This window comes from Spermophilus citellus, assembly GCF_964194105.1.
Source record: "Spermophilus citellus genome assembly, chromosome: 11".
NCBI classification, from domain to species: Eukaryota; Metazoa; Chordata; class Mammalia; order Rodentia; family Sciuridae; genus Spermophilus; species Spermophilus citellus.
The window spans coordinates 41,882,059-42,170,416 of NC_138192.1; the positions used below are offsets into that span (position 1 = coordinate 41,882,059).

At 38.5% G+C, this 288,358-nt stretch overlaps 4 protein-coding genes and 1 pseudogene across 6 annotated transcripts; 1 reads left to right on the forward strand and 4 right to left on the reverse strand.

Moving 5' to 3' along the window:
• The first annotated feature begins 12,541 nt into the window (after window positions 1-12,541).
• Window positions 12,542-49,035, forward strand: UBXN4 (UBX domain protein 4). Of its 2 annotated transcripts, none has more exons than XM_081261622.1 (13): window positions 12,542-12,775; window positions 21,817-21,919; window positions 24,596-24,624; window positions 25,299-25,417; window positions 26,463-26,640; window positions 31,999-32,089; window positions 35,886-35,940; window positions 36,637-36,801; window positions 37,831-37,958; window positions 41,078-41,180; window positions 43,101-43,232; window positions 44,300-44,502; window positions 46,739-49,035. In XM_081261622.1, exons 1-13 carry the CDS (start codon window positions 12,694-12,696, stop codon window positions 46,875-46,877), a joined length of 1,527 nt encoding a protein of 508 aa, XP_081117748.1. In that variant the 5' UTR covers window positions 12,542-12,693; the 3' UTR covers window positions 46,878-49,035. The 2 variants fall into 2 exon arrangements, with proteins under 2 accessions (XP_081117748.1, XP_081117747.1); XM_081261621.1 differs by having other exon boundaries at window positions 12,544-12,775; window positions 31,996-32,089.
• A 2,538-nt stretch (window positions 49,036-51,573) lies between these two features.
• LCT (lactase) lies at window positions 51,574-93,332 on the reverse strand (the record flags this gene model as incomplete). Its single annotated transcript, XM_081261212.1, has 17 exons — window positions 51,574-51,797; window positions 52,573-52,803; window positions 53,586-53,809; window positions 55,311-55,445; window positions 57,718-57,827; window positions 59,990-60,186; window positions 61,730-61,928; window positions 62,188-62,478; window positions 65,759-66,027; window positions 66,880-68,430; window positions 70,844-71,489; window positions 75,121-75,847; window positions 79,444-79,522; window positions 80,813-80,915; window positions 85,139-85,222; window positions 89,152-89,231; window positions 92,693-93,332. The coding sequence occupies 17 exons, from the start codon at window positions 93,330-93,332 to the stop codon at window positions 51,574-51,576; spliced, it is 5,790 nt and encodes a 1,929-aa protein (XP_081117338.1).
• LOC308630484 (ATP synthase F(0) complex subunit C2, mitochondrial-like) lies at window positions 87,816-88,431 on the reverse strand (annotated as a pseudogene). Its single transcript has one exon. The product of its transcript is annotated as an ATP synthase F(0) complex subunit C2, mitochondrial-like (transcript).
• Window positions 93,333-98,391: 5,059 nt separating the features above from the next.
• On the reverse strand, window positions 98,392-145,764 carry MCM6 (minichromosome maintenance complex component 6). Its single transcript, XM_081262009.1, has 17 exons — window positions 145,568-145,764; window positions 138,166-138,312; window positions 135,785-135,895; window positions 134,160-134,409; window positions 130,565-130,730; window positions 130,161-130,306; window positions 128,649-128,799; window positions 122,311-122,452; window positions 119,386-119,527; window positions 118,556-118,663; window positions 117,055-117,210; window positions 115,534-115,662; window positions 110,533-110,694; window positions 106,484-106,619; window positions 105,635-105,790; window positions 102,878-103,017; window positions 98,392-98,876 (listed from the first exon to the last, which is right to left on the reverse strand). Exons 1-17 carry the CDS (start codon window positions 145,672-145,674, stop codon window positions 98,760-98,762), a joined length of 2,466 nt encoding a protein of 821 aa, XP_081118135.1. The 5' UTR covers window positions 145,675-145,764; the 3' UTR covers window positions 98,392-98,759.
• Window positions 145,765-191,608: 45,844 nt separating this feature from the next.
• DARS1 (aspartyl-tRNA synthetase 1) lies at window positions 191,609-251,888 on the reverse strand. The gene is made up of 16 exons (XM_081262069.1): window positions 251,643-251,888; window positions 249,696-249,753; window positions 247,102-247,194; window positions 232,736-232,838; window positions 220,100-220,202; window positions 216,279-216,359; window positions 214,345-214,404; window positions 208,902-209,013; window positions 207,343-207,477; window positions 204,720-204,867; window positions 200,342-200,488; window positions 198,581-198,623; window positions 197,280-197,360; window positions 196,610-196,721; window positions 196,410-196,481; window positions 191,609-192,271 (listed from the first exon to the last, which is right to left on the reverse strand). The coding sequence occupies exons 1-16, from the start codon at window positions 251,706-251,708 to the stop codon at window positions 192,180-192,182; spliced, it is 1,506 nt and encodes a 501-aa protein (XP_081118195.1). The 5' UTR covers window positions 251,709-251,888; the 3' UTR covers window positions 191,609-192,179.
• Between the last annotated feature and the right edge of the window lie 36,470 nt (window positions 251,889-288,358).

The following is a 288,358-nucleotide window of genomic DNA, read 5'->3' on the forward strand; positions in this document are numbered from 1 at the left end:
GCCTTACTCACAGGCCTGTGGTACATGGTCTGGCTCTCGGCTCTGATACCTCTTCAAGAGATGTCTCATCTTCCCCAGCAACTGTGTCCTAGACATCTTTACATAACTTCCCTAAGAACTAAAAAAGTTAAAGGCCTCTTAAAACTTGGTCTGGAAAATTCCAGACCATCATTTCTTTGCATTCTACTAGTCAAAAATATGTCAGAAGACCAGCCTAGAATTAAGTACTAAGGAAATAAATCATCTCTCAAGAGAAATGGCAAACTTAATAATAATAATAGGAGATATCTTTGAAAACAATTTACCACAAGCACAAATAATTAATAAAAAAAAATCCCATTGACACTACTTCATCTATATCTACTTCATATATATTACCAACATCCTGGTCCAGGCAGTCATCAGCCATTGCTTAAACTACTGAAATTGGGTATTATTGGTCCATTTCAGGACAAGAGACCTCTCTGAATCCTTCATGGTACTCAGAAAGGAATGAGGTGACCAGCCAGACTCATGTACTTCACTTTTTAGAGGACAGGGATGAGTGGTATCACCCAGGCTACAGAAACTGAGAGGAAAGAAGAAACTAAAATGCTGTGATCACTGGGTGAAGGAATGAACACTGGACAGGTGGAACCACCTGATGTCCATACACATATAATCTCATCTAATCCACTACACTACAAACTAAATTTTCATGAAGTTTGGAAGAAAAAAAAATTAAAAGCTAATCAGTTCATTCAGTTTGGAACTCCAGATCCAGAGATGATGCTCTAAACTCAGTACCCCTTTCTTAATAGCATATAACAGTTTATAATGCACTATGTGACTTATTTGGACTTCATCACATACAGTAGTCTCTCCTTATCCATGGTTTCACTTTCTGTGGTTCTATTTCCCATTGATCAAAAATATTAAATGAAAATTCCAGAAATAAACAATTCATGGTTTAAGTTGTGCACCATAATGAGTTGTATGATAAAATCCAGTCTGTTCTAGCTATGATTGGATCATCCTTTTGACCACAGTATGTATGCTTTATATACCACCTAACCATTAGTTACTTAGTAACCATCTCAGTTGTCAGATTGGCTGTCACTTATTTCAGTGCTGTGTTCAAGTAAGCCTTATTTTACTTAATAATGGCCCTAAAGTTCAAGAGTAGTGAGATTGTCAATTTGGATATGACAAAGAAAAGCCATAAAGTATTTCCTTTAAGTGAAAATACAACCAGGCATGGTGGCACATGCCTATAATCCCAGCAGCTCTGGAGGCTGAGGCAGGAGGATTGCAAATTCACAGCCAACCTCAGCAAAACCAAGGCACTAAGCAACACAATGAGACACTGTCTCTAAATAAAATACAAAATAGGGCTGGGGATGTGGCTCAGTAGTCGAGTGCCCCTGAGTTCAATCCCCAGTACCCACCCACTGCCAAAATATACAATTAGACATTTTGAGTGGAAGAGATACTGTCTTCAAATAACTCTTATCTGTATTTTGTCATAATTGTTCTATTTTATTATTATTGTTAGTCCCTTATTGTGTCTAGTAAATTAAACTTTATCATATGTATGTATAAGGAAAAAATAGTATATATAGGATTTGGTACTACCCCCAGCTTCATCCACTGGAAGTCTTGGAACATACCCTCCATGGATAAGGGGGGACTTCGGTACTGTCTGGTGTTGTTAGTCATCCTTGTAAACATTTTATTCCAACTTTTAAAGCTGTACTATCCAAAATGGCAGCCACTAGCTACATGTATCTAAATTAATTAATATTAAATAAAATAGAAATTCTTTATCTCAGTTGCACTAGCCACATTTCAACTACTCATTAGCCATATGTGACTGGTAACTATCATATAGAACAGAGCAGATACAGAACACTTCCTTCATTGCAGAAAATTCTATCAGCAACGCTATCCTAGAAAACTGGGATAAGGTGCTGTATCTTTGATATCCAGAAGAATCTTATGAACAGTAGATATTGAATAAGTGTTGATCAATCAAAGACTACAAATATAGTGAGAATTGAGAATGGGTTGTATAATTTAAGAGTAAAGTTTGATGGGCACAGTGGCATATGCCTGTAATCCCAGCCACTCAGTAGGAGAGAATCCCTGGGTTCAATCCTCAATATCAGAAAAGGAAAGGGGGGGAGGGAGGGAGGGAGAGAGAAAGAGAGAGGAAGAAGAAGAAGGAGAAGGAGAAGAAGAAGAAGAAGAAGAGGAGGAGGAGAGGGGGAGGAGGAGGAGGAAGAAGTTGAAGTTGTTCAAAAGGATACAGATAAGTGAGCTAGAGCAGTCAAATTTTCATCTTTCGGGCTGGGGATGTGGCTCAAGCGGTAGCGCGCTCGCCTGGCATGCGTGCGGCCCGGGTTTGATCCTCAGCACCACATACCAACAAAGATGTTGTGTCCGCCGAGAACTAAAATAAATAAATAAATAAATTCTCTCTCTCTCTCTCTCTCTCTCTCCTCTCTCTCTCTCTCTCTCTCTCTCTCTCTCTCTCTCTCTCTCTCTCTCTCCCCCCCTTTCCTCTCTCTTTAAAAAAAAAAATTTTCATCTTTCATCTTACCAATCTTCATTATTAGCTTAAGAAAAAAAAGAAAAGTGTCTAAAATCACCCTGTCATTTGTCACCTGGACAGTGGCAATGGTTCTGAGTGCTCTCTCCATTTGCCCTTATTTCCCTTATCATCCACTGTCCATACACTGCAATTACTGTGAACTTTCAAAAATGCAAACCTTGATCATGTCACTTTTTTTAAAAAATCTTTATTTTATTTTTATGTGGTGTTGAGGATCGAACTCAATGCCTCGTGCATGCCAGGCAAGCACACTACCACTTGAGCCATATCCCCACCCCCTTGATCATGTCACTTTCCATCACCCTAAATCCTCTTAAGTCTTGCCAGCTTTGGCCCTTGCTATTTCTATATGTTTATCCGGCAAATGCCCTCTCTCTTCTAGGATTTAGTCCAACTGAACTTTCCTACATTCCTCACACATACCACATTCTCATTTCAAGGGTTCTACATAGTGGTTATCCACTTGAAACTGGAATTTTCCCAGTCTGTAACAGAATTGGGGTTCTCTACCCTGGCATATTACCAGGCTAGGTTTTCCAGCCACCTGTACTTTGGTGAGCCATATGTCTATATTTTGACCAATGAAATAAAAGCAGAAATGATACATACCCTTCCATCCCCACCCCCTAAAACTCCAGAGAGTCTCTTGCTAACCAGGGTAGGTTTATAAACCAGCAAGTATCAGTATCACCAGAGAACTTGACACAAATGCAGAATCTTAAGCCCCACTCCACACCTACTGAATTAGAAGTTGCATTATTAACTAAATCTCCAGGTTATCTGGGGATACTGAAAATTATTTATGGGCTACAGGCAGATCTAAAGATGTCAAGGAAAGATAAAGCCCCTGGGTACAAAGATCCTGAGTTTTTCAATGACTATGTGGAACAGAGTCCCTTGCACCAATGCCAGGCTCTAGGTGCCATTTATTAGTCTGTCCAGTGAATGAGAAATAAACCTTGGTGTTAAGCCACTGAAATATGAGGATATTTCCACATGAAATTTACCCTCTGCCTGGAAAACTTATTCCCACCCTGCCCTCCAACTTCTGTTTAATTTGTACTCATACTTGAGATCTCAATTCAAATATTATTCCTTTAGATAGCCTACTTTTCCTCCAGAGCTCCCTTTTCAGTCCTCCAAATTAATCATTTCTGCCAATAATACTAAACTAATCATTTCCTGTGCTTCCTCTTTAAAGCATTTATCACAATGGTAATTATATGAGTAACTGGCCAATTAAGTTGCTTAATGTTTTTCTACCCATTAGAATATAATCTTCAGAAACAAGGAGAGTGCCTATTGCTTCTGTTTACTAATAAATCCCCCACACCAATAGTGCCTTTCTCAATAAATATTTGTTTGATGATTAAATGAAGAAAAATATGCCAGAGACAAATACTTTGAATCCTGTAAGGCATATATGTAGTTTTCTTAAGCATGATTTTGGCAGGCAGTCAAAAATAATAGCTCATATTTATAAAGCAGTTAATTACCATGTACCAAATATTTTCTAAAGCATTTACAAGGGTTGCTATGTGATTGTAAGTGCCAGAGAGTGGTTGAAAGTACAAATTCTATTGTTACCCCAATTTATTGGTGGTACAAATGAAATGTAAGAGAGGTGAGAAAATTTGTCCAGGGTTACTCATCTAATAAAAGGTAATGGCATTCATGAACTGGGCAGGCTGTTTCCAGAGTTCAAAGGTTTAACTACTTTTGTTACTGCCTCAAGCCTTGCTAATGCTATAGCAATTGCATTTTTATGTATCGTATTCACTAGCATTTATATGATTCAAACTCAAGAATCCTTTCCATAATTCCTGACTGGGTCCATGTCCTCCCCCAAGAATTTTAACATTTTAAAATCCCATATTGGTGTGCATACCTGGTATCCCAGGGATTTGGGAGGCAGAAACAAAAGAATTACAAGTTTGAGGACAGCCTCAGCAACTTAGTGAGACCTGTCTCAAAATAAAAATATTTAAAAGGGCTAGGGATGTGGCTTAGTGATAAATACCCCTGGTTAAATCCCTAGTATAGGGCTGGGAATATAGCTCAGTTGGTAGAGTGCTTCCCTTGCATGCACAAGGCCCTGGGCTCCATCCCCAGCACAAAACCCAAAAAAACCACAAAATCCCTAGTACATCCCCCCACCAAAAAAAAAAAAAAAAAAAAAAAAAACCCACATTGTTGACCAGTCTTCTGCCCACCCTTTGTCCTTTAGGACATTGATTCTCCTCCCCCCTTTTTTTTTTCACCTCCTTAAATCAATTAGCTCCTTTCTGCATTCATTTCCCTCCCCAACCAGTTTAAAATCCATGTACCCCCATTTGGTTGCTTATATCCTAAACTCCCTTTTTCTTTGTTTTTTTTTTTTTTTTCTCACTGTCTAGTACCCACAAACCTGCAATAATCCAAGCATCTACTTTATAAATGCCTGTACCCAAGGATTGAATTACCACTCGAGAAAATCACACAACTGGCAACTTTAGGTTCACCAATTTCACCTGGCCCTCAGCACTCTCTGGCATTCTATGCTTCCCGGTCCCTGCACTCAACATTACTTCAAACCTTGTTCCATGTACCCTTGGCGCTAATTTCCTCACCTCTCTTCTATCAGCAAATGACCTCTCCTTCATATAGGGGGAAAAACAGCTAAAGTCTTCAAGTGAAAATTTCTTCAAATTATTGTCCTGAAACTTATAAACTTATTTAAGTCCATTGTTATTTTTTCTTTCCTCTACTTATTAAAAAATTGAGTGTTTCTCCTATCTGCCTGGCCTCTGATTCTTTTTTTAAATTGTACTTTTTTCTAATTAGTGATATATGACAGCAGAAATGCAATTCAATTCATATTTCACAGATAGAGCACAATTTTCATGTCTCTGGTTGACAACAAAGTAGAGTCACACCGTTGCTATTTTCATACATGTACTTAGGGAAATGATGTCCACATTATTCCACAGTCTTTCCTACCCTTCTACCCCTACTTCCCCTCCCTCCCTTTGCCCTATCTATGAAAGACCCTCAAATCCCCCGTCCAAAAGAGAACTACGCGTCACACTGGCTGCAAAAGCAAGAGGCAAGTTTATTAATACACAGGCGCCTGCGGGTGCACAGCAAAACCTCAGCCGAAGCTTTGGTGAACTGGCACACCGGGCTTTGGGGTACAGTTCTTTTATAGGGAGAGGGGAGCTGTTTCCCGCCTAGCACACTAACAGGTATCTCATTGGTTCTTTTGAATCCAGCATTAGGGTAAACTTGCTTTTCACTATACGTTCTCGGAAAACCTACAGGGTTACATTCCATTCTTTCTGTTCCTGCTTATCTGTTCCTGTTAGCTCAAGCATGTCCTGAGATATGGGTGCAGTGCTCTTTCTCAACCGGTTATATGGTAAGCTCATCCGGTACTTGTGCCTGTTTATTGCATACTTTTACTTTCGCGACAAGGCCTCAGGTTATGGGGCTGGAGTCTTTCATCTAAAGTTTGTCTATTCCTCCCAAGCTCCCGAACCCATCCCCATTATGAATCAGCATCCTTAGAGAAGACATTCTGCATTTGTTTTTTGGGGGATTGGCTAACTTCGCTTAGCATTATATTTTCTGCCTCCATTCATTTACCTGCAAATGCCATGATTTTATTCTCTTTTAATGCTGAATAATATTCCATTGTATATATAGATCACATTTTGTTTATCCATTCATCTACTGAAGGGCATTTAAGTTGGTTCCACAGTTTAGCTGTTGTAAATTGTGCTGTAATAAACACTGATGTGGCTGTGTCCCTGTTGTATGCTGCTTTTAAGTCCTTTGGGTATAGGCTGAGGAGTGGGATAGCTGGGTGAAAAGGTGGTTCTATTCCTAGTTTTCCAAGAATCTCCCTACTGCCTATACCATTTTTCATTTCCAGCAGCAATGTATGAGTGTGCCCTTTTCCCCACACCCTCATTGGACTGCTGATTCTTTGAGTGTGTGTGGTGCTGGGGATTGAATCCAGGGCTTATACACTTGAGGCAGGCACTCTACCAACTGAGCTATATCCTCAGGCCCAAATTCTGATTCTTTAGAATGGTAGCTATAACCAACTTCCAGTCACTTAACCAATGAGGACAGTTATTATCCCTCAGTACAAGAACTATGAAGGCTGAGCAGTCCCAGAGGTGGTTTAAGAGCTCTGTGATGTCACCATAAACACACGTTTTCCATATTCTATTCTGCTACTCTTATAGGCATGGTCTCTCCTCCTGGCCACAAGATGGCTGCAGCAGTACCAGGCATCATTTGCATACAAACACATCTAGCTGGGCACCATGGCAGTGCAGGCCTATAACCCCAGCAACTCAGGAGGCTGAGGCAAGAAGACTGCAAGTTTCAGGCCCGCCTGGGCAATCTAGTGAGATCGTGTCTCAAAATAAGAAATAAAAAGGGCTAGGGACATCCAGCAAAAAAAGCCTTTTACTTTATTCCAGGTGTCTTTCATTATTGTTGTTCTTATTAGGAAAACTTTTCCTGTTCCCCCTCCTTTCCACAAGGCCCTAGTGATTTCAAGAGGAGGTTGAAAAAGCAAGTATTTGGCAGTTTTGCTTCAGAGGAAGTATACTTGGCTAGCAGGAATATTGGAGGGCCCAGTAGAAGAACAATAGCTGGGCAGGCTATTTTTGGGTAGGCTATTTTGCCATATATTCCATTTTCCCTCCCATTTTGACAGGGCCTCCCTCTTTGCTGTGTATTTAATCTCTCCAAGACTAGCTCCTTCCATTTACATTTAACCTTGTACGTCCCTCCCATCTTTAAAACGTAGTCTTTCCCAATCCAAATCTCTGTCCAGCTAATAATGTCCTTTTATTCCTCCTTCTCTTCATGTTTATTGACTTCCCTTCTTTATCTCTTCTTGCTCTTCAAACTCCTGCCATCAACTTCCACACAGAGAAACCCACCAAAATCGCTCTTGCTAAGTTTATGGACATTTTAAGACCTCAGTCGTATCCTTGTCTTGTCTCATTTTTCCCCACCTCCTTAGGCGTCAGCACCGTCCAGTGCCTCATCCTGGTATATACAGAAATCTCAAATTCCTATCTTTAGTAATGAGCCGTTTCCTGAGTTCCAAGTCTAATAGTATCTGCAGGTAACATCTCCATATTACTGACTCTCTAGCACTCCAAACACTTTTCTAATATTGTACTCACATCTTTTCACATACTCCTTTCCACCATCATACTCTTCCCATTAGTGTTCCCTATATCTCGAGACAAAAACCCAGGCTGGTGTGGTGGCACACATCTGTAATCTCTGCCAACTCATGAGGTTGAGGTTTGAGGTCAGCCCTGATAATTTAGTAGGTCCCTAAGCAATTTAGCAAGACCCTGTTTCAAAAAATAAAAAGGACTGGGAATGTAACTCAGAGGTAAAACACCCCTGGGTTCAATACCTAATACCCCCCCCAAAAAAAAACCAGAAACCCTAAGTCTCCTCTTGACATTTATGTGTCTAATCAATAATCAAAACCTATGGAAGCGGGACTAAGAGTATATTTCCGTGGTAGAGCACTTGAGTAGCACATGTGAAGCACTACGTTCGATTCTCAGCACCATATAAAAATCAATAAATAAAATAAAGGTATTGTTTTCATCTACAACTAAAACTAAAAAAGAAAGAAAACCTATTGGGCCTTCCTCCAAAATGTCAAATGTATTCACTTCTCCATCTTCCTCATGCAGGGAGGAGCCTCTTTTTGGGGGGGTGGGAGGGTTTCTGAGTATTAAACCAAGGTCACTCTACCACTGACCTATATCCCCAGCCATTTTAATTCTTTAAAATCTTGCTGAGGTTGTCTTCAACTTGCAAACCTTGCCTTAGCCTCCCTAGACATTGGGATTACATGCTTGCACCACCAAGCCAGGTGATAATAGCTTCTTAATTGGTCTGTTTATATTTTACTACTTATACAAGGTATTTCATAAAAAGTATTTGCCATAGTACAACTTTAAAACACAAGTTTGGTTTTTTTAATATTTATTTTTTTAGTTCTAGGTGGACACAATTTTACATTTATGTGGTGCTTAGGATTGAACTCAGTGCCTCATGCATGCTAGGCGAGCACTCTACCACTGAGCCGCAATCCCAGCCCTAAAACCCAAGTTTTAACTGTAACAACTGTATTTATAATTCGTCAAAGGCTTTCTACAATTCTTAGAAAAATGTGCAATCCTGAACATGACTTCCAAGTCCTTGTCTGATCTGCTCCTTGCCTGTCTTACTATCTCATTTGTACCATATTTTCTTTTTTCTTTCCATTGCTCCTTCCTTCTTTCCTTCCTTTCTTTGTTTTGAAAAGATGCTCAATTTTACTATAAAAATAAAATTATGTTTTTTTAACCTACAGAAAATTGAATAAAGTGAAATAAGTTACACAAGAAGTAACAAACACTGCTGATTCTGATGTGTAAAATTTTTTTTTAAAAATGTTGATCTCATTTAAGTACAGAGTACAATTATGGCTCCCTGAGTGTGGGGAGTATTCTGAGGAGATAATAGACACAAATAGGGAATGTAAGTTTTATGGCTGTATCGCATACTAGGGAGACTAGCTATTAACAATATTCTATATATTCCAAGATAACTAGAAGAAAGTATTCTTTTTTTTTTAAGAGAGAGTGAGAGAGGAGAGAGAGAGAATTTTTAATATTTATTTTTTAGTTCTCGGCAGATACAACATCTTTGTTGGTATGTGGTGCTGAGGATCGAACCCGGGCCGCACGCATGCCAGGCGAGCGCGCTACCGCTTGAGCCACATCCCCAGCCCCAGAAAGTATTCTTTTTTTTTTTTTTTTTTTTTTTTTTAAATCACTTGTTTGGTTTTTATTTATTTATTTATTAGTTATTGGCGGACACAACATCTTTGTTTTGTATGTGGTGCTGGAGAATCGAACCCGGGCCGCACGCATGCCAGGCGAGCGCGCCACCGCTTGAGCCACATCCCCAGCCCCCCAGAAAGTATTCTTAAATTGCTTCCCATATCAACAAAAAATGTTTGAGGTGAAGCATATACAATTTACTGATTTTATTATATAATGTGTGTGTATATTTAGATTTCAGTCTGTACCCCACAATTATGTTTGAAACAAAATTTAAAATTAAGACATGCTCCAGAAATCTTCGAAATGTGCTGTATATTTACTTTAGTAAAATGTCAATGTCAATCCACTTATGAAAACAAAATGAACAAATAAATAAGAAAAAAATCCTGTAAGAAGACTTGGATTGACCAAAGTGAAAAAGCTAAAGTCATAAAACTGGCAATAAAAAATACTTGTCATGCTTCTGCAGCTGAAAATTAAAGATTTAATGAGAAATTCCTTTCCTTCCTTTCTTTTTTCTTATTTCCCTTTCTATATTCCAGCCGCAAAGGGCATCGTTCATTCTTCAAGTGCACTGTGGGTGTTTGCTTGCCTTGTTTGTTGGTTTGCAGTACTGAGGATAGAACCCAGTGGCCACACATGCTAAGCAAGCATTCTACCACTGAGCTTACCCCCAACCCCAAGTGTACTGTTTGCTTGATTGGCAGCTTTCACAAAGGTGATTCCTATGTTAGGAATGATTCTTCTCTAGCTAGAGTTCCTTTGAGAGGTCATTTTCTCATAAAGGGTTTCTGATCTTTACTTCATGTTTGGTTTCATCATCACACATTCCTATAGCATTCTGAATTTTCCTTCTTATGGCATTCATTAACAATATTCTATATATTCCTAACAAACACTTGTTCAAACATCCTCCCTACTTACTAAACTGTATAATCCAGAGTCCTTGTCTATCTCACTACATCAATGTCAAATACAATGCCTAGTTCACAGTAGCTAAACATCTGATGAATGAATGAAAAGCTATAAATGATTCATATAATATTTAATTCTAACACTAGGAATAATTAAAGACAGTTCTACTAGAAGAATCTCTACATTAATTGAAATTTTATTTAATTTTAACTGATACATAAAAATTCTATATAGTAACGACATACCATGTGATATTCTGATGCATGTATACATACATCATGTTTAAATTAAGTTAAACACATCTCATAATTTCTTTTTTTTTTAAAGAGAGAGTGAGAGAGGAGAGAGAGTGTGAGAGAAAGAATTTTTAATATTTATTTTTTAGTTCTCGGCGGACACAACATCTTTGTTGGTATGTGGTGCTGAGGATCGAACCCGGGCCGCACGCATGCCAGACGAGCACGCTACCGCTTGAGCCACATCCCCAGCCCCTCATAATTTCTTTTCTTTTTTTTTTTTTTTTTTTGAGAGAGAGAGGGAATTTTTAAATATTTATTTTTCAGTTATCGGCAGACACAACATCTTTGTATGTGGTGCTGAGGATCGAACCTGGGCCGCACGCATGCCAGGCGAGCGCACTACCACTTGAGCCACATCCCCAGCCCCCCTCATAATTTCTTTATGGTAAAAACATTCAAAATCTATAGGAAGGTGTAATCCCAGCAACCCAGGAGGCTGAGGCAGAAGATTTGCAAATTCAAGGGCAGCTTGGGCAACATAGAGATAGATTGTCTCAAAATTAAATAAACAAACAAATAGGGCTAGGGATGTAGCTCAGTGGTAGTTTGTCCCTAGCACAGTACTGCAATCAAACACAGAAACACCAAATCCTTCTAGCTTTTTGTAGGTTGATTGAAATTTAAGAAGTGAATTTCATGGGCTGGGGATGTGGCTCATGCGGCATGTGTGCAGCCTGGGTTCAATCTTCAGCATCACATACAAACAAAGATGTTGTGTCCCCCGAGAACTGAAAAATAAATATTAAAAAATTAAAAAAAAAAAGAGAGAAGTGCATTTCAAGTTGATGTTAGTGAACAACTGGAGCAGTAGCGGTGGTCAATTCTTCTAATGGCAGGGGCTAGGAGTCTGAGGCAAGATGATTTCAAGTTTGAGGTCAGCCTCAGCAACTTAGCGAGACCCTGTCAAATAAAAAGGGGCTGTGATGTAGTTCAGTAGTAAAGCAACCCTGGGTTCATTCCCCAGTAACATACACAAAAATCAACTCTAATTCTTTCTGAGAAATGATGCCCTATATAAGCAACAACTGTAATCAGTGTTGTTTCAGTATATAATAACACTGAGAGACTTGGATGAAAAAATGTACAAAAAGTGGAGTGCAGTTTCTTAGCTATTTTTAGGTAAAATATTTTAGGAAAAGGGTATTTTTATATCACCTCCTTAATCCTTCAAAGATTGCCAAATGGTTGTACTGCTGGAGAGAAATTTAACTGACGTAGAATGTATATTGTAATCACATATGCAACTTCAAAAAAGCAGATGTGGCATGGCATAACTACTATTTTGACATTTTTGAATAATCTCCAGCTAATGTCCATGAAATTACTGAAGGCCGACATTCTAATATCTGTCGTCAGGCGCATGGACTATATATTACAAAAAGTGATTGTCGGAGTTTTTATCTTTTTTTTCACAAGGTCGGGCTAAATTCAAAAGAAACCAAAGCCTTGGAATGGATCCCTATAAATTTCATTTTATCTCATGTGGGGACGACTATCTTCACATTTAAGGGCTCAATGAAGCCGAGGATAGAATAGTCTGGTCAGAGTGACACACTTCTTGGCTTCCTTCTCCCTCTTCACAGATGTGTAGCGGCGCTCACTACTTCCCCTTTCGTGGTGCCTCGGAAACCACAAACACGCCTAAGACTACAATTCCCGCCATGCCTCAACTGCCAGCGACGCCGACTTTCCGTAGCGGTTAGTCATCCTTCTCACTGCCTCTTTCCACTTCCCGGATGGCAAAGCCTGAGGTGTATCGGGCGCGCGCACGCACTGACTTGCCAACGAGACACGGCGCTTGGGCGCTGCGCCGACGGCGGCGTGACGCGAGCGCTCCTTGCCACGCGCGCGCCTGCGCGCGTCCCAAGGGCCGCTGACGGGAGTGCGCGTTTGTGAGGAGCGGGAGGCGGGGGGCCGGGCCAGCTGAGGCTGCGGGGGCCGCGGGGCCCGACGAAGGGGGAGGGCGGGGCCAGCTCCAGTACTGCTGTGACTACAACGGAGCGAGTTCCTGGGCCCGAGGGGAGCGATGCTGTGGTTCCAGGGCGCCATTCCCGCCGCCATCGCGTCGGCTAAGAGGAGCGGCGCGGTCTTCGTGGTGTTTGTGGCAGGTGAGGTGGGGGGAGGGTTCGAGATGCGGCTGGGACACCCCCCCTGGGGCCTACTTTCGCCCTCTGCTGTCTCAGGCGCGGGTCTTTCCTCCTGGATACACTGACACCGCTCGGCTTTCGCAGCCTGACATCCCGCGCCCAGGCACAGCTGCAGCCCCGCCTCCAGGTTCCCCCAGGCGCCCAGCTCTTGGACCCTAGGCGTCCCCAGTCTTTCCTCAGTGCCCCGAGAGGCCCGGGCGGCCTCTCAGCGCCTCCGCGGTCCGTTTGGGATGCAGCAGGCCCGCCCCTCCGCTCGCCTCTCCCGGCACCGAGGCGGGAGGCACCGTCTGGGCCTGGCCCCTAAAGCACTCTGAGCCCCGCCGAAACCTCCCTGCACTCGGCCAGGCGACGCGAGAGCGAGGCCCTCAGCCTCCAGCTGCGCTCGTCCCCGCCGAGGCTCTCACCCGCGCCTCTCGAGGAGCCGACGCGGGCGGACCCCCAAAGCCCCCATCCCGCGCCCCTCCGAGTCCCTTGGTCCCTCATCGGAATGCTTGGACGCCCTTCAGTTCCCCTGTGCAGGTGGGGGTGAGAACAGGCCGTAGGCAAGTGATTGGGATCCTAATTAGTAATGGACTGAGGAAGAAAGCTGTGTCATCGGTAAGCAACAAAGAGAAACCACCTGATGTTCACGGTTGCTGGGGTTACTGTGTTAACACCTGAAACGCAAACTTTTGAGCTTGGTAGAGGTTTAAAAAATTTTAATGATAGACCACCCCCTCAGCACTAACTACCTTATTTCAAGTTGATTTTTAGAATTTTTTTGTATTTCACATTTGGTTTAAAAGAAGTACTAATGAAATCTGTGGTTTTTCCCACTCTTTTCCTAGCCTAAAATTAACAGAGTTTTCTAGAACATGTACTAATTAATTTACCATATGTTGCGCACTGTGTTATTTTGCTCCATATGCTTCTGTTTTATCACTGAAATTTTGTAGATTTACAGTAAACCGCCTGCCGCTGTGGTTTTGCGCATTGTCATTCCTTAGACCAGTATTTGTAACCACTGTTAATTTGAGGTGTATTTCTTCAACTACTTGTTTAGTAACGGTTTAGTGGTAACTTTCCTAATATCTTAGTAGTTCTTAGACCTTTATTCCTTGAGATATAGCGCATGTTGCTGAAAATGAATTCTAGCATTAAATTTGGAATATTAATTGTTTCCTTGTGCTAAATTTTTATTGCTGTTAATTAGAAGAGCTGCATAGTTTTTATTGGCTGTCTGTTCTGGGGTTATGTTATATTTTTCATAAATTACTGCTATAATGCAGTTGGGAAAAACATGGGTAAAAATGAATTGAAATTGTTGACATTATGCTTATTATGAGTTCAGTAATAGGTTTATGGCACTTTAAATTGTTTTTCACATAAAATCTCCATTGATCCTTGTGGTAGGTAAAACAGGTTTTATCATCACTGTTTTATAGATGAGGAACTTGGGTCCACAGTCATAAAGTGGCTTATATCAGTGTCACACACTTGAAAATTTTACATCTTTTTGATTTTTTTTTATTTTTAGCTGTGGATGAACACAATACCTTTATTTTATTTATTTATATTTTTATGTGGTGCTGAGAATCAAACCCAATGCCTCATGTTTGCTAGGCAAGCACTCTACACTGAGCCCCAAATTTACATCTTATTTGTTAACTTCAAAAAAAAGTGTGCCCCACCCCCCAAATGGGATTGAACTCAGAGGCATTCTATCACCAGCTACATCCTCACCATTTTTTTAAAATTTATTTTTAGTTGTAATTGGACACATATTTTATTTTATTTATTTTTATGTGGTGCTGAGGATTGAACCCAAGGCTTTACTAGGTGAGCTCTTTATGGCTGAGCCACAATCCCAGCCCCAGCCCTAGCCCTTTTTATTTTGAGACAGGATTTTGCTAAGTTGCCTAGGCTGACTTCAGTCCTCCTGTCTCAGCCTCAAAGGTATTTGGGATTACAGGCCTGTGCCACAGTGCCCAGCATCTTTTGTTTAAGACAAAAAACTGAACAGGTATAGGTTGTTTAATAATTTAAACTGGTGTAGAAATGAAATCTAGGACTATGGTAGTCATATTTTTTAACAGAAAATAATTGGTGATGTCTAAACATTCCTAAAAGACATTCTTGAGGTAGTTAATTTGAAAAAAGAAATATTAATAATTATTTATTTTTTTCAGTGTTAGCCATGAAACCCAGGGCCTCCTGCACACTGAGCAAATGTTCTAACACTGAGTGACATCCTTAGCCCAAAATGCTAGATTTGATTAACAAATATTTAGAAACCCAAAGACTATTGTAAGTCTTTGGAATAAAGTTATGGATTTTGATACTGATGAGCAGGTATTACATGGATTGAGAATATTAACAACTCTGTTGAATGTAGAAAGATTGTTGACAAGATCTGTGTCTTGATCTGTTCCAAAATATAGTTAGCTTTTCTAGAGTTTTACTGGTTAATCCCCAATACTAAATAGGATTAGTGTTACTCTAGGAATATGTAGACACTGTCCTCATAAAATTGCAACACTTTCAGATTGCGTAGAGTTTTGTTCATAACTTTGAACAATATATCCAGAACTGCCATGATTTCCTTAGATTTGAGACCCACAACAATAAGATAGCAATGTAATAAAAGATCCTTATGGTTAGAAGGAGTGATCTCAAGAGTATACTTTGGTTCATAAAACTATTCAAGTGGGAGACATTTTAGGTGAGTTGTTTTTATTTAATGAAATTTGCTTTTTTTTTTTTTTTGTATTTTTAGACTGGGTTTTGCTATATTGCCCAGGCAGGCCTCCAACTCTTGGTCTCAAATGATGTGACTGCTTAGCCTCCCAATATTTAAGATTATAGGCACCACCTGGCTTTATCTAATGAATTTTTTTTTTTTTTAAGAGAGAGAGAATTTTTAGTACTTATTTTTTAGTTTTTGGCGGACACAACATCTTTCTTTGTATATGGTGCTGAGGATTGAACCCGGGCCGCACGCATGCCAGACGAGCACACGACCACTTGAGCCACATCCCCAGCCCCTCTAATGAAATTTTTTTAAAAAATTTCATTACAGATAGATAGAATGCCTTTATTTTATTTGCTTATTTTTATGTGGTGCTAAGAGTTGAACCCAGTGCCTCACATAGGCTAGGCAAGCACTCTGCCACTGAGTTACAACCCCTACCCTCTAATGAAATTTTCATGGATGAATTAAAGAATGTTGTACAGTCCATGTTAGGAAACTAGAAAGATTATTGCTACTTTAGCCAGCAAATTAATAAGGATTTTCAGTTGTTAACTGTTTAAATTGAAAGAGGTAAAGCAAGATAATTTGGTTTTGTTGCAGTAATCCAGCAAGGAGTGTGGAGTGAAGGTATATTTCTATTCACTAACTGGTGTCCTGAGGCAGGCTTAAATTTGTTAATATCAGACACCACTTACTGTTTTTCATTTTGTTTGGGAGGTTTTGTTTGAGTTTTGTTAATATAGACCCTATTACTAAGTTTTAAGCAATTTGATCCTTTAGATTGGAAGGGCAGGCTATACAAAGGTGTGTAACTTGCTTCAGAATTTAAATGCCTTTGGATACTGCTAATACTTTCAAGGATACATTGTTTTCCTCTAAAATCATAGGCCCATCTAACTTCATAGAGTGATAAATAGAATAAGATAATAAAGTTGACAATTGGTTATTGCACTGGGTAGTAAGTATTAAAAAAAGGTCTGAGTTGAAAGTTTTATTCAACTTTCTGCCTCTGCTGTTGTGACAGCTGTTGCCCCCAGAAGGCTAGCAATGGGATTGTGGAGTTTGGGATCCTGACCACATGGTACATTATAGGTGAGGGAACCTCACAAACACATCCATACTTCTAGCCACTTCTAGTGACATCCTCATTTAGATCCCTCACAGTCGATTCTCAAGCCTAAAAGTATATGTTTTTCTCTGCCAGCGTGAAATTTCTCAGTGGCCACTGTACATTCAGTTGGATAAATCATAAGTGTGGGAGTCGTCATCTTTTTTTTTTTTTTAAGATTTTTTTTAGTTGTTGATGGATGTTTTATTTATTTATATGCAGTGCTGAGAATCAAATCCAGTACCTCACATATGCTAGGCAAGCACTTTACTACTGAGTTACAACCCCAGCCCTTGGGAGTCATCTTTGACTCTTTAACTCATTTTGTGCTCCCCATTGAACTGGCAGTCACACAGTTCCTTAGGCCTTTCCATGCATATGTATTTCTTCTGGTTGGGGAACTCTGGTGCTTAGATTTTTTTCTTTCTTTCTTTATTTCTTTCTTTTTTTTTTTTTTTTTTTAAGAAATAATTTGACACAATACCTTTATTTTATTTATTTATTTTATGCTGAGGATTGAAGCCAGCAGGGCCTCTACTGGTGAGCCACAATCCCAGCCCAGATTTTTCATTCTTTAGGTCTTAACTTAAATGTTACCTTAGAAAAAGTTTCCCTGACACTTGGAAAGAGGTCTCTTGTCATTTTCTTTTAGTTCTTTTTTTTTAATAGTATTTATTACTGTAAGCATTTATAGTTGTCCACTTGTTTAAATTTTTTTTTTATACTGTTAGATTTTAAGCCCCAAAGAGAGCAGACAATGTTTCATTTTTTGTTTGTTTGTTTGTATTGTTTTTGGAGAGGTACCAGGGATTGAACTCGGGCACTAGACCACTGAGCCACATCCCTAGCCCTATTTTGTATTTTATTTAGAGACAGGGTCTCACTGAATTGCTTAGCCCCCTGCTGTTGCTGGGGCTGGCTTTGAACTTGTGATCCTCCTGCCTCAACCTCCCGAGCCACGGGAATTACAGGCATGTGCTACCATGCCTGGCTAATATTTAGCCTTAATACTTACCAAACTGTTAATATTGGTTCTTTTTGGTAAATAGAATCAGGTAAAATATGAAGAAGGAACTTACGTTTTTGACATTTAGATTATTGGCTTGTTTATTTAAAACTGTACATTAGAGTAAGATTCTTACTGTGCCAGAAGTTTAGCTATTCATTTTGTTGAATACTTATCGAGTGCTTACTATATGCTGAGTATTTACTATATGCTAAGTTCTCTTTTAGGGATTTGAATTTATAACATGGAAAATAATTTTTGCTCTTGTGGAACTTTCTTGCTGGAGGAAAAGGATAATAAACAGTAAATAAAAAAAACAGTAAATGTAAAACACATAGTATATTAGAAAATGATAGGTAATACTGGAAAAAAAAACAAGAGAGCTCTGCAAGTATCTGAGGATATAATTTGTAGGTGGAAATTACAGAAGACTTTACTGAGTAGTTGATATTTGAGCAGAGAGGTAAAGAGAATTGAGAGTTAACCATGTAGATATTTGGGGAAGAAAATTCAAAGCAGCTGATTGAAGACCAGAAATCTGGAGTGTCTTTTGTATTTGAGAATAGAAAAGAAAGGAATAACAAGAAAGCAAATGAGAGCTGGGGATGTGGCTCAAGCGGTAGTGCGCCCGCCTGGCATGTGCGCGGCCCGCTTCGATCCTCAGCACCACATATAAACAAAGATGTTGTGTCCACCGAAAACTAAAAAATGAATATTAAAATTCTCTCTTTCTCTTTAAAAAAAAAAAAAAAAGAAAATGGGAAATGAATTCAGAGAGGTAAATTAGAAGCTCCGTGTGTAGAGCCGATGGCCCTTATGAAGACTTTGGCTTTTACTTTGGGAAAAATGGGGAGTTATTGTACAAATTTGAGAAAGGGATGATATAATCTTTTCTTTGTAAAGAAAGTTGCTATGTTAATAGATAGACCTAGTAGGGAGACCAGTTAGGAAGCTATTTTAGCTGAAATGTGTAGCTTGGATTAGGGTGGTACTGTGGAAGTGGTAAGAAATAGTTACATTCCAAGTATATTTGGAGATGGTCAACTGGAGTCAAGGACAACTAAAGTTGATTTTTTTTTCACTTTATTAAAATTTTATTTTAATTATATATGACAACAGAATGCATTACAATTCATATTACACATAAAGAGCACAATTTTTTAAAGAGAGTGAGAGAGGAGAGAGAGAGAGAAAATTTTTAATATTTATTTAGTTCTCAGCGGACACAACATCTTTGTTGGTATGTGTTGCTGAGGATTCAACCCGGGCCGCAAGCATTCCAGACAAGCGCGCTACCTCCTGAGCCACATTCCCAGCCCAAGAGCACAATTTTTTATATCTTTGGTTGTACACAAAGTAGAATCACATCCTTCATGTCTACATATATGTACTTAGGATAATGATGACCATCATATTCCACCCTCTTTCCTACCCCTTTGTCCCCTCCCTTCTCCTCCCTCCCCTTTGTCCTATCTATAGAGTTCTTTTAATCCTCCCATCCTCCACCCTGCCCCGAAGTGTGTTATGAATCCTTAAATCAGAGACTTCCTTCGGCATTTGTTTTTTTTTGGGGGGGGGGGGATTGGTTTATTTCACTTAGCATTATATTCTCTGCCTCCATCCATTTACCTGCACATTTTATTCTCTTTTAATGCTGAATAATATTCCACTATGTATATATACCACATTTTCTTTATCCATTCATCCACTGAAGGGCATCTAGGTTGGTTCCACAGTTTAGCTATTGTGAATTGTGCTGCTGTATATAAACATTGATGTGGCTGTGTCCCTGTGTTACCCTTGACGAGTCCTTGCTTCCCCAATGTTGAAGTATAACACCAGAGAAGCACACCGAGGCAAGTTTATTTTTTTAAAAATTTTTTTTTGAGAGAATTTTTAAAAAATATTTTTCATTTTTTTTAAAGAGAGTGAGAGAGAGAGAGAGGAGAAAAATTTTTTTTTAATATTTATTTTTTAGTTATTGGCAGACACAACATCTTTGTTTGTTTGTGGTGCTGAGGATCGAACCCAGGCCGCACGCATGCTAGGCCAGCGCTACCGCTTGAGCCACATCCCCAGCCCCCGAGGCAAGTTTAGAGTGGAAAGTAGAGGCTTTATTAAAGGACGTTAGAAAAGACTTCTCCCGGAGGAAGGAGGAGACCCAGGAGGTGGAAGTCATAGAAGGGCGATGTCTTCCCTTTTTTATAGCTAAGGTCTTCATCTAGTTCCCCCCCCATTCCCGTCCTTTTCTGTTATCTTTCAGTGATGGAATGTAGATGGGAAGGCTGGAAGGGTGGGGCACAGGTGGGCCAAAGGAGTAATCTGGGCAGAAAGGACTTTTGGGTCAGCATCTTCAAGTTTGCTGGGAGCTGTTTCATTAACATTTCTTTGGGATGGGCTCTGGGCCTTGGGGACATTAACATTCCAAAAGTTGTTCTGCTTTTCCCAGACTTCATTCTCAACATGGCCTTCATTTTCAGTTTGACCCGAGTTACCTAACTACACTAACTACCTATCTTTAAATCTGGCTTCATCTGTAGTATGTTGTTTTTAAGTTCTTTGGGTATAGACCAAGGGGTGGGATAGCTGGGTCAAATGGTGTTTCCATTCCCAGTTTTCCAAGGATTCTCCATATGCACCAAAATGAAATTAAACCCCTATCTCTCACCATGCACAAAACTCAATTCAAAGTGGATCAAAGGCTTAGGAATTAAACCAAAGACACTATATCTATTAAAAGAAAAAATAGGCCCAAATCTCCATCATGTTGGTCTAGGCCCCAACTTCCTTAATAAAACTGCTATTGCACAAGAAGGAATATCAAGAATCAATAAATGGGATGGATTCAAACTAAAAAGCTTCTTAGCAAAAGGAATAATCAGTGAGGTGAATAGAGAGCGTACAAATTGGGAACAAGTTCTTACCACACGCACATTAGATAGAGTTCTAATCTCTACAGAATATAAAGAACTAAAAAAATATATAAAGAATATATAAAAAACCAAAAAAACAAATAAGTGGGCCAAGGAACCGAACAGACACTTCTCAGAAGAAGATATACAGTCAACCAATAAATATATGAAAAAATGTTCATCTCTAGCAATTAGAGAAATGCAAATCAAAACTACCCTAAAATTTCATCTCACTCCAGTCAGAATGGCAGCTATTAAGAATACAAACAACAATAAGTGTTAGCAAGGATGTGGGGAAAAGGGTACACTCATACATTGATGGTGGGACTGCAAATTGGTGCAGCCAATATGGAAAGCATGGGAGCTGGGAATGTGGCTCAAGCGGTAGCGCACTCGCCTGGCATGTGTGCGGCCCAGGTTCAATCCTCAGTACCACATACAAACAAAGATGTGTTCGCCAAAAACTAAAAAAAAAAATATATATATATATATATATATATATAAAAAATTCTCAAAAAAAATATGGAAAGCAGTATGAAGAATCCTTGGAAAACTGGGAATGTTTTGTTGTTTTTGCATACATGGTAGGCAATTATCTACCACCTAGTTATATCCCCAGACCTGTTTGTTTTGTTGAGTTGTCCAGGCCGACCTCTGACTCTTGGGTTAAGCAGTGCTCCTGTCTCAGCCTCCCAAGTGTCCGGGACTTCAGGCACATACCACTATGCCCAGTTTAACTAAGGTTTTTGGCCTTAGGACTGAAAGGATGGAGTTACCATAAACAGATACCCGAGATAGGGAAGGCAAAGGGTAGATTGAATTAGGGAAGGAGGTGCATACTGGAAGAAAGCAGCTTATAAAAATGAGTAGGTAAGGGCTAGGGTTTGTGGCTCGGTGATAAAATGCTTGCCTATCACACGTGAGGTACTGGATTCAATATCCAGCACCACATTTAAAAAAAAAAAACTAAAGATAATAAAGGTATAAGGTTAAAAAAATGTGAGTAGGTAAATATTCTCAACATATAAGTCAGCAGTGGATTTCTGTGTGTGTGGTGCTGGGGATCGAATTCAGGGCCTTGTGCATGCTAGGCAAATGCTTTACCACTGAGTTGTATCATCAGCCCTTGATGGATTTTTACATATGATATTATATTTTATTTGAAGTTACAGTTTTCCAGAAAAAATAATTCGGACTCAGCAAATCTTGGCTGTATATTTTAAGAATTCTTAAAATGTTTTACAGGCGATGATGAGCAGTCTACAGAGATGGCTGCAAGTTGGGAAGATGAGAAAGTGACAGAAGCATCTTCAAACAGTTTTGTTGCTATTAAAATCGATACCAAAAGGTTTGCTTATGCTTTAATATTTTCACTTCTTTTATTTGATAATTGTGGTCTTTTGTTGTGATTCACGGATGTTACTCTTGGACTATAAGAATGCTGATGTCATGTTTTAAGGCATAGTGAGAACTGAAATTCTAATTGTTTTTTTTTTTTTTTTCCAAATTCATCATTGCATCTAGCTGAAAAAAATCTCAGGTTTTTCAAGTTTACTGAGCAGCCATGTAACATGTAGCAGGAATGCAAAAGAATTGTGGTCTCTAGCTTCCAAGAACTTGGAACTAAGTGTAAGCCATATATTGAATACCTCTGCAAGTGAGTGATATCTCTTCAGTTTCTTGGAACCTATTTTTGGGGATGGAGCTATTTAATTCCAAAGGGATAGGGACATTTATAGATCCTTCATAATACAAAATATCCACAAGTGTGTGCCACCACACCAGGTATCCAATATGCTTTTTTCTTTTTTAACATTTATTTTTTAGTTGTAGGTGGACACAATACCTTTATTTTTTTAATGTGGTGCTGAGGATCGAACCCAGTGCCTCACGCATGCTTAGGTGAGCACTCTTCCTCTGAGCCACAACCCCAGGCCAACCATATGCTTTTGAAAGAAATCCGTCATCACATCACTTCATCTATAAATACTTCCGTGTGTCTGAAGGACAACAGTGCTTAATTTTTTAAACTTAACTGTGATACTTCAGAAACAAACTCATAATTATTTAATTTTATTAATAATCATTTTCAACTTTCTTATCAAAGTCATAGTTTTATTAATTGATGTATCATAGTTCTTTTGATTCAGGATCATTTGGATCTTTCTGAAGTCTTTTAGTCTGTTGACTTCTCCTTCACCTCTTTTTACTTTGTAATTTGTTTTGAAAAAATAAATCATTTATTCTGTACAGTTACTCTATTCCTTAGTTCTTCTGTCCCCTGTTTTCTATAAATTGGTAGATAGATTCAGGTTCGTCCTCCCCCCCTTTAAGATCACTTTTTAGATAGTGCTATAATACCTTGTTATCTTTCTGTGTGATGTTAGAAGTCAATAGTGATCACTACCTAGGAAGAGTAACTCATTAGCAATTACACAGTGGTATTCCTGCCTTTTGATATTGATAATATCAGAATAAATAATGTGTTTAAAAATCACAAGATGAAAATGTTTAACTAAACTTATGGGCTTTTAAACTTTTTTATTTAGAAATTTTCCACATTGGGGCTGGGGTTGTGGCCCAGCGTTAGAGTGCTTGCCTCACATGTGTGAAGCACTGGGTTCAATGCTCAGCGCCACATACAAAAAGATGAATAAAATGAAGTATTGTGTCCATGTACAACTAAAGGAAATATTTTTTAAAAATTTCTACATTAACAAAAATATTACAATTAAAACTATAGTATGGCCTGCCTTATACAACAGTTCCCAAATTAGAGTGTGTGTGTGTGTGTGGGGGGGGGGGGTGCTGGGGATTGAACCCACATGCCTGTGCGTTCTACCAACTAAGCTATATCCCCAGCTCACCAAACTACATTTGTTGAGCTGTATTAATTATTTTTTTAAATATTTATTTTTTAGTTGTAGTTGGGCACAATACCTTTATTTAATTTATTTATTTTTATGTGGTGCTGAGGATCGAACCCAGGGCCTCGCACATGCTAGGTGAGCACTCTACCGCTTAGCCACAACCCCAGCCCTATAGTAGGGTTTTTGTTTGTTTGTTTGTTTTAGGGGGGGGCAAGGGGATCAAACCTAGGGTCTTGCATGTGCTGGGCAAGTGCTATACCACTGAGTTATATTTCCATCCCTGTTTATTTGTAGTTGTAGATAGACAATATACCTTTATTTTGTTTATTTTTATGTGGTGCTAAGTATCGAACCCAGTGCCTCACACATGCTAGCAAGTGCTCTGCCACTGAGCTACAGCCCCAGTCCCCTGTTGTGTTTTTTTTTTGTTGTTGTTGTTATTTTGTTTTTTTGAAAACGGAATCAGTCAAATACATCATATCATTTTATTTATATTGTCTATTGTCTTCCAAAAAGCACCTCTTAGAGTCACGAATGGCAGGAAGAATATAAGGGTTTGTTGGAAATATGGAAGACATGAGAATTAATTCTTGGAATCAATCTACATTACTCTACATTAATTAATATCTTATTGGTGTTAGTCTTTCCCATTCCTAACCACCCAGTTCCCTTCTCTGGGGACAACCAAATTAAGAAAATTCTTCCCGTTTTTTTTTTTACAAAAATGGTGGCATTCATCCACTTTTCTATACCTTTTTCCTTTCTGTGATTGTATAATTAATCAGTTTTTATTGGTGGATATTTAGTTTTTTTGGAATCCTTTGTTGTTTCAGAATATTATGTTCACATGCACAAGTAAGTCATAATTCTATCTTGTTACAGGTTAAATTTTGTATTCAGGTATACTTGCTGCTGAAGAAGCATCATGGTAGATACTGAATAAATCCAGTTTTGTCAAATGATTTTTTTAATCTGAAAATTATAAGAAAAATAAACCCAAAAATGTTTTATGAAATCAGAGTTACAATTTTTGCTTTTAGCCATTAATTTCAGAAAAAAGAGTTGTGACTGATACAATAAGTTTTATTAAAAAAACAGTTTTGGGAAATAGTTGCATTCATCTAGTGATTCTTCTCTTCCATTTTGTTTTACAGTGAAGCCTGCCTACAATTTTCACAAATTTGTATCCTTTCAATGAACAATTGGTTTTATATGATACTAACACAATTTACACATTTACCTTTTTTTTTTGGCTAATTCATAAAATTTGGTAATTGTGGTTTTTTATTCAGAAAACCTTAAATTCTTAGTTGCAGAAACATATTACAAAGTGTCCTTTGAGATAATACATGTGTTTAATGGGAGAATACAGTTTGTTCTTTTAATGTGAATATCTAAAAAGCCACATGGAACAATTTGGTTGAAATATTAGAAGTAGCTGTCAAGAGGCAGCTGGTAGAAAGATATATATATATATCACAATGGAGAAGAATGGGGAGTATGTCTTCAATTATAGCCAGGTGCTGTGACACATGACTGTAATCCCAGAAATTTGGGAGGCCGAGGCAGGAGAATTCTAAGTTTGAGCTTATTAGCAACTTAAAGGCCCTGTTTTAAAATGAATTGGCATTTAGCTCAGTGGTAAAACTCCCCTGGGGTTCAGTCCTCAGTATAAAAATAAGTAAATCATAAATCATTTTATTTACCACATACACTATAGTTATGGTAGTTGAAATTATTTTATAAACATGTTAGTGGATTGTATTATGAAATTCACAAAAATAAGTTGTTATTAGTAATGTTTCCAGAAATTATCCTTTTGTTTCACATGAATTGTTAGACTTAATTAAACTACAGATCCTGTAGTATGTGTTCCATCCAGTTTCTTTATTGGAGACAGTGGGATCCCTTTGGAAGTAATAGCTGGAAGTGTTTCTGCAGATGAACTCGTTACAAGAATTCATAAAGTCCGACAGGTGAGGAGGAATAGAACTGTTTTTTGCATAAATACAGGAAATTGACCTTTTATCAAGAGTTTGACATTGGAATATTTTTAGAGACCCTCTTATAAAGAATCTGCTATACTATTAAACTTAAAAATATAAAGACCATCTTCCTGGACTGTTCTTTTTGTTTTAAGAGGTGTTGTTTAACCCAAGTGTGGTGGTGTACACCTGTAATCTCAGCAACTCGGGAGGCTGAGGCAGGAGGATAGCAAGTTCAAAGCCAGCCTCAGCAACTTAGCAAGGCCCTAAGCAACTCATTGAGACCTTGTCTCTAAAGAAAATAGTTTTTTAAAAAGGGCTGGGGGTGCTGGGGGTGTGGCTCAAGCAGTAATGCGCTTGCCTGGCATCCTCAGCACCACATACAAATAAAATAAAGATGCTGTGTCCACCAAAAAACTAAAAAATAAATATTAAATATTTTTCTCTCTCTCAAAAAAAAGGGGGGCGGGCTGGGGATGGGACTCGGTGGTTGAGTATCCCTGGGTTCAATCCCTTATACCAAAAAAAGGGGGGGTGAGGAGCTATTATGTTTCCCAGACTGACTTAGAACTCCTGAGCTCAGGTGATCCTCTTGCTCCAACCTCCCAAGTAGCTGAGACTGCAGGCATGCACTGGCACGCCTGGCTACCTGGATTGGTTTTGAAAATAGCATTATGAAGATACAGATGCCTTTACCTAATACTTGAGTAACTTCTTATTCAGTTTTCTCTTTTGCCCCCGATCCTAACCACATAAATTCCTTGTTTCTATCCACTTTGGGAAAGAGGCTAATAATATAAGCTTGTAACTTTTTCTTTGAATTTAATAACACCTTTTTATGCTCTTACCAACTTGCAATTGAATTCCATGATGTAATTTTGTCATATTTAGGATTATACATTTTAGATTTGTCTACTTATGAAAGTTTAGTACTTATCTCTAGTACAAATTGGCTTAACTCATATTTTAGTCTCATCTGCCATGGTAAATTCAGATTTTTATATGCTAATTAAATTCCCATTTATTTTCTCCCTAGATGCACTCATTAAAAGGTGAAACATCAGTGGCAAATGGCAGCCAGTCAGAAAGTTCAATGTGTACTCCATCCGCCTCATTTGAACCTAATGACACGTCTGAAAACTCCCAGTCTAGAAATACAGAGCTTTGTGAGACACCACCTACTTCTCCTGATACAAAGTCAGATGTTGCAACAGGTAATTTTTAGAATACCTTTTTGGGTATAATAGAAATATCCCTTCGCTGTATTTTAAAGAGTATGGATTGGGCTGGGGCTGTAGTTTAGTGGCAGAGCACTTGCCTAGCATGCGTGAGGCACTAGGTTTGATCCTCAGCACCACAAAAAAATAAACAAAGAGCATGGATTAATATTTTTAAAACTAAAGGGCTGGGACTGTAGCTTAATGGTAGAGCACTTGCCTAACATGTATGTATGTATATATATATATATAGGTATAAATATATATATGTGTGTGTAATTATATGTATGTATAATTATATATGTAAATATACGTATATATACCTAAATATATGTGCATATATTTAGGTTTTATTGTTGTTGTATTTTTATAATCTAGGAATTGTACCCAGAGGTGCTCTACATTCATCTACAACTCCAATTCTTTTTTATTTTGAGACAGGGTCTTTCCAAGTTGCTGAGGCTAGCTTTGAACTCTCCCTCAGCTTCCTAAGTAGCTGGGATTACAGGCATGTCCCACTGTGCTGGTTGACATTGTTTTTCTTTTTTCTACCTTCGACTTTAAATTTTAGAGTAGTCTTAATTATATCTGTGTCATGTAGTGGCAGAAGAAGATAGTCAGAGAATGTATCCTTCATTCTCAGGTACTCCATAGTAAATTCTGCTGCTGTGCTTATATAATTCAAGGAATGTCATTGTAACATTTTGCAGTTTTATAAATATCTCCCAGCCTAGAGAATTTTGAAAGATTCAAATGAACTAATTTATTTATAGTTGCTTTTGTAACATCTGAAATGCTGCACACGCTTAAAAGGGAAAAGTATTATTTTTTTAATTAAAATAAAAAATATGAAACATCTATAGAAATAAAGGGTATGACTACAAAAGGGTTGGTAGAAAAGGCAAAAGAGAAATTTTATATTATATATTTGGAATTAGAGTTATATAGTATAAAAGCTTTGTATCAGGCAACATAAAGGTAGGTAAATCATGAAGTTAGAATATCACTATCCTAACATATAATCCTACTCTAGCATCCAGGCGGATAATCATCCCCTCTATAGATGGGATTATGTTCTGATAGGCCCATTACAAGTTGAAAAACACTAAGTCCAAAGGACATTTAATATACTTAACCTACTGAGCACCATAACTTATCAATACAGTGGTTTACCTTCATAATCATTGACTGACTGGGAGCTATGGATTGATGTGTATTCCACTCACCATAGACAATGTTGTTGTATATTACTAGCCCAGAAAAAGATCCAGATTTGAAGTGTGTTTTCTACTGAATGTGTGTGCTTTCACAGTTGAAAAATCATTAAGTCAAACCATTCTCTGTATCTGAATGTTCAGTGATAGGAAGCTCATCTTTTCCTTGCTAAGAAGCCTATTCTATGTTTGAACAACTTTAGTTTAAAAAAAAAAGTTCTAGGGCTGGGGTTGTGGCTCCGTGGTAGAGCGATTGCCTAGCACATGCAGGGCCCTGGGTTTGATCCTTAGCACCATATAGCAATAACTAAATAAAATAAAGGTATTGTGTCTAACTACAACTAAAAAAATGTTTAAAAAGGTCTGTGATTTATAACCTGTAGCTTCCCATTAACTTCAGTGCTGCTTTACGGAGGTTTTGATTTTTTTTTTTTTTTGTACTGTGAATTGAATTGAACCCAGAGGCACTCAGCTACTTAGCTACACTCGTAGCCTTTTTTTTTTTTTTTTTTAAGATGGACACAACACCTGCACCTATTTATTTATTTTATTTATGTGGTGCTGAGGATCAAACCTAGTGCCTCATGCGTGGTAGGCAAACACTCTACCACTGAGCCACAACCCTGGCCCCATAGCCCCCTTTTTTTAATATTTATTTTTTAGTTATAGGTGGACACAATATCTTTATTTTTATGTGGTGCTGAGGATCAAACCCAGTGCCTCTCACATGGTAGGCAAGTACTCTACCTCTGAGCCGCAACCCCAGTGCCCCCGTAGCCCTTTTTTGTATTTAATGTATTTTCAGGGTCTCGCTGAGTTAGTTGATTAGGGCTTTGCTAAATTGCTGAGTCTGGCTTTGAACTTAGATCCTACCATCTCAGCCTCCCTAACCACTGGGATTACAGGCCTACACCAATGCACCTGGACCAATTTTGAGTATTTGAAGAACAGCTATCAGTCTTATTTTGAAGTTTTATACCCACAGATCCTTCAAATTTTGAATGCATACAGAACTGGGACACTCTGTTATGAAAATAGTTCATTTAGGTCTATAACAGAGCAATTAACCTTTTACGTTTCTTAAATTCTTCATTCCATTTTGAGGATATGTAATTCCTCTGATATAATTTCCCTTCAGCCTGAAAATTTTCCTTTAGCATTTGGTATTGTGCAGGTCTTATCTAAAAATGTATCTTATTTTCATTCTGGAAGGATATTTTTGCTGAATATAAAAGTCGGAGTTCAGTTATTTTTCTGTATTCTTTTTTTTTTTTTTTTTTTTTTTTTCTTTTTTTGGTACGGGGGATTGAACTCAGGGGCACTCAACCATTAAGTCACATACCCAGCCCTATTTTGTATTTTATTTGGAAACAGGGTCTCACTGAGTTGCTTAGCCACCTCACTTTTCACTGAGGCTGGCTTTGATCCTCCTGCCTCAGCCTCCTGAGCTGATGGGATTACGGGATGTGCTTACCACACCTAGCGAGTAAATTCCTTTTTATCATCACCTATCTGGGGCAATATTTATATTATGTCTTTTTTTTAATTGAGTTAATTTAATACATTGCTATTGGTTGAATAGGTCTTTAATATATTGATTCCTACTATTAGGCATTTTCTTCCTCTGGTTTCCTAGAATTTGGACTTTGCTGCATCCCCATGTTATTATGTTATTTGATTTCCTCTAAATTGGATAGTTAAAGCTACAGGCTGTAGCAGATTCAAGTTCCCTTTTTAGTACTTTTTGTTAGGATGGTGTATATTTCCATCAGGAGATATATTATACCTGATATTCCAGTTGACTCTAAACCAAAGTTAGAATTTCTCCTAATATATTTTCATTATGTTTAGATGTTATCAGTTGTCTTAGCTTATAGAGTTTTCTTTTTCATTCCAGAACTTTTCATTCAGTATTTATCAGTTAAAGAAATTTAACTTCCACCCACTTTTGGGTTATCCTAAAGTTAGAGATAAATGTTGTGCAACTTTAATTCATTTATAAAATACTGAAAATAGAACTCTGATATATGATTAGAAATCTTCCTCTGTATGACATCTATCCATTTCCCTTTGATTATGGATCATAAATTCATGTAACTGAATTGCTATCCAGCACTTTCTATCCCCAGCTTGTTCATAAGTTTTTTTCCAAAAGTTTTGTTAAATTTGTTGCTGATGATAATTATGTCCTTGACATTCATTTATTTACTAAAAAGTTAATTTCCCATTGAACATTGCTGGCTGCCAGTGGTTACTACTATTTATCCAAAGATTATATTCAGTAGTGTGCTAGTAAATATTTAACAAAAGGTTCTGTGGAAGCTTAAAACCGTTACTTGTGGTATTTGGTAATTTGCAAATGTACCTACTCCCACTATGGCTGATTGCTAGCTACCTAGAAGATGTATAGCCGGATGCAGTGGGGCATGCCTGTAATCCCAGTGAGTTGAGAGGCTGAGGCAGGCAGACCAAAAGTTCAAACCCAACCTCAGCAACTCAGCAAGGCTCTAAACCACTTGGCAAGACCCTGTCTCTAAGAAAATATATATTAAAAAAAAAAGGGCTGAAGATGTGGCTTGGTAGTTAATTGCCCCTGGGTTCAATCCTTGCTACCAAAAATATAAAAATGAGATGTACACCATTGGATTTACTTGGTGTAATATTAATTATATCTGTTGCTGCCTAGTAACTGAAGAGTTACTGTATGCCAGTCTTAGTAGTTCTGAGCATTTTATTGTATTAATATATATTTCTCATAAAAAAATGTGTGAAGTTATTATCCCCATTTTGCACATGAGACACAGATTAAATAACTGAAGTGACTTCACAAAACTTGCATCCCAGTCATTGTTCTGTAGTTCTTTCTCTTCCAAAGATCATAACTGTCAAGAAAAAACAGGTTGGTGGCAAATGATAAGAAGGGACACAACAGGTTCTAAAAGGAAGTATGAGGCCATGACTATCTTCTAGAACAGGACAGGATCTTCTATCCTTTGGAAATCTTTAAAGAATACTAGTATAGATATAAAAAGACTCTCTAAAGAATCACTCCAGTCAACAGAAACAAATTTTTCAGACCAGTGTAGTCTAGAGTCATATAAAGATCATACTTAACTTCTAGAGTAACAGTATTCCACACCGTAGAGCCACGTGAGACTATTTTATTTAAAAATAAATAGTTATACACTTAGTTCTTCACCAATAGTAGCTTGATTTCAAGTGTTCAGCAGCCACACATATCCAGTGGCTAATGTATTGGTCAGCTTAGATACCATATAGCACTGCTCTTGAGTGAAGCTTACCTCTGGCCATGTGTGCCTCCTGCAAAACTGATCTCTATTCATGTTTTATTCCTGACCTTTACTTTGGTGACCTTCAGTCAGATAGTTGCCTTATTTCCATTTATACCTTATTTTATCCAGATCCAAACTTCAGGATTGATTATTATTACATACCTGCTATTCTTTTCTTAGGGGAAATGTTTAAGAAACAAGATTATTAACAAGTGTCATAACCCAGAAGGTTAAACCTTTTAAAAATTGCATTAAGGGGCTGGGGATGTGGCTTAAGCGGTAGCGCACTCACCTGGCATGCGCGGGGCACTGGGTTGGATCCTCAGCACCACATAAAAAAAAATAAAATAAAAAAATAAAGATGTTGTGCCCACCGAAAAACTAAAAAATAAATATTAAAAAATTCTCTCTCTCGGGCTGGGGATGTGGCTCAAGCGGTAGTCCACTCGCCTGGCATGCGTGCGTCCCGGGTTCCATCCTCAGCACCACATACAAACAAAGATGTTGTGTCCGCCGAAAAACTAAAAAATAAATATTTAATTAAAAAAAAAATTCTCTCTTTTTTTTTTAAAAAAAAATACATTAAAGTCAGGTATGATGGCGCATGCCTGTAATCCTGTGGCTACTTGGGAGGCTGAGGCAGGAGCATTGCAAATTCAAAGTCAGCCTCAACAATTTAGATCCTGTTTTAAAATAAAAAGGTGGGGGAATAGGGGAAAGCTGAGAGTATAAGTCAGTGGTAAAACAACTCTGAATAAGATCCTCAGTACCCTCCCCCCCCCCAAATAAACAAAATTTTATAAGTTGCATTGAATGTTCTACTCTTTATTTCTTTTTTATTTGAGGAGGAGAAAATTCAGACCGTACTACTCCCTCTCAGGAGCCTAGTGGATGTTCAAATCCAAGACCTGCAGAGGACCTCACCGTCAGAGTGGAAAGGTTTGCTCTTATTTTTGCAAGTAGCACTTTGTTTTAAAAGGCAATGTTTTTCAGTTATTTCATTAATTTAAATAAAAGCTAGCTGGGCATGGTGCTGCAGACCTGTAATTTCAGCGGCTAGGGAGGCTGAGGCAGGAGGATCACGTGTTCAAAGCAATGGCTAGGCAACTGAGTGAAACCCTGTCTTTAAATAAAATGCAAAAATATGGCTGGGCATGTGGCTCAGTGGTTAAGTGCCCTGAGTTCAATCTATAGTACTCCCCTCCCCCCCCCAAAAAAAAAGAAAGAAAGAAAACTAATATTTCACAAGTGAAGTTTTAGAATTTTGGGATGAAATTTTTGATTGCCTGACCTTTGTATTTATAAAGTTTACATTCTAAGAGAGAAGACATGTGTATCTGAAATTATCAGTCAGCTGTTGGTCTGATCATTCAAAGAATTCCTTTTTCACTGGTGATTTGGTATGTGTGTTTCCATCTGTCACTTCCTTTTTCTCTATGTCATTAGCTCCAGATGGGCAAAAACTTCAGCTCATTTTATGACTGTCTGGAACTTGTGTTCTGCATAAGTGCTAATATATACTGTGTCATTTTTCTGTTGGTTGCTCTAATAAGCAGACACAAATTTCTGATTCTAATTTTTTTTTTTTTGGTAGTTGTAGATGGACAGCAATGCCTTTATTTTATTTGTTTCATTTTTATGTGGTGCTAAGGATTGAACCCAGTGCCTCACAGATACTAGGCAAGTGCTTCACCACTGAGCCACAGCCCAAATTGTAGTTTTTTTTTGGTATGATGTGGGGACGAGAGAGAGCCCACGCAATATGATTATGGGTTAATGGGGATGCAGAAAATTATTATTATTTTTATTTATGTATGACAGTGGAATGCATTACAATTCTTATTATACATATCTCTGGTTATATACAAAGTATATTCACACCAATTTGTGTCTTCATACATGTACTTTGGATAATAATGATCATCACATTCCACCGTCATTTATAACCCCATGCCTTCTCCCTTCCCCTCCAACCCCTCTGTTCCTCCCAGGCTTCCTATCCCTCTCCCACTGTGAATTAGCCTCCTTATATCAAAGAAAATATTTGGCCTTTGGATTTTTGGGATTGGCTGACTTCACTTAGCATTATCTTCTCTAACTCCATCCATTTACCTGCAAAGGCCATGATTTTATTCTCTGAGAAATATTTTTAATCCTGGCTTAAAACCATTAAGTGTTATATGGACGTTTAAAAATTCTTCAGATGGATCTGGGAATGTAGCTCAGTTTTAGAGTTCTTGCCTGTTTACACAAGTACCTGGATTCAATTCTGAGTGTACGCGCACACGCGCACACACACACACACACACACACACACACACACCTTACGGGAATTTATTTTCTGGTTGACATAAATACTTTGGGGAGGGCTGGGGTTGTGGCTCAGTGGTAGAGCGCGTGCCTAGCAAGTGCGAAGCCCTGGATTCGATCCTCAGCATCACATAAATAAAATAAAGGTATTGTGTCCAACTACAGCTAAAAGATAAATATTAAAAAAAAAATACTTTGGGGAAAGTGTTTGAAATGATCAGTGATATCGAATCTGAGTTCACTCATGACTTGGTGAAGATTAGCTGCTGCTGCTTTTTTTTTTTTTTTTTCTTTTTCTTTTTGAGTACCAGGGATTGAACTTGGGGGCATTTAATCACTGAGCCACATCCCTAGCCCTGTTTTGTATTTTATTAGAGACAGGTTCTTACTGTGTTTCTTAGCATCTCGCTAAATTGCCGAAGCTGGCTTTGAACTCGTGATCCTTCTGCTTCCACCTCCCGAGCTGCACCACACTGCATCCAGCCCAGCTTCATTTTTTAACAAAACCTACATTCTCATTGTTACTGGAGTTGTGTTAGTAATAAGTAAAAACCTGGCTGGATCTCTCAAGGTCGTGAGAAAAGAGTGTAAGTTTGGAAGAATAGCAGCAGAGACCCCCAAGTTCTCAGAGGTTTATTCTCTTCTGTTTCTGGTTTGCTAATACCAGACCAACCATTTTGCACCCTGACTTGCACCACCTTGGAGTGAAGTGAAAACTGCAAATCTGAAAAAGGGTTTGAAGACTTGAGGCAAAGGTTAAAAACAGGTTGGGTGGGTATCCTTTTATTGTGGAGGTAGGATCAAATGCTATTAGTTGCAGTGGATAAGAGAAGTTTCTGTTGTTGTTTGTTAATATTATGTCAGCTGGTGTCTGCCTATGTGGTTCTGCAAATAGAATTCAATATGCCATTTCAAATTAGGAAAAGTTCTTATACATAAACACACTGTTCGTGTGTTATATTTCACAAATTGAGATAAAGACACTTCAGGACATATTCCAAATTATTTGTACTATTATCCATGAAAGAACTATTATGTTTTTTTTTTTAATTGCTCTGTTCTAAAGATGCCACATTTTCTTTTTTGAGCATATTATTAACCTTTTATAATATGCAAATCAGGTCAGGAGAGTCTGACTATTATTTGACAGTCCTTAAACAAACAAAAAAAAGGGTAAGGTATTCTCTGATTTATTTTTTATTTTTGTGGTACTGGGGATTGAACCCAGGGCCTTGTGCATGCAAAGCAAGCACTCTAACAAGTGAGTTATATCTCCAGCCCTGTAAGGTATTCTTTAAGATAGACTTAAGTAATTCCTCCCGAACCCTCCACTGGGGTACTAGGAATTGTACCCAGCAGCACTTTACCACTGAACTACATCCCCAGCCCTTTTTATTTTGAGATAGGTTCTCATTAAGTTGCCGAAACTTAATAATTCTCCTGCTTTAGCCTCCCAAGTAGCTGGAATTACAGTTGTGTGCTTCAATGCCTAGCTCAGAATCATTAGGTATATTTTGTTTTAGTATTTATTTTTTAGTTGTAGTTGGACACAATACCTTTATTTTATTTATTTATTTTTATGTGGTGCTGAGGATTGAACCCAGGGCCTCGAACATGCTATGAAAGCACTCTACTGCTGCTCTACAACTGCAGCCCCCAGATCATTAGTTTATAATTGATGGACTTATAGCTGAGAATCTATTTGGCATTATTTGTTTTTATAAAAGCTGACCTCAGGGCTAGGATTGTGGCTCAGAGGGAGAGCACTCACCTTGCATGCATAACACACTGGGTTCTATCCTCAGCACCACTTAAAATTTTTTAAAAAAAATAAGGATATTGTTGTGTCCACCTATAATTAAAAAAATAAATATTTTTAAAAAGTAAAATAAAAGCTGACCTCATGTTTTTGGTTTTAAAGTTTTTTTTTTAACCAGTTTTGTGCCACATTACTTTTCACTCACACAGAAGGAGTAGATCATTTACAAGCTATTGACATATATTTATTGAAAATTTATTTGTGTATTTTAAAATCGGTATCTGAAAAACCAAAAGGGTGGGGGTACTCTTAATAATAAGCTTTTTTTTTTTTTTTTTTTTTTTTTTTTAATGGAGCTAAGTTTTTGATGAGTTCCCATTGACTGAAGGATTTCTGTAGGGAACAAGCAGGTAAATTCTTGCTATACTTTTAGGAGTTTTCTTTTAGGCTTCTATATTTCCCTAATTGTATTAAGATAAATATGTCTCTTATCTGAGTTTGATATTAATATGATGTGTCTTTTTTTTTTTTTTTTTTTTTTGGTGGTGCTGGGGATTGAACCCAGGGCCTTGTGCATGCAAGGCAAGCACTCTACAAACTGAGCTATATCCCCAGTCCCTATATGATATGTTTTAATGTATCTTTTTAAAAAAAATTTTAACACAGACTAACCAAAAAACTCGAAGAGAGGAGAGAAGAGAAGAGGAAAGAGGAAGAACAGGTAAAAATCATGCACTTAGTATTGTCTTCAGTGGGGGAATTTCAGATTATTCTGTTCGATTTGGCAGACATAGGATGGCTTCCTTTATCATGTTGTTCTAATGTTAAAGAATTGTTCTTGTACTCAGATCATAGTGTATACTTTTGTATGTTCTTTTGTAAATTGCACAGAATAGATTGAATCATCTTTTTTTTCTCCTGAAATGAGTCTTTTACACTAATATAAAGGGACTTGGGCTAAAATTATTTGACTCAAGGCCAAAGATCAAATGTTTAGTTCAAATGCATAGACATTCTGCTAAATTTTTTCTTATGTTGTGGCACCCCTAGTGCATTTTTCTCACCATGTACACCTGGTATACACCTTGGAGTGAAGTGAAAACTCCACTTCATATATTATTTCTTTGTTATTTGAATATAAGAAGGTTATTTCCTTCAAGCCAAGTAAATCATCGTCATGTTATCTCTAGAAACCAAAGACTAATTATACTCTGAACCCAACTACTAGTAAAAATTTATAAATTGATAGAATTTGACCATTAACCATGCTATTAATAATTTCATTTTACATTTTACAAAGTTCTATTTTTAACTAGACCCTCAACCAGCTTTCTCTAAATCTTATTTAAAAGATTATCTGCATCAGATTAACAAATTATGTTTTGGATTCATAAAACGTACTTTCTCTTTGATTCAGAGAGAGATTAAGAAGGAAATCGAGAGGAGAAAAACTGGAAAAGAAATGTTGGATTATAAAAGAAAACAAGAGGAAGAATTAACAAAAAGAATGTTAGAAGAAAGAAACAGAGAGAAGGCAGAAGATAGGGCTGCTCGAGAGCGAATAAAACAGCAAATTGCATTGGTGAGTCTTAAGTTCATTTTTAATGCTTGACTCCAGGACATCTGTTAAAATATTTTTCTATGCACAGTGGTTTTGGATTAGAACCAGATGGTGCACAAAAACATGATAGATATTAGCAACTCAAAGAGAGTATCAGTCCTGACCTTTACTTTATTGGAAATTATATATTGAATTTAAATAGTTAAGGTTAAAATTAAGAGATAATTTTTTCAAAGTAATTTTTCTCCATGTTCTGTTTTATCAGTTAAAAGGCAACTTGCAAAAATTCCCTAGAAACAAACTAAGCATTAGTTGCCTAGCTGTCTCTAGTTGAAAGTATTCTTTTTTGGAATATTCAAAGGATTCATTCACATAAGGCTTAGGAAGGGGGTTGCAATAATTGCTTTTATTTTATTTTGTTATGTATTTTTTTAGTTGTAGTTGGACATAATAACTTTATTTTATTTATTTATATTTATGTGGTGCTGAAGATCGAACCCAGCACTTCATAGGGTGTACTGGGCGCATGCTCTACCACTGAGCTACAACCCCAGCCCTGCTTTTATTCTTATTTATTTATTCATCTATCTATCTGTCTACTTATTTAATATTTTGTGGTGCTGGGGATTGAACCCAGGGCCTTGTGCATACAAGGCAAGCACTCTACCAGCTGAGCTATTTCTCCAGCCCAGTGAACCTTTATTTTATTCATTTATTTATATGTGGTGCAGAGAATCAAACCAATCCAAAACATAATTTTTATTATTTATTTAGTCACTCAGCAAATATTTACTGAGTATCTACTTTGTGCCAGACCTCATTCCAGGCTCTGGAAATATAGTGATGAGTAAATTCATATCTATGTCTGTCTGTCTGTCTAATCACAAGTCTTGTTCCTGACAGTTGGTAAGATTCAAAAATACCAGATCCAGAACAATTGAAGTTCACACATCACTTTTAGGAATTCCACACATATTTGTGTTTGTTATGTGTAAGTAGATCATCCTGGCAGAGATGGTAATTAGTGTCTAATAATGTTTTAATTAAAAGGACCGTGCAGAGAGAGCTGCTCGTTTTGCAAAGACAAAAGAAGAAGTAGAGGCTGCCAAAACTGCTGCCTTGTTGGCCAAACAGGCAGAAATGGAAGTCAAGAGGGAATCCTATGCACGAGAAAGAAGGTACTTCTTACTGTTTCATCCTGAAACATCTGTGCACGTGGGGGATGGTTAATATTTATTTGTATTTTCATGTTGGGTAATTAGCAAGTATTATACTTTTATAATTGGGAAAATTTACTTTTTTTTTTCTTTTTAATAATGTTTTTGGGTACTTAGGATAGAATCCAACAGCATTCTGCCTCTTAGTTTAATGTTTTAAATTTTATTTTGAGTCAGGGTTATGCTAAGTGGCCCAGGCAAGCCTCAAACTTTGATTCTCCTGCCTGCATAGGTGTGTGTGCCTCTGTACCCAGGAAGAAAAATTAACTTATTTTAAACAATTTTTCAGAAATATCAAAGCACTTACTAAAATACATATGTAAGATGTTTATATACTAAAATGTATTAAAACAGCTGTGTTTGCTGATACACGCCTGTAATTCTAGCTACTTGGAAGACTGAGGCAGGAAGATCACAAATTCAAGGCCAGCCTCAGCAACTAATAAGGCCCTAAGTAGCTTAGAGAGAGACTGTCTTAAAATATCCCTATCAAAATTCTAGCTGGCTTTTTTGGCAGAACTTTTTTTTTTTTTTTAACTTTTATTTATTTTTATGTGGTGCTGAGGATCAAACCCAGGGCCTTGCACGTGCTAGGCAAGTGCTCTACTGCTGACTCACAACCCCAGCCCCTTTGGCAGAACTTTTAATCCCCCAATTTTTATAGAAATGCAAAACAGTCTGAAAAAAGAACAAAGTAGGAAAGACTCAAAACTTCTCAATTTTAAAACTTAATACAGGGCTAGGGATGTGGCTCAAGCGGTAGCACGCTCGCCTGGCATGGGTGCGGCCCAGGTTCGATCCTCAGCACCACATACCAACAAAGATGTTGTGTCCGCCGAGAACTAAAAAATAAATATTAAAAATTCTCTCTCTCTCTCTCTCTCTCTCTCTCTCTCTCTCTCTCTCTCTCTCTCCTCTCTCACTCTCTCTTTAAAAAAAAAAAAATTAAAAAAAAATAAAACTTAATACAAAGCTACAGTAACCAAGACATTGTCATACTTTCCTAAGGATTGTCATATGGATCAGTGTAATAGGGTTGAACCTTCAAGAATTTGAATTTACAGTCTGTTTGTTTGTTTGTTTGTTTGGTACCGGGGATTGAACCGCAGGTGCTCAAACACTGAGCCATATCTCCAGCTCTTTTTTGTTTTATCGTGAGACAGGGTCTCACTAAATTGTTTAGGGCCTTGCTAAGTTGCTGAGGCTGGCTTTGAACTTGTGATCCCTCCAGCTCAGCCTCCTGAGTTGCTGGGATTGTAGGTATGTGCTGTTGTACCTGGCAAAGTTAAGATAGCCAAACTACTTAGTGGGAAGAATAGTCTTTTCAACAATTGGTGCTTTTGACAAAACTACATAAAGTATAAATTCTTGGGAGTAATTTTTTGTGATTTCCAAGGAAAGTACAGAAATGTTCTTTTAAGTATGTGTATTTGTTAATTCACTAGGAAAATCAATTAAAACCACAATAAGTGGCTGATTGTGTAACTCAGTGGTTACACTTGCCTTGAATGCACAAAGCCCTCCTTCAATTTCCTAGCACTGCACCCCTTTACAAAAACAAAAACAAAACAGTACAATTCTATACCTCCTATGATGCTAGAACTTATAATAACAAGTGTTGGTGAGGAAGTAAAGAATTTAGAAACTTCCCACATTACAATGGGATTGTACAATCATATAGTCACTTTCGAAAACAGTGTGGCAGTTTTTTGAAATGTTAAGTGTAATGTTAGCTTATGACCTAGTAATCACTCATTTTTGTTTTTTTCTTTCTTCTGAGATATTGAGGATTGAACTCAGGGCCTCATACAAGCTAGTGAAGTATTCTACCATAGAGCTATATCCCCAACCCTCAGCAGTCATTCTTCAGTATATATACACAAGAGGATTCAAAGTGTTCACACAAAAACCCAAACTAAAATTGAGTTTTTATTTTGAGAGGAGATCTTTCTAAGTTGCTGAGGCTAGTCTTAAACTTGTGATCCTACTACCTCAGCCTCTCAAATAGCTGAGATTATAGGCATGTGTCACAGTACCTAGCTGTTATCAGCATTATTCATAATAGCCAAAATGCGGTGATAACCCAGCTGAAGAATGGGTAAACAAAATATATATTCCATGTGATGGAATAGTATTAAGCAATAAAGAGGAATGATGTATGCATGAATGAGCTTCAGAAACATGATGTTACGTGAAATAAACTAGAAGTCCATATACTGTGTGATTCTTTTATAAAAAAGCTATATCCCAAAATAGGCAGATTCATAGAAGCAGTAAATTGTTGCCAGGAACTGGGGGAGGAAGGAATGGGGAATGCTTGCTGATGTTTCTGGGTCTCTTTTGGGGTGATGAAACATTCTTGAATTAATAGTGATGGTTGCACACCTGAATATATTAAAAGCAAGTGAGGGGGCTGGGGATATAGTTCAGCTAGTAAGTAGTGTGCTTGCCTCTCATGCACAAGGCCCTGGGTTTAATCCCCAGCATCACCAAAACCAAACAAAAACAGTGAATTACAATTTCATGAGCTGCAACCCTTAGTTTGGCTGGATGGTCAGGGACTGGAAAGGGTCATGATTAGAGAATTGGTGACAAAGACATTTGGAGGAAGAGGTATGTGGATATACCTCTCTGGGCACAAGACATGAAAATATTTGTGTCCCATGTGAATGCTCACCAAAGGGTGACCTCAGCAGAGACAGAGTAATAATAAATTGAATGGGACACCCCCCAAAAAAAAAAAAAAAACCCAGTGAATTATGCACATTAAAATGTTGAATTATGGGCTGGAGTTGCAGCTCAGTGGTAGAGTGCTTGCCTGGCATGTGTGAGGCACTGATTTCAATCCTTAGCACCACATAAAAATAAAAGTATGAGGGCTGACTTTCTTAAAAACAAAACAAAAAGAACGTTGAATTATATCTCGATAAAAGTATTATTAAGAATAAATGAAAAACTCTGACTTTGTACAAAGAAATCTTTTGTTATTACACATTTCCACTTCTTTTTCTTCTTTTAATGATATTGTTTGAAACTATGTAGAGGTAAAAAATGCTGACTTTAATTTTCTTTTTTCATAGTACTGTTGCAAGAATTCAGTTCCGTCTGCCTGATGGTTCTTCCTTTACAAATCAGTTTCCTTCTGATGCTCCTCTTGAAGAAGCAAGGCAATTTGCTGCACAGGTGAATTTATGTCTCAAGTTATAGATGTATGTGTTATTAAAATGTAGAAGGATACATTTCAAAGCAGAACTTGAATGTGAATTAGTAATGACATGATCTCCAAATAGAAGATCCAGAATATATCTTGAGATATTGTAAAGCTTCTGTCATGTATTAGTGCATATGGGAGCAGCATATCTGCCTATTATGAAAACATGGAATTTGTTGATGTTGTACAGTAGGCTTTGGTAACTTCGCACTGGTGAATATACTCAGAAAGAGGAGTAAAAAGCAAATGGTTTCCCGGAGTTCTAATGGAGCAAGTTGTCTCATACCCCTCAAAAGAAAGCAATTTTACTTGGTTCTGTTTTCATTTTCGCAGTTTGCTTAGAGACTAGCTGTTTTCTCACCATCTGCCTTTTGGCCAAGACAAAAGATCAGTAATTTTTAACAAGAAATATCTTCTTAGCCAGGCATGGTGGTACAGACCTGTACTTCCAGCTACTTGGGACACTGAGGCAGGAGGACCACAAGGCCAGCCCAGGCAACTTTGCAAGACTCTATCTCAAAATATAATAGGACTGGGGGTGTAGCTCTGTGATAGAACGCCCCCAAGTTCAATCCCCAGTGCCATCAGAATTGAGTATTGGGTTCAGATCTTTCCACCAGATTACTTCTCTCCATTTAGTCTTCTCTCACTTATGGATCCCAAGAGAAGAAAGATTTCTTTAAAGCTCTTTGTCTTCCTAGGCTGGACAATTTTTAAACTATTGTTCAGAATCCTTTTCCAATAAGATTATAGTATAACCAACCCCAAGTAGGTTATTTTATTATTATTTTGTCTTGGAGCCTCCCACAAGTATCTTCTGCTTAGAATTTCCAGTATATATAATCTATAGCAAAAAAGAAATTACAAAAAAAAAAAAAAAAGTCTTTGGAGTTTTCTAGTGAAAGATAAGCTGTTGTCTTAAGGTTTTACAAATATAGGTGATTTAAAATTGTGAAGTTGATTGTGGTGCTCCCAGTGAACCTTGAATCATGTGTATGGTGTAGGTTGATTATGAATCATTTTTGTTTTGAGATAAGAAGGTGGCCAAAATCCCTGAAGTTATATAGGCATACCTTGGAGATAGTGCGAGTTTGGTTCCACACCACTACAATAAAGTGACTATCAATTACACACATTTTTGATTTCCTAATGTATGTAAAAGCCATGTTTATACAATGCTGTAGTCTGTTAAGTATGCACAATAGCGTCATGTCTAAAAAACCCAACAAACCTGTTTAAAAATAGCAAATGTTAGAAAATGGTGCTGTTAGACTTGCTCAACAGAGGATTGCTACAAGCCTTCAATTTGTAAAACAAATTTTACTTTTTTTGTTTTTTAATGGTGCTGGGGATTGAACCTAGAGCATTGTTTATGCCCCACACTCAGCCCAAATAACAAACTTAAAAAACCAATGATATCTGGGAAGCACAAAAGAGCAAAGTGCAATAAAGTGAGGTATAAGGAAAATATTGGTATATTCCACATTTTAAATAGGAAGTTCCTGTAATCCAATATAAGACATTAACATAAGTTTGCAAAATGATACTGAAAATGCTAATGATGAACTTTGTTTGGCATGATAGTCTTTTTTTTTTTTTCCCCCAATGCTGGGGATCATAACCTAGTGCTTCATGCATACTAGGCAAGCGCTCTATTAGGATACATCCCCATCCATAATTATAATTTTTATTCAGTTTATTTATGTAGTTATAGTTTTTAGAACTGTATGCTTGCTATTTATTCATATTTAAGTTATAAATACTTTTAGAAATGATTTTTAGTTTACATTTAAATGAACTTTCTAATTAAGTCAGTCGTTTTGAATGTGCATATGTATCTTTCTTTTAAAAGGCACCTTTGTGAGATTTTAAAACTTACCATTATATTACAGACTGTTGGCAACACTTATGGTAATTTTTCACTAGCAACCATGTTTCCCAGGAGGGAATTTACCAAAGAAGATTATAAAAAGAAATTATTGGATTTGGAACTTGCGCCAAGTGCTTCAGTGGTACTATTGCCAGTATGTATATACTTTTTTTTCTGCTTTATTTTTGGTCGTTTCTTAGAATTAGAAGGGAAAGGCAAATGTGTACTGCAGATAGTTAAAATTCCAATTTTCTCAAAATTAGATCAATTTATTGTAGTTATCCTATGTTTTACGTATTTGTATTGCTAATGTTCTTGAGGCACTAAATAGTTTTTCAGCTATTTTCCTCACCTGTTTTTATATACAAGAAAGGGTCGTAGAAGAAAATAAGGAATGTTGAGTTTCTAATCTACAGATTTTAATGTCTTTTATTTATATCTGACTTTACTGTTTGCAGTTTTTAAAACATTATTTTAACATAAAAATAACATTAATTTTCAAGTTTATTATCCCATTTGATCATAACAACAGCATTTTAATCTCTGATTAAGAAAAAAGGCTCAAACAGGTTAAATGATGCCAAAGTCCCACCTTCAGTGCCAGAGCTGGGATGAAAGAGCTGGGTCTTTTATGTCCTATGGATTTCCTTGTTCTAAACTAGATGTCCCTACCTAATGTAGGATATCATTGTATAAACTGAGATTTGAAACCTTTCCTTTTTTTTTTCTCCTCAAAAAGACTTATCAAAGTTATTAATTTCACTTATAGAAGCTTAATTTTCTTAAAAAGTTGGTTCATGTCACCAATGAGAACCACTTTCTAATTTTTAATATTACAATTACTCTTAAAATGCAAAAATCCAGAGTTCATATAAATTTATATATACTTAGAAAACAACAAAAGTTGGTAATTTTTACTTTTTTGCAGTAAACTGAAATCCATAGGGCCTCATTTTCTAGATAAAAAAATGCATCTAAATTGGGAGGCTGAGACGGGAGAATTGTGAGTTCAAAGCCAGCCTTAGCAACTGTGAGGCACTAAGCAACTCAGTGAGACCCTGTCTCTAAATAAAATACAAAGTAGGGCTGGGGATGTGCTCAGTGGTTGAGTGCCCCTGAGTCCAATCCCGGGAACCAAAAAAAAAAGCATCTAAAACCTTGAATGATATGATTATGCTATAATATAGTCTTACCTAGATTTGTTAATTTTGTAATTTCTAGGCAGGAAGACCATCTACATCCATTGTACATTCTTCCAGTGGAGACATTTGGACATTGTTGGGGACAGTACTTTACCCATTCCTTGCCATCTGGAGATTGATTAGCAATTTCTTATTTAGTAATCCTCCTCCTGCACAGACTTCAGTTAGAGCTACATCGCCAGAACCTTCAAACCCTGCATCATCTAGCAAATCAGAAAAAAGGTATTTGTTTTGCCCATTTGTAAAATATGCATGTAATGCCCAGCACTTTTATCAAAATGAAAACTTATGTTAGGGCTACTTTGCCTTCTTTCTGCCATCCTCCTCAGTCTCTGTGGTGGATGGAAGAAACTAGTATTATACCATTGCACCTGGGAAGTTCACTATCTGGGTTTACTCATTCAGATTTTACTCAATGAATTATCCTTACCCCATAACTATAAAGACAGTTTGTTTGTTTTCCAAATGTATAATATCTTTCTTGCTAACCATGTTTGCCCAATTAATGAAACTAAATAGTTTCATTAATTGCTTGTGGCCATCTTGCATAATTTCTTCACTGTGCTTAGATAATTTTAACCCAGGTGGTTCTTTGGTCTACTGGATGACAGTCTTGTCTGGGTCATTTGAAGAAGGACCTAATTGAGAAAACTAGATATTTCCCTGAAGTGGTGCCTCCATCAGAGCATTATTTTGAACTATTGCCTTAATCCAGAGGACATACTTTTACTACAGATTACAGAGGTTTGAATGGTAATAACACAATTTTAGCTTATCTCTCTGGTTAGATGTTAGATGGTTATATTGAAACAGATCAATAAGAAGTATTTTACTAGAAGGTAAGATTAGGCCCTTTTCTGGTAATTTTATTGTATTTTTTAAAATATTTTTAGTTGTAGATGGACACAATACCTTTATTTATTTTTTTATGTGGTGCTGAGGATCAAACCCAGTGCCTCACACATGCTAGGCAAGCACTCTATCACTGAGCCACAACCCCAGCCCCTTATTTTTATTTTACTTATTTTATTGATTAATTTATTCATTTAGTGGTGCTGGGGATTGAATCCAGAGCCTTGTGCATGTGAGGCAATCACTCTACCAACAGAGCTATATCCCCAGCCGTCTTTTCTGATAATAGTAGCACAGTTTATTATGTACTTATTCTGTTGAACATTCTTTTGGGCCTTTAATAGACATTATAAACAAGTCTCTTATCAGTCCCGTGTGATAAGTATTGGAAATCCTTGTCCATTTGCTGTCAGTGTGGAGATCCCTAGTTTTGTGTTCCACTGATTCTGTAGACGATGATTTATAATACTGATTTAGCCTTTATCTTACTTTGGACTAATAGGTAACAAGAACAGTTACATTCATAGTACATTACTCAAGTTGAAATTATGTATTTTTTATTAGTTGTTGATAGACCTTTATTTTATTTATTTATTTATACGTGGTGCTGAGAATTGAACCCACTGCCTTACACATGCTAAGCAAGCACTCTAACACTGAGCTGCAACCCCACTGAATACTGAATTTTAGAACTCTTACTGAAAAGTGGTTGGGAGCACTTAATACTGTTATAGGATAGCAAGTTTTTTTAGCTTAAATTTCATCCCTATTTCTTTGCTTTTCTTCCTTCCCCTTCTTCCCTTCCCCTTTCCTTTCCTTCTTGGGATTGAACTCATGGATACTTGACCACTGAGTCACATCCCCAGCCCAACTTTTTTTTTTTTTTTTTAAGTTGGACACAATATCTTTATTTATTTATTTTTATGTGGTACTGAGGGTTTGATCCCAGTGCCTCACATATGTTAGGCAAGTGCTCTACCGCTGAGCCACAACTCCAGCCCCCAGCCCAATTTTTGTATTTTATTCAGAGACAGAGTCTCCTGAGTTTAGCACCTCACTAAATTGCTGAGGCTGGCTTTGAACTTTCGTTCCTCCTGCCTCTGCCCCCCTCTGCTGCGATTACAGGGATGCACCACCACACCCACCTCTTTTCTGTATATAAATGACAAAGTCCTGTTTATTCTTAGTTTTAAGTCATTTTAAAAGATTTTGAAAGGATTAAAAATTACAGATTGATCATTTTTGTCATTTAGGCTATGAGTAGAGGTTTGGATAGTCTCTAGGATACTCTGAGTCACATTAATATGTTGGCTTGCGTACATAAAAAAGGAAAGATTAGTTATCAATTGAACATATTTTTTTCTAAAGTGAGTCATCGAAACATTTGGAAACAGAAAAATGATTTTCCTAGTTTTTAGAGAACTGATAGAGTTAAACTACTAAAGATTAATAAAATCTAGTACTGCTTTGGTAGACATAATTATCTCTGTGGACTTTCCTCACCTTGGAGTTAGAAATAAAATATAATTGCCTGTACTAATGGAAGTTTGGAGAAAACAGTTTGTATTACTGGTGTTTTGTTCCCTGTTTCTCTTTTGTATATCAGGGAACCAGTCAGAAAAAGAGTGCTGGAAAAACGAGGGGAAGACTTCAAAAAGGAGGGGAAGATATATAGATTGAGGACTCAAGATGATGGTGAAGATGAAAACAACACTTGGAATGGAAATTCTACTCAGCAGATGTAGTGTAACAAGTACATTATGTACAATAATCATTGTTTCTCTTATGATTTAATTCAACTAAAATTCTACTGGAGAAGTTGGTCTGCTTTTTATGTTTTCTAGCTGATCTACAAAATGTGTCTTTATTCCTGATGAGTGGGTGCAGGTGAAAGTTGTTTAACCCAGAAAAGTTAAGATGTAACAAGCTGCTTGCATATGGTAACCAACAACAGGAAGCCTAAAAGATTCCAAAGGTCTGCCACAGCCTCCCTCCATTAACTTCTTCCTCATTGTTTCATAAAGCCTTTAACCATGTGCTCTCAGATGGCATGTTTTTTTTAGAATACTCTTTCCTCCAAGACACTTAAGCCCACACAAAGTAGCTGGTATGTCACTGAGTAATTTGACTCTTAGAGCATTTTAACTAGCCAATCAGATGACAACTTATGTTTAACTTTCTCTTTTTGCTCATCAACTGCAAGCTAAATCTTAGTTTTTAATCTTACATAAACATTGAATAAAAGGTCTTTTCCAAAAATCAGAATGATCTTATTTTGCTTTAAGCAAATCTTTTTGTTATACAGGGTTCTGATGAAGTCACATTTCTCTCTCCTGTTCCCCCTCTACCCCCAATTCCTGGAAGCTATTTCAGCAAAATAGTTATCTGTCTTCTCTTAAATAGCAAAGGAAGAAATTTTCTGATGCACATCGATGCCATGCTGTCTCTCCTAGTTCACTGAGGCATCACTTGGCTTGCATAAATTTATGGTCGGTCTTCTCATCTGTTTTGCTTCTGATGCAAAACAGTTGAGAATTGCTAGTCTATGACTTACTGTTTTTCCTCTCACCTTTATATTGAAGTTTTGTATTCAGTAATAAAGACCTCTCTAGGACCTTAAGTACCTGTGGTGTGGGATGAGAAGTATAGAATAAAGATACACTTTTACTCATTTATTTCTTAATCTGACTTACATGCTACTTTTTCTATGTATGTTTGGTAATAGAGACCACTAAACTAATGATGTTTGAAATGGGGAGTAAGCATGATAGTTGCTGTGTTTTCAGATTTGAACGGTATTGCTCTTTGAGTGAATGTGTAAGAAGACAGACTGACTTTTTGTAACGGGAGGAAGGAATTTTCTTAGCACACTTTTTCACCTATGAAATGACAGTGACTTTTTAAAATGGTAATAGTGTTGGCAAGGAAATGGTGAGATATAGGCTATGCTGTTGGTAGAAGTAGAAACCAATATAATCTGGAAAACTTCAGAAACTAACGATTATTTCATACTCTGATCCAGTAATTTTTTAAAATAATGCTGATAAATGTATACCTTTTTCACACATAAACATACTCATTGTATGTTTATTTTACTTAGAATGTGGAAACCAACTAAATGTCCTCTGTAGAAGTAATTACTTTTTGATGAGAAATGATACACCACTAATTCAATAATTCACTTTAATATTGATTAAACATCTGTTATGTGTTGGGGAAAAAGAAGCAGGATACAGAGCTGTAGTTACAGTATGATCTCAGCTTTGTAAAATAATTTTATATATAGATATAACTATGTATTAATATATATGTAAAGAAAGAAGAAAACACAGTGTAACATTAATAATGGTAAGAGTGGTTATATGTGATTCCAGTTTTTCCTTTTGCACCCTTATGTTTTCGCAGTCTTCTGCAATGATCATTACGTCCATAATTTAAAAAGTGAGTTTGAAAATCTCTAGTAGGCATCCCATTTAAAGTTTTGTCATCTTTAAAAATGCAGCAGTAGGTGATATTTTTAAAAAACTGTCAAAATGGGTGTGACCCTAGTAACTATTTAGAGATATATTTGCAAAAACATTGAATACCTCAAGTCATTTTGTCTTGAAGAAAATCAAATATAAGTCGTAGAGAAATTACATAAAAGAATGCTTCATAATCTTTGAGTAGGAGAATCCTTCCTCAATTTTATCTTTTAAAAAAATAAAACATCTAATACAGTATATAAGGCTATGAAATGAAATGAAGTCTCTCCCCTGGCATCTTACTACCCCAAGCACTGCTCTTCCCAAGAGGTAACCTCTCTATTAACAGTTTCTTCTGTAATTTTCAGAAAATTTTTATGCATATATGAGCAAATATGTAATCTTTATTTTTAAATAAATGGGATCATATTATATACTACCCGGCATCTTGCTTTTTTACTTAAAGTCTTGAAGATCTTTTCCTGTCAACACATAGCTACCTCGTTCTTACTAATGGCTGTAATAGCATTCTACTTGATGTAAGTACCTGGCATTATCTATGCTCTGATGGCGTTCAGTGGCTATTACAAGTGTATTATGCCTGTTTTTCCATTATAAACATTGCTATAATGAACATCTTGAGGGGGTGGTATATTCTTATTGTGAAAATAGACCTGTGGAATGTGTTTTGCATAATTTACTAAAGGGTATTTGTGGTTTGGATTAAGAAAGATGTCAAGTTGGCTCCTTAGTGGGATATATGAATTCTACCCCCCACCAACAGTGTATGAGAATGTTGTTTCCCCACACCCCTGCCAACACTGTTACCATACTATTTCATCTTTGTCAACATGATAGATGAAAAATTACGTGCATTTCTATATGCATTGTGTTTATCTCAAGATTGAACGTCTTTAAATGTTATTGGTCATTTTAACTTAAGTTGATCTGTTCTTTGCCAATTTTGTTTTCATAGTTTTCTTATTGATTTATAAAAAATTCCATGTACATTAAGAAAATTTGCCCTTTTGTAGCATATACTGTAAATATTTTATCTTTGAACAAATATGTGGATGGTAATCTACCACAGTATTGATGTGGTCAAATTTGTTAGTGTTTATGGTATTTGAGTCTTGCTCATAAATACCTTTCCCACTTGAAAAGTTAATTTTTTTGTGTCCTAGTATTCTGGGTTTTGTTGTTGTTTTTATATTTAAATGTGGTATCCAAGGAAGGGGTCCAGTTCCCTTCCAGACCCATGGCTAGCAGCCTAAAGAGCTACCCTGTTGATTCACCACCAGTTAAGTGCTCATCTAACACCCTCCCCTCAACTGGGATGCAACCATTGTCTCATACTCTAGTCCCATATGTAGTTGGAGCTATGTCTAGGCTTTCAATCAGTGATCTTTTCCATTTGCTCTCTACTACCAAACTATTAGTTGTAGTTGGGCACAATACCTTTATTTCACTTATTTATTTTATTTTTTATTTTTTTAAAGAGAGAGGTTTTTAATATTTAGTTTTTGGTGGACATAACATCTTTTATTTTTATGTGGTGCTGAGGATTGAACCCAGGGTCCCACATATTCGAAGCAAGCACTCTACTGCTGAGTCACAATCCCAGCCCCTACCAAACTATCTTAACTAGCTTTATGTTACAATATTCTTTTTCATTCTATATCCTGGCTCTTAAAAGTTTGTGAAACTTTTGTTGTTGATATCCCTCCCCCAAAAATATCATGTTGAATTGTCAGATTAATGATAGTGAATCTTTCTGCCTAAGAAATGTCTTTAATATCAATTTTAGAACTACTGCATCTGACAAAATGTACACCTGACTCATACAGTTTGGCTGGTTGGGACTCATGAAATTGGAACATTTTGGTAGGAATTTTCCATAGACATAATTCAGGTGAGGGATGATAACAAGAAACAAAATTTCAGGTATGTCACTTTTTTGTAGTTATACATGGATGCAGTACTTTATTTATTTATTTAAATAAGGATTGCTGAGGATCAAACCAGTGCCTTGCATGTACCAGGGAAATGCTTTTACCACTGAGCTACAACCCCAGCCCTCGGGCATATCACTCTTAAAACCAATTAAATTTTTTTTTCCTCGGGTGCTGAGGTTTTAACAATTGTTAGGCAAGAACTCAACCATTGAGCTGCAACCCCCACCTTTTTTGTAAATATTTGACAGTGCAGTTATCTCTTAGAACATTCAAGGGGATTGATAAAGACCATATCTTTCTCTGCTCCCAGGTACTTGCCAAAGACAGAAATGGTCATTGACTAGGTTTAATGGCAGAGAATTATGAAATATGTGGTCTAACCATAATGTGGGGGAGGGGAAGATATTTACAAGTAAATTAGAGGAAGGAGGATCTGCCTGGGGAATTCATGGAAGCCATCCAGAGGAGGAAGCTCATTATTTGAGCTGCTTTTGACTTGAGCGTGTTTTCAGAAAAAGGGGGATCCTAGGCAGAAGGAATAGCATTTTCAGACAAGAAATGTGGGATGGTCAGAACTATTTTAGACTGGAGAAGAAGAAGGGAACAGTCTTAACTAAGCCCAAGTCAGATCACCTGGACTTTGAAATCCTAGTTCAGGGCCCTTAGAATCATATTGTAGGAGAACCAGGATGACCTAAAAGGTGACAGTAGGGAAAGTATAATTTAAGCAAGACAGCCTTGGTCTGGTTTGGGAAAGTTTGTAGGGTGCTAAATGACTTTAAGACTTTATACCTTCTGTTGTCCCTTTTTCTAGGTGAAGCAGACATAGGAGATAAAACAGTGCATAGAACAGTTTTTTTATTTTCTGAGGAAAATTATAAGGCTCAGAAAACTTGGAGAGGGCGATATGATATCATAGTTATTCTGTACAGTAGGTTTGATTTCTTCTAAAAAGGATTTTTACGATTTTTACTCATGATTCCATCTTCAAAAACACTCAGAGTGTGGGAAGTGGTGACTTGTCAGAATGAAGAGATTTTACTCAATTCCTGTTGGGTTGTTGGTGTTTTTCCTTGCTTGGAGCGTTTGCAGTATTTGTATGCCAGAAATGCCAAGCCACAGACTCCAAGAAGCATAAGAGAAAAGAGCACATACAAAGCTGTCTGCGCCTCCGTGATGCTGAGAGTCAGCCCCAGGAACTGGACCTCCTCTCCCTCTCTCACTGGGCTGAAGGTGGGCCCAACATCTAGGAGAGGACAACAGAGGGCAGTATGTGATTCAGTGCATACACAGTTATCCAATCTCTGGGACCATAGAGAGGCCCCAGCTGAGTCTTTGAAGTCCGGGGGCTACATAGTACCCCAAATCTGCACAGCCAGTGTGGGCATGTTGCTGCAGTGAAGATGCCCATCCCTTGAGGTGTATTAAGAACCTCTAAATCTTGGGAGGTTCCTGGGGATTTAACCGGGGCAGTTTACCACTGAGCCACATTCCCAGCCCTTTTTGCGACAACTGAAGCTGCCCCTTGAACTTGTGAGCCTCCTGCCTCAGGTTCCCAAGCCACTGGGATTATAGGCATGTGCCACAGCACCTGGCTGGCAGTTTTTATATTTTAAATATTTCTATTAGTAATTAGGATGTAATCTAAATTGCATTGTGTACATTTATACAGTCAACAAACAATGGGCCATTGCAATGTGCCTTTCACCGTCCTCTTATTTGATCCTTGTAATGGCCTAAAGCATTTGTCTATAGTTTTTTGCCTGAGGTGGCACAGCATGTTATTGGTAGGGTTGGAAGAAGAATCTAAACCTGCTTGTTCCTACATTAGGTCTCTATAGTTTCTGGGTGTAACACCAGCCCTACGTGTCCTTTGTTTCATGCATTCCAAGGATGTCTGGAGCATTCAAGTGAATCTTGGTTGAATGAATGAAGATGGAGAGGCAGAGAGGAAGGTAATACTCTAGATGAAAACAGGCCCTCCCGCTCCCACCCTTCATCCCTCCAGAGCCACCTCTCACCTTCTGGCTGGTGGAGACAAGGGTGGGGTCCTGCCGCAGGGTCAGGGAAGCCATTGCATCGAACTACCGAGGCATAGAAGCTGACTGATGCTTTGGGGATCCTTGGCTGAGAAGGGTCAGTGTAGTTCACAAAATGTACACCAAACCTCTCTGCATAGCCCGTGGCCCACTCGAAGTTGTCCATCAAACTCCAAACCGTGTATCCTCGAAGGTCCACCTTATCCTGCACGGCTGTCCAAACAGAGGCCCAGGCATGAGCTCTCCTTGTCTCATAAGGCACCTCTCTGCCAGGCCTCCTGTGTCCCAACTTGGAGAGTGAAGGGAGCCCAGGCCCTATCTTTTAAAGAGCTGCCCCTTACTTTTAATGATTGTTAGCAAATCCTTTGTGGTGAAGCTGCAGTGCCACCAACATCTTTCTATAAAGACTCAGCCCTAAATGGGTGTTGGGCACACAGGTAGACTAAGCTAACTCCACTGAACAATCTGTTGCCCCTCTCTTTTCAGCATAGGAGACTGGTGTGGGTCAGGGCCTTAGAATGTCAGTGTTCTTCCCTACAGGAAACAAACAGCTCCTAGAAGGAAAGGATTTCCTGACCATCTTCTTACCTAGCATGGCTCACTTAGAATCATTTTTCTGCCCCCCGGTAAGTCCCATCCTAAGTTGTTTTGCTTGAGGAATAAGCTACTCTACATTGCAACAACCCAGCCTATTTCTCTTGGCCCTGCCTTGGGGATGCCACGTTCAGAACCATCCAGCATAGGATCAAGGGAAACAAATGACTCATGCCAAGAACTTAGGTCTATTCAGTGTTGAGCATCTGGATTTTCCCATTGAATGTAGAGCTAGGAAAGAAGGGATGGGGGGGGGTGGAGTCCTGCCCCAATAGGAGCAAGAAGCCTTATCTTTGTCTTTACTTTGACATTGGGATATGGCATTAGCCTTCCCCTGCAGATATTGGCCATGTCTCTAACAGTGAAAGATGCATGTGAAAGAAGTCGTAGGTCTGTTTCACCTTTAAGGGCCTCGTTAATATAACTGCGAAGGTAGTAGATCCTTGTCGTGTCATTGAGGTCTGTCTCTTCCCTCTGGGACACTCCGTTCTCTGTTACATAAATTGGAGGATTGTTGTACTCCTCCTTTAACCAGTTAAGGATCCTTCTAAAGCCAAAAGGTGTCATCTTCAGCCAGACGGAGCCAGATTCTGGCCAAGTAGGGTCGGCAATTATGGCAACTCCCCTATGAGTTCAAAAACTAAAGGTTAGGTTTTGTTTTGTGACTCCTCAGAGGCTCTTTACACAAAACAGGATTTATGGGAGGAAAAGCCTTAGGTTTTTCTAAACTTAAGGGTCATGCTAAACCCAGAAGAATCAATCACCCCAAAATCTCTTTCACTCATTCTAATTGCCCCACTCAATATTGATGTATTGTTGACACACCACTTCTGCTCCCCATTCTCTGCACTCCACCTATGCAGAGAAATGGTCTTGCCCATGCAGCTTAACCCTCCATGGGCTCCCTGTTCACAGATGTCACCTCATACTGATATGAATGGCTCTGCCTGTCTCCCAACAAAACAGGTTCCCTGAGTCACCTATATCTAGTCAATGCCATGGGCACCCTTACTGGGAGTCTTCATTCGTGTGGTGACAGGGACGGACAGGCTTGGGCCTGCTTCGGGTATCTCTCCAGTGATGAACAAGGGAGGGAACTGCTTAAAAAAGAGTATCTGCTGGGGGGTGGGGGGGAGACACCATGCTGGGGCATCTCTAGACCAACCACTTAAATACTTATACACAAATCTTTCAGGGAAAAAAAGTTTAGTTTTATTAGTACCTGAATTACTCAGCTGAACTAAATGTGGGCTGTTTTGTAAGCTTTAGTTAAGTTTGTGGAGGAGATAGTCCCTGGATCGATGAGGCACCAAGAGTACTGACAGCCCCTCTCTGAGAGCCTGGCTGGTGATTTCAGGATACAGTGGGAGTAATAGGGGTATAAGGACTTGTTTTTGGAAAAAGAACCTAAACAGGTTCAGAAGTACTAATTTGGAAAGATGCTTGTTGAAAAGGAACAAAATAATGTAGAAACTAGTCCTGCTTATTGTAATAGTTATAATTTATATGTCATATACTCCTATATAAGTAATATGTAGAAAAAGATGTAGATGCTCCCCACATGTAACTTTGAAACGTGGTGGCACACACCTGTAATTCCAGTGACACAGGAGACTGAGGCAGAAGGATCCCAAGTTCAAAGCCAACCTCAGCAACTAAGTGAGGCGAGGCCCTAAGCAACTTAGTGAGATCCTGTCTCAAAATAAATAAAAAGGGCTGGGATTTATCTCAATGATACAGTGTGTCTGGGTCCAATCCCCAGTACCAGGGGATCAGGTGATCCCATTCTTATTTTCGAATGTTTCCTCCATGAATCTGTACTATTTGTGTAGTACAGAATAATAGTTTGATATTGCCTTGAAATGGGATTGTGGGGGAGCTCATTGTTATTTTGACTGAAATAATCTAAGAAGTGAGATAAATTTGTCGGGAAAAAAAAAAACTTGAAAGTGTTTCTGAAACCAAGCACCTCTGCTTAAGGGAAGCATGTAGGAAAAGCAAGCATTATATTCCCATCACTTGTGTATATGGTGTCAGGAGGCCCTTTTCTGATGCAGTATTGGTCTCTTGAGCAAGAGGTGGATTCAGGGGACCTTTCTGTCCTTCCAAAAGACTGACTGACTTACCTGTCTGCATCAAGGGAAGATACTGTAGGAGGATAATCAAGGTTGTAGACTAGGACGGTGGTATAGTGATTGAACCCAAAAAAGTCATAGGTGCCATTGATCCTCCTCTTCTCACTCTCAGTAAACTCTGGGAGCCTGGGTGGGTGAAATGAGGCATTAAGGGTAAGGGACTTTTAGGAAGAATATCCTTTATTGAAACCCCCTTATGTTATGAGGGGTCGCTCTGGATTCCAGGCACTTGACCATGGCTAGAGGCTGCTGGCAGGTAGGAGTGGCCAAGTAGGCTCCTCCCACCCACAACCTCACTGCCCTTTTATAAGCTCCTGCTGCAGGGCCACACACAGTGTATTTTCTTCCAGCATTAACATGCAAATTCTGATATGTACCATCTGTGATAAATTTCAAAATAAAAAACATATCTGAGGTACATATCTCAAGACTATTTGTTCATAAAGTTCTCTCTTATAACTTGGATTTCCTTGTTTTTTTAAAGTTCATCTATTTTTGCTGTTGGTTTGTTCAGGCGTCTTTTCTCTAAAGTCCATCCTTAATTCATAAGGGAATATTTTTACAAATTGAGTAATAGATGTTTGGGCTTAACACGTACCTGGGACTTGGTTTCCATGTTTTCTGAATGAGGAGACTTTTCTATGAAACTTGACTACCACACACTTGTGTTTTGTATCTACAGGGTAGCCTTTCACCCATATCCCAAGTGCACACACAGGCTGACAGGGAGACCCTGGTGCTCTGGTTTAGATATACCACCCTGCTTAGACCTCAACACATTCTTGACTTTTCTGCTATCATTAACCTAGGGGATCAAAACCAACCTTCTCTAGGGTTTCTGAAATGCTGCGTAAAAATTAAAGCCCAGCATCTTCATATCCTCGCTCCTCAGGGCCTATGGCTCCAAGGCCCTGTGCCTGGCTTCCCAGACCCCCCACCACGCAGTCCCAATCTTCTTCACTGCTACGGTTCCGTCCCCCCACTTTTAGCAGCACACACTTCATTCTTACCTCTAGGCTTGTACTCACACCCCCACTTCTTGGGTGGAATGACCTCTACTCAACTAAATGCAAGTCATTGTCGACTGATGTTCTGCCTCATCTATGAAGTCTCCTAGGTCTATCTTGCATACCCTGATCTCATCTGAGTTTTATTTGTGCTGAAGAAATTGGAGAATAGAATTCCAGGGAATACTGTCTTCTAGCTGGTCTGTCAGCAACTAGAGAAGCCAGACTTGTACTCTTCTTAGTTGGCCCCCACTGGGCTCTGACCTAGATAACCCTGTAGCAGCTCACCAAAGTTGTATGAATGGGCCAGACTACTCACTTGCTTATTGGAGACCAGAGTTAGCACATCAGACCTTTAGGCATAACATGCTCAGCAGGATTGTCCTAAACAAGCCAGGAGTGCGTTATACAGTGAGAAGTGGATTTTTTAATCATTCACAGATGGTCTTTTTGGTGGCGTTTGGGGAAAAGACTTAAAAGCTGTATGTGAACCCATGCCTGCTGAATTCCTTTCACTACCCTCCCTTGTGAGCTATCATGAAGTGTGTATATTCCCATAAGGCCAGTGACCATCGCTCTGTGCCCTTCCACACACCACACTTCTACCAGTTGGATGATTCTTAGACCTACACTGTGGATCCGGGAGGCAGGCAGCCTGGCTTCGAATCCCAGTTGTGTCACTTTAATAGGTGAGTGAACTTGCCTTAATGGGTTTTTTTGGGGGGTACTGACAATTGAACTTAAAGACACTCAACTACTTAGCCACATCCCCAATCCTATTTTGTATTTTATTTAGAGAGAGGTCTCACCGAGTTACTTAGCGCCTCATTTTTGCTGAGGCTGACTTTGAACTTGCAATTCTCCTGTCTCAGTCTCCCATGCAACTGGAATTAAAGGCATTTGCCACCATGTCCAGCTCCTGCCCAGATCTTTGTGTCTCAGTTTACTCATCTTTAAATTAGGAACAAATGTACCAGTGGAAGATCAACAAATGATAGCAGTTCCTGCTGTTGCTATTACTTCCTTGACAAGAAGTGGAGTGAACCAGGAAGTGGGGATACTTTGATTCAAACAATCACCTCTGCCGACAAAATGCACAAAATGGGCAGTTACCCATTGCTATCCACATTGACTCAAAAAGTGATGAAATAAGATCGGATAAGCTGGCCAATTTGTCTTTGGAGTGACTTAATAGGATTGCTAAGACATGGCTGCTCTTAGGACAGAGTCCCTGGATGTTCCTAAGAATAACAATAATAGTATAATAATTGTCAAGTACAAATTTAACATATGCCACCACATATAATCTTCCCAGCAAGCAAGGAAATTCAGAGACATGCGTCTCTGGCCCCAGTACCCATGCGCTCACCACTGTGGGCATAAGATCTTACCGAGACTTGGTGAGTCCTGCTGCCAAGCTCCTCTCACGGATTCGAGTCTTCATCACCTCATGGTAATCTCCATTCTTGAAAATAGGATGTGCAAACCAGCCTCCCATAAACTGTTGGGGGTGGGGAACAATCAACCTTATATATAGCATTATAAGTGTCATTGAGAGAGAGCAGTGTCCCTGCTCATTGCCTACAAAACCTCCCCTTCCCATGACCTGGTGCTGTACTGTCCCTAGTATGTGCATGTTTTGAATAAATCTCTGCAGGTCTTTCTACCTGCTTCTGTTTGCATAGCTACAGCATGGTTCTTAGGACAGAGCTATGTCCTTAGTAATTACAGTGGGAGGAAAAACTGACCACTGGCCTTGGTTCTCCACAAGTGCTTCCTGGCCGTCCTTAGAAGGGTTGGACAGAAAAGGAAGGAGACACTCAAAGCCCCTAGGCCACTGATTCCCTTTCCTACTGCAGAGCAGTTGAACTAATAACTTAATCCTTATCAAAGATCAACCAGAAGTTTCTGAGAAGGGCTGAGTTGCAATTTTTTTTTTTTTTTTGGTGTGTGTGTGTGTGTACCAAGGATTGAATTCAGGGGCACTCAACCCCTGAGCCACATTCCCAGCCCTATTTTGTATTTTATTTAGAGACAGAGGCTCACTGAGTTGCTTAGCACCTCTCCATTGCTGAAGCTGGCTTTGATCTCCTGCTCATCCTCCTGAGTCACCGTACAGGCATGCGCCACCGTACCCAGCTGAACTGCAATTCTTTCCTGGCTGCCCAGGTTGCTTTATGGACTTTAGGTTCAAAACCCTGTGGCACATGCCTGTAATCCAGCAACCCTGGAGGTGGAAGCAGGAGGATTGCAAAATTGAAGTTAGCCTCAGCAACTTAGTGAGGACTTGTTTCAAAATAAAATAAAAAGGGCCGGGGATGTGCTCGATGGTGAAGAACCTCTAGGTTTAATACCCCCAAAAAAGTATCTTCCCCTCCAAAGTGGGGATCTGTTCAACCTTTGTGTGTGTGTGTGTATGTGCACACACATGTACTGGGTATCAAACCCAAGGGTCTCATGCAAGCTAAGCATTCACTTGACCACTGAACTATATCCACCTCCACCGAAAACCTATTTTCTTTAATAAGGTCTAAGCCATCCTTATTAAGAGGATATATGGCACCAAAATATATAATGCTAGAGAGCTTAAGAGGCTTCTTTATTCTGGAATGTGGGGCGAGGGCAGCCTTCCACTCAGTCTGAGATGAGGCTGAGAACACACATATACCCTGGTACAGTGCACTGTAGGGTAACAAATTGGACGTTTTGAGGAAGCTGACTAACTGACTAAGCTGACTAACTGTTGTAGTGCTGAGCTGCAGTACTACAGTTCCCCAACAAATGGTGCAATCTAATGATACTACAGCCTTAACATTTCCTGAGGTTTGGGATTTTGACTTCAGGGGGTAAAATTACTGCTCTAATTTACTAGTGCTATGATTCTGAAATGAAGGACTCCTCTGCAGAACCAAAAGTGGGAAACAATATGGAGGATGGAGACCCATGCCTGCCTTTGATACCAAGACTTGGTAGAGGGTGCCTTCTAATTCAGGGGTGCTAGCAGGATCCAGAGATAAAGCTGTCCCATGAATGAGGGCCATTCTTCACCCCCACTTTCTTGTCAGGAGCCATACTGAGATGCAGTGGGCCATGTTACCATCAACTTACTACTGGTGTTGCTATTTTCCAGGGGCAGGATTCCACAACCAAGATGGACATCCTTGACTTAAACTCATGGTATTTACTAATGAGTTTTACAGAATCTAAAGCCCCCAATTTAAGGAATTCTTAGGCTGGAACAAATAAAATTAGATGGCAACACCGAGAGAAGTGTGCAGCCCCAGATCTGTTGGCCACTAAAGACAATGCAGAGAGATTGAAGAGATGGGATTTCTTTCTATAGATGGCTTCAAATCAGTGTTATATTCAGGAAAGACTACATGTACAAATAAATTATTAGGACTTAAACGTGATAAGAAGTTGGGTTATCTTTTATCACAACAAACCTACAAGATAGGTAGGGAATCCCTAATTGACAGGTTAAAAAAAAAAAAAACTAAGGTGTAGAAAGTTAGATGGTTTCCCCAAGCTCACAAAATCGGGTAATAGCAAAACTGAGCCTAGATCCTAAATTTTTGATTCCCAGTGTAATTTTGTTTCCATTGGTCCACTACAAGAGAGGAAAACAGATAAGAGTGAACACTGTCCCGAAGGAAACCAGACCTCAACATATCTTCTGGCTGCCTCCACATCTTCCTGGTTGGAGGGGTCCCTGGGCTCAGCCCAGTCACTGTTGATGGTGATGGAAATAATGCCACCTTGCTGGGCGCGGTACACATCATTGTACAGATGCCAGACCTCGGAATGAGACTTTATTAGGTTGTGGCCAGCAATGTAGGGAGCAGTGTCAGAGGAGATTCCTGGAAACAGACACATGTCAACAGAATGAGCATGACCAAGGGAGTTATTCCCTGCATACAAAAGTCCCTCTGTGTTTGGGAGAAAGATTTGGCATTAGGAAGACAAATTCAAATCCTAGTTCTACCTCTTACTAGGTGCCCTGTCACTTTGAGCAAGTAATTCAGCCTTAGTTTCTTCCTCACTAGAATGGGCATCAGAGAGTGATGGTGAGAAGGAAAGTTGTTGACTTTGTATGTCCCTTGTATGTGAAGCACCCAGTATGTCTGGCAAAGGAAAGGCACTTGATGAATGTTGGCTCTGTCTCTCTCTCCCCTAAAAGAATGGCTCATATGTCTCAAGCAGAATACACACAACAGCGTGTGCCTTAGGAGTTACGTCTCAGAGCTCTCTGGGGACCCAGATGGGAGAACATAGCAAATGCAAGCAGCTGATAAGAAGATGACTGAGAGCAAATCCTATGGGAAAGGCTGCCCAAACTAAAATGCCAACCAAGGCCCAGTTGATGATCTGAGCCATCTCCCCGTGGCTCTTTCCAGCTCTTACACATGATTCGAAGGAATCACAAAGATGAACACAAATTTACTCTCATCAGCTTAGAATCCAAGGAAAGAGAAGTTGGATGTTTTATAAGAGGCAAAAACAGGTTCACAGTCCCTTGTTCAAAGCCCTCGTGGTCCCATGTGTTTTGGAATTAAATGTTTAGTTTTTTTTGTTTGTTTGTTTGTTTGTTTTGTTTTAATTTTAGAAACACTGTCTATAACGTTTGTATATACAAACCAGGATATAGCACCACTCTACCAGGGCCCAAGACAACTCTCCATAATCAAGCACAGTGGTAACTCCACTGAACTCAGGAGTGCTCACACTGTGAGGTAAGACCACAGCAGCTCATGTGGGCTCAGGTGAGACTTCACTAAGATTAAATGGGCTCAGTCAGCCAAAATCAGTAACTAGAATCTTCAGGATTTGGGGATTATGAGCAATAGACATGAACCTGTGCAGCCTGAGGAATTGCCCTTCTCTACAACAATCTGCCACATCCCAATTTGAAAGAACTTCCCTCCGAGGCAGGTCAGAGTCACAGAGCAAAGAAATGAAGTCATCTTGAGGTACTAAGATGTGATATTTGTGTTTAGCAAATGTGGTGTCAGAAGGGAAACCTCTACAGGTTGGGCGCTGTGGTGCACGCCTGTAATCCCAATGGCTCAAGAGGCAGGAGGATTGCAAGTTCAAAGTCAGTCAGCAATTTAGCAAGATGCTAAGAAACTCAGTGAGACCCTGTCTCTAAATAAAATACAAAATAAGGCTGGGTATGTGGCTCAGTGGTTGAGTGCCCCTGAGTTCAATCCTTAGTACCCCTCCACCCCACCCCCCCAAAAAAGAAGGGAAACCTCTGCAGCCTTGAGCAGGAGGCAGGGTTTCTGAGACACTGCCATGGGGCTTTTATAGCCATGTCCTCCCCTGTCACCTGGATTTCATGTCTTCAAGGTGCAAAGAAGCCCATGTTCCAAAGAGCTGAGAAGTTAGGTGTAGGACATTTACCTGGTGCTCCTGTCCCAGTGCCATAGCCTTGGAAAGCAATGACATAGGGCTCATTCAGTGTGATCCAAAATTTCACCTTGTCTCCCAGCCTCTGGAAAAGCACATCTGCATACTCTTTAAACCGCTGCACAATGGTCTCATTCTGCCAGCCTCCAACATCTTGAAGCGCCTGAGGCAGGTCCCAGTGGTACAGGGTCACCTGTGGGAAAACCGAATTGATAGTTCCAACAATTATCTTTCCATGGGAAATCACTGACATGAGATGCACCTACATAAAAATGTTGCTAAACCTAAGAATGGGGGTCAAGGTTGGAAAGAAAACGCCATGTGAGTTTTTGGACATTTCAAAAATTAAATTTGAAAACAGCATTTCATTTACGATAACATTTCATTTATAATAACAGTTCCTCACTCCTCTATGTGGGCCTTTTCAGGGCTTGATGAAGGCCCACCCTCACCTGGGGCTGGATGTTGGCAGCCAGCAGTGTATCAATTAGCCGCTCATAGTAGTTCAGGCCTGCTTCATTGATGTACTTGGTGGTTCCATCAGGGAGGATGCGAGTCCAGGATATAGAAAAACGATAGTGGGATACACCCAGATTCTTCAGGGCGACCAAATCCTCAGCAATCTTGTGATAACTGTCACAGGCCACATCTCCATTGTCATCATTCTCAATCTTCAGTGGTGTGTGAGAAAATGTGTCCCAAATACTAAGTCCTTTGCCATCTGCTCTCCATGCACCTTCGATCTTAAGATGACAAGATATGGTCAAATTAAGTCATTCAGTCAATTTGCAAATTCCTGTCAGGGGGGTAAACCCAAGTCAGGTGTTTCTCAACATCACCTCCTCTGGGAGCCTTCTCTCACTACCACTCCAGTTTCTGAACTCCTATAGCTTTCTGTACAAATGTATCACCATCACACTGAGTGTCCATCCAGGATTGGCTGGGAGAGCACCCACCACATAAATAAGCTATCAGTGTGTATGGTGGTCTGGGAGGAAGATTAGGTAATACAGTGAGATGAACAAATCGAATGACCTATATCGAATATACTCAAAGCTAGATTTCTCAGCACCAGAAAGCAAAAATACACATACAGAAAATGAAAAGGCTAGCATTGACCCTATGGAGTTGGACTGATATTGATGATAATGGTGTGAATTCATGGTTTTAAGTATATACAGGTGGGTGCAGAAATATACATAAATCTGTGTGTGTATATGTACTTATGTTTCCTGGCTCTGTTCTTGAGAGGGCCTAGAAATGACACCCCCGAATATTGAGCAAATTCAGTGTCTAGATCATGGTTTCTAAATACCATGCTCCACTTAAAGGAGCCAGGAGTCATTGTAGAAAAGGTGCAAGATGAGAAGTGATTGACATGGGCCATGTCAAAAGGACATAGGATCCAGAGCTAATAGAGCACTTTGCCTAGCATGCCCAAGGCCCTGGGTTTAATCCGTAACACAGACAAAAACAAAAGCAAAAAAAAAAAAAAAATGTGTAGGATCCAGCTAAAAGCCACCCCCCCCTGGAAAAATTTGGGACAATTTGAGCATCTAAATAATGAGTCAGGTACAGTGGTAGATGCCTATAATCCCAGCAACTCAGGAAGCTGAAGAAGGAGGATCACAAGTTTAAGTCAGCCTCAGCAACAAGACCCTGTCTCAAACTAGACACTGGAAAAAAACCAAAGAGCTGTAGATATAGGTCAGTGGTAAGGTGCCAAGGGTTCAATCCCCAGTACTAAAATTAAATTAATAAGTAAGTAAAAAGTATAATCCATTGGATAAAATAGGATTCAACAAGGTCATAACAATGATATATATCTAAATATATATCAATATGTGTATTTACATATACAGCATCACTATGTATACTGACATATATTGATATATACATAATATAGTAAATAAATAAGAGAAAAAAGATTGTCACCTAATATAAAAGGAATGATGGAATTTGAAAAAAATCACTATTTGTTAATCATTATGGTAATAATTGATTCAAGCAAACAGTATTAGCAGTTCCTAAAACTAGTGGGTAAAAATTTTTTTTAAATGTTTATTTTTTAATTGTAGTTGGATACAATACCTTTATTTTATTTATTTATATGTGATACTGAGGATTGAACCCAGGGCCTCGCACGTGCTAGGCGAACACTTTACCACTGAGCCACAACCCCAGCTCTAGTGGGTAAAATTTGATGAGGGACATATTTACAGTCTCCAAGAAGCTCCCCACAAAATGCTTCTAAGTATGAAATAGATATTATTGAGTAGATGACTATTTTTATTCAAGTAATAAAATATATACATGTGTACATACATAGAGATAAGTAAATGTGGTAAGATATAAAGAATTGAGGAGTCTGGGAAAAGGTATATGGGAGTCTACTATTTTTGCAACTTTTCTCTATGTCTGTAAAGATTTACCAATGAAAGGTTTTTTTTTTTTTTTTTTTTTTTTTAAAGAATACACAGTCCTGGGGCTAGGGTTGTGGCTCAGCTGTAGAGAGCTTGCCTAGTGCATGCAAGGCCCTGGGTTCGATCCTCAGCACCACATAAAAAGTAAATAAATAAGTAAAACAAAGATATTGTGTCTAACTACAACTAAAAAATAAAAAATAAAAAAAATAAAAAAGAATACACAGTCCTGAGGGGAAGACAACTGGTGCTCTAGGCTTATGGCTGAGAAGCGCTGACAGCCCAAACTATAAGTGCTTCTCATCCTTCCCGATTCATACCCACACTTTGCTCATCAGAATATTCAGTGTCACAAATGGTGACAACTATGCCTTTTGACTGCCATGATGAATGGAAATGGACACTCAATGACAACTCAAAATTCAAGATGTGAGGTGGCTAAAATGTTTTCAAGTCATGCCCTATCGTTGCAAGACAGGGTCTAAGAAGTCAACAAGGCTTGTAGCCTTGGAGAAATCTAGTCCTTCCTGTGTCCCTTGTAAACCCAGGGGACAGTGGTTCTCCCTGGGTCATTTTGCCCTCAAGGGAACAGTTAGAAATATCTGTACAAGTGTTTGGAAAGCTTCAGTTATTACAATGGGCATGGGGCCAGGAGGGGCTGGGAGCTGTGGCGAATCTACTGGCATCTAGTGTGTAGAAGCCACAGATGCTGGCGAACATCCTATAGTGTACACGAGAGTCCCCATGACAAGGAATCATTCGTACAAAATATCAGTCAGCCCCTAATGAGAAACCTCTGACAGAGGGTTGCCTGATTTAGCAGGATCCAGCCTCTTGGCATTCTCTCAAGTGAATATTTTGTGTTCTGGTGTGGGCCAGAGTACCTAAGAGGACTGAGATCTGGGGTTTCCTTGATCCTCTAAACAGTACACATGAACTTTTTTTTTTCAATGTTTTCCCACAAATTAACTTAGCTGATAAATATCTAGCAGAATTTGGCCTGAGACTTTCCTTTATCACTCGGTAACACAGTCATCTGGGAGCAGCTAACCCTCATCTTCCTGAAATACTTTCAGCAGTGATAATCATGTAGAAAATCCCCACAGGCTCAGCACCCTGCCCAGGTCCACATTAAGAATGCCCATTTCTGTCTCAGAGAAGATAAACAGGTAGAGACCAACCACTAACTTCCCAGCAAGGCATTCACCGCCCTCTATCTCTCATTATTCCAAAAAAATAATAATAAAACCATCAGATCTTTGGTTGAGCCTCATGTGGCATGAATAAGGTAACAGTCTCATGTTAGATCATCAGAAAAATCCCAGGCCCAGGTTTAGAAGCAAACTGGGTAACCTGCCTGCTTGAAAGGACCAGGTAAGGAAGAGAGGCGTCCAGCAAGACTCTGCATACGCACAAGTCTTTACCTGTGTTGGCGTCCAGGCTCTCCCTGCTCCTGGCTCTACAAGCACCCATCTCAGCACAGACTAACCATGTTGGTCTGACCAAATTTGGGGAAGTAAAGAAGCTGGACCCCCAGGATCTGGCAGGGGCAGGGATTTGGGGATGTGGTCATAGTGTTGATGGGCTCTCAGCTCCCCACCTGATACGCAGCAGATGCTGTACTCCAGATGAAGCCCTCTGGAAACTGTCCATATAGGAATTCATCCTCTTTGGGCAGTGGCATGCCATTGTTGGTAATGACCTCTGTGTAGTACTTGGCTGAGGCTCTTGCTGTGCGACGCCTGTTCGTGTCATTGAAGTCAACGTGGTACAGTCCGAATTTGACTGTGTAGCCAAACAGCCACTCAAAGTTGTCCATCAGAGACCAGACAGAATACCCTCGAAGGTCTACACCATCCAGCCTGTAGGCTGAGAACATCCCCAAGAGAAGAGAAGAGCTTTACATCAAGAGGCAGGATCTCCAAGAAACCCCACCAAGTGCTGGTTCCTCACCCCTAAACTATCAACTTGTACACAAAGTAACATAAGCTCTAAGAGCCAAACACCTTGTGGATCTTACTTTTTGCCATCTCAGATAACCCTACAGTATTAATGACTGATCTTTGCAAAATCAAATTCTTTTGTTAAGAGAAAGAGGCATGTCCTGAATTCAAGACCTCAGTCCACTTCAGAAGCACAGGTGTTTGCATTTAAAGAAGAAGGGTTTTTGTTATTATTGGTGTTGTTCTGAGGTAAATGGAAACTCCATGAGGGCAGAAATTTATGTTTTGTTCCCTGCTGCATCCCCAGCATCTAAAATAGAACTTATCAACAAAGTAATTGCTCAATAATGAATAAATGGGGCTGGGGATGTGGCTCAAGCGGTAGCGCGCTCGCCTGGCATGCGTGCGGCCCGGGTTCGATCCTCAGCACCACATACCAACAAAGATGTTGTGTCCGCCGAGAACTAAAAAATAAATATTAAAAATTCTCTCTCTCTCTCTCTCTCTCTCCTCTCTCACTCTCTCTTTAAAAAAAAATGAATAAATGGACTAATGAAAATATTCTTTGGGGGGGATTATGTGTATATACATTTGTACATTTTTCTTGGGGAAAGGATCACACCTTTATCCCCCCAGCTTGTCAATGGATGTGTAACTCCCAAACAGGAAAGGAATATATGGAGTTAGGGCATAAAAGTGAGACTGTGAAAGCACGCTGCCAAAACATTTCAGGCACACAAAATACAGATTTTATAAGATGAACTGAACCCTCACATACCTTTCAAAGCTTCATTGATATAGGTTTTGTGGTAAAATATCCTATCGGTGTCTTCCACTGCTGGATTTGACAGCCCCACTCCATTTTCTGTGATGTAAATGGGGATGTCACCATATTCTTCCTTGATCCAATTCAGCAGTCTCCGTGTCCCCCAGGGCACGGCTGGGTTCATTGCCGTGGCAGTCCATGAAGGGTCCACCTCATCAGTAATCTCCTGGTCATCTTCGTAGGAGGGTGGGTCTAGCCTGGTTGTTTTGTGCTGCACGATTTTGGACGAGTAGGTGTTGAGGCAGAAGACATCGGCCGTACCCCTGATGTATGCCTTCTCTTCCTCAGTGAAGCTGGGCAGGCGGGAGCTGGCCAAGTGTTGTAGTTCACTCCTATTCCCCACTTTCCACTTCATGGCATCGGGATAGTCTCCGTTCCTAAAAATGGGATGGGCAAACCAGCCCAGGGAGAACTGTAGCATTCGGTCAGCTGCTTCTACATCTCTTGGGATCCCTAGTGACTTGGGTTCTGCCCAGTGTGCACTAAGGCTCAGTGAGATGACCCCCTTCTGCTCCTGCCGGTATTTGTCATCATAAGTGTGATAGACTCTGGCGTGAGCTTTGATGACTGCATGGGCAACCCGGTAAGGTGTCCATCCTGGGTCCTGCACATTCGGGGGAAATTCTCCTATGCCATAACCCAACCATGCCTGGAACGCAGGCTCATTAAAGGTCATCCAGAATTTGACTCTGTCACCAAATGTCTGGAAACAGAAGTCTGCATAGCTGTCAAACAACTCAATCAAGGACGGATTCTCCCAGCCTCCAATATCCTGGAGGGCCTGGGGCAGGTCCCAGTGAAACAGTGTTACCATGGGAGAGATGTTGCTCGCCACCAAACCATCGATCAGCCTGTTGTAGTAATTGACACCATGAGCGTTGACAGAGTCGATTCTCCCAGTTGGGAAAATCCGAGACCAGGAGATGGAGAAGCGATAGGCCTTCACCTTCAAAGCTCGAAGCATATTCAGATCCGCATCCAGTTTGTTATAACTGTCACAGGCTACGTCTCCAGTGGCATTGTCTTTCACATTGTTCCCTGGAGTATGAGTAAAGTTATCCCAAATGCTGGGGCCTTTGCCATCAGCATCCCAAGCTCCTTCGATTTGATAGGCTGAAGAGGATACGCCCCAGAGAAAGTCATCCCGGAAGGTGCCATGATAGAACAAGTCTCTTTCAAACTTAGGTTGTTTGGAGAACTTTTCCCAAACTACTTTAGCCTTGGAGGGCACCTCAGATGGAAAAGTGAACGCTTTGGCCTTGGAGGGGAAGTCTGCTGTTTTAGGAGGAGGCAGTCTTCTTACTACTGGGGCGAGGAAACCATTCTTCTCAATGATGCTGGTGAAAAAGTAAGCTGATTTCCTGGGAGTCCTTGGTTTGCTGCTGTCATTGAAATTGACATGGTACAGCCCAAATCTCTGGCTGTAACCAGAGGAGCCTTCAAAGCCATCAAGGAAGGAACGAGCAATATAAGAACGGACATCCACTGCATCCTCCTTGATGGCTGTGAAGGAGACAGAAATTAGGGTTATTTTTAAATAATCATTATTGAAAAAAAATATAAGTAAACTCTGTTATTAGTATTGCTTTAACATTTTTTTCTCCTGACTTGGAAATTTTGGAGGTGACTTTGTTTACCCCTCAAATTTAATTCTTTTTCCTCTTCCAGAATGAGCACAAGCATTACAGTCATGTGCCACTGAGCCGGCCTTAATTTTTTTTAATATTTATTTTTTAGTTTTAGGTGGACACAACATCTTTACAGTTATGTGGTGTTGAGGATCAAACCCAGTGCCCCCTGCATGCCAGGCGAGCACTCCACCACTGAGCCACACCCCAGCCCTGAATTTTTTAAACTGTTTTTGTTCTTCCCTATTTACATTTAGTAATATTGGCATAAAATGATGACACATGCTATGTTAAAAAAAAGACTAAAGAAATTTATTCCCTGGTACAGTAGGTTAAATGGTGGCCTGCCAAAAGATACATCCAAGTCCTAACCCCAGGTAATCTACAGTTTCAAGACGAGGTCATTCTGGGTTAACTGGGTAAACCCTAATCCTGACAACAAGCATGACCACAGGAGAAGGTCATATGAAGCTGGAGGCAGGGATTAGAGTCCTGTATCCACAAGACACGGAATACCTGGAGCCACCAGAATCTGCAGAGAGCAAGGAAGGAATCTCTATTACAGGTTTGAGAGGGAAAGCAGCCCTATTGAGACCTCAGTTTTAGACTTCCTGATTCTAGACCTGTGGGATAATACATTTCTGTTATGTTAAGCCACCAAGTCTGGGTAATTTGTTACAGCAGCCTCACTCACCTTCAATTTGCCAAATGATCTAGTAAGTCAACCAAAAACCAGAGCCAAAGTAAAAAGATAATGGCTGTAGAGGGCTCTAGCTTGGAGCCAGTGGAGAATTAGGCCTGTTTGTTTTCAAGCTATACAAACCTCTCAACTAACAAACTGCTTGCATAAGAGGTAGAAAACACTGTTCATTCAATAAATAAGTTAGTAAGCATGGACTTTGTTCAAGGTCTATGCTAGGCTCTGGGGACACAAGGATGGATAAAATCATTACAAGTTAGTGGGCAGAGGGAGGAACTGAGCCAGAAATAAAGCTTCTGGCTCAAATCACTGCCTGTTTGGGGGTGTCAGTCTCTAAAGGCATGGGGTTTTGCAGTTGTCCTGTGAGGAGAGTATCTGCTGTCTTTACTGGACAAAGCTATTTTAAGGATCCTTGAGATAATGTCTCAAAGGAATTCCAAGATCATTTAAAAAGAAAAACAGAATTGTAGCTAACACTGAGATGTGTCCCAGTGAGGGGCAGAGGGTGCCTATCCCCTCAGGTCTCACCGATCGACTTTCTCTCTGAATTTAGACAGTCTCCTAACCTTGTCAGCACAGCCCTGTGGTCAGACAGCCAGCCACTCACTACCAGGGATCATGACTGACTTGTGAGAGGAAACCCATTTGCCATCCTTTCTCATTAGGAATAAAAAGACATATGAACTGGTGTGTTAGGTAAGAGTGAAACTGTAGGTACCAGTCAACCAGGTCATGTGGAATACAGATTTTATAGCAGTCAAAGGAGAGGGCTATCAGTGTGGCTGGAGCAATGAGGGAAGAGTTAATGGGCTGGAGGGCCACCTAAGAGTCCTCACACTGTGCATGACCTTGTCATCCTACACTTCAGTTCTTTGCCCGTGACTCTCAGTAGACTGTGAATTCCCTATGGAAGGAATAATGTTTGTTCAATATTGTACCTCTACTGTCTTGCACAATACCTGGCATATTACAGGCACTTCATTTTTTTTTAGCTGTGGATGGACACAATACCTTTATTTTATTTATTTATTTTTATGTGATGGTGAGGATTGAACCCAGTGCCTCATTCATGCTAGGCAAGTGCTCTACCACTGAGCTACAACTCTAGCCCCTCAATATTTGTTTTTAAAGTGTATAAAAATGGTAAGATTTGCTAGGTACCATGGCATGCACCTATAATCCCAGCTACTCAGGAGGCTGAGGCAGGAGGATTGTAAGGTTAAGGCTGGCCTCAGCAAATGAGCAAGACCCTGTCTCCAAATAAAAAGAGTTCTCAGTGGTAAAGTGCCCTCTGAGTTAAATATCCAGTATAACAAAAACAAGATAAAACTGATGGTTGCTAAAAATCAGGTGGACATAATGTAGAAGGGTGGTGTTCTAGGGAACAAGAACCCAGGAATAAAGACATAAGCCTTCAGGGAAATAGAGTTAGAAGGATTATGTGAAGAACTCCCCACTATTGATACCAATACTGCTTTTTGGGCTTCATTGCCCTGGGAGACCGTCTTTGTTCCATTAACAGAACTCTAATGACTCGGAGGAAAAATACTTCCCACCTACCGATCACCAGCATATCCACTGTCCTTACCCTTGAGCACCTCGTTGATATACTGGTTGAAGTAATCCACTCTCAAAGAATCATCAAAGAGATCTTCACTCTCTCCTATGGGCATGCCATTCCCAGCCAGGTAGATGGGAACTTTTCCTCTCGTGTATTCCAGGGACACAAACCGCAACAGCCTCCTTATACCCCAGGGCACTATTCGAATCCAAGGAGAGGAAGTTTGGGGCCATGCAGGGTCCACATGTTGGGAGAAACCTCCGATATTATCATAGCTGGGGATGCAGGTGACTTGTTGGGCCTTGCTGATGAGGCGGGAGGTGTAATGTGACAGGCCCAGAAAGTCGGCAGAGCCCTTTAGGAGCTGCTTCTCCGCCTCGGTGAATTCAGGGAGCTGGGCCATAGGCTGGGGACACTGTTTGTTTATCTGTTGAATCTGAGCCTTCAGAGTGGCAGGGTAGTCTCCATCCACAAAGATGGGGTGTGCAAACCAGCCCAGCATGAAGTGCAAGAAGCGCTCAGAGGCTATTAGGTCCTCAGGTCTCTCTGGAGACAGGGGCTCTGCCCAGTGTGAGTTCAGCACTATGCCCACACGCCCCTGCTGCTGCAGGCGATGCTGACGGTCGTAGTGGTGCCAGGTTCTGGCGTGAGCCTTGAGGATCGAGTGAGCCACCTTGTGAGGAAGAAAGAAGGAAACAGCGCTTAGGGTCAATGACAATGTCAACAATAGCACTAATGAGCCAAAAATAAGGCCACAATAACATCAATGAGTTAACACCAATGTCAATATCAAGGCCACAGAGAAGATAACACTTTGTCAACATGATATCAACACTATTTTCAACAAGTCATCAACAACTCAACATTAACACCAATGTCAATAATGTCAAATAGTCAATAATAACATCAAAAAATCAACATCAGCCAGGTGTGAGGTGCATCCCTCTAATCCAGTGACTCAGAGGCTGAGGCAGGAGGATCACAAGTTCAAAACCAGCCTCAGCAACTTAGTGAGGGCTGCCATAAAATAAAGTGAAAAGTAACAAAGGCTTATGAATGTAGCTCAGAGGTAAAACCCTCCTGGGTTTAATTCCCAGTATGGTGAGGAAAAAACATTATTGTCAACACTATCAACATCAGTGTTAATACCAGGGAGGCAACGAGTTAGCTAACCATTCAACATCAACAAATCAACACCGACAGCATCAACAACCACCTGAACATAACATGTCGAGAGCACCTACTGCTCAATAAATCCTGTCATATAATCCTTTCAACCACCTCATGTGGCAAGTACAGCAATTACCACTTTACATATGAGGAAAACAAGATCCACGTAGGTGTAATAACTACAAGGCTACAGTCAGGAGAAACGTGAGAATATAAAACCAAGGCAGTCTGACTCCGGGCCTGTTTGTAATCCACATCCCTATAATCCAGTGACTCAGAGGCTGAAGCAGGAGGATCACAAGTTCGAAACCAGCCTCTCTACTCAATAAGTGATTATTGAACAATTAGTCCAGGGTAAAGGGGTATTATTTTAATTAATGCACAAGGGAGAAGACCACTTTTTCTAACCTACTTGTTCTGTAGTCTTCTTAAATGTATGAAGAAAAACCACAACCAGGAACTATCCCCACACAGTGCTGGGATGGAACCCAGGGCTCGTGGCGTGCTAGGCAAGTGATCTACCACTGAGCTGCATCCCCCAGAGTCTCGTTATAGACTTAGCTCATCATCTTGGAAAAGTTATCAGCTTTCTTGGTGGAACATGGGAAAATAGGGATAAAAATTGAGTGGTATGGAGTATAACAAGCTTACTTTCATATCAAGACTGTCAATAACTTGCTCTGCAAACTTGAACTATCGGTTCCCTCAATTTCAGCTTTTCTACAAGAACTGTATATTATGCAGGAGGACTAAGTGAGATTCGCATACGTAAAGCACCAAGCAAACACTTGGAGTGCTGAAGGGAGGTTGCTAAATCTTTGTTTGTTTGTTTGTTTGTTTTCTTTTTATCATCTGAAAAGATGGACACATACTTTTGAAGAATTTCATATCAAAATGTGGCCTGGGAAGCAACATGCCTGGCTTTTCTTATGTCCTGAATGTTAGTCCTTAATTGAGCTCTAAACACTACTGGCAAACTTCTCCTTTCCAAAATGCAGGAATGGGCCCTACTTAACTAGTCTGTGCTGGGCAACGGGTGCTCAGTGGGCCATTAGGCAACCATTAGAAACAGTCATTGTCACTGTGATACAATGTGGAAAGTGCTAATAACATGATGCCAAGTAAATAGTGAGCACTAAACCAAGGCCTAAGTGCAAAAAGCCAAGAATGGAAAGAAATACTAGTAATGAGACATTGTTCCTTAATAGTTGTTATGGACTGAATTGTGTCACCCTAAAATCTGTATGTTGAAGCCTTAGACCCAAGGCAACGGTATTTGGAGAGGAAGCCTTAGGGAGGTAAAGAGATTTAGGGGAGGTCACAAAGGTGGCACCCTCTTGGTGAGATTAGTGTACTCACAGGAAGAGCCATCAGGGTGCGCTCTTGCTCTCCCCATCACGTGTGAACATAGCAAGAGGGCAGTCTGCAGACCGGAATGAGAGCCCTCCCCAGAGAGACCTCGTTAGTACCTTGATCTCGAATTTCCCAGCCTCCAGCAGTGTGAAGAAAACATCTCTGTTGTTTAAGCCACCAGCCTATGGTATCTTGTTACAGCAGCCTAAACTAAGACTATGTCAGTATTAAAACATGTTAATTCATAAATAACAAGCAACAATTGAAGGAGCTGGGGATGTGGCTCAGTGATAGAGTGTTTGCCTAAATAAATAGAAGTTGAGAAGAAGAGTGAAGAGAACTTTCTCAAAGTCTCTAAAAATATCTTGGGAGTCATAGTAAAGCCTAAGAAAGTCTCAGTCATAAGAAAAACCTAAGAAGAAAAGGTTTGGATGAGTTTTACAACAGGCAGACACTGAGAAAGCACGAAACCTTTCGTTTTCAAAGGGGCTGCTTTCCAGGCACGCAGTCACTTGTTAACAAGAGCAGAACAGAAGCTTTGAGAGAGGGGCTTTGGCATCTCATCATGTCACTTACACATGACGTTCCAGTTCGCTCTAATTGTGAACATTTCAAATTGTTCTAAGTTTATTACGTGTGCCACTAACATCTCTCCCAGAAGGTTATAACATGTTGAGGACATGGCTGATCGCTCCCCTTAACCTGGAACAGAGCCCAAAATATGAAAGGGAAAGCCAGCCTAACAAATCTACCCTAAAGAATCCTACCAGGGAAAGCTGCTGGATTTTCTGGGAGATTCTGAAAGAAAAAGGGACATGATGGAAAGAACCCATAATAACCCATTTGAAATTTGGTCCCCAGAGCCTACTAGCATTGTGGTGCATGCCTGAAGTCCCAGGTACTAGGGGAGCTGAGGCAGACAGATTGCTTGAGTCCAGCCGGGAGTTTAAGACCAGCCTGGGCAACACCTGAGAGCCTGTCTCAAGAAAAGAAAAATTAAAAATTGGTCCCATTTGTCTATCTCCATCTTGTCGAAATGATATCTGATGGCCTTCTAAGAAAGCCACCTCCGTGTCCCACCTTCCCATCTCTCAGTGTGGGTAGGGCCTGGGACCTTGGCCCACACCTGTCACGAGTCCCCTAGCTGAGATCCAGAGATGGATTCAGGAGTGTGTCTGTGGTCACCCAGAGACCAGGAGATAGGAGCAAAAGCAAATGGCTGCCCAGGGATCCCAGGGATGAAGACAACAAGGGAAACGAGAGAGCTGCTGGGTCTGGAACTATCTCCTGTGCTATGATCAAGTTCCATTTTGACTAAGCTACAACCAAGATTTTTCAGTTTGCTGAATTCACAAATTCCCTCCTTGATTAACACAAAGAGGCCTAGGTGACATGAGAAACTTGCTTTTTTTTTTTTTTTTAAATAAGTGCAGTGCTGTGGGTGGAACCTAGGGCTAGGCAAGCCCTCTATGGCTATGGCTCCAGCCTGGGGACTTGCTTTGAGTCAGGAAGGGACTTCCAACCTGCAACCCAACAGTGAGGTCTTCACAAACATTGTTTATCCTCTCTGAGCCCAATTTTCTCATCCATCAGAGCAATTCTAAGGAATTCTACTTTTAAAGAGCTAGTACAGTGTCTGAACAAATTAAGGTAATTAATTTATGGTTTCCTTTCCCTCCCTCTGATCACCTTTAAAGAACAAAAAGTAAAGACTTGCTGATGCAAAAGAGATAAAATTACTTTCTTCCAGCCCAATTAGGAGCTGTGGGAATGGGCAGTACCTTAAAAGAGGCTACTCCTGGGTCAGAAATGCCCGGTGCATGTTGGCCGGTGCCATAGCCTGCGTAGCTTATCACCCATGGCTCGTGGAAGGTCACCCACAACTTCACACGGTCCCCAAAAGTGGAGAAGCAGAAGGCGGCATAATCCAGGAAGGCATCCACCACGCTCTCATTCTGCCATCCGCCGTGATCCTGCAGGGCCTGAGGCAGGTCCCAGTGGAACAGTGTCACCATGGGCTCGATCCCAGAGTCCAGCAGGCTGTCAATCAGCTTGTTGTAGTAGGCAACCCCTCGGAGGTTGGGGCGGGTCCTGTGCCCAGTGGGGAAGATCCGGGACCAGGAAATGGAGAACTTGTACACTTGAGCCCGGAGGCCACGGAGCAGGGCGACATCAGAGACTGGCTTGTGGTAACTATCACTGGCCACCTTTGGTGTTGCCTGGCCATTGATGGCATGCAGGTGCCCGTATTGGTCCCAGATGCTCGCCCCTCTCCCACCCTCAGCCCAGCCTCCTTCCACATTAAAGGCTCCTGTGGAGACGCCCCAGAGGAAGCCTTCTGGGAAAGCATCCTGCAGGAAGGCATCTCTTTCTGCCCGGGACTGGTTAGCAAAGGTCTCCCAGACTCTCTGGTAGGCTGAGCCTGAGGACAAGGACCCAACTGCCATCTCTTGGTCCTGATGCTGGTCGGTCTGAAGGGCCAGGCTTTCAGTCAGAGAACAAGGTACGCTGTGGGGTGGAAGTGACACAAAGGAATGATTAGTGACTCGGAGTGACAGATACCCCCATGCTGATGAATAGGGTTCAACGGACTTAATCTGTAAAGATTTCAGAAACACTGAGTCAATTGCCACATTCACAAAGTCATGGCAGGCAGTGACTCTTAGTTGTGGAAATTGTTAAATATTGTTCTTACTTGAGAATAGTAACAGTGCTACTGATCTCCATGTTGGTCTACCCTGAATACTGTCTTCAGTTCTGATACCAAACTTGTTCTTCTTATGACTTATTGTGTAAAACAACTAATAATGAGGATTTAAATTTCTTGAGCCAAGATTCTGTGCCAATCACAGTGATAAGAGTGTATGTATATTATCTCATTTAATTTTATGACTAATTTACAAGATAGGTACTACAACTAATCTTCATCCTACAGAGCAAGAAACAGACTTAAAGGAATGCATACCTTCTGGGTCTCAGGGGCAGCAGCTATTTACCAGCTGGGACAAGAGTATTTCAATAATGAAACTATGGGTATAGCTCTCCTGCTAAGTACCAACTATCTGGGCATGGCAGCACACACCTGCAATCCTAGCAATTTAGGAAGCTCAGACAGGAAGATGGCAAGTTTGAGGCCAACCTAGGGTAACTTAATAAGACCTTGTCTCAAAATAAAAAATAACAAGAGCTGAGAAAGTGGAAATACTGGGGAATGATATTGGCCAAATTATATTGTTAGAATGTGTGCATGTACAAATATTTAACAGTGAAGACCATTACATACAACAACAATGCACCAATAAAAAATATGGAAGAGGAGTCTGGGAATATGGCTCAGTGGTAGAGTGATTGCTTAGCATGTGCTAAATCCTGGGTTCATCGCCGTACAATGAAAACAAAAACCAGACAGGTACCCACTAAATATCAGTCTTGTCTACAATCTCTTTTCTTCCTCTTGCTGTGTGGATTGTGGACAGGATGCCAGGAGCTAGAGCATCCATCTACCAATCTACCCGACTTAAGGATGAAAATGTAACAAGATAGAGGCCTGGATTCCTGGTGAGCATTGCTTCTCCTTGATCCCAAACCTTTCAAGTGGTAGTAATGTCTCTATTTTTAACCATGTACCATTATGTGAGTGTGTGAATGTTTCTGCTTATGTGTATATGTTATATATTTGAAATAAAACACCACATCAACCAGGCACAATGGCACATGCCTATAATCCCAGACACTTGGGAGGCTGAGGCAGGAGGATGGCAAGTTCAAAGCAAGCCTTAGTGAGGGCAACTTAGTGAGGTGCTAAACAACTTAACAAGACCCTGTGTCAAAAAATTAAAAAAGGGCTCTGCATGAGGCTCAGTGGCAGAGCACCTGAGTTCAATCCTCAGAACCAAAACAAAAACAAATCTCACACACACACACACACACACACACACACATACACACACACACACACACACACACGTGAAGTGCTATCCTTACATGCGACATAGTCTATTTTCTATTTTATTCTAGTCTATCTCCCATTCCTTTCCTTTCTTTTAAAAAACGTTTTTGGTTGTCATCCTCTAAATTGATTTCACCTTCAGTGAGCTGGGCCCTGCAGGCTGGAAAGCATCAACCACAGTGTACTGCAAACTGTACCCAGCAGAGCCAACCTTGAGGAAAGGCTAGCAGAAGTGGATGTGTCTGTCCACACGGGGAAAAGAAGGTGGAGGTCAAGAGCATCACCTCTGAGGGCCGTCATGTGGAAGGAGACCACACTAGACCAGATTGGCCCAGAGCACAGAACTGGCAGAAGTGACAGGGACACTGAAGAGGGGTCTCCCTTCCAAGGGGGGATGCCAGAGCAAATCAGCCCCACACTAGGGATCTTCTAGACCAAGCCCCTCTGCTTTACTTAGCATCAATTTCCCCAGATTCGCTAGAGCAGTGGAGGTGGGGGGAACCACCATTTATGGTTGTGGATTATCCCAAACACATGAATTGTGGAGCCCGACCAGGTATGTGGGAGCTGCTTGGTGCTTAGTCAGCTGCGTACATACGCAGCCTCGGCTGATCATGACCTCACTCGGCCCTCTGACCCTGACTCTGAACTCCTGACATAGAGGAAAGAAAGTCTGAGGAAATAAACTGCCCTGGGTGGAACAGGCCTTGGAGCAGGGAGTCTGGGGTTTGCCTAACCTGGGGAAAGATTTGGTGCACTAAGAAGCACTCTGTGGCCAGAGAGATTCCAAGTGCCCCGCTTCAGCCCACCTGCCAAACAATGCTCTTCTGTCCCTTTGGAATGTAGGGCTGTCTCCCCTGCTGTGCTCTGGTCTTTTGGGGACCTCTCTGCCTCACCTGTGAAGTCTAAAATTCTCGAGGAAGAAAACTGGTAGTCCTGAATCCTCCTCCCCTGCTTCCCTTCCACCAGCAGGTCTCCATCCACATCCAACTAAGTCAGGGTCCCTGCTGTAAACCAATGTTGGATCTTCCCTTCAGGAGAAATGCAGTGAGGTCAGGGTGTTGGAGAGAACCTCAGAGCTGGTGTCACTTGTGTTTTGCACTTACTGACCTCCCAGGGAATCCATTTTATTTTGGTCTGTTTTATTGTTTTTTGTTTTTCTCTGCCAGAAGACAGAGCCCAGCACTTCTTGGTGGACTGTATGGTCAGGGAGAAGGTGACTTCTCTGCTCATGGCACTATTTTGCCCACACAGCAGAAAGTCTGACGTATGACAGCTACCCAAGCAAGATCTGTTAAACTCAACTGCTGATTTGAAGTGAGTTGAAAATATGGACAATAAGAAGTGATTATGGCTCAGGATAGCCAAATGGCACCACTGTTCACAAAATGTCAGGGGAATGACAAGGAGAGCTCCAGCTGAGGGTCTGGGAGCCAAATGATGGTCTCCAGTCTGTCCTACCTAATAGCATGGTGTGTAAAGTCCACCTGTGACATCCTGAGACAGTGCTGAGGTGGTGGGGAATTCTCAGTGCCACCTTCCACACCATCCTCTTTTTGCTCATTTAATATGGGATATGATATAATTACAGGGCTAACCTTAAATCTGCTTCAATTTCTTTTAAAGTACATAATTTATAAAACTTGTAAATTTACAAACTTTAGTCATTGATAAATTTTTTGCTGTCTCATCATTGATTAAAACCTCTATCCTGAGAACTCTTAACATAGGCTTCGGCAAAAACTGTCCCTCCTGTCTACACTGTCTCCAGTGGGGAAGAGATTTCACTTAAGGAAATGGGGGCAAGAACTCACTTCATGAAACTAGTGGGATGGTCAGATCTCTGTTTAACCTGGCCTCTTTTCCATATGCACTGTTTCTAAGATCTTAAACTAGAAGAAAGGATTCAAATCTCAGCTCTGCTAATTGTGTGCAGCTGGAGTGAACTGATAACAGGAAGCCAGACTGTAGAGCCTAAACCAAAATCTAGTGAGGGATAACTTCTCCAGCTTCCCTCTGACCCTTTCTCCTTGTTTTTGAATGACCATAATAAACCTGCTGGTCCAATAAGCAGTGCCAACAATCCCAAAAAGAGATCCCATGTGAAAGAACAGCAGAGTAATCTAAAAATATCAGTGACTTAATCTAACATCACCTTTTCTTGGAACTTGATGAGCAGGTCAGGAGCTCATTAACATCAAACCCAATGGTGAGCACTTGGTCTTTATTTATGGCTGTAAAAGAAGAAATTGAACTCTATATGAAACTCAACCAAGAATGTGTGCATCTGATATCAGCAGTTTTCCTCACTCATAAAATATCCCCAAACTCCAAGCAACAGTTCCAGGTCCCTCTGAATATACCATGGGCTAAAAGGTTAAGGAGAGCAGACATTTCTGATCTCCTTACACACTTAATGGTATAATCAGAATCACCTGCAGATTAAAGAGATTGTCAGCTTCACCCCAGAGCCTCCCGACACTGGTCTGGGTGGGGTCCAGAAAACGCATTTCTAAGTCCCCAGGTGATGCTGATCCTGATGCTGATCCTGATGCTGCTGGTCTAGGAACTGCAAATTTGAGAACTGTTGATTTAGAATTTAAACATCTGAAAGCAGTGGAATTTTAAAATTGTGGTTTGTATATACATCAACATAAAAATTACCATTTTAACCATTTATAAAGGTCTGGCATTTAAGAACAGTACTCATGTGCTATCAAAAGTGAGTTGGGGTGAGAATATTAGGTGAGTGTGCATATTAGCTGCAGAGGCCCAAGGAGTCAGTGAGTCACAGGGACTGGAGGGGTTACAGGAAACAGAAAGGACACCATTGACTTCTCCCAGAACCTGGCCTATAGATGACAGGGGTGGGACTGAGTCTCAGGGCACTCCAGCACATGATCCTCTACCCCTTCCTGTGGAGTCTCTAGCAGCCACAGACTTAATGGACCCCAGCCTTCCCCTGGCACAACTGGACCAGGAGCAGCCTCTTGATCCATGGTCAATCAGATTCAGTCAAGAATTTGCATTAAAACACTGAGAAGATGGTCCCTGAGCTTCAGGTCCTGCACCTGAAAGTTTTTAGCAGCTTAGGTGCCCACCCAGGGCTATAGTCAAACTGAGGTCAGAGGGAGAAGGGGAAACAGAAGGCACTGACTGGGGACAGGCATGAATCAGTCCTACAGAATGGGGCAGAGATGAAAGACCCTGGAGGAAGAGGCAACGGACGGAGACTAGCAAACAAAGATCAGCTTTCATGCTTACAGTTCACATCCGAGGCCCAATGGTCTTCATCTGTGTAAGAGGCATCCCTGGCCTTGTACAGAGCCTCACCTCTTTCTTGGGGCAATAGGAGCTGTTTGCCAGGGAAGGCAGAGGACCCCCAGACCCACCTGGGTAGGTTTCTCAGACCAGTTGTCCTCCCGTGCCCCTCCTCCTATTCAAACCCCAGCATTTAAGACTGTTAGTCACCAGGCCAGTGAACCAAATGTCCCTCAAAATCTCTCCCATGAGGACCCACTTACCTTCCAGAAGGCTAAAAAGCAGACTGGCAGGACTCTTCCTGGTAGAGGGACAGTCCTGAAGTTTTAGGGTGAAGATAAAAACTTTCACTTTTGGTTCAATGGTCTGAAAAATATAAAGGCCAGCAAGTGAATGAAGCTCCCTAGGAAGTATCTTTTGAAAAGAGGGACAAGGTATCAAGATGAGACGTCACAAGCATTCCCTAGCTTTGAAAATGACCTCTCGCCATATCAGTTAATTAGAGTAGCTGACTCTAGACCCTGAAGGAGAAAGACCTACACGGTTTAGTACACAGGCCACCCTCCTCACCCCTACCTGCACCCTTCCTTCATCTTGGGTACACAAGGAATGTCTTGGAGCCAAGAACAAGGCCATCTGCTCTCATGAGGAGCCCATGTTACTCAAGAAACCACCATCACCATATTTTTAGATGTCTGAGGTTTGCTTCAAAATAATCTGGTTTATAAGGTAGAGGAGAGGGGTATAGGTAAAATAGTACTTGCAGCTACAGATGGATTCATAGGAGTTCCTTGTATTTTTCCCCTTACTTTTAGATACACCTGAAATTTTCCATAATAAAGTTAAAAGAGCTGTCATTGTTAACTATTATGGTTTAGATATGAGGTGCTCCCAAAAAGTTTGTGTCAGACAATGCAAGAACATTCAGAAACATTGTTCTAAAACAATCAGGCTATGAGAATTATAACATAATCAAGGATATGATGTGACCTAATCACTGATTTGGATTAATTGGGTGGTAACTGTAGGCAGGTAGGGTGTGGCTGGAGGAGGTAGGTCACTGGGGGCGTGCCTTTGGGATTTATATTTTGTCCCGGCTGAGCGGAGGTCATTCTTTGCTCCCTTGTTTCCATGTCCTGAGCTGCTTTCCTTTTCCATACCCTTCCACCATGATGTTTTGCCTCATCTTGGGCCCAGAACTATGGAGTTGGCCGTCAATGGATTAAGACCCTTGAAACAGTAAGTGCCAAATATACTTTTTCTCCTCTACATTGTTCCTGTCAGGTCTTTTGGTCACAGAGGTGAAAAGGTGACTAGAACATTAAGTGTAGAGCAGGTGTTCTCCACTTTAGTATCACGGGAAGTATCTCCAAGCTGACTGGCTTCATTTCATTTTACCCTTCCTGGGGAGGCTGGGGTCTGTCTGGTTATTTTCCCCCTCACTAATTTTTCCTCCTCTGAGCCATTAAAGGCTACAAGAGAAACCAATAGCAACTACTTAAAAGGAGCCAGTCACATTCTTTATTTTCTCATAGCTTCCTTTGACAATGTCCCTTTTTGACAGATGAGGCGTCCAAAGCTTGGAGAAGCCAAGTGAGCTGCCCATGAGCACACTGTTGGTGGAGCTGCACTTCCACACAGGTTCGGTCCTTTCCCAGGGATGGGTCAATGCAGGAGATTCAAACAACTGAGAGCAGCATACTTACAGAACTGAGGGTTTTTTCCCTTCTTGAAGGATCCATACAACTGATGGGGGGTGTATGTAAATTGTGACATTCTAGGACTAATGAACTAGAAATGTTTGGGGCCCCTGCCCTGCCTTTTGCAGAATGAAGTGTACCCTGGATGAACAGAGCCTTTTCTGATAACTTGACTCAGTGTGTGCCTCTTGCAGAACTCAGAAGCTGGGGCTGTGCTGTGCCTCTTTACCAAGGTGCTGAGGATGTTCTCAGGCCATAAGATACCTGTGCACCATTGATGAGTGGCAGCTGAGGGCCCCTGAGGCTCAGCAAGGTGCTCTGGGGAGATAGGAGGGATAGGAGTGAGTGTGTATTGATCTCGACAACACCTCCACCCTCTCCCCTTGCAGTCCATGGGAGAGGCCCCTTCAAGTGTGGGGGCATCTAGGGTGAGAAAGGAGGTTATGTTGAGAAAGAAGCTACAGGCAGCATGCTGCAGGCTCCTGTGGATGCTCCTCGGCCCCTCTTCTCAGGGAGAACTCAGCTGTTCTTTCTTGCATGCTGGGGATCAAATTCAGGGCCTCATGGATGTACAGGGCATACTCTACACTGAGCTATAGCCCCTGCCCCATTCTAAATCTTTGAGGCTGCATCTGAGTTGTGAAGTCCAACACCTGGAATTGAATTCCTACATAAGGAAGTAGAAGGAAGGAAAGAAGAACTGTTGCAGGGCTTAATATATGGCTCCTAAGTTTGTCCACAGGATGGCCAGCTATGAACTGAGGTTTCATAGCATTTTCCAGACACCAGTGGTGTAGATCTTGAAAAAGAAGTACTTTAAACCACATCCTCTAACACAAATCCTGCAGATGCTCCTGTTGACTGGAGGCAAGCTGCATCTGAATAACTGAGATGGGCTTTTTTAGATTCTGAAGCCTTTAGCTTGGCCACAAGCTCTGGTTTAATCCCTTGAGGAAGGGAAAGGCAAATTTTGTTGTCAGGCACAAGAGGATCTCAAAGACACCACCATTCTGTTTAAGACCCAGAAATCTCATCCAGGAAGCCCAGAAGTGCAGGCTGTGGTTCTCAAGCAAGTTTAGGTTCAGGTGAGAAGCAGCTTACAAAACAATTAAAATAATATGCGATTTAAAAAAAAAAACATTCAACCTTCATTATGAAGTTGCCAACCTTTTGCTTATTTTTGTTTTGGAGAGGCAGTGTAGTGTCTTAGAATGAGAAAGCCCTGGTTCAAATCCTACCTCCACTTACTAAAAAGCATCTGACCTTGGCTACCTAGGCTCATTAAGTAGATTTACACTTGTGCAAATGCGTTGGTTTAGATATGGTTTAAGTGTGTCCTCTCAAAGGTTCGTGGGTTGGGTCTTGGTTCCCTGGGTGGTGGTATTGGAAGGTGGTGGGATCTTTAAGAGGTGGGGCCTAATGGGAGGGTGTTAGGGCAACTGGAGTGTCCCCTTGACTATGGGACCCCAGTCTCTCTCTGGCTTCCTGTCTCACTGATGTTTTTCATCACACACAAGCTCCCATCATGATGGGATGCAGCCAAGAGGGGCCTGACCAGAGCTGAGCTGAGCTGGACTGATGCCAGGGCACCATCCTTGAAGCTACAGAACTGTGAGCTAAATAAACCTCTTTTTAAAATAAAGTTAGCTTGCCTCAGGTATTTTGTTGTAGTATACAAAATGAACTCACAGCAATCATCACTACCAACTGTCTTTTTAAAACTGAGAACACTGAAATTTCAATTCTCAGGCAATTCCAATGAGAGTAGAAGATCCAATGTGAATATGTACCTTAACAAGTCAACCCTTGTTTCCTTTTCTAGGAAAGACTGCCTAATACCCAGTGTTCTTTTTTATTATTTTATTTATTTATTTATTTATTTATTGTTGGTTGTTCAAAACATTACATAGTTCTTGACATATCATATTTCACATTTTGATTCAAGTGGGTTATGAACTCCCATTTTTACCCCATATACAGATTGCAGAATCACATCAGTTACACTTCCATTGATTTACATATTGCCATACTAGTGTCTGTTGTATTCTGCTGCCTTTCCTATCCTCTACTATCCCCCCTCCCCTCCCCTCCCCTCTTCTCTCTCTACCCCCTCTACTGTAATTCATTTCTCCCCCTTGTATTATTTTTCCCTTTCCCCTCACTTCCTCTTGTATGTAATTTTGTATAACCATGAGGGTCTCCTTCCATTTCCTTCCCTCTCGCTTTCCCTCCCACCTCTCATCCCTGTATAATGTTAATCTCTTCTCATGCTCTTCGTCCCTACTCTGTTCTTAGTTACTCTCCTTATATCAAAGAAGACATTTGGCATTTATTTTTTTTAGGGATTGGCTGGCTTCACTTAGCATAATCTACTCTAATGCCATCCATTTCCCTGCAAATTCTATGAATAATGCTCTGCCTTCAGACCTCTCATTAAATCGCAATGCTGTATTACAAGGGGATCACCATCTGCCGTCTCCTGCATTACAATCTCCCCTTTAAAGACCCTCCTATGAAACACCCACCCCCGACTCACCTACTAACCTCTGCCCCACAACCCCTCATTCAACAGCCTACTCGGGGTAAAGGGCACCCCCTGCCCATTCCCACACTGCCAGGTCAGCTGCCCGCTGCAGTCCCCCCTCCCCAGAGAACCCCTCCCCCGCGAGACCGAGGCCCCAGTCCGCGCACCCGCTGCGCCCGCGGCCTCTCACCTCATACCCAATGTTCTTTAGGGATGTTCTTAATGAAAATATCCCCAGATGCATCGTGGCAGATCTTTTGACTGTGTAGAAGTTCAGTTCACACATTAACCAACACATTAGATGTCTAAAAGGCTCTCAGGAACCCTCAATATTCATCGTTGTTAAGGAAAAGGGATCAAATTACCTGCAATATATTCAACTTCTGTGGTAGACTCTCCACACTTTGGCATTCATAAGACAAATCAAGAGATAGGAAATCAACGGAGTCCTAGAAATAAACAAATAGGGTCATTAGAGAATAAGAAATTTCAAGGCAAAATGCTGCTTAGAATTATTTTTTATTTCTCCCCTTATTTCTAAACTGAATACCACCATGTGAGGTTTTCCACCGTGTGTGAAGGGGGAATGCCTTGTTGGGAATACCTCATCTGTGTGCTCTGCCAAGAGCCTGGCACACAGAAAGTGCTCACTAAGTGTGTATGGTTAAATGAATGAGCACATGAGTATTCCAGAAATGGTGGGTTACACCATGTAGACAAGGGAAGGCACTGGAGGTCAGAGGTGTCCCCAGCAGCACATTCCTTGAGGCCCTCATGAGCTCGGTGGACCTTTCTGGGGTTTGGGGTTTTGTTATAGTTTCAGGCCAGTTTGAAGTTCACCCCAGTTAGCCCTAGCTTGACCCATCGACTACCTGAGAGCAGGACTCTCGTGGTCCTAGTCTCCATTCTGATTAAGGACATAACCTTGGCCCTGTCTCTGGCCTGCCTATGTTGAAAAAACTCAACACGAAGATACCACACTGCCCACTTCTCTCAGTGAGTAGATGTCTACTCCATTTCTAACTGTGTCATAGTTAAGCCATGGCCTGCCTCTCCCCCTCATGGATCATCTTTTCCCTTAGGACATCTGGTGAGAACCAAGGGTGTCATGGACTTTGATAACTGATTCATCACTGGCTCCCCACTGCTTTCCCAATCAAGTTATCATCAGTGTCAACAAGACTCCTCACACTTGCTCTGCGCTCACTCAGAATTTCCCTTACCCGTCTTCTCAGTTCTTGCTTCTGTTTGTCAGTTCCATATAATACATAGTAATTGAGTCCCTACTCCTGAAAGTCATTGTGTTAGAAACGTGAGTGGGGATTCATATTTAAAGATAAATAAGATTCACAGGAGAAGGGTGCACTCCTGTCATCCCAGCGACTTGGGAGGCTGAGGCAGGAGGATCACGAGTTCAAAGCCAGCCTCAGCAACAGCAAGGCACTAAGCAACTCAGTGAGACTTGTCTCTAATTAAAATACAAAATAGGGCTGGGGATGTGACTTAGTGGTTGAATGCCTCTGAGTTCAATCCCAGGTACCCCCCCCAAAAAAAAAATTCACAGGAGCTTACAAGTTAATAAGGAAAATTAATACAGACATCACTTACATGAAGAAAAGGCAGAAAACAAGACGTGCTGTAAGAAAAGCCCACACCGATGATATCCAAACATCAGTGGGGATCACACCACCTGGGAATGCCTTCCAAGGGCCCAGATTTGTCCCACCACACTAAGCCTTGGTCTCTGTATTCTAACTGTAGGTAATTCTACGCAGCAAAGCTTCAGAATTGGTCTAAACAAATGGCTAAAGGGTCTAAGTGGAGAAAGAGTTCAGCAGGTTGAGTTAGAAAGCATTGGGAGTGTGGTTAAGTAAGGCCTTCTAATAGAGCACATTCACATGGACATTAACAATAGGTAAGACTTTTTTAAAAAACATTTTTTTAGTTGTTGATATACCTTTATTTTTTATCTTTTTATTTATACGGTGTGCTGAGGATTGAACTCAGTGCCTCACACATGCCAGGCAAGTGCTCTGCCACTGAGCTACAACCCCAGCCCTGTAGGTAGGATTTTGATGGAAAAAGATTTGAGGAAGGTAGGACAGGAAGGACAAGAAGTAGATGTTATGCATCATCTTGAAGAGAGTTAGCTAGCATAGTGTATACACTGGGTATAATAAGAATTGAGGAAGATAGTGGGAAGCCCTGAGGAATTTGTTGATTCAGGGGAGTGTGGCATCCTGATGGGATCCATCAAAACTGTGCTTTTGGAAGGTTACCCTGAAGCATGGCGCAGCATGGATCTAGGTAGGAAGACCAGTTCAAAGGCTACTGCCAGACACGCATTTTTCTAATGAGCACTTTGGTCTTCTGAGTTTATAACTGATAGCAGTTATTACCCTCTGTAAATCAATTCAGGCAGCAATCTGGTTGTGCAATCAGCCTGAGAGTTGTTTATTCAGAATCTTATCACATCTGGGGTTTGTAAATCTGAAAACTGAACCCTGATACACGAAACCCCCAGAGAGCAGTATGGGGTAATGACAGTACCGTGACAATGCCACAGGAACTACAGAGATCAGCTGTTTTTTTCTGATGGCTTTCCACATTGCCCAGCAGTCAAAAGGAGGCAAACCTGCTTACTGCTCAGATGTTTTAATTTTTCTTTTTAGAATGGAGAGTTATAGAGATGTAGAAACCAGGGTAGATACTCTAGGGAGCACATTTCTAAAACCCCTCTACTCTAACATCTATTTTGCTATAAATGGATTTTTAGCAAGCTTTTGGACATTTTTTGTTGTTGTTGTTTCCTTTTCTTTCAGTACTAGGATGGGACAGGCTAGGCAAGCACACTACCACTGAGTTACACACCCAGCTCTTTTTATTTTGAGACAGAGTCTCACTAAGTTACCCAGGCTGACCCCGAACTTGCAACCCTCCTGTCTCAGCCTTCCGAGTTGCTGGGATCAAAGATGTGTGCCACTGTGCCTGACTCTTTTTTTTTTTTTCTTACTAAAACAGTATTTATTTGTCTTCCCTCTGTCAAACCCTGAGCCAACCACTTTGCTCAGAAAGGGACATACAGGGTGGACAAAATGTGGGAGGAGAATGTGAGGCAGAGACTGCTCCTTCACTTGGCAAAGGAATGAGAAAGGCCACCATCAGACAGAAGAGTCCCATGGCCTCCGAGAGGGAAAAGCCCAAAATGGCGTAGGAGAAGAGCTGTTGCTTCAGAGAAGGGTTCCTGTCATAAACAATGATAAGCTTCCAAATACAGTCCCAATCCCAGCCCTAGAGCCAGCCACCCTGACTGTGGCAGCCCCAGCCCCAATGAACTTGGCTGCTGTGTTGATGGCCCCTAAAATGGTGCTGGTTTGGAAGCTGGGGTGAAGGAAAAGTGAGTTCAGGGGACGTGGGACTGCCAAGCTGTTGCAGCTGTCCTATGTGTCTCTGGTTGGTTCAGCACCGTGGGAGATAGTGGTAGGCCCAGCAGCTGAGAGGTGCTCCTGACCAAGGAGTGGGTGGAGAGGAACTTGGAGCAGACATATATTTTCAGGGAGTGAGGGGCTGTGGCAAGAAAGCTGCTCCCTGTGCAGAGAAGACAGTGTGCCTGACTTTTGAATTCTTTTAAGAATGAATCAGGACAAGCAGAAAGCATTTGGCTTCTTTGTTATAAGCAAGCCGACACGGACAAGGCAAGAGCTAGGGATACCACAAATGAGATATTGTTTTTAAAGCAATTCTGAATCTAGGGAATGTATGACACTCAGAAAAGGCATTTATACAAATGTCAAACCAGCAGAAAAAACTTGGCACAACTTTTGCTGGACGCAGTGGCAGATGCCTATAATCCCAGTGGTTCAGGAAGCCGAGGCAGGAGGATCATGAGTTCAAAGTCAGCCTCAGCAAAAACAAGGCACTAAGCAACTCAGTGAGACCCTGTATCTAATAAAATACAAAATAGGGCGTGGCGGCACACACCTATTATAATACTAGGCAATTTGGGGAGGCTGAGGCAGGAGGATTAAAAGATCAAGACCAACCTCAGCAATTTAGCAAGACCCTGTATTAAAATAAAAAATTTAGGGACTGGGGTTGTAGCTCAGTGGTAGAGCGCTTGCCTTGCATGGGTGAGGTCCTAGGTTCCATCCTCAACACCACAAAAAAACAAGTAAAATAAAGGTTAAATTTTAAAAGCATAAAAATAAATTAAAAATTTAAAAAAAGGACTGGGGATGTAGCTCAAAGGTAAAGTGCCCCTGGGTTCAATCCCTAGTACCAAGAAGAAAAAAAAAAAAAAACCCTAAAAAACAAAACAAAACAAAACAAACGACTTCCCCCAGGTACTATAGAGGCTGTATCTCTGGGTTGTTGTCACCTTGCCAAGTGCAGATGTGGATGGTTCTAGCAGGAGCTCCGAGATCTCTTCCACTCTTAGGACCACAGAGAGCTTTCCGCCTGAAACAACCAGAAGAACAGCAGGTGAGCGAGAGCAGCAGGCTCTGACCAAGGAAGCCACTGGGGCATTCGTTTTCTACCCACCTTTCTCTAGGAAGGTAGAACTTTAAAAAGGATTTATGAAAAAATAGTTCACATGATTTTATCTGAAAGGCTATAGAAAACAAAGTAGTGGGGGAAGAAAAAGTCCCGGAGAGATGTTTCGTAGGAACAATATCCCTGCCCTGCCACCAGCAAGATAAAAGGTGGCAAGGGAAGAACCTGCTTTGAAGGCAGGGTGCACTCAGGAAACTGATGTCATTTTGTCCTTGTTCACTGTGTAGATCTCAATATAAAGTCCTACTGTGTATTGAGTGAGAAACAAAGAGAATATTATCATATGCAACTTGTTTTGATTTAAGGAATCTAACAGTGACTCTCAAACTTTTGTATGCATCGGAATCATCTGCCAAAATTATTTTAAAATGCCAATTTCCAGACCTCTACCCTCAGATTTGGAGTCAGCAGACTAGGGTGAGCCCAGGAACACACATTTTAACACAAGCTACCTATGTGATTTGAAGTGGTCCTGAGACCGTAATTTGATAAACACTGAGCTGTATTCTTCGTAAGTTGCCTTATGTTGCCAACTTTTTTTTTGGGGGGGGTATGATGGTACTGGGAATTGAACCCAGGGATGCTTTACTACTGAGCCACATCCCCAGCCCTTTTTTAATTTTTTGAGACAGGATCTCACTAAGTTGCTTGGGCCTTGCTAAATTGCTGAGGCTGGCTTTGAACTTGCAATGCTCCTGCCACAGCCTCCCGAGCTGCGGGGATTACAGGTGTGCACCACAATATCTGGCTCCCTGAATGCACTGATCAAAATAATCTGGCCAATAACAAGCTGCTGTTGCTAGAGGTATGGCAGGGGTTACTAGATGTTGCCCTGGAGTGTGTCCCAATGCTGGGCAAATGGGGGTGCTATGTGTGATTCTACTCTTCCTATCAGAGGGATGTTCACTTTTTTCTCATCCCTCCAACTCTGCCAAAAATCATATCTTCTTTTTCCTCCTGATTGGCAGCACATCTAACAAATCAGTAGAAGGTTTATAACACATAAAGAAAGATTATACTTTTTATTTGCTAAAAATTATGTTAAAATAAGGCTAAAAATTATGTTAAAATAAGAACAAAATTGTGGTAAGATATAACAAAATCTACCATTTTAAACACTGTGTGTGTGGCGGGGGAGGGTGGTGCTGAAGATTGAACTCAGGGCCTTGTGCATGCGAGGCAAGCACTCAACCAACTGAGCCATGTCCCCAGCCCATAAATACTTTTAATTGTACAATTCAGCAGCATCACGTATATTCATATTATTGTGCAGTCATCACCAGCATCTCTCTCCAGAACTTTTTCATCTTCCCAAACTGAAATTCTGTACCCACTAAGCAGTAACTCCCCTAGGTCTCCTCTCTTCCAGCCCCTGGTAATCTCTATTCTACTTTGTCTCTGAATTACTATTGGAGGTTACTGCATATGAGTAGAATCATAGAGTATTTGTCTTTTTTTGGGTGTCTGATTTATTTCACTTAGCATGTCATCTTCAAAGTTAATCTATGTTGTTGTGTTAGAATTTCCTTCCTTTTTAAGGCTGAATAATATTTTTTTGTAGGTACATTCCACATATATTTATCCATCTATAGACAGCGATTTGGTTTGTTTCCACCTTTTAGATATTATGAATAATGCTAATATGAACATTGGTCTACAAATTCTTGTTTAACAGTCTGCTTTCAATTCTTATAGGTATATACCCAGAAGTGGAATTTGGATCATATGGTAATTCTAAATTAAATATTTATTTTATGTACTGGGGACTGAACCAGAGCCTTGCACATTAGGTAAGTACTCTACCACTGAGCTATACCTGGCCCCTAAATTAAATTTTATTTATTTATTTTTGCAGTACTGGGAATTGAACCCAGGGTACTCTACCACTGAGCTACCTGTCTAGGCTCTTTTATTTATTATTTTATTACAGGGTCTTGCTTAGTTGCCCAGGCTAGGCTTGACCTTGTGATCTTCCTGCCTTAGCCTCCCCAGTTCTTAGGATTACAGGCATGCAGCACCATGCAGCCTGGCTAAGTTAAAATTTTTAAAGGAACCACCATTCTGTTTTCTACAGTAGCTGTGCCATTTTACTTTGCTGACCCCAATGCATAAGCACTGCAGTTTCTTTATGTTCACACCATCACTTGTTTTCTCTTTCTATTTCTCACTCTCTGTTTATAATGGCCATCCTAATGAGTATAAAGTGGTAACTAATTGTGGTTTGGATTTGTATTTCTATATGATTGGTGATGTTTCATGTGCTTATTGACCATCTGCATTATTTTCTTTGGAGAAATGTCTATTCAAATCCTTTGCCTGTTTTTCATGGGGTTGTTTTTTGTTTTAAAATAAAATAAAACAAAACAAAATGAACAAAAAGGACTAGGGATTCAGCTCAGTGGTAGTGCATTTGACTAGCATATGAGAGGCAGGAGGATTGTAAGTTCAAGACCAGCCTCAGCACCTTAGGCAGACCCTATTTCAAAATAAAAAATTATAAAAGGCTGGTATTAGCTCAGGGGCAAAATACCCCAGGTTCAACCCCCAATGCTACTACTACCACAAAAAAATTGTGCATATACATACATTATATAGTATACATACATACATATAGTATATAATAAAAAGAAGAAAGCATACATAGTCCAAAATTGGTATACCTAGCATTCACTTTGGGAATTTATTAAAAACACAAATGTCCTGGTTCTGCCTAGAACTACTGAATCAGAACTTCAGGTTACCTAAGAAATAGGAATATGAACAATTAAACTTACATATTCTCAGGGCTGGAGGTACAGTTCAAGGTAGAGCACCTGCCTAGCATGAGTAAAGCCCTGGTTTCAAACCCGCGCCACACACACACACACACACACACACACACATAAAACGAAGCAAAACAAAAAACACCTTATGGTTTTTCATTCCCTGTCAGTATATCATCATTTTATTTTGTGTTTGTCTGTCTCCCTTGATGTAATGTAAGCTCTAGCTGCAATGGTCTTAGTGGTCTTCATAAGAAAAGGGGTGGGGGCTGAGGAAGAAGCACAGGCAATCTTGAAGCCTTGGATAGTTAGGAAGGCAGGTCTCCTTGTGAAGAGAGAGGGGATAATGAGACAATCAGTGGCTGCACAGTTTCAAGAGTGGGCAAGAAATTTAAAATATATTTTTCAAAGGGCATTATGCAATATAAACTACCCTTTCCTACCTCCATTGATAAATCAATACAACATTGGTCTCTCCCACTGTATAGATATGAGGAGTCTATTGAAAGTAAGCAGAAGAAATACCAAGTCCAGCTATAAGGATGGGGGAAGGTGCGTGCCAAAGCTGCTGGTGGATTAGCTTCAGGGTCAATGTGTACTTACCCTGAGAAGCATATTTTTCATGGTAAATATTATAGGCCTTTTTGTGGGCATCAGTGACAGTCTGGAGACGAGAAGCTCTTGATTCCTGGTGAGGAAGATCCATCATTACTTCCTCCAAGTCACCAAAGGTGAACCAGATCCCAACTTGGTCCCCAAAGGTGTAGAAGGCAAATGTGGCATAGTCAGCAAAGAGATCAGCAAAGCCTTCGTTTCTCTGCACAGGGCTGGTGGGTAGGGTCTGGTGGTGCAGCACAACCATGGGCTCAAGCTTCGCAGTCCTGAGGGCCTTGAGGAGTTGTCGGTAGCAATACACTGTTTTCTCATCTGGATTCTTGGAGCTTCCTGATGGGAGAAGTTGTGCCCATGACAGAAATACTTTATAATGGGTGATCTTACTGGCATGAAGATTGCTGAAGTATTCTGGCAGGAAAGAGGGCAGTGGCTGGTGACAAACATAAATGTCCTTGTCCCCAGCTACAAAATTCAAACTCTGATTTCCCAGTGGATAGCTTGGGTTGTGCAGCAAATCATTAGTTAGAGGACCAGCAGCTGAAATGAAATTTCTGTCAGATTCCCAGTCTAACCCCTCACATGAAAAACTTAGTAGAACAATAAAGACTACATTCTGAGACAGCTCCATTTTCAGGGAACTGTTAGGTATATGGAAGGAATCCTGACTTTATAACAACAGCTGAGGTTGTAAAATTCTACATGATTATTAACAATATTTAACCTGGTTATCTATGGTAGTGAAAGAAGTACATGGTTCACTAATATTTAAAAATTTAAAGATGATAAGAAATAACATGAAACCCTCAAATTATCCATTGAATTTAAGCAGAAGAACCTAGAAAATATCTGGGAAAAAATTCTCTACTTTTTGTCTATTACTTTAAAATTTATTTATTTTTTTTTTGTGGGGTGGGGGACCAGGAATTAAACTCAGGGGCACTCAACCACTGAGCTATATCCCTAGCCCTATTATGTATTTTATTTAGAGACAGGGTCTCACTAAGTTACTTAGTGCCTCACTTTTTGCCTAGGCTGGCTTTGAATTCATGATCCTCCTGTCTCTAGCCTCCCGAGCTGCTGGGATTACAGGTGTGCACCACTGCACCTGGTACTTCAAAATTTCTTGACATATTATAAACAGAAATAAGTCCCTCAACAACTCCCCCCACCACTTTGAAAATATGTGAACAGCTGGGCAAGGTGGCACACACCTGTTATTCTAGCAACTCTGGAGACTGAGGCAGGAGAATGTGTGTTCTAGGCCAGTATTGAATTTAATGAGACCCTGTCTCAAAACTTTAAAAATGTTAAAGGGTTGGGGAAGTAGCAGTGGTAGGGGTCCCTGGGTTTAATCCCCAGAACTACACACACTCCTATGCACAAAAAGCAAACAATGAATACATCTTGTAAAATATTTAAATATAGAAACATCTATGAAAACCTTGCAAATTCTCCTTTGATCACTACCATATTCTTTCTAGAATAAACATCTTCAACAATGTGGATTCTTCCAGCTTGCTTTTTTAAAAAAAATTGGCACATTATAATTTCTTCCTATTTCCTTTCGCCACATGGCATAATGGTTATTCAAAAGTTTATGGGCTGGGGATGTGGCTCAAGCGGTATCGAGCTCTCCTGGCATGCGTGGGGCGCGCAGGGTTCGATCCTCAGCACCACATAAAAAGATGTTGTGTCCACCGAAAACTAAAAAAAATAAATACCAAAAAATTTTCTAAAAAAAAAAAAAGTTTAAATCACAGATGAAAGTAATTTCTCTGTGCCTGTAGAATGGAGATAATGAATGATATATTGTGGACAGTAATGGGACATAATTGTGAGATGTTTAGAATAATGAAACTCAGTGATTATTACATAAAAATGCAAATATGCATATAGCATTCAAAGTATATGACATAAATTAATGTATTTGGAATCATGCCATATGCATTGTTACTAAGCTCCTTTTTTCACTTAATAACTGAGTGATCTCAGAATACTCATCTTTTTTTTTTGTTTTTTAGTTGTCAATGGACCTTTATTTTTTTTTATATGAAATGCTGAAAATCAAACTCAGTGCCTCACACATGCTAAGCAAACACTCTACAACCCCAGCCACAACCCCAGCTCCATAGACTAATCTCTTTTAAACAGATGCACAGCATTCCAGTTAAGGAATGAGCATAATTAAACCTCTTGCATATTGAACCCTTTCATTGCTTTTAAGGTTGTTTCCTCCATCCCCCTGCCAGTACTGGAAATTGAACTCAGAAAGCACTCATAATGAGTTACATCAAAGCCCTTTTTATTTTTTGTGATGAAATTTTGCTAAATTGACTAGGTTGGCCTCAAACTTGTGATCCTCTTGCCTTATCTGAGTCACCGAGGTTACAGGCGTGTGCCACCACACACAGCTTGTTTTAATGTGTTATAAACAATGTATATTCTTATTCACAGCTAGTCCATTTGTGACCATTTTTTTAGATGGATTCTATGCCAGGCATACCCAAATTGATTAAAATGTTTTTTTTTTTTTTTTTTCAAATTTAAATCCTTCCTGGTAGTGTTCCTAAATCTCTCTGCCTTGCTAACATGTTATAAAATTTCACATTTTGACACTTTGAAAAATGAAATACTTCCTTGATTTTCTCATTTTCCTTTTTTTTCCCCTCGTAGTTGTAAATTGACAGAATGCCTTTATTTATTTCCATGTGGTACTGAGGATCGAACCCAGTGCCTCACACATGCTAGGCAAGTGCTCTGCCACTGAGCTACTGCCCCAAACTGATTCTCATTTTTCTGATTTAGAGGTGTTCTTGTAAACTGGCCATTTATTTTTCTGTGACTTATGTTCATATATTTTTATTTTCTTACTACTGATATAAAATTTTAAGTTTGAACATCTCATCAAAAACAGGATAGAAAAAATTTTCTCCTAATTTGGTTCCCTAGTGTCTTCAACATATATCAACTAGTACCAGTTTCTAAAAATAAAAAAAATATCCCAGGTCAAACCTACCTAATATTTGATTATTCTTTTTATATCTTCAGGTCTTTAACCCATCCTGAATTTTAACGGTACATATTGTATGGCAGGCCAATTTCTAATATGCTATTGAATAGGCTGTTCTTCCCCATTTTCCCCCCACTACTAGGGATTGAACTCAGGGGTGCTCTGTTACTAACCTGTATTCTTGGTCCTGTTTAGTCTTTGAGACAGTCTCAACAAATTACAAAAATCGGCCTTGAATTTGTGATTCTCTGCCTCAGCCTCTCAAATCATTCTGAACTATTTGAAATGCTAATTTACCAGGAAAGAAAAACTATATGTGCAGAAGTTTATAGATTTCCACCTATTCCAGCACCACTAACACACTACTTTAATTTCTATACCTGTGTAGTATTGTTTTTCTTTCTAACAGGACAAGGCCTCTCCTATCATGCATTCTCCCAGAATCTTCTTGGAAGTGTTTATGTATTTCCTCTTGCATGTGTCCTGGAGATAGTCCCCATTTCACAATATCTATGACTATGTAACTTTGTGTGTAAACCAATGCTACAACTTATGATTTCCTTACTGATGGATATCTGTTGACATTTGGTTAAAAATTCTTTAAATTTATATATCAGTTGACAACATTACAAAATTCAAAACTTTTCCTTTTGGAACAGTCTATACTCACCTTAAATATTTTTCTAATTTTCATCAAGATCTTATACATGCTCTATAACCCATTTACCACTTTAGCTCCCTACCAAGTACTGCATTAAGAAAGAGGATGTGTAAGCACACATTTTCAGCTATGAAAATGGATTTCATTGTTTGCAGTCATGATCTTGCTCTGGAGTCCCCTCTTCCCTAATGGCAGGACTGGAAGGGAGAGGACAAATTCACCAAAAAGGAAGGCATTTTTCCTGAGTTTAACGTTTTCTTTGGGGTATATATTTGGCCAAATTAATGTTTCAGTTCTAGTCAAGTTGTTTCCTTTCAGGACCTCCCCACCCCAAATCAGTAAAGAAACTTCCTACTACACCTACCAGTGAGACCTGCCTGCGGGGGCGGGGCTCAGACCCAGAGGATGGAGGGGCGTGGCGTAAAGAGGTGTGGCCCGAGGGAGAGGGAGGGGCGAAATAGGAAAGAGGCTGGGGAGTTGGGGGAGGACAGGGAGGCAGGAGCGAGTTGGGCCGGGGAGAGGTGTCCCAGAGAGTGCTAGACGGAGTTGGGGGGAGGAAGGGGCGGAGCGGGAGGGAGGGGACAGGGCGGGATGGGGAAAAAAAAAACAACTTCCTACTAGACATGGGAGAGGGCTTTCTTGAGTTTTTACCACGAGCCTCCTCATCCCATTGTCAGTGTCTCAACCTTGTTAATTAGGAACATACATTGACGGTAACTTTTACCCTGCATTTACTGTGGAATTCCTCTATGCACTTCCAGATCTCCTCATCCCATCATTCTCAAGTCAGGTTTCTTTTCTTCTGAGACTGGGTCACTACGTTGCACAGGCTGCTCTTAAACTCCTGGGCTTAAGCAATCCTCCTACCTCAGGCTCCTGAGAGGCTGGGACTATAGGCACATGCCAATGTACCTGACTGGAGAACTTAACCACACAGAAACACTCACTGGTCGCGCCGACCCCTAGAAGGCCATCTGTTGTTAAAGGCGGCATCATGCTGGCGCACTATTAACAAGGAGCCTGCCCTGCCCACACTGCCTCTCTGGCTCCTCCCCAACCCCCATGGTTCTGGTTCCATCCTTTCCTCTGTTCACAAACTACCTCTGGACAGTTATGTTGATTTTTTTTCAGTATTTCATTCTTAGACACCAGTCACTGCTGCTACCAGTGCCAGGTGTTCATCCTCTTGCCTCCCCTGTTCTGCCACATTCCCCTCTCCCCCCCAAGGTGTTCCTCATGGGGAAGGGGGGGTCCTGCCCCTAGGATGCTGCAGCAGAGTGAGGAGGAGGTCCATGTTGAAAAGAAGGGTGTTGGGGCCGCCTCCCCTTGTTTGGTGGGAGAGGAGAGGGTTTGTCCCAGCCTGGGGCCCCCTCTGGAGGAACACAAATTTGAGGCCAACCCAGGCAGCTTAGTGAGACTAAAAATAAATAAAAAAGAGCTAAGGACATAGCTCAGCCCCTGCATAACGCTTTGGGTTTATCCTAGCACTGGCCTCCTACCTCTCCCCCCAAGAAGGAAAAAGAATAAGAGAAAAAAAATTAAGACATCATGGTGGCTCAGTGGTTCTGGGTTCAATCCCAGTATTACAAAAAAGTTTTTTTTTGGGTCATAGCTAAATCTTATGGAGAGCAATAATTTTTTCTAGAAAAGTCATAAAATTTGAAGACAGTTTATAATACAGAAAGTGACATTACTTTTATAAGAGCAATTTAAAAATTTCCCTTAGAACACAGAAGTAAAAGAAATTATTAAAGAGTAATGAAAAAAATCAATGAAAAACTTTTTTAATGAATTACCTTAAAAAAAAAAAAAAGACACTGGAATTACCCTTGGAAAGTCATCTCCAAGGTCTCTAGCTTTCATTCTCTCTAGTGACTCCTCTTCAAGGAACCTAATTCCAAATCCATAATGCCACCCACACCTTCACCCCAGATTAGCAAAAAAGAACTAGCACTTGAAAGTATATGGACATGACAATCACAGCAGAGTAGAAATAAATCCAACAGACACTTCAGAACAAGTTATTTTATTTTGATGAATAAAAGCAGCAGTTGGCAACTGGAAAAGTGATTTCCTTGATAGGATACTATACCATGAAAGTGACAGGTCTCCTCACATGAAAACGAAGGTCTCAGTTCCAGAAACCACACATTATTGGGGGTCCAACTTCATTAAGACAAAAAATACACAAGGAATAAGCCCATGTTGATAGAAAGCATGTAACAGATGTGATACACAGGACCATCACCTCAGTTCCTGTTTCTCAAAACAAATCCTGAAACATTCCCAGAAACAATTCTCATCCTAGCAGAGCTCCATCCAGGCTCCAGGTCAGGAGGTGGTGTGGCACAGTGACTTAGCTCTGGTCAGTTACTTTCAACATCTCAATCTTCAAGCAAGTAGTTAGGGTTAACTACCAAGTAGGGATCTTCTTCATAGCTCTCACTTCCTTCTGTGGAGCCTTTCAATCCAGCTTGGGTGAGCTCAATTAGAACATGGTCCTATAAAACAAACATTTCTCTCAGGTCTCTGGCAGTATTATAAAAATGTTCAGACACACTTTTAAATTTATTTTTGTAGTACTGGGTATTAAACCCAGGGGTGTCTTATCACTGAGCTACACCCCCAGCTCTTTGAGACAGGGTATAAGTTGCTTAGGGCCTCACTTAGTTGATGAGGCTGGCCTCAAACTTGCAAACCTCCTGCCTTAGCCTCCAGAGAGTTGCTGGGATTAGATGTGCACCACTGTGCCTGGCAAAAAAAAAAGTCCAGATATACTAATCCTTCTGAAGGTTTATCACCGATATCTGTTTGATTTCACCATCCAAAACTTCCAGGACAAGGACTATTCCTTAAAATCACTATCAGTGTTCTGCTAAACACCCTTTCCATTAGGTTGCTGAACTTTTCATACAATAAACCTTAAAAAAAAAAATTAAAGAAACATAAGCAAGCTCAACAGGTAATGTGATTTTAATGTTTCCTGGCACATTACATCCAATGATTATAAATATAACTTCGAAAAAAGTAATGTTTGAATGTGGGGAAAAATAAGATAATGCTTGAGTTTTAAAATTATGCAAAATCCTCTAATATTTAAATCTGTTTAATTTTATTTAATATTATCTACTTAAGCCAAAGTAGAAAATGTTTCTTTCTTTCTTTTTTTTTTGCAGTGCAGTGGCTTGAACCCAGTGCTTTGTGCATGCTAGCAAGTGCTCTACCAGTAAGCTATACCCTCAACCGTTTTTTTGTACTGGGGACTGACCCCAGGGGCACGTTACAACTGAACTACATATCTATCTATCTATCTATCTATCTATCTATCTATCTATCTATCTATCCATCCATCCATCCATGCACTGTGGATTTAAACTGCTGAGGCTGGCCTTGAGTTTGTGATTCTCCTGCATGAGTCTCCTGAACTGCTGGGATTCAGGCATGTGCCAATGCACCTAGCTAAAATTTCTTTAATCCTTGAAAGTATCAAGTTCAGGACTGGATGCATAGAAAACGTGCAGACCTGAGATCTGGAAACATGAAACAAAAAACAGAGTTTGAGACTTGAATGATAGGATTATATGGCTGACTTTTCTATTCAGATTCTCTTACGGAGAAAGATCCTTAGTCAATTACCATTAATAATCACTGCCAATCACAACCACAATGCTTATTTTGATAAACATAATGGAACTTTGAAAACCTCTGACTAATGAATATCACATGGAGACTTTCAGTCTTCTTTATTCTGATAAGATAAAGTTGTTTTATAGTTATTCAAAGACTGGCCCAATGGATCCATTTCACCTTTCATATATTTTCACGCTTTAGCCTATTATCATATCAGCACATGCAGAATGTGGCATATGCTTAATCTTTCAGAATGTCTTATGCTCCTGAGTCACTAGGATTACAGTACGTGCGCCACTGAGCCCAGCCTTAAATTCAAGTCTAGTATATTTGTTAATTAGTTGAAAATATCCATAAATGAGAAGAGCTTTTAGCCAACCCCATGGAAAAGAACTGATTTGATCCTAAGAAGTTTGGCAGCTGGGCACAGCGGTGCACACCTGTAATACCAGCAGTTTGGGAGGCTGAGGCAGGAGGATCAGGAGTTCAAAACCAGCCACAGCAAAAGTGAGGCGCTAAGCAACTCAGTGAGACCCTGTCTCTAAATAAAATACAAAATAGGGCGGGGATGTGGCTCTGTGGTCAAATGTCCCTGAGTTCAATCCCAGGTACAAACAAAAATAGTAGTAGTTTGGCAATGCCCCATAGTTAGAGCACTGCTGCCACTATGGGGGACTGGACCCTTTGAAGCACTCTATCATGTTGATCAGCACAGCACAGGTTCTCTTGTCTTGAACTGGAAAATCCTATCATTCAGTGGTAAGTCAAACTAAAAAAAAATCTTGATTCAGATCAGTTAGCTCCCTGGTGTGTTCTATAATCCTCACACAAATTTCTTGTCTGGATATTTTATGTTGTATTGATCCCATGGAGCACTAGGGAGGGAAGGCCTGGCCTATGCAAAGACATTTCCCACCACTAGAAAGACAACTCTGTATGCACACTACCTCAATCCAGCCTAAATTTTCATACAAATTATTTACTAGATCCTGACCTGAGCATTAGTTATCACCCCTCTACACACACCTATAATCACATATCCATCTAAACCCCACAGGTAATGTTTTCAGGTGATACAACCCTAACACGTGAGGTGTAATATTTAAATAGTGAGCACTACTGAGTGAATGGGCATGATGGTTGACTCTCTGCCATGTGAACTGGAAAATCCTATCATTCAATAAATATTTGACCCCTCTATGTTGTAGGTACCACTGTGCATTCCATAAATATAGCAGTGAATAAAACAAAGTTTTATTTGGCCCTCCAAGAATGGAGCTTACATTCTGAGAGTGATAAACTAAACACCTAAGTAAAGAATAGACAATAAAAACCATCGTGAAGCAACACAAAGCAGGATGATAGAGAAGGCTGTTATTGTGACATGTTGGGCAAAAAAGGCTTCTTTGAGAAGGTAACATTTGAAGAGACCCCAGAAAAAAGAGACAAAGGCAAGTGCAAAGCCCTTCATGTTTGGTGTATCTAAGGAATAATGACAAGGCCAGTGTCACTGGCGAGGAATGGGCAAAAAGGAAGAGAGTTATGAAACAAATGAGAGACAGGGGCTAACCTGTGCCAGATTCTGCATGGCATGCCAAGGAGACTGAATTTTATTCTAAATGTGAATAAAGCACTTAATAGTAGGGAAGAAAAATAACCTATGTTCTGTTCTAAAAAACCCTTATTGGTTGCAGGGCAGAGCCAATATTCAAGTGGATGTAGGGGTTCAGGCCTGGAGACCTGGGTAAGCTGGAGAACTCATTAGTTCTTTATATTAAAAGAACAGAGGAAGAGGGAAAGAAAGAACTTTTTTCTTTTGTGGTACTGGGTGCTCTATAACAGCCCTTTTTATTTTGAGACAGGGTCTCATCAAGTTGCTGAGATTATAGGCACGCGTCACTATGTTCCACTAAGAACTCTGTTTTGAACACATTAAGGGCAAAAAGTCTATTAGTTCATTCTGCGGTCAACTGATTATATACATCTGGAGTTTATAGGAGAAGTGAGAGAGATAGCTATAAATTTGGGAGTCATCAACAGATGGATGAATTCATAAAACCAAATGAGAATGCTTACATTAAAGACATTTATGTCTATTATCTAAAAAGAGAGAAAGATTCAGGAAAAGAAACTAAATGACACAAAAGACGAAGGAGAAGGGGAAGGTAGTTTTCTAGAAGGAGTAATCAACTAACAAATGCTGCAGACAGACTGAATACTGAGAATGACCAGCTGATTCAAGGGGTGGAGAAAAGCAATGTAATAGTTAAGAGTGGAAAAATGAACTGTCTAAGGAAAAGCAACAGTGCTTTACAGTTATTGTGAAGTTGACAAAACAAAAAGTTAAGAACTGGGCTGGGGTTGTAGCTCAGTGGTAGAGTGCTTGCCTAGCACATGCAAGGCCCTCGGTTTGATCGTCAGCATCACAAAAAAATAAATTAATAAAATAAAAGTACTGTGTCCAACTACAACTAAAAAATAAATATTAAAAATTAAATTTAACCAAGGCTGGGGTTTTGACAAGTAAGACAAAGAGAGAAGAAAGCTGAAGAAGAAGAAAAAAAAAGATTATTGGACTGGATAAGATGGGAGATAAGGATATAAAAAAGATGAAATACAAAAAACAGGTGACAATGCTGGAAAATAAGAGGTTTAAAACTAAAAACACCCAAACAGTTAAGATAACAAAGCCACTTTCTCTGATTTCCCCCCAATTCTGCTTGTTTTAGCAAAGGAAGTAAGTCATTTACTTGTTAACACCCCAATAATTCAAGGTAAACACATTAAAAATACATTTTGTTAATGAGCCCATACAGATAGGAGACATGAACTCCCTCATTAATTACTAAAACAAATGCCATCATGTACATACATAGTGCGTGAGTCGATGAATGACTTTCTCTATGATCCTCTTTTTATTTATAAGCTCCTCTTCAGAGTCTATTTCTGATTCTATTTCCTTCAAGTACCAGTTAACAAGCTCGCTCCTCTTTAATGCTGACTCATCCTCCTCTGCAACAAAAAAATGCATTTTACAAGAATTCAGTAAACATTCCTTGGGGGTTTACATACACAAGATAATGTACAGAACAGATCACCATCAACCTGTCACAAAGTGCATCTGCTGAGATAAGGTTTACTATGTTCCAGCATTAAGTCTGAAATAACTTATCATATTATTTGTATTAAAGTACACTTTATCCAGAAAAGAAGAAAAACCTGATAAAACAGAGATAAGATAAGTGTCCTAAAGCTATTAAGATCTCAAAGTATGAAGGTCTTTCCTTCATGTTATGCTTCATCACTAAGAGAAACTGAAAGCATAAATTAGGAGCAAAGCAACAGCAAGCAAAAACTTCTTAGATATAACATTTCCTCTTTGGAAAAAAGAACTTTATGGCACTGGAGTCAACTAAGATGTAAAATTCACAGGTGGTCCTTCAAAATAAAAAATTAACAATTTATTCTATCAAGGTCTATCCATGACAACTTAATAGCTGTTCAAGGTAGAACTCTCAATTCACAAGAAAAGCTGGAATCTAGATAACACAATCACAATAGATATAAAGGGTAATAAAAGAAAACTCTACTTTTTGGTTCAAGCAGTTTCAAATAAAATACAAAATCAAATCAGAAAAATTCTAGGGAACTAAAACTCAGAACAGACCTGGTTCAGTGCATACTGGGCCCTGGGTTCAATCCCCAAGCACCAGCAAAAACAAAAACCACCAAAAAAAAAGGTAAATTTTTAATTTATTAGTTCCTTTTCAGAGTCTAATGCAGATTTAGTTTTCTTCCAAGTAGTAGTTAATGCCTCTGAAAAGTTTTATTATGGCTGCAGTAAAACTTCAGTGTTTTTGTCCAAAAGTTCTTGTACAAGTGACTTCCACGGTTTAAAGTTGTATTCCCTATGCTAGAAAACAGCTAATTACTTGGGGACTGAGAAATAACAAGTTACTTGATTCGGTAAGAAGAGAAAACCAAGTAAAATTTACTTGTGGGGGCTGGAGTTGTAGCTCAGTGGTAGAGCACTTGCCTCATTCGTGTGAGGCACTGGGTTCGATTCCCAGCACAACATATAAATAAGCAAATAAAGTAAAGGTCCATCAACAACTAAAAAAAATACTTGAAAAAAAAACTTTACTTGTGGAATGCAATGTCTGGGTGATAATCATGTCTGTCTTCCATCAACAGTTTGCTATGTTTAAAACTTAGTTACAGGGGCTGGAGTTGTAGCTCAGTAGTAGAGCACTTGCCTAGCATGTGTGAAGCACTTGGTTAGATTCTCAGAACTGCCTATAAATAAGGAAAATAAAGGCCCATTACCAACTAAAAAAAAAAGAAAAACCCAGGGCTGGGGTCATGGCTCAGCGGTAGAGCACTCACTTAGCATGTGTGAGACCATGGGTTCAATCGTCAGCACCACATAAAAATAAATATGTGAAATAAAGGTATTGTGTCCAACAACTAAAAAATAAATATAATAATATATAATAATAGAAATATAATAAATATATAAATATTATATAAATTATATTTATGATAATAATATAAATATAAACAAACATGTAAAAAGAATAATGAAGTATAACATGAATACAAGAACATGGAGTCTAAAGGTATAACTCAGTGGCAAAGTGCTTGCCTAACATGCTCAAATACCTGAGCCCTGAACACCCCCCCAAGACAACAGGAAAAAAAAACAAAAAACAAAAAACACAACCGCAAGCTCCCTAATTTTTAATTTATGAGAGAAAGGAATGGGGATAAAACAGCTGATGTGTTGTAGTGACCACTTTATTGCATCTTCTCCTTCCACTGGTCCAGTTTCCAGGGAAACAAGGGCAGAAAATGCAGAGTTCAAATATTCAGTAAGGTAAGACAATCTCTGGTGTTTTCTTCTATAACTGATAAATTTTTTGGTAGTGCCGGGGATGGAACCAGAGCCATGTGCATGGTGGGCAAGTGCACTACCACTGAGAGCTATATCCCCAGCCCAACAGTAGTAATTTTGCATCTTTAAAACATTTGTGGGTTTGAAGGAATATATAACAGTTAAAAAGTGCTAGCTTAGCATGTGTGAGGCTCAAGGTTTGATCCTCAGCACTACAAACAAAAAACAAAAACAAGCAAATAACATACAAGTGCTCTACCACTGAGTTACACCCCCAGTCCTATGTGTATCTTTGTATGTTATCAAATCCAAAAATTCTGCTTCAAAATTACTAAAATAGGCCAAGATCATTAAAGAAGAACGATCCATAATTTTTTTTTTTGGTGGTGCTAGGGATTGAACCTGGGGCCTTGTGCATTCGAGGCAAGCACTCTACCAAGTGAGCCATATCCCCAGCCTGATCCAAAAACTTCTGACAATAAACTTGCTGGAAAATGTTCAGGCTGGCAGGTTATGTTGATACTCCATAAATTTACTTTGCTAAAGTGAGTGTGTGATAAAATAAAATGCAGAAAGTGGGTGGGGGTGGGGAGAAAGAAAAGGGAAAAAAAGCGAGTCTGTATAATGATTTATCATTTCTTTTGCTAGAACAATACAATATTTAGCAATCCAAAGTGGCTTATGTAAATACAGCTTATATAAGTGAGCACGGAACAATATTAGACATAGCCTCACCTTCTTCCATCTTTCTCAGGTGAAGAACAATAAGGTTGGAGATTCGGCAGTATTCAGAAAAGCCCAGTCTTAAGGAAGCTTTGGGAATGGTGTCTTGATTTATGTCTTCACTAGAGCCATTGATTCCATTCACTGGGGCAGGGCTGTCAGCATGACCTATATGAAAAATTAACTACCTGCATCTTGTTTTTATGACTTCAACATTCCCTTATCAAACATTTACAAATAAATTAGAAGCAAACTGATAGACTTTACTAGTGAAGATATGAAGGAATATGAGGGATAGAAGACAAAGATTTCATGATATAAAAGTCCATTTACAGTATCATATACAAAATTAACAATTCTAAGTTACTTGTCATAATATGCTTGAAAAATGTTTTTAATTCAAGATCAAAGCAACAATACTAAAAATAAGGGTGAAGGCCAAAGGACTTAAGTCTAATACCATCATTTGAATTTCTTTCAAGCATGTGTGTGTGTGTACACACACACGCTTTTTTTTTTTTTTTTGATTACTGGGACTGAACTACCACTGAGCTATATCCCCAGCTCAGATAGTGTCTCAATAAGTTGCTAAGGCTGGCATCAACTTTGCAATCTTCCTGGCCATAGCCTCCCGAGACACTAGGATTACTGGCATGTGCCACCATGCCCAGCTAAGCATATACATATTTTATATCAACTATTTAATTATATTATATTAACTTATAAATGGTTAAAACAATTTAATGTTTTCCCCTTTTACTAAATACACTTCAAAACCATCAACAAGTATACTTGTATCATATGACATCTAAAAGAAGATTTTAGTCCCTAAGTACAGAAGAGTTATGAAAAAAATCTCACCATTGATGCCACCTGGACCCTCATCTACCTCCATCTGGATCTCTTCCTCTTGATCTAGATTGACATCAGGTGTCTCTACACGAATGATTGATTTATTCAGTAATCGAAAAGCTTCCTTCACATGTTTAGGTTGAACCTAAACCAAGAATGATGAAGTAATTCAGTTAAGTCAATCTTCTTGACATATTAAATAGATTAAAAAAAAATGCACACACACACACCACGAAATCGTACTATAACCTTACCAGAATGGCTAAAATGGCTGATAATATTAAGTGTTGGCAGGAATGCACAGCAAACATACAAACTGATATAAAACTGGCAGTTTTTACTAAATATATATCAAAGACCCAATAATTCTACTTCTAGATATGTACTCACAAAAATGTGAACACATACACAAGTATGCCCCATAAGAACCAAAATTACAAGTTACTCAAATGTTCATTAACAGAACAACGAATGAACAAATTGTGGCATATTTGTCAACAGACTATAATACAGCAATGAAAATGCACCATTTAGAAAATGAAATACAAGATTCTACCTTTAGTAACAAGAAAAAAAGATGACAAAATATCAAAAAACAATAGGTAAAAATCACATAAAGAAAAATTTAAACACTACTGAAACAAAAGATACCGATATTTGTGGTAGTCATTAGAATTCAAAAATTTCTTTCCCCCGTTCTGGGGATCTGGAAGAAAGTCACTTCTCTACCTGCTTAAATTTAGGTTATATAGCCACATTAACTTCTCTGATCACAGAAATGTGAGCAGAAGTTTCACTTCTGGATCGATGGTTAAGAGGAGCAAGGTGACTCTACCTGTTCTATTCCTTGCTTTTGCTTTCACAGATACTTGGCTCAAGATTGAGCCCTTATATCAGCCTCCATCAGCCGGAATCTGAGTGACACAAAGAGGCCCCTGCTGACTAAACGGACATGTAGCATGATCAAAAAGATTTGTTTTAAAGTGGCCGAGATTTTTATAGTAGCAAATTCCAATCCACCCTAACTGCTATAACATTCTTAATTAGGAAAATTAATCATAAAGATGTGAATTTTGAGTTGGGGATGTGGCTTAGTGGTAGAACATTTGCCTAACATGCGCAAGGCAGAGTTCAATTCTTAGCACAACATTAAAAAAAGGTGAATTTTCATAGTTATAATATGTTTAATGTTATATCAATATGAATTTCAATAGCTTTTTGTTTGTAAATTAAGCAAGCTGATTTCCAAGTTACTAACAGCCAAAAGAAACAATGCATTGGAACTAGCGTAGCCCTACATTTAAAATATAAAGTCCCACTGATTAAAAAATCAGGGTACCAATGTGACAGGACCTGATAGGCCTAATAGAACAAAATAAGAAAATCTTTTAGAAAGAGATCCTAGCAACCATATGAATATGGAATAAAGGCATACCAAACCAATGTGAAAAGAATAAAATGAACTAATGGTGTTGGAAAACAGCTTAAAAAATAATTAAGGGAGGGGCCAGGGTTTCAAGTGATTCCTGTCTTATATCTTTTTTTTTTTTTTTTTAACTTATAGGTGGACACAATGTCTTTATTTTATGTGGTGCTGAGGATCGAACCCGGGGCCTCACGCATGGTAGGCGAGCGATCTACCTCTGAGCCACAACCCCAGCCCCATGTCTTATATCTTATAGTGGAATAAATACCAATGTTTAGATGATTTAAATGCAAATGATGGAACTCTTAGAGGAAATAATGGGAAAGTTCAAACAATATTGGAGGAAAACCTTCTAAAATAATAAAAAATTGACAAAGAATAAACATAAAAGGAGATAATACAAGCTCTTAAAATATATGAAAAGATACCCAATTTCATTCAAAACAAGTTATTTGTGTGTATAGGTTATATGTACTTATTTTTAGATTATGTGACCCTTCTACCTATTTAAAGACTAATTTTTAAGGGCTGGGGACGTGACTCAGTGGTAGAGTGCTCGCCTAGCATGTGTGAGGCACTGGGTTCAATCATCAGCACCATATAAAAATAAAATAATAAAATATGTTGTGCCCATCTATAAAAAATAAAATAAAGACTAATTTTAAAAAATGATAACTATATTAGAGATTGCCCTAAGACACAGATGAGTTTTTTTGCGTGTTTATGTATGGTACTGGGGACTGAATACAGAGGCACTCTACTGAGTCACACATCCCCAGCCCTTTTGAGATGGAGTCTCAAAAAGTTGCCCAAGCTGGCTAGATCTTGTGATTCTCCTGCCTCAGCCTTCGGAGTTGCTGGAATTATAGGCATGCAACACCATGCCTAGTCACATATTAGTTTTCTGGAACTCATTTTGAAATTCTGCTCTCTTCAGGGATGAGGCTTAAATACCAGCACCTCCACAAACTCTCCTCTTCTTGAGGAATAAAATAATTGATTTCTGACTTCTGTACTCTTGTTTGTGATGTTCTATCATAACATTCTCCTCTCAAAAAATATATATTCCTTCATTCCTTACAGGTTTAATTAAATGCATATCTCACTCCCACTAGTTAGGGCTCTCAATTCATATTTTATTTCACAAAGGTATACATTAAACATTTGGTGAGTCAAAGACTATTAAGTAAGTTAGTGTAAAAGTACTTTGTCAAATAACGCATCAGAAAATCTGAAAACTTAGTTCAGTATGGTGGTACACATCTATAATCCCAGTGATATGGGAAGCCAAGGCAGGAGGATTGCATGTCTGAGACCAGCCTCAGCAACTGTATCAAAATAGCCAAAAGGACTTGGGATATACTGCAATGAAATGCTCCTGGGTTCAATCCTTAGTGCCCCCCCCCCCCAAACAAACAAACCCAAGAAAATCTAAAACAAAAGGAGGAAAAACAATTTATGAGATAAAAATAGTGCCTGATGTCTGAAAAATGATTATTTGGGGGGTGGAGGAAGCTAAGACTGAAAAGGAAAATAAGGAAACTTTTCAGGAATATAGATTTTCTTTTTTTTTTTGATACTGAGGATTGAACTTAGGGGCACTCAACCACTGAGCCACATCCCTAGCCCTTTTTGTATTTTATTTCGGGACAGGGTCTCACTGATTTGCTTAGCACTTCACCATTGCTGAGGCTGGCTTTGATCTCACAATCCTTCTGCCTCAACCTCCAGAGCCGCCAGGATTACAGGTGTGTGCCACTGTGCCCAGCCCCAGCCCTTTGTATATTTTATTAAGTTGCTTAGGTCTCGTTAAATTTCTGAGGCTGGCTTTGAACTTGTGAATAGAAATGTTTTTTATCTTCAGCAAAGCAGTCATTAAGAATGTATGTTAAAAAAGGAAACAAAAAAAATCACCAAGGTGTACATTTTCTTCTATGTAATATATATATAAGTATATATATATACTTTTAATAAATCCAAGCCCCTTTGATAAACAAAATCTTACATCTAACCTAATATAAAAAATTAAATAAAGGCTACTTCAGCTGAAGCAGAGATGGGGGGCTTGAATACCCTTCCAAGGTACAATTTTTTTTTTTACCTCTCAACACTCTAATATATTCCTATGGAACCCAGGGATCAAAGAACGATTTAAAAGACCATAGGGCTGGGGGTATAACTCAGTAGTAAAGTACATGTTTAGCATGTATGAGGCCCAGTTCAACTCTCAGTACCAAAAAATAAAAAACTCCAACTAAGAAAAACAATCCCCATACATTATAAAAACCTAAGAATTTCTTTTGAGGCCAGAGATTACATGATCATACCTATTTCCTCAGCCCAGAGTCCTAGCACACTGTAGAGTCTAAATACATTTTTCCTGAATAAATGGTAGCTCACTATTATCTATGATTATCTCATTAATATTGATATAACCACTCGAGTTTAATAAATGCTTGATAGCAACCTTCTTAAAGGGAAAAAATTTTCATGATCATGTATCCTGTAAGCGTGTAGCAGTTACATAAAAATAAATCTGCAAATAATTCAGGATGAACCAGACCAAAGATAGAAATATGCCTATAAGCCAAGAAATTAATTTCAATTTTCATCATGTCAAAGTGACTCATACCTCATCACAGCAGTGCATCCGAGCCATAGCTTCAGAGAGACGGATCATGCTCTCCAGCTGACGCACTGTAATCCTCCATGAAGACTTGGTTACTCCAGAACCATCCCTTTGGCGGAGACGTTTATACTGTTCCACAATGAAGTCCTCTGATTCTTTGGAAATCTGTTTTAAAACAGCAATGATGTCACCAACAATGAATTACTACAGAAACTAATGCCAAGGAGGCCTCTGAATTCCATATACTAATTTTAAGAACATATAGACAGCAGACTTAGTATTTAAGCAAATGGCCATTTCTAAATGATGTTTATAATAGAATAAGATGTAACACCTTATACATTTCTGGATGTCAAAGCTCATTAAATAAATTAATGCTCAGATTACCTTGAGGCTCAATTACTTAACTCATGCTGTTTTGGGGAAAAAGGAAGTCAACATAAATATATATTGGCTATTTCAGTAAATTTACAACCCAAAGATCGTTTTTTAAAGCAAGAACTCAGGGCTGGGGATGTGGCTCAAGCGGTAGCGCGCTCGCCTGGCATGCGTGCGGCCCGGGTTCGATCCTCAGCACCACATACCAACAAAGATGTTGTGTCCGCCGAGAACTAAAAAATAAATATTAAAAATTCCCTCTCTCTCTCTCCCTCTCCTCTCTCACTCTCTCTTAAAAAAAAAAAAAAAATAAAGCAAGAACTCAGCATATTAAAGAAGTGTGCCAGGGTCACATAGGAACCAAGATACAGTCATGGAAAACATACTTTTTACACACAAGTCACTCATAACCCTTTGTTTTACACAACTGAATTTCCTCTGGGAGAATAAGAGCCAGTCCAATATCATGAATAATCAAGTGAAGGTAACAGACAATAAACAGCTAAAGAGAATTCTCTAAAGTCAGATAAGTGTAAAAACCTCAACTAGAATAAAACAAAATGTTTCCTTTTCATAGTTTACTGTAGGAAAATGCCAACAATAAGAGATGCACATTGTGAAGGTTTGCTTATTTTTATTAGAGCTTTACAGTTATACACAGTAGGTGGGTTCATCCCAACAAAAATCATACATGCTCCCCTATTTTCCATCCTATCCTCTCTCCTTCCTCTACTCAGCTAGATTTCCTTTTGCTCATCTACATAATTATTTTTTTCCTTCTTAGTACCAGGGATTGAATTCAGGGCACTTAACCACTGAGCCACAACCCCAGCACTTTTTGTATTTTTTTAGAGACAGGGTCTCACTGAGTTGTTTAGGGCCTCGCTAAATTGCTGAGGCTGGCTTTGAACTAGTGATTCTCCTGCCTCCACCTCCCCAAGCTGCTGGGATTACAGGCATGTGCCACTATGGCCAGCTCATCTATTTATATTTGACTGGTTCATTTTACTTATGCATAAAGTGAAATTCCCTGTGGCCTATTTATATGCACAGGATTTTTAAAAAATTAATTCTGCATTGCCTCCCCTTTCCCATCCCTCCATTCTCACTTTGATCTCCTTCTACATTACTTGTCTTCCCTATATTTTCTTGATATGTTATCCTTTCTTCCTCCTTTCCTTTATGTTACTCTAGCTTCCACATATAAGAAAACATTTGACCTTTGGATTTTTGAGTCTGGCTTATTTCACTTAGTATGATGTCCTCCATTTCCATCCATTTACCAGCAAATGTCACAATTTCATTCTTCTTTATGGCCGAGTAGAATTTCATTGTGTAAGGTAGACACAGAGGTATGCACCTGTAATTCCAGTGACTTGGGAGGCTAAGGCAGGAGGATTGCAAGTTTGAGGCCATAAGCAAGTTAGTGAGACCATCTCAAAAAATAAAATAGCCCTGGAGCAATGGCAGACACTTATAATCCAAGTGGCTTTGGAAGCTAATGCAGGAGGACTGTGACTTCAAAGCCATATCAGGGGCTGGGGGTGTGGCTCAAGCAGTAGCACGCCCGCCTGTCAGGTGTGTGGCCTGGGTTCAATCCTCAGCACCACATACAAAAAAGATGTTGTCCACCAAAAACTAAAAAAAAAAAATATTAAAAATTCTCTTACCAAAAAAAAAAAAAAAAAAAGCCATATCAGCAATGTAGTGAGGCTCTAATAAGCAACTTAAATAGATGGACCCTGTTTCAAATAATGGCTGGTGTTGTGGGTCCGTGATTAAGTGCCTTTGGGTTCAATCCTTGATACTCCCACAAGAAAGAAAAACTATCTATGTATGCATACCACAATTTCTAACCCACATATCTATTTTTAATTTTTATTATTATTTTATGATGCTGGGAATTGAACCCAGGACCCTATACATTCTAGGCAAGCACTTTACTACTGAGTCACATTCTGGGTCCCATTCATCTACTGATAGGCAACTGGGTTGATTCCATAATATAGCTATTGTAAATTATGCTGCTATAAAAACTGAGATGGCTGTATTGCTATAGCATACTGATTTTAGTTCTTTTAGGAAAATACCGAAGACTGGGATAGCTGGGTCATGTGGTGGTTCCATTCCTAGTTTTTTGAGGAATTCCCACACTGCTTAAGTGGTACCTGTCTGCCATCCCACCAAAAATGTGGAAGTATATCCCCCCACAGCATTTGTCCTCATGATCACTGTCATTCTGACTGGAATAAGATGAAATCTTAGTTTCATTTTGATTTATTTCCCTGATTGCTACAGATGCTGAGCATTTGTTGCCTATTTGTTTCTTTTTCTTTTGGTACTAGGGATTGAACCAAGGGCACTTACTTACTCTGAGCCACATACCCAATCCTTTTTTGAGACAGAGTCTTGTAAAATTGTTCAGGCCCTCACTAAACCATTGAGGCTGGCTTTGAACTTGTGATCCTCCTGCCTCAGCCTCCTGAGGGGATAGGATTACAGGTGTGATTCTTCTTTAGTTATTTTTCCCATTTATTAACTTGATTAGAGAATGAGTGTGTGTGTGTGTACTGAGTTCTATCTATATTCTGGATATGAATCCCCTATCAGTAAAGTAGCCGGCCAAGATTTTCTCTTTCTGTAAGCTCGCTCTTCACACTCTTTTTCCCTTACTGTGCAGAAGCTTTTTAATTTGATGGTGTCCCACTTATTGATTCTTGGTTTATTTGTTGACTTCAGAAGTTTTGTTGAGAAAGTTAGTGCCAGCACCTATATGATGGAGTATTGACCTATGTTCTCTCTCTCTTTTTTTAATATTTATTTTTTTTTCTTATCGTTTAATTTTCGGCAGACACAACATCTTTGTATGTGGTGCTGAGGATCGAACCCCGGGCCTCACGCATGCCAGGCGAGCGCGCTACCGCTTGAGCCACATCCCCAGCCCCCCTATGTTCTCTTTTAATAGTTGCAAGGTTTCTGATCTAGCTCAAATCTTTGATCCACTTCAATTTGACTTTTATGCAGAGTAAGAAAGAGATCTAGTTTCATTTTCCTACACATAGCTATTTAGTTTTCCCAGCACCATTTGTTAAAAAGGCTCTATGTTCTCCAAAATATATTTTTGGTAACTTTGTCAAGTATCAGATGGCTCTAAGTATGTGGGTTTGACTTTGTGTTTTCTATTCTGTTCCATTTGTCTTCATGTCTATTTTATTGTTAACACTATGCTGTTTTTGTTAGTACAGCTCTTCAATATAATTTCAGATCAGGTAATGTAATGATTCCCGCAGCACTTTTCTTGCTCAGTATTGCTTTGGCTATTCTAGGTCTCTTATTCTTCCACATAAATTTCAGAATTGTTTTTTTCAAATAAGAATTTCACTGGCATTTGGATGGGGACTGTATTAAATCTGCATATTGCTTTTAGCCATATGGTTTTTTTAAAAAAATATTTTTTAGTTGTAGATGGACATAATACCTTTGTTTATTTTTATGTGGTGCTGGGATCAAACCCAGTGCCTCACATGTACTCTGTAAGCACTCTACCACTGAACCACAACCCTGGGCCCCATATGGTTCTTTTGACAATATTAATTCCATCTATCCAAGAACATAGGAGGTCTTTCCATTTTCTAAGGCCTTCTTCAAATTTCTTTTCTTCGGTGTTCTATAATTCTCATTGTTGTGTTCTTTTATCTCCTTGGTTAGATTAATTCCCAAGTTTGTTTTTTTTGTTGTTGTTTGTTGGTTTGTTTTGAGGTTATTGTAAATGGGATGGTTTCTCTGATTTCTTCCTCAGCTGAACCACTATGGGGAGTATAAGAAAGCTATGATTTACGGGTGTTTATCTTGTATCCTCCTACCTTGCCAGACTCATTTTATAAGCTTCTGTTGGAGTTTTGTGGGTTTTCTAGATATAGGATCATGTCATTAGCAAATGGGGATTGTTTGACTTCTTTCCTATTTGTATCATTTTGATATATGGATTTTATTTTTAAAAACAAATGCATAATAGGGTCTTTGATCCAGTACAGATTCAATCCAATATAACCACATCTATTACTAAAACAGTATTTCATAGTCATCATAATAGCCTAGAGGAATCCAGTGTTTTCTTTTTTTTTTTTTTTTCTTTTTTTGGTGCTGGAGATCGAACCCAGGGCCTGTGCACACAAAGGAAGCACTCTTAGGCAAACATTTTAAAAATTCTTGGTGATAAAAGGAATCCAGTTATTTGGTTTTCCAAAACTCTTCTTTTCTGGTAAGAATATTTTATTAGCACCTAACCAAAAAAAAAAAAAAAAAAAAAAAAAAAAACCCTTTTAAAAGAAACAAATTGCTGTTAAGAAAAAACTTTTCGGGGCTGGGATTGTGGCTCAGCGGTAGAGTGCTCACCTAGCATGGGCGGGACCCAGGTTTGATCCTTAGCACCACATAAAAATAAAGGCATTGTGTTGTGTCCATCTACACCTAAAAAAATAAATATTAAAAAAAAAAAAAAACCTTTTCAAACTTAAATGTAAAAAACAAGTACAGATTTAGTTAATTTCCATAACCCACTTGCTTTACTCTCACTTTAATAATATACATTCTATGCTTTATCCCAGCACAGAAGAGCAGGTTTACCTTGGGTTTAAACTGTCTTGCAAAGAGAAGATACCTCCTGATATCATCAAGGGAATAGACACGATCAATTGATTCCTCAATTCTTGAATGCAAGTCTACTATACGCCTGGCAATGGCATAATCTGTAACCTAATTCAAAATAAGAAAAATCACTTGTCAGTCACAGCATTGTCTACTCCAGATTATCCTAGACAATAAGAATTTCAGAGCTAAAAACAACATTTAACATGCCATTCAAGTATTATATAACAAGTTTAAAAAAAATTTTTTTGGTTGTCATTGGACCTTCATTTATTTATTTATTTTTAATTAATTAATTAATGTATGTATGTATTCATTCATTCATTCATTTATATGTGGTGCCGAGAATCAAACCCAGTGCCTCATACGTTAGGCAAGCACTATACCACTGAGCCACAACCCCAGCCCCCATAACAAGTTTCTGAGGAAACTATTTCTTACAATTCTATAAGCTTTAAATTATTTCTAACGAAAATGTTTAAAGGCTTATAACTTGATCTCCCCTGTTCCCAAAACTCATTCAATAAGTCATGCACAAACAGAAATATATGAAAATGAAACAAGTCCTGATTATCTGAGGGTTATATAAACCTATACATTTGTGAAGAAAAAAAAAAGCCCTCTAAACATTCACATGATGAAATTTTATTAAAGATAATTTCTGAAGTTCCACTGAATTATACAATGTGCTTAATGAAATGGAATACCTCCATGCTCAGCAATTAAAAGTACAACTTCTAATAATAGCTCCTACATATTGTACTTGTGCACTTCTGAGATGTCAAATGTTAATATTTAAGTCTCAGTGCAAATAAGTCTAGAATTTTTCACTCAATTTTGTGAGGGAGTGCTAGGGATTTCACTCAATCTTAAACTATCACATGATCAGATAGACAAAAGTATTATATATTTAACAAGTTGATGGAATGAAATAGGAAGACAAATGACTCATGATTTAGAAAAAGAAAATCTGTTTAGCATCCCAGTTATTTTTAAAGTGACTGAAAAACTAAATCAAAGCAACCAATAAAACAAAACTATATATATTTATTTTTGTATTGGGGGTTAAACCCAGTGCTACTATATCCCCAACCCTTTATGTTTTGTATTTTGAGACAGGGTCTGGCTAAATTGCCAAGACTGGCCTTGAGATCCTCCCTCATCAGTCTCCTGAGTTGCTAGGATTATAGACATATGCCACTGCATCCAGCTGAAACAAAAAATTTGTATAGAAATCTTATTGTGGTTTGGGAGTCAACTGTGACATATTTTTTTCTTGTGAAAATTTTAAAGAAGTAACAAACCAAAAAACTTGATACACCTTAACATAGGTAAATATTACTAAATCCTTTGTCTAAGCCCATGACACCCTGAGGAAAATGAAAGGTCAATGTACATGCAGGCACTAGCTGTTGGGCAGCTATCTTTTAGCCTTGTCTCACTGAATTATTCAAACTAGAAATAAAAATGGAAGCTAAGAGCAAGAGCTCACATGGTTACCTCATTACATTCGTCCACCAGGATAAAGAAGAGATCAAATCGGGACATAATTGGAGCTGACAGATTTATATTCTGTTTCAATGACTTTGACCTGTCATAGTGTCCACTGATTGGGTTTGCAGCTGCCAAAATGGATGTCCTGGCATTTAGAGTAGCCTGTCCACAAAAGAAAGAATTGTGAGATTTACAAAGAAACCTGAAACAGCCAACAAACATAACAAAAAGCCCAATCCCCCTCATAATTAACTAAATAAGCAAGCCAAAATAATAAGCAACCATTTTCTATTGATCAGATCATCAAAAAGTAAAGTCTGATAAAAGACAGGGCAACTAACAGGCATCCTACATTCTGCTGGTGGTGTGATGTGCACATCCTTTAAGCCAGCAATTTGTTAGCAATAATCTTACAGCAAGATACAACAAGTTGTATTCAAGGATGTTTACAACAATATTGTCTGTCATACAAAAAAGACTAAACATGACCTACATGTCACTTTACCAGAGTGTAAAGAACCCAACTATGGTACCATCAACTGAATTCCAACGTATAATAATAAATCAAGGGCTGGGATTGTGGCTCAGAGGTAGAGCACTTGCCAAGGAAGGTGAGGCCCTGGGTTTGATCCTCAGCACCACATAAAAACAAATAAACAACAAAAAATAAATAAAGGTTAAATTATTAAAATAAAATAAAATAAAAAATAAAGTTGATCTATGCGTTGGTATAGAAGTACTGTCAAAATTATAAAGTTAAATGAGCAAGGAATAATACTACATGTATTTGCTTACTAATGTATAAAATATTACTGAAAGAGATATACTTGATACATTCCTGAATATCTATTGTGTTGGGAGTTACAGGGAAAGACTTCTTTTTAAATTTGTAATTTAGTATACTATTTAATTTTTTCTTAATTACTTGAAACTGTTGCTTTTAAAAAAGTTTAGATTCTGGGCTGGGGATGTGGCTCAAGCGGTAGCGTGCGGCTCTGTTTCATCCTCAGCACCACATACAAACAAAGATGTTATGTCCACCGAAAACTAAAAAATAAATATTAAAAGTTCTCTCTCAAAAAAAAATCCTACATTTCATACACATTATATCACAAGTAAAATACTTACAAAAATTCTGTTTTAAAAAAAGTTTAGATTCTATAATTGGTTATTTAAATAATCTGTTGATCTTTTTTTATATTGGTGATACTGGAAATCAATGGTTATTTTTGTTATACTTACAAGCATGGTTTAATCAAATATACAAGCTTTGTTCATAAAAATTTTGAAGTGAAACACTAAAAATTTTTTACTAGTACTTCCTCTACTTTCTGTCAAAACAACACTTTTACAGAGTATCGTAAACAACATCTATAGTTTGGATGACTAGTTCTCAGGACTTTATTTTTCGTTTTAACGAACAGCATTACATGTTGAATTACTAAATTTTATCATTTATCTACAGGGTTAAGGAATGATGCAATGGAACAGAAGTGGACACACGTACCTTCACTCCTGCTTTAGTGATGGATATGGTTTGCTGTTCCATAGCTTCATGAATAGCAACTTGGTCCCGCACATCCATCTTATCAAATTCATCAATACAGCACACACCCTATAACCAAACAGATCTAGCATAAGAATCTGCCTTGTGCATGTAAAATAACCAGCTCACAATTTGCTACCAGAGACTTTTCCATTCTCCTAAACAAGTAGAAAGTAGGTAAATAAGCATTCTTAATTCCCTCTTTTAAGCAAAATAATTTGACAGATCCCAGAGCTTGAAGGACCAAAACACTTGATTCACCCAAAAAACTAAGACCAAACCTAAAAATATCAAGATACTTTATGCAACAGTGAAACTGTGTAAGCCTTGGTACCAATACACCCTAGGGCCCTCTCAGCATTGATTTTAAGGCTGGGGAAGTGAAAAATGAAGGTAGGATATAATGAATATAAACATGTATAGCTACAATTTACACGTATTCATAAATCTAACAGATCAATGTCAAATATACATAAAATGCAATATGCACCTGTGTAGAGATCTACTCATAAAGATCTCACAAGTTGCAAAGGAGGAGGGAAAAAAAAAAAAAAGCTGCCAAGTCACAGCACTCACACATGTTCAGAGCAGGTTATCACATTCTAGGAAAGCTTTGAAAGTGTTGATTAATGAAAATAATCCCAATTAATTCTAGATTAATTAACTGACCTATATGTTAAAAATACTTTTTTAAAGGATATCTATTTTACTAGAAACTATAAGTCCTTACTGATAGGATAAGGAGGTAATCTGACTTCTTTATATACAAGAGTGAAAAAAAACAATCTTACATTATCAGCCAGCATCAACGCTCCAGCCTCAATGACAAACTCATGAGATTCTTCATCTCTCACAACAGCTGCTGTTAAGCCAGCAGCACTGGATGCTTTGCCACTGGTGTAGACAGCTCTGGGGCTGAACTCCTCCACATGCCTGTTCAAGGTTATCATATAGACTCATTAGAATGTGACTACACATACATTCCCTTTCTAGCAAAATCAGCTGACAGGTTATATCAATGAAGAACATCTGAGAGTTGCAGTAAGCTTAAGCAATTCATAAAGACATACCACAGTTGCTTATGCCTATAATCCCAGCAACTTGGAAAGATGAGACAGGAAGCCTCAGTTGAAGCCAGCCTTGCAATTTAGTGAGACCCCTTCCCAAAATGAAAAATAAAGTGGTGGGGATGTATGTCAGTGGTTAAGCATCCCTGGGTTTGTCTAATCCCCAGTACCCAAAAAAAAAAAAAAAAAAAAAAAAAAGATAAGACAAGACATGCCACAAACTGAATGGGAAAACATATTCTTTAACTTTTAAAATGCATTTAAAACCAATCCTGTGAAATGGGAAATAAAAAAGTTTTCACAATTTGGCAACAATGTTCTATTAGAAGATTTGCAATAAAAACAAAATACAAGACAAAACTAGATGTGAGATTTATTCCAGAAGTTCAATTACTTTAACAACTGAAAACCAATATGCTATGCCCTAAACCTGTTAAAGGATTTTTCTTTAATCTGATAAACAGCATCTATAAAACCCCACAGTTAACATTATGTTTAAAGGCTAAAGGCTGACTGGTTTGGCCTAAGGTCAGGAATAAGATCTCAGACAAAGATGTCTACTTCTATGTCACTTCTATTTAACATTATAATAAAGAATCTAGCAAGGGAAATTAGGCAAGAAAAAAGGTATCCATACTGGAAAGGAGAAATTTTCCACTCATCATTATTTTGTAGATACATGATCTTGTACATATGAAATCCCATGGAATTTACTAAAAACAGAATGAGTTCAGCAAGGGTGCAAATATCAAAAATCAATTGTAGGCCAGGCACGGTGGCTCACATCTGTAATCCCAGAAGCTTGGAAAGCTGAGGCAGGAGGATTGCAAGTTTGAAGCCAGCCTCAGCAACTTAATAGGGCTGTAAGCAACCTAGTGAGAACCTGTCTCAAAAAATAAAATGGGCTGGGGCGTGGCTCAGTGGTTAAGTGCCTTTGAGTTCAATCCCTGGCAAACAAAATCAACCACCACCATCACCACCACCACTAATCTCTGAACTTGCAGTGAAAGACCCAAAATAAAATAATTTTTATTTCTAATGGCATCAAGAAGAAAAACTACTTTGGAATAAATTCAATGAAAGTGCAAACTTCCACTCTGAATACTAAAAAGTACTGTTAATAGATATTCCATATTCATGAATTGGACTTAATGTTGTTGAAATGTTAATGTAGTACAGCTGGAGTAGTGTATGCCTGTAATCCCAGCTACTCAAGAGGGTCAGGCAGGAGAATTGCAGGTTTGAGGTCAATCTCAGCAATTAAGCAAGATCCTGTCTCAAGATTAATAATAATTAAAAAAAAAAAAAAAAAAAAAGAAGGGGACACAGCTCAATAATAGAGTGGTCTGGGTTCAATTCCCAGTAGCCACCTCACCCCATCCCAATGCATTTTGGGGGAGGTGGGCACTGGGGATTGAACTCAGTAGCACTCAACTACCGAGCCAAATCCCCAGTCCTATTTTGCATTTTATTTAGAGACAGGGTCTCATTGAGTTGTTTAGCACCTTGCTTTTGCTGGGGCTGGTTTTGAACTTGCAATCCTCCTGCGTCAGACTCCTGATGCTGCGATTATAGGCATGTGCCACCATGCCCAACCCACAATGCACTTTCAATTGATCTATGAATTCAATTTGGTGGAACACCACCAAAAAAGCATTAGCAGGGCACCCCGTTTTACTTCATCATTGCCTGGTAGTAATTACTACCAGGATCCCAGTTGGCTTCTCTGTAGAAACAGAGGCTGATCCTAAAATCCATGTGGAAACTCAGAAGCCCCAGAATAAGCTAAAACAACATAGAAAAAGAACAGAATTGGAAGAGTCACACTTCCCAAAATCACAACTTATAACCAAGATGCTGTAGTCAAAACAGCATAGCATTGGCCTTAGAGAAATTAATGGACTATAAATGAAACAGACTTTATATTTATGGTTAGTTGATTTTCTGTTAAGATTGCCAAAACAATTCAATAGGGAAAGAACAGTCTTGGTGTTAGAACAACTGGATATCTATGTATAAAAGAAAAAAATTGGACATCATTATACCTAATATAAAAATCAATTCAAAATGTAAAGACCTGGGGCTGGAGATAAAGCTCAGTTGGTAGAGTGCTTGCCTAGCATGCACAAGCTCCTGGGTTCAATCCCCTGCTCCACCAAAAAAGAAATAAAAATAAAAAAATAAAGTGAAGACCTAAATTTAAAAGCTAAAACTACCTGAACAACTAAAAGCAGAGACTGAGATACTCTGTATACCAACTTTCACTGAAGCATTATTTACAATAGCCAGAGGGTAGACAAAACTGAAATGTCCACCAGTGAATGAATAAACAAAATACAATGCATAAACCACTCATATACATAAATAAAAATTTACATATTAAAAAAGTTTATACAAAGATCATTTATACAAAAATATAGAAAGATTAAGAGTTCTATGTAGGATTATAGGCAATTTTTCCATATTTCAAAAAACTATAAAATGTTATATCCTATTTAAAAATTCATTTAATAGTATTTAATTTATGAGTGTTATATATGCAAGAGTCATAATTTACACTCATCATATTCATACTGATTGTATTCTTGGTAGCACAGTAAGGCTGGAACTACATGAAGTTTTTCCTGTACTACTTCAGGCAAAACTTACTTCAGAAATTGGCTCTTGGCTGTGCTTGGATCACCAACAATGCAGACATTTATGTCCCCTCGAAGAGAGGTCCCTTCTCCTGTTGTCTTTGGAACACCACCAAAAAGCATCAGCAGGACACCACGTTTTACTTCATCATTGCCTAAAATGAAAAGTAGTTAGATAAAAAATTCATTTTTTTGACATAAAGGCAAATATTCCAAAGCATTTACCAACCAAAGGGCAGAAACACCTGATGTTAAGCAAAACAGTTAAAACTACCTGGTTTCTGATCTTGGTTCTTGCTCTGTGGACTTATCTAGCCAACTGTTCCAATATCTTTTCATAATATCTTAGGTGTCCCTGCTCACAATCCTAAGAACCTTTCCTATCTCTTAACCCTTAAAGATCTCTATCCACAAATGAACTATGTCCATCACATTTACTAATTGTTTTTTGGTGGTGCTAGGGATTAAACCCAGAGCCTTGTACATGCTGAGCAAGCACTCGACCACTGAGATACACCTCCAGTCCATTTGTTGGTTCTTTCTAATGGGAGCTCTCCAGTTCCATTAGGAGGTTTTGTTAATTTTTCATTTGTTTTTATTAGTTATACGTGACAATAGAAAGTATTTTGACATATCATACATACAGAGTATAACTTCCCACCCATTCTTGTGGTTGAACATAATGTGGAGTTATAATGGTCTTTTTTTTTTTTACATTTTTTTTTTATTGGTTGTTCACAACATTACAAAGCTCTTGACATATCATATTTCATACATTAGATTGAAGTGGGTTATGAACCTCCAATTTTACCCCAAATGCAGACTGCAGAATCACGTCGGTTACACATCCACAATTTTACATAATGCCCTATTAGTAATTGTTGTATTCTGCTACCTTTCCTATCCCCTACTATCCCCCCTCCCCTCCCCTCCCCTCTTCTCTCTCTACCCCATCTACTGTAATTCATTTCTCTCCTTGTTTATTTTCCCATTCCCCTCACAACCTCTTATATGTAATTTTGTATAGCAATGAGGGTCTCCCTTCATTTCCATGCAATTTCCCTTTTCTCTCCCTTTCCCTCCCATCTCATGTCTCTGTTTAATGTTAATCTTTTCTTCCTACTCTTCCTCCCTGCTCTGTTCATAGTTGCTCTCATATCAAAGAAGACATTTGGTATTTGTTTTTTAGAGATTGGCTAGCTTCACTAAGCATAATCTGCTCTAGTGCCATCCATTTCCCTGCAAATTCTATGATTGTCATTTTTTATTGCTGCATAGTACTCCATTGTGTATAGATGCCACATTTTTTTTATCCATTCATCTATTGAAGGGCATCTGGGTTGGTTCCACAGTCTAGCTATTGTGAATTGTGCTGCTATGAACAACGGTGTGGCAGTATCCCTGTAGCATGCTCTTTTAAGGTCTTCAGGGAATAGTCCGAGAAGGGCAATAGCAGGGTCAAATGGTGGTTCCATTCCCAGCTTTCCCAGGAATCTCCAAACTGCTTTCCAAATTGGCCGCACCAATTTGCAGTCCCACCAGCAATGTACAAGTGTACCCTTTTCTCCACATCCTCGCCAGCACTTGTTGTTGTTTGACTTCATAATGGCTGCCAATCTTACTGGAGTGAGATGGTATCTTAGGGTGGTTTTGATTTGCATTTCTCTGACTGCTAGAGATGGTGAGCATTTTTTCATGTACTTGTTGATTGATTGTATGTCCTCCTCTGAGAAGTGTCTGTTCAGGTCCTTGGCCCATTTGTTGATTGGGTTATTTGTTATCTTATTGTCTAATTTTTTGAGTTCTTTGTATACTCTGGATATTAGGGCTCTATCTGAAGTGTGAGGAGTAAAAATTTGTTCCCAGGATGTAGGCTCCCTGTTTACCTCTCTTATTGTTTCTCTTGCTGAGAAAAAACTTTTTAGTTTAAGTAAGTCCCATTTGTTGATTCTTGTTATTAACTCTTGTGCTATGGGTGTCCTATTAAGGAATTTGGAGCCCGACCCCACAATATGTAGATCGGAGCCAACTTTTTCTTCTATCAGACGCAGAGTCTCTGATTTGATATCAAGCTCCTTGATCCATTTTGAGTTAACTTTTGTGCATGGCGAGAGAAAGGGATTCAGTTTCATTTTGTTGCATATGGATTTCCAGTTTTCCCAATACCATTTGTTGAAGATGCTATCCTTCTTCCATTGCATGCTTTTAGCCCCTTTATCAAATATAAGATAGTTGTAACTTTGTGGATTAGTCTCTGTGTCCTCTATTCTATACCATTGGTCCACCCGCCTGTTTTGGTACCAGTACCATGCTGTTTTTGTCACTATTGCTCTGTAATATAGTTTGAAATCTGGTATCGCTATACCGCCTGATTCACACTTCCTGCTTAGAATTGCTTTTGCTATTCTGGGTCTTTTATTTTTCCATATGAATTTCATGATTGCTTTATCTATTTCTACAAGAAATGCCGTTGGGATTTTGATTGGCATTGCATTAAACCTATAGAGAACTTTTGGTAATATCGCCATTTTGATAATGTTAGTTCTGCCTATCCATGAACAGGGTATATTTTTCCATCTTCTAAGATCTTCTTCTACTTCTCTCTTTAGGGTTCTGTAGTTTTCATTGTATAAATCTTTCACCTCTTTTGTTAGGTTGATTCCCAAGTATTTTATTTTTTTTGAGGATATTGTGAATGGAGTGTTTTTCCTCATTTCCGTTTCAGAAGTTTTGTCGCTGATATACAGAAATGCCTTTGATTTATGCTCAGTTCACAATAGCTAAGCTATGGAACCATCATAGGTGCTCTTCTATTACTCAGCCATAAAGAAAAATGAAATTATGACATTTGCTGGTAAATGAATGGAACTGTAGACTATCATGCTAAGTGATAAGCCAGACCCAAAAAATCAAAGACCGAATTTTCTCTCTGATATGCGGGTGCTAACTTACAATAGGTGGAAGGGGTGGACAGGGAGGAATGGGGGGAAGAAAGGAGGGATGGGAATAGAAAGTAGAATGACTCAGACATTACTTTCCTTTGTTCATATATGAATATAAGACCATTATAACAAGACAGGGATGCCCTCTATCACCACTTCTATTCAATATAGTTCTGGAAACACTGGCCAGAGCAATTAGACGAAAGAAATTAAAGGCATAAAAATTGGAAAAGAAGAACTTAAATTATCACTATTTGCAGATGACATGATTCTATACCTAACAGACCCAAAAGGGTCTACAAAGAAACTACTAGAACTAATAAATGAATTCAGCAAAGTGGCAGGATATAAAATTTACACCCCCCCAAATCAACTGCATTCCTATACATCAGTGAAGAATCCACTGAAAGAGATTAGGAAAACTTTCCCATTCACAATAGCCTCAAAAAAATAAAAAATAAATAAATAATGGGAAATCAATCTAATGAGAGAGGTGAAAGACCTCTACAATGAAAACTACGAAACACTAAAGAAAGAAATCGCCCATGTTCTTGGATAAGCAGAATTAATATTGTCAAATTGGCCACACTACCAAAAACTATACAATTTAATGCAATTCCTATTAAGGTTCTAATGATTTCTTCATAGAAATAGAAAAGCAGTCATGAAATTCATTTGGAAAAACAAGAGGCCAGAATAATCAAAGCAATGCTCTCAGAGAAAAGTGAAGCAGGAGACATCAAAATACCAGAATTTAAATTACACTACAAAGCTATAGTAACAAAAATAGCATGTACTGGTACCAAAACAGACATGAAAACTAATGGTACAGAATAGAAGACACAGAGACAAACTCACATAAATACAGTTATCTCATACTAGACAAAGATGGTATAAATAAGCATTGGAGAAAAGATAGCCTCTTCAACAAATGGTGCTGAGAAAACTGGACATCCATATGTAACAAAATAAAATTAGACCCCTATCTCTCACCCTGCACAAAATTCAAAGTGGATCAAGGACTTAGGCATTAGACCAGAGACCCTGCACCCTACTAGAAGAAAAAGTAGGCCCAAATCTCCATCATGTTGTCTTGGGAACTGAATTCCTCAACAAGACACTTAAAGCGCAAAAAGTAAAAACAGGAATCAATAAATGAGATGATATTGAACTAAAAAGCTTCTTCACAGCAAAGGAAGCAAGACCGTGAAGAGAGCCTACAGAATGGGAAAAAATTTTTGCCACCTGAACTTAAGACTATTAAATCTCTAGGATATATAAAGAACTCAAAAAAACCCACCAAAACCCCCCCAAAACCCAATCAATAAATGGGCAAAGGAACTGGACACTTCATGGAAGAAATGCAATCAGTCCATTAAGAGTTTTAAGACATTACTTTTATCATCACCTACACACACTAACTGAACTAATAGGGAGTAAATAAGATGCTGAGTATAATTTTCAACCACTTTTAAACCTGAACTCCACTAATTAAATTCTATGCAAATTTACATAAATCATTCCATAAAAATAGAAAATTAAAAATCCATCCCCCAGGCTGGGCACTATGGTTCACACCTATAATCCCAGCAAGAAAGTTGAGTTGAGCCTCACAATTTAGTGAGTCCTTGGGGACCATGATCGGGGCTGGGGTGCATCTGTAGGTGATTTCAATTCCCAGTACAGGGGGGAAAATCCATTCCATGAACTTACTTCTGTGACTTATATGGAAGAAAATGTGTTGAGGGTGTGGAGGTTTTAAACACAACACAAATTCTTTGACACACCTCATTAAAAGAGATGGAGTCCAATTCACTTTCCTCTGAGTGGGGGATGGATTTAGTGACTTCATTTTAACAAATTCTTATGGTGGAAGTAAAAGTCTGGAACTTCTGAGGCTAGGTCTTTGATGGCATTTTGCTTCTTCCTTGCTTTACTCTCTTGGACCATGTGCTCTGGAAGAAGCAAGCTGCTGTGCTGTGAAGATAGTCAAAACAGCCCTACTGGGAAGATTCATATGGGAAGGAACTGACATGGCCAGTTAACAATTAGCATTAACTGGAAGTCATCTGAGTGAGCCCCCTTGTTAAGTGGCACCTCCAGCCCTAGTCAATGATTACAGGCCCTGCTGACATCTTTTTTTTTTTTTTTTTGGTGGTGCTGAGGATTGAATCCAGGGCCTGGTGCATGTAAGGCAAGCACTCTACCAACTGAGCTACATCCCCAGCCCACCTGCTGACATCTTAACTACAACCTCATGATGAAAGACCCTGAAGTAGCATCACCCAGCTAAGGTGCTCCCAGATTCTTGACCCATGAACCAGTAATATTTTAACTCACTAAATTTGAGTTTTATAACAAGAGATTACTTATGGGAGGAAGGGAGCAACACAAAAATGGTGACACCCACTCCATTTGAGAGTATACTCTAAAATCCATGAAGAATTAACATAAAAGGGTTCAGTTGTTCCACTGATCAAACAGGAAAAAAAAAAAGGTTACACCTATACCTAAGAGAAATACCCATAATTTCAACAGTTCTTTCCATAACCCCAACTTTATATGGAAGGCAGGGATGGACTAATTCAAGGGTAAAACTTCAGGCCCCCAAATTTATTCATGTCCTTCAACACAAGAAGGGGATATAATGACTAACGGTGACAGCTAGCAATTAAGAGTCAGGAAAACACAAAAGAAAACTGCCAAAAGCATAGATAATACAAGTAACCAAAAGCATCATGAAATTTCATGAAATGTATGAAAATTTTAGTAAAGCAAGCCCAGATTAGTCTAGTGGATTGGAATATAGCAGTTTGGCCATAAGGCCAGAAAAAATTGATTTTCTTTTCTAATTGTGGCAAAATATACATAACATAAAATTTACCATTGTAACCACTTAAATATATAGTTCAAGGGCATTACATACTTTGTTTATTTTTTTTTTGAGAGAATTTTAATATTTATTTTTTAGTTTTCGGCGGACACAACATCTTTGTTTGTATATAGTGCTGAGGATCGAACTCGGGCCGCACGCATGCCAGGCAAGCACACTACCGCTTGAGCCACATCCCCAGCCCGGCATTAAATACTTTATTTGAATAACTTACTGCTACCCCTTTCCAGAATTTTTTTCATGATCCCAAATAGAAACTCTGTTCTTTGAAAAACTCTTCATTTCCCACGTGCCCCCAGCCCCTGATAATTTCTATTCCACTTTGTCTCTATGAATTTGCCTACTTCTAGAATGTCTAGACCTCACGTAGTGAAATTGTATTTGTCCTTTTGTAAATAACCCGTTCTAAGCCCACTAGAAACCTTTATCTTCTGATCTATGCACTTTAAAAAATTAAATGCTGCTCTTTGTAATAATTAGATTTCAAGTTTGTGCACAAATAGATATAACTCTTACCATGTATAGTAGGAAACAAGCTGGTACAAAGATTGTGATATAGATTTTTATCTTGACTCATTTCAAACACTTTCTCCCACTCTTTCACAGTCATTTGGTTCTTAATACTCTCAGCTGTCTGTTCCTCATCTCTGAGCTCTTTCCCTCCAAACTAAGGTGGAGAAAAAAAAGAAAAATATATTAGTATAGAAGTGGCCAAAACAATGAAAAGGAAAACAAACTACTACAAGCAAAATATAGCTCAGAAGGTCAAATTCACAATTTATCAACTAGAAAGGTTTGAAGGAAAAAAAAAAGCAAAAATCAAGGTGGGCACGGTGGCACACATCTGTAATCCCAGCTATTTGGGAGGCTGAGGCAGGAGGATTGCAAATTGGAGGACAGCCCAAGAATTAAAATTAAATAAAGCTAGGATGTAGCTCGGCGGTGGAGTACTTACCAAGTATGAGGTTTCATCCCCAGCAGCACAAAAACACCCCCAAAACAAAAACTCCCTCACTAGTAAGCGTCAGTTAATGAAACTACTTAAGGTTGACATTTGTCAAGTGAGTCGAAACAAAAAAAGCTACCACAATTGTTTTATAGCCCTCTATAAATGTATCTGGATGCTCAAGAGATGAGACATAGTTGAATGTTAATCTCTGATATGAAAAAGAAAACAAAATCAAAGAATATTATGTTCTTTTTTCTTTTTCAGTACTAGATTATTTTCCTATTCTTTTTTGGACTGGACTATTTTTCCCAAACCCGTTTCCATTTCAAGACTCAGAATTAACTAAATAATACTGCCAGTAATCCACCACTCTCAGAAATAGCAATTTACTTTACTTCCCAGATTACTAAGTCTTTTTATCAGTACATTCTCCGGGAGCATGTCAGAGGAACTATAATACTTACACAAAATAAAAAACATGGATAATACATGCCATTACCCTCAAAATGTATGAAAACAATAAGGCTTCTCCTCAAGGTCAGAAAGACATGAAAAGATTTTTTTTTTTATATTTATTTTTCAGTTTTCGATGGACACAACATCTTTATTTTTTTTTTTTATGTGGTGCTGAGGATCGAACCCAGCACCCAGTGCATGCCAGGCGAGTGTGTTACCGCTTGAGCCACATCCCCAGCCCCGAAAAGATTTGGTTTTAATACTGAAGAATCAACATCAACCCAGGGCTGGGGTTGTGGCTCAGTGGTAGAGCTCTGGCCTAGCATGTGTGAGGCACTGGGTTCGATTCTCAGCACCATATATAAACAAATAAAGGTTCCTCAATAACTAGTAAAAAATTAAAAAACAAACAAACAAAAACCATCAACCCAACCCTTTAGACTTTTATACTGACTAGTTAACTCAGATGTTTTAGAAGCACATTAAATTGCAGCAGCTTCAAGCGAGCTGTTTGTCAAGCTCTGGCATTTTATTAAGATTCACCATGAGGGATGTAGCTCAGTATTAAGAGCATTTGCCTATTGAACCCTGGGTTCAATCTCCAGCATGCAAAAAAGACTCACCCTTGGGTTAGTTGGTGCAACAAAACAGGCAAGAAAGACCAGCCTATAAGACAGGTCCCTAACACCAAGGGCCCGGAGCCCTCGAATGCCTTCTGTCTCATATCCATCAACACCACTGACACGGGAATTCGTTTCTGCACGTGCTCCTGAAAGATTAAATGATAGGCCATTTCAAATACTATAGGTGCTGGGAACTAATACTGCTCATATAAATCAGATATAAATATGATTTTCTTATAAACTTTGGAAACATTCAGAATAGCCAATATTGTAGGAAAATCAATTTTTTATTCTCATCACACTTTCTTGTTTCTCCTTTGATTGGCAGCCAAAAAGAAGAGAAGTTGAATACCTTACAGTTCAGGTAACCAAGAATTTGTTAAATTTGAGCCATAGATTACCACCTGGTGTGCTAAGCTTGGAGACATCAGGCACGACAATCAGTGTCCCCGTAAAGTCACATTTGTCACCAGCTTGAGCTGACTCCACAGCTTCAGCCCTCAAGATTACTTCTAAACTGCGGGGGATACTTCCTCGGGGAAGCTCAGCTTGAGTCTCCTGAATACGAACCTATAACAAAAGTAAACAGCCAAGAATGAGAAGAGATCCCTTTCACGCACCATGTAATCTAAAGTTAATGACACAAACACTGGCAGAATTCTAAATGATCTTACTCTTTGTGGACTTTTGACATGTCCCAACTTTCACTTTAAAATTCTCTATCCAAAAACAAAGAAACCAAAACCAAAAACTCCACCCTAAAATTCTTTGGATTACCCCTACTAAAAAATCCTTGAAAGACAAATATTTAGGGGTTGAATTTGTAGCTCAGTGGTAGAGTGCTTGCCTAGCATGTGTGAGGCACTGGGTTTGATCCTCAGCACCACATTAAAAAAAAAAAAAAAAAGAGTATTAGTGTCCATCTACAACTACAGAGATATTTTAAAAATAAAAAGGCTGGGGATATTCTTCAGTTGGTAAAGCACCTGCCTTGCATGCACAAGGCCCTGGTTTCAACCCGAGCACTTTAAATAAAATTTAAAAAGACAAACACATTTTTATTAAAAAATATTCCCACGGGGAACAGTGACACACGCCTGTAATCCCAACAGCTCAGGAGGCTGAGGCAGGAGGATTGTGAGTTCAAAGCCAGTCTTGGCAAGGGCAAGGCGCTAAGCATCTCAGTGAGACCCTGTCTCTAAATAAAATACAAAATAGGGCTGGGGATGTGGCTCAGTGGTTGGGTGCCCCGAGTTCAATCGCCCTCAAAATTTCCCTGTTCAAAATGACTATCAGATGCATGCAGTGGTACACGTCTGTTAATACTAGCTACTCAGGAAGCCATGACAGGAGAATTCCAAATTGGGAAGCCCACCTCAGCATCTTAGCAAGATCCTGTCTCAAAAAAATGAAAAAATAAAAAGGGCTGGGGATGTATATGAGTGGTAGAGTACGCCCAGATTCAATATCCAATACAATGCGCCCCCCAACTCTGTTCTGATTCATCTTCTCCCTAAAACTTTGCAAAGGAATTTTATGAAAACTTTCCAATATACTTCTATTTTTGGTAACAGGGATTGAACCCAGGGGTGCTCAACCACTGAGCCACATTACTAGCTCTTCTCACTAAGTTGATTATTAGGGCCTCAATAAATTTGCTGAGGCTGGCCTCAAGTTTGTGCTTCTCCTGCATCAGCCTCCCGAGTCACTGGGATTATAAGCATGTTCCAATATACTTTTATATCCTCTACTTCAACCCGTTGATTGTCAACATTACCTATGTAGCTATACATATTTTCAATTATAATATTTGAAAGTTATAAACATCAAATAACTTCAAGGCTAAATATTTTAGCATTCATCTCTGAGAATAAAAACAATCTCCTATATAGCCATACTACCATTAACACAACCCAGAGAATTAATAGTACTTAATTCCATAAAATTACATACTATCTCCTCTTATCTAGTCCATCTTCAATTGTTTCCAATTATCAAAATATCCTGTATTACAGTTGAGGTTCCCCCCACCCCACAAACCAACACCCAACCTAGATTCATACTTTGATTGTTATATCATCTTTGAAAACTATAAAGTACCTCTTACCCAAAGCTGATGTAGAACATATGCTTCTTATAAACTTTCAGGTTAACATAAGAAAACTAAGGACTAAAAACTAATTGAATAAACAAACAAAAAACCCCTTATTATTAATTATTTTACTCTGATCATTCTCCATTCTTTTTTTTTAGGGGGGGGAGAGAGAAAGAGAGAGAATATTTTTTAATATTTATTTTTCAGTTTTCAGTGGACACAACATCTTTATTTTATTTTATGTGGTGCTGAGGATCGAACCCAGCGCCCCGTGCATGCCAGGCGAGCACGTTACCGCTTGAGCCACATCTCCAGCCCCATTCTCCATTCTTGAGCTGCTGTAACTTTTTTTTCCATACTCCATATTGCATAAACGCTGCTGAGATTTTAATTTGTCTTCATTCTTATCATCATCCATCACCTCTTACCCAGACAATTATCTACTAGTTTCTGTTAAATACCATATACCACTGTCCCATTAAGCTTCCTTAAGAAACCAAAAACACAGGGCTGGGGTTGTGGCTCAGTAGCAAAGCGCTTGCCTCACACGTGAGGCACTGGGTTCAATCCTCAGCACCACATCAAAAAAACAAACAAACAAAAAACAAAGATATTGTGTCCATGTAAAAAAACAAACAAAAAAATCACCCAAAACACATACCTTCCCCCACATCCACAACAAAATATGTTCACACTGCTTATCAAGATAGACCTAGGGGAGGGCTGAGACTGTAGCTAAGTGGTAAAGCACTTGCCTCACAGGTGTGAGACCCTGGGTTCTATCCTCAGCACCACATAAAAATGAATAAGTAAATAAATACAGATTAAAAAAAAAAAAAAAGGATAGACCTAGGGGATAGGGACCTAATTCAATGGCACAACACTTGCCTATCATGTGCAAGGCACTGGCTTCAATCCCTAACACAGACCTAAACTTCTCAGTCTAAAATGTAAAAATCTAAGTATCTTCAGGCCTCGTATCAAATCATCTCTCAGATCATCTCCAACCCAGCTCTTCTCCTACAATCATGATACTCCTCACTGCTTCCATGCTAGTCTGCTGAATTTTCACTCAGGCTTTCACCTTTTCTATCCACCAAATTCAAAGTTTTATACTAACAAGTTGCTACCTCCAAAGCTTTCTTAAATGCAGCTTATAATAATAGTTATTGGGGTTTTTTTGGACAAATTTTGTCACAATCTGAAGGAACTTCTAATCTAAGTCATTAAACTTTAAAACACAAATTTTTTTTTTAAAGAGAGAGTGAGAGAGAATTTTTTTTTTTTAAAGAGTGAGAGAGGAGAGAGAGTGAGAGAGAGAGAGAGAATTTTTTTTTTAATATTTATTTTTTAGTTCTTGGCGGACACAACATCTTTGTTGGTATGTGGTGCTGAGGATCGAACCCGGGCCGCACGCATGCCAGGCGAGCGCGCTACCGCTTGAGCCACATCCCCAGCCCCGAGAGAGAATTTTTTAATATTTATTTTTTAGTTTTCGGCAGACACGACATCTTTGTTTGTATGTGGTGCTGAGGATCGAACCCAGGCCACACGCATGCCAGGCGAGTGCGCTAACACTTGAGCCACATCCCCAGCCCTTAAAACACAATTGTATACTGACAATTAAAATTTACATTAAGAGTTTGGGGCTTAAATTTGAAGTCACTTTTTTTTTAACATTTATTTTTTAGTTTTAGATTCACACAATATCTTTATTTTACATTTATGTGGTTCTGATCGAACCCAGTGCCTCATGCATGCTAGGCAAGCGTTCTACCGCTGAGCCACAATCCCAGCCCCTTGAAGTCACTCTTAATGACTATAAATAAGCTATTTCAAGGGCCCCAGAGTGAATTACTAAATAGTATAGACTGAATCCAGTCTAAACACAAGTAAATAAATACCTTCTGAAAATCAACAAATCTTGATTTATTTGTATCCAGCAAGAATCTCCTTCTGTTGGCACAAACTGGATTTCGGCAGATATTTGGCTGTGTGTATTTGAACTGCTGTTCTACATCTTTGATCACTGTCTGACAGTCCAAGCACAAGAAAGTTCCGCTCACAAGCTCTGGGTGAACTGGGTGAGTCCGCACAACCTGCCCACTGATTCGAGTGAGCAAACCAATTCTGGATGAGGTGAGTTCTCGAATTCTGTTTAAAGATAAGTGTTTCATTAATACCTACTTCTCGATTACAATTTTTTTTCCCCTATACTAGGGATTGAACCCAGGGTACTTAACCACTGAGCCACATCCCCAGCCTTTTTTTTTGGAGACACGGCCTCGCTAAGTTGCTAAGGCTGGCTTTGAACTTGTAATTCTCCTGCCTCCTCCACCTGTGAGCCAGTGGGATTAAAGATATGTGCCACTGGGCCTGGCTCAACTTCTCCGTATGGGAAATCCCCCAATTTTTTATTTTAATGAAAGTATCCAATGATAAATTATCCTTCTCAGGAAACATCAAATGACAAATAATTTAGTGAACATGCCCATTCCTAAATTATATAACATACACAAATTCATGAAAATATATAAATGAATATGAAAAACTAAATAAAATAAATAAAAATTAAAAATTGTAAAACAGAATGATCTCATTGTTTTATATGCAAAAACATCTTTTGCTTACCTACAATTTGCTAAAAAAAGTATATTTTCATAACAAAGTTATCGTGGGGAAATAGTTTATACTTAGAAGTTCAAAACACTTCCTTTACCTTATAAATTCATTTTACGTGAAATAATGTGGTAATTTTTAAGTGATTTTGAGAGATTAAGTTCTCAAAACATATCACTTCAGCTTCTTCCAGTAAATTTCTTCTTTAAGTAACTACTAAAAGGATGGTTGAAAGTTATGAATTTAAGCTTTAGAGTGTTGTAAGATTCATGCACTTCTGCAATTGTTCTGAGTTTTCGCATTTTTATCACTTGACCAATCTTTTCTCCCAAATTCCCTAAACGGTGCCCTAAAAATGTGACAATCTTAAGCATTTGGTTCACTTCACTTATTTCCTATGCCATCTCTAAAGAAAAACATGTTTCTCCAACACTAAACTTTCAGGGTAACTGGATAGAACTCTTTTAAAAGCTAACTTTCTACAAAATGTGTATAAAAAACTTTTTTCCTTCCTGGTATTATATTTATTTATATTATTTGTATGTATGTATGTATATACATGGGGCTGGGGATCAAACCCAGGGTCTTGGCATATACTAGGCATGTGATCTACTAACATCCCAGTATCCTCCTGGTACTATAGCAATTTATAAATACTCTATATAACAATTCTTGTCACCACTAGGTGTAAAAAATGTTACAGCAACAAATCCATCTTTTTGCATGATTTAGGTAGAAAACCTAAGCCAAAAGACTTTACAGATGAGAAAAATGAGGCTTAGCAAAGTAAGAGTGATTCATGTGACATTAAGCCAACTAACAGCAGATTTAGGCAATCTCCCAACTTTTCTAACTGATTACTGTCATGTACACTACTGGTAAATTCCTTTTCTTCCAAAGGGTTTCTTACTTGTGTCTAGTAGGAAGGTCCTGGAAGGCAACATAAAAATCCTTGGCAAGAGGGATCTCTTTTCGGTCTTTGACAAAGGTTTTCAAGGCCCGACACAAGTAAGGGTAGACTCTGGGGAAAAAAAAAAACCAAAGACAACTGACATTTTAGAGTCCTACCCGCAAGGCGTCTTTCCCTTTTCATGCTTGCCTACAGCTAAGTAATTGCATCTGGTCCCAATCAAGCCATGGAACTTACCTGTGCAGGAACCTTCTATTTAATTTGGGTTTAGGAGCCTCTTTCAATCCTCTGTTGTCCCACCACAAATAGAAACATCAAAGATAAAATGCTGTACCTGACTATCTATTGTCTTTCATTATACAGCAATCATACTGCAGATCACTTCTCTGTCCAAGGTGACTCAACCTAAACAATCACCCTGCCAGTTTTATGCTCAATACTGTGAGTTTTCTCTGGTCTGTTTACAATCTAGTAAAGCAGGATACTTTTTGGTGTGCTAAGTCCTAGTATATTTTTGGTTTCCTTTTTTTTGGGGGGGAGTGGGTACTGGGGAGTGAACTAAGGGCACTCAACCACTGAGCCATATCCCCAGCTCTTTTTTCGTATTTTAATTAGAGACAGGGTCTCACTGAGTTGCTTAGCGCCTCGCCCTTGCTGAGGTTGGCTTTGAATTTTTGATCCTCCTGCCTCAGTCTCCTGAGCTGCTGGGATTACAGGTGTACACCATCGAACCCAGGTTGGCTTCATTCTTGATTAATAAAGTTGCAAGAAGACAGGGAAGAATTTATGTCCTGATGTGAGAGCAAACTGGCAGAAACGTTCTATTTAACTGAAGTGGGTCTTTTGATCTGAGTTCCCAAAGGCTGTTGCAGCTTGGTTTGTTTAAGTAGTGAGTTCTGAAAGCCCTCTGAAAAAAGAGCTCCTTTCAAGAGAGAAAACTGAAGCACGGCTTGTACACAAGGTATGGTACAGCTGCTTCTACTTCAATCTGATTTTTCTGTTGCTTGCCAATGCAAGTTTTCCTGTGCAAGTTTTCACAACAAACTATGCTGCTTATTTCCTCAGCCCCTTTTTCTTGGTGGTAATGGGATTGAATGCAGGGCCATGTGCTTGCTCAGCAAGTGCTCCACCAATGAGCTACATCCCCAGCCTTTTTTTTTTTATGTCAAGACAGGATCTCCTTATAGTGCCCATTCTTGCCTGAAATTTGAGATCTTACATCAGCTTTCCGAGTCACTAGGATTATAGGCATCTACCACCATGACCTGCTCAATTTTTTTTTTTTTTTTTTTTGGTGGTGGTGCTGGGGATTGAACCCAGGGTCTTGTGCATGCCAGACAAGCACTCTACCAACTGTGATATATATAAAAGTCAGCCTAAGTTACTAAACATAAATGTCTAAACATAGTATTTCTACCAATAGATATCAGACTCATTAAATGTTTTCAAAGAATTTTATATGGCATAAAAAATGTTAATAATACTATTAAAGACATCAAAATACAACAAGATTCTTTTTTTTTTTTTTAAAGAGAGAGTGAGAGAGGAGAGAGAGAGAGAGAGAGAATTTTTAATATTTATTTTTTAGTTTTTGGCGGACACAACATCTTTGTTGGTATGTGGTGCTGAGGATCAAACCCGGGCCGCACGCATGCCTGGCGAGCGCGCTACCGCTTGAGCCACATCCCCAGCCCCACAACAAGATTCTTGGGGCTGTAGCTCAGTGGCAGAGTGCTTGCCTAGTACGTGTGAGGCACTGGGTTTGATCTTAGCACCACATAAAATAAAGGTATCGTGTCATCTATGACTAAAAACATAAATATTATTAAAAAATACAATGAGATTCTTAACAAAACTCTGCACTTGCAGACTTGGAAGGCCTTTGAAACTTTGTTTTAGTAGACCCTAATGGTGGTTTCCATTAGTGGGAGGATTACAAACATACAGATGATTTAGCCAAAAAAATTAAACATTAAGGGAACAAGCACAACCTCATTACTATAAAGATATCCCTAAGCCAGACACAATGGTGCATGCCTATAGTCCCAGCTGCTCTGGAAGTCTGAGGCAAGAATGCTTTGAACCATGAAGTTCAAGGCTAGTTTGGGCAACATAGTGACAAATCATCTCAATGAAAAGAAAAAAAAAAGTAAATACAGTTCTCCTATTTAAAAAACTATACAAAAAGCAAAATGAACACACAAAAAAAGATTAGCTCCACAAAGGCCTACATTAAGTTCAGAGCACTGCCTTTATTATTTGCAAAGAAATAACTGTGACAGCTGCCTTTCTGCCTCAAAGTGAACACTTCCAGTCCAAAAGGAGCTGGCTTCCCAGGCTCTATCCCTATTCAAAGTAATGAAGATTAACAAAAAATATACCTGTAGAACTCTTCTTGAATGGTGGTGGAAAGTTGTTGGTTAAATTGCTCCAGGTCCACAAAACTCACAACCAATGTGTTTCTCTCAGGACGAATTAGCTCTTCTGCCAACTGCAAGTACTTAACTTCTCCATCGCTGCTCTGGAATCTGAAGATATATGTGGGTCAGATTTAAATGAGGAACTAGGCAGTAAATAAGAATCTGCACTGCATGCCTGAAAATTCAATGAATTGGCTAAAGATTATCGGCTTTAGGATCAGACAGGTCCCTGTTTAGTAGTTCTGCAACTTGAGGCAAGTTACTTACCTTTTTAAACTTCCTTTTTGCCATTTTTTAAAAAAATCAAAACATCACTTTATCTCAAAAAATTGCTAATTAAATTAAAGATTAAATGAGGGAATGCCTATAAAGTGATTTGTACAATGTCTGGAATAGTAGGAAAATTGAGTCTTTAGATTTTTAACTTTAAACATTTATTTAACATTTTCTAGGCTGCGGATGTGGCAGAACTCGTATGCCATGTGTGAAGCCCTGGGTTCACTCCCAGAAAAACAAATACTGTTTTTTTTTTTTTTTGTGTGTGTGGGGGGGTGGTACTGGGGTTTGAACCCAGGGCCTTGTGCATGCGAGGCAAGCACTCTTATCATCTGAGCTATATCCCCAGCCCCAAATACTGTTTTTTCAAAATATTGTTTTTTAAATTAAGACCAGAAAATGTTACACTGAAAAATTCAAGTTAAAAACCCAAAGATTCATCTTCCTTAAGAAATTTGAAAATGGACAGATGAGTCATATTTAAGAAGCAGAAATAAAGGGGCTGGAGCTGTATCTTGGTGGTGCAATGCTTACCTAGCAAGAACAAGGCCCTGGGTTGGATCCCTAACACTGCAAAAAAAAAAATTTCAAGGTGGGGGGAAACACCACAGAAGTGAGATGTGTTCCAAAAGACTGCTAGGGCTAATAAACAAATTCAGCAAAGTAGCAGATTACAAAATCAACATACAAAAAACAATAGCTTTCAGGGCCGGGGTTATGGCTCAGTGGTAGAGTGCTTGCCTAGTATGCATGAGGCACTGGGTTCGATACCAGCACCGCATAAAAATAAACAAATAAAATAAAGGTATTGTGTCCATCTACAACTAAAAGAAAAAAAATTAAAAAAAAAAACAGCTTTCCTATATACCAATAATTAATCTGCTGAGAAAGAAGTCAGGAAAACTATTCCATTCACAATAGCTTTAAAAAAAAATAGCCAGGCACGAAGGCTCACGCAGATAATCCTAGTAGTTCTCTAATGTAATCCCAGTGGCTCCAGATGCTGAGACAGGAGGATCTTGAGTTGAAAGCCAACCTTAGCAAAAGAGAGGTGCTAAGCAACTCAGTGAGACCCTGTCTCTAAATACAAAATAGGGCTAGGGATGTGGCTCAGTGGTCAAGTGCCCCTGAGTTGAATCTCCAGTACCTCCCGGCTACCCCCCCACCGCCCCGCTCAAAAAAGTGAAACAACCAAAAAACTAGAAATAATTCTAACCAAGAAGGTGACAAACCTCTACAATGAAAACTACAGAACATAAGAAAAAAACTGAAGACTACACAAGAAGATGGAAAGATTTCTATGTTCATGGAGAGGCAGAATTAATATTGTTAAAATGGCCATACTACTAAAAACAACGTACAGAATCAATGAAATTCCCCCTTAAAATACTGACAAAATTCTTCACAGAACTGAAAAAGGGGTGGGGATGAGGAAAACCCCTAAAATTTGTTTGGAAAATAAAAAACCCAGAATAGCCAAAGCAATGCTGGAGGTATTAAGATATCTGACTTTTAATTGTACTTCAGAGCAATAGTAACAAAAACTGCACAGTACTAGTATGAAAAATTACAGACCAAAGATACAGAAGACAGAGACAAACCATACATCTATAGTTATCTGGTCATTGACAAAAGTGCTAAAAACATACCCTGGAGATAAGACAGAATTTAAAAAAAAATTATATATATATATATATAGATAGATAGATAGATAGATTAGTTGTTGATAGATTTAAAAAAAAAAATATATGTGGTGCTGAGAATTGAACCCAGTGCCCCACACATGCCAGGCAAGTGCGCCACCACTGAGCCATAGCCCCAGCTCCAAGACAGAATTTTTAACAAATGGTGCTGGGAAAACTGGTTATCTATATGTAGAAGAATGAGACTAGACCCTTATCTCTCTCTCTGCAGAAAATTCAACTCAAAATGGATCAAAGACCTAGGAACTAGATCAGAAACTATGCAACTCTTGCAGGGGGTGGAACCATAGGGTAAACACTCCAACATATGGGCACAGGCAACAACTTTGTTGACAGAACTCCTAAAGCTCAGGAAATAATGCCTAGAATAAACAAATACGATAGTATCAAATTAAAAAGCTTCCTGAACAACAAAGGAAACAATTAAGATGCGTAGACAGAACCTACAGAAAGGGAGAAAGATCTTTGTTAGCTATTCATCTCACCTGAAAGAATTAATATCCAGAATATATCAAGAACTTAAAAACGGACTGGGGATGTGGCTCAAGCGGTAGCACGCTCGCCTGGCAAGCGAGTGGCCCGGGTTCGATCCTCAGCACCACATACAAACAAAGATGTTGTGTCTGCCGAAAACTAAAAAATAAATATTGAAAAATTCTCTCTCTCTTAAAAAAAAAAAAAAAAAAAGAACTTAAAAAACACCAAAAATGTAGCCCAGTTAATAAATGGGCAAATTAATTAAGCACACTTCTCAAAAGACATACAAATGGCAAATGAATACATGAAAAAATTTTCAACACCATTAGCAATTAGGGAAATGCAAATCAAAACTACACTGAAAGCCAGGCACACACCTATAATCTCAATGGCTCAGGAGGCTGAGGCAGGAGGATCATGAGTTCAAAGGTAGCCTCAGCACCTTAGCCAGGCTCTAAGCAACTCATCAAGACCCTGCCTCTAAATAAAATACAAAAAAGGGCCAGGTATGTGGCTCAGTGGTTAAAGGTAACAGGGTTCAATCCCAAGTACCCCTTCCCTGCCCCCAAAACCAAAAACATTGCACTGAGATTCCATCTCCAGTCAAAATGGCAATCATCAAGAATACAAGCAATAGCCAGGCAAAATGGAGTTTTATTCAGCAATAAAGAAAAATGAAATTATGTCATTTGCAGGAAAATGGATGGAACATTATAGTAAGCAAAATAAACCAAACTCAAAGTCAATGGTCATGTTTTCTTTCATATATAGAAATTAGAGAGGGAAAAGGAAAAGAAAGGCCAGTGGGTAGGGGGCGACAGGAAGATTCTCAAGAAAACTGGAGAGAGATCAGTAGAGTACAGGAAAAGGACTGGGGGAGGGAAAAGGGAAATACAGGGGAATGATACTGGTCAAATTATATTGTTCTATTGTGTGTATGTACAAATATGTAACAACAAATCCCACCCAACTATAATGTGCCAATAAAAAAAAAAGAAAAAAAAACTGTGATAAAGATTCTGCTGAGTCAATAAAAAACTGTTTACTATGGGGAAAAAAAAAACTATGGTACTGCCTAAGATCTCAGGAAAATGGAAATACACATATAAACAAAATAAAGCAGGGGCAGATGTAGCTCAGAGGTATAGTACTATCTACCATGTGGGCAGCCCTGGGTTCAACTCCCAATACTGCAAAAACATAAACTCACCAAAGCCAAACAGAACATCAAAGTTACTTTCTATTCTCTTTAACATAATATGCAGCTGGGTGCAGTGCATGCCTGTAATCCCAGCAAACTGGGAGGCAGAGGCAGAAGGGTAAAAATTTGGGGCCAGCCTCAGCAACTTAGCAAGATTCTTAAAATGAAAATAAAAAGGGTTAGAGGTGTCAATTCATGGTAGATCTTCCCTGGGATAAAACCCCAGTACAAACAAAATAGGAAAAACCATCACCTGAAAAATATACAGGCTAACTTTAGAGGAAAAAAATCAACTCCTTCTCTAAATACAGCATGTTCTGATTCTTCTATACATTAAACAGTATCTAACTGGGTGTAGTGTGGCAGGCATCTGTAATCTCAAGTACTCCAGAGGCTGAGGCAAGAGGATTGCAAGTTTAAGACCAGCCCAGGCAACTCTGTAAGACCCTGCCTTAAAATAAAATTTAAGAGGGCTGGGATGTAGCTAAGTGATAAAGCCCTTGTCTAGCATGTGTGAAGCCCTAGGTTCAATCCCCAACACCACACATACACGCAATAAATTTACTATTATTGAAGGGAGCTTAAAAAAATGGAATTGGAATTCAGCCTTGAAAGACATAAAAAAACTAAAGAGAAAAAGGTGGTAGAAGACTGGTTATAGATGTTTGCAAGTATGTGGGAAAGTCAGAGAAGGTATGGGAAGAAGCGTAGATGATAAATAATGAAACTAGAAATGAGGGAAGAATTTGGACTATTCCATAAGCAATGACAAACCAAAATTGGTTTTGTGAGAGCAAGTTGACTTTTTAAACAAAGTATAGTGTCTATCTGTCTTGTTTATCATTATCCATGGCATCTAGCTACAAGATAAAGTGAAGGCACATACATTATGTGTTGAAATGAAACATTTACTGAAGACCTTTGTAAGGTGATATGGTAGCTAAGTTTGATTGTGAATGGGACATATTCCAGATTATGTGGCTGACAGGTAAAGATATATGGAAAATGGTAGGAACCCTGGAAGCATAAGGGAATAACAGATTGGTGCTTGATCCCTGAAAGGTTTACAGAATTTCACAAAGATGAGCCTTTAGCTGGGCTCCATGGCCCCCCATACTGAGGACTGAAACCAGGAGTGCTTTATCATTGAGCTGCATCTCCAGTCCTTTTTTGAGACAGGGTCTCACCAAGTTGCAGAGACTGGCCTAGAACTTGTGATCCTCTTGCATCAGCTTTTGGAGTACATGAGATTACAGTCTACTCGGGCTTTGAAAGATGAAGAGTTGTCAGACTGAGAAGAATATTGCCGGTAGCAGGGAAACAGAAAAAAAAAATTGGGGGTGGGGGGTTACTGAGGATGACTCAGGGGTGCTTAACCACCCTTTTTTATATTGTATTTAGAGACTGAGTCTTGCTAAGCTGCTTTGGTTCTTGATAAATTGCTGAGGTTGGTTGGCTTTGAACCCACAATCCTCTGCCTTAGCTTCCCTAGCAGCTGGGATTACAGGTGTGAGCCACTGCACTGGGCTAGAAACAGAAATTAAATCATTTGGGGGGGGGGTGCGGGGGAGGCAGTGGTACCAGGGATTGAACTCAGGGGCACTGGACCACTGAGCCACATGCCCAGCCGTATTTTGATTTAGAGACAAGGTCTTGCTAAGTTGCTGAGGGCCTCACTAAGTTGGTGAGGCTGGCTTTGAACTCGAGATCCTCCTGCCTCAGCCTCCTGAACCGCTGGGATTACAGGCATGTAATCTTGGAAACAGAAATTCAATGACTTGGGCTGGGGATGTGGCTCAAGTGGTAGCGCGCTCGCCTGGCATGCGTGCGACCCGGGTTCGATCCTCAGCACCACATACCAACAAAGATGTTGTGTCTGCCGAGAAAAGTAAATATTAAAAAAAAAAGAAATTAAACTTTTTTTTAATATTTATTTTTTTAGGTGTAGATGGACACAACACAATGCCTTTATTTTTATGTGGTGCTGAGGATCAAACCCGGGTCCCGCCCATGCTAGGCGAGTGCTCTACCTCTGAGCCACAATCCCAGCCCCATAAATGATGGTTTTAAGCATAGCAAAACTTAATATAGCATTATTCAAGTAGGCAAAAGTGGAAGCAACCCAAGTGTCCACTCATAGATGAATACATAAGCAAAATGTGATATATACATACAACACCAGTCTCGAGAAAAAAATTAAATTTTAACTGGGTATGAAGCCAAGAATACTGCAAGTTCAAAGCCAGTCTCAGAAATTTAGCGAGGTCCTAAAGTAACCGAGTAAAATGCTGTCTCTAAATAAAATATTAAAAAGAGCTGAGAACAGCTTACTGGTTAAGCACCACTGGATTCAATCCCTGGTACTAAACAAAACAAAAAATTGGTTATGGTGGCACATGCCTGCAATTCCAGCACTCAGGAGGCAGAAGCAGGAGGATCCCTAGAGTCCAGGAGTTCAAGACTAGCATGGCAACAAAGTAAGACTTCATTTGGGCGGGGGGATGGAAATTAGGATATAAACTATAACACATTATGCTGAATGAAATAAAGTGAAATAAGCCAGATACACAAACATATTTAGGGCTGGGGATATAGCTCAGTTGGTAGAGTGCTTGCTCACATGCACAAGGCCCTGGGTTCAATCCCCAGCACCACCAAAAAAAAAAAAAAAAACCACACACAACATACTTATATGAGGCACTTAGAGTAATCAAATTCACAGTGTGGTTGCCAGGGCTTAGGACAAGGAGGGAGTGGGTGTTACCGTTTAGTGGGTACAGAGCTTGGGAAGCTGAAGAGCATTTAGGTCATGGATGTGGTAGTTGTACAATGAACACACTTATTGGCACTTTTTTACTGCAAGCTAAAAACTGGTTAAACAAGTAAATTATGTAATATCTATTTTACAATTTTTTAAAAATGAAGAGAAACTCATAAGACATTTCAAAGAGTTTACCACTTCACTCTCGAGGCAGCAGAGTTCATACATTAGGGAGAGCACTGGTGTATCTGCACTAAGAAAAGTTAAGATGGGCGGTGTAAGCTAGGGAGGGGAGTTATGAGAAGCCAGGAACCTACAAGGCAACTTTAAAAGGCGGGTGCGGTTGGAGCCTGCAACCCCAAACAAGGGGTATTTCAGCTACTTTTAAGCAGGACAGAACCTACCTGAGCACCTACCCAACCTCAATGTCCACGCCATTACTCTCATCCAACAGACTCCAATGGTGATGGGAACCCACGGCGCCCGCAGCGCCAGGTTTCTGGCGGTGACGTCTGATGGGGTCTTCCAGAACTTAAGGCCAGTTCGGCCTCTCATCGACCCCACTGAGCCCAGCGGCCCAAGCGGGCAGGTACTCATCCTCACCGCGCCTGAATTTCCCCAAGGTTACCAGGCCATGTAAACACCGACCTCCAAGGTTGTGAGCATTAAATGATAAAAGCACAATGCCGAACACAAGGAAGTGGGTGCAACAGGGGTTTGAGCAAGGGATCGAGGAGGCTTTTACCCATGAAACCAGACCACAGGTCCCAGGCTCCTCCTGGAGGCCTGGCCTGGAGTCTAAGGTGGGGCGGGGGCCGCTCTTCCCCGGCTAGAGACCCCCTAGGTTCCGGAACACCCGCCTGCCTCACGGCCCCGCCCGGCCCGGAGACCGCGGGCCGGAGGCGGGCGGCTGGGGAGGCCCGGGGTGCACGCCGAGAGACTTACTCCTCCAAGAAGTCCAGGAACAGTTTCTGGCACTTCTCGGCCACCTCGTCGCGGACTTCTAAGTGCTGACTACCGGCTACCGGCTCTGCTGCTGCTGCGAGGTCCATTGCTGCTTACTACCGCGGGACCACTACCGCCAAGCCAGTACAGGCACGAGTCGCTCCTCACTAGACGCCGCTTTGCGCGCGCCGCCGCCGCTTCCGTCCCGCCCCCTCGCTCGTCGGAACGGCTGGAGCCAATCGTCGCGTAGGAGCTCGGGGATTTCGCGCCAAACCTGCCCAATGAATGGCGTTTTTGCCCAGAGCCCCGCCCACTGAGCGCGAATTTCGCGCCAAATGCAAAGACGCGGAAAGCTAGAGGTCTGCCTTTGCGCTTGCGCAGTGTGATCGTGCCCCGGGGGGTATTTCGGCTTCTCGAGACTGAAAAAAGCCCTTAGTTGTGTCCGAGTGGTTTTTAAAATGTTCTTAAAGTCATTTAGCTGATATTAGGTGAACTGTAGGAATAAGGCTGTATGAAATAGAAGAGTGATTAAGATTCAAACCTCCTTGAGCGGTCCATTTGGAGGAAATAAACTGTAAACTACGAGTTAGAATCCCCCCTCCATAAGAGTCAAAGAGGTGTCTTTAATGTTTGTCCTATACTTGTTCCTTAAAACAAAGGAGTTGGTAGAGTTCCTGGATGGTGCTATAGAAGAAAGTCAGCAAAATAGTTAACGCTGTTGATTAATCCCGCTCTTAAAATGCATTCTTGCCTTCTGGTTTTCCTTCCCATCTTTTTCTGACTTCATTTAGTTTTCTTGCAGCACTTTGTCTATTTCTAGTTAACCTTCTTTGTAGGTGTCTTATCTTAGGGGACCACCTTAAGTCTCTTGACTTTAATAATGTCTGGCTGCTGATGACTTCAAAATGTGTTTCACCAGTACTTTTCTCTGAGCCTCCAAGACTCTGAGAAACCCGGACCACTTATACTTTTTGAGGCTTCCAGCATATTAAAAACCTGCACATCTGTAATCCCCATTTCTCTGGAGGCTGAGGCAAGTGGATGGCATATTAGAGGCCAATTTCAGCAACCCTGTCTCAAAATACAATAAAAAGGGCTGGAGATGTAGCTCAGTCGTAGAGTTTCATGGGTTCAATCCCCAGTACCTAAAATAATAATGATAATGCCCCAGGGTGCAGTGACATACCTCTAATCCCAGCTATTGGGGAGGTTGAGGTTGAGATGGATAAAGCCAAGGCAGGAGGCTGACAATTTGAGCACAGTCTGGGCAACTTAAACCCTGTCTGTAAATAAAGAAAGAAAAGAAAGAAAAATAAAAAGGGCTGGGGACAAACTGCAGTGGTAGAGCTACCCTGGGTTCAATCCCTAGTACAAAAACCAAACAAACAAACTGAACAAAATGGACAGAAGTTCAAATTCAATAGTTCTTTTCAACGTAGCGCAATATTAAGACATAGCTGAGCAGGGTGTCCAGACCTGTAATCCCAGAGACTTTAAATTACTTTAGGGTTCTTTAAATTACTTTAGGGTCCTCTTTAAACTACCTTCAAAATATATGAGAAAGCAAAGGGAGGTAAATAATTTGTAGAAAATAAACAGAAGCAAAGAAGCTAAGGGGAAATATGTCAAAAGAAAAGGAATAATGGGACTAACTCTTTTTTAAAGTTATTTTCATATGTATTTTTAGTTGTTGATGGACCTTTATTTTATTAATTTATTTACATGTGGTGATAAGAATTGAACCCAGTGCCTCACACATGCTAGGCAAGTACTCTATCACTGAGCTACAACCCCAGCCCATGAGACTAACTCTTGACAGGGTCAATTGATGTTGGTATTAAGCTAGGAATTATCACGGTAGGGCTGGAGATACCAAAAAATAAAATATGCTAGATGCTGACCAGTTTTAAAGAAGTATAGGTTTTTCTCCTCAGTTACTTATCTAAGAAAAATTCGATCAAGATGACTAAACAATAAGTGGTGAGGACAGTGCAAGTGATGGCATTTTTTTAAAACTTATTTCTATACAATTCTTTATCTTAGAAGCTGGACACCAGGATTACACACACACACACACACACACACACACACACACACACACACACACTATGATGGTTAATTTTATGTGTCAACTTGAGTGGGTCCTGGGCACCCAGATTAAACATTTCTGGTTGTTTCTATGAGAGTATTTCTGGAGGAGTTTAGCATTTGAATCAGTGGGCTCCATAAAGTAGATTGCCCTCTCCAATGTGGTTAGCATCATCCAGTCTGCAGAGGGCCTGACAAGAACAAAAGACAGAGGAAGGTGAAATCCATTCTCTTTCTTCTGCCCTCCTTTTTGTGCTAGAACATCTCATCTTCTCCTGCCCTCACATGGGCATGATAGGTTCCCCCTCACATTCCCAACCCTTTGGACTACGAAATGACACCAATAGCTTTCCTGGGTCTCCAGTTTGTAGATGGCAGATTGTGGGATTTCTCAGCCTCCATAATTGCATGAACCAGTTCCTCATAATAAATTTCTCTCCCTTTCTCCATCTATTCATCCTGTTAGTTCTGTTTTTCTGGAGAAATTTGGTTATAACTTTCATAGTAGTCTTCCATTCATAATAACTGATTTTAACAGGATCATGTGAGTGTTGGAGGATTCTTATTTCACACACCAGAATAAAGTATGCAGACAATGGAGGATGAGAATTCAGTAGCAGATTTATTTGAAGCAAGCAAGAAAAGCTCCCACAGCATGGGGAAGGTAACATCCAAAGGGTATAGTTGGTGGTTCTCTGTTTAGGGGTTTTTATACTATTTTGATGAGGAACTAACCTTTCATTGGAAAGTCTCTCTTGATGGCTCTTTTTTTCTGACTCAATTGAAAGTGTACAATTTCAATTTATTTCCATAATAGGTTGGTTTAATGTCTTTGTTAACCTGAGTTTGTCCTATACTTGTTCCTTAAAACAAAATAATTGTTTGGGTTCAAAACAACTCTCTGGGGTTGACTAATATTAAGGTAGTCAAGGAAATATCATTACCATTGTGGCTTTGCCTTCCTAGGGCAGTAACAGAATATATGGGTACCCAAGTGTGAGTGAGACCTTCTAGTCAAGCAGACAAAAACAAACAAGAAAGTAACTTTTGCCTAGAGTTTTAATCTGGGGCGGTGGGATCCTATTCTCCAAGGTCCCCATTTCAATAGGCAGATGTCTCCTGCCTCATTATCTTGTTAAATACACCTTATAAACTACTACATGTAAGAAACTGCTAAATGTATAATGTTTTAATATTTATTATTTTTAGTTGTAGTTGGACACAATACCTTTATTTTATTTTATTTTATTTATTTTTATGTGATGCTGAGGATCAAACCCTGGGTCTCACATGTGCTAGGCGAGTGCTCTACTGCTGAGCCACAACCCCAGCCCTAGATGTATAAATTTATTCTTGTTTTTTAACTATTATAAAATGGATGTTAATTATACCTATATTAATTTAAGTGTGACTCTTTTTTTTTTTTAAAGAGAGAGGAGAGGGGAAGAGAGAGAGAGAAAGAGAGAGAGAGAATTTATTTATTTATTTATTTTAGTTCTCAGCGGACACAACATCTTTGTTTGTATGTGGTGCTGAGGATCGAACCCGGGCCGAACGCATGCCAGGCGAGCGCGCTACCGCTTAAGCCACATCCCCAGCCCAAGTGTGACTCTTTTAATTGTCAGTTTTACAGCATATGTTCTATACTTTGTTTCTCAATGATTTTAATATGTATTTCTTTTTTTTTATCATTAAAACATTGTTTCATTTATTTCTTTTTTTTTTAATTTTTTATTGGTTGTTCACAACATTACAAAGCTCTTGACATATCATATTTCATACATTAGATTGAAGTGGGTTATGAACCCCCAATTTTACCCCAAATGCAGATTGCAGAATCACATTGGTTACACATCCACAATTTTACATAATGCCCTATTAGTAATTGTTGTATTCTGCTACCTTTCCTATCCCCTACTATCCCCCCTCCCCTCCCCTCCCAACTTCTCTCTCTACCCCATCTACTGTAGTTCATTTCTCTCCTTGTTTAATATGTATTTCTTGAAATACATATTAATTTTTTTGAATTAAAAAGCCAGACTTTTTCTAACAAAATACTGTATGTATGATTTGGCTAATTGATTTACAATGAAAACGCTACAATGATAAGGAGGTTAAGGAGTAGACTTTCCCCCTACATCTACCGGCCTAATATTCAGCTCCAAGGTTTTGACTAAAACATATTTATAGTACATTATAAAATGAAAGCACTCTATCAGGCATAATGATGTATACCTGTAATTCCAGCAGCTTGGGAGGCTAAGATAGGAGGATGACAAGTTCAAAGCCAGCCTCACTAAGCAACTCAGTGAGACCCTGTCTCTAAATAAAATACAAAAAAGGGCTGGGATGTGGCTCAATGGTTGAGTGCCCCTGAGTTCAATCCCCAAAACAGAAAGAAAGGAAGAAAGGAAGGGAGGGAGGGAGGGAGGGAAGGAACAAAAGAAAAGAAAAAAAGAATGAACTCTATTTTCATTAATTTTGCAGAGCTGGAGATTTAAAATAAATAAGTATATAACAAAGGTGTGTTGAAATCTACTGGGCTTTCCCCCTCCTTCCCTCAACTTTGGAAGAGATTTGGGCAGCAGATACAGATTGAAGAATCCTCAGAAGAGGTGGTGGGGAAGCTTTAGTAGAAAATGAAATCATCCAAAATGAAGAAAACAGGCCCAATCACAAAACCTTGGCAAATAATAACACTTAAGGAGAGGCCGAGGAGGACAATGACATGGGACAAGACTACAAAAGAACAGCCAGATTAATAGGAGAATTGGAAAGTCAAAAGAGGAGATTCTAGAACTCATCAACAATGGGGAATGCTCCAGAACAGTTAAGGAGGATAAACACTGAACATGGTGGAAAGAGTTTCAGTGGTGTGGAGGGAGCACAAGTCAAATCGTAGGAGAGTAAAGGAGGTTGAGGAAGTAGAGGGCTTTGGTGCTCTTACAAGTGAGTGGTCAACCAAAGAGACTGTTGTAGTCCCCTGGACCATGTACTCTGCACCAGTAAAGGTCTCTGCATGGTCAAACTGCACACTACCATCTGCTGAAGTGGATATATTCTGCAATGTGGCTCTTTTAGCACTGGCAATTAGAGAGTGGTGGAAGATGGACATTCTGAATGGTGTTTTAACTGCTACCTGGGAGGAGAAACTGAAGATGTTATGTGCTTTGGGAAAAACCATGGCCAAAACCAATCACATCTTAACTTCAGAGTCATCTTAAAAATTGTTTTGTTTTTTGTTGCAGTGCTGGGAATCAAACCCAGGGCTTTGCACATGCTAGGCAAGTGCCTAGCACTAAGCTATATGCCCAGCCCTGACTTCAGAGTTTTTAAGGAGGGCCAAAGAGCAAATGTCAATGTACCCTAATGATTTGCTATGGGGACTCATGTAATGTTGACCCAGCTGACACTCCCATTTCCAGGGACCCTTACTAACACGGGATTATTTATCTACTATTATTAGACCTGTCCTTAATCTCTGTCCTCCATGAGGCTTTCTGACCTCTCAGCCTGTGGTTCTCACCTTTCCCTAAATGCTGAAAACATTACATCACCAAGTTAGTACAAATAAGTTTCCGTTTTGTTTTTTCCTGCCTTCTTTCTTTCTTTCCTTCCTTTGGTGCTGGGAGATTGAACCTAATGGTACTTTACCACTGAGCCACATCCTCAGCCCTTTTTGAGACAGGTTCTCACCAAATTGCTTAGGGCCTCACAAATTGCTGAAGCTGGACTTGAATTTATGATAACCCTGCTTCGGCCTCCCAAGTTGCTGGCATTACAGATCTTTTCGTTTCTTTTCTTTACTGAGGATTGGATCCAGGGGTGCTTTACCACTGAGCCACCTCTCCACTCGCCAACCCCTCATTTTTTTTTTCTTTTTGGTACTGAGGATTGAACCCAGGGGAGCATAGTGATTGAGCTGCACCACAACCCCTTTTATTTATTTTGAGACAGGGTCTCGCTAAATTGCTTGGGGCCTCTCTAAGTTGCCAAGGCTGATCTCAAACTTGTGATCCTCCTGCCTCAGCCTCCCTAGTCACTGGGATCACAGGTGGGTACCACACAGCCTGGCATCCCAAGCCCTATTTATTTTTTATTTTGAGACAGGGTTTGGCTAAATTACTCAAGATGGTTTCCAACTTGCAATCCTCCTAGCTCAGCCTTCCAGGCAGGTGAGATCATAGGTGCATGCCACTGTGCCTGGCTGGCATTTTCAATTTAAATGAAATAAAGAACTGTAAGACAAATGGATTAAGTTCTGACTTCAGAATTACAGCCTTCACTCTCTTAGTGGGGAAGGATTATTTAAGCATTAGAAGATCTCAGATACCCCCAAAATTACTCTATTGCTTCATTTATTCAATCAACAACAAATATTTACTGAGCACCTGCTCTTATCAGGTACTGTGGCAGGCACTAGTGACACTACAATGAATAAAACATAAAAGTCCCTACATCTCAGCCAGGTGCAGTGGCACATGCCTGTAATCCCAGAAGTTTGGGAGGCTGAGGTAGGAGGATCCCAAGTTCAAAGCCAGCCTCAGCAATTTATCGAGGTCCTAAGCAACTCACTGGGGATGTGGCTCAATGGGCAAGTGCCCCTGAGTTCAATGCCCTGTACCACCCCCCCACCCCCCAAAATCCCTGCATCTCATGAAGCTTATTTTCTAGGGAGCTGGATATACTAAAGACTTTGATATAAACCAGGAGTAATGGTGTGCACCTGTAATCCCAGCTTCTTGGGAGAAGAGGCAGGAGGTTCAAAGTTTGAGGCCAGCCTGGGTTATATAGTGATATTCGGTCTTAAAAAAAGAAAAAAAGATTTTTATATAATTTATTATCACTTGTTTTTGAGCCTTAGCAAGTAAATTATTTCTTGTATAGTGTAGAGCTCAATAATCACCTAGTGTTTCACAGAGAAATAAAACCTATCTTCTCGGTTTGAGATGGAAAAAGAAAACCTCATCCTATTTTTCAGGACACAAAAGACATTTGTACTGTTCATGATGTGCAGTTGTGGCAAGCTTCACAGGTACCATGGGTTTCGAACATCACGTCTTTTCAGCCCCAAGAGACTCACTCTAGACATAGCCGATTGGTGCGTTGATAGGCAGCTCAGAAAAAGATGCATTCACAAGTAGTTCAGGTGGAACCAAGTGAAACATTTTTCTGATCTGAATGCAAGTTATTCTGAAGCAATTAAATAAAAGAAAACACAAAATAAAAAGCCACTGCTCTCAGATGTTTCAGAGAATTGTATGCATGATGGCAGCTTCTCAGAAAGCAATTAATTGCACAGTAGGTGGTGAGCAATAAGGATGGCTAGTCTGATACCCAGTGTGAATTAGACTAAAATGTTCAAGGGCATTGCCCGAGTGTGCGTGCATGCATGTGTGTGTGTGTTGTCCTGTTTCTAAGGAAGAGGACAAAGGGTTGTAGTGTTCTGTGCTGCTCCGGGTTCATTCTGTGATACTTCTTTATATGTGCATCTGTCCTTCAGTTAGTCTGTTGTAGGGACAAACGAGGGAAGGCACTGAAGATAGCAGGAAACAGTTTTATTTGGCTGCAGCCAGGTTCAGAGGGCACAGCTTTTGCTGTAATCAATCAATCTCCTGAACCCCGAGTTCAGGTAGTTTCAGAGTTTTATACCCAGCATGTAAGGGGAGGAGCTCAGAAGTTCACAGTCTGCAGAAGTTCACATAAAGCAGCTTTTTTCTTTCACTGTTTTGGGCAAGTTAACCCCTCAAGGACAACACCTGAGAAGGGGAGAGCTTCTTCTCCCCTTTCTTTCCTCCCCCTGCCAGCTGTTACCATGGAGCCCAGTTGGTAACTTCTCTTATCTTAAAAATGTAGACATCTCTGTGAAGCCCAGCTCAAGGCCAGAGGCCTGTTTACACATTTCTACAAATTACTATACTGGATACATGTTTGTGAAAAACTAGTAAGGGGGTGTCCAGCACCTGGAGTGCTGATTTCTTCCCAGCCAGTGGCCAAGTAAAATAGGGCAACATGAAAATTGGAAGTTTATCTACACTGAACTCTTGTAGAGACTCTTTTGCTAACAGTCCTAAAATCAGCCACGATGAAGATTTCCAGAGAAGCTCAGTTAAGACTTTTCTGTGGAGAAAGGGGGTGCTACTACAAGTCATCTTGTCCTTCAGTCTGTCCTTCTGATGGGACTTTCTCTATATTACAGTTGCAAGTAATACACATTCATTGAAGAAAAGTAGAAATACAGAAAAGCAAAAAGAAAATAAGAACCAATTAAAATTGTCCTACACAGAAATATTATTTAACATTGTTGATGTACATCCTTCCAGATGAAGCACTATTGTATAATCTTCTTCTTCCTTCTTCTTTTATAGTGCTGAGGATCAAAACCAGGGCCTTGAGCATGTTAAACGACAACCATTGAGCCACAACCCCAGTCCCATGGTCCACACCCAGCTTTTTCAATTTATTTTGAGATTGTCTCACTAAGTTGTCCAGGCTGGCCTCAAATTTGCAAACCTCCTGCCTCAGTCTCCTAAATAGGCTGAGGATAATCCTGGGATTATGGGTTTATACCACTTGTTTTGGTTTAGATATGAGGTATCCCCCAAAAGCTCATGTAAAACAATGAAAGAGTTTAGAAGTGGGATTATGAGGGCTGGGGATGTGGCTCAAGCGGTAGCGTGCTCGCCTGGCATTCGTGCGGCCCGGGTTCGATCCTCAGCACCACATACCAACAAAGATGTTGTGTCTGCCGAGAACTAAAAAATAAATATTAAAAATTCTCTCTCTCTCCTCTCTCACTCTCTCTTTAAAAAAAAAAAAGTGGGATTATGAGAGTCGTAGCCTTATCAGCACGTTAATCTGATGACAGGGATTACATGGTAGTAAATATAGGCAGGCAGGGTGTGGCTAGAGGAGGTGGGTCATAGGGAAGTGACTTTGGGGTATATATTTTGTCCAATGGTGAGGGGAGTCTCTCTCTGCTTCCTGGTGCCATGTCCAGAGCCACTTTCCTCCAACACACTCTTCTGCCATGATGTTCAGCCTCACCGAAGCCCTGAGGAATGGAGTTGGCCATCTATGGACCAAACCTCTGAAACTGTGAGCTCCCAAATAAACTTTTCTTCCTCTAATTGTTCCTTTTCAAATTTCCCTATGCTTTTTTTGTTTTGTTTTGTAATTTGGGTATTGGAGTTCCGAACAGAAGGGTTCTGTATCACTGAGCTACATCCCTCTTTAATTTTGAGACAGAACCTCACTAAGTTGCTGAGGATGGCTTTGAACTTGTGATCCTTCTACCTCAACCTCTTATATAGCTGGGTTTACAGGTATGCACCACTATGCCTGGCTGTATCCAGTATGTAGTGTACGCTTTTCTTTTCCTTTTTTTTTTTTTTTTTTGTTTCTGGGATGGAATCCACTATTATTCTGCTACTGAGCCAAATTTCCAGCTCTTTTTAATTTTAGACAGGGCCTTGCTAAACGTGGAGGCTGGCCTCAAATTTGTGATCGTCCTGCCTCAGCCTTCTGAGTCACTGGGATTGCAGTTGTGTGCTACTGCACCTGGCCTGTACTGTGCTTTTCAATAGCTGATTAACATTCTATAATATGAATGCAGCATTATTTATTCCTCTATTAATGGATATTTTTAGGTTGTTTGCATTTTTTTTCCCACTGGTATAACAAAGCTGAAGTAAATATCCTTATACACATCTTTTTTGTACACCTGTATTCTTCGGATAAATTCTAAGAGTGAGGGATTACCAGATCAAAGGGGATTCATATTCACATTTTTAAAGATTCTGCTAAACTGCCTGTCAGAAAGACTATACCATTTATGCTCCACAAATGGTACCTGAAAGTTTCCAATTCCCCATCCTGTGGTGAATGATAAGCATATTTTATGATCATTGTCAGTTTGATATTCATTTGTTTCAATTTGATTACTAGGCAATTTGAACATCTTTAAGAGATAAGGTTTAGGGGATAGGGCTGTAGCTCAGTGGTAGAGTGCTTGCCTAGCATGTACAACGCACTGGATTTGATCCTCAGCATTACATATAAATAAATAAAATAAAGGTATAAAAATACAAATTATTTTTTTAAAAAAGAGATAAGGTTTAAAAAGTATTTGGGGGCTGGGTAGGTAGCCCCCATTCTACAGTGGTAGAATGTTTGCCTGGCATGCATAAGGTTCAGTCTCAGCACTGAAAAAAAAGTTATTTAGAAAAATAATTTCCTAAAGATTACTGATATGAATGAAGCATTTCCTTGCTCAAGGGACACGAAGATATCTTGGACATCTTGATCTACAAGAAATAGTAGCAGCTATCAGCCCAACTCTCTGGGCAGCCATTAAGAGTCTTGCCATTTATTTTATGTCAGCCAAGGTACAACAAATAGGGTGAATTTTAGACCAGGCATATTTGAAGAATAGTTAAATAAATTAGAAGCTAGCACTGAGGATAGGGGGTATAGCTTAGTAGTAGAGTGCATGCTTAGTACCCATGAGGCCCTGGATTCAATCCCTAGCACCAGGGAAAAAAACTGGGTGCTGTGGCACAGCTTATAGTCTCAACTACTTGGAAAGCTGAGGAAGAACTGCTTGAGTCCAGGAGTTCAAGGGCAGCCAGGGCAACTCATTGAGACCCCTTCTCAGAAAAAGATAGAGGAGGTAGAGAAACAATATTTGAAGAAATAATTGCTGATAAATTTTCATATTTGAAAACAGATTTGGGTCCTACATAGGAAATGAAATGAAAATTGAGCAAGATAAATAACTGTTCAACAAATCACAGAAAACTGGTGGAACAAGGATATAAAAGGAATTTAAAAGCTTCCAAGGAATAAGCATAGAGTATCTACAAAGGAAAGATAATTTGACTGACAGCAAACTATTCACAGGTAACAAAAAAAAATGTTCAAATTCAATAGTATCATGCTTCAAAGTGCTAAGAGTAAACAACTTCTAATTGAGATTTTTTTTTTTTTAACTAGGGATTGAATCCAGGGGTGGTTTATCTGAGCTACATCCCTAGTCTTTTTATTTTTTTATTTATTTTAAATTTAAAAAAAAAAAATTTTCAGTTGTTGATGGACCTTTGTTTTACTCATTTATATGCAGTGCTGAGAATCAAACCCAATGCCTCACACATGCTAAGCAAGCACTCTGCCACTCAGCCACAACCCCAACCCCTTTTTAAATTTTTTTGAGAGGGTCTCATGAAGTTGCTGAGGGTCTTGATCACTTGTTGAGGCTGGCCTTGAACTTGGGGTCCTCCTGCCTCAGCCTTTTGAGTTTCTGAAATTATAGGCATGCACTACCACTCCTGGCCTAAGAAAGAATTTTATATTGAGCCAAACTATTGAGTGCAGCACATTCTAGAGTTAACAATCAATAGACACTAACTTAAAAGAAATATTAAAGAGGTACTAAGAAAGGTGAACCCAGATGGAATATGCAGATAGAAGAAACAGAGGTAGGCACAAAATTTGAAAAAAATAAGTCAGTATATTAAATTAAGTATTCACTATTAAAAAAAACAACTAAAGAAAGAAAGAAAAATATGAAACAAACAAACAAACAACAACAACAACAAAAACCCCACCCAAACCTACCAAACTAGGAAAAAACCTTAAAGAAGAAAAGAAAATACCTTTGTTTTCTGTGGTTATAATAGAATTCCACAGAGTGGGTAATTTATAAGGAATAAAGGCTTATTCAGTTCATGATTCTCGGGGTTCACTCAAGGTTGAGGGCCTACCAGCTGGTAGGGACTTTGCTAAGTCCTGAGGTGGTGCAAAACACCATGTGGCAATAAAGAGCAAAAATCTAGTCTTTTTATTTATTTTTAAATTTTTTTAGTTGTTGATGTACCTTTGTTTTACTCATTTATATGCAGTGCTGAGAATCAAACCCAGTGCCATGATGCCATCATGGGGACCTCACTCTCATGAGCTCATCTGATTCTAATTTTCTTCCAAAAGCCCCAACTCCAAATACCATTAACACACGGCTTTGGGGAGTAAGTTTCCAATACATGAAATCTGGGGGACACATTGAAACTGTGGCAGAAAATGATACAGGAGCAGAAACTACCGAACTAAAAAACAAAAATACAACAGAGAGGTTCAATGGGATCAAAACTAAATACACTAGTTGAAAAGATTTGTTCTGCTGGGATTATGGCTCAGAGGTAGAGCGCATGCCTAGTACATGCAAGGCATTGGGTTCGATTCTCAGCACTACATAAAATAAATAAAATGAAGGTATTGTGTCCAACTACAATATATATATATATATATATATATATATATATATATATATATATATATATATATATAATTTACAATGGAATATTACTCAGTTTTAAAAAGAAAATAAAATTATGGCATTTGTAGGTAAACGGATAGAGTTGGAGAATATCTTGGTAAGAGAAATAAGCCAATCTCAAAAAACCCAAGGCCGAATGTTCTCTTTGATAAATGGATGCTAATCCATATAGGGGAGCATGGGATTAATGGAGGAACTTCAGAGAGGGCAAAAGGGAGGGGAGAGAGGGCAAATGGATAGGAAAGTCAATGGAATGAGACAGGCATCATTACCCTGGGTACATGTATGATTGCACAAATGGTGTGACTCTACTTCATGCTTAACCAGAGAAATGAAAAATTCTGCTCCGTTTGAGTACAATGAATTGAAGAACTTTCTACTGACATGTATAACTGATTAGAAATAATAAATAAATTATATATATATAATTTATTTATTTAGTAAGACCAATAATTATAAAAGTTTATCGGGAGGATTGCAAGTTTGAGAACAGCTTCAGCAACTTAGTGAGATCCTGTCTCAAAAAATTAAAGGACTGGCAGAATGGCAGTTAAAAAGAATACAAGAAATAACAAGTGTTGGTGAGGATGTGGGGAAAAAGGCACACTCATATTTTTCTGGTGGGACTGCAAATTGGAGCCACCACTTTGGAAAGCAGTATGGAGATTCCTCAGAAAACTTGGAATGGAACAACCATTTGACCCAGCTATTCCATTCCTAGGTTTATACCCAAAGGACTTAAAATCAGCATACTATAGTGAACAGCCACATCAGTGCTTATACAACAGCTCAATTCACAATAGCTGAACTGTGGAACAACGTAGATGCCCATCAATAGATAAAGAAACAATGGAATATTACTCAGTATTAAAAGAGAACAAAATTATGGCATTTGCAGGTAAATGGATGAAACTGGAAAATATCATGCTAGGTGAAGTAAGCCAATCCCCTAAAACTAAAGCAGATTGTTTTCTCTGATTAGTAGATGCTGATCCATATTGAAGGCAGGAATGAGAAGAATGAAGGAACTTTGAATTGGGTAAAGAGGAGGGTGGAGAGGGGTAGGGGCATGGGGCAGGAAAGATGGTGGAATGAGATGGACATCATTACCCTAGGTACATACATTATTGCACAAATGGTGAGACTCTATATCGTGTATAATCAGAGAATTGAAATGTTGTGCTCTGTTTGTATAAAATTAATTGAAATGTATTCTGCTGTCATGTGTATATAAGTAGAACAACAACAACAACAAAATGTAGCTCAGTAGTAAAAGGCACCCGTGGGTAAAAAAAAAAAAAAAAAAAGGCGAAAAAAATGCATAAATGTAAAGGCAAGGCTGATGGGCTGGGGATATATCTCTGTTGGTAGAGTGCTTCCCTCGTATGCACAAGCCCCTGGGTTCAGTCCCCACCACCACCACCACCACCACCACACACACACACACACACACACACACACAGATGAGGCTGATTTTTTTAAACTATAAGAGAATATTATACATGTTATCCAACAAGTACAAAACTTTTGATTCATATAAACTGTTAAATAAACAAACAGGCTGTTGTGTCATAGCTAGTCCAACTAGAAGGGACAGTATATGAGAGTACATTATGGCTAAATATCTAGATGCAAAATTCTTTTGTTTTTTCAGTGGGGGCGCTGGGGATATAACTCAGTTGGTAATATGCTTGCCTTAGATGCACAAGACCCTGGGTTCGATCCCCAGCACCACAAAACAACAACAACAACAACAACAAAACCACCTTAAATACTAGTAATTATAAGTAGACTTTAAAAGTTGAGGATGTATATTTAAATCTCTAGAACAATCATGAGATAAAAAGCACAAAAAGTTTAGCTGAAATAAAATTCTAAAAAATATTTAAATAACCATTTTTTTTGAAAACACAGGACAGTAAAACAGAAAGAAAAAAGCAGGAGGCAAATAAGAAACAAATGGTTGATACAAATCTAGCCTTATAAATGTTACATTGAATATTTCAGAATAAACTCTACAAAAAAATGTAGAGATTATCAGAATAAACAAGACTCAGCTCTCTGCTACCTAAAATAAGTCCATTTTAAATATAAAGATACAGGGCTGGGGATGTGGCTCAAGCGGTAGCGCGCTTGCCTGGCATGCCTGCGGCCCGGGTTCGATCCTCAGCACCACATACAAAGATGTTGTGTCCGCCGAGAACTAAAAAATAAATGTTAATAAATTCTCTCTCTCTCTCTCTCTCTCTCTCTCTCTCTTAAAAAAAAAAGAAAAGAAATATAAAGATACAGATAGGTTGAAGGTATATAGATGGGAAAAGATATACTACGTAAACAATTAGCACAAGGAGATGGAAATTGCTGTATTATCAAATAACAGATTTTAAGAGAGAATTACCAGTTTAAAAAATGGGTATTGCATTATGACTAAAGGATAAATTCATCAGGAAGAGACAACAATCATAATAATACACATGCTGGGAATACTGCGCTTTAAAATACATGAATCAAAAACAGAATTCAAGGGCTGGGGATGTGGCTTGTCTGGCATGCGTGCGGCCCAGGTTTGATCCTCAGCACCACATACAAACAAAGATGTTGTGTCTACTAAAAAATAAATATTAAAAAAAAAATTCTCATGTGAGTGTGTAACCGATGTGATTCTGCAATTTGTATTTGGGGTAAAAATGGGAGTTCATAACCCAATTGAGTCAAATGTATGAAAGATGATATATCATGAGCTTTGTAATGTTTTGAACAACCAATAAAAAAAATAAAAAATAAATAAAAAAATTCTCTCTCTCTCAGAAAAAAAATTCAAGGGAGAAATAGACTCTAAAATCATGAAATTATTTTTTTCTTCTCTTCCCCCTGTGCCAACTCTTTTTCTTTCTTTCTTTTTTTGGTATGGGGATTGAACCTAGAGGCCTCAACAATTAGATACATCTCCAGCCATTTTATTGTTGAGATAGGGTCTTGCTAAGTGGCCAAGGCTGGTCTCAAACTTGCTATCTTCCTGTTTCAGCCTCCCAAGTAACTGGAATTATAGGTGTGTGCCACTGTACCTGGCTATGGAATTGATTTTAACAGCTCTATTTCAGTAACTAATAGCACCCCCCTGCCTCAAATCAACAAAGGAAAATAAGTTCTAAATGATAACATTAACACTATATACAGAACACTTTTTGATCAACAAACACAGAATATACATTTTTTCCAAAAGCATATGGATAGATTATCAAGAGATGTGATGCATTTATACATGAAACTGTATAAATGAAGGAAAATTAAAGAAGATCTAAACAAATGCAATGATGTTTCATATCCACTGATGAGAAGACTCAATACAGTTAAGCTGATGATATTCCCCCAATTGATTTATAGGTTCAATGCAACTGTAGTCAAAATTTTAACAGGATGTTTTGAAGAAAATGACATGATGATGAAAAGATGAAGGGCTCAGAAGAGTCAAAATTTTGAAAAAGAAGAGCATGGTTCGAATGGTTCGAGGTCTTACATTCCCTGATTTTAAGACTTTATTTTTTTTGTGGTACTGGGGATTGAACCCAGGGGTGCCGTACCACTAAGATACATCCCTAATCCTTTTTATTTTGAGATAGGGTCTTGCTAAATTGTCCAGGCTGGCCATGAACCTCTGAACCTCATGCGTCAACCTCCTGAAGAGCTGAGACTACAATTGTGCACCACCATAGCTGGCTTAAGATTTCACTTAAAACTGTAGAAATCAAAATGTTGTGGTACCATTGTCAGCATAGATATATGGACCAACGTACAAGGAAGGAGTCTAGAAATAGACACATACTTATATGGTCAACTGATTTTCACAAAGGTGCCAATGTAATTCAAAAGGGAAAACACTCTTCACAATGAATAGTACTGAACCAACAAAGTATCTATATGGAACCAAAACTTTGATCCTTGTGAATACCACACAGAAAAAAAAATAACTTGAATTAGACCATAAACATAAATATTAGTGCTAAAACCATTTAAAATGTAGGAAAAAACATAAAATACTTGTGACATTGGAGTGAGCAGAAATTTCTTAAAAATATCGCACAAAAGCACAACTATACAATTAAAAACTTTTGCTCTTTGAAAGACAGTTTAAAAAACATCAAGGGGCTAGAGGATGTAGCTCATTGGTAGAGTGCATGTTTAGCATTAGACAGGCCTTTGGTTTAATCCCTAGCACTCTTATTCACACTGCTTCCCAAAAGGCAAGACATAGACTGGGAGAAACTATTTACAAAACACTTCGATAGTTAGAGAGAGAGAAAGAGAGAGAGAGAGAGAGAGAGAGAGAGAGAGAGAGAGAGAGAGAGAGAGAGATTGAGGTTCAACAAGAATAAAACAAAACAAAACAACAACTACAACAAAAAACACCTCTGACAAAGGACTTATATCCAGAATATATAAAAAGTTATTTCTACTCAGGTAGAAAACAACCCAATTAAAAACAATGGGTAGGCCAGGTGCCGTGTACATGACAGTAATCCCAGCAACTTGGAAAATTGGATTCCAAGTTTGAGGTCAGTCTGGGCAATTTGGTGAGACGTCTCTGTCTCAGAAAACAAAAACAAAAAGCAACCCAACAACCTCTCCCACCCACCAAAAAATCCCCCAAAACAAAACCAAACAAATTCCCAATGTGGTCACATTAAAAAGTAGGGAAATGATAAAGAGGGTTCTGCCCTCATGAGTCCATTAGCACCTTATGAAAAGGCTGAAGGAAGCTGAATTAGGTCACCCCCCAACCCTTTGTTTTGCCCTTCTGTCTCTTCTGCCATGTGAAGGCAGTATTTATCCCCTCTGGAAAACACAGCAACAAAGTGCTATCTTGGAAGGAGACACATGATCCTTCATCAGGCACCTGTGAGAAATAACTTTCTTTTGTTTCAGTACTGGATAGAATCACATGCTAGAAGGCCACTCTACTACTGAGTCAAATTTTTGTTCTTTATTAATTACTCTGCTTATAGGATTTTATTACAACAGCACAAATGGACTAAGAACAGGAATCTTTTTTTTTTAGAATTAAAAAAAATTTTTTAGTTGTTGATAGTCCTTTATTTTATTTTGCTTATTTATATGTGGCGCTGGGAATCTAACGCAGTGCCTCATGTGTACAAGACAAGTGTTTACCACTGAGCTACAAATCCAGCCTCAAGAACAAGAATCTTACGACTCACAAATTTCATTCCTACTGTGTTAGTCAACTTTGTCTCTGTGACAAAATACCTGAGAAAATCAATTTAAAGGAGGAGTAATTTATTTTGGCTTATGGCTTCAGGGTTTTCAGTCCACAGTTGGCTACTTTCATATTTTAGGCCTGTGGAAAGACAGAACACTATGGTGGGGTTCATGTGGTAGAACACAGCTGCTTACCTCATGGCAGGTGGGAAGCAAAGAGAGAGAGAGCTTTATAATGAAACTCATTTTCCTCTAAAATCCATTAAATAATGAATACATAGGTGGCACTTAAGGTACATGCCTATAATCCCAGCATCTCAGGAGGCTGAGACAGGAGAATCATAAGTTCAAATCCAAGCTCACCAATTTAGTGAGGCCCTCAGTAACTTAGGGAGACCCTATCTATAAATAAAATACAAAAATGGGCTGGGGATGTGGCTCAGTGGTTAAGTACCCCTGGCTTCAATGCCTGGTAGCAAACCCCCCCCAAACAAACAAACTGTGGGAAGCCATTCTAACACGTGATTGGGTGACTCCCGTTAAGGGTCTGAGGCGCTTTGGCTCTGTCGAAGCTTTCCCGACCCTTTCCTGATGAGAGAGCCCATCCGTGTGGGGGTGTGCCTGACCACTGACCCCGGGGACCCAATCACTGACCCTGACCTTGGAGTGCAGCCCCCCCTCAACCTTCATTGGATGGAATTCTCCCCTGAATCTCTTGTTCCCCAATAAAAGGCTACTCCCCGGCATGTTCACTCTCTCTCTCTCCTGCTAGCCCTGAGTAATCCTTGCTGCCCTGCTGGGCGGTTAGAGGAGGGAATCAGAGAGGGGAGCCATCTCGGACCTAGCAAGATAAATAAGGTAACTGAGTCTGTGTGTTTTATTTCGATCTCATCTAGCTAACTTTATGCCTAGAACCTCATTAATGAAACCATTGCGCAGGCCGCGTGGTGGAATTGGCGCCCAACGTGGGGCATTCTAGATTAGTTAGATTGAGTGGGAGCGCTATAAAGATAAGGATAAAAATAAAGATAAAGGAAGAAGTGACAATTGGGTCACAAAAGTACCTGGAGATATTGAAGGAAAGAGACATTAAATTACTTAAAATGGGAAATTCAACTTCTATGGATAAGGAAATGTATCTGATGACTATTTTAGACAGTATAATTAATCAGAAAGGAAAACAGATAAAAAAACTCAGTTATTACAATTTTTAAAGATTGTAGGTGAATATTGTCCTTGGTTTTGTGACCAAGAGTCTCCAAATTTACTTACTTGGGAGAAATTAGGAAGAAAGTTACAGAGAGTCTGTCTTTCTAATGAACTACCTGGAAGCATAGAAAATATTCAGAAAACTTGGACGGCTCTAGAAGTTTGTCTTTTTGAATATATGGGCCAAAGTTGGTAGCCCCCTGAAGACCTTTTAAAAGGCATTCAAAGAGCTGTTAAGTCTATTCAAATGGAAAATCAGCCTGAGGCTAAGTTAATTCCCTTTCCCTTAAGCCGTTTAAAAACAAAGGCACTAGGAGCCAAGCCAAAGGTTAGAAATGTGAACTTAAACTCGCAGCCCCATGCGGAGGATTCAGATGGCGCGGATCAACCCGCCTTCTCACCGCCATCATTTCCTCCTAGCGGGGGCCGAACAACAATACGGAGAATTTCAGGGAAGGTCGCACAGTGTGACGTCACTGGCGCCGACCTGGACAGTCCGCGATTTTTACCGGGACAGAGATCGCAAACAGTTTTCTTAGGACCTTCAAAGACAGTTGAATTAAATCCTGAAACGGGGCCAAAACAAATCCCTACTGGGATTTTCGGGCCGCTTCCTGATAATACTATAGGTTTAATTTTGGGGCGTAATAATTTAAAGGGAGCCATTGAGGTAAAACCTGGTATGATAGATTCAAAATTTAAAGGACAGTTAAATGTTACTTTTAAAATCCCATTATGCCCTAAGGCTCACCCCAAAGGATACTTTTGCTCAATTAATATTACTGCCTTGTGTCTCAGAAAGGCACCTGCCGGTAGATTCAGTTTCTAAACCGCCGGACAGAGTATACTGGTCACAGTTAGTACGGCAAGAACGCCCTTTATTGAAACTTAGAATTAATAATAAAAACTTCCTAGGGATAATAAACACAGGGGCTGATATCTTGGTATTGTCCAGTAGATTCTGGCCTAGGAACTGGCCTTTGCATGTAGCACCAGCTAACCTGGAGGGAATATGACAGGTTTCACAGCCTGCTCAAAGTGCCAACTATCTCCGTTGGGAAGATTCCGATGGGAACAATGGAGTATTTAAGCCTTATGTATTAGAGTCTTTACCAGCTAACCTATGGGGAAGAGATATTTTAGCCAAAATGGGATTGTTATTAGTTACTCCAAATTCTATAAGGTCAGTTGAGGAAATTAATCAGAGGTATTTTCCTGCAGATGATAAGGAGACCCTTCAGGAAGAGTATCTGTTTACAAGCCAGTCTCCACGACAAAGATTAGTAAATGCTCCAAACCAAAATTTTTACTAGGGGCCCTGAGTACTTCCCCGATCCCTAAGACAGCTGAAAAAATCACATGGCTCACAGAGGAGCCTATATGGATTTCTCAGTGGCCCATCTCAGGGGAAAAGCTTAAAATAATTCATAGATTAGTTGAGGAACAACTTCAGGCTGGTCATATTGAACCAACGCTTAATCCTTAGAACACACCTATTTTTGTTATTAAAAAAAAGGTCAGGAAATTAAAGATTACTACAGGATTTAAGGGCGATAAATCATGCAATTCAGCCTATGGGATCATTACAGCCAGGACTTCCCTCCCCCACAGCCATCACTTTAGATTATAGCTTGATGGTAATAGATTTAAAAGACTGTTTTTTCTCTATAAGGTTACATCCTGAAGATTGTGAAAGATTTGCTTTCACTGTCCCAGCAATTAATTTTAAGGAACCTGTTAAAAGATATTGCTGGAAGGTACTTCCCCAGGGAATGCGTAATAGTCCTACACTGTGCCAAAAATACGTTGATCAGGCGATAGATCCCATAAGATATAGCTTTCCTGATGCATATATTATTCATTTTATAGATGATATATTATTGGCTCATGCTAATCCAGGAGTACTTTCAGAAATTTTTACTCAGTTAGAGACTTTGCTTACAGCAATGGGTTTATGTATAGCTCCTCAAAAAATTCAAAAAGTGTCTCCTTTTTAATATCTAGGTCAGATAATTCAAGGACATACAATCTGTCCTCAAAATCTTCAGATGAGAGTTAAGGAGTTACATACCCTTAATGATTTTCAAAAACAATTAGGAGATATTAATTGGCTGAGGCCATCCTTAAAACTAACTACTTCTGAGTTAAGTCCTTTATTTCAGATATTACAAGGAAATCCTTCTCCAACCTCTCCACGTCAGCTAACCTTGGAGGCTAAAACAGCTTTAAGGAAAGTGAAAAATGCAATTAAAAATGCACAACTTACTAGAATATATCCTAAAGAAATAGTGTATTTATTAATATTTCCAACTGAACATACCCCAACAGGAGCCATATGGCAAAGATTAGGAGTTATTAAATGGATTTATTTATCCTACTCCCCTTAAAAAACATTAATTCCTTTTCATGATTCTGTAGCTCAATTAGTATTTAAAGGTAGAACTAGGATTTTACAATTAATTGGATCTGAGCCTGATATCATAATTATTCCATTTTCTGTTCAACAGACTAATTGGCTTTTTCAAATTTCTAGCTTACGTAAAAAATTTAATATTACCAGAGAACAAGCTCGTCAGATTGTAAGCCAATGCCCTAAGTGTGTTATTTACACTCCATCTCTGCCATCAGGGGTAAATCCCCATGGATTAAAACCAAATCAAATATGGCAAATGGATGTAACTCATATTCCTCAATTTGGTAAGCAAGTTATATGCATGTCATAGTGGACACTTATTCTAGATTTATTTTTGCCACATCACGTACTAAGGAAAATACTCAACATGTAATTTCTCATTGCTTAGCAGCTTTTTCCGTTTTAGGGTGCCCTATGCAGATTAAAACAGATAATGCTCCAGCTTACGTAAGCTCTTCTTTTCAACAATTTTGCCAAGAGTTTAAAATTAATCATAAAACAGGAATTCCTTATAACCCCCAAGGTCAAGCCATTGTGGAACGAGCTCATTCATTTATTAAGCTTCAATTACAAAAATTAAAAGGGGGAATAGGATTGTGACTCCCCAAAATAGCCTTAATCATGCCTTGTTTGTTTTAAATTTTTTAAACTGTGACGCAAAAGGTCACACAGCTGCTGAGAGACAAATGTCTCCCTCAGTAACAGGACCTTTAGGCAGAGTTCTGTGGAAAGATTTACAGACTGGTCAATGGAAGGGTCCGGACCCAGTGATAATGTGGGGCCAAGGTCATGCTTGTATTTTCCCAGAAACCTCTTTCCGTCCTATTTGGGTGCCTGAACGTGCTATCAGACATGGAAGAGATAGAACCCAGACTCAAGCGACTGAGGATCAACCTGGAGGAGCCACTACCCAGAAGAAGGAGATATCAGAAAAAGATGAAGAAAGACCAAATTGAACCAGCTGAAAAGCTGATTTCATGGAAAGATGTGAAGAAGCTAACAACCCAGGCTTCCCGAATACTTCGACGCCTAGGAAAGAGCAGGACCCCAGTGATGATGGTAGCAACAGTAATTGCCCTACTGGGCTGTCAGGTAAAAGGGAATCAAGTAGACACTTATTGAACATATTTCCCAGATCCACCCCTGGTACACCCAGCTGTGTGGACTGGAGAATCTATTCCAGTATTTACTAATGACTCATTCATGATGGGAGGATTTACAGATACTCATATTACTCCCAATCATGTGACTAGATTTAATTATTCTGGCTACAGTGCCCAATTACCTTTGTGTTGGTCACATGATAAACATGCTGGCTGTCTGAAAGTATCATTCGAAAAAAAGATAGCGATTGGTAGACCTAGACTGACAAATAATTCTATTTATGGGGACTTAAAACCTAATACTAGATCAGTAATTAAGATGGGACTTTCCCATAACAAGCCAGTCATTTCTGCAAAACCTCCACCGATACCCCACTGTCCAAATAGTTCTATAATTGAGATCGGCACCTTTCCTAAATGGATGGATTGTGTAAATGCCTTTCCTGTACAACATAATGTGTCTAAAGCTAATGGGTACATTTTAGACTGGTCTCCAAAAATTGATAAGAGACAATTACGAAGAAATTCTGCTATGACACCTGCAGGATTTGTTAGTAATATCTTGACTTATAGTGAAGGAGGTGTTCAAAAAGATATTTGGCGTTTAGTTGCTGCCTCAGAATATTTACATTTTACAGATAAACCTTTACCAAAATTTGTTGGCAAGAATTGTAAAGAGGGATCTTGCTATGGCTTACGAGCTTGTGTCCAATCTCCTTATGTTTTAATTATTGGAAATGTAAAAGTTAAATGGATAGATGATAGATATATTGTTACTTGTAATAAGTGCAACCTAACCAATTGTATTACTAGGTATAATGGAGGAAAAGGAGTACTGATACTTCATCAGCCCTCTTTCCTTTTATTACCTGCTAATATTTTAGAGCCATGGTATGCTGATGCTGGTTTACAAGTCTTGCAGCAAATTCATGCCCAGCTAACAAGACCTAAACATGCTATTGGAGTCATAATTGTTGGTGTTTTAGCGCTGGTCTCATTCATTGCCTCAACTGTCTCTGCGTCTCTGACGTTGTCTCAAAATATTCAGCATACAAAATTTCTTAATAATTTAGCTCAAAATACTTCCAAGGCTCTACGTAATCAAGTAAATATTGATGAGAGGATTGAAACTAAATTAAACACCTTAGAGGCGACTGTTATAGACATAGGTAATGAACTTTCAGCCTTAAAATTTAAGGAAAGGCTTAAATGCCATGCTAATTATGAGTATGTATGTGTTACAGCTGCCAAGTACAATGCTTCTCTCTGGGATTGGGAGAAGGTTAAAAACTATTTATTAGGTATTTGGCAAAATAGTAATAATAGCTTGGATATTCTGGAACTTCATCACCATATCCAAGACATTCAAAATAATAGAGCTGATTTTTCAGATCCTTCTTCTTTGGCTAACCAAATATTGAAGGAGCTAAATGGATTCAACCCTGGAAATATTCTTAAACACTCCGCTTGGTACATTATTGGATTATTCTCCTTGATGTTAATTCTCTTTTGTGTTGTAATCATAGGATGGTGAGTCTTCCAATCAAGGATCCAGAAACTCCAGAGAGTGAACCGCTGCCTCATTGTTAAGAAAAGAAAGGGGGGATATGTGGGAAGCCATTCTAACACGTGATTGGGTGACTCCCGTTAAGGGCCTGAGGCGCTCTGGCTGTGTCGGAGCTTTCCCGACCCTTTCCTGATGAGAGAGCCCATCCGTGTGGGGGTGTGCCTGACCACTGACCCCGGGGACCCAATCACTGACCCTGACCTTGGAGTGCAGTCCCCCCTCAACCTTCATTGGATGGAATTCTCCCCTGAATCTCTTGTTCCCCAATAAAAGGCTACTCCCCGGCGTGTTCACTCTCTCTCTCTCCTGCTAGCCCTGAGTAATCCTTGCTGCCCTGCTGGGCGGTTAGAGGAGGGAACCAGAGAGGGGAGGCGTCTCGGACCTAGCAACAGAAATAAGGTAACTGAGTCTGTGTGTTTTATTTCGATCTCATCTAGCTAACTTTATGCCTAGAACCTCATTAATGAAACCATTGCGCAGGCCGCGTGGTTAAGTACCCCTGGCTTCAATGCCTGGTAGCAAAACCCCCCCAAACAAACAAACAAACAAAAACAAAACAAAACCCCAAAGCAAAACCATATAGATTAAGATGGATTAATGTATCCATGAGGTCAGAATCCCCATGATCCAATCACCTCCCAAAAGCCCCACTAAGAACACTGCTGCATTGGAGACCAAGACCAACACATGAGCTTCGGGGAGACATTTAAGATTTAAACCATAAGAACCTGGATATCTATCCCAAAAAAGTGAAAATATTAAAAAAAATGAAAATGTCTATACAAAGACTTATAAGTGAATAGTCATAGCAGCAGTATTCATTATAGATTAAAAAACTAGAAGCTTACCTAGATATGCATCAACTGGTGAACAAATAATGACATATCCAGTCCATGGAATACTGCTCATCAATTAAAAACCCCCACTCTTAACACATGTAACAAAAAATTTCATATTGGACAGTCAGAGTGTTTTACAGACTCAGAAATTTGGGTACATTAAGCAAAGAAGAAAGTATATTAGAGTCAAGCCAGTTATGGAAGCAGCAGCTACAGTGGCACTGGATCATCACAGAGGGAGAACAGAGGGAAAAACAGATTTGGTACAGAAAAACCTGAAACCAAAAAAAAAAAAGGGCCTGAACTTAGCTGATCCAGAGGCTGCACTGTACACTTGAAATATGCTGTTTGCCAACTGGCCATGGAAAGCTGAGGAGGGTATCATCATGAAGTGAAAGAACTGCAGCTATTGCTGCAGGAGCTGGGAGATCATAGTAAACATTGCCACACTGTCCTGGCAAGTGCATTCTGTGTGAAAGAATGGGAATGAAACAGGCACAGAGAAGACTGTACCTAGGGGGATTAAAATCAGAAAAGAGAAGGGGAGCCCAACTCACTTCTTTGAGACTAGTGGCTCACGTGATCAGCTAGAGCAGGTTGGGAACTGAACAGGAGGGTGTGAATACTCACAGAGGCAAAGATTGGGAAGGCTTGAGTTCTTGGGTAGCAGAGTGTGTAAAGAATTGGCCCCCTTGTTCCACAAGTGGAATTCTTGGGAGGCTCCTGAGATCCAACCCCTGACAGATGGGAAACTGCCAGGCCCTAGGGGAGTGTTGATCTAATCTCTCCAGAGCAGACACTACCCAACAAAGCCCCCAAGGCCTGATTAGACCTAAGCCCCACTGGCAGGATCTCTACTCATAGAACTCTGCAGCAACCCCAACCAGGGAGTGCACCCACCTGGTTAGATCAAACAGAACTCCAACTGACAGTATATTCCACTCTGTCCTACTTCATATTGGTGAGAAGGGAAGCTGAGAATTATTTCAACCAGTTTCAGACTTAGGCCATTCCAAATGGCAGCTCAGAGAGCAACACACAACAACAACCCACAGTCCTTGCTTTCAGTACATAAGTCAAGAAGAAATGGAGAGACAGCTGGGCATAAGACAGTGACCATACATTCTTGTCAACTATTTCTACCACCTCAGTGAAGACAATTCCATATATATTTTTTTCTTTTTTGGGGGGTAGGGGGCTACTGGGGATTGAACTTAGGGGCACTTGACCTCTAAGTCACATCCCCACTCTTTTTTTTTTGTGGTGCTGGGGATTGAACCCAGGGCCTTGCGCATATGAGGCAAGCACTCTACCAACTGAGCTATATCCCCAGTCCTTTTTTGTAGTTTATTTAGGGACGGGGTCTCACTAAGTTTCTTAGTGCTTTGCTTTTACTGAAGCTGGCTTTGATCTCACCATCTTCTTGCCTCGGCCTACAGAGCAACTTTTTCTTTTTTTCTGTGTGTGTGTGTGTGTGTGTGTGTGTGTGTGTGTGTGTGTGAATTCTTGATGTGATGACTGGATCGGGGACATGTATACATATACATATTTGTTTCTTTTTTTCTCATTTATACCATTTTAAAAATGCAGTTATTTTTCATTGCCTTGTCTTTTGAGGGTTCAGATTTTTTTGGTTTATGTATTTTGGTTTTATTAGTGTTTTCATTTTCATTTGTTTCTCTCTTTTATTCTCCTGCTACCAGCAAAATTATTGTTCTTTCTTTCCCTTCACTGTTTTTATTTTTCTTTTCCTTCCTTATACTTATCACCTGTTACATCTCTTCTGCATTCTCTCTATTCACTTTTGAAACTGTAAACTCTTTTCCTACCTTCCTAGAGCATTTTCTTTTCTCTTAATTAACTGTATTTTTTACCATCTTTTAGAATTGGTTTATGTAACTCCTGCCCTATTGTTAATGCTGATAAAATTATTACTGTGGTGGATAACACATGTTGTTTGCTTTAAAGCCAGATCTAGTTCATGGTTATTATTTTTTATTGTTGACAATTGCTGACCCTACCATTCTTGGGTTTTGTGGTAATTAAAAAAATTTTTTTTCTTAATTGTTGATAGACCTTTATTTATTTATTTATATGTGGTGCTGAGAATAGAACCCAGTGCTCACCCATACCAGGTAAGTGCGCTATGGCTGAGCTGAGCCCCAGCCATGGGTTTTGTGTTAATTAATGTTATAGATGTCACAGTTGGAACTGGGTATTTATTTTAATGCTATATATTATTTGTATCAGTTGTTGCTATTGTTTGTTTTGTCCTATCCTGTGAATCGATGGGAACCTACAGGAACACAACAAGTTCACATGGTAGAGGATCTGCTGTTGAACTAAACTCTACCAAAAGACAGTGAATCTTACCCTACACACAAATGAATGACACGTGATCTTGAGCTATAGTTTAATGTAAATAATAGAAGCATCAAAAACCCAAACTAATGACCAGGCCCCAAGTAGAAACAGACAGGTGTGGGCCTCCTGGTCCCACCTATGGTTGGACATCTGCCTACCTACTGCTATAGCAAAAACAGAGAATGAACATAAAGGCTGTGGATTCCACTCCTAAGAGGGAGGGATCTCAATCTAGATCACTCTAGGATACTTTGGAAGTGAAGACTCGGCCCTAAAAAAGACCACACATAAGAGCAAAGAAAAATACCTCCAAACATGCTTAAAGCCCAACATAGAAATATAAGAAAATATGAAAAAAACAAGGTAACATGATATCTCCTAAAGTGCATAATACACCAGCAACTGACTCCAAAGATATTAAAATGGATAAAATATCAGATAAAGAATTTAAAAAATCATTATAAAAATGATCAATGAATTGCAAGAGAACTCATAAAAATTACTGATGAACCAAGGAAGTCAGTACAGGATATGCTTGAGAAATTCAATAAGGAGATAGCAGTATTTAAAAAGAACCAAAACAGAAACCTTGGAAATGAAAAACACAATAAATCAAATAAAATGTTCATTTGAAAGTATAATAAGAGTAGATAGACCATGTTGCAGACAGAATTTCAGAGTTGAAAGATAAAGTGACTGGCCTTGAACATTCAGATAGTATTAAATAAGTAACCATAATCAGAATAAACTAGAACTTTGGGACATTAAAAGACCAAATTTAAGAATCCTTGGAATTGAGGAGGACTGTAAGATACAGGCTAAGGGAATTGATAACATCTTCTGGGAAATATTAACAGAAAAATTTCCAAATCTTGAGAATGAGATGAATAGCGATATATATCCTCAAATAGATAACATCAAAAAAGAACCTCTCCATGACACATTATAATTAAAATACCTAATATACAGAACAAAGATACAATTTAAAAAGCCTTAATAGAAAAGCTTCATGTCACACTTAGAGGCAAGCCTAACAGAATCACTTCCAATCTCTCAGTACAAACTCTAAAAGCCTGAAACATTTGGAATGTTGGAATGATGTGCATCAAGCCCCGGAGAAGAAAAAAGAAAAAAGAAATAAAAAACTGTCAACCAAAACTCTATATTCAGGAAAGCTTTCATTCAAAGTCAAAGGAGAAATAAAAGCCTTCCAAAATAAGCAGATATTAAAAGAATTCATGACAACTAAATTAGCACTGCAGAACTGACTTAATGAACTCCAAACAGAAGAAAAAAGAGCAAACCCCAAAGGCTCACAAATAAACAAATATCATTTGAAAAGTAGTTAAGCAAATGAGAAACAGGACCAAATTAAACATTAGAGATAAACCCAAATGGCAGGAATTAAAAACATCTTCTGTAATAACAATGAATGTAAATGGTCTCAACTCTCCAATTAAAAGACAGACTAGCAGAATGGATTAAAAAACAAGACCCAACTATATTGCTTACAATATACCCTATAGACAAAGACAATTACAAGCTGAAAGTAAAAGGATGGAAATTGATATACTATGTGAATGGAACTCCAAAACAAGCATGAGTAGCTACTGTCATATCTGACAAAGCAGACTTCAAACCAAAATTAATCAGAAGAGACAAAGACAGTCACTTAATGCTGGTACAGGGAATGGTCTGTCAAGAAGATAAAATAATAGGACTGGGGATATAGCTCAGTTGATAGAGTGCTTGCCACGCATGCACAAGGCCTTAAGTTCAATCCCCAGCACTACAAAAAATAAAAAATAAAAATAAAAAGATACAACAATAATAAATATTTATGCCACAAATGTGGGTGCAATTAATTACTGCACAATTCACAACAGTGAAATTGTGGAACCAGCCTAGGTGTACATTAATGAAAGACAGATAAAGAAAATATGGTACATATATACAATTTTATTTTAGTCAGCCATAAAGAAAAATAAATTATGTTGTTTGCAGGAAAAAGGATGGAACTAGAGACTATTATGTTAAGCAAAATAAGTCAAACTGAGAAGGTTAAGCGTTCTTATGTTTTCTATCAGAAAGACTGGGACAGATCTCATGAAAATCAAAGGGAGATCAGTAGAGAGAAGGGATCAACAGAGGTGGGAGGTGGGGAGGGAGGGGGGGCAAGTGCTGGGGAATGATATTAACCAAATTATATTGTTATTGTATGCACGTATGAACATGTGAAAACAAGTCCCATCAGTATGTACAGTATAATCCACCAATTAAAAAATATGGGAAGGAAAAAAATGAGTGAATATTACTGTATGTACCAGAATGATGCTAAAATGTTCCCCCAGTCCTCAAGATCAAACCAGGTTCTCTTGCATGCTAGGGAAATGTACATCCCCAGCCCTAAAATTTTTAAAAAATAAAATAGTAAATTGAATGTAGTGGTGGCACACATTTGTAATCTCAGTTAGTCTGGAGGCTGAGGCAAGAGGATTGCAAGTTTCAGGCCAGCCCACACAAGTTGGTGATTCCCCATCTTAAAATAAAACAATACAAATTAAAAACAAACAAACAAACAAAAAACCCAAAACAGGCTGAGGACATAGCTCAGTGGTAAAGTGCTCCTGGTTTCAATTCCCAGTATTGCCAAAGTAATACATAGTGATAAATTAGTATTCACTCCAGAAAAACTGTATTAGGAATTTCTATTATTGTGATCTGCCATACTCAAAACTAAAAGAGAAATTACAGTAAATACAGAAAAAGAACTTGACAAATTCAATATTCATAACAGAAATCCTTAACATATGGAATTTCATTAACCTAGTGAAATATATCTATTATTAATAATCTACAGGTCTGGGGTTGTAACTCAGTGACAGAATGCTTGTCTAGCATGCATGAAATCCTATATACAATTCCCAGTACCACCAAAAACCAAAACCAACAAAACCCTCTTATGGTTTAGATATTAGGTGTCCCCCAAAGCTCAAGTGTGAGACAATGCAAGAAAGTTTAGAAATGAAATGACTGGGCAACAAAAGGTTTAACTTAATCAGTGCATTAATTCCATGACAGGGATTAACCATAGGCTGGTAGGGTGTGGCTGGTAGATGTCAGTCCCTAGGGGCATGCGTTTGGGGTATATATTTTGTCCTTTTTTGGGGGTGGGGTGCTGGGGCCTGAACTCAGGGGCACTTGACCACTGAGCCACATACCCAATCCTTTTTTGTGTTTTATTTAGAGATAGGGTCTCACTGAGTTCATAATGCCTTGCTTCTCTCTTGCTGAGGCTGGCTTTGAACTCCAGGTCCTTCGGTCTCAGCCTACCAAACTGCTGGGATTATAGGCATGGGCCATCTCGCCCAGCTTTATATTTTGTTCTTTTTGAGCAGAGCTCTCTTTCTCTCTGTGTCCTGGTGCCATGTTACCAGCTGCTTTCCTCCACTCTTCTGCTATGATGTTCAGCGGAATGGAATGGGCTGTCTATAGACATAGACACCTCTGAAACCATAAGCTCCTTTTCCTCCTTTAAAATTGTTCTTGTCAGGTGTTTTGGTCACAGTGGCAAAAAAGCTGACTATCCCCCTGCAACACTCCAAACCGCCCCAGCCAAAGAAGCACTGTACTAGTTATCATTTATGGAGTGATAATACTTATGGGGTTAAGAATACTGAAGCCAGCTGGCATGATGGCGCACACCAGTGATTCCAGCAACTCAGGAGGCTGAGACACAAGGATCTCGAGTTCAAAGCCAGCCTCAGCAATGGCAAGGCACTAGGCAACTCAGTGAGACCATGTCTCTAAATAAAATACAACAGCAACAAAAACAAAAAAGGCTGGGGATTTGGCTTAGTGGTCAAGTGCCCCTGAGTTCAATCCCAGGTACCAAAATAAAAAAGAATACTGAAGCCAGACTTCCTGAGATCAAAACCCAGCTTCACCATTTCATAGCTGAAGAGTTATGGAAAATAATTTTTCCTACAAAATAGTCCCCAAAGAAAAGCAGAGAAACAATGCAGTTATGGCTGAATCCCCAAAATGACTGTGCATACCCCACCCTACAGAAAGAGACCCTCCACATAGAGTCCACTATTTGAAGGACTGCTGATAAGGGACCCTTAACCGACCCCAACCCTGGGCTAGGTTTTCACAGCCTATGCTACATAGACAGTGCAAGGATTTGTATCGGATCCTTTATTGATGCTTGAGGTATCCTCTTTCTGACCCCCCTCCCCTAACCCTTACCACCTTCTCCCCACTCCCTCCTCCTTCCCAATACCCTGCAGACCTCCAGATCAGAGACCCCTTTGCCATTTTGTTCCTGCAATCACTACTGGCCTTAAATTCTACAGAGATAAGACTGTCTGTGCATCCATCCAGTATCTAGCAGATAGGTACCCTGCCCTGAGACTCTGCCTTTTAGCCTGCTGGGACCCCAGGGGTGCCCCCACCATTGAAATTGGAGTGAAGATGTTCCTCCATTTTCTGGTAAGACCATCCAGTTTGATGTTGGAAAGAATTCAGAGGAGCTTTGGTTTCAATTTGATACCTGGGTCACACCTCCCGGACAGTCAGTCAGTTCCCCAGAACTCCCCTTTGGGTTGTCTCACTAGTAATTTTAAGACTCCCAAACTGACCTGAAACTCAAACAGTTCATTAAGCTCAGCATTCAAATCTGGCCACAATATAAATTAGATAATCTGCACAAATGGCCCAAATATGGAATCTTTAATCAAGAAATTCCCAAAAGGGCTGGGGATGTGGCTCAAGCGGTATCGCGTTCGCTTGGCATACGTGCAGCCCGGGTTTGATCCTCATCACCACATACAAACAAAGATGTTGTGTCTGCCGAAAACTAAAAAATATTAAAAAAATTCTCTCTCTCTCAAAAAAAAAAATTCCCAAAAAAGTTATTACAAAATGGCAAATGGTGTGAGGTCCCCTATCTTGAAGACTTTATTGTTCTTTGCTCAAACCCCTCATTATACAAACCTTGTCCCACTTTGCAATTAATTCTTACAGACACACAACCTTCCTCATTTATAGCCTCATAAATAACAGATGAACCCCCTCCTTACGGATCCCAGGGTCCCACAGCCCCCAAATCAGGCTCCCCTCCCCAAAATTCCACTGCCCCCATCAAGCTCCCTTTGGCCCAGCCCCATTACTCCCACAGCTGACTCCTCTCCCCAAAGTCCCACTGCCCACCCCCCATCCACCCCCTCAGACACCACCCTGCCCCACAAGTTCCCCCTCTCTCCTGCCATCCCCTCACCCATACACAGTCCAGAAATCTCCCAGCAAAACACACATTCCCTCTCTGGGAGGTAGTAGGAGCTGAAGGTACAGTTCAGGTCCATGTTCCCTTCTCCAGGACAGATATGTTCCAAATAAAGGATAGTGTAAGATCAGTCAAGGTGGGCAGCGACCAAAGGAAGCAGATTTAAAAAGGCTGCTGAATGAGGCTTTATTTGAGATATCACTCCCAGGCAGAAATCCATCAGAGTGGACAGGAGAAGGGTCTGAGGAGAAACCGCATGGGATCTTGACCGGACTGGACTTTTATGGGGCTTAAGGCAGAAAGGGAAAGGCTTGGGACAGGAAAAGGTGTTTTTAGAGTCCCTTGTCCCGCTGGAGTTGGTCAGGGGAGCTGGCTGAACTCCAGGATTGGCCAGGGGGTCCTGCTGATTGACAGGCATTAGTCAGGAGATCCTGCGGATTCACAGGGGTTTCCAGCGACTGATGTTTCTTTCCCTCGCAGGCTGCTTTGTTCTAAGTTTCCGCCACCGATCTGACAGATTGGGATGTTTTTCTGAAAACCCTGCTAAGTATGGGAAGGAGTTCACCCCTCTGACTCAGTCCTACCACCTTCCTTGGGCAGACATATACTATATATTAACGTCCACCCTGGCCAATGATGAACATGTTTGCATTTGGCAGGCTGCTAGAGAACATGTGGGCCTCCTACATAGCTAAAACCCAGATATCCATCTAGTAGCAGATGTTGCTATCCCAACAGTTGAACCTGATTGGACTTATAGCCTCAAGACCCCAGGGTCATCAGACTTCAACACATGGTCACTTGTCTCTTCAAAGGAATGACAAAAAAATTTTCACACCCAAGTGAATTGGGAAAAGATAAAGGAAATTACCCAGGGACCTGATGAAAATCCCACTCTATTTTTGGCAAGACTTACTTAGGCCGTCATCAAATATAAGAGTTTGAATGTGAACAGTACTGATGACAGTCTCTTTCTCCATTTTAACTTTATCAGCAGGCCTGCACCTGATATAAAGCAGAAAGGGCGTGGGAGATCAAGAACCATGGAACAAGAATGAGGCACCAAAAAAGAAGTTTTACTGGGGGCGGGGGTACTCATCGGAGAGGTTCATGGGTCTGCAAAAGGGCGAGGGCCAGGGAACTCAGGGTGGGAAAGTCCAGAACAATGCTAATAAGGGAAGCTGGAGATAGGAGGGCCTAGGCCATCTAAATTGCAGCTCCTCACAGCAGGTTGGCAGAGTGGAGTTTAAGGGCATCGTGTCTATCATGGGTTGGTCAGAACTGATGTGAGTTGACAGGGATTGCTTCAGCCAGACCCCAGTTGGGGGTCTGTTGCCATGTCAGTTTCTAATTGGCCATTTTGGGTCTCCTCAGCCAGGTGGCAAGTTCTCACCCACAGCCGCCATGAAAGGGGAGGGGGAAGGGAAGCTTGCTGACCCAATCCCTGACATTTGCAAGAAACAGAAAATGAGCTTGAGTTGGGGCTGGGATTGGGATTCCACTGTACAGTGCTGGCCTAGCACGTGCAAGGCCCCAGGTTGAATAGAAAAAAATAAATAAAATAAAGGTATTGTGTCCAACTATAACTAAAAAAATAATAATAAAAAAAAATAAAGTTATCGTGTTCATCTACAACTAAAAATATTAAAAAAAAAAAAGGGTCCCGAGTCTCCTCAGCAGATACTTTTAGATACAGCTTTCAAAGTTTTTAACAACCGGGAAGATGAGGCCAAAAGGGAGAAAGAGAAACATTTTTTTTTAAAAAATATATTTATTTTTTAGTTTTAGATGGACACAATATCTTTATTTTACATTTATGTGGTGCTGAGGATGGAACCCAGTGCCTCCTATATGCTAAGCGAGCGCTCTACCACTGAGCCACAACCCCAGCCCAAGAGAAACATCTTAAAGTTAAATATCAGCTCCTGGACTCTGCCATTCAGAGAAAGCCCCTATGGGCTCATGGCTCCGCTATACCTCCCAACAGCTCCATGGCTCATAGCCCCACCAATATACACCTCCTGGACCCTGCTTTTGATGTGGGCAAAATGGACACTGGGGAAGAGACTGCCCTAACCCAAAGCCCCCCTTCAAACCCTATCCCAACTGTAGACGATGGGAACGCTGGAAGGTAGAATATCCCCAGAAAAGGACACCCCTCCCCGCAGTACAGCCACCTGATCCCCAAGTCCCATTCACTGAGTTGTTGGAATGGAGGGGCCGGGCTCTATTGTCCCTGCCATCTAAGATGGCACATCTGAGGAGCCTAGGGTTGTAAGGGTAAAATTTCTAAGCTGATTCTAAGCTGCAAAAGTCTGAGTTAAAGTGTAAAAGACTAGGGCATTGTAAAGCTTCTAGATTGCAAGGTCTGGGCTAAAAGGTAAAAGCCTATTGTTACAATTTCTCTGCTATCCCCGGAACCTGTAAGTTGTTAGGACAATGCAGGAGCTGCTCAGTAAATATCTCCATTGATTCCCTGGTTGTTTAATAGCTAAGGGCTCCAGGTAGCATGGCACGTAGGCATCCAGGCCCCAGAACCAATCAGTTTGAATGTGTACCCCACTTAGCAGTGACCAATCACCCCTGCCCAAACTGTTCCCGCCAATGAATGGACTAATCATGTATCAGAATTGTTGTTCAATTTCTCCGCGCCTCATGATGATTTGTTCTGATGTATGTAAAGCCCCCCACCCTCTCCAAAAAGTGTACTTAAGCTCTGCTCCACCTCTGCTCTGGGCTCTGGGCTGCTCTCCCTTCTTGAGTGAGCTCAGAGTCCCAGCGCGCTGGAACGGATCCCCCCAATAAAATCCCCCTTGCAATTGCATGAAGTTTGTCTCGTGTGGTCTCTCCTTCTCCGACGCTTCGCCGGACCCTTACATTTGGTGCATGGGCCGGGAACTGCGCATCGCCGGACAGGGAGACCCAACGAAACTGCTTTGGGGGTAAGTAAGGCGCCTTTCTCTCTCTTTCTCTCTCTCTCTCCTCTCCTTCTTCTCCTTTTCTCCTCCTTGTTTGCTCAGGTGCGATCGCGCAGGTTTGGTCTCTGGCGGCTCAATGGTGGGCGTAAGTCCCCAGAGGGCATAATCTCTCAGAGCCTCGGGTGGGGTTGGCAGAGTGTGTGTGTGGCTGTCAGAGGAGAGCGTAAGCTCCCCCTGGCGGTGGCAGGCAGACGTGTCTAGGGAGCCACAGGCCACGCCCCCAAGGGACGCTTTGGGGGACTCGGGGGACGGAGGTTCCCCCCATCAGGTAGAGGGGTGTATTTTGCTGCCAACCCGTCTGGTTTTGCCGGCAACTCTTTCTGTTGAATTCACTGTCTGTCTTTAATTTTTGCCTCTAAATTTGTGTTAAACGTTTACTGTGTGTCAGTGTTTGCGTCACGTTTGTATCGTCTCTCGGCGCTTCAGAATTGCCCACCCTCGGAGTTGATATTGTCTTTCAGTTGGGCCGCATGGCCATCTAGATTATGGCTTCTAACCTTTCAGGACCTTTGGGAATCTCTTCCTGCATGGGTGGGGTCCGCGCAGTCCGCTGGGAGGATTCCACCTGGCGGTATGGCGGATCTGTCCTGTCCCTGTTCCTCCCGGCCCCTCCACCCACCTGTCCTCTCCGCCCCCTGGCCATCTCCCCTCCCGGGAGGGGAGAGGGGTGCTCCAGCGGGCGCGGTGGACGGGCAGACGGAATCGAGGTGAGGTCGGCGGGGGACCGCCCCTCCTCCCCCTCCTCTGCCGGCAACCGGCTGCCACCGGGCGTATTTCCACCACAGCGGGGCGGGTGGGGTTGGAGTAGGAGTCCGCAGGGGGCTGCGTCCCCCCCCCCCCCCAGTGTTACAGCCCTCCCGGCCGCAGTGATATTAAATTGGTGTTAATTGGCTTTAGAGATGGGAACCAAATTTTCAGTCACAAATTTTAACACTCCCGAGGAGACTTCTAAGGAGTCTCCACTCAGTTTTCTTGAGGAAGCCTAGCACTTACAGCCTAACTGTAGGCAGAGGATGAGCTTTTTGGGAGCTGGCTACTAAAAAGTTAGGGAAAAAAAAAAAAAAGCCTAGTGCCTAAGGTCAAACCAAACTGGAGGAGCTAATCCTGTGGGTGGGAGATAAGACTAAGGGACTCCCAGCAGCTGCCAGAGCCATTTTGCTTTGGGGAACTCCCTTATCTCTTATCTACATTTTAAGGATTACTCCACCTTTGTTTACTTAAAAAGAAGGGACACTGAATGCAGTAAAGCCAGTCACACTGAGACCCTTGATTTTATACTAATAGTTGCCCCTACGTGAAAACATCTGGTCCACTCGTGGGAAAGTCTATGGTGCCACTGATGGGAGTCATAATTAAATGAAAGTTCAAAACTTGGAGGGATATATTCTTATCTGGTTGTCTGATTGTTTCTTAAAGACAAACTAGGTTAAATGTGTGTCTAAAAAAATAATTTTTTATTGTAACAATCTGGTATCTGAATGGGTTTCTAAAGCATTGCACTATCTTGCAGTTAAAAGTTGGGTTTAAGCAATTGTTTAGTTTGATTTCAGGTAGTTCTAAAGAGTTTCAATTTTGAACTGGGAAGCCTAAGGAGATTTCACTAGGAGTACAGTGCATTGATTTGGGCAAGGACAAGTAAATTATGATTTGGTATCTGTTTCTCTCAGTGTATAAGATTTAGGAAAAAAAGTGTTGAATTAAAACGTTGGTCTGGCTTATTAAAATAACATTAAATAATTAATTAACAACAGTCTTGGAAATTCTCAAAGCTTAATTTCAGATATACATGGTAGTGTGTAGGCAAATTTAATGTAACTTAATGCTACTTTAGAAACTTCAGAACAAGGAAAGTGGCTTAGAGGTCTTAAAGAAATTTCTTCTGATGGCAGAGATCCTATTTCCAGTTTCATGTGAGCAAGTTTTTCTAATGTAAAAGGTATAAAATGTCGGGAATTGCTTCTTAAATTTGTATCATAATTTTCAACATCCAAACCTGGAAATATGACTTATGGCTAAAATGCCTCAGGCCTAAAGTGTCTGCTCAAAATAGCAGTTTTTCCCTGCTCCTTCCAGACCTTAGCCAGGGCTTAAGCTGATATGCAAACAGAAGCAGCTTGGAGCTCAGGCCCAAGGAAAAAAAAAGAGTAAAAGTGTCTTTTTACCTGAACTCAAACTAGACCAGACCAAGAAGTAAATTGTATAATATTTACTAACTACTGGCCAGTCATCTTTTTTTTTAGGACTTTTGCCTTTTCTCAGATTCTGTGTTGTTTTGAGCTCATGATTTTTATCCTACAGACAAGTTAATGTTTTTCTGATAAGTTCTATTTTTTGATCAACTGGAGTTTTTTTTTTTAAAAAAAAACATTGCAATGGAGATTTCATCTGCGAAAAACTACGAGGCCTTTATTATTGTTATGTGTACACACTCTTGTTATGTGATGTATGTCGGTATGTCTGTATGTGTGTATGTCCATATATCCTGCAGTGATATGACAATTAACAAATGTGGAGCGCTCATAAAAAAATTAAAAATGGATCCAAATATCTTTGATTCACGTGATTCAAATGGCTCAATTTAAATTGGGTAAACAGATGAAAGTAAAGAGGTCTTAAATTAAGCTTATAAGTTTTTCTAGGTGTTCAAAAAAGAGGCCCTAATAAAATGTTAACTCTGCTTAAATTTAAAAGTTTACAAGTAATGTTTCAAAATGTGAACAAAATGAGGATAGTAGATAGAAGAAGAAACTAAAAGGTTATAGGTATGGAACTGATGGAGAGAAAAAAAAAATTGTGTTTCTGGATAAGAGAGTCTATGTGATTAAGTAATTAAGAGGGTTTAAGTAAGTGATAAAAAAGGTCTGTGCAAGTTGGTTATAAGTAAGTTTTTAAATAAGTTACACAACTATGGTTAAACAACAACTGTTGTTTTTCAATACTTTTCTTGTGCTCTCTTGCTCTGCATAATGAAGTTCCTTCAAATCCGATTACTTCCAACCAGCTTCTGCTTAGGCACTACCAGCCTCTGATGACCGATGGACCCTCAACATCTTCAAGAGAACAATTCACTCAGTGCTGAAGCTCACTACCAGGCACGATGGAATGCAACGGACATGGGACAGCGGGAAACAACAAGTTCAGAGAACCTCTTAATCTGCCATCCTGGATTCATGAGTCTTTATGTCCTATTAAGCTTCCTCATGGCCCTTGGTCTCTTTTCTGTCAGCCCCCCAACATGGAACTTCTGCCAGAAATTGATCTTTGCTCTAATTTTTATCTTCATCCTGTTTTTGTTTGCTCTGATCTTCTTCAGGTGTTGGTGATGATATCTGGAAAAACCTGCCAATAGACGGGTAGCCTGCCATTTATCTAAGCCCTGCTATCTCCCCCTTAGTCATTTCTTTAAAAGCTAAACTTGGTTAATATAAAAACATCAATGTAATTATGGTGTTATTAATGTGTTCATATCTTTCAGGTATACAAGTCTGTAAGGTAAAAACTTCAAAAGAACATTATATCAAGCTGGTGTTCTAAAGTTGTATGGTAATTTTAGGCTTAAAAAACATGTTGGAAATTTATTTATCATTTGTGTTCTATAACTGGACTTGTTATCAGTAAGATATGTAAAGTTCTATGTTGCTTTCTACACTGAGATACAATTTAAATGTATTTTTAAGTCAATAAGAGCCTAATCTGGGTGAAAGTTTTATTGTAAAACACAGAAATACTTTGCTACTTTCCAACAAGAGGTTAGAAGCTTCCAGCCTTCCTTTAATTCATGTTTTAGATGTGATATTATGTTGTGTTAGCTAATATTCATGTGAACTTGAGCAATAATTTATATAAACTTTGTAAAATGATGTCTAAAAAACAAAGATCAGCTTCAGAACTATAGTATTTAAGACTTATAAAGAGCCCCACCTTACTTGAGATAAGGCTCTATGTCACATCTCACTGCATGTGAAAGTGACTATAAAAGAAGTAGGCCAGATTTCAGTGCATTTAAAGTTGTGCCCAAAAGTTGGTTTTTGTCACGATTGCCAGGATACCAAACAGGGGATGTACTCTGCCAAAATTCTAGGTAGCTATTACATAGACTAAATATGTTTTTACCCTAGTTAGTTTTGTTTTGTAATTTGCTTTTAGATGGACTAAGGATTGCCTGTTAATATTTTAAAGAGGTACTGCTTTAAGAACTCACAACCTGGGTTAATTTAAGATAATGAGTTATAGGGAGTTGCCACCTACAGGATAGAGAGATAGACATTAAAGTTTAGTACCCTTAATATAAGGCTGTTGACTCATTTTGCTAGATATTTAAGATTAAGTCTTAAAATTAAAAATTTGGCTCTTGCCCTCTGAGTCAGTCTGAATCAGGGAATAGGGAACTGAACAAAGGGCTCTGCAACTCTAGGCCACATAACTTCCAGAGCAGGGAGATTAATGAGACCAGTGGAGGGCAGAAGGCCAATCAGTGCATTTGCTGTAAAGAGGAGGGTCATCAGAGAAGGGAGACATCCCTGATGCTTCTGAGGGAAGCCATATGGTCAAGCAAGGCCTGGACCCATCCTAGCGCAAATGACACTAGCAGAACTGAGAAGCTGCTGTGAAGTTCCCGAGGACTTCCCAGAGACTCAGCTGACTGTTAACAATAGGTAAAAACAGAAGTCAGTTTGACTTGCTTCATCTTAAACACTTAGCAAAGACAGTCAAAGCCAGAGCACAGCTGTTCCTGGATATCTTAAATAATAATAATAGTTAAATATAACCTCCAACAATAAGTAGACTGGAGGCTACAAAAGAAATTCTTAGACAGAAATGCCTGATAACTGTCAAAGGGACTGCTAGAATAGTTTTAGTCTAAGGCCTTTGTTTCTAACCAACGCAGGTAGGCTTGATGTTTGCTAGTATGGTTATCCAGCCCTGAGTAGCAGAATTAAAGATTTCTCTATTAGACACAGAGGTCATACTAACAAAGGATTTTGAAGGATCAGATGACATTAGATTATTAGACTATATCTTAAGGAAAAAGACATCTGTAACCCTAAATGTTGTGTTGACATCCCTGACATTTCTGACAATGTGACAAATATCCTTAAAGATTTACATGCTCAGATAGAAGCCATGTCCTCAGCAACTTTGTTGTGAAAACAATATCTTAGCTCCTAGTTCCTGGTACTGCCTGATGGAAAACATTGTTAATCTTTGTCTTGGTCATTATACTCATTGACATATTTCTATGCTGTGGCACTTATTACTACATTAATATGGTTCCAGTACTAATGAGTTCTTGTTTCTCTTATAGACCACCTATCACTCGAATGGCCCTCCAGCCTATTACTTCTCAATTGGACTTTTAACATGGACCACTCGATAGACCCGATATTTTTAAGGGGGACTCCAAACTGCTTGCCCCACGCCGTCCCTTTTCAGCCTGAAGAAGCCAGAAAGATTCTCTTCGTCCCCCTTCCTCACAGCAGTAAGGAGTTCCCAAATTAGAGGGGGGAATGAAGTCAGATTTAAAGTTAGGTAGTCAGTGTAGTTAGATAAATCAGGGTCTAATATCGGGTGAAATCTAAAATGGAGGCCATGCTAAAATCGATTCTAGGAAACGCAGGACAACACATAGTGATCAGACAACAATATGCTCCACTGGCAGAAATAAAAAATGAGACCTTCCAATAATTATGATTCAGTACTTTTAAGATTAAAAGTAGTCAGAAAAAGGAGTGGGGAATGTAAGGGTAAAATTTCTAAGCTGATTCTAAGCTGCAAAAGTCTGAGTTAAAGTGTAAAAGACTAGGGCATTGTAAAGCTTCTAGATTGCAAGGTCTGGGCTAAAAGGTAAAAGCCTATTGTTACAATTTCTCTGCTATCCCCGGAACCTGTAAGTTGTTAGGACAATGCAGGAGCTGCTCAGTAAATATCTCCATTGATTCCCTGGTTGTTTAATAGCTAAGGGCTCCAGGTAGCATGGCACGTAGGCATCCAGGCCCCAGAACCAATCAGTTTGAATGTGTACCCCACTTAGCAGTGACCAATCACCCCTGCCCAAACTGTTCCCGCCAATGAATGGACTAATCATGTATCAGAATTGTTGTTCAATTTCTCCGCGCCTCATGATGATTTGTTCTGATGTATGTAAAGCCCCCCACCCTCTCCAAAAAGTGTACTTAAGCTCTGCTCCACCTCTGCTCTGGGCTCTGGGCTGCTCTCCCTTCTTGAGTGAGCTCAGAGTCCCAGCGCGCTGGAACGGATCCCCCCAATAAAATCCCCCTTGCAATTGCATGAAGTTTGTCTCGTGTGGTCTCTCCTTCTCCGACGCTTCTCCTTACAGGGTCACATGGATGGTGAATGGCCATGCAGTCTCATTTGTGGTTGATAGTGGGGCAAGTCTTTTGCTCCTGAATAAATGGCATGGATTTACTTTTAAATCAAATATCCCAATTATGGGGGCTGGGGTTGTGACTCAGAGGTAGGGCGCTTGTGTAGCATGTGAGACACTGGGTTTGATCCTCAGCACCACATAAAAAATAAAGAAAGGTATTGTGTCCACATATAACTAAAAAATAAATTCAAAAAAATCCCAATTATGGGAGTTTCAGGGACCCTGACATACCCACTGCAGACCCCCCTCCTTTTTGTATATTTGGATCCCTTTAATTATCCCATTCCTTTATAGTTTTACCAAGTTGCCCTGTCCCCCTATTGGGTGGAGATCTCCTTCACAAATTAAAAGCCTCCATTATCAATCCTTCTTTAAAGTCCACTACCATCTTTTTAGTACATTCTGGCCCAGACCTGTCCCGGTGTCCCCCTAAGCCTTCTAAAATGCCTCTTACTTGCTGTGACTAACCCCACAGTCTGGAATTCTTCTCAACCCAAAATAGCAAGTCACCATTCTCAAGTTCATATCCAACTGAAAAACTCCACTCATTATGTAATCCTCCCCCAATATCCTTTAACCCTCAAAGGTTTAGAGCCCATTGTTTATTACAGGCCAAACTCCTCATACCAACTCAATTGCCTCATAACTCCCCCATTCCCTATCATCCACAACCCTCAGGAAAAGTTGAAAGGACAAGTAGGACCCTGAAGGCAACCTTAACCAAATTATCTATAGACACTCACTTGGATTGGATTAAGCTCCTCACTTTGGCTTTCTGGATCTGAGCATTGCCCAAGAAGTCCCTTATGATCAGCCCCTCTGAACTTCTCTATGGATGACCCCTCCTCCCACCCACCATTCAACTACAGTCACCTAGTATTCCTCCTGATGTCCAGAAACCCCTCATAGCTCACCTCAGGACTACCCTCTGGAAGTATGCCCACACCCATCTTCCCCAGCCCTAATCTTCAGGGCCTCCCCTCCCTTTACTACAGATTTAGTTCACCTCTCCCCTTCCCAACCTGTAGCCCCCTTATAAGAAAAGTGGACAGCCCCCACCCCCCACTTCAAGGTCATCTTAAGCACTCCCACAGCAGCCAAATTAGAAGGCCACTCCTCCTGGGTCCACCTAAGCAATTTAAAACTCATTCCTGCTAGTACATTCTGGTCCAGACCTGTCGCCCTAAGTTCTAACAGGCCCCATCAAATTTCCTGCCATTCCCAAGGAAGCTGCTGAGCCTTACATCTGAAGTTCCTAATAATACTTTCTGAGGCCTCCTTTTGACTTTTCTTAATAGTCCTCAGAGACTAATTAAATTTATTATATTCACTCCTCCTTCATTTCTGTCCTCCTCAAGCATTAGACCTTATTTGGGATCTTTGGCTTCAAGGGACATTCATTGAGTTAACCCCCACCCAAATCTGTTTCTTCTGTGTTTTCTGCATATCATCTTTAATTTCACAATTAGTGACCTCGGACCAGAAACAGTGGAAACAAAGATGGCTGAATGAAGTTTGGGGCAGTTTAACTTAAGTAATTTTTTCTTTGAACCCTTTTAAATACTTTTCTATACATGTAACTGAATTATTACCTATAACTATACTGTTAAATTTTGTTTCTGTTCTTATTTTGCATAATTTGTCAAGCAGAATGGAGATTAAAACACCAGAAACTAGGATTCCACAGTTAATCATGCTTGCTATGCTCCGAATAACCTACACTTCTAGAATCATAAATCTGAGTAGGGTTCATGTTCCTAACTAAGGACAATAGGGTCCCAACTGTATTACCTGCTGGAATTATTTTCTTAGTAATAGCAAATCAATTAATTGTCACCTTTCTTATAATTACCTGATTTCACCATACTTACAATAACCTTTCCTCTGCCTATTATTAATTTCATATAGGAACAATATGCCCAGCTCCAGCTGCTTCCCAAACACATGGACAGATGTTATTTCCCTGCTTACCTTCTGACTCACTGAGACCACAAAGGGGAACTTGGCTTTAGATGTCCTCAAGGTCCCCTCCCTGATACCTCTCTCCACCAAGGTCTCCATGCTCTATTATAGAACTCTGTAAGGAAGGTTGCCCCTATTTCTCCTATTCTCAGTTGGAAGCAGCCAGATTGGATCAACACTCAATTTCTTTATCCTTTCAATAACTGAAATTTTCAACAAGTTCATAATTCATGCTATGTCCCTCATTTGAGCAATTACTTAAATATGCTTCAGTTGGATGCTTGACTTTAGCATTAACAGAACTAATATTTTTTTCTTCAGTTTGCTGGTATTAAAGGTGTGTACCACTATGCCCAGCAACACGGAATTCTTTCATAATTTTGAAAATAAAATGCTAATGAAATCCCTAAGGGAGTAAATAACAAACAATAAGCAAATAAACAGAAAAAAAAAACTATTTTGAGGGATATAAAATACCAAAATGTTTTACTACTGTTATGGGCCAGGCTATATGGGCAATGACCAACAGACTCCATATCATGTAAGAAATGCTTTTCCCATGGGAAAGCCCTGCCTCTGTACCAATTAATAGTTACCTGGCATAGCATACTTGGCAACACAAAATAGCGAGATTCTTTTATACAATGTTATCTTGTTCTCTTTGGTTTCCATTTTTCTTGGGCAGTGTACCTTGTCAGAGATTGACTGTCTAGACATTAGTAACCATTCTCTAACTTGTGCTGAACTAGGGTCATTTTGACCCACTTCCCTTCTGCTTGCTTGCTGCTATGTCATCCTGGAAAGTTCCGTGGGAAATACCAATGTACCCAATGCATTGTCCTGCTACAATCAATTTAGCTTCCCTACCTGCTGGCTTGCAGCTATGTCAACCCTGATGTGGTTTTTGTCTTTAAATATCCTAAAATGCTCAAGCTTGGGCTGTTCCTTGCAGAGACAGTTATGAATTCTGTGGGGAGCAGTTGCCAGCTAGCCTGCTAAATAAAGACTCTTCAATTTGGACACAACTGGGATTACAATTAAGAAAAGGAAAGAAAACCAAAAAATGAAGAGGTATATACCACAGAGAGACTAAAAAGAATTAATAATTACCCGATTTCACCATACTTACAATAACCTTTCCTCTTGATAAAAATCCCAGAATCAACATACAAAACAAACCTGCAAAACAATACTAGATGCTTACAGAAACACATTTAGTTAAAAATCTAAAAACTTGGTGAAGCCATTGAATTCTTTCAGTAGTTACCTATATGGTAGGAGGAAACATAAGAAGCCTTAACTGTATACATAATTTCTTTTCCTTTTTTAAAAAACTGAAAATATTTGAGGCAAATAAGACAGTGTTAATATTCAACAAGGCTGGATGTTGAGAATAGGGTATTTTATCATGGTATAACCTGGCTGGCAAGTCCGAAATATTTCATAATAAAAATAAATAAAAAATTATTTTAAGACTTCACAAATAATTTATTTTGAAAGAAGCTGTAATTACATGAAATTGAAAACACTGGCGTTAGGGCTATTATTATTGTATTATTTTAGGGTCTGAAAAATATAAAAACCGGTGGGTAGCAGTACATTTTATTTTTGGTGCCAATTAATTTATGAAACACTGCAAGGTGTTTACTATACTCAGGACACTCTGGTATGATATGAAAAAAAGATATAAAAATTGAGTTTCGGGCTGGGGATATGGTTCAAGCAGTAGCACGCTTGCCTGGCATGCATGCGGCCCAGGTTCGATCCTCAGCACCACATACAAAGATGTCGTGTCCACCGAAAACTAACTAACTAACTAAATAAATATTAAAATCCTCTCAAAAAAAAAAATTTGAGTTTCTATTTTTCAAAGAGTTCTTGATCTAGATGGTGAAAAACAATGTTCCTTTTAATTTCTAAAAATAATGGGTAGTTGTTTATGGGCTAGTGGCAACTTGCCATCTTTTTAGCCTTCTTTTTTACTTGCATATTATTTTTTTCTTTATAAGAAATACTTGTATTACGTTGTTTTACTTTTGTTTATGGTAAAATTAACAATAGCACTGATGCATATAATAACCTAGAAGAAAACTGTTCCTAATTGTAATATTTACCCAGAGATTTCTTTTTGTGGGCAAGATGGAAGTGCATTTTATATACTGCAAACAAAAAAATCAGTTCTCATTGGTTTCTATGCATTCACTTAAACTTATGGAGTATTTTTTTTTCTTTCACTGAAGTAAAAATGCCAGGAACAAGTTATAAAATCAGAATGCCACAAAGTTACACAAATACAAACTTTAATTAGCTTTAAAATTTATTGAAATTCAGGCTTAGCATTTAACAATTTAATATAGCATTATTTTGATTATTTTCTAGCTAGTATTTTTACCCACTTTACATGATTTCTGGATATAACTTTTAAGAATTGATACTAATTTTTCATGAGATGCCAGTTATATACTTGTTAAAATCTTGGGTATTTTTCCAATTGTTCTTAATGTCAAAAGTTAAAAAAGTAAGTTCAAATATTGAAAATTTAAGATGTTAATACTGGGGCCACCATAATATAGAACAGAAAAAAATGTTCACAATCATAACTGTTTAAAACTCTTGTTAACATTTATTGTAGTAATGGAATATGATTTTTAATAAACTATATGAACTTCTTTTTAAAACGTTCAAGCATTTCCTATTGAAGTATGTCTGAAGTTATAAAAATCTTCTGTTCTAAATTAACCTATACTGAATTAATTAAAAAACAACTGTGGCACTTTAGATAAGACAATTATTCTATTGCATAATTTAAGTACCTAAGGTACAACCTGATCAATAGTAACTTCCTGAAAAGAGTAAGGAGCATGGTGGCTTTAAGGAGTGAGTCGTTTAGGGTCACGAGGGAACATCGAGGTCTGACGCACATTATGCAATCCCAAAAACAGCATAGTCACTCGTTCCAATCCTGAGGAAAACAAAATTATGGTTAATTTCTTTCCTGAAAGACCTCTCAGGGTCTTACTTACTTAACTATAAATATAATATCATTGTTCAACTAAGTGCTTTTCCTTATAAGGAAAGAAAACAATATGTTAATTTGAGTTTATCCAAAACTGAATGTTTTGGGTATTGATTCAGAAACAGAAATGTTGCTCGGGGTGATAGTTTCATGGAAATGAAAAGGAGACCAATAGAGGAGAGAAAAGAGACCAGGGGGAGGGAGGAGGAAAGGGGAAATAACTGGGGAACAATATGGACCAAATTATATTGTTATATAATCTCTATGTGTGACTATGTAGTAAATTCCACTATTATGTTGAATACAATGTACCAATAAAAAACATGGGAAAGAACAAAAAGAAATAAAGATGCTGCTATATGGGTGAAAGACTAAATGAGATATCCTTAAGTGGCATGGAGTTTAACAAGTTCATACATAAATGAACAGAACCTATGATTTAATAATATAAACACTAAAGCAAACCACTTAATAAGCCAATATGTTTCAATTATATCAGATTCTGATTCTGCAGTTCAGGCAATGAGTATAAGAGTCATAAACCTGTTTAAAGAAGCATATCAAGTACTAAAACATTTATTGTGATTTTATAGTCATTTAACATGGTGGTCCTTAGCATAGAAGGGAACAGAGTACACAATCATACTAAGTATCCGAGTGTAGAAAAGATACTGATTTTTGGTCTATGACTTAATTTTAAAAATTTGATACTGGGAATTGAATCCAGGTATGCTTTATATCCTGAGCCATTTTTAATTTATTTTGAGACAGGGTCTTGCTTAAGTTGTCCAGTTGTAATTATGGGCATGTGCCACTGTAGTTAACAGACATTGGCTTAAATATTACTGACACAAGTTAAGACCAAGTACAAACTCTGAAGCAGAGAAAAACCAGCACATAAAACTTCTTGGGGGCTGGGGATGTGGCTCAAGTGGTAGCGTGCTCGCCTGGCATGCGTGCGGCCTGGGCTTGATCCTCAGCACCACATACAAATGAAGATGTTGTGGCCGCCGAAAACTAAAAATAAATATTAAAATTCTTTCTCTCTTTAAAAAAACAAAAACAAAAACAACTTCTTGAGTGCATTTTGATTCATCTATTTAATTATAACTATAGAAGATTAACATAGCACACACACAAAGCAAAAGTCAAAAATTATTTTTATGTGGCAATGACTTTTCAAAGATTTAAAATAAATATCATAAATATAGCTGGATGTGATGCACATGTATGTAATCCCAGCAACCTGGGAAGCTGAGGCAGGAGGGTCCCAAGTTCCAGGTCAGCAGGAAGACTCTGTCTCAAAATAAAAAATAATAAAGGGGGTTGGGGCTGTAGCTCAGTGGCACATTGCCTAGCATGTGCAAGGAACTGGGTTCAATCAACAAATAAAGGCATTCTGTTTACAACTACAAAAAAAAAAAGAACAACAACAACAACAAAAAAGGTATGGGGATTAGTTCAGTGATAGGGCACCCCTGGGTTCAATTCCCAGCACCAGGTACACCCCCAAAATTATAAACATAGATGAGAGAACTAAGGTTTCTAGTCATATTCTTTACCAAAAAACACCTGTAGACAAAAATTTGAGCCTTCAATTATAGTGATACAGATTAACCTCAAACATAAAACAACATATTCGGGCTGGGGATGTGGCTCAAGCGGTAGCGCGCTCGCCTGGCATGCGTGTGGCCCGGGTTCGATCCTCAGCACCACATACCAACAAAGATGTTGTGTCCGCCGAGAACTAAAAAATAAATATTAAAAATTCAAAAAACAACAACAACAAGAAAAAACAAAAAAAAAAAACAAAAAAAAAAAACCATATTCCTTTTCCTTCTCAAATGTTAAGTTTTTTTTTTTTTTTTTTTTTTGCAGGAGGAGGGTACTGGAGATAGAACTTAGGGGTGTTCTACCATTGAGCTATATCCCCAGACCTACGTTTTAAGCTGAGACAGGGTCTCTCTAACATCATTAGGATCACACTAAAGTTGCTGAGGGTGCTCTTGAATTTGTAATCCTCCTGTCTCAGCCGCCTGAGACTCTGGGATTATAGGCATGTGTGCCACATGCCTGGCTAAAAAACAGGTGATATTTTGATAATCATCAAGCATCTTCTTTTTAAAAAATACTTTTAGTTGTCAATGGATCTTTATTTTGTTTATTTATATGGGGTGCTGAGATTCAAACTCAGTGCCTCACACATACTAGGCAAGCGCTCTACCACTGAGCTACAACCCCAGCCCCATCAAGCATCCTTTTACATAATTTAGGTTAAAATTTACATTGCTTATCATTGTAGAAGTCTGAAAAAATTCATTCAAAATGCACATTACTGAATGAAAGAAAATAGCCATAATTTTCCCATTAAAATTTAGACTATATATTCAATGTAGCATTGTTTATAATAAGAAAAGTCTGGTAACAAACCTACAAGTTTGTCAATACAAAGCTGGTTAACAAGATTATGGTATAACCTTTCAATACATTCTATATAGAGATTTTAAAAGAATGAAAATCTCTTAATTGATAAGAAACAGCTACAAAATATTATTATGTAAAAGATGCAAATTACTGAATGGTGTATGCAGTATGTTATGATTTGTGTAAAAATATTTACACAAATATTTAAAAAAGTGTATGTGTTTGTTTGCATATGCAAAGAATATCTTTGCAAAGGTCAGCTGAAAACTAGAAACAATGGTTTCCTGTAGGGAGGTAAATGTACAGTATTTTGTGTCTTTTTTCTTTCCAAAAAAATTTTTTTTGGGGGTGGGGGTAGTGGAGATTGAACTCAGAGGCACTTGACTACTGAAACACATCCCCACCCCAACTTTGTATTTTATTCAGAGACAGGGTCTCAATGATTTGCTTAGCATCTCACTTTTGCTGAGGCTGGCTTTGAACTTGTGATCCTCCTGCCTCAGCCTCCCAAGCTGCTGGGATCATAGGCTTGTGCCACTATGCCTGGCCTTCACTTTGAAATTTACCATCTTAATAATTTTTAAGTATACAGTTCAGTGGTATTAACGCTCTTGTTCCATCATCTAGATGTGAAATAACATAAAAACTTAAATATTTAGTGTATAATATGTAACCTAATTACGCAATATAATCACATAATAATATACAATTATAGTATAATTATAATATTTATTAATAATATATATAATCTCTAGCTTATGATTTTGAACATGTCTGAATTTATCTATGTCAATTTCATTCAAATATTCACAGAACTGAAAATCTGAGATTTAATGGGTTAAATACATTTATCACGTTGTATAACCACCATCATCTCTATAACATTTTTTTTTTTTTGGTGGTACTGGGGATTGAATCCAAGTGTGCTCTACCACTGAACTATATCATTAGTCCTTTTATTTTGAGAGAGGGTCTCACCAAGTTGTGGAGCTTAGCTCTGAACTCTTGATTTTCCTGCCTGTTTCCCAAGTCACTGGGATTAAAGGTGAGTGCCACTGCTCCAGGATTTTATCTCTTTTTTAAAAAAATTCTTATGATCTTTATTAATGCTATTTAATTATTTTTATTTTTAAATTTTTTTTCTAGATTTACTGGGTTATAAATGACAAAAAATTTTATGTATTTTATGAATTTTTAGAATACAATGTAATATTTTGAGATATGAAAACATTGGGAAATGATTAAAGCTAAAAAAAAAAAAAATACCTCTCTCTCTCTCACACACACATACATACATGAGCATCCCTATTCTGAAAGTCCAAAATTCTCCAAATTCTGAGACTTTGAGAATCCTGCAGCACCCCAAAATTTTCTGATTGAGTTTTTTAAAAAATGTTGAGTTTTAATAATTTTATATATCTTCAGGACAGTCATCTCTTAGCAAATAATCTGCAAAGATGTGTACTTATTATGTGAGTTGTACCTTTTTACTCTAACCCCATCCCTATAATGTTTTAGAAATATAAAAGTTAGCTGTTCATTTCCTACTTTGGAAATCAAATTTTTACTCAGTCATAACTCACTTTAAAATATTCTTATGGTTCAAATTTATATTACACTTAGTATTTACAGACTTATTTGTAAGCAATAACAGTATTACCAATGCCTCCACCAGCATGAGGAGGGGCTCCAAAACGGAAGGAATCAATGTAAGCCTTGATTTTCTCCAAATCTATAAAAATAAATAAAACAAAATTTATTATCTTGAAAAATTAAAAATGCTGTTCAAGGAAGACTTAAATGTTTACAAGGATTTGTTTCAAAATAAATATTCCGCTAAATACATTTTAAATTAATTACCAATTCCATGATGTAAGGCTCTCTCTGTTAGCAGCTGAGGATCATGTATTCTTTGAGCTCCTGACAATATTTCTTCTCCTCTCATGAACATATCATAAGAGTTGGACTGTTTCTGTAGGAAAAGCAAACCACTCTTAAAAATATTATCACCCCTTTTCCATTATAAGTATGTAGAAAAAAACTATACTGCATGAAAAGTCCATCCTTTTCTACAATTAATGATGCAACTTTCTTTAATAAATATAATGAGCTTCTTTTAACGTAGAGGTGCTGAAGGCTAAGTAATTTCTTTCTTACTTGTATCAGACTTAGCCCTCTCCTTCCACATCCCCCAGCAACAAATCAGAGTTCTACATCTAAAATTAAGAAATGGTACAGATATTTTTTTGGGGGTGGGGTAGGGTGGGTACTGGGGTTTGAACTCAGGGGCACTCAACTACCGAGCCACATCCCCAACCATTTTTTGTATTTTATTTAGAGACAGGGTCTCACTGAGTTGCTTAGGGCCTTGATAAGTTGCTGAGGCTGGCTTTCAACTCACAATCCTCCTGCCTCAGCCTCCTGAGCTGCTGGAAGAACAGGCGTGGGCCACTGTGACCAGCAATTTGACATGGTGATAATAAAGTTATTTTCTTCCCCCAAACAGGCCATTTAAAACTAAATTACTTACAGGATTTCTTGGGTCAGGCATGGTATAGAAAGGTCTTACAGCCAATGGATATTTATCAAGAATATAAAAATCTGTATCATACTATAAAAAGAATAAAGGCAATTAAAATATGTTTTTAAAATAAACTTTTTTGTTAAATTAATATTTTTAAACATGTATATTTTTGCTCTTCAAAATTACTATATTTACATTATAATTATAAATATCCTGCTTTTTTGGAGTAACATTTACATCCTACAGCATTTTGTCATGTGTTATAAATAATTGCAGTACCTAATCTTTGGAAGCTATTTACCAGCCAAAATTTGAGCCATGGTTCAAAATTTGAATCAAAGTCCAATTTATTGCTTTTTTGAACATGTAATCTCTAATTGCTCCCCCATCATAAAGTATATTTGGATAAACATCTTTGATTTTCAGTACTTTCCCTTTGTTATTCTAGCTCATCTCAACATTTCAGACACATTATATCAATTGTTAGGTTTTTATGGAAAACAAGTTAAATCTATGAATTATTTTGGGAAAAAACTGACATCTCTCACAGTATTAATCTTTTTTTATAAACTTTGGTTACCTTCTCAATTTTTAAAAGATATTTAAGTTTAGTAGTTTTCTTCACATGAAAACTACAATAGAAAGGAATAAATAATTATTAACATAAAATTATGACATTTTTGTTAGAATATTTACTATGTGATTTAATTTTAAAGGAACCCATTAAAAATCAACTATTTTTGACTTTAAACAGTTTTGCTAAAACTGAAGAATAGAGAAAATGTCAACAGAGTTAATAAGCTAGAAGAATTTGCCCTGCTGAAAAAGCATTTTAAAGGTATAAATTCAATATTGTACGGTTTCAGAAATAACTGAGTTCTTTAGTCAGATTAACCATGTTAAGTGCTATTATCAAGAGGAGCTCAAGGACTGTTTCATTTCATTAAATCATTGTCTTAATTCTTTTAGAAAGACCATAGTAAGTTTTAACTTTTATTCCATTTGGTGCTTTTAGTTTTAGAAGATGAGATAGTAAAGTAGCAGAAGAAAGCTTATTTATCTTCAAGTCTTATAAGAGAGTAGGGATATTCAGGAAGTATTTTAAAAAAAAATGCAAATAATTTTGAAGTCCTTTCTAACTAATCTAACAATGACTTAGAAGAATTTTTTAAAAAAGTACCATTCCCCTTTTATTTATTCTGGAAGGTTACCACTGTAGAAGAGTTTTAGAACCTTCTGCAACTATCCTCTTGTACAAAGATATTTCAGACATAGAAAAAAAGTGCAGCATGCATAAGAGGTCTTACCTTTTCCTTTACCAAACGACCCAATAGTTTTTCATTTGGTGTACTGAAAATGAAAGATGAAGTCAGGTGTTTGAAGATTAATCAGCAACTTAAAAATATTTTAAACTAGCCAGGCATAGGAGTGCACACGTCTTTAAATGCAGTGGCTCCAGAGGCAGAGGTAGGAGGAGATCAAGTTCAACGCCAGAGAGGCCCTAAGCAACTCAGCAAAAGCCTCTCTCAAAATTAAAAATACAATAGGCTGGGGATGTGGCTCAGTGGTTCAGCATCCTTTGGTTCAATTTAAAATTAATATGGCACTCCTTCCTGTAAGTCCTTAAAGGACAAAAAATATGGCCAAAACAGTTGTTTATCATGCTGCTTTTCAAAAGGCAAGTACTACAGAAAACCATTTATGAATGAAACTTAGCATTTATAGGTGCTGCTCCAATAATTAGGACCAAAGAGAATTTAGAAATTAATTAATTATGAAGCATCATGGAGTAATTTTCTACAATTACATATAATAAAACTTCACTAGACCAATGTAAACTAATCTTGCCCTTAATTGGTCCCCTCTGCCTTTTTCCCCCCCTGGTGGTGGGAAATTGAACCCAGGACCTCAGACATGTTGATGACCCGTGTCTCCACTTTTTGGTACTCTTTATCAAAGGTCTGTAAAATAAAACTCAATATTTAAAAGTATTTAAAATGTAATAGTATCTACGCAGATACATTAAATTTCTAAAGTCAAGAAGCAGTTTCTTTAGTGTCTAATTTAAGGGCAATTTCCAAAATCCTTAATATTGCCAATTTAGAATAATTATAAAACTTATATGGTTTGCCTTTAAATGTCATCGAGCAGTATAGGGGATGCTCAAACACACACACACACACACACACACACACACACATAAAATACATATAATAATTATAGATACACACATAATATACAAATACATTGTCTATAATTAAATACATATTTCTTGTAAAGGAACAAAAATAAATAATGGGTTTTAAGTACAATTTACTTTAAAAAAATAAACATAAAAAATGCCAATAGCATCCTTTCCCTCCCACATGTGATATTGGTTGTGATAAGCTGATAGTAATTTTTAATTTTTACTAAACAACATAATTTGTTTCTAAATTACAAGTTGTCTGATCTGGATTTAGATTACATAATATCATGCAATCAAATAGAAAACAGTATCTCCCTCCCCCATTCCAGTACTAGGTATTGATCCAGGAGTTCTCTACCACAGAGATGAGCTACATCTCTGCCTATTTTATTTTTGACTTTGAGACAGGGGATTACTAAATTGCCCAGGCTGGCTTCAAATTGCAATTCTCCTGTCTCATTCTCTTGAGCAGCTGGGATTACAGATGTGCACCACCAAGCCCAGATAAAAGTAATAATTTCTATAACTTTGGGAGATGTTAACATTTTTATGCCCTGATTTTGTATGAGGGTAGACTGGGAAAGAAAACTAACATATTAGGTGATAAGATCAAAAGCAAAACTCCCTATCTCTTGAAAGGGATATAAATATGAGTGGTAGGAAATGATGTTTATGAACAAAATTTTAGAAGCTTACGCTTTCTATATTATAGTTTAAACATAATATTTTATTTCAGATCATACATTCATAAAATAGTATCATACTATAATGCCAAAGTTAACAAAATTTATCAGGTGAGAAAAATAATTTGTTAATATGTTCATTCTCTTATATATTAAAACTAATTATTAAAGGTTTTTAAAAATTCATAAAAACAAACCTCAGATCTTCTTCATCTCCCATTTCAACTCCAGCTTCTCTAAGCATAGCCAAAGCTTCACAATACTCTAGTCTTAAAGTTGGTTCCAAAAATTTGAAGGGTTCACAAGGGAACTGTTTATTCACCGTTTGAATTTCAGTCTGAAACCTGTATGTACAATGACTTATTTAATAAAGTTTGTGAGATAAATGTTTCCCCCACAAGAGGTCACTGTGGCAATATAAAAAAAAATCATTATTTGAATCAGTATACACACCAGGAAAATCATTATCAAATTATTAAAGAATAAAATTAATACTTAAAATACTTAGTAACACTTCTTGGTCTCATATTTTTGTAAGCAGAGAAGCATTAAAGGATTCAAATTTTTTTTTTTTGTGACTCAATAATATTAAGTATTGTTAGAACATAAAATAACTATTTTATGAAGCATTTAAAAAAACTGACTTTTAAACCCTTTAACAAGACCTTTATCTTCAAGGAAGACCAAATTAATGAATACTTGTCCTACCTATACCCTGCCACAATTCCCATTATAATATTGCAAATTCATTTAGGACAGTGCTAATTTCTTTTCTATTTTGATAATTCCCATAGTATATGCCTACCCTATATACCATAGACCCAAGACAAATGTTAACTAAACTGAATTTCTGATGTGCATGATGATATTTCATTAAGATTTAAAAAGTGCCAGGCACAGTAGCGCACACCTGTAATCCTAGCAGCTCAGAAGGCTGAGGCAGGAGGACTGGGATGATCATGAGTTCAAAGCCAACCTCAGAAACAGTGAGGTGCTAACCAACTAACTCAGTGAGACTCTGTCTCTAAATAAAATACAAAACAGGGACGGGGATGTCATGTTCAGTGGTAGAATACCCTGAGTTCAATTTCTGGTTCAAAAAAAGATTAAAAAAGCAAGCCAGGTGTGATGGTGCTTGCCTGTAATCCCAGCAACTCAGGAGGCTGAGGCAGGAAGATTGCAGTTGGAAATCGGTCTCAGCAATTTAGCAATACCTGTCTCAAATTAAACAATTAAAACAGTTGGGGATATCGCTCAGTGGCAATGTGCCCCAGGGTTTAACCTTCAATACCAAAATACAAACAAACAAACTTTTGCTAAAGTATTTATGGATAAAATGATAAGTGGGAATTTGTTTTGCTTCAAAATAAAATATGGGGTAAAGGAAATACATAAAATAAAATTGGTCATGGGTTGACAACAGTTGAAATCAGGTGATGAGTACAGGGTTGTTCATTAGGCTAATAGCCATACTTTAGTATTTATTTTGAAAACTTTCTTAATTAATAGACTTGCACCCTCCCCTCCCCTTTGCCCAAAGTTTCTCCATTCTCCCTATGCCCCCTTCCATTATGGATCAGCATCTACTTATCAGAGAGAATATTTGGCCTTGGTTTTTTGGGATTGGCTTACTTTGCTTAGCATATTTATTCTAGTATTCTTTATATAGCATTTCTACCTTAAAAAACACTTCCTTTCTTGGCGGGTACCAGGGATTGAACTCAGGGGCACTCACCCACTAAGCCACATCCCCAGCCCTATTTTGTATTTTATTTAGAGTCAGGGTCTCACTGAGTTGTTTAGTGCTTCATTTTTGCTGAGGCTGGCTTTGAACTCTCGATCCTCCTGTCTCAGCTTCCCGAGCTGTTGGGATTATAGGCATGCCCGACTGCGCTCGGTTTAAAACACTTTCTTTTTATTGTCTTAGAGACTTTCATAGGAACAAAAAAATTTGATCACAGATTTATTCAAATCTTAACAGAAGAAGGATTAGGAAGACCCTAATAATTTCTTTTTGGTACCAGGATTAACACAGGGGCACTTAACCACCAAGCCACGTCCTCAGCCCTATTTTGTATTTTATTTAGAGATAGGGTCTCAATTAGTTGCTTAGTGCCTTGCTGTTGCTGAAACTTGCTTTGAACTCAGGATCCTCCTCTGCCTCAGCCTCCAGAGCTGCTGGGATTACAGGCATGAGCCACAGCGACTAGCTTGCTTTGAATAGTAATCCTCACTCATGTCTAACAACGGTAGTATAAAAATATGACTATCAATGCTTAAAAATTCATTTGTATATTATTCTTCTATTAGGTAAAAACTAATCTGAAAGGAATAAGATATAAGCCCAATAACCCAATTTACAAGTGACACAGAATCTTAAAATTTCTACATGAGTCATAGAATATACATAAAGAAGACTTATTTTCAAATTGCCACCTTAAGAGTACTGAATTAAGTTCAGTAATAATGGCGTCTCAGTGTGTAATAAGTGGAGATTGGATTAATCCAAAGGGCCTGATTCATGCTTGCTCTGTTATTTAGAATCAAAGTAAAAATTTCACTAATATTAAATGGAGATGCTATAACTATCTAAAATAGATTTCAGAAACTTTCTTGAATTATATATGTGAAAAGAAAATGAGAAAAACTGCATTCCTGCATCAGGGTTTCAAAGGCTATTATTTTATAAGACAATATTATTAGTTGTTCCATGGCTATCTGAATTGAAGTTGCTTAAAATAAACAGTATCAAAATATTTCAGAGGACAAAAGTTAAACATACTAACTTCATAAAGCAATGCAGAGACTGCCTAGAAAATACTAGTGCATATGCTACAGTATTTTAATATAAGATCAATGATTAATTTCTGCATTCTTGAATTTATTCATTATCCCTGCAATGTTTAAGTAAAATTCATATTTTTGAACTCTTTAATAAAAAGTATCAGTGAAGCATATAAAATATAATGAACTGTTAAATCAGTTTTCTTAAAAAAAAAATCTCAAATATGGTCCTTCATCAGCTTTAAAATGCTAGATTAAGTCTGTTATTTCCTACCTAATAATTGAAGTATAGTCACCAGGATGGAGAAAGGAAAAAGAGACTTTCTTGGTTTCTTTTCTCTTTGGGGCAGGGTCTGGCAAGTGATAGATATTCCCAAACCCCCAAAAGAAATTCTCTTGACCAACTTGTTCTGATTTTCTTTTCCTGTTTTCTCCATTTTAAACATCATATTCCCAATCCCCAAAAGAGATTCTCTTGATCAACTTGTTTCTGATTTTCTTTTCCTGTTTTCTCCATGTTAAACATCATCACAAGTAAACAAATTTCAATGGTCTTTCAATGATCTTATTTGTCAGTTTAGCATGTATACCTAAAGTGGACATTTTATAAAATTAAATTTTGAGAACATCTAGAACACAACTATTTTTCTATAAATGCCAATTCACCCAGACTAATCAGGTAAAAACTTCCTTCAGTCTACTAGTTTCTAATTTTTTTTTTTAAATTTTATTTATATTTTTCTTGCAAGCACTGTACCATTGAGCCACAACCTCAGCCCTAGTTTCTAGTCTTTACTGAGCACAAAATTTAAAGTGACTTAAGAATTAACCATTCCTGATATAGGCTTAATTTACATTAAGACAGGCATGTGCAACTGCACCTTAAGGTCTGATGTAATATTATTTTGATCTAATAGCCGAGGAAACTGAGGCACAGAGATGTACAAGGCCTACATGGGAAAGTAGAAAAGGTGGGATTTGAACTTGGGCTACCTAGATGTAGCTCAATAAAAATTTTTTTGGGTGGTAGTGGGGAGTGAACCCAGAAATGCTTTAACACTGAACTGTACTCTCAGTCCTTTTCATTTTTTATTCCACGAACTTGCGATTCTCCTGCTCAGCCCCCTTAGTCACTGGGAGTATGGGCATGTACCACCACGCTCAGTGTCAAGCTATTCCATTCAACTTCTCAAATAATAAACTGCTCTAAAAGTAATAGACACTCTAATTTCTTCAGACATTCAGGATGTCAGTAAAAAATCAAACAAAAACAACAACAACAACAAAAAATTCAGCCAAATTGTTCACAATCTGGTAAACTTCACCACTAAAAAGATGTTAACTAGTTGAGGTCCCAACTGACTTGGATTCATAGGTACTGAGTGTGCATTCTTCTAATTTCTGTCACGTATCCCTTAAGGACAGGGCCACTTCCTGTGCTTCTGTCACTGTGAACATCTCAAAGTGTATTTATACAAAGATAATTATGGTGTCATTAGGTGATATAATCTTATGGGACCACTGTGATATATGTGGTCCTTTGTTGACTAAACCATCTTCATGTACCATATAACTATATTTAATAGATTAAGGGAAATTTAGTCTACATATATTCAAGAATTATTATTATCATTTCCATAGTGCTGAGGATTGAACCCAGGGTCTCATATATGCCAGGCAAGTGTTCTACCACTAAGCCACATCCCTAGCCCAAGAATTGATATATTTTTTAAAGAAGAACCCACGTTGATTTGAAATTAAGGCCAGTTATGGATATAAAATATTTTTTACCTTTCTTGAAGTCCTTTGAATATTTGTACCAAGGTGTCAGCAATTTCTTCTAAAACTTCATGATAATGATAATTAAAAGCCATTTCAATGTCCAGACCAACAAATTCAGTCAGATGTCTGTGGGTATTGGAGTCTTCAGCTCTGAAAACTGAATTAAGAAAAGTAATGAACAGCAAATAGTATTTTAAGTTAGATAAATTGGATTTAAATATAAAACTCCATTCAGTAGTGCTAAAGCTATACTATTTTCATATCACTACAGGGCTGGAATGGAATTTGATAAACCATCTGTTTCAGCATTCTCCTGGATATCAAGTTCATTACAAACTCCTACGTTCCTATAGTAAAAGCTATACCAAATGTGAATTAATAAATCAGGCTCATTGAGAACCCCAAGGGAATGTAAGATCCTAAGGTGCCTTCTCAATAATAACAAACAGATTCAATTATGACCAATACAGTAAGTGCTTCTCAATTTTATTAAAACATGACTCAGGCAAAATGAAACCTGTACAAATGAGGTAACATTATACATATTCTAGTCATTACTTCGGTTCAGTGCCCACTAGCCTCACTGCATTTTCTTCCTTCCCAGGCTTTCTAAGTCTAGCTTAGCTCTTCTTTCACATCATTGCCAGACTAATATTCCTATAAACACATCCTTGCTCAGAACTTTGCAATGGTTCCCAAAGGACTACTGTAATAAGACATAAAATGACAAAAGTCTAAAAACTTTATTCTTTCACAACTTAATCTTACCTTGTATATTCCATTTCTTCTTCTTTTTTAAAGTACCTTTATTTTATTTACTTATTTTCATGTGGTGCTGAGGATCGAACCCAGTGCTTCACAGGTGCGAGGCGAGTGCTCTACCACTGAGCCACATCCCCAGCCCCCATTTCTTCTTAATATTAACTATTCTTTTGTTTTCTCCATGGTCTTTACTTATCCTGTTTCCTCTAAAATGTCATTTCTGTTGTTTATATATCCTACTTTGTCCTTAAAGCCCATTTCGGTGTGAATTTTCTTTTATGGTGACTACCAAATTCCAACCTCTTCCCTTAGTTTTTCCTTGGTACACAATTAACACCAATCTGCTGACTGTTCAGCACAGTCTAATTATTCATTTTAAAAATCATTTGATTATTCCCCGTGACTGCACATCCTTTTTTTTTTTTTTTAAATATCTTTTTAGTTGTGGGTGAACATACTACCTTTATTTTATTTGTACGTGGTGCTAAGGATCAAATCCAGTGCCTCATGCGTGCTAGGCAAGCGCTCTACCACTGAGCCACAACCCCAGCTCTGTATGAACATCTTATTAAGTCTTGGGAGCAGATACAATGTTTATTCCCTTGTCATTCAGAGCATGACAGCAAATCAGCAGCATCAAGCATCTAGTACCTGTGTGCTTTTAAGAACTGCAGAATATCAGGCCTTATGCCAGATTTAACTGACTAGAATCTGCATTTTAACAACATCTCCAGGTGATTCATATGCATTAACATTTGAGAAATGCTGGTTGATTCTTCTTTTATGTACACAGTACCTAACATAAGACTATATATGCAGCATGTGTTAAAACAAATAACGTTAATAAATTCAGAAAATTAAAGACACTTAATGATCTTGCCAGTTTCTCTATTATCAAGCACCTAATTTTTATTAAGCTATCAAAAACTATATATAACTTGTTAAGTTTTAAAAGAATGAAGGAAAGCTGATGTTTTTCTTATAATTAGCTTCATAAAAAATATGCCATATGATTACACGCCTGTACTTATAGCAAACGTATTTTAAAAATGATATTAGATATAGACATTTCTCAGTAATTTCTAACAGACTTCAGCATAACACCAAAATTAAGCATATAAATAATAATAAACAGAATGACTATGGAATAAATATTTTGTTTCTTAGGGGCACCGGGGACAAACCCAGGGTTACTTTACCACTGAGCTGTATGCCCAGCCCTTCTATTTATTTTTAAAAATATTGAGACAGGGTCTTGCTAAATTGCTTAACGTCTTGCTAAACTGTTGCAATTATAGACGTGTACCACCATACCCATCCGGAATAAAAAGAACAACACTGGAAACTTATAAAAGAAGAGGTTATTAAAGACAACAAACTATAATATCTGACAGATTGCACCTATCTGGGTTTTAGTACTGGGGGGGCTTGAAAGAATAGTTCAAACGTGAATTATGATTTGCTTTAGTTGCATGTAGGTAAAATAATCAATATATTTAGGTATATTTCAGACTGAATATTTTCAAAGCATGCATCTTTAAAAATAAAATATTCTGATAATAAAAATTTCTTCAGCATTCTTTAGTAAGAATATATAATGCTTATGATTGTATTGACATGAATGATGTTCAAATGTTTAATGAACTAGTGAGTATATATGTATTCTAAATAGTCTACTTTTCCCCCTAAAATGTCTACTCAAACACATTCTGATTTCTACCTCAAAGTCTAATAGTGAGCAGATAAAAGAATTTAAATTTTTAAAAGCGCCTGTACATCAAACACACACACAAAATGTGTTTCTAACACTATAATTATTATATCCTTAATGAACTTGGAAAAAAAAAATCATAACTGACAAAAATCTTACCTGGTCCAATACAGAACACCTTCTCAAAATCAGCACAAATGCACATTTGCTTATACAGCTGTGGAGACTGAGCTAGGTATGCATTATTTTTAAAATATGATACAGTAAATACATTGGCTCCTCCTTCACTGGCAGCTGAAATGTAAACATTTATATATTATAATCAGTTATAAGTTTATCAATGTAATCCTTTAGTAAAAACAATTTATCCTTTAAATTTGAACAATGTAGTTCAAAAAAGAAAAACTGGAAAAACAAGAGCTGCAGATAAATCACAGTCTATATAGTCTTCTTATATATATGTGATTCTACATAGTTTATATTTAAACCACATTGACTTCTTTGGCTACAAATGCCTCTTTTCTGTACCAATTTCAAATCTATTAAAGCTCCTTTGTAACTGTAAAAATAAAACACAGAAAGGAAAAAGATAACCATTTTCTAATTATCAAGAATGCAAGGCCAGGCACTGACATACACTGGTAATTCCAGCAAACTGAGTGGCTGAAGCAGGAGGATTCTAAGTACAAAGCTAACCTCAGCAACTAAGTGAGACCCTGTCTCAAATGGAAAAATAAAATGATTGGGCATGTAGCTCAATGGTAAAGTGCCCCCTACAAGCCCAAAAAACAACAAAAAAATCAAAACTTCATTTTAAAATTTTAACTAAATACCACTCATAATACTCTTTTTTAGCAATTCTCAAAAGGGCAAAATAATTAAGACAAGGTTTTCATGTAAGAATAAGAATTAAGGCTGGGGTTGTGGCTCTGTGGTAGATTGCTCGCCTAGAACATACACCTGGGTTCAATCCTCAGCACCACATAAATGTAAAATAAAGATATTGTGGCTGGGGATGTGGCTCAAGCGGTAGCGCGCTCGCCTGGCATGCATGCGACCCGGGTTCGATCCTCAGCACCACATACCAACAAAGATGTTGTGTCCACTGAGAACTAAAAAATAAAATATTAAAAATTCTTTCGGGCTGGGGATGTGGCTCAAGCAGTAGCGCGCTCGCCTGGCATGCGTGCGGCCCGGGTTCGATCCTCAGCACCATATACATACAAAGATGCTGTGTCCGCCGAGAACTAAAAAATAAATATTAAAAAAAAAAAAAATTCTTTCTCTCTCTCTCTCTTCTCTCACTCTCTCTTTAAAAAAAAAAAAAAAAAATTGTGTCCACCTAAACTGAAAAATAAATATTAAACAAAAAGAATAAGAATTAATGTAATTTTCCCATTAATGGATATTCAGAGATTTTACAATACAGTTTGTACAAAACAAAATTATTATACCAATTTCAAAAGATACTTAAACAATGAATAGCTCCTGGTTTAATTTTAGAAACAGGAATTGTGCTTTTTGTGTCACTGTCTCATTTTAAAATCATCATCACAAAAATGGAATGAGGATGTAAAATTACTGATAGTGTTGATAAATGTCTACTAATATATAGCATGAGCTTTGGGGAAAAAAAGCTTCTTGATAATAAATCTTAAGGGACAGTTGTGATTCTCCAGTTTTAAAGTAAAAATTAATATAAATATTTTGAAGCTTACCTGAAATAATTTTAGGAGTCTGGATTTCCACAAAACCTTTGTTAATTAAAGTTTCTCGGAAAAGATGGCAGATGCCAGACTGCAGACGGAAGATTGCCTGACTAGTTGATGTCTATAAGACAATAAAAAATGTAATAAAATCAATTTCGTTCACCATATGTGCTCAGCACTGCTAGAAACCTAAAAGCACACAAACGTAACAACACAGAAGGTGATAAGGATGCTGGAATGTAATGACTATATATGATCATAGAAATGCTATGAGCGGATGTTTTAATTTGTAAGAATTCCATAAAAGAAAAATATTTCTTAACTAATGAAATACCTTACTTATAAATTCTATTCTTTTTTTTTTTTTCCTAAAGGCAACTATGAAGTGAGCTTACCGATGTTTGTGCAGCATACAAATCCTCTAAGGGAAGATTTTAGCACTGAATAATAAATGAATAAAGCAACCATATACTTTTAATTATTATCAATAATACTTGAATTGCAGACAATCATGTGTTTGTTTCAATTAAATTAAGAAATTAAGAAAAAATAGAAGGGGTAGATATCCTATGACACTGACTTCTCAAATGGCATCTAAAACACTGTCCACCAGTCACCTTTTGTATTTTTTCTCCCTTCCCCTACTTTCTTTCTCAAGTTTCTTTGGTCCCCCAATTTACTTTCAGCCTCAACCAAATCAAATAGTTGCCAGAAAGTTCTAGAAGTAATGGTCTCTGTTCTATACTAACTTTTGATCATTTGGTCAAAAGAAGTGGTTTCTTATCTGAAAGTCTTGCCTAATACATTAGAAGGAGGGGAAAAAGGCATCAAGAAGTTATTCTGTGACTAGATAGACATTTAGCAAAAAACACCTGACCTTAAAACATTGATAGCTGTGGAAAGCTGAAATGGTATTCAGGAATTTCAATTATTTACCCCATGTCAAAGGGCTTTACTCTTGAATCAGTGTATACAGCATTCATTCTGAATATAGACAGTAGCACCCTTTGAAAACGCTGCTAATGATGTTATCCTCCTGTCTTTGTCTCTAGAGTTGCTGGATTATAGGCATGTGCCACTGTGTCTGATTTTAATTTGTCTACTATGTTCTAATTTCTACTAGCCCTTACATACTGGAAAATATTTACTATTTTTAATAGTTTAATTTGAGAATGAGGGTGGGGAAAAAACCAACAAAAATAAAATATTCCAAAATAAATCCTGAACTTTTTAAATTACTTATCATATTAACAGGAATTACTACCAAGAAGCTGGGTATGTTGGTACACATCTGCAATCCCAGGTACTCAGGAGACTGAGGCAGGAGGATCACAAGTCTGAGACCAGCCTGGGCAACTTAGCAATTCCCTGTCTCAAAATGAAAAATAAAAAGGGCTGTGGATGTAGCTTCATGGTATAGTGCCCCTGGGTTCAGTCCCTAGTACCAAAAGAAAAGACAAATCCCAAACCGAACAAAACTCCCTGCCCCCAAACTAAAAAATAAAATTTAGCATTAGGAGATTTGAATATCACTGTAAGGCAATTTGTCCAGAGGCAAACACTGTCCAAAAGCCTGGACTGTACAGTTAATCTGCTAGAGAAATCGTGCTCAGTGGATGAAATCAAAGTAGATACAAATCATTTTGTATCCACTACTGGTTCATATTTCAATATTTGTTCCTCCTTCAAAAATCATTATCATAAGAGGACAACTCAGAGAATTTAAAATCTAAGAAATGGTAAAGGAAATCTCTCCCCTTTGAGCCAAATCAGGTTGTTCTGGGTAGAATATAATTAAACAGCATGAAGAAAAAATTTAAAAAAGAAAAATAATTAAAAAAAGAAAAACTGTTACCTTATTACATGTTGATTACTATAATTGCCTTTTCCATCTATATAAAAAATTTATGGTTTAGGGTTAAAATTAACAATGATCTTCAGTAAGATTAGAGTAACAAAAGAAATATATATTTAAGGGCTGGGGATGTGGCTCAAGCGGTAGCGCGCTCGCCTCGCATGCATGCGGCCCGGGTTCGATCCTCAGCACCACATACCAACAAAGATGTTGTGTCCGCCGAGAACTAAAAAATAAATATTAAAAATTCTCTCTGTTTCTCTCTCACCCTCTCTCCTCTCTCACTCTCTCTTTAAAAAAAAAAAAAAAGAAATATATATTTAATAAAGTATTTGTGTAAACCTATTTCAAATAAAATGCAACTAAAATATTATGGCACATAAGTTAATGTAAAGTATACTGTGTAATTTGAAAGTATAATTAAACCTTATGTCAATTGGCTAGGTATGGTTAATTTGTTTTTTTTTTTTTATATTTATTTTTTTTTAGTTTTTGGCGGACACAACATCTTTGTTTGTATGTGGTGCTGAGGATCGAACCCGGGCCGCGTGCATGCCAGGCGAGCGCGCTACCGCTTGAGCCACATCTCCAGCCCCGGTATGGTTAATTTGTAATGGTCAATTTGAACTGTCAACTTGATCGGATTAAGAGATGCCGATGATTAAGAGACTTCTGGGGGCTGGGGATGTGGCTTAAATGGTAGCGCGCTTGCCTGGCATGTGTGTGGCCCGGGTTCAATCCTCAGCACCACATACAAAACATTAACTAAAGAATAAATATTAAAAAAAAAAAAAAAAAGAGAGACTTCTGGGTTTGCCAAGGAATGATTGGCATGTGGGAATAGCCAACTCAAGTGGAGACCCTCCCTATGTGTGGATGGAATAAAAGTTGGAAGAACAAGGAAGCAACAGCACATGAAAGCTCTATTCTTATTGAATGGGTTCTTGATGTATGCTACAATCTCTGAGGATATTGGATTTTCACTTTTTCACGCTTCCAAAGTGGACTCTTGCCAGTGATCCACCAAGGAATTTTCAGAACCCTTAGGTCTGACTAGGGTAGCACCATTGATACCTTTTGCCCTGGGGCTTCAGCCTCTTGGACTGTTCAGGTACTGGTTCTCCCAGTTTTCCAGCCATTGTTGAACTATCTAGCTTCTGGTCAAGTAAGTCAACCTAATAAACCCCCTCCCCGTTTTGGGGGTACTTGGGATGGAACTCAGCAGCACTCAGCCACTGAGCCACATCCCCAGCCCTATTTTGTATTTTATTTAGATGTATGGGGGCCAGGAGACGAAATATTTTTTATTCAGACTGCCTGCCTAGAAAGTTTCTAGAGAAAACAATTCATTATCTGACAGAAACATTAGGCTACAGTAGAATGAACATGAAGATATATCCTGGAATGTTTTATATTATTGGAGAATGTTAATTTTGCCTTTGACTTGCAGCTTCTCCAACCCTTGACTTTTTTTTTTAAAGTTGTAGATAGACACAACTTGTTTGTTTGTTTATTTATTTATTTATTTATTTATTTGAGGATTGAATCCAGTGACTCACACATGCTAGGCAAATACTCTATCACTGAGCTACAACCCCAGCCTTCTGACCCCTGCCTTTGCTAAGTTAAGAATAAAACAGCTGCTTTTGTAAACTAAGGTGCTTAAAGATTTGAAGTTATTAATGCACATGCCTCCCTAAATGTCAAAGTAGAGGTTAAAAATGAGAATGCTGGGGCTAGGGGTATGGCTCAATGGTAGAGCACTTGCCTAGCATGTGTGAAGAAATGGGTTTGATCCTTAACACCACATAAATAAAAATTAAAATATTTATTTTAAAAATAAAGTAAAATAAAGGTATTGTGTCTATCTACAATTTTAAAAATATTAAAAAAATAAATGTGAATGCTTCTGAGGACCAAATAACATGAATTAAATAACAGAATGATCCTTAGTGGTACAGGACAAAGCACGCCCCATAGTATGCAAGCTCATGTAGACCCATTATTGCCATATTCTCCTCCAACTTTTTAAGAAAAGCCACTTAAATTTTAATACAAAACTACTGTTTCTCCTCTATTCTTTCTTTTCTTTTTGGTACTGGGGATAGAGCCCAGGGACATTTTATCACTGAATTACATCTCCAGTCCTTTTTATTTTTTATTTTGAGATGAGATATTGGGTCTTGCTAAATTGTCAAGGCTGGCTTCAAACTTGTGATCTTTTTGCTCAGTCTCCAAAATTGTTGGGATTATAGGTTTGCACCACCATGCCTGACTTTCTATTCTTTTTGATTGTAAGTTTTCTGTCGAAGGAACCGCTGAGCTAGAGCCAGCCCTCTATTCTTTTTGAGATGGACCTAACTATGCTACCCAGACAAATTCCAAACTTCTGTGCTCAAGTGAGTCTCCTGTTTTTGTCCTCACAAGTGACTGAACTGACTACAGGTGCATGTGCCACTGCACCTGACAAAATTCCTTTGCTTCAATGGTGGCAATGAATTAAAACAAAACAAAACAAAAATAATAAAATCTTTGGGCCAAATTCCAGAGGCACAAAGTAATCACAACTGTGTGAACAAATAACAGGGACAAATATGCAAAAACCTGAGATTTCTAGGCAGTTTCAAGAGGTCTAGCAAAGGGTAGGTTGGGGGTTGTGCATGTTCTACTGACTTTGGAGGCTGGGGCAGGAGGATTACAAGCTGGAGGCCAGCCTCAGGGACTTAAACCCTGTCTCAAAATAACAACAACAACAAAACAAAAAAGCAAAGAAGAAACTGAGGATGTAGCTCAATGGTGGAGTGCCCCTAAAAAAAATAAATGAAAAGAAAAGAGGACTTTTGATTACTGCTGGATTTTTCTACATAAATCAAAATGGAAAAGGTAAAAGCAAACAAAAAGCAAATAATTAGGAACAACACTGAATGTATTATAAGTGCAAATTAAATTGGCATGATTGCAGAAGAGTTGGAAATAACTCTTAAGGTGACAAAGAATCTGACATTAGGTAGAATATTTAAGGAGGAAGATGTGGTCAAACATTAGGAAAGAAAGATGACACTGGTTTTACTATAATGATGAAACCAGTGAAATCTTTCACTTGCAACCAAACCAAAAGGGAAACAAAAGACCCACGAAACTGCTGTATAAACCACTAGGGCCAAATACTTCTGTATTATTAATTGTGTCCAGATCAAATTCACAAGATTGAAGCATTAATTACTCATCTGCACATTTTTTGTTCTAAAAATGTGCATATAACCTCTTTCACAATTTTGTAGTAATATTAGTAGTTATATTTTCTTGTTGACTAAACTTGTCAAAACAGTTATCACCTGGAACTGACTCTATTTATTGGATTTATGATCACTATCATTTTAAAACAAAATGAGTCAACATCTTGTGAACCAGTACTTGACTGTTCTTGTTGCCAGCAGTTCCTGTTAGAGGAAGGGTCAATCTGAAAGGTAACTGTTTCCTGAATTATTATACATAGGCAAATGCCAATTAGCTTTATAAACTTAAAATAGTTATGGTATCCCTGCTCATCTCAATTTTGACATAATCATATCACCTTAATAAATAAACGAGGCATACCCGGAGATCAATGACTCTGTTGTCTAATCTTGTATCTTGGTTAACAGTAGCTCTTCCTTCCTAAAAAACAAAACAAAATCAAAAACAGAAAACAAAAAACCTATAATACCAAAAAACAGACTGTAAATTTTGAAGAACACAAAAACGTTTCAGAAGCTGCTCACTTTTAAGAATGGCTGTGTGTTAATAATATTATGTACAAAAATCAAGGATCTAAAGTCATGGTAGAAATAAGAGGCAGGATCAGAGAAGTTAGTGTTGAAGAGAAAGAAATGTGCATGAACAGATGCTGAGGCTTTCTTTCCTTTTTCCACCCCCCAACTCTTGTCTCATTATTGGAACATTAGAAGAATTAACCACCTGCAACTTATTGATTCCTGGATTTAAGCTGTTAGGCCTACATTGATGGAACAGATAAAAGTTAAAAATAGTAGTCCTCAAAAGTGTGTTCTGGGGGCTGGGGATGTGGCTCAAGCGGTAGTGCGCTCGCCTGGCATGCGTGCGGCCCTGGTTCGATCCTCAGCACCACATAACAGACAAAGATGTGTGTCTGCCAAATACTAAAAAAGAAATAAACATTAAAAAAATTCTCTCTCCCTCTCTCACTCTTTCTAAAAAAAAAAAAAAAAAAAAGTGTGTTCTGGGAACCACTAAAGGTTCTTGAGATTCTTTCAGGGAGTTCATGAAGTCAAACCCATTTTTTTTGCACTTTTTCACTCTCACTCATAATGAGTGTAGAGCTTTCCAAAGATTATATGAAGGTAAAGCAGAGTAAATTCAGAAGCAATGAGAATCTAGTTGTATATTAAGATAGACATTAAAAAAAAAAAAAAACCACTTTTGTGTGGCATATAATACCATCAAGAAAGTCAAGCCAAGCACAGTGGCCTGTTTGTAATCCCAGTGGCTCAGGAGGCTGAGGCAGGAGGAACACAAGTTTAAAACCAGCCTCAGCAACGGATCAAGCCCCTAGGCAACTTAGTGAGACCTTGCCTTAAAATAAAAAGTATAAAAAGGGCTGGGATATGGCTCTGTGGTTAAGTGCCCCTGGGTTAAATTCCTGGTACCAAAGGGTGGGAAAAGTGAGAAGACAACCCACTGAATAGGAAAAAAGATTTGTGAAACATGTATTGAATAAAACACTTGTATCTGTACTAAATAAAAAAAACTCAATAATAAAAAGACAACATTTTAAAATGGAAAAAAAAAGACAGACATTAAAGATTTATGCATACGTAACACAATATCAGTTTTTTAAAAATTATTTTTATTATTATTTTTTACAATGTCACTTGACACTAAATTATTTTTTGTTTTGGAAAATATAACATGCTTTTTACTGCTAATTTTATTATTCATATGAAACATATACAAGTTTAAAATACATTTGTATTGTTTTAAACAAATTAATTCTTTCAAATTTGTCTTAACTTCTAATACTGTAAATATTGATAGGTAAACCCAAAATATAAAAGTTGGGAGAGGGTGGGAATTTTCAATTTTTTTTCTTTTTTCTTTGGTGGTACTGGGAATTAGGCTAGGAGGCCAGGGTCTTGTACATCTTGTGCATGCTAGGCTAGTACTTTACCACTGAGCTATATACCCAGCCCAAAGGACTAGCCCTAGCATGTGTAAGGCTTGGGTTCAATCCCTGGCACCTCAAAGAAAACAAACAAAAAAGTGTAAAAGGGATTTTGAGATAAAAATGTTAGAACTGTAAAATTTATTTATATACCTATATATTCTTATGGTGCTAGGGATTAGACCCAGGCCCTTGTGCATAGTAAGCAAGCACATTCCCAGACCCTGTAAATTTAAATGAAAAGTGAGCCCAAATCAATTTACAGGTACTCAGTACAAAACTAGGACATCAGGTTTTCAATGTTTTACAAACTAAGTATACAGAGGAAGTGTATTTCATAAATATAAAATACCTCTTCTCCTTCCACCTCAGGCCGAATGGCATCATCCAGCTGCAGGGGCAGGCGGGGTTCAGCCAAACTGATCACATAAATCTGAAAGTGAGAAATGGCCAAAAATAGCAAAGGCACACAAAACCTGGTATCTTTTGCTTAAATAGAAAAAAAAAAAAATCTGCATTTGATTTAAACATGAAGCAATGTTTGCATACATCCTTAACGGAAAATGCTTGCAAAACTCAAAGAAGATATATATATATTTTTTGCATCTATAAAATGGAGGTATTTTTGCCTACTTCAATGGGTTGTTAAAATAATCAGATAGGAAAAGGTGTAACAAATATTCTGTTATCCCTAGGGTAAACACCAATGTAATAAATAAGGCCTAGATTTGTCATACAAAAGCTGTTGTTAGGGAAATCATTTAATCTCAGAGTTTTAATTAAAATGAGGTTTATGTAAGAATCAATCCATTAATATAAGAATTGCTACTACTGTTAAAAGCATTTGACCATTGATATTACTAGGATCTGATTCAGTCTAGCTCTGCTTACACCTCTCCTTTCTTTTCCTTTTTTCCAAGGATCCCTTAATTGCCTCCTCTCATCAAATATTAACATGTAATTTCCTGATGCTTTCTGGTTGGAAGCTGCCATACAGAATGTTCCATTACACTGTTAAAATTCTTCAATATCCACTCACTAATTTCACATTTCAGTGATACGAAACAATTAGATCATAAAGACTGGGTTAAGATTTTCCGAATACTCTTAAAAAAATTACTATATTATATTCCCAACTGTGGCTGGAAAACTTGCTAAAGCACAAAGGGAAATGCCTTTATTTAGTTAATTCAGGAAAGCGAATTATATTCTTCCAGTTGGCAGATCACATTTAGCATTTAGCTCAGACACTTCAAGAAAAAAAAAAGTGTCAAAAGGACACTTCAGTCTTCCTCATAGTAAAGCAGAGTTATTTGTCACTATTTCCTATACCCAAGTTGTAGGGTTTCCTTTGATAACAAATTTGATTTCCAATACAAAGTAGACCTAAAGATCTCCTTCTTTTACTTTTATAATTAGTAGAAATCCATCATCATCTTTATTAGGTTTTTGAGTATTTAAGCTACAGACTTTCACATAATACTTGGTACAAAGTATATATTATCAGTGAATGCTGGTTGAATAAATATATACATGATTAGGAGAAGTCATTGCTTATGATAAAATTCTATTTAGTCTGTAAAACTATGCTTTGTGAAATACTTTATAACTATTTTTATTAAGGCAAAACTTGTCTGTAAGTTCTTTAGGCTTTATATTTATTATTAACCCTTATTTAAGTTGCCTGCTACATTTTAAGAATATCTTCTTTTATTCCTGGTGCTACAGATTGAACCCAGGGCCCTGTGTATGGCATGAGCTCTATCAATGACCTATAAGCCTAGTTGAGTAAGAATTTCTTAAAAATACATTTGTTTGCTCTAGTCACTAAAAGTTTTCTTCAGTAAAGAATTGAAAAAGAGTTAGTTAGAAGACAGGAGCTATCTTTCTTAGAAGTCAGCATCAATGGACTTCTTTACTAGGTTACAGATTGCCTGATGGGATCGAATCAAAATAAGACACATAGAAAGAATTCTATCAAGTTAGGTCAGTAAAAATATAAGATTTTCTATGTCTCAAGAGAATTCCATGATAATCAATTTCTGTTAAATACAATCTTACTCTCAAATTAGTGAGTACGTATGTGTTATTAGTCTTTCTGAATCAGTCTGCCTCATTTTTTTAATATATACTCATGCACATGTGTATATACACATACAGAGATAAAGTGAGGGTGAAAGAAACCATCTTGTTTTGAAGACACCTTCTTTAAAAAAAATTAATTTTTTAGTTGTAGTTGGACACAATACATAATACGTTTATTTATTTATTTTTATGTGGTGTTGATAATTGAATCCAGGGCCTTGCATGTGTTAGGCAAGCACTCTACCTCTGAGCCACAACCCCAACCCTGAAGATACCTTCTTAAAGAGATATTTAATGATGCATATTGTAGACATAATCTAGGCCTCAATCGCAGAGCTATAGGTTCAAAATTGAAAGGTTATTTCAATAGTACTAAATGTGTGTGAATTTACTTTTTTTTTTGGTAGAAATGGGGGCTGAACTCAGGGCTTTACATATGTTAGGCAAGTGCCCCACCATGGAGCTACATCCCCACTCTCAATCCTCTTTTAAAAAAATTCTGAGTCAGGATCTTGCTAGGTTGCCCAGGCTGGCCTCAAAATTGTGATCCTCCTAAGTAGCTGGTTACCAAGTCAATGAAAATGAGCATTCTCAGTTTCTATGCCTGAGAAAAAAATAGATGAAGGATAAAGTTATGTTTAAAAAAAAAACACAAACAAAGAAAAAGGTAATGGGCTGGGGATATAGCTCAGTTGGTAGAGTGCTTGCTTCCCATGCACAAGGCCCTGGGTTCAATCCCTAGCATCACAAAAAAAAAAAAAAAAAAAAAAAAAAAAAAAAAAAAAAAAAAGTTACTATTTGTAACATGAGACCAATATGGGGTCATCTCTTTTGACTTTTCTATGTTGTGAAAATATTAATTCAATAAAATAAAATGATTAAAGATTGGCATAATCAATCAAACTTTAAAAGCATCATCAGAAGAAAATTCACAGTAAGACCGATTCATAATTGCAAATAAATTTTTAAGATGTGTTTTATATTTTTCCTTATGTGACTAAGTACAAAAATGGCTGCAATAATTCCTCTTGTTCCTATATGTATGTTCTTGCTGCTCCTCCTCCAAAAATTGGAATCTATTTCACTACCACTTAGAGTTGAGTTTTGCCTAATGACTTTGAACAAGGGATATTTAATAAACATGACACAAGCTGAAATTTTGAAAAAAGTGCTTGTGCACAGGGCTCTCCTTACTTGCTTCTGGGAACTACCCTAGTACCATACCAACTTATCTAGGTGATCCTAGATTAGGAGAGGCCATAAGAAGCGATGCTCCAGATACATCAGTGAACCAGTCAATGCCATGTGGAGCAGGTGACCCATTCCAGACAGGCCTATCCTAATTTGCTCACAGAATCATAAGCAAATGTTTGTTGTTCTAAGTCATTAAATCCTGAGGTAATTAAAAAACAAAACAAACAAACCTGAGATAATTTGTTATATAACACAAACTGTTGAGGCTGTAGCTCAGTGGTAGAGCGCCTGCCTTGGCCGTGTGAAGCACTGGGTTTGATCCCCAGCACCACATAAAAATAGATAAAGACATTGTGTCCATCTATAACTAAAAAAACTATTAAAAAAATGTAGATGTTGGGGCTGGGATAGTGGCTCAGTGGTAGAGCTCTCGTCTAGCATGTGCGAGGTCTTGGGTTTGATCCTCAGCACCACATAAAAATAAATAAACAAAATAAAGGTATTGTGTCCAGCTACTTCTAAAAAATAAATTTAAAAAAATTGCTTTAAAAAACTGTAGATGTGGGGCTGGGGATGTGGCTCAAGCAGTAGCGCGCTCGCCTGGCATGTGTGCGGCCCGGGTTCGATCCTCAGCACCACATACCAACAAAGATGTTGTGTCCGCCGAGAACTAAAAAATAAATATTAAAAATTCTCAAAAAAATGTAGATGTGGCGTGAAAAGCTGTAATTTTTTTCTAGATACCATTTATATACATAAATATTTTTACATATTTTGGTGTGTGTGTGTGTGTGTATGTGTGTTTGTTTAGGTGCTGGGGATCAAACCGAGGGTCTCAGACATGCTAGAAAGTGCTCCCCAGCCCTCACAATTTCATATTTTGAAAACGGTTACCTTCTGAACATGTAACTCAATATCCTGCTGTGTACAGCTTCCAACTTTCTGATTCACTTTTCTCACAACGCCTTCTACATCTACGATGCTTTCCTTGTTGATGCTGTCAAGAGATAAAATTCCCAACTTTAATCAACTCATTAGAGGTGTCAGGATTCATTTGGTGTTTAAAGAATAAAGCTGAACATGTTAAGCTCTCTTTAAAACAGTAGCCACTTGAGATAAAACCAGTCTATTTAACCTACTTAAAATAAGCTATTATGTTGCACACTTTGTGACATTCTTTAAGAGATTATTTTTTAGATGCCATAGTTTAGTTATCATTTATAAGATACCCTGGGCATAAAAGGCAACAGGGCCAAGTAAATTGTGAAAAGTAGCAAAAGGTTTTCAATTATTTATTAAAGAACATTTTGCTCTCCATACTTGAGATTCAGTATGATCAGCATTTCCTATAATGAGAAACACTAGCTTCAATAAATGCAATTACTGGTATGTAATGGTATTAAATAATAGAAGAAGGTCAACTGAAAAGATTTCAAGAGGACATTAGGGTGCTGTTTTGAAATTAAATCTTCATGGCCTATAGTTTCTGAGTAAACTTTGCCACTGGATTTATAACAGACAGTCTACTGGATTGTGTATTCCTGCCTTTATGAATAAACCTTAATATATGATGACCATAAAATAAATGTACTCCTAGGTAGTTTATTCTTTAAGAAACTTTAATCTTGAATGAGACACTCAAATTCTGAAATAAAACCTTTATGAAGTTATTAAAACACTTGATGTATTTTAAAAATCTCTGGTATATAACCAAGGAGGAAATAGTGATTCCCATACAAAATGTACTAGTTTTACTATTGTGTATATTTAAAAAAAATTTTTTTAGTTGTAGGTGGACACAATACCTTTATTTAATTAATTAATTTATTTAAAATATTTATTTTTTAGTTTTAAGTGGACACAATATGTTTATTTTACATTTATGTGGTACTGAGGATCGAACTCAGTGCCTCAAGCATGCTAGGCAAACACTCTATTACTGAGCCACAACCCCAGCCCTTATTTATTTTATGTGGCGAGGATCACACCCAGTGCCTCACACATGCCAGGTGAGCACTCTACCGCTGAGCCACAACTTCAGCCCCTGTGTATATTCTTATACCAGTAGAATATGCCACAATACAGTTGTTGAAAACGATAAGATCTAATGTTCATGGAAAAGTTCTATTCATTCTGATGAAGAACTGGGTCTTTAGTAGTTGTGGTGCTATCAAACATTTCAGAAACCCAACAGTGCTTATTTTACACACACCACCATCCCAATCCAGTTCATGAACATTTGCTTAGGGAAGGGATCAAAATGAGGATAACAGATTCAGAATAGTAAGGAAGAAAAATTTTCATTTTACTTTGCTATACAGCCTAGGATTCTATGCCTGTTATTAACTATCTCAAAAAAAAAAAAATTAGCTGGGTGTGATGGCACACACCTATAATTCCAGCAGCTCAGGAAGATAAGGCAGGAGAATCACAAGTTCAAAGCCAGCCTCAGCAAGTTAGTGAGACCCTGTCACAAAATAAAAAATAAGAAAAAGGGGCTGAGGATGTGGCTCAGTGCTTCTGGGTTTAATCCCTGGTACCAAAAAATAAAAAAAAAATAAACAAGAGTAAATAAATTTCTTACATTTTCTCCTGTTCTAGAGTTATGATATCATAGCTAACTAAAATTTCGAGTTTTGAAGCAGCTCAATTTATTAAGGCAAAAGTAGTTGGTGAACTAAGATAAGGCTCTTCTAAGACCTGAAAGGACAAAGAGGTTTCAGTTTACTGTTTAAAACCTTTTCCAATACTAGCAATCTGGTGTCACTGAATCTGTCTTAATGTGACTGCCACCCACTAGCTGCCTCATCTGTTTACACAAGTAAGCTTGATGTCTGAGTATATGATTCAGGCCTTATGAGAATTTTGTTGCTGTTTCACATGTCTATATGAGGAAAGTTTTCTCCTCCTCATTGGTTAGTATAGTTCTGCTTTACCAAGTCACCTGCCCTGCCCCACCTGGCTATCTTTTTATTATGTTCCAAACATCTTGATTCTCTTACTTTACCCCTTTTTGCTTTGCAAAAGACCCTTGATGGTCTCTTGGACCTTCCATTACCAGACAGTCTTCTTTAAGCTGACTCAAGCTAAATTTATCTACTCTTATGGACTGAATTTCATACTAGTTTCCTTCCAGAAAGAAGCTGAAATGTGGTCAAAGACATTCTGCCTAGGTCTGGCTAGAGATACAACGAATGAAAACAATACATAGAAAGAAAAAAAAAGGGGATCATTCCTTGCCTCAACTCCAGCATTAGCTACTAAATCAGATTATTAAAGTCAACATAAGAGGAAAGTCCAGAAATACAGATTTGGATAGGTATTGTATCTTCCTGTTTCCAGACAAATTTCATTTAAAGCCTTTGAACCATTTCAGATATACAATAAAGTATTTATTCTTAAAATTCTAAGGAACAAGATGTGCCAACAACTTTATGTAACTCATTCAGTTGCTTTATTTTTTTTAAAAAAATATATTTTTTAGTTGTAGCTGGACACAATACCTTTATTTATTTTTATGTGGTGCTGAGGATCAAACTCAGCGTCTTTGCATGTGCTAGGCGAGTGCTCTACCACTGAGCCACAACCCCAAGCCCCTCAGTTGCTTCATTTTTATATTCATTTAGCTACAACAAAATTGATCTTTTCAAAGAATTGATTAAAATAATGTGACAGAGTCCTATGGTACTTAAATCCAATTAGTGAGTCAACTTTTCAGATTAGCATTCCAAGGAGAGATAATTTGGGGAAAACAGTTTACTCTGTATTAAATTCCAATGTTTCTTTCTTTTCTTTTCTAAAATATTTTCCCCTTAATTGTAGATAGATCTTTATTTTACTTATTTATACGTAGTGCTGAGAATCGAACCCAGTGCCTCACACATGCAAGGCAAGTGTGTTACCACTGAGCCAGTTCCAGCCACTTTTCTTTTTTTGGGGTGTGTTTATTTTTCTTTATTTGTATGTGGTGCTGAGAATCGAACCCAGAGCCTCAAACATGCTAGGCAAGCACTCTACCAGTGAGCCACAACTCCAGTCCCCAATGTTTCTTTTTAAGGAAAAACCTCAAAACTGCTAGCTGTATATGTAGTCTAATAAGGTAAAAGATAAACACCTCAAATTTAATGTCAAAAGTAAATGCTAAGATTGTTATCTACTTAAGATATTAAAAGTGACCTCATATTTTGCCTTGTAAATGATGAGGAAACCCCATCTGGAACTATCTGATTTGATATTTTTAATAGTAGACTCCCAGCTTTTTCCCACCTGGTATGCGGCCAGAGGGAATAGAGTTCAATGTAGGGCCTAAGCAATTAACATATAAATACCATTATTTCTCCCACTTTGTTGTATATGAGTTCACATGTCTTGATGTCTAGTGTCCTTGGGTGGTAACATTCAAAATGGAGACATCTTGAGAATAAACAGTCGTTAGGCACTCCCTAGTAGTAAAGATAATCTCAGGCATTTTATATATAAAGACTGATTCGAGAGAGGCTGAGGCAGGCAGGAGGATTGCAAGTTCAAAGTCAGCCTCAGAAACTTAGTGAGACACTGTCTCAAAATTTAAAAAAAAAAAAAAAAAGGATGGGACGTAGCTCAGTGGTAAAGCATCCCTAGGTTCAATCTTAGCAGTAGAGGGAAAAAATGACCCAAAACAGAATGATAAATAAGTGGGAAACTGAAATGGCTTTTTTCTCATAGACATTTTCTGTGCATACAATTTTCCAAATTAGATTCTGGCAGAATGGTTAGCTAGCTCACTAAGCAGCTGATTTTCTAAGTAGAATGTGTTAAAAATTTTTTTGAATCACTTCATGCTTCGTTGGTCCTCAAATTTCTAATATAAGCCAAAAACACTTGTAAAAAAGGATTTTTCACTTCACCTAAAAAAAAACAGAATCCACCAGAATTTCTTTTATATCATAAAAGAAGGCTGCTGAAATAGTAAGCAATAAAACTCAGTTTTCCAAATTTTTCATTTGTAAGTATACTTAGAAACTAAGGGATAAAGAGGAAGGATCCTGAAGAGTTCAAACACAGGCAGCTTATAATCTTCAATTTTTATTATAAAGTAGAATATATATTACTGGGCACAGCTGATCAGTGGAAATCAATCATTATGCCACAAATCCTACACAATACTCAAACCTCAGTGTGATTATGGAGTCAGAGGAGTGTATAGGACAGGGTAGTTTGAACAGTATTTACAGGACAAGACAACAAAATAGGTGGATAAAAGTGGTGGATAATCATGCAGTGAGAATAGTTCTAGGAATGAAACATGGGGGTTGCATGAGGTCAGAAGGAGGTTGAATATACTGGGAGAAAATGAGAAGACAGATAAAAAAGACTAGAAGTCTTGATGAAGTCCATTAGTGCTGAGGGCCATTGCCAAGTAGGAATGACGCATCAAAATTTCCTTGCTAGCGTACCCCATGTTAAATGGATTTCGCTGTTGACATTGCATGTAAGGTGACCTTGCTCAAGGACCAAGGCGGATCTGGGTTTAGAGCTGATCAGGTTTGAGGGAGTCCTTGGGTTTCGGGCATTCCCGGTTTAAGACAATAAGGGTTTTAGGGAAGTTGGAGGTTGAAGATTATTGCTGCCGGGATTAGGGTATTCCTGCTGCTTGTTCCCGTTGAGTTCTCCTGAGATTGAAATGGGATATTGGAAAAAAAGCCTTGTGGAGTAGGTGAATTGGGCAGCAGAACTGGGATTTCCCCAGAACGTGTGTAGAGGCCAGTGTGAGTTCTGGAATAAAGAATTGCTGTTTGAATCTACAAAGCTGTGAGTGGCTCGTGATTCTGTGCCCAGCCAAGACTGCGGCACATTAGAAAATTAGTAGGCTTGGGAAAGGGAGATTGGTAGAAACTGTCATTAGGAATGGTGGTCACTGGAGTTAAAAATGGTGAAGTCCTGAGGGACAAAACCCACGCTGTGGCCGTAGGAGTGATGTGTTAAAATGGAGTGATGGTGAAGACAATGGAGGAAATACTTAGAACGGAGGGAAGACTCAGGATGAGAGGAACAGAATATTATCAGTAAGAAAAAAAATGATGGTTTTCAGTAAAACTACCTGTTTCAGTCTTGGCTTTATTTTAACTTAAAAGTTGAAACTTGTCTTCAATTTACTCAACACAGTTAAAGCTTTGGAAATCCTGTGGACTGCCCATCCAAGCAGAGTCTCAGTCCTGTTGTTATCTTTCCTTTATTTGGCCAGTGCTCTAAGGAAAGGTGAGCTCATCCCAGTTCCAGAGGTCATGTTTAGTATAGCCCATCTTGGCAATTTACTTCAAATTAATATTGTCATATTTACTTAGTTTCTTCAAACTAGAAACTTTGAAGTTATCGTCTACTTTGTTATTTTCCTCATCCCCACACAAGCAGTAACCAAACAGATAACACCCATGTTTTTAACCCAATCATTGGGCAAACATCATTATCTCTTTCAAGAGACAAATCAATTTTGGTATAAACTTGTTCTGAAAGTGTGAACACAGTTGATAAATTAGGAACAATGTAAGCAGAGAATTCTGTATTTGCCTAAGTCAGATTTCATTAGTAAGAAACAATAGGCCAGGGAAGACAATAGTGCTTGGGTGCCCTCAGTCACACAGGAATATTCAAAATACACACATCTATCTCAAAACATCTACCTGTGGCCTATGTTATAAGCCACAATCACCCACATCTGGTGTTACTACTTTCCCTCCAATTTCAGGCAGTCTTCTATTATTTCACAATAGCTCATAGGCTGCATTTCTTTTCTACTTCCACCAGCAAACTGCAGATCTTTTTTTTTAAAGGCAAAATATTATATTTATTGTAGTATTTATGTATTTTTCAAGTATCCACCATGTATAAAACTATTCAACCTACGTTTAAAATGTTGAATTCTTGCCTTTAAAGAAAGTGCCACCGATTAAGTTTCTCAGTATCATACTATTAAGTCATTTCTCCATAAATCCTGTGGTTTTTATTGTACAAATTGTCACAGTACAAATTGGAATGTATATGCCATATAACAGAGAATCAACAGTGTATTAGCACTATTCTACAAAAAAGTAATCTGAAAAAACACCCATACCCGAATGTTTCAAGATCTCTTATCCCTTGCTGAAGATGGAACTATATGGAGGATTTCAGTTTGTGCAATTGTTTAACAAAGAGCTTGCAATTTATCCAGAAAAACTCTTTCATCATCTTCCAGAACCTTGGCAAATGATAACTCCCTATTTTAAATTTTTAGTCTGTGGTTGTATTTTCCAAATCAATTATTTTAACTTAAAAGTTGAAACTTGTCTTCAATATACCACACAGGTGCTTTGCTGAGTGACTTTGTGCCTTATAATGTGTAAGATGGTCTATATCTGATGACAGTGCTGATAAGGAAAGGGGGGCGCTAAATAAAACTAGATGCAATCAATTAGTAGATATGCCTAGTGGTATCTAGATTTTACGCTTATAAACACCAAAAATTTTAAATTACTGAAATAACTGCCATTGCAACATGGAACTCAGTTCCAGTTTTGTTCCCCATTATTTTTATAGCATGCTTTTAAACAATGGGGTGATTCTTTAGGAAAGCAACTACTGCTTTATAGGAATAGAGACAAACTCAGTATGAGTTTCATAACTTAATGTTTAGAAAACTTAAATCTCTCTTTTGAAATTATTTTTAGCATCAACTTATAATTCAAACATAAAATATTTTATACTAATTTAAAATCTGTTATATATTTTTATTTATTTTGGGGGTACTGGGCACTTAACCATTGAACCATATCCCTAGCCCTTTCTTACAATTTCTTAGAGACAGGGTCTCACTAAGTTGCTTAGGGCCTCCCTAAGTTTCTGAAGCTGGCCTCAACTTGCAATCTTCTTGACTCAGTCTCCTGAGCCACTGGGTTACAAGCATATCTCACTGCTCCTAGCTTCAATTATACTTTTTAAATAAATAGAAAAGAATAAAAACCAAAAACCCAACCCAACCAAAAACCAAAAACCCAAACAAAACACTCTCTACACCTTACAGAGTTCCTATGAGGAATGGGTGAGAAAATGCAAGTATGGCACTTCACAGGTCTATATTTAGTACATAAGAATAGTCAGCTATTATTGCTATTATGAGCAAACCTCTTATTTCTCGGTATATTAGATGGGGAAGATGCTGGAGATCATTGTACTATGGCTTGGTACAGGTACTAATAAGGAAGAAAACCCAAATAAGTATAAAAATTCATGCTAGATACCAGAAAGCTTGGCATGATATATCAACAGCAGTCATTACTAAATTTTAATTGTAGATTTATTTAGTTTCTTAAATATTAATAGCGTTTCACATATAATAAAAACATCAAAGTCTAGAAGTGGAGGCTTGGTTGAGTAGAGTTCAGAAGGAGCCTGAATTTTTGTTACCATTTAGTGGGTAAGCCAAGTCTCTGGGTTCTCTGGTCCTCTATTAAGCCAGCTCTCACTGGTGCTTGGCAAAAATGAAAGGTTTCAATCATCCTAGTGGTTCTATGATGAATTATTTTATGAACTCATTTTTCTTTACCAAAATCTCAAGAACAGTAAGTTTAAAATAAGATAGGTGAGAAGTATATTCCCTATTCAACATGGCACAGACCAAGAACTGACTCTGAAAATACTATATGGGCTCTCTTTAGTAGAACAAAAGATATCAGGGACCTTCAGTGATGACTTAAATTAATTTTTTATCATTTTACTTAAATACTTACAAGTAGCTGGGGACCCAGGCTTGTAACCCCAGCTACTTGGGAGGCTATAGAAAGAATTACAAGTCTGATAAAGCCAATTTGGGCAACTTAGTGAGATGGTTTCAAACTAAAATGAAAATGAAAAAAAAAAAAAAAAAAGGGTGGGGGATGTAGCTGATGGTATAGCACTTGCTTAGTGAGAACCTGAGTTCAATAGAGTGCCAAAACCAAAAACAAAAAAACAAACAAACAAAAACTCCCAAACTCTACAAGTACAAAACTAGTGTAAATGCTTATTATTATTATAGCTCTTACTTTTAAAATTAATTTTTAAAGAAAATAAAAACAATTCAAACTTTAAAGTTTTACTAAAACTAAATTTGCTGACATTGGTTTACTATATAAAGCTTAGCCTTAGTGTCAGTTCTCTATTTAATAATGTGTTTCTATATTTGATTTCAACGTTAGTAATGTGAAGAATGCCTGTTCATAATTACATGAAACTTTGAGGTTGGTTCAGAAAAATTTTGCCTCATAATTAACTAAAATTCTTCAAAGAACAATCTAACGATGACAACTTAAATAAAGTATCAGTGGATAATTTTATAAAACTATGTTGTTCATGTGAAAATTCATAATGCAGCACTATTGAAATTTGTATAATTGTAAATGGATTATCAAATGTCTAATATGATAAACTACTGAAACCGAAAACAGAATATTTTTCCTTGCTACTATACTATTAATGATCTGCTGCCCCTATCAGACAAAAAATAGGATTGAATACCAACTGCTTAAATGGTACAGGTTTTTTTGAGTTCAGAATGTCTTTTTACTATCAAGTACCACCTGGTAACCCAGTGGTGTTCAAAGTCTGTATTCAAATTGCTTTGAAATCTTCACCTATACTGAACACAGATATCATTTGGCTTCAGATCCTTCAACTGTGAATGTGAAATTAAATTCTATTGGAGGAACTAAGTTCACACTGAAGTTCTTGGCTGCATTTAACATGGAAAAATACCCTTCCATAATTTTAAGATTACTATTGAAGTGTATACTAAAATATAAAAAATTTCCACCATCCTGTGTGGATCCCTAAGAAATCAATAACCATCACAAGGGACCAGGCGCAGTGGCACAGGCCTATAATCCCAGTGACTCGGGAGGCTGAGACAGGTGGACCAAGAGTTCAAAGCCAGCCTCAGCTATGGCAGGGCACTAAGCAACTCAGTGAGACGCTGTCTCTCTCTAAATAAAATACAAAAATAGGGCTGGGGATGTGGCTCAGTGGTTGAATGTCCCTGAGTTAAATCCCCCCCATACTCCCTTCCCAAAAAGAAAATCACAAGAGATGGAGGTTGTAGGCATAGAGATTCTGCCCAATCTGAAGAGTGTACTGGAAAAAAACATTGTAGAGAGGGAACCAGCCATTGTAGAGAAGGAACCAGCAGACAGCAGGCAAAAAAGATACATCTTAAATTCTAAAAGTTCTTCTGGGCTGGGGTTGTAACTCAGTGGTAGAACACTTGCCTCACACGTGTGAGGCACTAGGTCTGATCTTCAGCACCACATAAAAATGAATAAGTAAAATAAAGATATTGTATCCATCTACAACTAAAAAAATATTTTAAAAAAGTTCTTAAGAATTTACAGTGTCACTTGATTTATTATTATGTATGAACAGAGGAGGTAACAATTTTCAAAGTACAAACTTTTTCTTTAAAAATTAGTACTTTGAATACAAAGATAAGATTACTAGCTTTCTGTAAGAAAAGATATATGTCTTCTACCACCAAGGATAAGGATTTCTGAGCTACCTTAGTAGTCCAAATATAAAAAAGACAAGGTGACTGATGCATCTGGAGCTGGAAAATTATCTTACCAATAAACCAACCCCAAATACTAAAAACTCATCATTTGTCACAGTTTTAGTCATGAGACTTTCCCCTTTTCCCAAGTTAATAAAAGCCATTAACAGGGACTATTCTTTTTTTTTTTTTAATATTTATTTTTTAGTTTTCGGCGGACACAACATCTTTTGTTTTGTATGTGGTGCTGAGGATCGAACCTGGGCCGCACACATGCCAGGTGAGCGCGCTACCACTTGAGCCACATCCCCAGCCCCAACAGGACTATTCTTAATTACTCTAGCTTAAGATCTTAGCATATTACTGCCAAAGTTACATACAACTGTATAAGGTACAATTTTTAGGGGACTAAAAATAGCTTTTTGTTTAAAAAACAAAACAAAACAAAACAAAACAACCCCAAGTTACAACTTAACTGTTAAGCCTAAGTTACAACTAGATTTTGATTTTCACTTTAGAAATTATCTAAATCCTTCCTTTGTTTAAAAGTAAGATCATTCTTATACCATCACATATGGATGAAAGCCTGCTTTTCTTTTAACTTACATGTGAAGACATCAGTTAACTAGATTCTGTTTGGGAGACCATCTACAACTAGTTCTTCAGCTAGTAAGTTGTAGTTGATGTTTGATATGAACAACTGTTGTTACTAATTAGAATAACTTTTCTGTGGACTACTTTAATGTTGTCTACTTTTTAAAAATATATATATATTTTCAGTTGCAGATGGACACAATGCCTTTATTTTATTTATTTATTTTTATGTGGTGCTGAGGATCAAACCAAGTGCCTCGCAAGTGCCCTACCACTGCGCTATAACCCCAGCTCTTAATGTGTCTACTTCTAAAGATATCACAAAGACTCACCACTTGTTGGTAGAATGTCTCTTAGTGAACATTAACGGTAAATGAGGCAAGACTTTTAATTAGAATGCTATGAATGTAACATTGAGGTTATAATTCAATTCAATTAAAAAAATACCTTCTATGTAAAATGCCAGTTTCACATACTTCAAAACTTGTATATATATAAAACACAAAAACCAAAAATTATTTGCTTGACTAGGACTGGTAGCACATTCCTGTAATCCTTGCTACTTGGGAAGCTGATGCAGGAGGATCACAAATTTGAAACCAGCCTGTGCAAATTAGTAAGACTCTGTCTCAAAACTAAAAAGAAGAACTAGGGATATAGCTCAGTGATACAGTACTTGTCTAGCAGGCATGGGCCCTGGGTTCAATCTGTAGTACCTATCATGCATACACAACCCAACATACACTATTTGTTTGAAGTTAATAAATTATCTATTCCAAGTTAACTTTCCCTAAAAATTTCTGGTATATTAAATATAATTTGGCATATATGTCTGTGAATTCCATGGCCATCTTTTTTTTTCTTTTTATATAAGGCTCTTTTTATAGATAAAAGTTTATTTCTAGGAACCAAACTCATTTATGTCCTATTTCATAGGAAATATACTGATCTTAAGTCATAATGACAAATGTATTTCACAAGCACACTTACTATCTAAGAAATGAAAATAATGGGATGGGGTTATGGCTCAGTGGTAGAGCACTCGCCTAGCACTTGTGAGGCTTTGGGTTCGATCCTCAGCACCACATAAAAAATAAATAAAATAAAGGGACACACACACACACACACACACACAAAGAAATCAAAACAAGCCAGCCTAATCACAAGAAAATACAGGCAAAGGACCAGAAGACACGAAGAGGCAGTCTCTGGGCAGCAGGTCTAGGAAAGGGACAGGTAGAGCTGCCATACTAGTAACACTAAAACTACTAAATTCATCAGTGAGATGATGTAATTCATGGCACTGAAATTTTAAAAGCTGAGTGCAACTATTACTATGAAACAATAAAACTGAATCTGATAAATAAATCTTTAAACCACAACCAGTTGTTCACCATCCACTATGTGTAAAACACTACGGTAGGGAGTCAGGGAAGGTTCAAACAAAAATTAGAATACTAAGTTAGATCATTTTTAAATTTCTTTCTAATTCTAGAATTTGTAATTCATCTATATTATTAACACACCTTTGAAAGCATCCATCTAAAGAATATTCATCTTTAAAAAAATCAATAGGAAAAATATAGCATTTATTCTAAACCTAATTTCTTTCTTTTAAAAAACATTTTTACACTTATTAAGTACTCTATTTAAAAGTAAAAGCCATCCATTTTCCTTTGTCATCTTTGATCATTATCATGGGAATAAAATTCCAATGAAATTGAGAAAAACATGCAAACAAAACTAACCATGTCACCAATAACAAATAAAACTACTCTCATTACCTCAGAGCCACAGCATGCACAACCACCATTCTTTTCTCTTTCTATATCCCGCCTCTTGCATAAAAACAATGTGCTTCTGCAGGAACTCTGAGCAAGAATGCCAGACCTGTAGACCTTTTTCTGCTCTAAATCCTTTGAGTGTCAAAGTTAAAAGCTGTAACACATTATGCCATTAGCTTACTTCCTTCAGGAGGGAATCATTTGCAAACAACATTCTTTTATTTTATATACTTTTATTATCAGTTAGGAAACTTGTTGCTTAGTAGGCACATCTCAAATTGAGGGAGGGAGGAGGAAAGGAAGCTCAACAAACACAACAAAATAAAGTTGCTCTGCTATGTTGAGGCTGCCAGGCTTTTTGTTACTCTACTTGAAAGTAAATGTGACTTGTCTGTAAAGAGTGCTGCTTCAGCAGTTTCAAATGAATTTCAAGCCTGTGCTCCATATTTTCTCTTTTGTAAGTTTAATGTATTCAGCAACACTGAACTGACAATTTAAATAACTACATTTTTAAACAAACGAAGCATTGATGTTAATGTATGAAAATGGTCCAAACCCTTGGGAGTCTTGGTTCCCACCATTGTTTATTCTGACAACAGGATATAATTGCTTACTTACTTGGCAGCAAATTTAACCATCTGCTTGCTTGCATGGTCTCCCACAGCCACAAGAGCCTGGACATTAAACTGCTGCTGACGTAGAACTAAGAAGCATTGCTTCCCTGAATAAGACAGAAAAAACACAAGTGCATTAAGGATATACTACTTCGGGTTTTACAAAGAAGGAAAATGCTTCTCTACTTTAAAACTGGGCCAAAATTTACTACACTCATCAGGCATGTACACACATAAGTATCCACCCTGTTTTCCAGTCACAGTCAAAATAATCAATGAGCTTTAGAGAAACCAAAGTTCTCACCAATGAGTAACAAAAAATGATTTTAACATGTTTTCTATAAGAACATGGCAAATCACTAATTTAAAAAAATACAGAAATCTACAAGATTATTTTGTCATATTACACAAATTTCAAGTAACTTCAGATCACTTTCAACATTCATTCGATAGCTAATATATTCTATAAGCAAAGGCACTGCACAAACTACCATGGAAGCTTCAGTGACACAACCACCAAAATGCTAATAAAGTGTGTAATAACAAGAATACAAACATTCCATGAGGATGGTCTGTCTAAAAGAGTTCTTCCAATCAAACTGCATTTTAAAGAACATTTAGATTGATAGGTTAACTTTTCATATTCTGATTTCCTTTATTATCTTTCCAATTTTTTTTTTTTTTGAGACAGGGTCTTGCTAGGTTGCCCAGGCTGGCCTCAAACTTGTGATCCTCCTGCCTCAGTCTCCTGAGTAGCTGAGATGAGACATGCACTATCATGCCCAGCTCTATAACCAGTTTTATTTATTTTTTATCCTGTAACTCTTGATTTCCCCTCCTTTCATAAAGAGCTGTCATTCCTTATCTTTAACCTAAAAAAATATTATTCACAATAGGTTTCAGTCATTATGTATCCTTGTGACATCCTTTTTAAGTCTCTGATCAAATACTAGAAAACTACTTTCTTATAAAAATGAGTTAAATCTCTTCAAAACCACTTTTCTCATTAGACTGTCTTGCAAAACATCAAAAGATTTTGATTTTTAAATTTAGAATTATCTTTCACATTAAGAATTATCCTTGCACAAAGAAAAAGCAAAAATGCAGGCAGACTTACAGTTATTATTTTCACTACACAGTATTTTGAAATGCAAATCAGATAGCAATCATGAATAAAAATGACAAGTTGCAAACAAAGTGCCGACATGGATACAATCTACTGACTCTGGAGTCATATATGACTGACAGGTTTTTATCTCTAAAAAGACATTAATTTTCCCTTTTCCTCTGGAGTATGATCCAGTCACAAAGTAAGATCTTCACACCACCCCCTCGCCCACTCTTGCACTACTGGGGATTGAATTTATGATCCTCCTGCCTTAGCCTCCAGGGCAACTAAAATTAACAAAGCAAAATCTTGAAGAAAGTTGTTTAAATAAATTCAAAGGAATTTTAAGATACTATACAGTAAAAACTATCACAGGGACTCTTATGGGTAGATTAGAGTGACACTTACTAAAAGAATCCAAAGTCAGATACTATTCCACTTAGCGTAGAATGTTAGTGAAAATGGAAGGTAACGGGTAATACAACATTATTAAGCAAAGCCAGAATTTAATCAGAATATTTTAGCTGCTCTAGAGGTTCAGACTGAACCACCACAGGCCTAGCTGCACTACAAAGCCATACAGTGAGAAACTCTAATGCTGCACAAAAGACCTCTTTTTGGAGAATGGAGGGGAAAGCTCTATAGGACTTACAAGGCATAAGCACAGTAAAATGTCTCTGGGTTAGCACTGGGGGGTAATATTTAGTTTAATGGTCTGGTAGAGAATAAAGTTTTTGAAATCAAAAGGCTGGGATATCCTATCACATCCTATGAAGGGCCTGTGGGAAAAATTGAGTCACTTGGGCCTGGGGATATAGCTCAGTTGGTATAGTGCTTACCTCGAATGCATAAGGCCCTGGGTTCAATCCCCAGAACCACAATAAATAAATAAACAAACAAACAAAAACAAACCATTTAATGTCCTCATTTCCAAAATGGAGAAAATAATAGTCTACTACTCACAGGGTCTCTTTTTACATTTGGAGGATTATATAGTATGTTTAAAGCTGAGGCACAGTCCTATTAATGTTAACAATTAATTCTTGTTATATTATTAATAGCATCACTACTACTGGTTAGTTATTTAAGGATTGAGTATCACTATTTTGTAGTTGGATAATGCACAAATATGCTGGATGCTGAGAACACAAAAGTAAATAAATATCTGGTAAACACTCATAATTGACTACCATATGAAAAGTGATAAAAACCTTATGTAGGGCGCAGGGGTGCACACCTGTAATCCCAGCGGCTTAGGAGGCGGGGGAAGGAGGACCGCGAGTTCAAAGCCAGCCTTAGCAATTTAGCGAGGCACTAAGTAACTTAGTGAGACCCTTGTCTCTAATACAAAATAGGGCTAGGGGTGTGGCTCAGCGGTCAAGTGCCCGAACAAACAACAGCAACAACAACAAAACCATATGTAGAGTATAATTCCAATTTTGTCTGTGTAGAAAATACATTAAGATTGATTATTTAGAATGCTCACCATCTCTAGCAGTCAGAGAAATGCAAATCAAAACCACCCTAAGATACCATCTCACTCCAGTAAGATTGGCAGCCATTATGAAGTCAAACAACATCAAGTGCTGGCGAGGATGTGGGGAAAAGGGTACACTTGTACATTGCTGGTGGGACTGCAAATCGGTGCGGCCAATTTGGAAAGCAGTATGGAGATTCCTAGGAAAGCTGGGAATGGAACCACCATTTGACCCAGCTATTGTCCTTCTTGGACTATTCCCTGAAGACCTTAAAAAAGCGTACTACAGGGATACTGCCACATCGATGTTCATAGCAGCACAATTCACAATTGCTAGACTGTGGAACCAACCCAGATGCCCTTCAATAGATGAATGGATAAAAAAAAAACGTGGCATTTATACACAATGGAGTACTACGCAGCACTAAAAAATGACAAAATCATGGAATTTGCAGGGAAATGGATGGCACTAGAGCAGATTATGCTAAGTGAAGCTAGCCAATCCCTAAAAAACAAATGCCAAATGTCTTCTTTGATATAATGAGAGCAACTTAGAAGAGAGCAGGGAGGAAGAGCAGGAGGAAAAGATTAACATTAAACAGAGACATGAGGTGGGAGGGAAAGGGAGAGAAAAGGGAAATTGCATGGAAATGGAAGGAGACCCTCAATGTTATATAAAATTACATAAGAGGTTGTGAGGGGAATGGGAAAAAAAAAAAAAACAAGGAGAGAAATGAATTACAGTAGATGGGGTAGAGAGAGAAGATGGGAGGGGAGGGGAGGGGAGGGGGGATAGTAGAGGATAGGAAAGGTAGCAGAATAGAACAGTTACTAATATGGCATTATGTAAAAATGTGGATGTGTAACCGATGTGATTCTGCAATCTTTGTAATGTTTTGACCAACCAAAAAAAAAAAAAAAAAAAAAAAAAAAAAAAAAGATTGATTATTTAGGGGAAAAAACACCAAAATGCATCTACTTAATGGTGAAGTTATAGGAACTTATTTTGTGTGTGTGTGTGTCTTTTTCTGTATTTTGAGGCCTTTCCACAATAAACATAAACTTTCCTAATCAGAAAACAAAATTCTCATTTTTTTTGGTAGTTTATTCAATCAGAGAAGTAGGTATAGAAGAAAAGTAAGGGTTGACAGGAAATCTTGGCCACATTCAGGATGCAACACAAGTAGAACCTGGGAAGTCCTAGGAAGCTTAATGCAGAAACAAATCAATGTCCCCAAATTCAGCATGCCTGCTAGGGAAAAGAAATCATAAAATCAATGATTATGAATGAAGTGCAGCCTGATCACTGTTCCCTTAAATGTTTATGTGTCTATTACATGTAATTCTAAAAATTAATTTTTAAAAAAGGCAATGCATTGGAGAGAAAGGGAGTGAAGTAGCTGAGATCAGTCCCATGAGCCTATGATAGTAAAAGCCTATGTAGTATGTAGAAATGTACAAACACAAAAAATAGCCAGGTCAATGCAGTATAAGAAAGAGCAGAGAATAGTTTCTATTAGATATATGAGGCCCTGGGCTCAATCTCCAGGCCCCAGCCAGAAAACAGTTAAAAGAAAAATAACCCTTGGAAAACACATTTGATAAATGACATATAAGCTACATAAGATCTTAAAGATGACAAAAGAACATTAAGATCCCAATAAATAAATGGGCAATAGTTCAGAATGGACAATATGAAGGAAAAAGAAGAAAACCATAGCAAATAAATGTGTAAAGGAACAAAATGTTACTGGTGATAAAAGTAATGTAAATTGAAGCAAACAATTATTTTGTATTAATTACCTTTTAAATGAGCAAAGATTCTTTAAAAATATAATATTAAAAGCTTGGTAGAATTAAGTAAAAACATTCTATCATAACTTGCTGACCGTAAGGTAAACTTGAAAAACACTTCTAGAGAACAATTGGGCAATGAGCATAAAAGACTTAAAAATGGGGCTGGGGCTGTAGATTAGTGTCAAAGCGCTTGCCTGGCATGCGTGAGGCACTGGGTTTGATCCTCACCACTGGATTCAATCCTTACCACATAAACACTGACCAATAAAATAAAGGCATCTACAACTATAAATAAATAAATAAAAATAAAAAGCCTTAAAAATGCTCTCTTGACTCAATATAACAAATTTATAAATATATGTTAAGGTAACTGAACATGGAAAGTCTTTATTTAGTTAGCATTTTTTGTTGTGACTAACATCCTTGACACAACAAGGGGCTCGAGGTTTAAGTCCATAGATGCCAAGTCCATTCTCTGGGCCCAAGATGAGGCAGGATATCAAAACAGAAGGGCCAGGTCGAAGAGCACTGCTCCACTCAGGGCAGCCAGGAAGCAGAGAGAAAAGGGCAGGGAGTATGGGGTCTTAGAGAAGATACACCTACCTATCCAGGACACACCCTTAATCTGCCTATAGTTACCACCCAATTCTTCTGGGAGACACCTCAGATCCAAATTCTAATTGTAACACATTTTGTAACATTTTTATTAATATACTAGAATGGAAATTTTGTTATTACTCACTTCATATATATGTATCTTCATTACTGAAACATTTACATTTGATTCAAATGGTAGGGTCATCAAGCTTTTTATGTTAAAGCACTTGCAAATACTAGAGCTTTAGTGTTTAATGGTCCATTTAAAAGGATTTTTAACCACAGCAATTAGGCAATGTAAGAAACAAAAAGCATATAAATAGGAAAGGAGGAAGTCAAATTACCCCTTAATTCTATACAAAGAAAAATCTAAAGACTTCACCAAAAGACTAGTGGAACTGAAAAACAAATTCAGTAAACTAGCAGGATATAAAATCTACATACAAACAACAACAACAACAACAACAAAAAACCCAAAACCAAAAAAACAAACCCCACCCACCAACCAAATAAAACCCTGGAAATACACTAAGCAAGTGAAAGATCTTTTCAATGAAAATTACAAAATAGGGAAGAAACTGAAAAAAACTAAAAGGTGGAAAGACCTTCCATATTCATGGCCTGGAAGAATATTGTTAAAATACCCATACTCCCAAAAGTGATCTACAGATTCAGTGCAATCTCTTAACAAAATACCAATGAACTCTTCACACAATTGCGGGGGGATGGGGATCAAGCATACGCATATCCTTTAACCTTGAAATTTCACTTTTCGATAACTTTCTTGGAGAAATGCTAACCATGGAGATCTACAACTAGAACCATGGAAGGATTTCCTTTTTTTTTCCTGGTACTGGGGATTAAACCCAGGGCTTAACTCCTTAGCCATATTCTCAGCCCTTTTTATTTCTTATTTCAAGACAAGAGTCAGTCACTAAATTGCTTAGGACTTGCTAATTTGCTGAGGCTGGTTTTTAACTTTGAATCCTACTGCCTCAGCCTCCCAACTCCCTGGGATTATAGGCATCTGTCACCATGTCTGGCTCATGGAAGGACTTCCAAGCAATATTGTTGGTTCACTAACATTTAACTCAGGGCCAAGAACACTTTAACTCGTGGCTGAAGAAAGTTTTCTAATAGGTATTTTCTTTGGAAGGTATAGCATAGCCTTCTTGTGCTCAAACACAAACACACACACACACACACACACACACACAAAATACTTCAGCAGTATAACTGGGGACCATTATAAAAAGAAAAATCATCACAATTACAGAAAAGTATTTAAAAACAATAAAAATAATTCTGCATTTTTCTATTCAGTGTTAGTTATTTCTTAATCCATGGTATGTATATACCACAAAATTGTGTTATTCATACGATATACAATTTTCAATTCTTTTAATTATGCACAGGTTCTTAAGATTCTTGAAAACTTTTGATTTTACCTAACGAACGTGCAAACAACTATATGGAGACATCAATATTCATTTAATTTTTTATATTGCTGGGTTTTTAGTGTTTCAAAATTTTTGCTATTAAAGCCATCATAAATATATATATTATACACACCCACACCCCAAAACCACCAACTTTTAAAAAGCACAAGAACATGAAAAACGTGGCATTAATCTATTTAAATAGATTTTGAAAAGGACACTTTATAGTAGTAAAACATCCCTCTACATAGTCATTCTTCCCTATCTGTGAAAGATTGGTTTCAGGACCCTTGTGAAAGTGAGTATCTACAGAGGCACAAGTCCCTTACATAAAATGGCATAAATAGTATTTGCATATAACCTTTTGTACATCCTCCCATATACTTCAAATCATCTCTAGAGTACAACACCTAATACAATGTACATGCCATATAGTTATCAAATCTGTATTGTTTAGGGAATGATGACAAGAAAAAAATGTACATGTTCAATACAGATGCAATTTTTGTTTTTTTTCTGAGTAGTTTTGGTCTATGGTTGAATCTACAGATGCAGAACTCACAGACTTGGAAGGTTGAGTGTATATATACATCAGTCAACACATATTTTGAAAAGAAAAAATTCTGGACAAAGGTCTGACAGATAAAGTAAACATCTGCTCCCAATAAATAGAAAATTTAGAAGTATTTTAAATTTGACATTGTTTTCTAATGACATTTTCTTTTCTTTATTTGCCACATGGGGGATTGAACCCAGGGCTTAAAGCATGCTAGGCAAGTAAGCACCTTACCACTGAGCTACATCTCCAGCAATTTTTATTGCATTTCAAAACAGGGTCTCCTTAAATTGCTCAGGCTGGCCTTGAAATTTGCAGTTCTCCTGCCTTAGCCTCTTTAGTAGCTGGAATTACAGGAATGTGCTACCACATTCAGCTCTAACAACTTTCTATGTAGAATTCCTAAAGTCTTGAAATAAAATCACCAGGATGTTAAATTTCTATTTGAAATTTTTTTCACTATGTAAATCCCTGCAGTACTAAAGAATCTATTGATTACTATAAAAGGAAACAAGAAATCAGATATAAACATTTGAAAGAAAAGGACAAAATAATCAATATTTGTAAATGATACCACTCTCTACCTACAATCCCATGTACTTCACTAATTATCACCCTATGGCCATTCTTGTTTCAACTTTATTCCAACCCACTCATCTTTCAATTCCTATACTATTCTGAAAGAGCCTAAGTCATATTGTTCCATCTGTACATATTTTAGTATTCATCTCTAAAAGATTAGATCTTTTTTTAAGAACATTCATTTTTTGTAGTTGTAGTTGGACATAACAACTTTATTTTATTTATTTATTTGTATGTGGTGCTCAGGATCGAGCCCAGGGCCTTGCACATGCGAGGCGAGCACTCTACTGCTAAGCCATATCCCCAGCCCCAAAGATAAGATCTTTAGGGGAAAAAAATGATACCACAGTACTATCTCAAATAAAAAATTAGTTCTTGCTGGGTGAGGTGGCACAAGCCAATAATCCCAGGGGCTCGAGTTCAAAGCAAGCCTCAGCAAAAGCTAGGTGCTAAGCAACTCAGTGAGACCCTATCTCTAAATAAAATACAAAATAGGGCTGGGGATGTGGCTCAGTACCCTCTGAGTGTCATGGGCCAGCCATGGGCTGTGTGTGTGAACCATGAGCATTTGTGCATATGGGAAGACTAGCCTGATGTTGAGTGCTCTTTGGGCCATGCAATACACCTGTGTACTTTCCTCTTGCTCTGCCTGTATTCCCACACAGCATCTGAGATGGGTGTGACTTGCCAAGATGTAAATCAATCTACTGACCACAAGACATCAAGAAGCTAGACTCAACCCCCTGAAACTGACTCTTTGCCTTATTTGGAACATTCCACCAAATGTCCCTCTGTATCCCCCTCTATAAAAATACAGAATCCAAATGCAAGCTCTCTCTCTCCAACAAACCCCTAAAGTCAAGAGCCATCACTGGACCCCAATAAAAAGGTAATATCTGTGTAATTATTTTGTGCCAACCCAAATTCACCTGGAGTGACTCTGATTTAGTCGCATGTCACAGCACTCGAGTCCAATCTTTGGTATCCGCCCTCCAAAAAAAGTTCTTTAACATCGAATATTCAATGTTCAAATTTCCAATACTGTCTTTCCCTATTTTGTTTATTACTGTACTACTTAAAGCAAGATCTAAATGAATAATTGGCTCAGATGTGTTTTAATCCATAGGTTCTCCCTTTCAATTTATTGAATAATTCAGGTTGGTTTTGCCCAGTTGGTTCAGGTAAGTCTAAGTTTCACTGATTTTATCTCACTGTCATTTAACATATATATTTTCTCTATGTTTTTCGTGTAAGTTGGTAACTAGACTTAAAGGCTTAATGAGATTTGGGCATATTTTTAGGGGGCAAGATTATTTACTTGCTGGTATGTTCTTCCATTGATAGACATGAAATATGCCTGATTGTATTCTTTTGTGATGTTAGCAATCATTAATGACCCAATGCTTAGATCATAGGGTCAAATGATGATGTTTTAACACTCCTTTTTTTATTAATCAGCTGAAGTATTTCTCTGAGCAGATACTTCCTTAACTTCCTTAATTCTACTATTTGGTTAGTTAATTTTGAAAACAATGAACTTGTTCCATTGGTGCCAAACTTTTTTGTGTGCCTTAATATTATTATAAACTTATGGATTTAATATCTAACGTGTATCAATTCCAAATTAGCCTTATTGATACTCAAATTATACTAGTTTTAGCACATGGTAGCCTCTTAAAGTTGGTCTCCACTCCTTTTCACATAACCTAAATCACCTTTTCTAGCTTCTGTGCTACCTATTATGACAAATATTCCAGGCCTACCTTGTACAATTCCTGCCTCAAACCCAAAATCTGCTATTTCTCCAAGTAGTTTGAGTTTCCTTTAGAGGAAGATGGCATTTCAAAATCACAATATGATGCAACTGCTTTCAAAAAGTGACACCTTTTTAAACAGTTAAACAAATATCTATCCATCCTATGAGTACAATTCCACCTGACAGAAATCGAAGTTTATATGTAGATAAATATTTAAAAAAAATTTTTTTGTAGTTGTAGATGGACAGAATGTCTTTACTTTATTTGTTTATTTTCTATGTGGTGCTAAGGATTGAATCCAGTGCCTCACTTATGCTAGGCAAGTGCTCTGCCACTGAGCTACAGTCCCAGCCCAATAAATATTTTTACATGATTATTTTACATAATAGTAACTTTACTCAAAACGGCCCAAACTTGGAGATGTTTAACTAGAATGTCCATTAATACATGTTTGGATAAATAAAGTATAGTATGGGCATATGATGGATATCACTCTATAATTAAAGTGCGCATCATGCCGGGCATGGTGGTGCGTGCCTACAATCCCAGTAGCTTGGGAGGCTGAGGCAGGAGAATCCCAGTTCAAAGCCAGCCAGGGGTCCTAAGCAATTTGGCCAGACCCTACCTCAAAATAAAATATGAGGGATGGGGATGCAGCTCAGTATTTAAGTGCCCCTGGGTTCAATCCATGGTACTGGGCAAAAAAAAAAAAAAAAAAAAAAAAAAAAGAAGAAGAAGAAGAATCTACCAATACATATAATTTGTACCAAAGAGTGTATAATAAATGATTCATTTATATAAAATTCTAAAGTAGGCATTATCAAGGCTTTTCTCACCTAAAATAAAAAACAAAAACCAAATCAGACTTACAGAAAAATATTTGTTCTTATATAATAAAAATACAAACAAGGCAAGAACAAATAACAAAAGAAAATTAAAACACCTAACATCAAGAAAGGAAATCTAATTTAACCAGGAAGTGAAATACAAATTAAAACAACAATGAGTAAAACTAAACCTTACACAAATGGGATAATAAATAAATAAACACAATCTGTGAAACCACTTTTTTAGTGGTTTAGTTTATGCACGTATAATACAGTGTTGTCTTCTAGGTTTTATACTTACTGTCTAATAATTTACTTTAATTGAAAAGATCGTGGTAGTGGTAGCGTTACCACAAAGAAAACCACAGAGAAAAACCATATACACACAGACATGGAAAGATGTCCAAGATAAAATGAAAAACAAAGTGCAGGTTATAAAACTGAATATTATAAAACTCTTGGCTCAAACACATATACACACCACCTCATGAAAACAAATTTGAGGGCTGGGGATGTGGCTCAAGTGGTAGCGCGCTCGCCTGGAATGCGTGCGGCCCGGGTTCGATCCTCAGCACCACATACAAACAAAGATGTTGCGTCCACCGAAAAACTAAAAAAATAAATATTAAAAAAATTCTCTCTCTCTCTCAAAAAAAATTTTTTTTTGAAAGGTTTACAGTGATTTTCTACTATAGTCCTGATTTAATTCCATATAGAGATATAGAACTACATGAAAACTGATATAGAGTATAAATCCATTTTTTTAAAAGAAACAAACATGTCAGGTTTACTTTAAAAAGATTTCTAAATATAATTTTGAACTTTATAGTGTCTTTATTCTCTTTAGAGTAATAAGAATTACACCTTGTTTTACTCTTGAGCTTCTATAGTTTGAATTTTAAAATACAGTGGTTTTCGATTAAAAGGAGAATTCCCACTACCCATGATTTATTTACTGATATATATTATAATATAGATAGACAATACACAAATAAAAACTGCACAAGTAATTCCTACAAGAAAATTCTTTTTCAAGGGAATTTTAAATCCTTTGGTCTGTTCCTACACTGACATTCACAGGCAAGACTACATTCCCTGTATTATCTTGCAGCACAACTACAAAGTTCTTGCAATTTGTTTTAGATTTTCAGGCAGGAAACCAAAATAGTTTGTTATAAATGGAAAAAAACTAGCAGATGATCTATTTTTTCACTTATGTGATGCTTTGTAATTGTCTTTTAGTTTCTTAAAATACATGCTTGATATTTTCTTCTTTTTTAAAAAATATTTTTTTAGTTGTAGATGAACATAATACCCCTATTTATTTATTTTTATGTGGTGCTGAGGATGGAATCCAGTGCCTCACACACACCAGATGAATGCGCTACCACTGCCACTACCAGATATTTTCTTTTCTTTTTTTTTTTTTAAAGAGAGAGTGAGAGAGGAGAGAGAGAATTTTTTTTTTTTAGAGAGAGAGAGAGAGAGAGAGAGAGAGAGAGAGAGAGAGAGAGAGAGAGATTGAATTTTTTAATCTTTATTTTTTAGTTTTCGGCGGGCACAACATCATTGTTTGTATGTGGTGCTGAGGATCGAACCCGGGCCGCACGCATGCCAGGCGAGCGCGCTACCACTTGAGCCACATCCCCAGCCCCAAGAGAGAGAGAGAATTTTTAATATTTATTTTTTAGTTCTCGGCGGACACAACATCTTTGTTGGTATGTGGTGCTGAGGATCGAACCCGGGCCGCACACAGGCCAGGCGAGCGCGCTACCACTTGAGCCACATCCCCAGCCCACCAGATCTTTTCAACTAGAGTAAATTACTAGACAGTAAGCACAAGACCTAGAAGACAACACTGTATTATGTGTGCATAGGACACCTAGCTTAGAACTCACTTATTCAATTATTATTTACCACTGTTTTTTAATACCTTTATTTTTTGTTTTATATATTTTATTTTTTATGGGGTGCTGAGGATTGAACTCAGTGCCTCACACGTGCAAGGCAAGCGCTCTACCACTGATCTACAACCCCAGCCCAATTTACTACTGTTTTATTAGGTGTTGTGCACCAAAGAAATAAAATAAGCAATAGTGCCTTCCAGCAGTTTACAAGAGGAAATAAGACACCTAAAAACTTACAATGAAAGACAAATAAGTAACTATCATACTCATTGTCCTCACAAATTATTGCAAGGCTATTCTTTTTTTGTTTTTTTTAGAGAGAGAGAGAGAGAGAGAGAGAGAATTTTAATATTTATTTTTTAGTTATCAGCAGACACAACATCTTTTGTTTGTATGTGGTGCTGAGGATCGAACCCGGCATACATGCCAGGTGAGCACGCTACCGCTTGAGCCACATCCCCAGCCCCTGTAAGGCTATTCTTAATGCAAAAGATTTACAAAAATTGTCGTATAATATCTATAAGCTAGGTGTTATTACATACTGATTTTTAAAAAAACATTTATTTTTTTAGATGTAGATGGACACAACACAATACCTTTATTTGTATGTGGTGCTGAGGATTGAACCCGAGTCCCGCCCGTGCTAGGCGAGGGCTCTACCAATGAGCCACAATCCCAGCCCCATTACATACTGATTTTAAGAGAAGACATTGAAGAAGAATTAGGCAATTGCTTAGGGTTAACAGATTATAAGTACCAATCCAGGATTCAATCACAGATCTGTCTTATTCAAAAATCCCTGGTATAATCTCTGGAAAATATCACTCATGGAGAAGAGACATATTATAGATATTGGTAAGATAGAAAGTATTCATGATTTAAGCTTATTATGTGTCCTGTATTCTTTTCAACTGCTAAATAACTATGTTTAGGAAACAAAGTACCCAATATGGACAGGAAAAAGGATCTCAATCTAATGGGATTAAAGACATGTAAATGAAAAATTACAGTGTGATTATCTGCTTATAGAACTTTCAGAAAAGCAAATCAACCTTATTAAAAAAACTTAAAACTCTCCTAGTACCTATTTAAAATTCACAAGTATTCATATGTTTTGGAGCCATACAGTGAAAGAATAAACAATCTACAGTAGTGATCCTAGAGAGTGAGATATACATGTATAAAAGGTTAGAATTCACCAGGCATGGTAGTATATGCTGTGATCCCTATGACTCAGGAAGCTGAGGCAGGAGGATTGCAAGTTCAAAGCCAGCCTTAGCAATTTAGTAAGACCTTGTCTCAAAATAAAAAGAGGGGCTAGGGTTGTGGCTCAGCAGTAGAGCACTCACCTAGCACGTGGCAAGGCCCTGGGTTTGATCCTTAGCACCACATTAAAAAATAAACAAACAAAATAAAGGTATTGTGTACAACTAAAAAATAAATAAATAAATTATTTATTTACTTATTTTTTTAAAAAGGGCTGGGAATGTGGCTCAATGGTTAAGTACCTCGGGGATCAATCCCTGATATCAAAAAAAAAAAAAAAAAAAAAAAAAGTTGGAATTTTAAAATAATGACCATGTATGTAAGTTCTATAATAAAATGACTTAAAAAAAAAAAAAAAAACTCAAGAAATCCTGTAACAGCTGGGCATGGTGGCCCATACCTGTATGTGGCCCATACCAGTGGCTCAGTAAGTGGAGGCAGGAGGATCATGAATTCAAATTCAGCCTCAGTAACTTGGTGAGGCCCTAAGCAACTTTAGACCCTGTCTCTAAATTTAAAAAGATATATAAAAAGGGCCGGGGATATGGCTCAGTGGTTAAACAACCCTGGGTTTAATCTCTGGCACCAAAATAAATAAATTTTTTAAAATGATAAAAATACTCTATTTGTGTTTTCTGTCCAAAAGGGAATATAACTTAAAAAATATAGCTAGTGTGACTAAGCTACTGAATTTAAATTTAAACATTTACATGTGGCCAGTGGCTGCTATATAGGACAGCTGTCTTAGCCTTGTCTCTCTTCTACTTCTTTCCTCATCAAAATAATTACAAATACAAGGGTAGTAACAAATGAGAAGCTTCTCAAATACACTTTTCACTTAAATTATTAAACTTCTGAAAGATGCTAGAGAAGAAATTTAAAGTCCTAAGATTTCATTGAAGTCTTCAGGGTCAAATTAATTTTAAGGATGGCTCACAGGAACTTAAAACTGATTAATTATGTTGTTTTGTTCAGTTTTGTTTTGATAAATTCATTTTGGTCTGAGAGGAATTTGAAAGTCAAAAAATTCAATGTCCTTTCATTATATCAATCTTACCTTTAGCTCTACTTGTATGAACTCTTGCACGTACCCAAACAACTTCATCAGCTCTTTGTACTGTCAAGTCTCTAACCAAAACCAAAATTCGATCTGCAACAAATGGTAAAGCAATTTTTAAATTCAGAATTTAGAGATCTTAATTATTTGTCTGACAGGTAATCTAAAAATTTTGTATCATATTAAACAATTCTCAATCTTTGGTAACATTTTCTTTTTTATCACCTTCAATGTGAAATTTGCTTCAAGTTTTGTGATTGTATTTTCTAAATAATCTCCAAAATCCATCCAATTTTCTACCATCGTTACTGCCACCATCCTAAATCAAGTTATTATTTCTTGCTTAAACTACAGCAGCAGCCTCTATACTGGTCCCCTTCTAATTCATTCTACATTGCAGTCAAAGAGATAATTTCAAAATGCAAATCTGCTGAATACTCTATGACTTCAAAGGTCAAATACAACCTGTCCTCATCTACCTATGCCTAAGTGAATATGGCAGTTTGCCTGCCCACCATACATAGTACGTTAGTCAGCTAGCCATCAGGGAGGATTCTCCACTAGGCCTACAACAATGACTGATACAGGGAAGGATATGTCATTCAAACTAATCATAGTATTTCTCTGGAACTTAAATACACATGCTGGGAATAAAGCTCTTATAACCCTCTTCTCTAAGCTGAGATGGTGTAGGCCCAGGGCTGTAGTCAGTAGCTTTCTTACTAGCATGAGTTTGCAGGAGGAGAGAATGAAGCCAATATTTTACAAGAAGGAGAGCCAAGAGATGGAGAGAGAAGATGCTTGAACCCCGTAATACAATCATGCTTGATGGTCATTTCACACTGTTTCCTACAGTTATGTGAACCTCTTGGCTACTAGTAAGCCCCAACTATTATGCCTCCCTGATATTAAACAAAAAACAAAAAACTACAGTCATCTAGAGTCCCCCTAATAGAAAAATGGTGACAAAATAACTATTACATAGAGGTAGCAATATAAACCAACATTCAGAAATCGTTGTTCTAAATATATAATCTATATAATCAATTGATTAGGGGAAAAAACCTGAGATATTAAGTAAGAACACAGTAATAGATGACACTACAATAGCAAAGATAATACCTTATAGGACATTATAATAAAATCCAATCACAAATGTATTTTACTTATGTTTCATCTAGATATAATTTGTCTCTTAAAGCAAAGATGCAGCTGTAAATATAACATGATTTACATTGTTCTCATGACTAAAAGCAAAGAGAATGGAAGAGGAATTTCAAAGCTATTGGGTATCATAAGAGGATTTCTGCAAAACACTGTTTTTATGAATACGCCAACTTCCAAGTCTGCTGTGTAAACTCAGACAAAAAAACATGTAAAAGAAAATCAAGAGACAAAGCAGCATAAGATTTGAAAAGGCAGATGTGGAAATGCCTAGACTGAAAAAGCACATGGCTAATTAGCCAACAAAACTCAAAACTAAACAAAACAGAAAGCATACATTTTAAAAAGTGGACTTATACATGAATGTGATAATTAGGATAATTTTAATAGTATTTTGGAAAAGAAAAAAGGGTAATAGCCCTATTTCTTATGGCATCCCATTAATTAGCGTGAGGGTTTTCAACTTTTAATATACCACAACATACTTGAGACACAAGTTATACTCCACCAGTAAAACTGGCTAACTGTGGCAGTGATCCACAGTATTAGGGTTTCAGTTCAAAAATTACCGTCTATTCTATATGTTTTAACAGACACTGGCAGTAGAGAAGAAGTTTGGAGAAACTGAAGCAGATGGGAAATTATTTTGAGCTGAGTATTAGGATTTTTATACAAGTGTTAAAGCTCAAACTACAACACTGTCAAAGGATCTAGGTATGGAAAGAATCATGAGCTCTAGGGTCAGATGGTCTCAGTTTCAATCTCGGGTCTGGTAGATAATGGCTACATGAGATAAGTTCCTTATCTTTCAACTTTAGTTCCTTAGAGTCTTTAAGGATTAAGAAAATAAATTCTTGGAAAGAATCAAGCAGAATAGGAATTTAATAAATAGTAGACAAAAACAGAGAAGTTAGGAAGAAAGTAATAGAGGTAGCTTCATGAAAACATACAAAGACTGCAGGTGATAAAAGTAGTTATTAACCACTCTTCTCCTATCCCCTAGTCCAGAGTTAAATCTTATTGGATTACTGAGGAATTTGATAAAATCAAATAAAATCATTTAAAATACACCATTCAGGGCTGGGTTGTGGCTCAAGAGGTAGTGTGCTTGCTTGCACCTGAGGCACTGGGTTTGATCCTCAGCACCTCATAAAAATAAAAGATATTGTATCCACCTAAAACTAAAAAATAAATATTTAAAAAAATAAAACACACCATTCACAATTTCTAGAAATCCAACATGTTGGATAAAAGCTAATTATAATACTCATTAGACATATTTTCTTCCTGATCTAGATTTGAAACACTAAACTAACAATGTTTACATACAGTAATGACATCTATTTGGTTTATGAATGCCATTAAAGCTTTTCAAAATTATTTCTTCAGTGTTATGCTGACCCTACTTAAAACTTCACATAGCTACTAACCTGGTTTTTCCTGTGATTGTATCATTGAAGATATTCCATATCTTTCTTTAGCATAATCCTACAAAAAAAGTTTTGCATCATGACTTTTCATTTAAACACATAAACACAAATAACCAGATTAAAAAATGAACTTGTCTTAACTTTCACAATCATTTCATTAACTCAGATACAGCAGTTTTTAGATATGGAAATCTGTTATTTATTTATATATGTATCTACAGAAAAAAGAAAAAGCATCTAGCTTCTGGTTAGTTTATTTCGGAGACCACCAATCCTGGATGGAAATAACATACATAATAGCCTTCAGATAAAATTTACACACATGTACAACACATCTTAACTACCTTCTTCAAAAAGATCAAACTACTTCAAAGTAGAATATAAACTTCCTCTGTGAAGGGAGTAAGATGAAGTACCAGTTTTATTAACTTCCTATTACAGGAAGAGATGTTCAAAGACAACCAATGCTTTGGTAAGCTTTCCAAGTAACAGATGTCTACAGTTTTCAGAAAGCTGAAATGTAAGACATAAGCTAACTACAACTTTCCTTTTAATAAAATATCATTAAAAAATTCACCAGCTTCCTGGTTTCAGCTTCAGGACAACAGGTTACAAGGTTAGACAGTGACAATTTATCAAATTTCTTGTAGATGTAGAGTTAGGAACAGAAAATAGCAGACCAAGGATCCAGGTGATTAAAAAACTAAACATTAAATAGATAAGTGTCCTCAATCTTACTTTACCTCTAAAATGATCTCAAAGATCCTTCTAGCTGTAACTCTTCCAAAATATTTACCTTACATCTAGATCCATGCTATTTGCATTGGGGCACTACTTGTTTATATAATAAATCAGATCAAGAATACACAAAAATAGTTTTCTTAGATTTTTGCAAGGTAACTTAAGATCTGTAAGAAACAATTCGTTTTTGTAACTCAACAGCTATCTGTTGGAATCCTCTTAGATTTGGAGAATCCTGAATTCTCTGTCTATACCAAAACAGATATGTTAAGATATTGAACAACTGCTTTTTTCTAATATTAAAAAATATACATCAAGGACAAATATCACTAGGACCACAGTGGAAGGATGCTGTCACACAACGAAGCCTAAAGGCAGCATAAAATACATGAGAGTGAAGATAAAGGTGTCACCCCTTCTAATTAGTTCTATTCATATTTCAACAACCGTTCTTCAATTTATTATTCTGATATGCCTTATTATGTTCCTTACCAAAACCTCAAAATTCCTCAACAGAGAAACTAAGAGACAGGCATTGCTTAAAGCTCAATATTACTACAGCACACAAAACTGGATGTTTGGGATGGTTTAAAACTTTGATACTGAAAAGCCTGAATGACTGCCGGGTGTTTATCTCAAATGCATCTTCCACAGACTTCATTACCTACCTCATTGGGTCACTGACAGAAAATAAAATAACGTGTGTTCTTTAATGCTGTCACATGGAAAAATGGTCATTTAACATAAAAGCAAATGGTTTGACTTAGTACTGTTATTATTTGGCAAAACATTAGGAATACGAGGGCTGAGAACTATCGATTACTAGAGGTCATCAAATATTCCCGAGGCGGGGGTGGAGTGAGGCGTGCATGACATGTAGGACTTGCCTAACCCGGACAAGCTCAATGTGACACCACCGCTCCTCCTTCCAAGGCAGTGGGTGCTTCACGTCTATCCTACACCAGGAGCGCCCTCCTTGTAGGCCAGGGCTCCCAGGCGATCCTGTGAGAAATGCGGTCTGGCCACGATACTCAGGCCCTGGCGGCCCCATGGAGGTTCCAGAGGCCTGGACGCTAGGCCCTCAGCATCCAGACCAAGTGCTAATGTAAGGAGCCCGACAGCAGGGCCCCGCTTACCCTACTCCCTCCCTCAGCGCGGTCCGGCCCAGATTCTGCCCTCCCAAACCCAGAGAAGGAGGAAACCCACTTCCGCCGCGTCCATGATCTCCCGCGGCTTCTCCTGACTCTTGCGACTGGCGCTGGCGCTGGGCATCGAGACACTGAATCGAGGAGTGGACACCACTCTTCCTCGCAGGCGTCTGTAAGGGTAAGCCAAGGGGCTTCTCCCTCCCGCTCAGTCTCCGCCCTCCCGGCCCTCCTGCCTTTGGTACACGCGCTCGGATTCCGCGTGGAAGTTCGGCTTCGGAAAGATCGCGAGACTTCCAGCTCTCTCGAGATTCCGAAGCGCCGAAAGGCTAGCAGCAGAGCGCCGTCGCGTACTCTTCCCCCGTCGCTCCGCCTCTACGTGCTTGTCCCGGGGTTGGAAGGAATCCCCGGGAATTTGGTACAGTCTCGCGGGATTGGCTCTGAGGGGTGGGGTCCTAGGGTACTTGCTGTCCTTATTCTCCTTAAGCTCGTCTCAATTGTGGCTTTTCCTTTATTTTCTTCACTACCCTTTCATTCCTCTGGACTTTAATCGCAAACTAGTCACCAAAACACGCTCGAAAGTTCAGCCCTCAGCTTTTTCCTCTTTTGTACATCCCGCCTTCACTATCCCCAGCCAGGTTGGCTGCCTGGGGAAGAGGAGGCCTTTTGGCAAAATGGTTGTACTCCGTATTGGGACACAGGGGTTCTGTGTTATAGGCAATTAAATTGCTAAGGCAGGTGGAGAGCCACTACGTAAGTGAAAAGTGAAGGGGGCACACAATGACAAGAAAACCCACACAATTGCACTGATTGCCTTGACCAGTTGCATGGTTGGATACAGTATGTAATGTTGATTTCCGATGGATGGCTTTTTTTTTTTTGTAGTACCAGGGATTGAACTCAGGGGCACTTAACCAGTGAGCCATATCCCCAGCCCCTTTTTGTATTTTATTTAGAGACAGGATCTGAGTTGCTTAGGATCTCGCCTAAATTGCTGAGGCTGGTTTGAACTCACGATCCTCCTGCCTCCGCCTCTTGAGCTGCTGGGATTATGAGCATGCACCACTGCCCCAGTGCCTGGCTTAATAGATGGCTTTTTCTAAACAAAAACACAACTTGTTAATAAGTCTTTATTGAAAGTAATTTGAAGAGTTGGTTAAATACTATTTCCCCTGTAGATATTTTTTACATTCCATTAAGTTTCAGCTGTCTTTGTAGTTTTACCCTAGCACAAAATGACACAGTTAATACTGGTGAAGGGGTTTAGGGGCAAATGAAAGGTCTCTGGAGGTTCCCTCATTCAGGTCTTGAGAGAGATGGTCTGTGCTTAACTAATTGCATGTGGGGTAAAATTTTGTTCCTACTTATTTGATAAATGATTATTTGTAGGTATATACTTTATGCTAATCATATCAGGCACTAGTAATCACATGATTATAGTCATGATTCTTGCTCTTTTTTCTTTTTCTTTTTTTGGTTACTAGTGATTGAACTCAGGGGCACTGAACCACCTATGGGCATCCCCAGCCCTATTTTGTATTTTATTTAGAGACGGGGTCTCAATGAGTTGCTTAGTACCTTGCTTTTGCTGAGGCTGGCATTGAACTCGAGATCCTCTTGCCTTAGCCTCCCCAGCCACTGGGATTACAGGTATGGGCTAACAGGCCAGCTTATGATTCCTCTTTTAATACTATACAGGGACGTAGGCTGATAGATCCACTATTTTGATACATGCTGCCATGATCTCAGAGGCTGGAAGACAACCTAGCTCTTAAAGTTTTTGCCTAGAGGTTTTCATTGCTCCTGTTTTCATTGGCTATTCCTGATTCAACCGGACAGGAGATTTCATTGATTCTTTAGGGAGTGACATTGAATATTTGTGATCAGTAATACATTCCATTAAAAAACACAAGCTGGGTATTGTGGCACATGGCTGCAATCCCCACAACTCAGGAGGCTGAGGCAGAAGGATGGCAAATTCAAAGCCAGCTTCAGCAAATTAGTGAGGCCCTCAGCAACTTAATGAGATCCTTCTCAAAATAAAAAATAGAAAAGGTTGGGGATGTGACTTAACAGTTAAGCCCCTCTGGGTAAAACAAAAACAAAAACAAAACAAAAGAACACATTCCAGGGGCTGGGGCAGTAGCTCAGTGGTAGAATGGTGCTTTACATGTGTGAGGCACTGGGTTCCATCCTCAGCACCACAATAAAATAAACAAATAAACAAATGTATTTTTTTAAAAAAATGTCTTAAAAACAAAAAAGAACACATTCCATTATACCTTTAGAATTCCAAATAGGAGTCTGTGAAATTGCTGTGTTTTGGTATTTTTAAAGATTTTTTTCTCAATTAGGGTGGTATTAATGTATGAACTGATTGTCAAAAATCTCAATACAAATTCCATCAGTTGTCCTTTTACTAGGGCAGGGATCTTATTTTTCAATCTGTCTATGAGGTTTCTTCATGTCCTTGAGGTCGTCCTTACTTTGGCCCCTTTGCCTTGATAAGTATTTGTATTTTGTATTTAGGTCATAGCCTGGAATGAGGCTTCTGGTCCTCTTTCCTGATAGTAATACAAAAGAAATATTTACCAGATCAATGGCCGCATTTTATGTGCCTGAGGTCTTGTGAATCTGCTCTAGTACCGATAACTGCAACTGAGGCTATGATTTGGACATTGACAGTATGGTCAATGTCTGGTCTTTGAAGGAACCATTCTTAAAAATAGGAATAGGATAAAGAATATTAACCATTAGGCCTTTAAGGGTTGCACTAATTTTTGCCATCCCCCAGAAAACCTGACAATGTGATTTACTCTCCTAGTTGGGAACTGGGGAAGTGATTTCAGGGGTTTCCTTTTATCCTTCTGCAGTATAATAGCCCTATCCCAAAGGCCAAGGAACTGTAGAGAAATAGCTCTTCCTTGTTTCCCCTGGTGCCTTGCAGGTATCCAGATAAGCCAAGTGGGCAAGGACTTGAACTACAGCAAATGTGAGTCTTCAGATCACCTTGTGATTCTCCTGGGACTTGAGGGGATAGGAGACTATCTCCCATTCACTTTCCTATCTCCCTGGGAGGCTGTCATAGGGTGGTTTCTCATCTCCTCCAGGAGGGAGTCTACTGATATGTGGGACTTCTTGTCTCCCTCCCCCTGTGGAGAAACAGGGTATAAACATGCTTAGTAGTAGTCTAAAAGTGGCTCATCAGCAACAGGGTGCCCTACAATTCATGTTGCAGTCATCTGGTCCATTTTGTTTCAGTGTTGTCATTTTTGATGTGTGAGACAAGGATCACCTTTGGCTCATTCTTCTTTTCACACTTTATGTAAGCAATAAACTGTCTTAATCTACAAATGGCTTGTTAAATAATTCAGTGAGGCCCTGACCTTGGCCTTGCTTGTTTTTGTCTTGATAGGAACAACGTGGGGTTCTTCCAACTGCCAGTATGTCCATTCCAAAATAGACATTTTAGAGACCAGGAAAACAACTCCCTGAATTTCATGTTGCTTTTGAGAGATCTGAAGCACCATTGTGATTCTTGATTCTTCATGTGTGATTTTCTTTCCCCCTGGAAAAAAAGAACCATATGTCAGTATATCTGCTAAGTAAGCTATCATTGGTCTTTCTCTTTGTTCCTAATGCTCTGAAATCTCATAATGTGTGCCATCCTATGGGTCTAAAGTCATCAGTGTGCTAGACCTCAATGGGCCTTTCAATCTGGAAACTCATTTAGTTCTGGGACATTTTCTTGAAAAATGTTCTTAATTATACTCTCTTCTTCTTTTCTTGAATTCTTATTATTCAAGGAGTGGCCTTTCTGAACTGGTCTTTTAGTTTTCCTATTATTTCTCTCCATTTTCCATCTTATTGGCTTTTTGATGTGCATTTGGGAGATTTCTTCAACTTTATTTTCTAATCTTTCAGTTGATATTTTATCATTTCTGCCATTATGTTTACAATTTCTTAAAGCACTTTTTTGTTCAATGAATGGAACTCCAGACTAGAACCCCAATCTTTTTTTGAGGGTATCTGGGGTTGAATCCAAGGGGACTTACCACTAAGCTACATCCCTAGCCATTTTCTGTTTTTTTTTAACCTTTATTTTATTTATTTATTTTTATGTGGTGCTGAGGATTGAACCCAGGGCCTCACACATGTTAGGCAAGCGCTCTACCACTGAGCCCCAACCCCAGCGCTCGGTTTTTTATTTTGAGATAGGATCTCACCAAGTTCCTAGGGCCTCACTATATTGCTGAGCCTGGTCTTAAACTTGTGATTCTCCTGCCTCAGCCTCCCGAGTCATTGGGAGTAAAGGCATGAGCCAGCATGCCCAGTTAGAACCCCAGTTTTTTAACATGCATGCAGTATTTTCTCATCTTGCTGAGTATAAAAATAAGGCAATTTGGGGGTAATTTTAAAATGTGTTCTCTCTACATGGTGCATTTTTTATAAGGCTTTTTTTTTGGTTTGGTTCTTTTTGGTTCAGTGCTAGAGACCTGCCTCAGCTAGTTGATAAAGCCTTGATTGTCTGCTTATGTTAAAAGTGGGGACTAAAAAACTGATTAGAACTGGGTGTGGTGGTGTAGGCCTATAATTCCAGTGACTTGGGAGGCTAGGCAGGAGGATCACAAACTTGAGACCACCCTCAGCAACTTGGTGAGACTCTACCTCAAAATATAAAATAAAAGGACTGGGGATGTGGCTCAGTGGTTAAGTTTCCCTGATTCAATTCTTGATACCAAAAAAAAAAAAAAAAAAAAAAAAAGCTGATTAGAAGCTCTGTGTGTACTTACGTGGGGTTTGTCAATTTTGAGTTTTGCTATATGATGTTCTAGCCGAGTCATTTGACAGGAAACTCGGGTGTCAGTATCTTTAGATCTTTCCCTTTGGCTGGTCAAATTGTTCAGGATAAAACCCTTCTGATCTGCCTGAAGAATAAAGATATGATTGTCAGTATTCTGGGAATACTCAGCATTTAACATGTATTTGGTATCTGAATCCCTCTAGTTTTGGTACAGTGCCCAGTTCCTGAAGTCGAAGGATGCATGCTTTAACCCTCTCCAGAGAATATATTATGTCAGGGTGGGAGAGAACTCTTGCCAAAAGAGTAGGGTAGGAAGGGATCAGGGATTCCTTGCCGCAGTCTTGGCTGGGCACAAGATCACGAGCCACTCACAGCTTTGTCGATTCAAACAGCAATTCTTTATTCCGGAACTCACACCGGCCTCTACACACACGTTCTGGGGAAATCCCAGTTCTGCCGCCGCCCAATTCACCTACTCCACGAGGCTTTTTTCTCCAATACTTTTTGAATCTCATGGGAACTCAAGGATCGGGGTGCCTGAGGCAGCAGGATACGCCCTATTCCCCCCGCCCCCCAGGGTACAGCTTAAACCTGGAACTTCCCTAAACCATACTGCCTAAAACCTGATCAACTCTAAACCCTGGTCCTTGAGCAAGGTCACCTTACTAAAGCATACATGCAATGTCCCAGCGAATGTCCTCTAAGCAACATGGGGTACGCTGGCAAGGAAATTTCGATGCGTCATTCCTACTTGGCAATGGCCTTCAGCAATTCCTCTTCTCATGTAGACTTCCCTTCAAATTCTTTATTTTAACTCCCACTCCCACTCATTTTCAGAGGTACTTGGTGCTGCTTGTTCTGAGTCTTTGAGGTTTCTTTTGTGTAAATTAGGTTGTTTCTTAGTCTTCCTGCCTGCTATCTCAGGATTTAGCTTTTCATAACTGTTAAGTAGGTTACCACTGATCTGTCTGCTTTCTAGCATCCCACATTTGGGTACTGTCATCTCCTTTTCTGTTCTCCCATCCTCTTGATCATAATTTTTGTGGGATTAGGTATGGAAGCAAAGTTAGATCTGCTGTCTTAGCATAGAAGTCTTATTTTTTGTTTTATTTTATAATGTCAGTGTATACAGGTTTCTAGCAGATAATTTGTGGTTATCAAAATAAACACCAATGCTCGCTCATTCTTTATTTTTACTTGTTCTTTTTTTTATACATGACAGTAGAGTATATATTGACATTATGCATACATGGAGTATAACTTATTCTATTAGGATCATATTCTTATGGTTGTACACGATGTGGAGTTTTACTGGTGGTATATTCATATATGAACATAGGGAAGTTATGTCCAAGTAATTCTGCTGTCTTTCCTGTTCTCATCCCCCTCTGTTCCCTTCACTCTCATTCATTCTTTCAATGAATATTTACTGAGCGCTAAATATGTGCCAACCATTAGTCTAGGTATTTGGAATATGTCCAAGAACAAAGAAGATAAAGATCCTGGTTCTTGAGATCTTATGTTTTGAAGGATGGAAGCAGATAATAATAAACATAACAAGTAAATTATATAATGGGTTAGAAAGTGATAATAAAAAATGGAGGAAAAATAGAGCAAGGCAAGAGTAATGGGGTATACATTTTAAATGTGGTAGTCAGGCTGGACCTCATTGAGAAAGTGATTTTTAAAGATTTGAAGACTTTAAAGGCTTTAAAGTGGGAGGAATAAGGAGGCCCATGTTCATATAGTGTAACATGTTTACAGCATCTGGAATGTTCAGGGTTCCTTGTCTCTATACTAAATGACTCTAGTTTGCAAACCTTTTAAAAATTGTGACAAAACACTCATATTGAAAGGGTAAAGTTTCTAAGCTGCAAAGCCTGAGTTAAAAAGTAAAGGACTAGGTATTGTAAAGTTTCTGAACTGCACACAGAACCTGAAATTCCTGAGGCAGTTAAGACAATGCCCGGAACTGACCATTTAGTTGTTTAATAACCTAGGACCCTGTGTAGCTTGGCACGTAGGCATTCAAGGCCCAAACCAATCAGTTTGAATGTGTACCCCGCTTAGGAGTGACCAATCACCCCCGCCCAACCTGTTCCCGCCAATGAATGTGCTAATCATGTATGAGAGTTGTTGTTCAACTTTCCCGCGCCTCATGATGATTTGTTCTGATGTATGCAAAGCCCCCGCCCTCCCCAAAAAGTGTACTTAAGCACTGCTTAACCTCTGCTCTGGGCTCCGGGCTGCTCTCCCTTCTTGAGTGAGCACGGAGCCCCAGCATGCTGGGTAGGATCCTCAATAAATCCCCTTTTGCTGATTGCATGAGCCAGTCTCTTGGTGGTCTCTTCCTCCGACGTTTGCGGGACCCTTACAATATAATATAATATTTCTTAATCTTTTTAAAGTATATAGTTCAGTGGCATTAACTATATTCACATTGTTGAGTAACAGATCTCTAGAACTTTTTCATCTTATAGTACTGAAACTCTATATCCAGGTGCTGTGGTTTGGGTATGGCTTGTCCCCAAAGGTTCATGTATTAGAAGTCTGATGTTGAGGTGGTGGAATCTTTAAGAGGTGGAGCCTAATGGAAGGTAATTAGATCAGGAGGGCACCACCTTGGAAGGATTCAAATAGTTCTCACAGGGTTAGTTCCTGAGAGAGAAGGTTTTTATTAAAGAGTGAGTCGAGTCCCTCCCAATTCTCTTTCTTCCTTATTTCCTACTTATTATACCTTCTGCCTGCAGTTCATTTCCTTTCCTCTTCTTTGCTTTGTTGTGATGCACCCAGACACCAAACACCAAGTTGTTTGGATTTTCCAGTCACCAGAATTATGATCCAAATAAACTTGCTTTTTTTTTTTTTTCATTGTTGATGTTTGTTTGTTTGTTTGTTTGGTACAGGGATTGAACTAGGGGCACTTAACCATTGAGCCACATCTCTAGTCCTTTTTTATATTTTATTTAGAGACAGGATCTTGCTGAGTTGCTTTAGAACCTCGTTAAGTTGCTGAGGCTGGCTTTGAACTCTCAATCCTCCTGCCTCAGCTTCCAGAGCTGTGGGGATTACAGGCTTGTGCCACCATGCCCTTTCTTTATAAAGTATTCAACTTCAGTTATTTTATTATTAAAAAAAATAAAATAAAACAGACTGAGACACCATGGAACAACTTCTCATTTCTCTGCGCCATCCCCGCCAGCCCCTGACAACCACTGCTAGGAGCCACAAGCAAATATACGATGTATGGCACCTTTGGTTGTAAAGTGACGCCAGCTAGCCACTGAGATGATTATGTTAAGATTTACATTCATATGGAAATTGGACTCCCGCTGTTCACCTTGGCCTGCTACCGGACTCACGTTACCAGACTCTTGGAGAGTTCCCATTGGTTGGGGAAGGATAGTAGGAGGAAATTCCGGGGGAGGTCGGGGGACCCCGGGTTCCGGGAGACGCGCGGTTCTGGTGGACGCCAGCGTGGGAGGACCGGGTTTGGCTTGCCGGGGGCGGTTTTTTCGAAATAAAGTTTTGTTCCTGCTTGAGTGGCTCGTGATTCTGTGCCCAGCCAAGACTGCGGCAAACCACCATTCTACTTTCTGTTTTCATGATTCTAACCACTCTAGACAGCTCATGTAAGTGGAATTATAGAACATTTGTCCTGTTGTAAATTGCTAAGCTTTTTGAGTCTTGGTACTGACAATTCATTCTGGCTCTAGCATTGCTGTCATGCTGAATTTAGCTATTTCTTCTTTCATGCCTGCATATAATTCAAATATTAGCACTCCTATTTACCAATGGGATCAGGTGGAGTGCCTTTGGCTGTGAGGGAGAAGGACCTTGACTCAGTTCCAAACAGTAAAGGAACACATGGTAAGAAGTATGGAAAACAAGAGAGTCCAGGTTTAGCCATTTGGCAATGTCATCAAGAATTGGGGAGCAGTTCTTTTCTTCTCTCAGCTCTGTAGGCTTCATCCTCAGGTTGGTAGCAAGATACCTGCTACTATTCAGGTATCACGTTCAGTTGTGACAACATCCGGCAAGGAGAGAGACAGACCTACCTTCTTGTGCCTCTCTTTTAGACAAAGAAGCTTTTCCTCAAAATCCCTGTGGCAAGCTTTCCTTCACATCTCAATGGCCAGAACTGGATCATATGACTGTGCTTGAACCAGTCACTAGTAGGGAAAAAGGGACCAATAGGGTCAATCAGGCCTACTCCAGGATTTTTGTGATGGGATAGAGGTGTTACCTCCACTGAAGTGCATAGGTGCATTAGAAGATGGGTGGACATGTAGATAAAAACAGATTCTGTTAGGAAGGGGAAATGGATACTAAATAGACAGCCAACAATGTCTACCACTTTAGCTAGGTGACTTAAGGTAAGTCATTTGACATCTCTAATCCTTTTTTTTTTCCAAGAAAATGAGGATAATTTTCTCATGTGAGAATTAAAATCTCCTTGCTCAAATCTGTCCATTGGCTTTCCATTATGTCAAACAAAATCCAAGTCTTTACAAAGAACTGGCTAACTATAGCCATTGACCAAATCTGGCTTGTTGTCTGCTTTTGTACAACCCATCAGCTAAGAATGCTTTCACATTTTTCTAAACAGATGTTTGGGAAATTTTTTTTTTTAAAAAAGAACAGTTTCATAATGGGTGAAAATTCTATGAAATTCAAATTTCAGTGTTTATAAATGAAAAGTTTTATTGAGACATAGCCATGGTCTTCATTTGTTTATCTATTGTCTGTGGCTACCTTTGTGCTATAATGGCAGGGCTGAGTGGTTGTAAAACAGACCATAAGCTCCATTTAAAAATATTGTTTTATATGTACTAATTTAAATTTGAAAATATAAATAAAAACTCCCAAGATAGTTCATGCACATAGTATTGCTTAATTCAGTGGTTCTCAAATTGTGGTCCCTGGACCAACAGTATCAATATAAGGATGATCTAGTATTGTGAGCTGATTTGTGTCCTCTCCTTCTCTACCTCATCCCATTCATATGTTGAAGACCTACCCTCTGGTACCTTAGAATGTGACTGCATTTGGAAATAATGGCTTAAAAGAGGTAATGAAGTTAAAATGAGGTAACTGCTGGGGACCTTAATCTGATATGGCTGGTATCTTTATAAAAAAAGAAGATTAGGATATAGATACAGAGGGAAAACCATATGAAGACCCAGGAAGAAGGCAGCCATCTACAAAACAATGAGAGTGACCTCTGAAGAATCCAACCCTATCAACAACCTGATCTTGGACTTCTGTCTTCCAGAACTGTGAAAAGTAAATTTCTGTTGTTTAAGCTACCCAAACCAAGGTAGTTTGTAATGATATTCTAGTAAACAAATAAACTTGAGAACTTGTTAGAAATGGAAAGTCTTTATGTCCATCTGAGACCTATGGAGCCAGAAACTCTGAGGGTAAAGCCCAGCAATCTGTGTCCCCTATCCACCACAATACTGAGGGTTGAACTCAGTGCCTCGTAACATTAGGCAAGTACTCTATCAACTGAGCAACACCTCCAACCCAGCATGCCATGTTTTAAAAGCCCTTTGGGTGATTCTCATGCACTTTTTTTTTTTTTTAAAGAGAGAGAGAGAATTTTTTCAACATTTATTTTTTAGTTTTCGGCGGACACAACATCTTTGTTTGTATGTGGTGCTGAGGATCGAACCCGGGCCACAAGCACGCCAGGCAAGCGTGCTACCACTTGAGCCACATCCCCAGCGATCTCATGCACTTTAAAGTTTGCTGGTCTAATTGTTAAGGCTGTTGGAACCTGGATCATATACCTACTCTACCACTAGCTGTGTTGATTTTGGGTATTTTTTAAGAACCTCTCTGTGTTTCAATTCCCTCATCTGTAAAATGGATAACCCTAGTCTCTCTCTCTTAGATTAGTATGGTACAAATCAATCCATCTAGATACAATTTAGAATGGAGTTTGGTACATAATTAATGTCCCCAAAGTGTGATTTGTTATTATAGTCAACTACATGTAAATGTTGAATCTGAATCTCTAAACGTTTGTGTTTTTAAAAACAGTTAGCCAAGCTTATTGGAATTATTTGTAAATGAGGACTTGAGGATTCCCTTGAGTAAAGTTAAATATTTTAATCTCCATTTTGGCTGCTTGAAATCTTTTTTCCCCCTTTACTTCCTGATTTATGATTCTGATAAGGCAACTGTAGAAGGTGCCAAATTCTTTGGAGTTTATGCAAATAATACATTGCACACATTGTTATGTTGCTCTTCATCCTCTACGAAGGCCTATTGTCATCAATTTTATATCCTGTTCCCATGAGAACTTCACCTTTTCCCCCTGTGCATTTTGTTCTTGATGGATTGTCTAGTTTCTCACTTGGACAACTTATCCTCTTCTCTGATAGCCCATTTAAGTCCACCTTCTATTTTAAAAAGTTTTCCATCAAGGCATCTAGATACTCATTTCCCTTGTTTTTTATCTACCTTCGGTGACTCAAATTGTTTTACAGTATGCAGCTGCCACTAGATACTAATGACATTTTCACTGGGCAAGTTGAATTTCCCAGCCTTGTTTCTGTATATTTGATTGTCTTTCGTATTTTATGTGAGTTGTAAACACACTGGGTAGAAACAACTCAATAAATGACAAACAGTAAAATGAATAATAAAAAGTTATTGTCTCATAAAATGAGAATGAGGGGGGCCCCTTTCCCAAATAGAAGCAAGCCAGGACTATCAGGGTGTCTGAAAAGGCTGAATGGCTGCAACTTCCTCTTAAAATATTCTTTTAGTCACACACTCGTTGTTTTTGTAATCCTCCCCTGCAACATAAGATTCTTTTACCCTTTCACTTACCTTCTCAATCACTCTTGGAAACATAACTATTCATTTATCATTAGGCCCCAAATCCTGCTATTATTTCTTGTTGTTTTCTCTTCTCCCTAACATTCAAAAACCTACCAGAATCTTTCTGCTTTTTCCTTTCTGGTGTTATCCATCTCTAACTTATCTCAAAGACCAGACTTCTACAAGTGGGGAACTAGAGAGTTCAAGGTATATAATAGTTCATTTGGCCAGGTTATTGCCAATCTTATTTTGTAATTCCATATATAACAGCAGCCATATCCAGAAATTCAATAAAGGCCATAGAACCCCCAACCAATAAATTGAAATATAAAATACAAAATAAATGTGAAGCATGTCACAATTTTTAAAGAATTGTACACAGATGAAGGGGGGAGGAATAAAAATCTCAGTAACAGCAATTACAAGACTCAGCCTCTTGTCAGATTCTTCCTATTATAATTCAGGTTCCCTTTCATTGTTTTCTTCTTTGTGACTTTAACATAGTACCCTTCATTTTTTCTCTATAAGCTCTCCATTGTCACTGTTCAGGGAATATGTAGATTTAACATCTACCTTTGCTTTAACAAAAAGTTACTTTCAGAAATGCACTTCATTCTAATTATTCTCTCTAAACAAATGTCTTTTATCTGTTTTTATTAGTGATTCTGAACATGATTTAGACTGTAAGGGACTATTTTCTATATTCTGAAGAATAACCCTATTTAAATCATGGGTATGCTATGCTGATTTAAAAATGTTTAGTTCCATTGACTTCTTTATTCTAGTGGTAACTCTGTGATTTAAACTCAGACTTGCCTTCCTGAGTCACTCAACCCAAATATTATTAAGAAAATCTAGGGCTGGGGTTGTGGCTCAGTGGTACAGCGCTTGCCTGGCATGTGTGAGGCATGGGGTTCGAGTCTCAGCACCACATACAAATAAATAAAAATAAAGGTCCATTGACAACTAAAGAAAGAAAGAAAGAAAGAAAATCTAGTTCCTCACTAACTGCTTAGCTGTGGCAGATCATGTTTCCAAAGAAGGCTGCAACACTATCTCCCATCCCATATGTTCTTTTACAATGTGACTGCGTCATGACCTCATCAAGAATTAATCTGTTTCCACTGCTTTTGACTGTAGATTGTCCTATGGCCTATTTTGACCAATTATAATCACCAAGGTTGAGCCTTAAGAAATCTTCAGCTTCTACCTTAATTTTCTGGAATGTTCTCACTTGGAACCTGCTGCCATGATGTGAAGAAACTTAAAAAGACTTCATGGAGGAAAACCAAGGTCCCTGGCCAACAATAGTAGCTGACTGGAGGGTAAATGAGGCCATTTTTGATGTTCCAGAATGAGTCCTAGCCAACACTCTATGTATTAGAAGTGCTTGATCAATCCGTACAACCATGAGAAATAATAACTTCTTATTTGAAGCCATGGCATTTTGAAATGGTTCACAATGCAGCCATGTCTGACTGGAACTCTGGAGCTCCACTCATCTTGTTGTTGAGGACTTGCACCAAGTTTCCCTGCTCATCTCACCATCCTCAGTCCTACTTTTCTGGTCTTCACAATCACCTTTGGCTCTATGCACAAAGTGGCTCACCCTTTAGGGATCATGAAAATGGCCGAACATTAATCACAATACTATTTAACACTTTCTGAATGTTTACAATGTGCCAGATGCTATGCAAGTACATTATATTTATTAATATATTTAATTTTTAGAACAACATTTTCAGCTAGGTACTAATAGTACAGATGGGAAAATGAAGGTACAAAAAGTCAGAATTAATATATTTGAAATCAAACAGTAAGTAGTGGAATCATCATCAGAACTCAAACATCAGACCCCAGAGCCATGTGCTCAGCCACTGTAACATCCTGCTTCCCATAAATGATGCCTCAAGCTTGGCATGTTAATCCTAAGTGACTTAGGTGAGTGGAGTACTACTTCTTTATGTCACTTTATTTAAGAAAGTAAATCTTTAAGGCTTTGACTAGCCAATCCCTAAAAAACAAATACCAAATGTCTTCTTTGATATAATGAGAGCAACTATGAACAGAGCAGGGAGGAAGAGCAGGAAGAAAAGATTAACATTAAACAGAGACATGAGATGGGAGGGAAAGGGAGAGAAAAGGGAAATTGCATGGAAATGAAGGGAGACCCTCATTGTTATACAAAATTACATATAAGAGGTTGTGAGGGGAATGGGAAAATAAACAAGGAGAGAAATGAATTACAGTAGATGGGGTAGAGAGAGAAGATGGGAGGGGAGGGGAGGGCGGATAGTAGGGGATAGGAAAGGTAGCAGAATACAACAATTACTAATAGGGCATTATGTAAAATTGTGGACGTGTAACTGACGTGATTCTGCAATCTGCATTTGGGGTAAAATTGGGGGTTCATAACCCACTTCAATCTAATGTATGAAATATGATATGTCAAGAGCTTTGTAATATGAACAACCAATAAAAAAAATTAAATTAAAAAAAATCTTTAAGGCTTTGATTACCTCATTTATTTATTCTAGATTTTGGGCTGTGTCCCATGTTACCAGCTATATTTAGAAAAGTTTAAATGTTTGGCTATTACTATGTTCGTAGTTCAGGGTAGGCTAGAGCCTATGTCCAGTTTTTCCAGCGTCTCATCCCTGTTTGACCACCGCAGAGGGCTGCAGAGTGACAGGGCCAGCAGCCAGAGTTGGGGCTGGTGGAGCAGCCCCTGTGGTGTGAGTGCCAGCTCTTTTAGTGGCTTCTCTGAGGCCAGTGCCATGAGGGAACTCAGCTCCAAGTCCCTCACCACCATCCCATTGAAGGACAGGACAGCTTCTTTTTATAACAGGGCCACCAAAGTTGTGCCAGTCAGACTTTGTGGCAGAAAGCCTCAGTACTTGTTAGGCAATTGCAGCCTTAAGATGAGCTTCACCACTGGCCACTTTCCAATTGTACTCTGGCCCTCAGGGTCTTTCCTGGGTAGACGTTCTGGAGTTGGCACTGCAAGGGGGTGTGATTTTGCTTCCACTCAGCCTGCTTCCTATCTGCCTGAAAACTACCTCAAGGATTCCACAGGGCAGAAATGAATTGATTATAAAACTCAGTAGGCCTATGTTCTCATAGTATATTAAAAGCAAGGCCTTTGGAGATAGGCAGCCCTGGGTCAGGGCCCCATCTCTGCTGCTGTGTGGCTTTGGGAAAGTTGCTTTCTTCTCTGAGCCTCAATGTCCTTAGAGATATTTACCTTTGTGCTTATTGCAGAGAGTAAGTCAATCCTATAGTTCAAGCCCTTGACTTCATATATACCAAGCAACCATCAGAGTAGCTATTATTTACATATACAGTACATATTGTTTATGTATAGGACCATTAACATACAGTGTGGCTTTAGAATGCAAATTGCAAAGAGTAAAGCTGGTGTTTCCTGCTCAAGTATACCATGTTTTCTCAGGAAAAAGACAACCACTATAATCTATTCTAGAAAAGTATTTTCTTTTAAACTCTTTTCTTTTTACTTTATTATTTTAGTTTCATTCTTTAAATGCTTAGGGGATATATGGCATAAAATGAACTTCTATAAGTTTTAAAACTACCTAAGTCTAAATCAAATGTTCTTAATTTGAGGTTTACAGTTTCCAGGGGTCCATGAACCCCTTGAAATTGCATAATGATATTGTGTCTACATTAATGTGCATTTTTGAGGGGAGATGATTCATAATTATCAACAGATTCTCAAAAGGGTTTGTGCTTGGACAAAAGGCAAAAATAAATAAATAAATAAACAAACAAACAAATAAATAAATAAATAAACCCAACCAAGTGAACAAACAAAACCCAATATAGGAACAACCTTTTAAATCTTCTTTTACTGAAAGTAATTTGGAGAACTTCCCTGACAAAGCAGACACTGCTTTGTAAAACACTGGAAATGGATCCTGTCTTTCTCAGCCAAGAACCAGTCTCTTTCTCCCAAGTATGTCCCTAACAAAGTGGTAAGGAAGGCTGTTACTGCTGGCACAGGTAGTGCTGGAAAGACAAACTGCAGGGATAAAGAGGCAGTGCCTGCTGTAAACATGGCTAACAAAGACCAAAGCCTAACCTCAGCTGAACCTTCTGTCTCTGGGAAGTCACTTATGGGATAGACTCATAATTAGGATTGGCTACCTGAAACATAATTCTCAGGATAATGAATATCTAAATTATGTCCCTAGATACATACCTGAAGGAAAACTCTAAGGGCTGATGGCAATAATGAAGTGCATATGATATTCTTCATTCAGTGGGGACTAATAAATGAAGATGATATCACTCAGAGTCTTGGAAGTGGCAGGTGTCCAAGAAGCCATTTTGACTCCTGCAATGGGGCCTGACAGCCTGTGCACTGACTCTATGATTAATGTCTGAAGCACAGAATCTGCACGAAACAAGAGTGACCACATCAGCATTTTAGGATTTAAAGCTAGCTTCTCTTATCATAGGCCCTTTCCCCAAATTGTAAGGATAATTCAGTTCATTGATTTTTTTTTTTTTTGAGAGAGAGAGAGAGAGAGAGAGAGAGAGAGAGAGAGAGAGAGAGAGAGAGAGAGAGAGAGAGAGAGAGAGAGAGAGAGAGAGAGAGAATTTTAATATTTATTTTTTAGTTTTCGGCAGACACAACATCTTTGTTTGTATGTGGTGCTGAGGATCGAACCTGGGCCGCACGCATGCCAGGCAAGCGTGCTACCGCTTGAGCCACATCCCCAGCCCCCAGTTCATTGATTTACTTGATTTTTAAAAAATATTTACTTTTTAGTTGTAGGTGGACACAGTATCCTCATTTCATTTTTCTATGTGGTGCTGAGGTTTCCACCCAGTGCCTCACATGTGCTAGGCAAGCACTCCATCATTGAGCCACAACCCCAGCCCAGATTTACTTGATTTTTAAGAAAAATTATTGTTGATGTGCAAAGCAAATAAAAATTCAGTAAGGGTAAGAGAAGAAAGTGTAATTAAAGTAATTTAAGAGCTTAATGGATGATGGTTATTTTGCAATTGCAATTATTATATCTCATCAATCAACATGATTCATGCATTAAGGAGTACACAATATAAGCCTCATGCAATATATTCGGGAAATTTAAAAAAAATTGGTTTTTAGTTGTCAATGGACCTTTATTTTATATATTGATTCATGGTGCTGAGAATGGAGCCCAGTACCTCACACATGCTAGGCAAGCGCTCTGCCACTGAGCCACAATCCCAGCCTGGGAAATATTTTTGATCTATGAGAATAATAGCGTTAACTCGTAGGTGCACCTGTTCCTAGTCATGTCCTGGGAATATGTGAAACTCCAGTACCGGATGAATGACTGTGGATGTCAGTCTAACAATAAGAAAACAAAGTTGGCAGTCGGGTAGGGAAGTCTTAGGTCGGCGGGGAGCCACTGTCTGCAGCCGCTGGCTGCGTGTTCTGATGCCCATCAACCAGGAAAGGGAGTCTATGGCTTCCAAATGATTTTCTCCCTCACAAAGCTGTTGTAAAATAAAATACAAATCCTTCCTGAATGTTCCTAGCTTTCCTTCCTTGAGGAAGTTTTCAGTCAATGGGAAACAAAGCCTTATTCAAAGGATTAAAGCCGTAGTCATTCTATTGTTTACAGCTTCAATAATGTGACTTTCCTTCCACTGACAAAATTTTCAATTCACAAATCATCTAAAAAACAGGAAATTTTGGGGAAACACGTGCTTATGATAACAAACAAGGGATCCATCATGTGGTATAGAGGTTTACGCAAAGAGGCATCCGATTTTAAATATTTTTGTTTTGTTTTTGACTGTGCTGGGATGCATTCTAGGAAGATCATTCCTTAAAAGAAAACACATGTGGGTTTCTAACATAAAACTACTCTGTTCCCATTCCCACCTGCAGAAAAGCATGGAGGAGGGGAAGCAGATCCCGAGCATTTTCATGGTTGCACTTCAGGCAGTGCTGTAGAGGAGGTCTCTGAAATGCTTTCTTCTTCCTTCCTCTGTTTCCCCTTTCACCCAATCTAAATTCTGGGCCATTATTTAAAGACACAAGAAGGGCCAGCAACATTGGTAATCAGGGCTGGAGAGAACATTTAAAGGGGCAAAGGCAGGCAATAGCCATAGGGAGCTACAGAAGGTTAGAGAGGTTGTAGAAACAGACATTACATTCTCAAGCAAGGTTGGTGGGGGGTGACAGCACTAAACTGTGAGCAAATTCTCTTTGGAAATCTATACCAGTTGCTTCTAAATAAACTACCAAGAGAATTATTATTTAGCTTTCTCATTTTGGTGACAGTCTTTTTGATCCTTTGATCTGTAAGCTAAAAGGGAACATCCTAGATCTTCCTGAATAATAATTTTTAGGGTGTAATTCCCCAACATTATGATTTTTCCTCAGTCCCCATCTTCCCATATTTCTTTTAAATTGTATCCACATTTCTCTCTAATGGAAGGATTGGACCTATTTCTTCCTAACATTTTCTTCTATGTCTCTTGCTTTTCGAAGTGTGGCCTAAATCCCAGTTTCCTGCTTGTGAGAAACAAAATCCCAGGATTTACCGTATGACTACTTAGTCAGAATCAGTTTTTAACAGGATCTTTGGTGATATGCATGCACACCAGAGTTTGGGAAGGGCTGATCTATACAGGCATTATGTACAGACCTGACTCATAATAATCCACAAAGCCTGCAAAACCCTGCATTTCTCTGGCCCTCCATACCTCTTTATCCTCATCCCACATCACTCTACCTCTCAATCACTAGTTCCAGCCCCATTCACCTTGCTTGTTCCAGCCTCCAAGCCTTTGCCCTCACTGTTTCTCCTACCTGGAATGCTCTTGCTCCCTCTCAGCATGGCTGATTCCTTCACTTCATTGTGGTTTCAGCTTAAAGGCTACAACCTTAGAGGAGGCTTCTATGACCATTGTCTGTGAAGAATCACCATCAGTTCAACCTCTTTATCCAATTACTTGGTTTTAAAATTTTTTAATGGCAGTTATTATTATCTGAAATCATTTTATTAATTCATTTTGGGGTCTGTTTTATTCAGGTAATATTTTCAGTACCTAGAACAATGCCTGCCACATTGAAGATACTCAGCATATATTTATTGGATGAATGAACCAAGTTTTGGGATCAGGAACCATGAAAACCTGGGCTCAGACAATTCTAAGGCAACATCTGGCACCCTCCGGACCAACCCAACAGCTTTCAACTAATTGACCTAAATAAGACCAATGTTTTTGAATCTCCAGATTGATGGTTCTCAAAGCCCAGTCCCCAGATCAGTAGCTTTAGTATCCCCTGGGAACAGGATAGAAAGAAAATTTTCAGGCCACACAACAACCTCTCGAATGAAAACCTGGTAATAGGTGTTAGCAGCCTGTGTTTTAATGAGTCTTCTGGGTAATGCTGAGGCTTTGCCCCAGACAATACCATTTTATGTGGATGGAGAATCTATTGTGTCCAAAGCCCTTATTCGTTTATCACTGTAGTTCTGGACTTCAAAAAAAGTGCTGAGAAATTTTATAGATGAAGCAATTGAATCCTAAGGGATAATTTGGTCTGTCTAAGGTCATACAGTTTTATCAGAGTCACCTGAGATACTTTTTAAACTTGCAAATCCCTGAGATTTCTCCCAGATCCACTGGGGCTGGGGCTCCAAATGTAAATTTTATATATATATATATATGATCAGCACTGTAGGAAATGGTAAAGTTTCCAAAAGTTTGAAAACCAATTGAACCAAATGTGACAAAAAAATTATGCAATGGGGATTAGGACTCATCATCCATTTTTTTTTTTTTTAAAGAAAGAGTGGGAGAGAGTGGGAGAGAGAGAGAGAATTTTTTAATATTTATTTTTTAGTATTTGGCGGACACAACATATTAGTTTGTATGTGGTGCTGAGGATCGAACCCGGGCCACACGCATGCTAGGCTAGCGCGCTACCGCTTGAGCCACATCCCCAGCCCTCATCATCCATTATTGCTAATGTGCTTGTAGAAGGCGTTGAGAGGTGTACTACAAATGATATTGATCTTTAAAGAAAATGCTTAAATCAAACTTTCAGTAATTTTGTTAGCTTAATTAGACCCTAAACCAATTTCCTACCTTTGTAAACTAGGTAGAATCAAATTCCATGACAATGGGCTGGTTTTTGTAAAGTTTAGTTGTGATTATTTGGAATTAATTAAATGGCCAATGTGTGTAGTCAGCTTTCTGTCACTATAACAAATACTGGAGATAATTTGGCTTATAGTTTTGGAGGTTTCAGTTCATGATTGGTAGTTCCTGTTGCTTTGGATCTGGGATGAGGCCTTACATAATGTCAGGAGCACGAGATGGAAAAAATGGCTAACTTCATGACTGGCAAATGAAAGAAAGAATGAGGAAACTGCTGATCTCATGACTGGCAAGGTCCCACAATCCTCTTAAGGGCATAGTCCCCAAAGACCTCAAGACCCCCCAATTAATCTCTACATCTTAAGGTTTCTACCATTTCCCAGTAGCATCAAGCTGGAGACCAAGACTTCAGCCCATGAGTCTTTGGGGGATATTCAAGATCCAAACCATAGCAGGCATCAACTAAGGTTTGACAGGTTTTGTGTCTCAGTGTGTGATACAGGAATTTTTATGTATTTTTTTTCTGCTGAAAATTATAAGTATTTGACCCATTTGCTTTGTTCCTACAGTCCTTTCCCAATCATTGTTCTTTTTTGCCTTTTTCTAAATAAAAAGAAAAATTTAGAAAAAGAGTTTAAGATCCATAACCTATGACTGTTTGAGCAATCATTACAACCACAGACATCAATAATTTACCTCGGTCACTGGAAAATATTAATTTTTGAAAAGACTACTCCAAATTGGCAGGTAACTCCCAAGTCCTCCCTCTCTACTCAACTGACTCTCCCAAATTCCAGACCCATAAATTCAACTTAGAACAATTTTCTTTTAGATATCCTGTGGGTATCTTAATCTTGGTGTTTCCAAAACCCAATTAATTACCTTATTTCCCCAGTCCATTCATTCTTCCTCCTGGATACACTCTATTAGCTAATGACTATACCATCCTCTACATCATCTTAGCCAGAAATCTACATATTGTCTCTGGGTTCTTTCCATCCTCTCTCTGCAAAGCCAACCAGACCTTTTATTTTACTCCTTACATCTCATTCTACTCCTCCCCTACTCTTCATCTTTTCTTGGCTCTACCCCAAGCCCTCATTCATCATCTTTTGCTTAACCATGATGGATTCCAAAGTGCCCTCGTGACTTCATTTCCGTTTTCCTTGCTTCTCACCTTGCTTCAGCACTGTCAACTGCTTTCACTTTCTAAAAAAAAAAAAAAATCCATTTAAATTTCTGAGACACACTACACAACTTTGTCAATGGTAGGTTTGTGAAAGTTTCCATTACTTTCACAAGGCCTATAGGACTCTTTTCTCCTAGAAGTGGAAAATTCAGATCAAAAGAAGAGAGCTTCAAGGAGTATTGTTGTTGCCTCATAGAGCTTTAGTTTCTAAATGTTTTGGCTCTCACAACATTGAAAACCACCAACACTCCCTGCTTCTCTGACACCTGCATGTTGGTCTTTTTATTTGGGTGATGGGTCCTTTTGTGCCAGTGGGGAGGGTAGGATGTTGAATGGAGCTTGGTTGGCATTAACACAGGTTTCTCTTACCCACAAAGATTCCCCAGGCATCGGAACACAATAAAGTCCATTTCCAAGGTTGGTGAAGAGTTTAAATCAACTTCTTGATGATTTTCCGACATCGTTACTTCTCTGTATTTTATGAGTTTCAGTTAACTATTTCATAAACTCTCCTGTAAAACTCCAGGTCAAACAAAATTTTACAAGATTGTTACACCTCAAATAATGAAGAGGAACTTCATTCAATGATGATACCCATTTAGAAGCATTATTTTCCTTCATTTTTTTCCCTAAAATATTCAGTGATGTTCTTTTCCCCTTTTAAAATAATTTCCCCCATTCTGGACTCTTTGTGAGAGAGATATCACCATACCTTCACTGTCAGTCATACATCATGACTAAGATGCTTTCACTTCTTAATGACGTTGTATGCTCCTTTGCCTTTGCATATGCTACTTCTGCTCTGTTGATATTCCTCTCCCCACTTCATATATATGGCAAATTCCTATTTGTTTGTTTTTGCCATGCTGGGAATTGAACCCAGGGCCTTGCGTGTGCTAAGCAAACGCTCTACCACCAAGTTATACCCCAGCCCCCCCACTTTTTTATGATTCTGCTCAGGTATTCTCTTCCCTGTGAAGCCTTCCCCAAGGCCTCCTGTATAGAGTAGACTCTTCCTTTTTTTTTGCTCCCAAACTAGCATGTGTCTGCCTTCATAATAATAGTATGCTCATTAGGTTGCATATTTTGTTCATATTTTGTTCTCGTTAGAGCATGAACTCCTTGAAGGAAGGGAACTATCTTATTAATGCTTGAATCATGACCTCCTGGCCCATCAGAGACATTCAAATGCATGTAGAGAATACCTGTTGAGAGGTCCAGAGTCTAGAGATGGCTGAGGGTAAGAGGAGCTAAAACGTATTGAGTATCTAATATGAGCAAAGAGCATGATGCCCATTACTTATATAATTTAAATACATAACACCTTGAAGTAGATGTTAGTAGATATTAATCCAATTACCTACCCATTGCACCTCAGGCTTCAAATAATTAAATTACTTGCTTGCGTTCTCACAGTTAGTACATGGTAGTGGAGTTAAATTCAAGCCTTTTTTTTTTTTAAACTCCAAACTCTATCTTCTTTACTGATACCATGCTGACCCTAAGCACAAATCATAGGTCTTAGAATGATTGCCCACACTTTGTTTTCAAATTGCTAAAACATTTTATCTCTAAAGAGTAGTGGTATTATGAAGTAGTAGGTAATTTCCAAAGATGATCCCCAATGTGCCCTGCCTCCTGATATTCATGCCTATTTTACATAGTTCTTTGTATCTAGGCTGGTCCTGTATGTGTGTAGGAGAAGGAATGCTGCTGTTGCACTTCCAAGGTTGGGTCATAAGAAGCCTTGCAATGTCCACCTGGAATATTTGCTCTGGAGGAAACCAGCTGCCATGTAAGAAATTCGTCTTCCTGCAGTTACCATGTTGTGAGGAAACTGGAGCTATCCACGTGGAGAGACATCTGGCCAGCCTCCAGCTGTCCCAGCTACTCTATTTCAGGCACCAGACATGTGGGTTAAGAAGTCATCTGACTGCAACTGCACAAATGAGAGCCACCTAAAGAAGTCTAGTATTATTTTCTATTATTACCATGACAGGTAATAATAAGTGGTTGTTGGAGGCCACTTCATTTTTATTAGGCAGTAATAGTAAACTAGAACGCCACAAATTTTTTTTTAAAGAAAATAACCTGATATTCATGAAGCTTCTTTAACTATTTTCCCTTTTATAGAAGCATACTCTGCAACATCAGGAGATTTCTAGCTCAGCTTTTAACAAGGTTTATGACCTTGTTTACAAACCTTTAAAAAGTCTCTTTATAATAATGTCAGTGAGTGTCACTTGCTTCAATTCTAAAATGAAGGGTTGGACTAGTGTATCACTAAGGTCCATTCTAGCTCCAAAATCAAAGCATTCTATTCAGACTACCAGGTAAAAATTGAGTCTGATAAATTTTAATCTTGCAATAAAATTTCACGGGCACAAGAATTTCAAGGGAAGCGCTGAATGCCAGGGAAGTGCTGACTCAGCATGATGCTGAGAGCTGACTCATCCCCAGGCTGGGTTGGCAGGTTAAAAATGGAGTCAGGAACAACTTTAAATCTGATCCTTTAGTTCCTTTTCTCTGAAGCAAAAATTCAAAATAATGATTATCTGTGACAAAAAAATTTGAAAGAGGATTGTCACTGTTCCCCTTAAAATCTGTTACTCAAGTTTGCAGGCAACTTCAGGATCTTTGACAGACTATTCACATTTGCATAGTTGACTCAGTCTCCGGAAGATCCCTGCACACACATGCTAAGTTTAGGGTAAGTGAACTGGGTGATTCCTAAAGGAAATAAACTCTCGCCTGAGAACAACAGCTGAAGTAAAATCCCATAAGCCAGGAAAACGGCCACACAATCACAGTAACAGGTGGTCGGTTTCAAAACAAATTTCAAGGTCTGACTTGCCAGCACCTGCTCGGGAGCTGTAGACAGCAGTGTAACTTTGTCTGGGCCCAAGTCAGGTCATCCCTGCCAACTATAAGGAAGATTAACTACCTTTATTAGCTGAGCTAAGTCATGGTAGTTAGATGACTATTCTCTGTGGTGGTCAACCTGGTGCTCCCTGTCAGAGAGGAAGAGTGAATGAGAGAATCTGAGAACCAGAGGGGACCTTGGCGATTAACTAGTTCAATCCCCTTAATATCTGAGCAAAATGATATCCAGGCAAGCTAAGTAGAAACTTGCTCAAGGTCACAAGATCTATGGGAGCAGAATATTCCCTCTTCCCCATTTTATTATGAAAAAATTCAACCCCACAGCACTTGAAAGAATATCAACAGGGAACACCTATATTCTCACTTCCTGGATTTTACTGTGAACATTTTACTAAACTCATCTACCCATCCCTATTTAGTTCTATCTTATTTTTTGGAAGCCTTTCAAAATGAGCTGTTGACATCTGTTTTCTTTCCCGTGTAGCAGCATAATTTAAAAATAATTTTTCTATTAATTTGGTACCTCAATTTTACATATATTATGGAACCAGAAAAAAAATTACAAAGGAAATGACTGGACCCAATAAATGTCTGGGCCTATTCTGTGTTAACTGATGCCAATTGGTAGGACCAGTTTCCTGAGGTCCTACCTCAGGCTCTTGAGGATTTTTACCAAGAGCAAATTCCAGAGATGGCAGAAATACTAGTTGATACACATTACCGCTATGCTGTACATTCCTCCCGGAATCCTGCTTTTTCCCTTCCCACTCTACCTGTTGAAATCCTCTCCATTCTTTCAAGAATGATCTCAGGTATCTACAAAACACAAGCAGATATTATACATGTATTCTGGTTTTTAAAAATCTGAAATGCACGGCTGGGGGCTGTAGATTAGTGGTAATGCATTTGCCTGACATGTGTGAGGTACTGGGTTCGATTCTCAGCACCTCATATAAATAAATAAAATAAAGGTCTACAAACAACTAAAAAAAGAAAAGAAAAGAAAACTCTAAAATGCCACCTCCCTCCAAGTGACTTTCCTAAACTCAGAGTTTTAATCATTCTCATGTGAACACCCACAAGCCTTCGTTGCTGCTTTTCTAAACTCATCTAATTTGTTGTAGTTAAACATGTATTTGTTTACTTGTCACTACTACTGCTACTATGACCATTACTTATGGCTGATACCTCTTTGAGAGGGACTCTAACTTAAAACTCACTTTTGTATGCCCTGTAGTTTTCTGTGAAACGTCAATGTTGAATGTGAAGCAACTTGAAAATTTCAAATCAACAAAACTATGCTTATGTAGATTTCTGATAGTAAGATCTTAAGGACTACCTGTATCAGAGTCCCTTTTTCTGGACCCCACCTTTAGGTTCAGTAGGTTTAAGGTAAGGATCCAGGAGGCTGTAGCATTCATTACTATGACCTCTGGTGATGGTGACCCAGAGAGCAATGGGGATAGATCCTGGAGAATCAGTTCATAGGTTAGCATTAACAACCTCAAGTTAAGTGTTTGATCACTTTTAAGCCAACGACTCTATCTACCTTTCTCTTGAATGGTTCCTGGATAAAGGTGTGGAAAAGAAGGCACCAGTAGCAGAGGTATAACAGTCACAGCATCACCCTCTCACCACATCATGTGCTGCCAGTCACCACTTCTGCTGTTGCCACCAACCCTTAAGTTTTCCCTTTGTCACTTCCCCTCGCCACCACCAACTGCCACTACCCTCTTTCTCCTCACTCTCCAAGGCTGAGTCAGATCATGTGTTGAGCACTTGAGGAAGAAGTCATTTAGGAAGATGGGATGAGAGGGTTCCCCAGTTCTACATTTACAATTCCAAGTCTCAGAGCAAAGGAACACCTACTTCTGACCCTAGCTGCTTAAGAAGGTCTGCAAAACTAGTTAGAAAGTTGGGCCCATGGTTTGCAGTTCCTGCCACCTTTATTTTACAATGTGTGGAAAGTGAAGTTGAGTAACAGGTCTCTTGCCCAAGCATTAAGGGCCACCACAATATTTAGAGAAGGGGCTGATGACTTGTGGCTGGTCCTTCTTCTGGGCCAAGTATCTGTGTGCATCAAATGCCAACTGCAGTCATCTTGAGGCCTGGCCTTAGCAGAATGTTTTTATTTTTATATTTTACATATGCTGAAATTTACTGTCAGGTGCCCAAAAGGTTAGCACTAAGAATAACTAGGGGCTCTAGGGTCTAGAGAGTTGTTTCATGAAGAATAACCTGCTTTATGTTTTGAGTTTAATATAGTTGAACTTAGTTTTTCTAAGACATCCACATCCTGAGCCTTTTTTTCTTTTTTGTTGTAGTTGGACATAATACCTTTATATTTATTTATTTATTTATTTTTATGAGGTGCTGAGGATGGAGCCTAGGCCCTCACATGTACAATGTGAGTGCTCTACCGCTGAGCCACAACCCCAGCCCCAGGGGCCTGGGCCTTTTTAACAAAGATCCCCAGATGATGCTAATCAGCATTCAGGATTGCGAACCATAGGCATATAGCAAACACTGGCCCTATTCTGTGTTAACTTACGATTCTCATTTGACAAATACATATTGACCACCTAATGTATGTCCTAGAAAATGATTAAGTGTATATAAAAGAAATGGTCCCTGACTTCAGGCAGAGATAGATCACATGCCCACATGTTTAAATAAAAGGCTGGTCTGTGGCAAGTGCCAATTAGAGGAATAAACCATTACTGAAAACAGAAGGCTAGATGATCCAAGGTAAATCAATGCAGCACTTGGTCCTCACATTGTTTGTGATAAGTTATGTATGCCTCTGCCACATATGAAACATGTTCCTTCGGTGGGGGAAATTGCTCATTTATTGGTTCATTGAGGATGCTCCAACTGATTCACCATGGTAGGTATGACTGAACCATGGAATGATGGAACATTAAATCAATAGCTAGTCAGCTGGTGACTATTCCTTTGCTAAGTATGCTATTAAGGTTTTGTATCAGAGAGCCTGTGCTCAGTGGAGGTGAACCTTTTCAGTGAAGAAATACAACATGATTTAGAAAATGCTTTAATCTGAGGTTTCAAATTCACATTTCTGTATATGTAAAAAAAATCAAAATTTATTTGCGAATCAAAACAAAAAAATAGACATATTTAATCTACTTAAAAATATGTTCTTATTTACCTCCACTAGAATTCAAAGTAATTTAATGATTCAACAACACCTGGCCCATAAAAGGGAGCGTTTCTAGAAAGGAAGAAATATCTTCTTTGAGAATTGCTTATGTATTAATGTCAGTATTTAATTCATTGTTACTTGATTGGGAATTGGGTTATATCTGTTTTTGAGATTTTATTTTCATGTTGGCAAGTTTTTCCAAGAATAAAAAATCCCAATGACAACAAAGGAAAATAAAGAAAATAAGAAAAGGAAATAAATACTTTTTAGACTGTTATATTTATTTCCATTAAAAAATACTGGAGAAATCATGTTAGTCATTGCAGGAGATAACTTGATAAGACAAAGTTGCTCTCAAAGAAACTTAGGTCTTTGAAGGGAAAGATAAATATCTATTTGAAGCAAAATATTATACATGCCTTTAGAGAGGAATAAATTTTAATGAGGCTTCAAACAGCTGAAAGAAGAGTAGGTCAAGGTTCAAAGAGCCCAAGATAAGGTGCAGAGCTGGAGTTATGGTACAATGCATTACTGCATGGCCAATTTTCAAAGGCCAGCTGTTCCCAGTCAAATGAAGGCTGAAGATGAGGGTAGGGGCAATCAATAGGAAAATCAGGCCACCCTTCCCTATTTTCCTGGAGATGCAGTTTCAGAATCAATAGTTTTACAATTTAATTTCAGGAAACAAAATGAAAATGAATCTGATGCATTCTTTTTAGTTCACTTCGGATAAAATCCAATTTAGAGAATTTTATATATTGACTAGATGGCCACCAATATTTGATAAATATGTTTAGACTTATTAGCAATCAAGTAAGTAAGAATGACAATTCAATCATTGTTTTTGGACTATCAAATCAATAAATATTTAAAATGACTACCAAGTGTCAGGGGGTTAGGAGGAACAGGACTCTGCCTGGGGAATGTTCCTTGGTTCACCAGGGCTGGAGGACTGTCCATCTACTATAGTACATGAAGTCTCCTAGGAATATTTTACAGGGACATAGTATTGATATGTGCAAAAATGCTTGAACAAAAATGTTCCTCAGAGCTGTGCTTATTATTTGGAAGAATGATTAAAGAAATAAATGCCCAAGAAAAGGTTTAATATGTATTCTAATAGGAAGGGAACACTGGTCGTCCACTACACCTAGAAACCATTCCCAATGGTCTGGAAAAAAAATCTTCCTGGGTGTTTTAGGTAAATTTGTCAGTTCTACTCCAGGTCAACCCTACCCTTCACCCATTTCCTTCTCTTCAGATACTCTGTGCTCCTGCTGAATAGGATCACTTATTATTTGTGTCCTGATCTCTCCCTATGTACTTTCTTGCTTCTCTGCCTTTTACCATGCATTTCCCACAATCAAAATGCCTTTCCTTCATCTCTGGGGTCTCAGCTCTTCAAGAGCCAATTTTATAAGTCACTTTATATGAAGTTACCATGATGTTCTCCTTTATCACCTAGCCAGAAGAGTTTACTCCTTCCTCTGTACCTTCAGAAAAATTTATATTCTATGTTTTTTCTTGCCCTTTATCTTAGATTAAAATCGTGTGAATATGTATTTTACTTTCCCAATTAGATTTTGAACAACATAAGGGTAGGGAACAATCTTGTTCAGATTAATATCTCCTCGTAGTTATAAAGCATGCTGGTTATGTGGTTACTGACTAAATGAATAACCAAGTGAATGCAGAAATTTGGAGCCAAATGCAGATGTTCTCTGCAGACATGGAATGAACGTGACAAGTATTAAAACTGCTCTTGAATTTTTGTGTGGCATGAGGACTCAGTTGAAACTTCCCATCTGAGCCATTCATGGAGATGAACCCAGGGAAAACCAGGACTGAGAGGGAAGGGCCTGAAAGGGAAGACCAGGATTGAAAGGTAAGCCAAACCACAGTCTGCCCCAACTTCAACTCCCCCAATCCCAGTTTTAGTGGAATAGGGTAGGTTGGAATTTTAAAATAATGTAATAATTGTACATATTTATAAGGTACAGTGTGATATTCCAACATATGTATATAGCATGAACCAATAAGGGTGATTAGCATTCTTTTTATCTTAAGAGACTTTGAGTTCCTTTATTGGAGTTCTTCATAAACCATATAATAATTATCATGGCTATAATCACCCCTCTGTACTATGGAACACCAAAACTTCTCAGAAGGGACTTGATGAAGACCTCGCAAAGGAGTTGGCACTTATGATTTTTTTTAATCCTTTCACTGTCTCAACAACATCTGTTATAATCAGCAGGTCTAAAAGGCAGCATATTTGTCCACAGGATGAAGAAGTAAGGATTATTCAGTTAGTCTGAGGGGAAAGATAAAAATAAAATGTTTTCAGTGGAGAAAAGAAGAATTTGAAAGAGGTTTTTAAAAAATCATTTGATGGACCTTTATTTAATGTATTTATTTATATGCAGTTCTGAGAATTGAACTCAGTGTCCTACACATGCTAGGCAAGAACTCTACCACTGAACTACAAACTCAGCCCTTGAAAGAGTTTTAATGGTGCATTTGGATTTACACTTTGCCAGATTCAAACAGTACTTCTGTATGTGATGGTGCAAATGCCTTGACACTATCAGTGAGGAAATTACCAAGCTGAACTGCTGAGCCATTATTCAATATAATCAAGGTTAAGTCTTGATAAGCCATTTTCTGTCTCCAGCAGATACAACCCATACCAACATCCACTATTATACATAGCTATACACCTGCTGGCTTCTGTGTTCCTTCAGGAAATGCCTTTACTTTCTGAAGAATGCAACAAACTACAACAGAAAACACCATGAAAGCCCATTGATATGAAACTGTGATCTTTGGTCCCTTTCTGTCAGGGTTAGACATTTGGGTGATGAATATTTGCAGGTATGCTATGGCCAAGTTCACAAGAGAAATTCTTATATAAATTTGGAGAATCTACATAGTAATGATTCTACTGTGGCTTTAGGTATAAATCCCTTCATGTACATAGAGTTTTTGGGATGTGGGAATTTTTACATTTTTTTTTAAAGATTCCCTAGGGTGGTGATAAAATTAAACCTCACTGAAATAAAACTGCTTTTCATAGAAGTTCCTCCCCTTCTTCCAAGCAGAAGTGATTTATACACCCGACATGTGAGTGAATGGGAAATACTGTATTTCCAGACTTGGGTAATGAATAACCTCTGAGGGCTTGAACTTTTCTCTGTTCCCACAGACTGTATCCACAGAGCGGTGCTCTTGCTCTGAAAGGAAGGATTTGCCCCGGTTTGGAAGGAAGTGGAATAAATAGAACTGGAAGTGGCAAGGTCACCTTTAATATCATATGAACGGCCACTTAACAAGCTTCACAATTGCTTTGTTTCTTCCTCCTCAGTGCTATAAACAGACAGAGTCAAAGCAAACTCTCAGAGCACACACTGCGTGTGGAGGAAGCTCCCGGAGTGCTGAGGAAGGGAGGCTGTGGGCTCAATGGGGCCCATCAGGCACGCCAGGGTTACAATTGTATTATGCTATGTTAGCCAGAAGGGAAAACTGCTTGTTTTGAAAGGAAGGAGTTATATTGTCCTAAATTCCTGTGTTTAAAATATAGGGCAAACAAGTTACAGTGGGAATCTTTCATTGGAGTATGTAGAATATATGGAAATTTGTCTTTCTACTTGGCTTTTCCCTACTACAAGTATCACATGGTAGTTTTATATATATACAAAAAATTATATTTAAAAAGCCCTTCTCTTTAGGACACTGTTCAGTTGGTATTCCAAACACAGGGCAAGATTTTCATGGACATTCTGCTTATTATTATTATTATTTCTTTCTTTCCAGGCTCTTTTAGGCATATCTGTATGGATTTCCTTATGTCCTTCCCACCTGTTGTTTCCAGCCACCCCCATCCCCACTCTATTTAACATATACCTGTTGAAGAGAGGGATGACTAGCCTGGAGATGCGGAAAAGGCACTAAAAGGTTTGGATGCCAAACAATTGGGTAATAGACTGGTCTGAAATATCAGTGTCCTGGCTTTCAGGAATTCTTAGGAAGTTTAATATATAAGTCATTCTGTCAGACTGTTTGAAAATAGCACTGTCATTATAAAAATAATAATAAAAAAACCCCACATAATTTAGTCTGGGCTTTGAATCAGCGATGATCTCCTATGACTTAAATGCAGGTAATCAAAGATAGCATAAACCAAACAAAATTGAGTTGGTATTTGTGAACTGGTACTTATCCCTCCATATGGATTCTTAACATACATCAAAGGTATTCAGGAAAACCTCCTCCCTGATAATTTGAAAGCACCATAGTGCTATGAACTGTTATAATTTCAATAAGTGTGATTAAAAAGATGTAAGAAAAATGCAGTTAAAATCTTTAATGGGCAGGAAGAGAAACCTAAAGGAGTCTCTGTCTAATCTGAATTTTAACTATTTATTTACAATTCAAAAATGGTATTCTCAGCATTGCAGATAATGGATCAGAGCAAGCTATTTTGGAAACTGCTAGATGGATCTAGAGTTGTTACCTGACCAACTACTTTGATCTGTAGATAACATGTAATATCAAGAGATTCTGATTTCTTTCTGGTAGATGTGCTAAATTAAGTTTCTGGGGAGCAGACTTTGAGAATTAGTCTAGAAATTCTAACAGATGTGCTCTGCTAAAATGCTATGCAAGGATGGGCCTGACCAGGTCCATCACCCTCTAACATGCCCCTCTAACAGTTCTCCCTGACTATGTGAGAGCTGGGCTAGCAGGAGGATGAGCTCTTTCCTCTCTCCTCTGAGCACCTAGAAGAGCATGGCTAATTTGCTATTCTAGCAATAAGAAATCTTACAATATATTAAGCATGTATGCTGACTGCACACATGTGAATGCATATAAGTGCTCACACTCACTTCATACCTTAACCTTTTTTTTTTTTTTTTTCAGTTATGAAGTGGTGAGTCTAGATTGAGGAAATTGCCAAACTTTGCACTTAGACATTCTTTCATCTCTGAGGACAGCAGGACCTCATTCAAAACCATCAGCAGTATAGTTATCATTTCAGGTGACAAAACAGCAGCTTGTTTTCCTATGATATGAATGCCAGGATACTTTTTCCCTTTTCCTTTGTGTCTCTATCTCTAGCAGGAATGCAACACTACTTATTCCTTGGGCAGAAACTGCCTCAAGTCTGAACATATGATGACATGAGCCCTGCTCCTTGTTCATTAAGACTGCCCCTATGAAATGGAATTGATGAGTGTTCAGTAGCCATTTGTAGCATTTGAGATCCATAGGCATCAGGGCTTGATGCATGACCTCATCTCCACGGGCTCCTGTGCAATCATTCTCATCTGTCTTAGTTAGAAAGTGAATTAATCTTGACCTTGTCTCATGGGGTGTGGTTCTCTGCCCTCTCACACATCAACTTGCTTCTTTATCAGAAGAACTTCTGTTTCAGGCCCAGGCACTCTCAATTTCAATCATGTCTAGCTATTTGTCTTTAAATTACACTGCTTTGATTTTAAACAAAAATCTATATTTCTAGCATTATATGTTTCCAGAAAGTTCTCATTCTGAGTTGTAATTTAATTATAAGGATCATTAAGGATTTGAAAGATGCTAGTGGGTAGAAAGGGACTTAACAAAAGTTATTATTAGGAATTACAAATCACTTCATATTTCAACATTCCTCCTCGGATGTGGGCATTTTGTTGAAAGAGACTTTGTTTTGAATGGTGACAGTGCAGAAATCCTCTGGAAGAAATGAGCTCCTAATTTGATTTCTATTGTCACAGCGTGCAAAGCGAATCATCAGTTACACTTTATATTAATAAGGTAATGGATTTAGAAACACTATTACCAGAAAACTTGATATATTAGGCAGTGCTACACACCATTTCAGTCCAATCACTCAATTGCACTTATTTCATCCATACTTTCTTTGGATGTAAATGAAATTGATATTTCACAGTGAAAGTAAAATTGCCAGATATTCTTGTTTATGTCTTTGGTGGGCTAAAGAGTTGAATCACCATAACAGCACTGTTAATTAGGAGGGTAATGGAAATTTCAGTTAGATTAGGATAATTCTCATTAGCAAAGATTAGTTAAATGTTAAATGTAGGAAGCGGTTACCCAAGTATTAAAAGTATTTGAATCATGCTATACTGTATGAGGTTAATAATGAAACATTTCATGACTGCATTTGTATATCTACCAAATTTCATTAAGTTTGCATATTCTTTTTTTGTGTGTGTGCCTTAGGCAGTGGCACATTGAAAGTAATGCTTGTCTGAAATCAGGAACAGAAAAATATTTCAGTTACACAGAAAGTAGACATGGCTGGGAAATCGCAGATAAGTGGTTAGTAATTCATGTCGAGTTTAAAGCTCTCAGGTTCTGTTGACAGGCCACGCAGAGCAAATGAGAGAAACACAGCACTCCTAGCTGATTCCTGCTCAGCGTGCTTTAACTTGTGCTTTAACTTAGGTGAATGCCTTCACCCAGGCCACAGCAGGGAAGGCTGCTGAATAAGAAGGAGAGAGCGCTGTGTCCTAGCTGTCACATTTTACCATTACTTCTACTTGATATGGTTACAAATTAGTATATGTTGAAAACAATGGGGAGCCAGGTGCAAATAGCAGGAGAATCACAAGTTCAAAGCCAGCCTTAGAAACTTCGTGAGGCCCTAAGCAACTTAGCAAGATCCTGTCTCTAAATAAAATATAAAAAGTGCAGGGTGTGTGGCTTGGTGGTTAAGTGCTACTGGTTTTCTTCCCTGGTACAAACAAAACAAAACAAACAAACAAGAAAATAGTGTGGATTGGGAGATTATTAATATTGAGTTGTAATTCATTAGTGTTATTTTCTGAGGCGTGTACAAGTTCTATGATAACATATCCACAGAGAGAAAAGAATACAAATACACGTAATGACACACAGAAAAATACCCTTGTACTATTCATTTTGTACCATGCAGGTCTATGAGAGGGAGAAAAACAGGATCAACCATGGTGGGAAGTAAGCAAATAGGCAAAAGGGAAAGCAAAGAATTTGAGCGGGGCCAGTGAAAAAAAGAGGGACGAGTAACCAAAGGTATAAATAGAATCCTCATAAGAAGTGATTTTCTTAGATGCATAAGAATTATAATTGTTTTTAATTGTATAGTTAATTATGTATCCAAAAGTTGTTACTATGCCATTTTACTACTCTGGATGATTTGTCTTTAGATTATCTTAATTTTTTAAAATTGTGAACAAGTAAATAAGTGCATATTAATGTGTTAATCTTTAAACTCATCTACACCAATCTTCTGTTTGGTATTTTAAATATTATTTGGGTGATTTTTTCCCCCTGGTTTTAGAATTTTCTTTATTAAAGATCTGTGGGCAGAAAATTCTCAATTTGTCTTATTAAATGATAATGAATATAAATAAATGTGTCCAGTAAAAAAAAAGATTTTCTTTTGAATAAAAAAACACAGATGCCTTCTAAGTATAAAAGGAATAAGAAAACATTGGGATGTACCGTTATCCAAAAGAAGAGGCAGAAAGTTGAAAGAGGCAAAGTGTAAAGCCCACATAAATAACTTTTTAGTGTAAGATTTTTCTTTTACTTATAACTTATCCTTAGAAAAAGATTCCAGCTTTATTGATTCAGTGACCAAAGAGCCAACTAAAGATTGCTGCCTCCAAGAAGACATGAATTAAATGGCATCTTCTCCTTTCAAACTAATTGGTCAAATTAAGTTAATTAAAAATTGCACCAGAGTGCATAATTTCCCCCAACATCTAAGTTCTGTTAAACTACTTCGAGGAACTGAGAGTAATTTTTTTAAAAAATATAACTACATGCTAGAGTAATTTGTGGAGCCCTGAAAGGGAAATGTGAGTTGTGATGGTATCTCAGCTGGAAACACACACTCAAGCTTGAAGCGGAACTAGTGACCACACTCAACCTGTCAGGAATTAAAGGAAGCAATTCCACTTGAAAGACCTTAATGTACATCAAGACAGGAGGACATAGGTCCCTCCCTGGAGGGGCTAAAAAGGGAGAATAAAGATAGATGGATGACCAAGATGGAAAACAATCATATGTATTGTGCCTGGGCAAGTGATTATCCTGTTGTGTCCTAAATTCTGAAACTGGATGTCATTGATATCCTGTTCCAACTTCCTCTGAATCCATTAAACTGTTGAAGCTGGAGCCTGGTTCCTGCACCAAGCTCACAGTAAAGGTTAATATATGTTTTTATTGGACTGGGATCTCTGTTGTTACCAAGGCTGACAAAAAACAAGCTGAGGGGAGGTGAGATTGACTCCAGGCGGCTGACTGCAACCCTTTGGGGAACACTGTGTTGTTCTCTGTATCCCCCACAAAGATCTTTCCAGGGAATTCACCAGCAGCAAGCTCTTGCTTTTGTCATTTGAAAAGCACAGACTGGGTTTGTTAACAGTTGTTCCTTTCCTGCTCCCCTAGATCCTGTGTATATTTCTCTCATCCTTCTTCAAGGCATCAGGTCCCTGAAGGCTTATTAGAAAAAAAGTTACCAAACTGCCTTATCAAAAATATGGTTTCTGAAAGTAGATGACCTCGGTTCACATATAGGTTCACCTGACACTAAACATATGGCTTTGGGCAAGTTACTTCACCTCTCTGGGTCTCAGTTTTCACATCTGCAGAATGGAGATGCTCAGAATATCTGCCTCCTAGAGTTGCTTTTGGCCTCAATGAGTTAACATGTTTAATGAGCCTGGAGTAGTGACTACGAGGTTACCGATTAGTATTATTTTAAATCTTGTCTTTTCTACTAAAATGTGAGATTCTAAAAGGCAGGGAGAATTTGTCTATCTAATCCCTAGCATAACAGAAGAGTCAATTTTATTGAATATTACAAGATAATTTAGATAGGTTTGGTTTTAGAGCTATCAGTCAATATTCAATCATTTATTCATGTACTCCATCACTCAACAACTGTCTCTTGAACTCTTACTAGGTGCCAGGCATCTGGCTAAATGCTAGGTATAGACAGCAAATCAGAGGGAGATCTTTGCCTTTAGGGAACTTAGTGGTAGAGGTTATCATAAAATAGTAAACCCCAAATAAATTTATAATTCTACTTTGACTTAAGTACTTTGAAGGGAAAGACTAGTGAGTTATAAAAGAAAAGAACCTTTTGTTGGGGCTGGGGATGTGGCTCAAGCGGTAGCGCGCTCGCCTGGCATGCGTGCAGCCCGGGTTCGATCCTCAGCACCATATACCAACAAAGATGTTGTGTCCGCTGAGAATTAAAAAATAAATATTAAAAAAAAGAACCTTTTGTTGTCTTCAATATATGTTGGTATAATGGGAAAAAATACTGGAAGATAATTTGTGTGTGCATTCTTCATATTATGTTTAATAAGTAAGGATGATCAAGATAGAACCATTTATGTAACTGATCTTTTGTTGCATCTTCTTATGCTTTGGTGTAATCAAAATGTAATGCGCTCTGATATTCTTGGGTGGTTACCTCATTTGGTTAGCTAATGAGGTCAGTGTCAGAGGTCAGCATGGGTCAGCGAGCTTTTCTTCTTTCTGTGGCCAGATTGCATTCTTAACCTCAGCCATCTTGCAAAAGTGAATGCTTGGTCACATGAAGACTGGCCCAGAAAAATGTGGATGGAGGAGTTCCAAATCTGCCCCCAATATAAACATCCCTGATTATAGGCCTCTGATGGCATTTTCTCATACTAATAAGAGCATGTTATATTTTATTGTTCTTTGTGATTAGGGAAAGGTTAGCCCCCCCCCTTT

Coding starts and splice junctions, on each gene's coding strand:
- UBXN4 (XM_081261621.1), top strand. CDS start 12,694: ATGCTGTGGTTCCAGGGCGCCATTCCCGCCGCCATCGCGTCGGCTAAG. Junction 24,625..25,298: donor CCTACAATTTTCACAAATTT/GTATCCTTTCAA, acceptor ATTAAACTACAG/ATCCTGTAGTATGTGTTCCA. Junction 43,233..44,299: donor CTTCAGTGGTACTATTGCCA/GTATGTATATAC, acceptor TGTAATTTCTAG/GCAGGAAGACCATCTACATC.
- MCM6 (XM_081262009.1), bottom strand. CDS start 145,674: ATGGACCTCGCAGCAGCAGCAGAGCCGGTAGCCGGTAGTCAGCACTTA. Junction 138,313..145,567: donor TTCCTGGACTTCTTGGAGGA/GTAAGTCTCTCG, acceptor ATATATCTTCAG/ATTCCAGAGCAGCGATGGAG. Junction 128,800..130,160: donor TTGCACCAACTAACCCAAGG/GTGAGTCTTTTT, acceptor TCTCCACCTTAG/TTTGGAGGGAAAGAGCTCAG.
- DARS1 (XM_081262069.1), bottom strand. CDS start 251,708: ATGCCCAGCGCCAGCGCCAGTCGCAAGAGTCAGGAGAAGCCGCGGGAG. Junction 214,405..216,278: donor CTGAGGTGGAAGGAGAAGAG/GTATTTTATATT, acceptor TTTGTTTTTTAG/GAAGGAAGAGCTACTGTTAA. Junction 209,014..214,344: donor ACAGAGTCATTGATCTCCGG/GTATGCCTCGTT, acceptor ATTGTCTTATAG/ACATCAACTAGTCAGGCAAT.